Raw genomic sequence first — 250517 nt, 5'->3', positions numbered from 1 at the left:
GCATCTGGCAGGGGGGCTCGCTGCCATTTCCCACCCATACACGGAGCATCCTGTGGCCCCCAGTGCCCCACCGCTGTTTGCAGCCGCTGGGACCTGCAGGGCTGCCTTCCCCCTTTGGCTGGCTGGGGAAGGAGAGGAGCTGCTGGTGTCCGGGAGCGGAGGGGGCTGTGGAGCCTTTTGTTTGTTGTGTTGGTTTTGCAATGTTTAACCATGGGCCAGGTGCCCAGGGTAGTGCCTGAATATCTGGAACTGAGCTTTAAAAGTGTGAAAAAAAAGAAAAGAATGGAGCTCTCCCATGAGGGAAGATGCTTTCTCAGAGCTGCGGTGCTGTAGGCTCCTGTGTCTTACAGATCTTCACATTTATCAGACAATAAATGTGAATTAAGCAGATGATTTATCACATGCAGTGGTTCCTTCTGAAAGGATTCCCCTTTCGGTCTCGGGCCAAACCAGAGGTCAGAAGTGGGGTGAAATGTTCCTGGCTTCTGCTCCTTCAGTTGTAAAATAACAAACTTTCATTTCTGTTGCTGTGTCACACAGTCAAAAACTGGGAGCTGTGAATCAGGAGTACCACGTCAGCTCTGCTTCTCAGTTCTCTGGCTCACAGCAGCCTGCCTTTAAATACTGCTCATTGGTATATTTAGACATACTGAAATGCTTAAAAAAATAAAAAGATGTTTACCCTTACATCCTTGGCATAACCTAAAATACCCACTGGGTGAAGCAATGCAATTTAAGATGACCAATCCCCAGCAGTCCCAGCTTTATCCTGCTTTCTGCTGCCCTCCAGCCTGCCAGGGAAAGAGAAACAAATTCTACACATCGAGTTCATGCAACAACATCAGCTTCCAGCATTTCCCAGGGCACTAACTCCCTCAGAAATCATTCTTGGAAAGTAATAAAATTCAAATTATTTATCCAAGCTATTGCAGTGCTTGCTCGGAGCTATTAAAGTCTCTCTGACACTGGTATGCTCAGAGTATCGAAGCGGCTGTGTCTTCAAGATAAATGCGTATTTAGGCAATTTATTACAGCCCGTTTCTCTATTGTCTCTTGGCACCAAAGACAAATCTATAATAGCTGTTTTCTGGAAAATCTTAGTGCAGCCTGACTCCTCATTTGCTGTTTGGCTGTGAGGTTGCATTCGCGGCCATCTGCCATTTCGTAGTTGGCAGGTGGGGAACACACATCTTAGAAGTCATTGCTTTGACTTTCCATTACAAAGAAAAGGCTTTTAAGAGCTTGCGTGCAGCATCTGAAACCAAGAATCTGTCTGCTCTCAATGACAATTCTATTACGCTGTGGAGCCGAGGCATACAGCTCTCTGGTGCTAGGGGAGAAAGGTCTGCCTTTAATTTGGCCCTGTCAGAGGCAGGAGCTGCTTTCCAGGAGGCTGAAGAGGGTCTCCTTTTAATGACTGCCTGAAATGACTAAAGGCTCTGTTGTCTTTATCACCGCGTGATTCCTGAGTCACGTACAACAGTGCTGCTCATTCTTTGCTTCTGCTTATGACAGCTTGCTCTTTCTTGCTCTCTCCTACCTGCTTTTAAACAAATGCAGATGTTATAAAAACTTGACTACGTGCTTTCAAATACAACTTTGGTATGGGTGTTTTTTTTAAGTAGGGAGCCACAGGAGCTGCCTGACCCCAGCTGACACCTCCGCAGGAATCACCAGCTAGAACAGAGCCAGCTCTGACGCTGTAGTCCTGGGGAATGAGCCAGGCGTCACTCTCAGGGTGATGCTGCTAGATGCTCCCAAAAGAAAAGTATGAGCCATGACTCTGCGGTGCCAAACGTGGCTGCAGCATTTAAGCTATTATCACATCCTCGGTTCACAGAAATGTCATGGCTCATGGAGAAAATCCTTCCCTCGATAGCAGTGGATCCAGAAATCATTCTGCCTCATCTTGTTCAGGGGGCCTTGAGGGCTGGGTGAGTATTTCTCCAGGGCCACAGAAGCAGTGGCCTGGTGACATTCAGCAGGATTTGGGACCTGGGGGTGGCCAGTGCCACCTTCAGTCCATGTCATCCACACTGTGGTTCCTCCACCTGCAAAGCCCTGCTGCTGCCAGCCGAGCCCTGCCAGCGGGGCTGAGCGCCTCGGCCGCAGCAGCCCAATGCTGACACCCGGCAGCGTGCCAGTCCCAGACCTAGCGACCTGCTTTACGTTCAAGTAGAGTTGCCTGGTCAGACACAGCAGGCTGAGCCTTTTCAGCTCCCTCACCTCTTCCTTGCTGTTCCCCAAATTCCTAAAGCAGGTAGGAGGGGGTATAGTGATACATGAAGGTGCATTTTACCTCACAGGCAAAGGGTGAATGTCATGCTGCAGCCTGTGGTGTGTTCCCAGCACGTCACAGCTTCTCTGAGACCAGGAACGCACATGGAAGTGCCAGAGCAACAGAGGGAAGGTGTTTATGGGCAACCCTGTGTCCGGGAAGAAAGGCTGAGCTGCTGCTTAGGTGGAGGAAGGAAAGCACCAAGAGCTGTAATTGTTGCAGGAGGCTGTCCTGGCTGCGTCGCAGGAAGGGAAGGGAGCAGCATGTGTTCGAACAAGCACAGTCCCACCAGCTAAGCGCACAGGAGCCAGCTCTGTCCAAAGGAAAGCAGCCTGCTTGTTGCAAGTCATCTGTGTGAACCAGCCTCCTCCACCTCCATTTCTGCAGATTTAGTCTGTGCTTGGAAACACCAGAAGCTGAGGGGAAACCTCTGGTGACCTCTTCATGCTGCTTTAGGGTATTATCGATAGCAAAGCCAAGACCCTACTCAGTTTGTTGATCGATGTGCTTGGGCCCTGGGCTGAGTGCTGGCCCTGTGTGCTGCCCTTGCCTGGCTGTGAGCTGCAGGGAGGCCTGGGGTGGCCAAGGGTCACCAAGGGTGGCCAAGATGGCTAAGGGTGACAAAGGTGATCAAGGTGGCCAAGGGTGGCCAGGGTGGCCAAGGAGGCCAAAGTGGCTGAGGGTGACCAGGTGGCCAAGGTGACCAAGGGTGGCCACGGGTGACCAAGGTGGCCGCGGTGGCCAAGCACATCTCCCGGGGAGGGGAGCATGGAGGAACACCACCTCAGCAAGGCAAGGTTTTGCTGCCAGCAGCCTCCCACGAGGGATCGCTGCCCTCCTCACCGGCACTGCTGCAGCCGTACCGGCCGCTCGGGGGGCACTGGGGTGACGGGGGGGACACTGGGGTGACAGCGGGGCGCCCCGGGGCGCTGGGGCCGCTTTTGCCGAGGGAGGCGGCGTTCGCAGGGCGCCGGGTCCCTCTGCCGACGAGCTGCCGCAGCGCTACCGGTGCCGTTGCCGGCGGGGAGCTGCTGCTCCCTCCAGCCGCGAGGTTTCAACGGCACGGCAAACTACCGTGGAAAGACCTTTAAGGGGGTGCGATTGAAGAGGGGCCCGCGGTCGGAGGAGAACAGCCTGGCTGGGTGGGCGGATGTGCAGGGCTTCCCCTGCTCCCCGTCAGGGCGCAGCGGCCTCGGGACCCTCTGAGGGGGCACGGGCTGGGCCTGCCCGGCACCGGGCTGCCGCCGGAGCCCGGGGGAAGTGAGGTGGGGGAGCGGGGCTGCCCGGCCTGTGGAAGGAAGGGGGGGCCGCCCCCATCACCGACCCGCTCCCCTCAGCTCGGGGAGGAGCCGCTGAGGAGAGGGCGGGGCCGCGGGGCGGCGCCTGCCTCTCGCTGCCTCGGCGCTCGGCTGGTCGGCCTGGCGCGGCTCGGCGCTCGGCGGGTTGGTCTGTCGCGGCAGGGCCTGGCGGCGGCGCGGCGCGGTGTGGAGCGGCGCGGCGGGGCTCGGCGGGATGGTGAAGCTGACGGCGGAGCTGATCGAGCAGGCGGCGCAGTACACCAACGCCGTCCGCGACCGCGAGCTCGACCTGCGCGGTGCGGGGGCTCGGCGGGGCTCTGACAGGGCGGGGGGGGCGGTGCGGCCTGCGATGGGGCCTGGGGGGGCCCTGTGATGGGGCCTGCTGGGGGGGCGTGTGTGCTGTGATGGGGCCTGCAACCGGATGGGGGGGCTGCAGCAGGAGGAGGGAAGCCAGGAGGGGGAGGTTGCTGAAGGGGCCTGCAGTGGCCAAGGGGGTTTGGGGAGGGGTTGAAAAGGCTCCAGTGGCAAGGGAATCCTGGGGGGGTGGTTGTGGGAGTGGAATGGAAGAGGAATTTGGGGGATACGTCGGAGGAACCTGCAGTGGTGGGTGTGGGACACACGAGGGATGTGCCAGAAAGGCGGGTTTGGGCTGAGGGGATACATGCAGGGAGGGGGTTGGGGTGTTTGCTGAGCGGGAGGAAGAGGGATGCTCTGAAAAGGCTGTGGGGGCGGTTGGCTTTGAGGGACAGAGTTTGGTCTATGTGTGATGTGGAGGAGAGTTGTGCTGGGGGTGTTTTTACTGAGGCTATCTGCATGCTTAGTCCATCCAGATATGCCCCCTACGCACTCTGCCTCTTGCTTTGTTCTGCTCCCCTGTGGGCACCATCTAATTACTGTCATGCACTCTCTCCCCAGGCTATAAAATCCCTGTTATTGAGAACTTGGGGGCAACTCTGGACCAGTTTGATGCAATTGATTTCTCTGACAATGAGATCCGTAAACTGGATGGGTTCCCTCTGTTGCGGAGGCTGAAAACTCTTCTGATGAATAACAATAGGATTTGGTAAGCGGTTGTATTTTGCCCAGATGGGACACTGGGGCTGAGGGAAATGCTCTTGGGAGAGCAGAGTGTGTGCATCTTTCAATGCTGGGTAGGCTTGGAAGTGTTTTATGGAAAAGAAACTGGCACTGAGTACTGTATAGGCGATCTTCAAGTTGCTTGCTTCCTTCAGGGCAAAAGTCAGTTTTTGTTTTTCAGGCAGGACAATGAGATGCAGAGTTTGGGCAGAACTTTGGATTTCATTTGTTACCCATATGAAAACAAGAAAATGGGGGTACCTGCAAGTGAATGGATGTAAATCTCATATTGCATCTAACTACAGCGGTGGCTGGTGTTTACTGCCAGCTTTATTAGCAAAAGTATGGTAGGGGATGCTAACCCACACTTCTGCCAGTGTCAGACTGGGTTGTTTTTCAGGGAGATCCTCTATGTTACCGTATTTCTGCATGTCTTTTCACCATTGCTAATTTCTGGTCTAAGTTAAATCTTTGGGTTTTGTTCTTCTTTAGTCGGATTGGTGAAAACCTTGAACAGGCTTTGCCCTGCCTGACGGAGCTCGTTCTTACAAACAACAACATTGCTGAATTGGTAAGCTATTGACGTAGGATAAATCTAAACAAGCTTAAATCTGTGTTTGTCATCTTTCTAATTAACATTTTTCCTCAGAGTAGTGCCATGTTCTTTTGGTAATAGTTGGTACTACTCATCTTTCTAGTTAGCCCTTTTTCTTTTTTAAGTAATATCATACAGTTTTGGTAGTAGTTAATGGTGTACGTATTCTAATGAACGTAATTTGCAGCATGCAGTGGAATAGCAGTCACAAAGTTGTAGCGGGTTTCCTGTTAAACTAATTGTGGTAATTCTAATTAATTTCTACAGTAGATCTGAGTCTAGGACTGTTGTTTTCAAATGTTTGATTCTCATTAAATGGACTTAGGGTTTCTTACTGTGTTCCCGTTACGTAGGGTGAACTGGATCCATTATCAACTATTAAATCGTTGACTTACCTGAGGTATGTAATCTTGAAAAGAAAAGCTACTCTTTCTCTGCTGTTTGAACTCTGCTGCTGGCCTGGCTCTTTGCTTCGATCTGGAATGCTCTTCTTTTTATGACCCGTGACAGATTCCTTATGCTTGAGAAATGAATCAATAAATAAGTTTCCACTACATTTCAGAAATAGCTGGTATTTAATGGGTGAGGCTTTCTATTACTGACAGACTGTTGGACCAAGGAGATGTAACATCTCTATAAACCAATATGCAAGCAGTATTTGTAACCTTAACCTTTAAGAAACTAAAGGTTTAAACTGTTTTTACAAAATACTTTAAAATGCATGTAAACAATTACTTTTCTGTAATGTTACATTCTGTGCGAGGGACAACAAAAATAAGAAAAGCAATTTGTCCTGTGAATTTTTTGGTTGATCAGTGTCCAGGTAGGAAATGTGACGGTTTAGTTATTTGGGGTTTTTTTTAGTATTTTGAGGTTGTTCTTTTTGTTCTTCATCAATAGAATCTAATTAATTGATAAAGTATTTTAACTATGATTTTCATAATGTCAAAGCACACTGTCACAAGGCTTACTTAATGGTGTTATTTGTTGTCTGTTGTAGCAGAAGGAACATGAATGCATTTTATGTATATTAATGTGTTTCAGTATAAGTCTATTAAAATACTTTATATTAAGAACCTCTTTATAACCTTTATTTACTTTGTAGCATTTTAAGGAACCCTGTAACAAATAAGAAGCATTACAGATTGTATGTAATCCACAAAGTTCCCCAGGTCAGAGTGCTGGATTTTCAAAAAGTGAAACTCAAAGTAAGTGGGCTTTCTTTGGTTCAGCAGGAGACTAATCCTGTTTTGTCTTGTTACATTAGTGAAAATTCAGCTGTAACAGTGAGCTTTTTGCCATAGTTGTAAATTTTATTGAAACAATGGATCATAAGTGGCTCTGAAACTTGCTCTACATTTTCTTTCATGGTTTCATTCTCTTAATGACAGTCTGCTTAATTATGTTTAATTAAGTTTTACTACCTTCATTTGTTTATTCTGATCCTTTTCTGGCCCTCTGGTGTTGGTAGAAAGACAGACCTCTAGAGCAAGAAGCGAGCAATTGCATCAGAGCCCTCTGCTTTCAGTGAAGGTGCAGTGTGGGAAAGAGCTCTTTTAAGAGCGCCGGGTTGATACGTCTTGAGTCTGAGTGTTTGGGCAATGTTTATGTGCTTGTTCTTACATCTGGTCTCCACGTACCAATGTTCACTGATGAAGATGAGCCAAAACGTCTTTCTTTGCAAAGACGGAAACTTTGCAAAATGCAATGTTCTTAAATTAACTTTGTGTGTGTGGTATCGCTGTAGGAGCGACAGGAGGCAGAGAAAATGTTCAAGGGCAAACGGGGTGCACAGCTTGCAAAGGATATTGCCAGGAGAACAAAAACGTAAGATAAAAAAAAACAAATTTACACTGGCATTCTCCTTCAGAAACACCACCTTCTTTGTGTGCGGTATTAGGCATAAACTGAAGTATCTGCTACTGGCAGGATGCTTTAAAAGCTTTGGTAGCCACAGGTGCCTTGTCCAAGCATCCCGACTTTTGGATGGTGGTGAATACATCTCAGACATATTTTTGAAAGAGATATTTGGTCAGGGTGGATTGTTTTAAGTCAACAAGCAGGAAACCTTAATTTTATTTTTCCTTTCTGTTATTTAACTGCAGAGAAGGTGGCCATTGTTTATTTTGTGGGTTTTTTTTCCCCCTAGATAATTGGTAACTAACATTTTTTGTTTTGCCAGAGAATAGAAACACTAAAATCTGCTGTAGTTAGGAGGATAAATGCAGATGAAAATCTTTAGTTAAGCTATTACAAGTATATGCTTGCTTAGTTTAATTCTTAAGCGGTATGTCATATGCTTTGTTTAATCTTTCATTGGCCTCTTTGGAAACCAGAATTTGGATCGCATACAGCAGCATCATTTCCAAATTCATAGTTAAAAAAATATCCTGAAAGTACTTAGCATTCAAAACTCGAATAGATGGACTCTAGCTCTTTTTTGAGTAGAAGAGGGTTCAGGTCCGTGATAGTTTTAGAACAAGTAGGTGATTGAGCTGTTCAGCTCAATAAACAGACATGAAGAAAGTCAATAGCTGCAAGAGAGGTTACAGCACTCTGATGCTGGTTCTGCACTTCAGCAAATTCTTTCCAGCTGATTACTCAGAAACGTCCATTTTTGCAGACTACAGATACTTTTTTTTTTTTCCTTAAAGCATCGCCAGATAACCTTCTTCTTTTGAGTTTAAGATTACATCCAGTCTAGTGTAGGTTTTAATATAGGCTGTTGTAATATCATATTAGACATACAAGAACAGGAAACTGAATTTCAGCTACCCTGTGTTTTATCCACCCTGCTTTTGTAACGGCGACAGACCGCCTGAGTGTTCAACAACATCCAAATCGAACAGCTAATTAATTTATAAAGTTAAGGTCTGCTCCTCTTCATGAGGAGGTGAAAACGTCGGGGGGGAATGGGACAGCAAGGACAAGTTGCTGGTGTTTCTGAAGGAGGCAATTCTTCACTGTATCAGTTTGTTAACAAAGATAAGATACTACACTTGATTGAATGAAAAGCTTCCAAACCTAGTTTGGAAGTTAGAGAAGCACATACCCTTCAAAGAGTGTAACGGGTCTTTATTTTTCCTTTGAAGCTTCAATCCAGGCGCTGGTCTGCCGACTGACAAAAAGAAAGCTGGGCCCTCCCCAGGGGATGTTGAGGCGATTAAGGTGAGTCAGGACGGCACATGTGGGCAAGAGTGGAGGAGAAAAACTGCCATGGATCCAAACTGAGCAAATGTTTCCTTCCTCTGGGCAACCCCGGCTCTGTTCAGGCAAATAGAACAGTTTTTTTTAGGTGCCTTTTCTGTAATTTCTCTGTTATGATGGACCTTATTTTTGAGAACTTAAATGAAACTTTGATCTGAGCTTAGAGCTCTCCCAGAACAGAGCAATTTGTTTAATAAGGGTGAAGTAAGATTGTGCTTTGTCACCTGTAGAGTGTTCTTGAACTAGAATTTTGTAGAACTTTCTGTAAAAGCTCTGTGTCACTTAACTGGAAAAGAACTTGGGTTTATGCTTATTTTAAACAGATTGAAATACTGTATTTGAAGATTTATCGTGTTCCTTTGTTTTATTTTTTAGACTGCTATAGCAAATGCCACGACTTTGGCTGAAGTGGAGCGACTGAAAGGCTTACTACAGGCTGGTCAGATTCCTGGCAGAGAACGAAAATCAGGTCACTATACTTCTATTACTTCTGTTTCCAAAACAGAATCTACCTGTATTGCTTCCAGATGCTTTAGCTCAGTAGGGAGCTACACTGGAAGGGCTGAACAGAGAGAGCTGAAAAAACTGTTTAAAATGAATGTAATTTTATAATCTGAATAATTGAGGATTGCATCCGTAAGTCTCTGCAGTTGGCGTATTTGCCGCCCAGCCTCTGGGGTGCAGGTGTGACACCTGGACTCCCTTGAGAGCGAGGTGCCAAACACCAGCCCTGCGTGCTCCGTTGTGTTGGGTAATTCCAAACAGTTCATCCCAGTTACTTAAAGAAAATTAGATTAATTACAAAGTATATCTGGACTCCGTTTCAGCATTTAGTGCCTCAGGCAGGGCAGAGGAATCTCTCTGTGATCTCTCAGAGGTCTCTGCATGGCCGGATCTTGACTGCAGACGGGTGGTATCACCTCTTTTCTGTATATTAGAGCCATGTAGATTTTATTTCCCCCCCGTAGTGGTTTTTAATTCACGTTACTCCTGCCCCTCTTCGGGGGGCGGTGGGGGAACTAGCATTGCCCCTGCGGGAAGGGGAGAGGACACGCGCAGTAACCACCCGACGCCTCCTTTCAGGTCCCTCGGAGGACGCCGAAGAGGAAATGGAAGAAGACGCGGTTCCCAACGGCTCCTGAGCCCGGCCTCGCCGCGGCCCCTGGCTCTCCCGGGAAGGCGCCCGCTCCTTCCGCCGCGCCGGTCTCTCCGCAGGGGGCTTAGGCCGCAGCCGCCCCCTCACACCGACCCTCTCCTTTTGCGTTTCGCCGTTCAATAAACGAACTTTTCCTTTTTCTCCCCTTGGTGCCGCGTCGCTGCCGGCGGGACGGGGCGGGAGGGCCATGGCGGCGGGGCAGCCATGGCGGCGGGCGGGACGGAGCCCTCCCGCCACACCCTGATTGGCTCCGTGCGCCTCCCCGCCTTTTCTCATTGGCCGGCGTAGTCGTGGTGTCACTTGTTTACTTTCCCATTGGTCTGCCAGGGCCGGCCTCGCGTCCTGGTTGGCTCTCTGGCTCCGAGGTGGCGGAGGACGGGGAGGGCGGTGATTGGTGCTTAGGGCGGCTCCCGGCCGTGAGGCGGCGGTGGCGGAGGGGGCCGATGGAGCTGGGGGACGGCGGGCTCGCGGCCGGCCCCGGGACGGCGGCGCTGGGGCGGGGGGGCTTCGAGGTCTTGCAGCACACGGGTGAGGGGCCGTCGGGGTCGGGGGAAGGCCCGGGCGGGGGGGAAGGCCCGGGCGGAGGGGAGGGGGCGGCGGGGCCTGTGGCGGCGGGGGGCCTGAGGGGAGCCGGTTCCCGGCCGGCCGTCCTTCCCTTCCTCGCCTCCTGGCTGGACGGGCTCCTTCCCCCGGAGCCCCCTCTCACCGACGGCTTGTCCCCCTCCTAGTGAGCTCCCTGCTCTCCAGCTATGGCTGGTATATCCTCTTGGCCGCTGTCGCCATCTATCTCCTCGTCCAGAAGGTATCCCAGAGCCTGGCGGCCAGGCCGAGCAGCCGGCCGGGAGCAGCTGACGCAGCTGTGGGTGAGTAAAGCTTTGCTCTTTAGAGCTCTACGGGGTGGTGCTTGTGTCTCCTCTAGGCTCCTGCTAGCGCTCGGCAGTGCTGGTGGGACGTCTGACAGCCGCTCGGGTCCACACACGGAGCCTTTATTTAATAACAATCAAAAAGAGATTCAGTTCTGGGGAGTTTGAACGGTGAGCCGTACTCAGGGTGAATGCTTAGGCCCACGAAAGCGAAGAGGTCGTGTTACTGAAGAGATCGCTGGGGAAAGGTTGGACCAGGAGAAGTGTTTTGAAAAGGTTGCGTCAAGGAATGCTGGCATCCCAAAGTAACGTGGTTGGGAGAGAAGGAGCGGGGCATTGCAGGACGAGGGAGTAGCTGGTCTTTGATAGTGCAGAAGCTGAGAGAACCACCTGGTTCAGATGAGTTGTGGGCAGTTATCAAATAACTTCCAATTTATCAAAGAAAAACGAAACAGCGAAATCTAAATGCTGGGGAAAAAAACCTTTTTGTCTAATATTAAGTTTTAATAAATACTAATTGTCTCTCTCAGTTATTCCTTCACAGTGCCTACTCTGGCAGGGTTGTATACATTTGGGGTATAACTGCCTCTCGTCTGTTATCTTCTGAACTGTGGCATAGGTTGTAAATCTTACACAGTCACGGTCCTGCCTCATTTACAGACTCGCTGCTATAAAGCACAGGCGATGCTCATGTATCTGCCAAAACAATAAGTGCTTGGCACCGATTCCTGTGGCATGTTGGCATGGCACTACATGGGGCCCCAGAAAATATTACTCATGTGCCCTTATCCTACTGGTGTTCTTTTGTGAGGCTAATTAAACCTAGATTTCATTGCCTAAACTACCTATAAAATGAAATTACTGAAATTTCTTGTACATATTCATCATTGAATGGTAGCAAACATATAAGGAGACAAAAAAAAATGTAGAGGTACTTCAGCTACTGGGAAAAAAGAGCAATATTTGCCGTTGTTTGGATACAGTTTTTATTTTGGCTTCTAAAGGCCAGCCAAGAAGAGAAGTGGTTACTCAAAGTAGATTTTTCTGAGACTGCCAGTTTTCTCTTGAGATACGTGTGGTACTTTTAAGTGATTTCTCTGCCAATGAAGCATGTTAAATTTGTCACTGCTTCACTGCTGTAACGGAACAAGCAGGACCAATTGCCATAAGGAGTGGGGGTGAATGTGGGCTGGTTGCCTCATGCTTCTGCATAAAAGAAGTTCTCTGGGTAAAAATGGAATCCCTGCGAAGCATGGGTGATATTTCTGAAATTATTTGCATCAAACAAATCCTTCAGAAATAGAAGCAAGTATCCTAGAAGTGTGAGTTTTAATTTTTTTATGGGTTCATTACATTGGTGTCCTTATTCATTAAAATCCCATTAAAGTAATTGCTCTAAAAATATTAAAATGTTAGGAAATTTAAATCTGTACTGTACTGTAAAAGATTAGCTGGAAACTGAACTTGAGCTGTGATTTTTCTGCAAAACAGCTGCAGGGAGAGGTGTGAGCCTTTCCTTATTACAATTCTTTGAGGAGACCATTTAGAATTTATTCTGAAGAGCTTTGCAAACTCTTTCCCAATTTCCTAGAACCTGACATGGTGGTAAGAAGGCAGGAAGCTTTGGCAGCAGCTCGCCTCAGGATGCAAGAGGAGTTGAATGCACAAGCAGAAAGATACAAAGAAAAACAAAGACAGGTAACTCTTCAACTCGTGCATTTGCCATCAAGTACTTTGCTGCGGTTACAGACAGGTTTATTCGATGCTAGATACCAGAACAGGAGGCTCGCTCGCTTTACTCATGTGTGGTGGGTTTTTTCCCCCTTCTTTACCTGGGCTAGTTTTGATACGGTTTGGTCTGTGAAGCAGTAATGGGCAGTAGGGATCATGATGGAGCCCCAGTGATGCAAGCACATGCTTGTGTGCCGTGCTGACCTGATGTCTTGATGCTCTTTGCTGATTAGAATGATTGATATGTGTAGTATTCTGCTCCTTCCTGAAGTAATTAACCTCTGTGGCACTTGCTTCTCCACAAGTAATTGTGTGCGTGAGACACTGTGAGCCTTATTTTTTTTTTAACAGATAAATCTGTACCTACAGAAACTTAGTTATATGTGTAGTGAATGGCTGGAGGGGATTTACTGGCGTTTAGACTAACTGTACTACTACATACATGGATTTTCTGTTCTTGATGGCAAATACAAGTTCTTAGAAATGTAGCCTAGCATTGCTGTAATTGAATGGTTTGAAGTACAGCTTGAGATACTGAGGAATAGCGTATTGCTATGGGGGGCAGTGTAGAAAAGTGGATGTGATCAGCATAGCAATAATATTACTTATTAATCCCAGCTGTTCTTCTATTTTTACTTTTTGCAGTCAGCTACATTCAGACCTCAGTTTGTAGCTGATGCTTCAAGAAATATTGGCAGTTGAAAACAAATAAAAAGTCATATTGTGGAAGAAAATGGCCACGCTGTAGAAAATCTAGGTCTAGTGTGCTTGGACCCAGCGAGCTTTGCTTTATTTGACTGGATGGAGTAGCCCTCATTTCCTTTCTGTTTGTTGAGAAGAAGGCAGTCTGTCTTAACCATTAGTTTATCTGGTTTTGTGGATAAATTGCTTTAGAAGAGAGCTGGGAGAACAGTTCGTAATGTATACTGGGATGTAAATGTGTAGCTGGCTGTCCTGTTCATTTGAAAAACACACTTTCTTCTGTAGAACCCTACAATGTGCATTAAATTACTATCACATGCAATACTCTAGTCGGTACTTTTTATAAACTCAGACTTTAAGCTTGCCACTTGGTTCTGGTTTACTTTCAAAATGTTTTAAAGCATCAAGTGGTCAAAGAAAGCTGCAGACACTGTGTGTATTGAGGAGGGGTGGTTTTTCTGTGGTTGGGAAGATGTGGGTATTTAAAAGAGTGAATGCTTCCATAAGCTCAGAGATCCTGTATCGGATAAAGATGGTTCCCTTGGGTTTTGATGAGCCTCTTGTAGCTGTTTCTGTAGCACTGATGATTCTATTAGTTCTGAAATCTCAGTCTTGCATATCCTGGATTTGTTCCTTAGCTGGAAGAAGAGAAGCGAAGGCAGAAGATAGCGATGTGGGAAAGCATGCAAGAAGGAAAAAGCTATAAAGGAAACCTGAAACTGAATCAGGTAACAACTGTGGTGTTAATCAGGTTACAATTATGTTTATGTGATTAGATTAGCTGGAATTCACGTAGATTAAATTCTGAGAAGCTTTTGCTTTTGTGAACAGCAAGAAGCAGAATCTGGTGCCTCCACCTCATCAGCAGTCCCGAAGTCTAAACCAAACAAAAAGCCCTTGCGAGGAGGTGGTAAGTAAGAAATCCTTGAGATATTCTAAGCTTGAAACAGAACGTTTGTCCAGCTGCATATGTAGCCATTGTACAGATTTCTTCTCTTCTTCAAGGAGGAAACAAAACGTGCCTTACAGACAAGCTCTCTATCTCTAATCAGCGTGGCCTGCTTCACGCTTTGTGCAAAACCTAGCAGGACGTTTCTGTGGTGCTTTTCCCTGGGGAAGCAGTGTTTCAGTTTCCCTGTAAATGTTTTTGCCACAATTTACTGAGATTTTTGTGACTCAAAATTATAGATTCTTACAAAGTTTCTGAGATCCCTTCCCCATTATTGTAAAAGCCCAATATTTTAATATCTGGTTTGCCTTTCAACCACCTGTAGTACTAACTAAGTGCAGGAAGAGGATAAATTACTTTGTACTATGTAGATTCAGGAAGATGAAAGACTTCATTAAGCAAAATGTGAACTTATTTATGAGATATCACAATAATGACCTATTGAATATATAAATCCTGCAGATGTATGAATTCTTATCAACCCTCGCAAACCGCCGGAGGGTCTTATCATTAAAATAGCTGTCAACCGCTGACATCATCTGCATGGTGAACCGCTTTCTGTGGCCTTACGTAGCCCACGCTGGGATCACTGCCATGTATCGGCTGTGCAGCTCGCCTCCTTTCCCCCCTCTTGGCCAAACAGCCTGTGCCATACCTGCAAGTGCTAATTTGGGTATCATATTTTAATCACAATTTTCCATAGTGGAGGGGACCATCTAGTCAGCTCCAGTCGTATCAGGCTAAAAGGGAAACCTACTTGGGGTGCAGCACCGAGGAAGTCACTTGATTGATTAAATGTATGAAGCCTCAAGATTTTTAATTAAACATATTAAACCTCAGTTCAGTGCTGAAAGTTTTGCTTTGAATATTTTTACTAACAGCTTTTGACAACATCTGAAGGAACCGACCGATTGATTCATCTTATGTTGTTTAATATGAGTGCAGCCTAATGTCTGATGCTGTCAAATACCCTTAATAGCTCTTGCACAGAGTATTCACCACAAAGGGGGATGAGAAACGCATGGGTAATAGCTGCACTAAGCACCAGGATCAGGGCAGCTGGGCTGAGGCACCCTTCCAGCTGCTACCTGTCCTAGTTTCATCCTAAGCAAAATCTTTTGCTTAAGTAACAGGTGATAGAATTAGAGGTCTCTGATCTTCCATGATGTAGATCAGCACAAAGTGAAAGAACCATCTGCACTGTTCAGCTGCTGAATTAAGCTGGAAAGCAGAACTTGGCTGGCGTGAGAAAAAAAAACTTCAAAGATGGAGGTGATGCTTGAAATTTCAGTGGAACGGGTTGCTTTGAAACCTGCTTGGTTAGCAAGGCTGCTAGGTTTTCAGTTTGCCCTACTTTGCCTTGTACAGAACAAATTGAGGACGTTTGCCAAGTCGTGTCTTTCCGAGTACATACTCATAAAATGAAGTTGCCTATAGTTATGGCATTAGGAGGTTCGGCTAAAGGATCTGTTTGCCTTACTGCATATACTTGTCTTTTCACATTCTTTTTAAAAAATCTTACAGTAGTAATGAGTGGATTCACCTTTTGACCTTCAGAGTATTCCTTACAGGACTGGCATAAAAGATTATTTTAAGTCCCCAACTATTAGGGCTCTCGGAGAACAGATACACTCTTAGAGAGTTTACTGTAAGAGTTACTGTTACTGCTGTGTTTACTCTGCAGAGCAGCGTTAGAGCTTTAATGCAGACTTAGAGAAATTAAATAGTAATTCATTTCAATTTAATTTAATCCAAACTGATCAAATTAAAACATGAGTGTTTTGCAATGGCTTTTACTGTTAGCACTACAAAAATAAACCATCTCAAGTCTGGATATTTCCTCTGCTTTCGTCTTCCTTAAAATGCTGCCTATGTAGTAAGTATAACCAAGGTGCAAATAATTGTGAGATTCATTTTTGGGGTTCCTTGCATGTTGGTGAAGGCCTGTCAAGGACCAATATTGATACGGTGGATTTCTCCTCTGTACTTCTAGGCTATAACCCCCTGTCTGGAGAAGGAGGCGGAACTTGTTCCTGGAGACCAGGCCGGAGAGGCCCGTCAGCAGGCGGATGAGGCTAACCTCCCTCGTGGCTCATGTCACTAACAGGCTTGATCTTACCCACTGTCTAACTGCCTACAGTTGGCGTGTCACAGTGACTCCTTTGGGACTGGGCCTAGTGCAGGTGTTAACTTGAAAACAGATGTACACCCTTTCCAAATAGTAACGCAGAAGCTGATACTACACGAGAAAAATACCTGATCCTCTTAGAGAGGATGAAGAAAGAAACTACTTCAGAGTAATCAATTAATTTTCACTCTTTTGTAGAGAGGAAGCGTAGTCTCCAGCCAAGGTGAATCACCTGGGATTGTGAGAGCTGGGGTCTGTGGCTGGCTCTTCGAAAGACTGGCCTCAGGCAAATTTAATTATCTATGCTCAGTTTACCACTGTAAAATGAGGACATTTACCATCTGCAGACACGTGTTACCAGATTTACTCTGTTTGGCTGGAAGGTACTTTAGAGGGGAGGAATATTGTCATCGGCAGATACCTTGAATTGTAGCAGGAGGGACATTCAGTAAAAACCAGACAAATTGACAAACGCCAGGGATTTGCAGCGCAGGGCTGTTATTGTAGAAGAGTCTCTGTGACAAGCTACCTTGAATGATGTTTTCCTTATAAATGGTGAACAAACCAGTGAGGATTACTGATGCTAGACAGCAGATGGGGGGGGTTCTTGCCATTCTTTCTTTTTTTTTCCAGCTGCTTTGTAAAAACAAAATCCTATTAATATTAAATATAATTGCAAACAAATCATAAATCTGGTATTTACAATCTTGTTGTTTTCTACAGCATCTTTTTATATAGAAGGCATATGTTCTAGCACAATAAATGTGTATAAAGCAAGATGAGAGATCAAATGAAATTATTTTCATTTGACTACCTCCATAAACAAAAGGGGTTTTTCAGCTGTTCTTTTTGGCTTTTAACAGCTTTGTTTTGTTCGGGTGTTGTGTGTTGCAAATCGTGACTTTAAAAGAATCCCCTTCAGGTTAAGACCAAATCAAGTTTTCCCAAGTTTAAAAACTGAAACTCTCTGTTCTCTTCCCTGCTCTGAAACGGCACAGAATGCGTTACCCGTTGTTAAGCTCTCCAGCTGTATTTGAACCTGAATCAAGAAAACACGTAACAAAGGCCTTTGCTCTAATAGAGCAGAGCGGCTCTCTTTCCAAATTACTGTCGACCAAATGTGTTTTGAGGAGGAGGGGATACATGGACATGGTCAACTCACACGCTGCAAGACATTCAAAGGGAACAGAAGCTGCGAACTGCGCCGAGATCTGCGCGTTGTGGGCAGCAGGACTGTCTGTAGCATGAGTGCAGCATCAGGGTTACACCTCGGGGACATTAAGTAGGAAGAAGTAAGAAAGAAGGGAGTACAAAGTACTTCTGTTCTGATACATTCTGTTCTGAATGTATCTCGGGGTGAGAACTGATGGCCTGACTGCATGGCTGTCCCAAACAGCCCAGCTAGATGCCAAGGTACATTCTTACCCTGCTGCCAGCTCAGGCAGTACAAAAGCTGAGGGTTCTTTGTGCTGACAAGAGCCTCTGGCTAGCAAATGTGTAAACCTTGCAAGTGAGGGACGGTAAGGAGTAAGTATCCGAAGCGTGTGTGGTCTTCATCCTTCTGCTGTATATCCAGCGCTGTGAGTAGAAAGCAAAGTTAGAGCTGGTCACTGCAAATGAGCTTTCCCAACACCCCATCCCCTTGATATGCTCTGTAGCTCGGAGGGCAAAAGATGAGTAAAATCCAGGCTGTCCTTGATAAAGGGTGAAATAGTTCCTGTTAGTGTACGACAAGAGCCCTTTGTCCAATGACAGTAATTGAGCTCGTGTATAGGCATTAAAGCATATATGAGTGTTTCATTAGCATAGCCTAGGGCTGCTCGGATACACTGTTCTAAATACTGACGCTTGGAGTATTTGCGTTCATCAATACGTACAAGTGCCGACCTCGAATCCACCATTGATGTGTATATAGATACTGCTCTATGTGTCTGGTGATCTGTGATTTTTCTCACGAGTATAAATGTAACAGCAGCATGTTACCAGTAAGTTTTAAAGTTGCCAGTTAACGAAATTGAAAGGCGAAGAACCTTTTACTTTAGACCCATGAAGCATGTGTTCAAGTGCATGTAGAAGATGAAGGGAGACAGCTATTGATGGTCCTATGGAAACTAGTTTTCATCTCCTGGCTTCTGTGTGTTTTGGTGTGTAAACTTAAATTCCCATTGTTGTAACATAGACTGGTGTGTGCGGTGTATGCAACTTCAAGCTTTAATCTTTAATAAGGCAAATAAAAATAGAGCTAGGGAGGATATTTTCAAGATCTGAAGATTCTTCATCAGTAAAAAGCACTAAGTTGTTATCTTACTCATGCCTCTGGGAAGCATTTTCCCCTTGTGTTAGGGAAATAGGCAACAGACTGAGGTGTTGTCTTCAGAAAAACAACTGGGGGAGGTGGTTGTCTTAAAGAAGCAGAATTCCTTGTGTTGATAAAACAGTAAGGATGAGTTGGTTTAATCCAGTAAAAACATTTTAAGAAATAAATAAGCAGGTCTGAACTGAGCCTATGCTAATCTTTCTCTGTGTCTCGAGGCTTGCTTCTGGCTGGCAGCGGGGATATGGATTTTTGCCCAGTTCTGAGATTTATTAAGACATCTCAGTGAGAATGAAGTGATTTTCATATTTCTGGAAATTTAACCTTTTTCCTCCCTTAATTTTTTATTTTAATTCTCAAGTCCCTAAGTTTTTCTTGATCAGATGCTTCTCTTGAAAAGGATGGGAGGAAGAACCTCAGTTTGTAAAACTTCCCTTTTGGCTCACAACCTGCACAAGCAGAGGGAAGGGTTTTTCCTCTGACTTCAGATAGAAAGCTCTCCCATGACCACAAACAAGTGTGGAAAGGTGGTTGCTTGTTGCTTTGTAGCCTACAAGCGAAGCGTGCAGAAGGCAGTAGGTGAAAGTGAACTATTTAATGAATCCATTGTTCCTACTTTGGTATGAATTCCCAAGTACTTGAATTATGAAAGATCATATTAAAAAGCCTTCAGGAGAATTTTTTTTCTCCCCGCTCACAGCAGTTACGCAAACAGCCTCTTACTCTACTGATGCAGATGTTCTGGAAATACCTTTATGGGGAAGAAGCTAGCTAACGAACTCGGAGTTCATACAGTGCTGCTAAACTGCTGTATAGTGTTACTGAGCCACTGAAGGAGTGGTCTGGTTTGGGTATGGAGGAATGAAACGTCAAGTGAGTGTTCAGAGGCACAAAAAAAATCCTGAAAAATGTTAGTTGCTTGAGAAATGCAGCTAAGAATTTTTCATTGCCTTTCAGAGGAGGAACAAAGATTTTTGGGGTTTTTGAGTTGCAGATGAGGTCTGGTTTATGCATAGTTCTCTTAAGTATTCATCAGGAGATACTGAGCACTGGAATTAAAACTGAACAAAACCCCATGTTGTCACTCTCGTGAAATTTATTTGGCTTTATTTATGTCTTTCAGAAACATTGTGAAATGAGAGAAAGCTTTTAAGAGTGATATTGCATTGCATACTTAGTTATTTTAAAAAAAAATGTTTCTCATACTGGAAATTTTTAATAATGAACAACAGAAGATGGACTTGGGGGAGTGAGGGCACACGGGGATCTGTCAGCAGAGCAGTTCCCAGGAGTTCCAGAGCTACCCGTGTGCTAGTCAAAGACCAGTGTGGGTGAAAATGATGATTGCACCCATTCCTGCAAGGAGCTGAATGCGGGTGGGAAGTGTTAGTACTAACAAAGGTAATCTATTGTGTTTTATACAGTTCTGTACTATTTGGACTCAAAACTCAAGGAACAGCCTGTTCTGCTGTTGCTCCACGCCCAGTCCGGTTTCATCCTTCAGCTGTGCTGACAGTCAGCTCAGGTGTTTGGGTTGGGTTGTTTCTTCTTGGGTTTTGTGTCTGTCTTTTTTTTTTTTTACCTCCTCCCTAGGAAGATGAGTAAAGAGAGCATTTTGCCTTCAGAGAGCTCTCGGAACGGGGATGGCATCCAGCGTGACAGTCTCCCTTATGCTCTACCAGCAGCGCTACGGTTAATGGCTGCATTTACACCATCCTAACGCTGTCCTTTATGCCTCCCGTGCTCAGTGAGGCAGTTCCCATCTCTGGCGGTTGCATTTTTTTTCAAGCCTGGCTGCACATCAGCACACATCTCCACATCAGATCAGATCCACCCTCAGAAGATTTTTGCCCTCGTAGAGGCTGAACAGTGCCACCTTTTCAGGGATCAGGTTAGCCAAGAGTGGGGCACAGCGAGTTTCTGTCCACGCTCTCGCCGAACACTGAAACTATATAACTTCCAACTGTAGAAAAAGCTGGTCTAGACTTGGATGGGCTGAAAACTTGGGTTTATATGTTGTTTTTTTTTTTTAATTCCCCCCTTTTTGGAATGAAAGCTTAGCTTTTGGAACAGTTCTGCAACCACAAAGGAAAAGCATACGGCTGCTGGCTGGGTGGTGTCCTGGCCCGGTTGCACCGTTGTAGCTGATTTTGTGCGAGCTTCCAAGCCAGCTGTTCCAAGCCTGACACACACCCTGCCCATATTCCCAGCGCTGGAGCCAGCGACTTCAAAACTTCCATCGGTTTTTACGAAGCAACCAATGGCTGCGATGGATTAGGGCTCCTCAGCTCAGTTGAGGCGATACAGACTTTCGTTGCAGGTTTCTGTTGCGAGGGGCTGGCAGCCACCGCTCTGGTGTCTGGGCTTTTTTTCTGTGATCATGTGTGTTTTGAAGTGCATACGTGCTAAAAAGTATTTTCGGCACAAAGCAAGATCTCCACTGATAAATGAATCATTTCATTCCTCCTTCTCTGTCTACCACAGTTTACTAATCAAGATTGTTTCTGTGTGCTGCTTACCGAGCTCAGCTCCACAGCTCATACCGTGAGTAACGTTACTGTAGGAAAGGCAAGGAAAAGAACTTAGAAAATTCTAATTAGGGAAAATGGAAGGAAAATGGATCTACTGAAATACCTGCCCTTTCAATCTAGTTCTGCTGCTCCATTGTGTGCATTAAAATGGGGAGCTACTGTCAGGCTGGCCTACAAGATGTGCTTTTGAAAAAACCGAACCAAAACTTGGGTCCTAAAGTTTTAGTTTATCACATACCGGGGGGGTAACGCTCCCCATAATTTGGCTTACTGCTTCTTACGCACTGTAACTGCCACTTCATTAGCTGTGCTGCTTCTTGGGCGCGTTGCATCTTGACACTTGCATTTTAAATACGCGTTCTAGACTTTTTCAGCAGTTTGTTGACTCCAGTCTGGCGTCAGCACGTTAAAAAAGCATCGCTCTCCCTTCCGTGATGCAAAGCTCGAATGCCCTGATGCACCACGGCAGCGCTGCTGCTGCCACCCAACCGATGAGGAGGCTTGAGCAGGCAACTGAGGCGCTGCTTGCCGAGCAGGTGGGGTTTTCCTTCCCCTCCCGGCACCTCCAAAGCCCCCAAATCAGGTTCCCTGGCTGGGAAGGGCAGCGGGGACCTGCGGCAGGCCCCCGGGCCGGGCGCGGTGTGGCCGCTGCACTGCGGGGCCGGGCCGTAGGATGGCAATGTCGGTCTGGCTTTCCAGCAAGGAGCAACCGGTGACACTTCTTTTTTTCGTGCCTTGAACTGGCATCCTCTGAGCGATTCAGCTGAGACGAGAGGTTGGGACTGGTCTGTGGCGGGACCAGAAGAGGATGGGGAGGGGAAAAAAAAGTGGGTGCTGGAGCTGGGGAAGGAGTTTCTGCATCATTTGGGAAAATGCAACGGTGCTGGAAATACTGTGACAGAGGCAAGCGCTGCTGGTTGCCCAGCTAGATTTTTTCCACCGTGAGTCTGTTACCTTGAATATATGAAGTATGCTCATTTTTCCAGCGCCTGGGTAGTTTTCAAAATATCGGTTTAAGTACTGGAACATTCATAATTAAAGTTTCTGGAGTACTTGGGAAGTAGTGCGCTGCTTTATTATTTTAAAATATAATGGTACAGAATATATATTGTAGAATTACGTCCTGTATGAGAGTGGGGTCATCGCTGTGGAAAAATCGGGCACCAAAACTGTGGGGAAAAAGAAGTGGTTATAATTAATGCAAGGTATCCCTCTTCCCTCCATAGTACAGTGTCTTCTACGTGGAAGGAACTTTTTTCCTTTGGTATTAAGCTGCTTTATTCCAGAAGGAAGACGTCTATTCTGTACGCACACAAAACAGCTCGCCGCTTCAAGGGCTTGCCTTTTTCATCGTTTAAAAATAGGATTACTGTTTTGTTAATCTGATTATAAATCTAAACTGTGTGGGCCTGTCAAGTGGGCTCTCGTCGGCTGGTCCGGGTGCTAAGCTCACTCGAGCGAGTGGGACGGGAGCGCGGAGATGGAGCGCACACGACGTGCGTCCTCTTCAGATTTTGGAGAGCGCTCAGAATATTTCCTTGAGCAATCCCACATAGAATAGAAAACATGCGGCATAAAAATGTGTTTATGCAGTGTTATATGAGAAAAATACCATGCCTTTTAAAATAACATATAGTAGCCGTAATATATAGCATCAACTGTATATTGAGACTAAAAACTCTATTAGTAGGGGAAGGCACTTAAATGTGGTTACGCAGTATGACCTTTCTCTGCCAACCAGATTAAAACCATACTCTAGGCAGGTAATGGCAGGGTTATAATTCAGCTGGAAGAACTAAGCCGTGCTCTTCAAGTTTTCCCTTAATTTGCCTTTTTCTTTTCTTTTTTTCCTATAGTGGAAACAGCAGCTGCTCTGTGCAAGAACAGGGGAGGGGGCAGGAGCAGTCAGAGGGCCACTTGCCCGGCTAACACTTTTGAACATGAGTTTTGGGGCAATAAATGAAACAAAGTGAGGCACTCTGATGTGCTTAGGGAGGTTGTGCGAGCATCGCGGTATCCCTGGGTGCTACCCCCGCTTTACAGCTGGACGTCTCAGCCTTGCAGCCAGCGGCGTGATCTTGCGTGGTGGCAGCAGCGTGAACTCTGAGCGTGCCTCCTCACCGGGTGAAATCCTGGCACCGAGAAAGCGCCCCTTCCTTCTCCTGCCCCTTCCCCAAGCGCTCTCTGCTCACCCCCTGCCCACAGCGAGGTCCAGGACCATAATTACGCTGGGAGGTGCAGGGTGGTGGGAACGCGCCAGACGAGAACTCGGGGCAGATGGGATCTAACACGGGAGTGTGCTGCTCCGCTTTATTGTTTCCATGTGTGCTGAAGTCGCATGAAGTTTTCAATTCTGATGACTAACTTCTTTTCTTTATGGGAAGAAGCCAACTGACAGCTCCTCAGCCCCAACCCTTCTCTTTTTTATTGCCTTTTAACCACGCTAGCTCTGCCTTTTCCTGTAATTCATAGGCCACAGTGGCTTTCCCTTGAATCAGGAGATTTTTACTGCTGATTTTGAGCACACCGAAAGTAATCCTGTTCCTGCTCATGGACTTGCCACATCTCCCTCTTTTGGAAAGGAGTGGCCTTACTTTTTTTATTTCACTTGAATGTCTGTCGGTGTTCCACATGTCAGGACCTGATGATCAGGATTGAGGGGAGAAACAGAGTTTGACAAGGTCCCTTTTGAAGATGGTTTTGAAAGTGGAGTAAAAGATCCGTGTGTGCGGAGTGGCACAGGCTGAGGGTAACTCCAGGCTTCGTAGGAAGGGATGAGGGCACAGTAGTTAGAAATAATAATAAAGCATTGCAGCTGCTTGGAAGCAGAAGGGAATCACAGTAGTGCTTTGGGGGGGATTTCCCCATATGGGTGGGATGGAAAGGACAGTATAGCAGAGAAGGTTTTCTTGGTATAAATAGCAGTTTGGGACGGTTTTAACAGGGTGAGCTGAGGTGGATCATGGGTCCCGTTCCCTGTTCCCTATAGGAAGGTCCCAGAAAGACAACTTCGTGCTGGCTTTGTCAGAGTGAATGTGGGGCTTCCAGCCAGCCCCAGCAGCCGGGCACAGCCCTGGGTCTGCCCAGTGCTTGTCTGCAGCGGGAACGCCGCCACGCCTCGGGCACGGTCAGCCTCTGAGGAGCCCTTCTGGGAACTTTCATCAACCTCTCCTCTTCCTGGTAGCACAAACGAAGCTGTTGGGAAACTGCTACCATTCACTGCACCTGAGTTAGTGTGGCATTTGTAACCCTTCCCCGGTGTTTTGCAGGTCTCGAAGGCATGCACCCTCGGCCTCAGCGACACTTCTTGCCTTCCAGCTGGCTTTTGCCAAGTGATGGTTCTCCTGTCCTTCCCTGGCTTTCCCCACCTCCCATCTGTTCCAGCTTGGACTTTTCCTTTCCCTCTCTTTCGCCATTTAGCTCTTCTCTTCCTCTTCCCACAAACATACATCTCACTGAATACTTCTGTGTTCCGCCCGTGGGCAACTGAAAGATCTCCTGCTCTTCTTTCCTGCTAATTGCTTGTATTTCTTCTCTAGTTTCTATTTAATCTTGTTCTTGTTTCATACCATAAATCATGGTGGCACTTCCCTTGTGTTATTTGTTGCTCCTGACATCACAAGAGTTGACCGGTGCTGACCTCTGTTTGAGGATTGCACCATCACACAAGCAATAAAACCCCCACAAAAACATTGTTTTCAAGACATGCCGAGTTTGTTAGATAAGCAGAGCGATATTACCTGCTAGTTCCCAGAAGGGTGACGGTTACTTACTGTACAAAGATCGTAAAAATCTCACATGTGGTGCTATCTGACTTACTAATGTACAGTATTAATTTGTTACAGCGTCCTCTTTTGCATCGGCTCTTGCTCAAGAGCTGGCTGCCATTATGCTAAGACTTTTCTTCTCAGCTCGTTGTTCATGACACCACAATATAAACACATTTGAAAATGGGAAAGACTGGCAATTGGAAATGCAAAAGTGGGTAGGAAATGGAAGAAACCACAATGATAAGCAGGAGGTCAGTGTGTGTACTAGATACGTTTCTTCTGTAAAGACTGGAGGGTTTTTTCCCTGTAGAATGTGAACGGTTTGGGGCTGCAGTGTTTGAAGCTGAAGCACGCTGTAGACGAAACACATGTGGAGAGTTAGTGTGGACAAAGAGAAAAGAAATCTTGACCTGGTACAGCTAATGTCTTCACGCTGTTGAACAGTCATTATAGCCTCCAGGTGGAAATAGGCTGACCTATTTCTGGTTGGTTTAATTAGCAAGGCGGGAAAAACTGGAAAGCTGCCTGTGCTTTTGCTCCCCTTGGCACCAGAGCACGTGCTGCATGAATGCATTGGCGCCAGGCAAAACCAGGGCCAGAGGGCTGCTCCTTGCTGCCATGCCTCCCCTCCATCTCTGCACACACCTGTGGACAGAGGCTCTGGGGCTCGGGTGGCCAGGACCCAACCGTGCAGAGATGGGAATGGTGCGCTTCTGGCTGTGCAGGCTCAGCCTGAGCTGTGCTGGGTGGCTGCAGGGATAAGCGATGGACCTCTGCCACCAGGCACAGACACCTGGTGCCTGTCCTGAGTTGGGGCACCACTCCCAGTGCCTTCCCATCCTGTTCTGAAGGGCTGGGCTGGAGTCCCGGCCCCAGCTCCTGAGCCAGGGTCCTGTCCTGGGGTCTCAGTGCAGGGTGCAGGGCTGGGGGCCCTGGGCTGGAGTTATGTCCAGGGTCTTGGTGCAGGGTGCAGGGCTGGGGTCTCTGTCTGGGGTGTCAGTCCCCATTCCTGGATCCGAGCATCCACGCTCTCTTGGGCTCCTGTCCCAGCCCTTTGGTCCGGGCAGCTGGGCCGAGGTTTTGGGGCCCTGGTGTGGGACGCCGGGTCGGGGTCCCTGACCCTGGTGGCCCTGGCCTGGGGTGCTCGGTCAAGGTGCCGGTCCCTGCCCTGTGGTCCCGCTCCGTGGCGGCGCTTTGGGAGCCGGCCCCCGTCCCGGGGTCACATCCCGTGTCTCGGTCCCGCTCCCCACCCCAGGGTCCAGGCCCCCACCGGGGGTCCCGGGTGGGGGCAGCACCGCCTGCCCCCCGCTGCCCGCGGCGCAGGGGCTGCGCCCACCCGAGGCGGTGGCGGCGGGGCCACCGGAGGCGGGCGGCGCGGCGCGGGCCGCACACGGCGCCTGTGCCGAGGGGCAGGGCCGTGGAGGCGGGCGGGCGCCCCCTTCCCTCCCTCCTTCCCTGCGTCCCTCCCTTCCCTCCGCTTCCCGTCCCTGCCCCTTCCCCCATGGCGGCGCTGGGCGACACGGCGCGCCTGGCGGCGGCGGCGCAACGCGGGGCGGCGGCGCTGTGAGGAGCCGCGCGGGGCCTGCGCGGCGCCGGGCGGCGGGCGGGCATGGCGGGCCGCGGCCGCCGCGCCTGGCTCAGCGTCCTGCTGGGGCTGGTGCTGGGCTTCGTGCTCGCTTCGCGCCTCGTCCTGCCCCGCGCCTCCGAGCTGGCGGCGGCGGCGCGGCCCCGCCGAGCCCGCCCGCAGGGCTGCCGCCCGCCGCCCGCCGCCGCCCCGCCGCGCCGCCCCGGCCCGCCGGCACAGAGCTTCCTCTTCGTGGGGGTCATGACGGCGCAGAAGTACCTGCGGAGCCGCGCCGTGGCCGCCCACCGGTGAGCGGGCGTTGGGGGGTGGGGGGCTGCTGGGCTCGGCGAGGCTCGGTCCGGGTCGGCTGGGCTGGGCTCTGGGCACGGCCGTTTCGCCTGAGGCGAGAGCTCCGGGCGGGGGGGTCTCCTGCGGCCGGGCCCTTGCGGCCGGGTTCCCCCCCCCCCTCCCCCCGCCGGCCCGGGGACCCCTCGCCCCTCAGGGCACCCTCAGAGCCGGCTCTGCTCGCAGCAGCCCGGGCGCGGGGCGGGCAGCGCTGGGGCGCTCGGCGGGCCGAGGTGCGGGGCGAGGGGAGAGAGGCGCCCCCCGAGCTCCCGTTGGGGAGCTCCGACCCCCGGCGGGGACGTGAGGGGTCGAGCCGAGTCCCGTCGAGGCTCTTACACGGTCTGGTGGAGCCGGTGCCCGGCACACGGACACGGCGGTCTTGCCTGAGGGTCGGGCAGCCCCTCCGTGGCGAGGGGACATGTACCGCCAATCACCTGGGGAGATGCGGTCCTCGAAGTGCTTCTGCCTTGGGCACGGCCGCGACACGCCGGTGCAGCCCTTGGCTGCTGCTTCTGAAGAGAGCCGACAGCCTAATAATAATAATAATATAGTTTGGAGACCGCTGTAACCCCCTGGATAGGAAAAAAGAGACCGCTGCGCCAAGCCGAGAGCATGTGCTTAGGAATGAGACCCAGAAAATGCATCTGGGAACAAAGAGTAAAATCAGCCTCTGCTCACCGCAGCCGTCGCCAAGGCTGGACCAGGTAGCGAAACAGCTCGAATGGGGAAAGCCAGCTTTGGTGAAACGCTCCCAGCTTCGGGCTGGTGAAGCTAGCGCAGGAATCGGGGGCTCGGGGCCGTGCGTTTATTACCTGAGCAGACCTGTTTTTGGAGCAGGGGCGATCTTTGTCTTTGCACCACGCGCCGTAGCCTGTGGTCTCCAGCTGTAGCTGGGTATTGCCGCGAGCGCCGCGTGCTAACGGGACTTCTGTCCAAAGCCTTGGCAGCATCAGAATAATCATCTCTTCTGTGAGAGACGTGTCTGTGGCTTTGGAGAAACTCTCTGCTCTGCTGAAATATGCTTATTGCTCCGGCGTTCGCGCCAGCAGGCAGTGCTGGGAGGCTGCGCGGGAAGCCTGCTTGAGAAATCTGAAAGAGTTAAGAGCTAAAATGTCAGCTCGGGTATACCCCGGCTCCGATTGAGCGCTGCACAGCCAGGGCCGTCAGAGAAGCAGCCAGGAGCTCTGGGGCCGATCTTTCTTGAATAAAACATCCCTTTTAGTCTTGTACTAGAACAAACCCTTCTCCATCTCCTGCCTGTCCAGGTTGAAAAGCACTTGGCCCTATTGGCCGGTAAGAACAGGGTGGGAAGACCACATATGACAGACCACCTCCTCTTCCTCCTGCCCTGCCCTGGTTTTGGGAAAGGGTAGCTCTCTTTATATCAGCATCAAATGCAGTAAAATTGCTTAATTTGGACAATCTGAAGCATGTTGTCCACCAAAAATGGTTTTAATGGAAACATAATTCCTTCTTTCAGCAGTAGACCTGTAATTAAGTTACAGAGTGTGTGTTTGATACTTTGAAATAGGTGAAAGAATCTGTTTCTTCAGGGTTGTGTATTCTTCACTGTGTGGGATGGAGCATTTTGGATTGCAGATCTCAAGAGCTGTGTAATTTGTGTTTGCATTTACATACAGAACGGCTGGAGTCATGTTGGGGCATCACATAACAGGTTTTATGGCAGAAGAGTTTGTCTAGTATCCCTCAGATTTTGCATCAAGCATTCAAGAAAGGAAAATCTATCACAATAGTGTCCAGAAATGGGTGTTAGTTGTGGAGCATTTCACTTTGCTGGTGTGGGAAGGATTTCCATCCCTGGCTTTGCCCGTGCTTGCTGAATAGTCCCGTGCTGTGGGAGAGCTGGGTTTACAGAACCAGATCTGCAACATCCGCTCACACACACAAAAAAATGGCTAAAGATGCAACTTAACAAATCCATCTAATGGAATCGGGCTCCTTCAGCCCTCAGAAGGAGATCTGAGTATCGCTTTTTACAGCAGTGCTATTTTGGTTTAACCTTCAGAGATGATGTCTGCTCTGGGAAGGGCTGAACAGAGAGATCTTAAACGTTGTGGTAGGGCTAAATGCATTTTTCTCACCTCCATTGGTAAAAGAAACGAGCTAATGTCCTGGTCACAGGAAGACGTCTTTGGAGGAAGGTGGGGAGGGGGGAAGAGGAAGACAAACCTGAAATCATAAATGGCTTTTGATTGCCATGAAGTACTCAAGCAGACAATTGCTGGGATTACTACATTGACAAAGCATCCTGGTGAGCTGAATCGCTGGCACCAGCGAGTGAAATGGGAAGCTGCTAGCAAGGCATTCCCGGGGTGGCAGCGTGTGCAGAGCCTTGATACCACACTAGCCAGAGCGCTGAAAGGAATTAGGGATTCAGAGGCTGAATACCTCCAAACTGCTGTGGCTCAAAGGCCATTTACAGACACAGCTAAAAGGGACCGGAGCGGAAAGCATTTGCTGATCCTTGCTGCTGTGAATCCAGATAGGGCCTAACAAGAGGGGAAGCAATCCACTTCCTGAACATCAATCATGAGGAAAATGACCACTGCAAGGCAAAACGGGCCTGCTGGATTTTCAGGAGATGCTGGCTCTTTGAAACAGTCGTGCTTTTGTATTCTGTGAGGCAGAGAAGAAGCTTTAGATCTACAGGTTTTCAGAGGGCAGATTTGTAGTTATTGCAGCTGACAGCCAGGTTAGCAGAGCTTCCCTTCCAGGAGGCCGGTGAAGTGCAGCAGCCGAAACTGCGGTGTCACATCAAAGGACAAGAAATAGTCAGGAAAAGAGCCATGCAGGAAGGAGTTAAGGTATGGCTGGGGTTCAGGGAAAGTGCAACAATATGTGCTAATGGTTTTGCAGTTGAGGGGAGTTGTCCTGAAAGAGCTGCAGGAAGGAGAGGATGGGAATAAACAGTCTCCCAGAAGATTTAAGTCTGCTGTCTCAGGAACAGAAATATCAGGCAGTTAACCCTTTTTTTTCTTTCTTTTTTTTTTTTTCTTCTTGCATAGCAACTAGATTTCCCGGGAAACATGGCAGGAGACTATTGAGAATGCAGTTAATGGCGAGATGTCGGAGGTTGGCCTTTGGCAGTATCTCTGCGGGAACAGAGCCGCAGTACTTCTCAGTTTGGGGCAGTCCCCACAGCACCTTGAAGTGCCATGAGGCCACACGTACGAGGACTGCGAGCAATGCCGGGGCTCGTGCTGAGCTGTGCCGCTCCTGCAGCAGAAGGGTGCCCTTTGGGAGGCTCCATTTTGAACGTGCTGACACACTGGTTGTGGTGGCTTGTAGGAAACAGACTGCGCTGGAATCTAAATACCTGAGTGCTTGGAAAAGCTTAAGTGAAAGGCAGCCAGAAGGATTTGGAGTCTAAAGGAGTTTGTATTATCTGTCTAAGCCTGCACTAGCTGCTGCAGAAGTGTTACACAAAACACGTTTTTGTGCTTCTTTTAGGTTCAGAGCCTAGGTCAAGGCAGTTGGGTGGTATTCGGTTTTGGTGTTTTCTGGTTGCTAGTGAGGTAATACGATGGATTGTGGAGCGTGCACTCTTGCCTCTTGGGAGGATGTCGTGTGAAGTGACTTTGAACATCGTGACAGCACGATACGTGTTTTGCTCAACGTATCGATCATACCGCAGTATTGCAATAGTGAGAACTCGGTGTGTCCTGCTCTTCTGTCCTATAGCAGAAGTATGACATGCTTGGGCTTTCTGAGCAGTAAGCAGGTACCTAAAATTTGCGAGAATGTTTAAGGAACCGTATGAAACAGATACAGTGAGAGCAACTGGCATTGATGCATGGGGGATAAGGAGAAACAAAGTCACCTACATACCCCGAAATAACCATATGGCCCAAACCTCTGGGACACTTGGGCTTTGATCTTAGTCTGACCCACTGAGTATCGGTGTGCCTATGAGTGATGGATCTGTTTCTGTCCCTGTTTCCACAAGGAGGTCGGATGGATATCCATGGGCTGAAAGCTGGCATCACTTCAGACTGGAGGAGTTTAATTCAAAGGACTCTAAAGAGCTGTGGAAGCTGCTTGGCGTCTCTGTTAAAGCTAGGTACCAAGGTGTCCTGCAAAAATTTGGAAGGAGCTTTCCCTCAAAATCTGAATTCTGTAATGTGGATCTTAACTGACAGGCTCTTTTAAATATATCTAGAAATTGAAAATAAAAAGCTTGTTTTTCAGACCTCTCGTGATGGTCATCTGCAGTACCACGTGCAGGAGCAGCGTGCTGGTTTCCGTGCTCGGTTCTCCTGGCAAAGCTGTGGTTCATTGTTTCCTCTGTAGCAAGTGTTGCTGGAGAGATGGGACCTTGAAGAAAGCTTATGCAAAACTAGCCCTAATTCAACATGAAATTTAGTTGAGTCATGTATTCAAGAAATCAGTCTTTTAGGTCCGTTATCTTGCTGAGTTCTTCAGAAATTATGATTTTCTTCAGCATAATTATACAAGATGACTATTTCTCAAAACTTTAAATGGTTTCTCTGATCTCCTCTAAGGGAGGTTCCCAAGCTGCAGACAAAAACTGAATACATTTTTTTGTAATTGTCTCCAGTTTGGGTCTCTACAAAGGGAGCACTGTCTGCATAACGCCACTGACTATGCTTCTGCTGAGCCTGCAGAGCTGATAATAAAGCAAGGTAATACAAGTAAATAATAAACACTGGAAACTGAAAATAAAGTATTCCATATCTGTGTTCCTCCTTCTCTAAGCTATACTTTTTAAACAACTTTTTAAATGAAGGAATTACTTAGGACAATGTTTGGTTACTATAGTAATGGTCACTTTTTAGCAAATAGTGGGGTTTCTTAGCACCCTGTTTGCACAGTTTTCTGTATTGCATGTGTACCTGTACCAGCTGTGGCACAATCTTTACACCCACTTTGCCTGTGGCTTGCTCAGGTTAGGGTACGTATAGGATATCCAGTGCACAAAACGGGTTAAGGGATGGTAAAATTGACTTGGTAGCCACCAATACTGGAGTAGTCCTAATGTTCTCTGCTAAGGAAGTCTTTTAAGGAAGAATTACCTAATTTTTCTGTTTGTGTTTGTTTAAACTGCACTTTGGTTCCCTTGTCAACGCTAGCTTCTAGCTTGTTGGCGTTATGTGCCCTGTGCACTGAGAGAAACCAGGTCGCACGCTGTCATGCGTGTTTTCAGCCCAGCTCCTGGGGAAGGTAATGGAGAGCCTTGCTGCCCTGATTCATGCACATCCTCCTGTTTAACCAAGCAGATTCAGATTACACAGAAGAGATAAGGTTGGTATCTGTCAGAGCAGTTCCGTTGCTGGGTTTTTAAATGACCAGTTCAGTACCTGTATCGGTTGTATTCAGAACCTGATATTCCTCTCTGGACAGAGTCGAGACGGCCTTAAGTTGGCTGAGGCTGCCAGTGATCGCCGCAGGGGACGTGATCTGTGCAGGCATAGATACCGGAGTCTGGTGGCAGAAATGTGACTGCATTTCCTTTAAACTGCTGAGGGTGATGGGGAGTCCTCAAAGGGGGAAGGAAGGTGTCAGGTTTTGCTAAAAATATTTTCCTTTGAGTTTCTGATTATCGAACATACAATTAATTTGTAGATGCAATCCACAAGTCTTATGATAGAGAAGCCTTGACTAGGAAAGCAATGCCAGCCGGTGGGAGTAGGTGCTGGTGAGGCCCCAGGAGTAGGAAGGTGTGGAGACAAGAGCTTTGTGCCCAAGGAGCTGAAGGGGTCTAGTTGCTGCCCATACCCTGAGAGCAGACACGTTAAACTGGACTGGAGACGGGAGGACGGGCAAGAAACGTAACTGTTAACATGCTAATCTGCAGAATCGCTTGTGATTGAGCCAGGTCTGGTGCTTTGCAATGACAGATAAAAAAAGTTAAAAGTAGCTTTGATCAGAATTCATTTCTGCATTTACCAGTTCTCAGTTCTGCTGATAGCTGGGGTCAGAAAAATGTACTTACAGTTCATCTTACAATCTGTGGTTTGGCTTCTTTGGCTGGGTGCAGCACCATGTTTCTTGAGCAAACTGTTCTGTATTCTCTCCCCCAGACGGGGCCACGTGGAGCGGTGAGCTGTGGCTTAGCCATAAGGAGCAGCACACGGTGACTCCCATTGTTTCAGCCTCTGCCGAGCAGCACTTGCCTTGACACAGACGCTCCGGCAATTTTTCGACGTGAGAGCGTATTTTGTCTGTCTGAGTTTGAACAAACGCTCAAAGCCACAGTCCCAAATAACACGGCGAGTTGCCTCTTCCTAGAAATTGTGTTGTCACAGGAAATTGTCAAAGGCTTAGTCAGCCTGTGCTGGGGTCGTGGTTGATGCAAGATCCCAAGGCTGAAGTAATGTTGTGGTGCTGACCCAAGTCGCATACCGATCCTTGGGATGTGGTTGTCGTCAGGGCATGGTCTTTCTGTGTGTGTTGTGCCCCCCACGTATGCAGGAATACATCTCTGGTTTACTCCTGTTTTAGTATGAAACGTAAATATGGCCTAGATCCATGAAAAGATGGGGTCAAACTGGCTTTCAGCGGAGGGATTTAATGCAATATGAGGACTGGGAATCAAATGTGCCAGGGTTTATGGATGCACGTGCATTTTGTTCCCTCTCCATTGAATGGGAACTCTTTTCTTGAGAATACTTAGTGGGTCCTGAGGTGAGGGTACCTGGTTGGAGAGCAGGGACTAAATTTAAACTGGGAACCAACGGAAGGGGTAGTCTTGGGGGGAAAAATAATAAATAAAAAAGAGTTGAAGACTGCTCCTCAAGAGTCCAGAAAGGAGCTAAAGCTTGACATGATAGAAGACATCCAGTGTTGTCCGTAGCTTGTAATCATTACAAAGGAAGATCTTTCAGGATATCAAGAGCAAGTCTGAAAATTCACTGTTTGCTTTTGAGTAAAAGAAGTCAATAAGCAGAAATTTCCATAAGAGTTTAGCTTACAACTTCACCTGGTGATTGTCTGGAAAATGTCCTGGGTCCACCCAAAGCTGCGCTGGGAGCTGGTCACAGTGGATGAGATGAGCTGCTTTTCTCAGTAGCTTCTTCTGCCTTTTCTTTCTGAGATTAAAATTTGAATGCATCGGGTACCTTTAATGAAGAGGTCTCTTTGACTGGGAGTTGATATAGGAAGAGCAATTTGCCTAGTCTTTTCATTCAAGACCAGATGATTTGTATGTGGAGCGTGGGTGTCAGCAAATAAACAGCAGAACTTCCTTAATAGTTAGCGAAAGTTCAAGATAAGGGCACGTCTCGTTCTAAAACGGGCAATTTTCAGTGCTTTAACAGGATGTGACTTTAACCAGTAGTACTTGCATTAATTGCATCGCTGATGATTAAAGGCCTCGTCACCTCTGTTATGAAGTCAACAGGAACGCTTGCATTGGCTTTACCCTGTGCTCTTCTGGGAAGCTGGGATCTAAACTTTGCTGTGAAACACTACCCATGGCAGTAAGAAATCCAGGAGACGAAGCTTTTAAAGTAATTAGGTGATATTCATTACACAAAGCTGAATTAGTGTGTAACCATTAAGGTGTCAAAGTTGATGTTTAGTTAATACTAATTAAATACCTTTGCATTTCCCAGTGGAACTTAAGGAATAATTCTTCTGAAATATTTTTACATTTCAGGCTTTGTGTGATAGCTAATTCTGGAGATTTCAAATTTCAGATGGTCTCTACTGCCCAAATCCTGCTCTGCCTTTAGCAAGAAACCTATGTTGAGAAGCATCTGGTAAAAGTGACAGTGATGCATTGAAGGAATTCTGTGTCCTTTACCTTGAGAGTGTTTTCGCATTCAGCTTTGAATATAGGTTATATTCTGAGCATGGTTGCCAAACATGATTAGAAGATATTCTTCCCCTATACAAAAAGGGGCAAAACCTGTTGCTTTGCCAATGACAAGAGTTTTCTGTGAAGCATACATGAACTCTGCATTTCCCCAGGTAGAATTTGAGAAAATAGTACTGAAAGCTTAAAATTAATAATTTTTAGGGTGAGGCTGTAACAGTCGCGTGTTTGAAAATCCTCCCTGGAGGAGGTTAAGTGTTTTGCAGTCTGCCTTGAGGAATCATCCTACGTCTCTTCCTGCAGTATAAGTGACCCAGTTTGCCCACGCAGATAGGTTGGATTTGGCAGAGAGGAGCATGGAAGGTGTGGAGCAGATGTCGTCGCTGTGCCGCTTCACACAGAAAAGGCTCCTTTTTTGTGAAGTTCCTCTCTACTAAAATCTGGTCTGAAGTGTGCGGAAAGCTGCTGGGGGTGCAGGTGTTGGTAGTGCCAGGTCATCATTGGGATGACGTGTTTTCCGTGCATCTCTTAGGACTACTTTTCTACGAATCCTTTGCTAGTATGGGCAGACCCATTTGAGGTCACTGTTGCTACCTTGCTCTGTGCTTCTCAGGCTGTCGCAAACAGGCAGGAGCCTTTTACTTCTGACAAAACCCTACCTGCTTCTCCACATAGCATCTGGAGAAGTTGCTCTTCGGTTGGTTTCCCGTAGGATACGGATTCCTCATGAGTTTGTATGAAATTTGCATCTGTTTGGGCTTTGGAAGTCAGTATTTCTGAACGCACATTTGAGGGGCTTTGGGGTATTGGGAGGTTGATATGATACTGAATAATTTGCAGGGAAGCTTTGGAGGAATTAAATCCAGTTCTATATGAATTGTTTGTCCATCTTGGCTCCCTTTGGCTTCACTCTGTATCTCATGACCAATACTAAGTGTGCTTAAGAAAGCCTGCCACTAGTGAAGTACTACCATTGAATTATTTGTCTATTAGATACAGATGCAAAATGGTATTCAGATGCTTGGCACGTCAGAATTTTTTCTGTGTTTTACCAATTGCTCGGTGTGCCACGCGAATGTCCTCGTTTGCATGGCAAAAAATAACCCTTCAAGGTGTTTAAAAGAAAGTTTGTGAAGCAGATGAGGTGTAGTTCCTTTGAGCGGTCTCTGGTAGCACTCTGCGTGCCTTGGTTTGCATACCTAATTATCCTTATTGTCTTTTTCGGTCTAGAACATGGTCCAAAACCATTCCTGGCAAGGTTGAATTCTTCTCCAGTGAGGGTTCAGACACCTCCATTCCCATCCCCGTCGTGCCGCTTCCTGGTGTAGACGACTCTTACCCACCCCAGAAGAAATCTTTCATGATGCTCAAATACATGCATGACCACTACTTGGACAAATACGAATGGTTTATGAGAGCTGATGATGACGTTTACATCAAAGGGGACAAACTGGAGAACTTCCTCAGGAGTTTGAACAGCAGTGAGCCCCTCTTTCTTGGGCAGACTGGCCTCGGCACCACAGAGGAGATGGGGAAGCTGGCTCTGGAACCGGGCGAGAACTTCTGCATGGGAGGACCAGGAGTGATCATGAGCCGGGAAGTCCTGCGGAGAATGGTGCCCCACATTGGCGAGTGCCTGCGAGAGATGTACACCACCCACGAGGACGTGGAAGTGGGAAGATGCGTACGGAGGTTTGCGGGAGTGCAGTGTGTATGGTCCTATGAGGTAAGGACGAGGGTGCAGAGAATGAGGGGTGTGTTTTGGGGGAGGTAAAAGAAAGGGTGGGAGTGGCTGGCAGCAGGGGATTGCTGTTGTACGGCTGTGCAGCAGTTCCTCCAGAGCTCATCTCCCTCTGCAACTTGACCATCCAACTGTACAGTGTCTATGCTTTTCGTTTCCTACAAGTGTCACCGTGGGAGAGACCTACACAAATACAGAAGTGCAACAGTCAGGAGGGAAATGGAGCCTGACATTAGGCACATTGGGGTGAGGGGAGGAACATTAATCATTCGTAACAGTTATTTGTATTTGGACATAAATAGAATAAGCTTAAATCAAAATGGCCACATGTCCCTGCAGTCTTGACTGTCCAGGCTTCTTTTATCTTCTTTAGTGGGATATGTCATGGTATCATTGTGGAAAATAGATGATGCAATTTCTGTGTTTCTTGCTGCAGTTGAAATACGCAAGACTAACAGATGTTTGCCCTGACAGTGACAGTTTTTTCCCAAACTACAGCCATGGCAGAGGTATCTCATGGTGGCTGGCGCTGTCACCCTGCATGCTGAGCTGCCTCCCAAAGTACCCGCAGCCCAAGTCTGGTGCTGCTCGGGGGACTCACTGGCAGCCCCATCCTGCAGACACCCACTGAGCAGGTCCTTGACATCAGCAGAGGCAAGCCACAGCTCTTACACCGAATCTCGGGGTCTGCCCACACTGATGTGGTTGTGACTTGGTTGTCTTGGGATAAAAACCAAGAGCGTCCCCAGTCTGCTGTGACAGAGTTTCATGCTGTTGTTCCTGCAGGATGCTGGGGGCTGGCGGCTCCTCCCAGGGACAAGGGGAGGGTCTTTGAAGTGAGTCCTGGGTGTTTACAGACTGTCTGATTGGAAACACCTGCTTGAGCTGCAGTTTCTCCTCTAGTACAGGGAGAATGCTGGTGTGCCTCTCTTAGAAATAAGGGAGAAGTTGAGGACAGAAGAGGGGGTGAACTCTTTGTCTTTTTACACAAACTTTTATGACTTGTACACAACTACCACTTTGTCCTTTTATGAGATGTGGTAAAGAGGAGGATTCTTCTGCCCACGTGACAGAGGAGCTGTGGTCATGGGTGATGGCAGATACTGCTGCTGGATCCACTCTTTCAGTGGCAAAGACTTGTATTAAACTTTTGACACTGAATTTCTGCCCCCAAAAGCTGTTGCTTCATTTCAGTTCACAGTTCAGTGACAGGGAAGGAGGTTTCCAGCTGCAGTAACTCACTCATATCTTTTGTGCATGAAGGCTTTGTGGATTAACAGTAGCTCTCCACCTTCTCTGCTTACAGACCTGGAATTAGTTTATGCATTGCCAGCGTTGTGGTTAGCCATTCACAAGGAGTCAGTAACTTTTTCCACAGTTTTTAGCACCATAAAATTTTTACTCCAGACATTCTGAGTTGAAATAACTTCTGGTGCAAATGCCTGTACCATGTGGCATTAGATAACTTGGTGAAGGTCAGCATTTTGGTCCTACTGAAACTGGCAAAGACCACCTGAATTCATTTGCTATTTCAAGCCAAAATTGGATCATATTGATAGCACACAACCGCACTAGGAATGCTACCTGACAGAATTAGATTGGGCTTTTTGCAAAATCAGTTTTGTTTGATCAGCTTCTGTTAAATTATCAGAGTGCTGGATTCTCCCAAATGCCATGAATTACTTACAGTTTATACACACAAACCAATTTTAAGATGTTCAGAAGTAAGCTGTGAGTGTGAGATGTTAAGGCTCAGCTGTTTCGGAGAGAGGGAAGAGTTTTGGTGATGAAAGCACGCTGCTTCTAGAAGGAATAGGTCAACTCTCATTTAGTTGAGGCTTTTCAATTTAAAAACCTGTCATCTTTTTCTTTTCTTGATCTGGTACTCTCATTGCTCAGACAATTAGATTAAATGTGCCTGGTATTTTATATAAGATAAAGCAATAGCTGTGTGAAATAACACAGCTGTTACGACAGCTGTGTTAGGAAAGCCTGGTGTAAAAGTGACATTTTCCATGTCTTGTACGTTCATGAACATCAAGTAACAGGCCACTGTAAGTGAATTGCAAAGCACTGTATTTCAGTGAGCTTCTGATGGAGCAAGAAGTTTATCTGTGCCTGCTCTGTTGGGGCACAGCCACCACATTCTTCACAGCTCCCGTTGAAAGGGGACCAGTGACAGCGTGAGGCTCGGCAAACAAAACGGCGTTGGCCTCAGAAAACCCAAGCCTCAAACTTCTCCTTCGCTTCCTGCACTTTTAATTCTGGAGAGTCTCAAGTGGCAGCACGAACAAGGGTCTTTGCAGTCACCCCCAGCTCTTTGGTTTTTATTCTTAGGGCCTCGGACATGGAGAGCCCTGCCAGGCCTCAGTTCGGGTGTTTTTTTTTCCCCTGCGCTGTTCTTGCAGTGGGCTCTATGCCCAGAGTTGTTTTACTCATCTCCATGACTGTCACTGCCCCCTTTCTCTGATTTTTGGATCCCACAATGTCTTTACTGTGCTGCTCATCTTCCCTGGCTCTGGCTCTGGTGGTGTGCCCAAATGCATCTCCAGGCCTGGCTGTGTTTTTTTTTCTGCTCACAGCAGTCTGCCTCAAAACCCCTTTTTTCCCCCTCTTCCTGTGTTTCTGTCACTTCGCTGCTCGCTGCAGTGCCCCTTAGACCACTTCATTAGTGGCACCGGTTATTGCCTGTTTCAAGACTTGTAAAGATTTGTTCATGCTCTTCCTGCTGTCAGGAGCTTTTCAGCAAATACAGTGAAGGAATTGACACCATGATTCTTTGGACTTCCTGTTTCATCTCGCCCCAGAAAAGAGGCAGCAGCAGTATGTGCAAGCTTGAGGAGGACTGAAGCTCCCTGAGCCCTGGGGAGCTTCACCTGAGGCACCCCGGCTGCTGCTTCAGGAGCAGTTTGCAGCCTGTGGTGGATTTTAGGCTCCTGTGACCAGGCTTGTAGCTCTTGCCCTACTTGAGACAGGTCAAGTGAGTCACAGATGAGCCATGCCTCTTCAAATGTAAGTACTGTATGGCAGGGATTATCATCGTTGTGAAAACAAAACCGAGATTGTTACTGCTGTTTAACAAATAGCTGTAAAACTCAGGCCTCTATAGGGTGGAGCAGCCAAAGCTGTGGATTTTGTGCAGAAAACTGGAAGAAAAAAAATCTTTAAAAGAATGGAGCTGTGAAGTCTCTGAAGCTTATGGATGGGAGCTTGACAGTTTATGAAGTGATATACAGCGCAATTGTTCCTCTTGAAGAGGACAAAAGGTTTTTACTGAACTTGCTAGGAAGTGATTCTGCATTTCTGGTGAATATTGGTATTTTGGACTTCTGGCACACTACAGGGTGTTTTTATCGGAAAAAGTTTACGTATTTAAGTCTCCTTCCTTCTCTTGTTTCCTCCCACTGGTAGTTTTTCTAGTTCGTCTTGCGCGGATCACAGATTATGCTAGTTTTATTTTCTCATGCACTGCCGTGTGGTTCCATGTGCAGTCTTGGCTACTCAGCCTGAGAACAGGTTTCAGCTTTGATGACAAGCTATCTCATTTGTGATTTAAATGATCCCAGAGTACTGTTGATCTCAGTTTTCATTTTGAGTCTAATGTTTCCTTTAAATGCACCTGAATTACGAAGCCATCGCTCTGTAGCTTAGTGTTGTTTCAGCCTTGTTTCATAGCTGCTGCTAAGTACTGTTCTAATTCGTTTAATATCCTCATGTTAAGAGCACTAGTAACTTTAATACAAGCTCTTTGTAGCTACTAGAAATCAAGGTGGTGCTGATACATATCCCATTAATTTCTTCAGTAATAAAACCCTTCTGACATGCATTGCTTTCAGGTGATGCTAACTGCTTAATGTCCTGCAGCACGACAGAAACAGCGGGATCCAACAGAGCAGCTCACGCTACCTCTAACTGCTGTTGCAAATGCCCAGATGTTTTGCCTGTTTTTCCTTCTGATTGAGGTAGTGGGAGAAACTAGGTAAGAAGTGGTGAGTGTGTGTGTGTGGAGGGGGCTGTGCTTTCCTCCTGACCAGCAACAAGTACTCTTAAATGTCCTAATGTGAGGCAGGAATTTTTATAATACACATGGAAAAGAGGCTGTGACAAAGGGAGAGATCACGTCAGGAAACACGGGCATCAAGGAAGAGTAGGTCCAATCTTTCGGGTGTTGGCAAGGGAAGAGTTAGGGTGATGGTGACTTGGGATAGTGGGGGGCTTCTGGGAGAAGGGAGATTTGAATGAATGTTTTGTGTGGTCTTTCATCTGGAGTAATTGAAGGTAGTTGCTACTCTGAAATTCTATGAAGTTAGGAAAGCCCTTAAAGTGCACATTGTATCTGCCAAGTATGTTGGCAGTGCCAGAACATACCGTTTCTGGAATGGACTCTCCCTTGGGCAAAACGGAAGTTTATGGTTTTCTGTAAGATAGCCAGAGGTCAAAAAAAGATAAAAGTCCTGCAGCAATTGATCAGAACTGACGTACTGGGGACAGGTGTGACTGTTAACCACTAACCTTCAGCTCCCTTGCTTTATCCGCTGAGAAAAACACCTTCCTTCATTAATGAAAAAGGAGATTCCCCCTGTTTCTATCTGGCTAATATATGACACGCAGCATGCAGTGACTTCAGCAGCAAGCGCTGTACACCTCAGAGCAGGGCAGGATGGGGTCTGCGAGGACATGCTTTGGGCAGGGTGCTCTGAAGCACCTTGGTTCACTGCAGTCTGTGCAGGGCAGTGGGGTTGGACTGTGGTATTTGGTCGCTCTCGCTCTGTGAACCCTTGTCTTGGGCTCCAGGCAGCAAATGTAAGAGTTGACATGTCTTCGTGGTGGGAGCATCCAGCTGCACTTCCAAAATCAGACACTAATATTGTCCCAGCTTCAAAGCTTGTACTTTTTTTTAATGTCAGAGTGTAGAAACTTGGCAAACCCTGACAGCACGAGATACCTGCATCTCCTCGTGTGTGCGTAGCCCTTTGCATAGCTTTGTTCAAGAAACCTACAATAAAAATTGTGTGCGTGTGTGTGCGAGAGGGAGGATACAAGCATGCCCAGTATTTTGTGGTGGATGTTTATAAATCAGCTTTTCTTAAGCACTAAATTTTATCTTTGAAACACTTCAGAGATACCTTTTTGGCTTCAGAGTACGTTGGAAGTGGGTGGCCATCTGTTCTGGGAATGGATGGAGATTGAGCTTCATGAAGATAATGAGGAATGGTATTTTGTCAGAGGACACACAGGTGAGACTAGAGAAGAGCATTATCTGGGCAGGGAAGGTGATGCATGGATCTCAGTGTGTGACTAAAATGCCTGACTGATGTGACAGGGAGTCTGTGACGACAGTGGGGGAGGCAGTGTGGTATGACCACTGCGGTCTAATTTTAGTAGCAATGTTTGCTGAGGAGGAGGGCAGAGAGGTCAAAGGGGAGAGCAAAGGCTGCAGGTTGGGTTTGTGAAACCAAGATGTGGGTTAGGAGGGTTTGGAATAGGAGACAGAGATCTCAGATCTGCACCGAAGCCCTGACCTAGCTCATTCACTTCAGAAAATAATTAAATATTTGAGAAGCAAATATTTCAAAGAGGGGAAAACTGACTTGACATCACTAAGTCATTTCTTAGTGACTTCTGAACTCAGGCTGGCAAAGCTTTTTTGTCTGTAGAGATCAAGAACCACTTTGTATGTAGCTCTAAGCGTTGCACCCAGGTCACTTGAGTCTGGATCTTTCTGACTTTCTGCTGGCCATCGTTTTAAAAGAGGAAGGCTGTGTGATTTGTGCTTATACATACATGCATTTCTAGGCTGTAGAGACTGTTTGAGACTGACCTAGTTTTTTGAGCACATGGTTAATCTGTCCCTAGTTAGCTGGACGACTTGATCTAATGCTTAAGCTGAGGGTTGCTGAAATGGGGACTTTGATGGTGTTGCGCAGACTCTTAAGGAAGCTTCAGCCGTGAATCCAGCAAACAGAAGTATTGCTTTTTTCCTCATTATTGTCTTTTTGAAGTGCAGTGGTTTGGTTAGAAATTAGGATCTGTGCAGCCTGTTGAGTTTAGGGAGACATCAGGATTAGTTGTTATCTTGGGGACGAGTCAGGAAAGGCTAATCTTTCATTGCATGACAGGACAAAGAACTCCAATAAAATAGCTCATCATCTCAGTTTCTTAATTAAGGTATGCAGAAGATACTTGAAGATTTGAGTTTGTTCTGTTGAACAGCAGTGGGGATAGGCAGAGGGAGGTAAGTCTGAGACCAGAAGCTTTATAATGTATATTTTCTGAACTGATGGGAAAGCCATCTCTTTTTTGCAGGGTAGATTCTTACTTTATGGCTTGCTGGAGCTGTGAGACTCGGTACTTGGAGGAAATAATGTGCTGTGATCAGAGCTGCACACTGCACTGCCTTTTGTAGGTGAATCCTACCTGACTGGAGACCTTGCAAGAACATGGTTAAATTCCAAACCTAATCAATATAAAACCCAGTAATGCCTGTGCAGTCAGTTATCTCCCATGGGTCAGTTATCTCTGACCAAACTTTAAATTGTCAAATTTCCTTTTCCGTTTTATTTAGTGCTTATCTCTGTGTATAAAAGACGAGGGTGGGAGGATAAACTACTTCATGGCTACCTCTGTATAAACAGAATCTCTGTGAAATGTCCCACATGACATGCCAGTAAACAAAAACCTAAAAATCATCTTTCTCAGCTGAAGTGGACATGAAGTGTCTTCAGCTGGGGGCCTCAATATGGAAGTTTTTAGCTGATCTATATGTAGCAGGTAACTGTGACCTGGATGTTTGGGGGGGCTGTTAACAATGTAAATTTGGAGATAGTATTTGCTTTTCTCCCCTCAATCTATTAGAGCCAAGTTCTGGGAGCAGCTTAAAGCGCCAGCAGCACGGAGGTGTCAGAGCCTGTAAGCATGGGAGAGAAAAGCCAGACTTGTTTGGTGATGGGAAATAGAATTGAAGTGCTGATGTGGGGAAGGGGCTTAATATAAACTAGCTGAGGTCACCAAAGGGATGGTAGCTCAAATGCTTTCAGTGCTACTTGGAGTATGATGTTTTGAGAAATAATCTGATTTTTTTAAATAAAAAGAATTGAATTGTTACAGAGAACAAACAAAGCAGATCTTTTAAATGGATGGATATGATGGGTTTTGATGTAATATCTATTTTTACTTTTATAAAAACAATTTAATATAAAACATAATTTTCTTTTGAACTTTGAATGAACACAGATAATTACCCACAGTGCATTAGACAGTGGCTATAGCCAGCCGTATCGGTGCGTAGCACCAGCCTGCTCTGAAGGCTTTTCTTAATGATTTTGGAGAAGATAGTACATGGCAGGCTGACGCTGCCTGGCCCACAGCACTGAACTGGCTGCTCTGTGAGCATTTCCCTGTGGTCTCTGGGCTGACAGTGTACTAGGGCAGTCTCTGAGGATGCATTTGTGATCTGGACAATTATATTTTGCCAGTTCACTGGGTTTGCAGTCAGTGGTCTGGTGCTGAGAGATAGTTTGAGAAGAGCTGTTAACACCAGGTGACTCTGCAGCTCAGCGCAGGAGCTGTCAATCCTCCACTTCCCAGTTGCCTACTCCTAAAGTCACTGTCCTCGCTGGCCTGTGTGGTCTCCCGGTGCTGACAAGGCAAAAGATGGCATTCAATGTGCTGCCATATTTCTTTTTTTTATAGCTTGCAGCTGCAATAACTAATGAGAACTGCATACCTTGAGTCCTCCTGTGCATTGTACCCAAGTGCACTTAATGTATGTCGCTAAGGAGCTTGGCTCTTTGGGCTGTGGTGGGAGAACTGTTGGTTCGTGGATGAACGGGGAAGATGCAGGATGACAACCTGCAATGCCCAGTCCTTGCAGCAGGCAGGTAGCAGTTTATCTCGGGGTTCTGCGCTGTTGTCTGGTGGCTCTGCGCATGGTGTGAGCGTGTAATCTGACTGCACAGAGGATTAATTGTCTGGGATTTGTCTAACCTCATTTCCTGTAGGTACCTCCTGGCTGAAGGGTTGCTGCTGCTGTTTTGTGTTCTAAAACCATCTGATTTGGAGCAGAGAACTTAGTTCTACTTTGCTGGACTGTTGCACCATCTTTAATTGATCCTTAAAATGCTTAAAACATTTTAGCACTAATTTCCTGTGTTAAAAGCTTATCTGGACTCCTGGCGGTGTGAACTTTCATGGTTATCAGCTGGAGACCTCTTAAAATCTTGCCAGAAATCCTGATTGCCTGAAGGGTGGGGATTATCCTCCTGTGTGCCTAGACCAAAATGACCTTTATATGTCACAAAGAAGTTGGGAACGTAATTGGAAGGGTTTGGGGAACTAACTGGTTTTGTTTTCTTAAATCCTGATGTTTCGGCTGAAAGTGTATTTGGGGGTCCTTGCAGAACTGAAAGTTGAGTTCTGATTATTTCTGGTTAGTTTCGTACATAAAAGTGAATTTCTGCCAGTGTCCTCAGTGAAAGCAAGTTAGTTGTCAGTGGTTCTTTCAGATGTGTTTTGAGCAAGTTCAAAGTACTGTTACAATAATGAAGCAGAAGTAAAAGTGACTGATTTTTATCAGTGGGATTCTTGAGAACCAAGCGAACTTCATGCCAGTTACTTGCAGCTTGTGTGGTAGTGGTGACTTCCGTAAAAGAGTCAAATCCTGCATGTAATTTAAATTGCTGTTAGGGACCCAAAGTGTTTTTTGAGAGTCTTTGAATTGGAAATGTCTGTTTATCAATTTATACTTTGTCCACACTCCAGGGTTGTACCTTGATGTGGAGTATTGCTGATAAGAGGAAAGCCACTACAGCGAGCTCTCTTTTCCAAGTAAGCACCCCAGCAGTTTTTCTGCTTCATGGCAAGCTTTGCAGTCTGCGTGGTGCCGTTTTACCTGTGCTGCTGGCAGGGACTTGCTCCCAGGGCTGCAGCGTAGATGAACCTCCAGCGGTCAGCTTCTGTGCTTGGTGGTCCTGGGAGCTTTGGTAGGGTAGAGCAAACTGCTTCATTTAACATCTGTTCTGGTTTATAGCTGAGAGCACAAGTCAGTACAGGATGGGAGCCCATAATGTTTATGTAGAGCTGTGAGATGAGGCTCCTAGAGCCAGTGCTTTAGAATCATTAGCTTAGAAAGAGGTTTAGGAAAAGGCACGACATGCTCTTGTGTAATGAAGAGAGCACAGGTAGGGTCATGCCCACTGGATCTAAGCTCCATCCAAGTCTCTGGGTTTAATCCTCCCTACTGAATAGCTTTAGGAAGCTCCAGCTGAGTGCTATATTTTTGTTCTTGGAAGCAGCCTTCAGAAGCATCCGGCACTCTTTGTGGATTAAGCACAGGTTCTTAGAGGCTAGGATTAGCAATAAAATAAATGGGAACCCATAGTTTGGACTCAGCCAGCAGTTCATTAGAAAGCAGAAAAAGGGTAGTAGAAAGCTGCTTGCAATTCCAGAAGTGCTGCTGTCACCTTTCTCCTGCAGCAAAAGAGAGAGAAGTATCTTATCAGAAAACTCACCTGCCTGTGGCTCGCCCCAGCCTCTCTGAGTAGGCAGCCGGTGTTTGGATGCTGCTTCTTTGCCCACTGTCCTCTTGGCCGTGCTCAGACCTTATGTCGGTGTGCCTTCTGAAGGGCAAGCACAAGTTTGTTCATGAAAACTCGTTGCCTGCTCGTCTTCATGGTTGCCACTTCAGATCGGTGCAACTGGTTAGAAACGTGCTCTGAGAACAGCAATAGCGTATTAATGAAGGTTCCTCTGCTCATGGGCCTTCAATGGGTGTAATTACTTGGCAGTAACTTCTTTAAACGTTATTTGAATTAAAGCTACATGTTTTGGCTGGTTAAGTCACCACTGTATTAGTGAGGAATGCAGGAGACAGCGCTAGTTTGCATTAACTGAGCTGCCTTAATCCTTTGTAACCATACTTTTTAATATGTGTTACAGGCTTACAGTGAGAGAAAGCATTTGCCCAAGGGACAGCAGAGTTCACTCCTCAGCACCTCTGTGTAAGGGCAATGTTCTTTGTCCTCAGTAAGGACTAAGGAAGTTCTTCGTAAGTGGGTGTTGAGAATTAATATTATGTGCAATTCTGCATAAATACTCAATGGGCAACTGTCTGTATCTTAGGTCTGAGGTTTTCATAAATCTGTTTTCCTACAGTTCCCCTCAGCATATGGGTGCAGAGTGGGTTAAATGCCTGACCCAATTTTTTAATGGTTTCATACAGCCTTCAGACCAGATGCTTCACTAAGAACAATCTTGTCCAGACTCCAGAATGTACACATCTCATGTTTGTTTTCCAGGTCAGCAAAAATATTCTTCCCTTGCATCTGTATCTTTGCTGTCCTGACAAGAGAGACATTTGTTTAACCTTATCACAGATGATTTGTCAAGCAACCTTACCCTTACCTTTCCTTGTTTGCTTAACCTTATCACAGATTACTTAACTGACATATTTGGTTTTATATCCTTCTCCTATTGAAGACACTTCCTAACATCTTTGGCCAAGGGGAGTTTTATTTAAAAAATAAAACAAACGCAACCAACAACAGAGAGACAATAGGAGATTTAATCTTCATAAAGCGGCAGGGCTTTTGCTTCCCTGAGAATGTTTGTGAGCTGTGGCTTTTCCAGGTTTTGGACAGAGCAATTTTCCTTTGACTTTTTCAAATAATCTTTTTTTTTTTTCCCCTCTCTGACTCCTTGGAGTTGAAACTTGTGGTGTGCTTGCTGCGAGAGCCTTTTGCATTTGCACTTTGCCTTATTGCTGCATTTTATTCAGCCCAACTGGAAGCCACCTCTGATCCTGTGGAATAATGTGTTTGGCCAAATCCTGAAGTTTGCCAATGGTATCATCGCTGCTGTGTGTGCTTATACTGAGGAGAAAATGTCCACGTGGTTTCTTATCTCTTCTAGGCCAAAAATAACGCCATAGCTCCTGCAGCCTTAAAGAATTAGCCTAATTTCAGAACTGGAAACTAGGGTGAAGGTGAAAAAGATATTTCAAAACGTATAAAATAAGAGCTGGGTGCCTAAGCATTAGGATGAAAAACCTTTGTTTGGAGCTCTGGACGGTGAATCAGAGGTATTGGAGATGATCTTTTGCGTGGTCACTACCGCAGGGGCAAGTCTCTGCTGAATTGCAGGTCTGCTCGAATTTATATCAAACAGTGCAGTTCCAATAGGGGAACTGCAAGCGAGGAAGGTGAGGGCAATGTCATCTTCCTTCTGGTTGTAATGTGGCTCCTCCAGATCCCTGATGTAGCTCCACAGAAGCGAACGGGTCACTTCTTCAGCCCACGGCGTCTGCTTTGTGCCATCTGCCCTCACAGTTCCTGGTGCAGAGGAAGTGTGAAATGTGTAACCCCGTTTATTCTGCTAGGTGGTCAGGGCCATCTCCCGTACAGAAAATGCCTTGTTTCTGTTCAGTCAGCACAAAGGCTCTTTTATAGCTGCTTGGCTATACATCTGCCGAGGTGCCTCAGACTGTTAGCACTGGTTACTGTTTGAGGTATGCAGGCTCTGAGGCCGTGATGTACAGTGATATGTTGTTTATATGTTGCCTCCCTTTCCTTTTGAGGATAGGGAGCTGTGCTGTGTCCTGCCCTGAACAAAGCTGGTGTTAGTTATGTGATGGCGCGGTAGTCTGGAGATTTTCCCTTTAAAAGCAGGACTGGAATCCTTCTGTTTCATGCTTTGAATTAAATGTCTGAATTTGGCAATGGGACTGCAGGACAATAGAACTTTCTCTGGGGAAAAGTGTGTTGAATTTCTGCTCCAGAGACAGACCTGGCTTGAAAGACAGCGTGTGCACCGGAGCAGAGGGACCCCCATCCTTCACAGGGCACTTAACAACCGGAAAAAACCCCTGACTTCCTAAAGTTTTTGAGCTTTATTGCAACCTTTGGTTTAATTTCCCATCTTCTCCTCGCCCCCGGCTCTCGATATTTTCTTCTGCCCATGTCCTTATAGTCATTACACAAAGAGACTTTGCTGAAACCAGTCCTGCCCAGAAATGCACGCTCCTCTTTTGAAATGTAGGGGAGGGAGTGAGAGGAGTCTCTGCAAGCTGACAAAGTCCTGGTGAGTTCTGAATCTCTGATGTTTGTCTCCTTTGGCTTTCAGACATCTTAAGGTTTGCTGTCTCACGGCTCCTGTATTTGGTTTTCTGTGTTGTTTTTTTTTTTTAACCCCATGAAGCTATCTGACAGCTCTGCAGTTCCGTTCCCAAATAGGATTCTGATGCTGTCACTGCAGGCTTCTTGACTCAAAGTAAAGCTTGGGCAGAAAACCAACTTTTCATCGAAATACCATGAGCTAGGTCTCATGGGATAAAGGAAGAGCGCAAGAGGGATGTGCCCTGTTTCACGTTAAGCTCTTATTTGGCATTGATGTTCCCTTCTGGTCCACGAGCGTGGACAAATATTGAAATCTGGTGGCTGAGTGTGGCAAGAGGTGACTTGGGGCAGGTCCATGGTATGTTCCACCACCAAGTCCCTGTCCCTTGAGAGCAGCCACTCTGCCCTGCCCAGGCCTTGGCGTCAGCACCCAGCTCTGGCTTGGGAACATGTGCCTGTACTTGCTCTCCTCTCTGGGGAGTATTTCTTGTTGAAGCTCAGTTTAGGCTTTGAAGATGCATTTAGGCTTTTTTGTGGCCTCTTTCACAAGAGGGTGAGAAGTTACTTTTCAACTGAATTTTAGGCTGGCTGTCATTCTCGAGCAAGCTTGAAGAAGTGTGGTTTTGACCTTGCTTGCAGGGAAACTTGGAGGAACCTGATTTCCCAGTACGTTGAGGGAACTGTTACCTCGGGTCTAGAATTCTGTGCTTCAGCATCAAAGCGCTTTGCAAACCTTTCCCATGCTCCTTCCACCCTATGGAACGACAGCTCTCCCCGCATGGCACGGGGTTATCCCCAGGGCACGGGAGGAGGTACTGTCAGGGCAAAGTGTAGAGTGTAAGAGGTCCTGACTCTGTGTCCTGCAGCCAAACCACACCTTCCCTCCCCTCTTTCACCAGTCACTTCAATTAAAATTCCACCGTCAGGACTGAAGTGAGGTGAGGCAGGAGCAGACTTGTTTTCAGGAGGGAGAGGGAGAAATGAATTTTCTGATGGAATGGGCCTTTTCCCAGAGTGGGCTCAGGAAATGTCCCCTCCCCACCAGATAAGTGCAGAAAAGTCACAGGTAGAAATTGTGAAAATAATTATCTGCTTGAGTTCCCAGAGGGCATCGAACAGTGAATGAATTGAGCTGGAAGCGAAGGGCCCTGAAGAGACAAACCTGCAGTTCTCTGTCAGCCTTTCTGAACTGCAGCTCAGAGCATTCATTGAAGATTATTTCTTAATAAAGCTGTGGGAGCCGAGTGTGCGGGGGGTGCAGGTGAGATTCTTCACTGGCACGAGGGAACAAATGGGAAAGAACCTTGTAAAGGTGAAAGGTGCTGAAAGCAAGAGAGCGTGAGAGTGAAATCCGGGGGGGGGGGATCTTTTTAGTGTGGTGGACTCCAAGTAATTTCAAATATTCTAAACAGAGGTCCCGTGAGTACAGATACGAGGGAACCAAATTCCTTTGGCATTTGCAATATCAGGCGGACTAAAGAAACTGCTCTTGTGCAACTCTCAGCCGAGTGGTTACGGAGCAGATGTTGCTCCTTTTGTAACTGCTGCTCAAAGTGAACCAGTTTCTTGCCATGAGGGAGAGTCCGGCTGCCTGTGTAAATCAGGGAGCAGTTTTACAGGTGCTTACGTTTGCAGAGGGTCAGCACAGTTGTAAAAGTTGAGGTCGGAAGTGCTGGAGGGTGGAGGAGAAACAGTCACTTGCAGTTGCTGAAGAAACAGTCTCCTTAAGGAGTGTGAGGACAAAATGAACCTTAAACATGCTTAACCTTAGTTGCAGGCAGTTTCTCTAATGAGAGTATGGGAGATGGGCGTGCGGTGAGGGTAGGCAGAGGACTGGAATATGCTTTCAGAAAGGAAATTGGTCTAAAATAAGTGCAAGCAAACAGAAAAATGTTACAAGGTGCAAGCTCAGGAACAACCTGCTGTTTTCTCTGGCTCTCACTGTGATGCAGCTCTAAACCTTAAAGCTGGGAATGATATCTGATGGGCTTCAATAATCTTATTTTTTTCCTAGACTTAGAACTCACCTATATCTGTCTCCCCTAGGCAAGGAGGAATACCTGCCAAGAAAGCAATGTGCTCTGGGACTCAGCTACTTTGGCATGCCAGCAAAAGCATCCTGCGTTAAAGTGACAAGCGCGATGCTGATGGGATGTGTATGGTGTGGCATCCGAGTAAAATCTGTGTGGGAGCACTCATGCACCTGACTGATGGCCAACACAGACAAAACACTGAGCAGCCTGCATTGTAGCTGGTATGATTTCGTGCCTAGTTACCATGCCTAACAGTCAACTCTTCATCCAAAAATGAGGTTTGAAAGTGACTTCTTAGAGTATGTTTTCTTCCTGTCCAAGCAGAGTGTGTGCAGTGAAGAACAGTGGCTTGGATTTTGTTTCCTTGGTAGCCAATATAACGTATCTGGTTGTCTTTGTGTCTGCCTCTCTTTGTGTGGTGGGACAAAAAAAGCCATGTCCAGTTTGGGGTTGGTGCCAGTTTTATCAATATGATGATTGTATGCAGAAGAAAGGAGCTGCAGTGGTTGCTGTGGTGGCTTGATGGTAAATAATAGTAAATTATGGCTATCTCTTAATATTCTGGTTAGACTCCCCCGATTGCCACACACTGCAATGGAAAGCACCCTTTTCATGTAACTGTGTGTGCTCATGCACTCTGTGGTTAGCTAAAGTAAATGTTCACGTCCTTGTGTGTGCTGGAATATAACAGAATCACTGTCAAATATTCCAGACCCTGTTCCTGAGCATTCACTTGAATGATCCTGTCATGGGGTTTGTTGGGGTTTGTTTGGTTTGGCTTGTTTTTTTTAAATCCTCAGTGTTTTGTAGAGTTGGTGCAGTCCTTTCTATGTCAGCCTTTGGGAGTAAAACCATAGCTATAACTTTGAAACTTGGAAATATCTGTACAGACTGTCTTGCATCTCACACCAGACAATAATGAGCACTGAAAGCTAAACTAAGCCCATTGATATGTTGATGATCAGTACTTCTTTCTGTCTGATTAACATTCAACCTGTGTCTTCTATAACATTTCAAACAAACCGTGGGATTGTCCATTCTTCTTAGATCCAGTTGCCCGGTGGATTTGAGCCCATCTTGCCAGAGAAGTTCCTGGTGCCATATCCTGTTAGGGTAGTATCCGTGTTGGCCCGTGGAGCTGTGGTTATGTGTGTGATCCAATTTGGGTTGTTTTTCATTCTCTGAGAGCAGTCCTAGGCTGAAGGTGACAGTCTGACAGTGTGGGGCGAGTTCCTCCTGTCTTTGACCCACTGCGACGTGGAGTCTGTAATCCCGTGAAGGTTGCTGTGTCCCTGCTGGGAGTCTGCGTGTTGCGCAGGAAGTGCAGAGGGCTGTGTGCTGCAGCCTTTGCTTTGGAAAGCTCATGTGCCAAGAGATTTAGACAGAATCATGGAATGGTAGGGGCTGGAAGGGACCTCTGGAGATCAGCTCATCCAACGCTTGAGCAGGCACACCCAGAGCAGGGGGGCACAGGACTGCGTCTAGGCGGGTTTGAATATTTCCAGAGAAGGAGACTCCACACCCTCTCTGGGCAGCCTGTTCCACTGCTCTGGCACCCTCAAAGTAATGAAATTTTTCTTCATATTCAGGTGGAACTTCCTGTGTTACAATCTGTGCCCGTTGTCCCTTGTCCTGTCGTTGGGCACCACTGAAAAGAGTCTGGCCCCATCCTCTTGACACCCACCCTTTAGGTATTTATAAGTAATGATAAGGTGCCCCCTCAGTCTTTTCTTCTCCAGGCTAAACAAACCCTGGTCTCTGAGCCTTTCCTCATATGGGAGAGGCTCTAGTCCCCTTGTCATCTTGGTAGCTCCCCACTGGACTCTCTCCAGTAGTTCCCTGTCCTTCTCGAACTGGGGAGCCCAGAACTGGATGCAGCACTCCAGATGTGGCCTCACCAGGGCGGAGAAGAGGCGGAGGATAACCTCCCTCACTCTGCTGGCCACACTCCTTTTAATGAACCCCAGGATACTGTTGGCCGCCTTGGCTCCAGTCAGACTCTGCACCATTGATCACGACCCTCTGAGCTCTGCCCATCAGCCAGTTCTCTATCCACCTGACTCTCCACTCACCTAACCCACACTTCCTAAGCTCACCTATGAGGGTGTTATGGGAGACAGTGTCAAACGCCTTGCTGAAGTTGAGGTAAACAACATCCACTGCTCTCCCTTAATCTCCCCAGCCAGTCACACAATCACAGAAGGCTATCAGGTTGGTAAAGCATGATCTCCCCTTGTTGAATCCATGTTGACTACTTCTGATAATCTTCTTTTCTTCTATAAGCCTGAAGATGACCTCCAGAACAAACTGTTCCATCACCTTTCTGGGGATGGAGGTGAGGCTGACTGGCCTGTAGTTTCCTGGGTCCTCTTTCTTGCCCTTTTTGAAAATAGGAGTGACATTGGCTACCCTCCAGTCCTTCGGCACCTCTCCTGTCCTCCATGACCTTTCAAAGGTGATGGAGAGTGGCTTAGCGACAGCATCAACCAGCTCCCTCAGCACTTGTGGGTGCATCCCATCGGGTCCCTAACTGGATCTGTGAGGATCCAGTTTGCCTAAATGATCTCTAACCCAATCCTCCTCAACCAAGGGGAAATCTTCCTTTCTCCAGATTTTCTGTCTCAGCTCTGGGGGCTGGATTGCCTGAGGGCCAGCCTTAGCAGTAAAGACTGAAGCAAAGAAGGCATTTAGTAACTCTGCCTTCTCTGCATCCTGTACCAGGGCACTCACCTCATTCAGCCGAAGGCCTGCAGTTTCCCCAGTCTTCCTTTTACTACTGATGTATTTGAAAAAGCCCTTCCTGTTATCCTTGACATCCCTTGCCAGATTTAGTCCAAGTGGGCCTTGGCCTTCCTTGTTGCATTTCTGCATACCCTGACAATATTCTTATATTCATCCCAAGTGGCCAGTCCCTTTTTCTACATACAGTAAACCTCCTTCTTCCATTTGAGTCTTTCTAGAAGCTCTTTGCTCATCCATGTGGGTCTCCTGGCTCTTTGCTTGTCTTCTTCCTCATAGGGATGCACTGATCTTGAGCTCGGAGGAGGTGGTCCTTGCATACTGGCCAGCTCTCTTGGACCCCCCTGCCTTCTAGAGCCCTAACCCACGGGATTCCTCCAAGCAGGTCTTTGAAGAGGCCAAAGTTAGTTCTCCTGAAGTCCAGGGTTATAATCCTATTTGTCGCCCTGCTTCTACCACACAGGATTCTGAATTCCACCGTTTCATGGTCACTGCAGCTAAGGCTACCCCCAACCCTCACAGCCCCAACTAGACCTTCTTTGTTTATTAGTATAAGGTCCAGCAGTACATCTTGCCTTGTTGGCTCCTCCACCACCTGCATCAAAAAGTTATCCTTGATGCTCTGCAGGAACCTCCTGGATTGTGCGTGCCTTGCTGTGTTGCTTTTCTAGCAAACATCAGGGTGGTTGAAGTCCCCCATGAGAACCAGGGCCTTCCAGCTGTCTGCAGAAGGCCTCATTGCCTTCCTGTTCCTGATGAGGTGGCCTGTAGCAAACACCCACAACAGTGTCGCCCATATTTGCCTGCCCCTTAATTTTTACTGATAAGCTCTCAACTCGTTCTTCCTCCACCCCAAGGCAGAGCTTGATACATTCCAGTTGCTCCCTCACATAAAGAACAACTCGCCCACCTTGTCTCACTGGCCTGTCTTAGCTAAAAAGTATGTAGCCACCTATGACAGCATTCCAGTCATGCGAGCTGTCCCACCATTTCTCTGTAACTGCAATGAGACCATGGCCCTGCGACCACACATAGATCTCTAGTTCCTCCTGTCTATACAGAGAGGTACTTGAGCACGCAGGTTTCCCTGGAGGGGTGCACGAGGACCTGCTCTAGCCATGCACACTCTTGAGGTGGTTGGTCTCCTGATTGTATTCTTGTGAAGCAGTTAAGGCACCATTGCCACTGCTCTGGTTGGCTTGCCTTATTCCCCCATTGGACGTGATGGCATTAGCATTGCTGCTTTGGCCCCCGCCCCGAGTCCTTCAGTTTAAAGCCCACCTCACCAAGTTGGACAGCCTGCTGCCGAAGATTCCCTTGCCCCTTCTAGACAGGTGGATTCCGTCTCTCCCTGGCAGGCTATGGTTGCTGGGGAATGTCCCATTGTCATAAAAGCCAAAACCCTTGCAATGGCACCAGCCACGTAGCCAAGGGTTGATTTGCGTTATTTGTCTATTACTGGCTGCCCGTTTTTTTCGAAGTGGTAAAACGGAGGAGAAGATGACTTGGGCACCAGTATTTTTCATTTGCTCCCCCAGGGCTTTATAGTCTTCCTTGGTTCTGCCCAGGCTCTGGCTTGTAGTATCATTTGTGCCCGCATGGAGGAGTAACAACGGATACTAATCTGTGCTCTTGACAAGTTGTGGCACCCTCTCAGCAATGTCTCGGATCATAGCTCCCAGAAGGGATGAGTCCTCTCGTGACTGCCTGTCAGGTCGGCAGATGGGCGCCTCAGTGCCTTTTAATGGAGAGTCACCCACTACGAGCGCACATCTTTTCTCTTTACAGTATCCGCTCTGTGCTGCTGGTACAGCTGCACCTTGCAGACCTTGCTCGTGAGTGTCTGCACCTGTTAAAGCTTCATATCTGCTGTTGGTCGTGATGCTGGAGGGTGGAGACTGAAGTGGAGCCCTGCTTTTGTGGGTCACCAGTGTCCAAGGTGTCTTGTTCTGAGTGGTGTCTGCTATAGGACCGTGTTTCTGAAACCACCTATGTGTCTCTGCCTCGGCTCCGCTAATGCTGTGCAGCCTTTTAAATGTTTCCTGCAACTCAGCCGCCTGACCCAACAGATCATCACCCTGTGCACACCTCATGCAGGTACTTACCTTTTCACCAGGAGAAGGGTCTGGGCACTCGCTGCAACCTACCTCCTGTACTGAAGCTGCCTTCCTTCCCAGTTCTGTCTGTCTGGATGCATCAGACATCTCTGGGGCTTTCTCCATAGGAACGCTGGCTTTTGAGAGAGGCGCAGTAAATGGCAGGACACCACCCACACCGTAGGAAGTATTAAGTGAGCAAGAATAGATGCGGGTATTTTTAATGAAGTTTTAAGTTAAATAGAATTCAATTTAGACAAGCAACTTGGTAAAGAGAGAACTTCTTGTCTGTGCTTTAGGAAGGCTTCCTGGCTGCCCTCTTGGTCAAGCTGGCTGCTTTGGGTCCCCCTTAGCTCTCATCTGCCCCATTTGCCTTGTCACCTCCTGTGCACGGTCCCATGGAGTGGCCATCTTGGTTCTTCATGGGACCAAGGGTGGGTTCCCTGTAGGAGCTCTGCTGGGGGGGAGCCTGGGCTCACTGGAACCCCCAGCCACAGAAGGAGGCAGGCTGGTGGGCCAGCAGGCTCTCTGGCATTGGGGATAAGCTGTCCTGTGGCTCTTGGAAGATACTTGCATGTAGCATTGGGAAGGCTGGCACCTTCTGTCCCATACCTTTGCTGTAAGTTGTCAGCTTTTGGCAGCTGTCCTTTACTCTTTGAGAGCAGGGACTCAAATGTACTGGTTAACCAGGCTGGGATGGCAAACTTCCCGGGTGTAAGGTATGGCAAATGTCACGCTGGCCTCCCGAAAGGGCAAGAGGAATGATCTGTGTTGGGTGGCGAAACACTTTCCTTCCTGACCCCTGGCACTTTGGTTGAAGGTCAAGGCTGAGAGGTCTGCTTTTTTGTGCAAGGATAGCCTGGTAAACTCATTGCCGTGTAATGTCAGTGGAAGTACGGAATTCGTAAGATCTGAAGGGGAATTAAAACATAAGGGCATACACAGAGCACTGGGGCATGCTAATCTGTGGATTCTTCATTTCAAAACAGAGCTACCACTGCACGGGGCTTCATCTGGTGGGTAAATCCCCACTTGCCCAAACCACAGCAAATTTAACATAATAGTAGTTTGGAGAGATGACAGATCACTCTGGTTTTTTTTGCCCGTCTTCTATTTGTGGGGAAATGCCAGAACAATTAGAGATTTGCACTTGTGCATGTGAGATAGACAGACACACACACACACACATATATATATATGCACCTCATGCACCTCTGCTCCCTGAAGGGAGAAGATGCATCTCAGTCAGTGGCAGGGAGATGCTCTCCCAGCAGTTTTACATCGACTCGCTGGGAGCTCTTGGGAACTGGAGCCGACGGGAGGAGCAGGAAAATGAGGAAGGCAAGGGGCGAAATAACATGTGAGGTTGATCCAGGCTTTATTTCTCTCTCTGCAATAAAGATGACCTTGCTGGCTTGATTGATTTATGGTTGCTGCAAATCTCATCCACTCAGCAAGCTGCTGGAGAAAACTGCTGGCAATGTCTCCAGGTAACAGTAATAAAACCCCAAGTGACTATAATATTATTTCATTTATACTGAATGAAATACATAGGGGGTGGCTGCAGCCAAGCTGTTGTATGAAAGGGCAGGAAGGCAGCTCTCTACTTTGTGGGGGAAGAGCAAAGGCTGGGGAGTGGGTCAGGCTTTCCAGAGCTCTCCATAGGTACAGCTCAGGATGTCAGCTTTTTTTCTTTTCCCCAAAAAAGATTTCTAGGAAATGGAAGACGAAGTGGTCTTTTTTTGGACTGGCCACACAATCGCCTCATGAGCAAACACTTTATCATGCCAGTTAGGCTGTGATGGGTGATGTATTACAGTAGTGGGCTTGTTGCTCAGTGTAACTGCTGCTGCCTTTATAGCCAGAGCAAACCAGGCAGTGAGCTTGCTCGAAGCAGTTCAATGCTAAATTCGCTGTTTAAAGCCCTTTCAGGGGAAATCCTTGTAGCAGAAGGCTTTCACGTTTATTAATTGGTCTAATTTCTCTACCTAATGAAAGGTGTCTTAAATCATTCCAAAAGTAAAGAATCAGGTCCAGGTAAATTTATATTTAATGAGATAACATTATAACAAAAGAGAACATTGTAGCTCTACAGCGATGTCTTAGAAATGCCTTTTGCAGTCATAAAATGGAATGAAGGTTTTGTTTTTTCTCTTGCATTTTCTGCCCCCTTCCCCCGAATATGTCTGCACAATGAATGTTCTTTTGTAGGAATGAACATGCAATCTCGGAGGTTAAACTTGCTCTGTAAGGTGTTTGCACTCAGATAAAGCTCTTTTATATGTGACATTTCCTATATTATAGCAACTACCTTTTAAAAAAAAGCATTTAAGGAAGACTTACCTTCACATAAGCAAGGCCGTACTTAGCTTGAGCTTCCTTCTTAAAATGTCAGTGTTACTTAACAAAGCTCTTAATGCCTTCCCCAGCACTGCTGCCAGTCCCTTCCCGGACCTGGTGCGTGGGCTATCCATGAGCTCGGTGGGTGCAACCAGGCAATTCTTGCTGTTGTGAGTTTGGGGACTGCTTGCCATGTCTGTGATAAAGGTGTATCTTTATGTACTCCTTATCGCACCCCTTTGCTACAACAAAGGCCTCCAGTTTGTAGCTCACTGAAGAAGCCTCTCAGTCAAGGAGAACTTCATCCAAGTAGAAACTCAACATGAGGCTTTTCTCAGTCTGTCTCTCCCAGGAGGAGCTTATTTATATTGTATTTTCTAAAAAATTCCTTTCATCCATTCAGGATTATCACCGTTAGGACTTTCCCTGCAATGCACAGGGTAGGCACAGTGCAGCATCGCATCCTTAGCATGAGCAGCTGTGTGTCCACCGACTGGCTCGAGTCACTCCTCTCCGTGCATTTAGTTGCCTTTTTTCCTCTTTTTTCTTTTACAGATAGGTTTTGGCCACTGCTTTTAAAATTGTTCACATTTCCGTCTTAACGAGATGAGGCTAACCACTGAAGCTGTCTTGCTTTTAAAGCTATTCAGGATGTCTCTTTTTTAATCTTTTTTCTTTCCTTCTTCAGTCAAGTCTACAAAGAATACTCTGTTTTATGTGCTTTATATGTATGATTTCTTCTTAAAGGACGACTCATTTCCTCTACTTTAGAGGTATTTTCTTAAATCTGTCACTTCCTGTCTCTTTCTTGGCTGTCTGATTTGCCAGTTTTTACTTTTTTTTTTTTTTTTTTGGTAACTGTTCTGCTCATTAACTTCTCAAATCCTTTGGGAATTGCGTTTTGCCCAGGCGAGGTAAAACTTCATTTTTACTCCCTGGCAAGAAATATTTGACGATTAATTTAATTGCTAAATTGGCTTCTAAGCAGAAGCAGACCTGGAAAACTGAAGAGGAATTAATCATGCCCGCTTAACAGAAGGGACTTGAAAACGTGGAGGCTGCACTAAAGACGTCAGTGAAAACCGAGGTGCACAGTAGCTAACAAGCTTGTAGTATTTTATCATACTACTTTTGATTTCTTGCTGGCTTTCACTGCTTTTTCCCTGCTCAAAGAACAGACCGTTCCCTCCCAAGAAGAGAGCAAAGTCTTCTCGTTTCTGGAAAGCACTAACTGTCTGTAAGGGTGAAGCCTCTGGGCTTGTGAGTGAACACTTGAAAATTCACATACCAACACAAAGTACACGCAGAGGGACACCCACGGAGGGAGACACGCGAGTCCTTGTGCTGCTTTTCAGAAACTAAAAATGTGGTCCACAATCGCTCTATAGGTTTGGAGAGTTAAGATGTATTTCATAAGTAGGTACATGAATGAGCAGGAGGAAAAGCTCTGATCCACTTCTTGTAGCCTCCGTGTTCATGGACTGTACCAAGGCCTTCGTCTTTCACCTGTCCTGGTTTTGCACACTGGTTCCTTGTGTAAAAACAGCCTCATACTTATAAATGTTTCTCTCATGCTTTCTACAGAATGTATACCTCAATCAATTTGAACTGTCTTTAATGTATACACAATAAGAAATTAATTCTGGTATAATAGCTCATTTCAAAACAGCAAGTGCTGTATCAGATAGCATTTAAGATTTTTTTTTTAATACTTCATTCATACTAAAAATGAAATACGGATGAGTTACAAGAGTTACTTCTAAATAAGACCTGGCATCTGGTTGAATTTTCCTCTGATGTAAATGGGTGTAACTTGATCAGGTAGCAAGGTTACGCTGATTTACCTCAGCTAAAGATTAGGCTTAGAAATCTTGTATGTGACTGCACACAAGTACTACAAGAAAATGGGGAGATCTAAAGGATGTTTTTGTTCAGTATTTTATTAAAACAAATTGAGTCCCTTTTGAAAAACCTTCTGCCTGTGAGACTGCATGTCTTTGTTGCAGTGAGCTCAACTTCATGGGACTCCAAAGGCATTATTACAACTTCTGTAATTACCCAAAATAGCTGTGCTTTACATAAGATTGGCATGACATTAAAGCTCAGTGTCTTGGGCTTTTGCAGGACTAGGCTGCAGTAATGATTCTACCATTATCTAGCTGGGAATCTCCCTTCGAAATGCATAAAGCCCTTTATAAATACGGGGGGTGGGGGTGGGGTTGTCAAACTATAAAATGTCTGATTTTTGTTAAGCACATAAGATCTGCTGTTGGTAGGAGATGTCAATAAAGTCTTGCATATACTGTGACTTGGGAAGGAGTGGAACTTAGGGAACAAATTTTGTGTTTGGATAGGTAGCAGAAGCAATTTTATTATGGGTTACCTGTTTTGCCTGTTGTCTCCATTGGCAGGGGAAAGATAAGTGCTGTCGTGGCAGCGTTTGGATATTAGATTTGATGTTTGGAGCTTAAATTATGTGAGGGGGAAAAAATGAGATGTTATGGATGTGAAAAATGTTCTTATGTGGATAAAACCACTGAAGTTACTCCATACATTAATAATGTTGTTGCTTATAAAATGCACGTCTAAGACTTGGAGACTAAGGAAGTCTCCAAGATGACTGTAGCTTGAAGAAATAGTTTCCTGCAACCCCTAGATAAAGGCATTGAGGTTCTTCTGCGTCATTTGCCATGCGTTAATTCAGACATGCAAATAATAACTAAAGAACCATATTTCCTTAGTGCAGGAAGTATTTTGTGAAGAACAAGCAACCCTGAGTTGCATCAGTATTGTACTGCTGAATTGAACAGGGACCTATCCTTTGGAAATCCTTTTTGGCTGGCTGGATAAACTGGCTCCAGCTCAAATCTTGTAGTTCCTCTACTCAATTTTAATTATTTTTGCATTTGTTTTTCAGTAAACGTTAACACTCTGAGAACTGCATTCTACTGATCATTTTTCCATTATTTATATAGTAATTTAGCAGAGCCAATATTAATGTAATCAGTTTCGAGCGACGTTGTTTCATAAGGGTACCAGGTGTTATAAGGCAGGTGCAAGTGAAGACACAGCTGTGGTTCGTGCAGTCATTCTGTACAACTGACTGGTTTGGTACTCACACAACTGAAGAAATGAACAGATATCTCGTGCACGTCATCATGTAAATTGAGTTCTAAAATCCCTGAGTTGTAAGTATGCGTTATTTGTATGCGCAAATTTTGGAAATGCCTTCCTGCTGAAGGTTTGGTAAAGTATTGGGCATCTGGTACGGGCTTTGGCCTACAGATGGGAAAAGGAACAGGAAAAAATAATTAGGCCGTAAAATTACAATTTCCTAAATGGAATGGGGGAGGGTGTTTTTGTAATAGAAAAGACTAATGGGACTTGAGATGATGTCTGTAAACTTCACTTTTCCTCTCCCTTGAAATCTCAAGGGAGAACCCAAGACTTCCTTGCTAGTCCTCGGAGTGCTGTGTTCTAGACATTTCTGTGTATCTCAACCACTTTTTCAGTGACTTTTTCATTAATCACTTGGGAGATCTGTTTTTTCCCTTTAAGTTATAACCAAATAATGTCTTGTCTTTGGATCAGAGAATACCTTATTTACACTGTTAAGTGGTCCCTTCTCATTGAGATTATTGCTTTACCAATATTTGTAAACATTTCAGTAGATCATACTTTGGCTCCTTTGAAACTAACCACATTACTGGTTCCTTTGTCCATCTGTCCACGGTCTGCCATATGCTTGGGTAGTTTATTGCTGTGGTGGGTTTTTCCCTAACTCTCCTAGTTTTGCAGCCAGCTTTTTGGGAGGAACATCTGCAGAAGGTGCAGTATTGGAGTAAATGTATGATTTTAGCTCCCCGGCCCTGAATGTGGGGATTCCATTAATATATCCCAAAGCAATAGCCTTTTTGCTGCGTTGGTGATTAAGTTGCTTTCTAGCTCACACTGTAAGATGTAAAAACACTGCGACTCTCCCTTTTGTGGGAAAGTCTGTCAGGGGCTATTAAACATAATGGTCCAAATGCAATCTCCAGCTCAGGAAACTCTTCGACTGCTGTCTGCAGCGGGCTGGAAAGCAGTACGAGGGCAAGGACCATCCCGTATCTGCCCTGCTGCTTGGATGCTTCCCAGAGGAGCTCACAACTGCCCGCTGCCAGGCAGGGCGTTAGCCAGATGGACCTTTAATCCGACGGTGCAGTGTGGCTTCTATGTGTTTATATTCTTACATTCCTTCTGGTGCCACCTCTGCTTTGTCGGCTTGTAAACTCTGGATGCATGTCATCTGGTTTCACTGCGTCCAAGGGATGAAACGAGATGAAATACGTTAGCTCTGACCCTTTTCTTCCAGCATTGTGAGCTTCTCTGTTTCATGAGAAATATGAGTGAAGGCTTTTACCAGCTTGGTGTCGCTTTTTGGTTTCTTCCTCTGTATTTAAGTGACGGGCCTCTCTCCAGAGCCTTCCCTCCCCTGGGTGGGTTTGTGTCACTGCTGCTGTTTAAACTCTGTGATGTTGGTGTCTTAAAGAGCACTGCTCTTCAAAAATTGTATTGCTACTCTGCATCCTGGTGTCATCCTCTCCAATGTACCCATTTCTCCACAGGTTTTAATTTCTGGTGCTTTTCAATCTTTCCCTGCAACCAAATGACTTGTGTGCCATTTTCTTTTTGGTTGTAGTGGATTTACACTGCTTCACCTCCATGCTTTGCACTGAGAAGTGGCATCCAGTTTACTTCAGCCCATTTTATCTCCTCTTATTGCCACCCAGAGGATCTGGTGAGCTCATTTAACAGCCTTCAGCCTCTGCTATCTAACTGTTAATATTTTTCTTTGGATTCCTACCATCCTCTGGAGCATTGCCTCTTACTAATTGAGAGCTAATGCTAAGTAGGGCAAACATCGTAAAGGGCAGCTTTTCTGTGAAGATCCTCTTTAATTGCTGGTGGGAGAGGGTGTTCCCTTTCCCTTTGCTTAATGCAGGTTCAAGTATTGCCCTTCCTGCTGGTACGTGGAAACACTTTAGAAAAAGTTAGTTCTTTGTATTTGAAGGTAGTGATTAATGAGACTTCATGGTATAGGATTATTTTTGATATCAGGAAAAGAAACGGGCATCTCAATGTGTGTGTTCCAGTAATATCAATCTTAAGCTTATGCAAGCACTTCTGAGATGTTGGTGACTCTGTCTTTCGTTTGCTTTGGAGAAAAGATTACTTGGAGACAATAGACCAAAGGGACCCTTCTGTATTAAGAAATACTAAGAAATGCCAAGTCAGTGGCTTCAATTCATACCTGCTGACTGGACTTTGGCAGATTTTGCAAACAGTATTCTGCATGATTGCCCAAACCTGGTACCGAGTTGTTTAAGTGCGTGCCATCTCCTGGTTTTCACCAACAGATCTTGTGCTTTCCTCCTTCTCCTCTGTGTCCTGGGAACATGAAAAGTTTGGTGGAAAAATTCCTTGACCAGACTGCGATGCTAAATCTTGTTGTCAGTTGAACTTCAAATTTATAGATGGGGCTTGGTTGCTTTTAATTAGAATGCCTTGCCTTGTTCTCTCTTCTTCCCTCTCTCAATCTGCCCTGTCCTTTACAGCACTCCAAAGGGCACTGCAGCAGAAAGAGAACTTATGAACAATGCAACGCGAAGCCAAGAGCTTTTAGAAATTTAATTAAATTAATTTCCTTTCTTAAAGAAATTTGGCCTGCAGCTAGATGTGTGCAGGTGGGAAAGGTGGAAAGACACATCTGCTTTTTCTACTGATGTCGAATGGTTTAAGAACAGTGCCTAGGACGTTTGTTTTTCTGGAGATCAGTAATAGTGATGAATCCGGGTTTCCAGGTCTTAGAGTTTTTGTAAGATTTGTGTTTCTTCTCCCTCCTGTAGGAAACCTGTCTATGTTTTGAAACTGCTGGTTAAACTATGTTTTGAAATGGCTGGTTAAACTGTGCCTGACCTGCAGTGCTGGTTTCTGACCCCTGCGGTTAGTTGGAAAACCCTGGCTGGTGTCAGGGCACCCAGGGTGGGTGAGGGAGGATGGCACGTCCTACTTGCTGGCTTGGCCCTGCCAGTGGAACAGCCATCTTCTCGTTCCTGTCACCCCTTGGAAATTCACTTACGTACAGACTGGCCTCCCTTTTGTGTAAGGGTGATGCGAGACAGCAGCTTAAGGCACTTCTGAAATAGCAGACAAATGTGAGGAGTGGGAGTATCTAGTGACTCAGAGAAAATGCTTGGTAGTTGTCATACCAAGTGATTAGTTTTCAGCTGAATCAGCTCTCTCAGCTGGCTGGTGTTCCACAGCTGCATGGACCAGCACTAGGAGAAGGAAGATGGGCCCGTTCTAGCAGCATCAGCTGCGGCTTAAATAGGCTCAGCCTGCTCCTGAACCCATCTTAGTGTCCCATCCCAGCTGCTGCACTTATCCCAAAGCAGGGATGGACCTGACCTGCTGAACCAATCTGATTTGAAATGATGGCTCATTAAAAACTAGATACCCCTTAAGTGCTGGCATGGCCAGGAAAGTAGGGCACTCTCACCCTGGCTCCGTGAACTTCTCATTTGTTCAGAAAGTGGTTTCTTTGATGTGGCTCTGTATCAGTATTCAGTTTTAAACCACCAGCTTAAATTTCATTAAGCTTTTTATAGAGGCAAAGGCTTTTGTGATTTGAGCACTCCTGTAGTAGTTAATTAATTTCCCAAGAATTTTGTAGACGCTTGGATGCCACTTATTTCAGAAGGTAAGGAGTATATCTTTGTGGAGTCGTTTCTACCCCTGATATCACACAAATAACCTTATCTTGGCTTTAAAGCTGTAGGCATTTCTGAGGAAGTCAGGCTGGTGTTCATTCCAGCTGTGCACTGCTCGTTCTGTTTGTGTTGTGGTTTTTTTTTTTCTATTTCTCATGTGGATTAAGGGGGGCATTTGGTAGTTCGTCATATCCGTTACATTGATGTCACGGAAGTGAATATTTAAATTGAAAGCTTTTTGGTGAAAAACAATTCAGCAAAGTGAACAGCTTAGGAGTTTCCTAAAAATTTGTTATTAATAATGACTTTTGTCATTATTGGAACATGATAATTTTATGGTATTGACTTGATGTCCTTTTTCTTTTGCCTGCAACCTTTAAAATAAATAATATTAGTTTGCCTTATGAAAAGGTAAATAGCAAAAAAAAAACCCCCAAACTTTATTAACACATGCAATCCCATAGACCTTCCAAAATATTTTAAGGACAGAGTGAAATTACTCCTTAATCCTCTTTTCTATTCAGGATTATAGCCCTCACAACAGAATCTGACATGAGAAAGGGATTTTTGCAGGAGCGCTTTGCCTTTTCTGTATCTTAAGCGCAAAGATAAGCATGTTTATGCTTGAACATGACGACACTATGGAAAGTAATTGTTGATCTGATGAGCTCTATTGAGGCGGAGCTTGCCTTCCTCCGCTTTATGGGTGTTCACCTGCCCCCGGGCAGCAGAGGCTGCGCATCTAAAGCTTCTGCTTCATTTCCATTCTGCAGCTACTCAGAGGATCGAACAAGTTTGGACAGCAGACAAAAGGCAGGCCTGCAATAGTCCCTTCTGCATGTCAGACACTGACAAGTTTGTGTGTTTGAGGAAGCTGGAAGTAATAAAGGCTGAGCAGAAGAGACTTCTCAATATATTTAGGAAGACCCTTATGCTTTTCTTCTTTTTTTTAACGTTGCTTGATTATTTTGTTGTTGTCTTGGCTGATTCTTTTTTTCATGAAAAAATGGATTTTTATTTTCACCTCTTTTTCTTTTAATTCAGGAAACCTGAAATTGAAATTGGCTTGTATCGATGGCTAGATAGAGCTGAGAAGCAGACAACTGGAGTTTCTCTCTCAGAAAGCAAGTATTCAGTTAAATCAGTAAATCCCCCTATGACAGTTTAATCCTAAAGTGGAGCACAAAGGTTCATGCAATGAAATAAATGTCCACAATGTTAGGGAGGGCTCTCGGAAGCCTCATTTAACTGCTGGAAATAAAGACGCACTAACATGCTGCTCATTCTGTAAATATTTCCCAGTTGTAAGCAATAATGGGCAGATACATTACCTTTCACCACAGTTGTGATTAAAAATGGTAGAATTTCTAAACCATCAGCATACAAAACTCTCTAAGAATGTGCACTCACGTGAGGTAGTGTCTTTTCTCTGTCCTTTTTGCCATGGCTGAAATGCAAGGCTTGGGGCAATAAAGTGTGATATTCTGTCTCTGTAGGGTCAAGCTTAGGAAAATCACTTGTTCTTTACCTGGACTCCGTATTTGCAGACAGCAGTGTTGTGGATAGGGCGAGTCCTTAACATATCCAGTCTGCAAGACCGCCACATTAAAGGATAAAGTATGATTGAAGAATCTATCTCCTTGATTAGGTTTCATCTGTTTATTATCAGTCCGTAGCCCGTTTCCTTTCCAGACGTATGCGTTTGGTTTATTGACACCACTGCCCCCTGATGCTCAGGTATTACCTCACCTTTTGCCTTGTGCTTTCTGCTCTGCCTGGTCTTGCCTTTGTCACCTTACTTTTGCTTTAAGTTTGCAGGTCAGAGAGAGGTTACTTTTTTTTTGGTGGTTGTGTTTCCTTGGTTTTTTTTTTCCCCATTTCATATTGTTACCAAGCTTAACAGGTTCTCATCTGGGGAAAGAGAGAGCCTTTGGCCATCCCAGGGACTATAAATTATAAACAGACTTGCCTTTAACTTGCAGATTTTGAGCAAATCTTTTCTTAGTGTAGCACTGGGGGTGGTGATTAGAGCCGAGGTTGGTTGTCTGATGAGTGTGAAGTTCTCACAGCTGTCTGGCAGAGCTGTCTGCTTCCTGCAAATCCTTGTTGTACAGTTGGCTCAGAATCCATGGTAATAAAGTATCTTTTGACAAGTTCTTTTTCTTCTTTTCTTTACTTTTAAAATTTTTTTTTCCTTTCACCCTTCTCTGACTCCAGCACATGATCTCAGGTCCTGCCTACATGACAATAAACCAGGCCTTTTCTTTCTGACAGTGGACATTTCTGACTGCTCCCCAGATCTCCTGCTCTCCAAGGGGCAGGGAGACCATGCCGGGTTAGAGACAGCTCTGCCCAATCTGTAATACTGCTTAGACAGTCTTTCATCTGGCTTATTAGATGCATGGGAGAGCATACCTGTCCAATTTCCATTTACAATTTCCATTCTATGGAATGGACATTTCCCAAAAGTCATACAGGAGTTTTACGGCAAAACCTTGCCTAGAACCTCTTTTGGACAATGGATCTTGTCTTTTAATTTTCCTCTTTGTAAGGGATTGTTCATAAAATGCTGGAGATGCTCATTTAAATTCATCTGAGAAGTTTTGCATGCTGCAGAAATTTCACATTATTCCAGACACTTATCGTGGAAAAAGCTTTGGAAGTGTACGTAATTGGATATGTGCGCAGAGATCCCTGCAGGGTGTACATTTCAAAGACTCTTGCCTCTGCTGTTAATAACAGCCCAAAAGACCTCAGGCATCTATTTAAGGCTTTTTTACTAAGGGGTACAGAAAAAAAATCAATACAATATTAAAATACTAGTCAAATGCAAAATTGACCTCTCTTATTTAAGGTACTAGATTAGCCTGTAGGTCCTCATATTTGGACTTGGGTTTGGTGCCTGTTTTTTACAAGAGGATTGGGGGAAGCTGGTGTTTAAAATACCTCGGTTTCTTTTATTCATGGTTGTCTTCCAGGCATTTAACAGCGGCAAGTCTTACTGCAGATTGTCTTTTCCTGGCACAGATTTCTTGCTAGCTCTCACCCTTCAGGTCTTTATGAAGGGTGCATGTGAATATACTGGTAAGGACGCTCAGAGGTGTTTCTTAGAGTTGTGTCTGCTGCCGCCTTGCCTTTTTGCAAGGACTGGACTGCTGTGGTCCTCCTGGCTGGCTTTGTGTGGCATTCAGTCAGGCTGAGTGCCTAACCGTCCATGTGACGCTGGGCAGGCTCTCTGCGTCTGGGCTTGGAAGCAGAAGTGGCTGCTTGGCAGGGAGATCAAACTCTCTTCTGAGAACTGCATGGGTGTGAGACCAGACACAAGGATGGGTGCAGTTCTGGGTTTCCTTCTCTGTCCCTCAGCTGTAGCTTGCTGTGGTCTCTGCTCCTTCATCTGAGAAATCTCAGAAGCCAGTTGTCACAGTGCTGATGTTGTTCACTTTTCTTACTGCTTGAGCTATCCAACCATGCCTAATTGTTGGAGAGGATCTCCTGACAGTACCATAATTTGATTTCCTTGGGTAAGGTGACCAAATTCTAGGAGTAGTTGGCCAGGAGAGTGTGTCTGTGATTCTGCCAGTAGAGCATGTCTTTGGTGGTGGTGGCCGTAATGTGAAACCTTCCCAGAACATATCAAACCATTAAAAGTGACCTTTGGTGAAGATCCTTGTGGGCTTCTCATATCTAGCAACCCTTAGTACAGCTCGTAAAACTGCTGCTAGCTGTCCTTGGTGGTGATTAGATTACAGCAATTCAGATGTCTCCAGGGATCAGACAACTATCTCCTTTAAAAGGCAGTGCGAGTACACAGAATGGCTCATTCAGAAAGCCAGTGGGCAGCTGAGATGTTCGCTGCCTAGAGCACACATCGTGGTCCTGCAGCATTTCGCAGAGGAAGGGCACACGGCCAGCGTCTGCTCCCGCACGCTGCAGTCCCCAGGTGCAGCAAGGAAATTCCAGAGGTACGTTGCACTGAGGTCGTGTTTCTCCCAGCACAACTCTGAAATGACTTTTTTGTGCATTCCCTCTTTCATCCTCTCTTGGGATAGCGGCACGTCCCAGTACATCATGCGTGTGGTGACAAGCTTTTGTAAGCGCTGTTCCCCCCAACCCAACCTAGCTACAAGGCAACACAAAAAAGTGCTCTTTCTGTGAAGCTTTTGAAGAGAAAGCGTGGAGGAATATGCATCTTCTCGGTGTTCAGTGGCTACTTAGCTGAGCAGTGGTTGGCAGCCTAGCAGGTTAACAGCTTGAGGCCTGGGACACGTCTAGCCTAATAGGTGCTGGTGAAGGACATTAGGGCTGACATGTTGTGGGACAGGGAATCAAAGGTTGGTGAGAGATGACACTGTACACTTCCCATATGTGGATTTAAGTGTTCTTATTGTATAAAAAGATTTGCAAACTTTTTGGTGTATTCACATACACCGTCCAAAGGTGTATTCATCATTTAATGAAGTAATGTTGAAGCCTTGACAGTTTAAGGATACAAATGAAGTGAGGTTTAGAGGAGAAGCCAGGTTTTCTAATTTATTTTTTTTTTTTATTATTTAGTCTGAGTAGAAAGGTTTTCAGGCCAGCAGTCTTCCTTCAGACTGGAAAAGAATACTTAGATGCCGAAAGCTTGTCAGTCTCTTCGCCCTCCCAGCCCCTGGGCTGCTTGTTTATATCTGTTGGTCTAATAAAAGGTACTGCATCTCCTGAAAAACATTTCCTCACTGAACTTTTAAACATTGGTTTGGATTTGTCAAAACTGTCTAGGCGAATTAGGCAGGTTTCCGTAACACTCCTCAACGGCCTTTAAGTTATGAAGGTGGATTTGGAAATGCTATCCAACATTTTTAAGTGGGTGGTGAAGTAGTATGGACAATACAGAGGCCTTAAATTTTTCAGCTATTGAAAACTTATCTCATTTTGAAGTCTAGGTAGAGTCTATTTAAACGCTAGTCCTGCAGCAGATGTTTGCTTTGCGTTTCTCCCTTTTAATGCAGCTGGGCTTTTTAGTTAGTGGAGCTTCTGCTGCATCATCATCTCATGTTACCTGCAGCTCTTGTTACGCATTTCTGCAGAAAACTTTGCTTTATTTAGAGCTGTTACCCACAAAACTCCCCAAACTCTTGTTTTCTACTAGAGAGCTGCGCGTTCCTGTCTTTTGGAACCTCTGAAACATGGTCTTAGCCAGCAGCTCCTAATGTAATGTAGTACTAGTTACTGGCCAGCTTTATGAGGTTGTGTGCCCTGATTAGCATTTGCTGCCAGCAGACTTGATAATCCCTCCAGAACAGACACATCAATAAAATAGCTCTCGAAATACCGTGGACATGTTGTAAGGGATGTGAGTCCAGCCTGCACCAGGCCTGGGGCTGCTCTGGCTCTGTCATCAGTGAGGAGAAGGGCTGTGCTGGGGGAGGTGTCCCCCCCTTCCAAATACACGGACACTGTGACGTGTTCAGATTCTTCGCTGTTGGGTTTTTAGTATCAGTTGAGAAATCATATTCTTGGCCACCGTTTCTCAAATACTTTCTGCAGGTGAGGCTAGACGTGCTGCTTTAAGGATTGTGAAACCATTAACATTCTTGTGACAAATTCTGACCTTTAAAACAAAATGTGTTTGGTCATATTCACAACATGCAGGGAAGAACGAACTTGGAAAGGTTAGCGCAGCTTTGGGTTTGTTCCCTTCCATAAATGCACGGCAGGACAATTAAACACCCTGTGAGGAGCTGGTTCTTGCTCTTGCTGCACTGCTTTTTTGTATTAACAAGCAATCTTTGTCAAAGTGACAGTGTACCAGAGTCTGTGGCGAATGAGACAGCTCAGCTGATCTTTTTTTAAATTTTTTTTTTTTTAACCTGCTGAATGAAGGCATGTATAGCTGGATCTGGCTACGTGGCATCTGTAAAGACCTTTCAAGCATGCGGTGGTCTGCTTTTCAGTAGCATTACTGTCTTTGAAAATTCTGTTGATACTTTGGCAGCCCATTGACAGATCTGATCCTTTTTCAAAAGGTGTGGGTAGTTACAGGCTCACAAATAATGACTCCTGTGGGCGCATCTGTAGCGCAGGCTGTCGGGCGGTGTGAAAGTAGGGGCCTGAGTGGGAAGGTACAAGAAACAAATGGGCTATGGCAGTTGCATGCATTTGCAGTAAGCTTTCTTCCCTGAGCTAAGAGTTTTCAAGTCGATCTGGGTGTTGCTATGGTAGGCTGTAAATACCCTTACTTGTTCTGCGTGGCTTAGACTTGTATCCCACCATCGGGGAAAAATGCCACAGGACTGCAGCAAGTTGCAATATAAAAAGGTTTGTATTTGAAGAAGCTGGAGGCATCTGATTTTTCTCATGCCACCTGTACAGGCCTCTTCTGAGTGCTGCTGTTGTCCAGCAGTAGGTTTGGTCTGAAAAAGGCATTTGCTGGAATTGGTTTTAATTGTACTTCTCCTGTACTTAGTTGATTTGTTCAGGCTCCAAACCCTAAAGAAGCACACTTAAAACTATCACAGGCACTTCTGTTGCTTGGCTTCTGTGTCCCATTGACTTCCAGTTCCACGCAAGCTGGCAAGTTACATATAAAGGGTTTTGTAAACTTCATCCAATATCTCTGAGAAAAATAGAAAGTTAGTAGGCTGAATTCAGTGGTGCTGAATATCTGTTTGAAGGCAGAAAATAAGAGATTTCCAAAAAGATGCTCCCACCTCTTAGGCATTTAGAAAGAGTAGGGAGATTTTTCGTGGGAATTTGGGAGCAGGGTCCTTTGAACTGTGCAGTCTTTCCTGTGAAATCATCTTGTATTTTTCCGGTGAGGACAGAGGGCTTAGTCTTCAGTTTCTGAACCTCTTGACCCGGAGGAATTTGGCCTTTTCCACTGCCCGCAGTGGCCCTTCATGATCCCATCAGACGTGGAAGACTCCACAGGAGATGGCTAAGACAGTCACCGCTCACTCCTCCGCTGCAAAGGCAGTTTCTCTTGGTGCTGAGATGGCTTTTTTTATTTTTTGAGTCCCTGAACTTCTCAGGAAGAAGGGACTGTAGGAGTTCAGTGGAAATGGCAAATTTAATGGTTTCTAAAACAAGCAAGCATCTTATTTCTTCACATCCTACCCTCTGTGGAGGTTTCCTGCTGTTACTGTTGATGACATTTATAGCTGTTGCTAACAGGGAAAGGGCAAAAAAAAAAAAAAAAAAAGAGGCTTGTTATTTTTGCTGTCATAGCAGTACTCAGGACATCAGCTTTAGGAAATTGGAAGTGGATAGCTCTCTTATTAGCTATCAGTCTTCCTGTCCTTTCCGTGCATGCTTCCCCAAGCTTCTTCGCAGTATTCTGTAATATGAGGTTTTGAAACACTGGATTATTCACTTTAACTGCAGTAACTGATTTAAATGCACTTACCTCCGTAAGAGCTAAAAATCTTATTTCTTTCCTTGTGCAAGCTGCTTTCACATCTCAAAGCTACCGTACAAACTCCAGAGTTCAGATTGTTTCAAAGATGCCAGGGAAAACAAAACCTTCTCCTTCTGTTGTGAGTCGAAGGGAATAAGGTGTTCTGCACCTTGGCCTGTTCTTTAACATCCACATGGCTACTTAAAGGTTTTTTCTTCTGAGCTGTCTGTGAAGGGACCAGGAGCTCTGTGCTCTTCCCCCACATGGGAGCTGTTCCAAATGTTTAAAATGGTTTGAGAATGAATCTAGAAGCAGCCTTATAACAGATTGGTAGAGGAGGGAATAAATATGCAATGACTAGAAATGCGGTGTTCGGTGTACAGTTTTCTTTTATTTAAAAAAAAAAAAAAAACAAAAAAAAAAAAAAACAAAAAAAACAAAAAACAACCAACACAAAAGACTGAGGAAAATTGGCAGGGAAAAGGAGGCTGAAAATCACAGTTCCTGCATGGAGTGGTGTTGAAATCTGCAAGCTCTCTTGAAATAATGGGTTTTCAAGGGAGACCTACTCTAGACCCCCACCTTTCTGATGGTTGTGCATCTTGCATGACCTTTATTTTTAGTACACTTGCCATGTCACAGCACTTGCGTGGGTTTTCATTCTACTGAAAGCAGTCAGGTTCGCATAACACCACTACAAGCAAAATCTCTTCCCTGCTTTTGCCTGCCTCTTGGTTTAAAAGAGAGCTAAGTGAACTAGAGCGCTGACTAAAACCATGCGCACGAGTCCTCTGCAGTAGTGGTGCAGCTCTTTCTGCACGCACGCTCGGCTGTGTTTCATCATCTTTGCTGCAGAGGGAACAGTGCCCCTTTAAGGTCTGGCTTCTGTGGCTGTTTGAGGTTTACCCAACTTCTTTTTAGAAGGTGCTGTTCAGACTTGCTATGAAGCAATGATCCGAAGGGGATGTCTGATATTTCTAATCTTTTTAAGATACAGTTTAACGTTTGGTCCGACACCTTCCTGCTTTTTTAGGACTTGGTGTGGTGCCAGACTTTGTCTTTACTCAGAACAACCCCGCAGAATTTGGAAAGGAACTCTTTTCTTCACATCTCATTGCCTCGTAATTTATATGGTTTGCTTGAGAGTGCTCTGTGTTGTTGGCATGTATTTCCAAAAAGCTGTCTGGAAAGGAGTACAGTGCTGGAGACTTTGTAACTAGGTAGGCTTTGCTACTCACTTGAGAAGATGTCTCTGGGAAGAAAGTGGTTCTGGTTTTGAGTTCACCCTGTCATCCAGACAGCAGAATTTCCTTAGGGGCCTCGATATTTCTTTTTTTTTTTTCCTTAAGTTACAATTAGTGCATTGCAGTGGCAAACTGCTAACACTCCCCCCCCCCCCCCCCCATTTCTTCCAGAGTCCTTGCTTTGTTCATGCTTTAGATATAAGATTAATTCTTATGGTATCACCATGAAAGTCTTTCTTGGTAATTATTAGAGGTAACACTTCTAGTTTTCTCACTGTGCTGCTCCTGAACCTCTCCCTAATCTCCTTTGACCAAAACTGAAGGTTGCTACTGAGACCCTACCAGGATGAAAAGGGAAGTAGTGACCCAGCTTTAAGATTTGGTTCTTGCCAGTTTTCAGCCCAAATCCTTCCAGCACAACAAAGGAAGAATGATCTCTTTTGCTGTACGAGCACGGAAGAATAAAATTCTGTGTTTGAGCTTTAAATGGATTTGCTGGCATACACTTACAAGATGTTAAGGCTTTGACAGAGGGAGCTTTTATGGAAAGGAGGAGGAGAGATGTGGTAGTTTGTTTCGCTTCCCTTCCCTATTAGGTTTTGGTAAAATTAACTGGATTTCCCCCCTCCCCTTTTAATTTTGTTACAGATGCAGCTAGAAATGAAATAACTTGTACGTGCAATTCAGTTTCACCTCTGGGAGAGCAGCTTCTAGATTTCCTGTATTGGTCAGCGTGGTGCTCTGGGTGAAGGAGCTGAGCATCCATTAAGTTGTAGCAGCTTATGACTTTAACTCTTTTGTGTCCAGGAGCTGAGATATCTCAGGGAAGAAATGCTGATGTGCCGTTCTCTAGATCCCTGGCACCTTTGTGGCAGGGGCCAGCACGGTGCCATACCATGTGTGCCCTACTTACTGGTGCAACAGAAGGACCTGAATTTTTAATCACAATAATATAATTGGCTTGCTTGCAAAGAGCAAAAGGTCATAATTGTTTTCTCAGGGAGAGAGAATGCAAATTTGAAGTGGGACAACAGTAAGGTTCTTTGAGGGTTTTTTTAATATGCTGTCTCAAGCTTTTGATTTGACTGCTTAGCTCTTTGTTACCTTGCTGTTTCCTTTTAAGTCTGAAAACAGTAATTGCTACTCTAACGCTGTCATTACATGTTGTTTTACAGTGTTATTTCCTCATGTGCTCTTCCTTCAATGGTTCAAAGCCCATTTAATTACACTGATGACAGCGTTAGGCTAATTTTCTGATCCGTATCTGATCTGATTTTTGTACTTTCCTCATACAAAGAAAGGACCTTTCAGGTGTCTGCACTGGTGGCCTTTTCTAACAACTGAATGCAATGAGTGAGGCTCTGGGCAGACTTGGGGTTCTGCCACGTGCGTTTGGTGAGTCAGCTGTGTGCGTTTGTATTTTATGTCTATGCAAGCACAAATAAGGACTGGGGGAGGGTGGGGGGGTTGATCTGAAAGAAGTCTAGTTGCCTACTGAGTTTATATAGGTAATGTTTTGGAGACCAGCTGGCTGGCAAGCAGCATTGCAGGCAAGGGACATGGGGTCCTGGTGGCAGCAAGTTGCACGTGAGGCATCAATATGCCCTTGTGGCAGAGATGGCCAAATAGCAACCTGGGATTCTTTGGGCAGAGCATTGCTGGCAGGTCTAGGGAGGTGGTCCTTCCCCTCTGCTCAGCCCTGGCGAGGCACATCTGGAGTGCTGGGTCTGGTGCGGGGCTCACTACAAGTGAGACACAGACATACTGCAGTGAATCTGGTGACAGGCCTTCAGAAAGGTGTGAAGAGTGGAGCATCTGGTGTTCAGGCAGGGGCAGAGAGAGCTGGGGCTGTTCAGCCTGGAGAAAGGAGGCTCAGGGGGATCTCATCAACATGTATAAATACCTGGCGAGGTGGTAGGGAAGATGGAGCCAGCCTCTTCTCAGTGGTGCTGAGTGACTGGATGAAGGGCAAAGGGCCCAAACTGGCATACAGGAAATCGTATTTAAATGTAAGATAAAACTTGGTCACTGCAAGGATGGTCAGATGTGGGAACCGGTTGCCAAGAGAGGCTGTGTTGTCTCTATCCTTGGAGGCAGTCACCACCCAACTGGGCAGGGTCCTCAGCAACCTGCTTGAGTTGCCCCCCTTTGAGCAGCGTGGTGGGAGTAGCCAATACGTAAGAGGCCCTCCCTCTTCTCATTCATTGTGTTGCAGTTACTGAAGCTTCTTAAACAGCCTTTGGACTGGAGTTTACCGTTTGGTAAACCACTGGAAAATGCAACCCTTTTGCAATCCTCTTGCAATTGGTAGTTGCCCATTGGATGTGCAAATGCAACTCCAATTGAAATTGCTCACACGTATCCTAAAGAAGGAGTCCAAGTTGCTTGCTCATAAAACATTTGAGACTTGGGGCTGTTGGCTGCAAATCGGGCAATGCATTCAAATTTGGGTTACATGTGGTAAACCTCTATCGTGTAATACAAGGGCAGGGAACTTTACATTGCTAATGGCCCAGTAAATGTTTTCAACGCATTTGACAGGGCACATCTTGACACACGCTTGTTACTGTGCATATTGTGCTATGCATAATAAACTAAAACAAATAATATGGCTGCGAGCCATATGTTCCCTGTCATTGGCTTACTAAGGCGGAGATTTTCAGAAAAGATTGAAACCTTCGGCTTCCTTATGTGTGTCGTCTTGCTCAGTCATCCCTGATGGTGACCACATGGCATTGAACATTCGCAGGGGGGAGACCCAAAACCTGTCTTCATTAATTTTAAATATTGCCTCAAGAGCATTCACACGCAACTAGAGCAGCACCGGAGGAGTTTGTCCTGCCATCCAGGCAAAATTACAGCCTGCAGTAAATAGGACTGACTGTGGGAACTGCCTTTCCTGTAAAGACACATCAGGATAACAAGCAGCTTGATGGGTGACTTTCCTTTTTGGCCTCCTGCAGTGCTTTGAAAGCCTGGGTGGTCACTCACAGCGTAAGCATCTTCTCTTTTTTTTTTTTTTTTTAAAAAAAAAGTGGGGGAAAACTTAAAAAGCTGTCAGTCCAAGAGGCTATAAATGAGAACAAAGCACTCGCAGTGAGACGTGGCGGTTAGTGTCTGGACCCAGCGTGCGGGAGCCTTCAGAGGTGATGGCCTGAGGGCACTGGGATGAGCTTTAAGTCAAAACACATCCCTTTGGGGCACGCAGCCAACACCACGCTTACCAAGCAGCACGCTTACTGCCCGGGGAGGTGCACCTGCGCTGGGGCTGGTGGTGCAGGGCTGACACTGGGATTTTGCCTTCTGTGGCGTGAGCCTCCGCAGCGCAGCGTCCCCTCCCTAGAAGGCAGGATGCGTGCCGGGGTGACAGGGCTACAGACCTCCAGCCTGCAGCTCCCAGCACAGTCTGTGCGACTCAGAAATGAGCCTGCCTTGAAAAGCGTAGGAGAAGCTGCAGTGAAAAAGAAGCATATCTGCATGGTGGAGAAGGGAGAAAGATGTGTTTTCCCCACCTCCATCCCTTCTTTTATCTTTCATCTGAAGCTGTGGTGTCCCATGGTTTTGGGGGGGCTGATCCACGTATACATCTGCACTCTGCTCCTCTCCTCGATAGCCCTTTATAGGACGTCAGCTGAAGGAGATGAGCCGAAAATGCAGGATGTGGCGTATGGTGGCAGTTGCGCAGTGGGGCACATGGGCAGCTCAAAACCCTCCCTGTTTTAGTTTGGGGGGTTTACCCTACCTTTCTCAGCATGAAGCAGCCTGTGAGAGCGAAGGGGCTGAGGTGTTACCATGTCCTGGCTGTGCTTCTGAGTGTGAAGCCCTCCAGCAACTGTACAAAAGAGGGTGTGATATGGGAAAGCAGCTCTTTGCATCCCCCTTAAGGTGAACAGCTGTTCTCAAAAGCAGTCCAGTGCTTCTTTCTTTTCCTAAAGTAATGAAGACAGTAAGGAAGACCAGGGCTTCTTTTGCCAAATCTGATCATTTAAGTGGTTTTCCAGGATGCCGTGTTTTGTCTTCTGTTGATTAAATGCCTGTTTACAGGGGAGAAAAACATTATGGATTAAACTGCCCTGTTTTTCTCTGATTACCTAAAGGCTGATTTGTATAGAGTCTAAAAGTAAAAATGTTCCAAACTGAGCTGTTCATAACCCTTATGCTTTAAATATATTTAATACCTTTGCAGTTTGTCTTAAGCAGGAAACAGCACCAGGTCGCGGGAAGGCACACATGTTAATATTGTTATGTTATTTTTGCATCTTTAATGGCTGCCTTCCAATAGACCTAACTTTACCTACCCCTTCAAGGCAGGGAAGTGCTACGTTACCCAGTTTTTTATGTGTGTATTTATCTCTTTTTAAATGGGGAAACTGGATGACAGAGGAGAAATGCTTCAATCTGGTGTCACAGGATATCTAGGGGATTTAGTGTGTCTGTGTGTGTGTATCCTTTCGGGCCAAGGAAGGATTGAAGGGGGATCACACAAAGAATGCATTTTGAAGCTAACTGCTCTCATTTTACTTCGAGGGTGTGCAGGGACTTCAGTCAGCTCAAGGCTGGGCTGACAGAAATGTTGTGCGGTTTAGGAGGAAAAAATGTAAAGTTGTGCACGTAGAGTGGAATGATGCCTGTGCCAATACTGGCTGAAAAGGACCTAGGTAGGGGTCGTGGTGGGCACTAGGTTGAGCGCAAGCCTAGAGTGCAGTTACCGCAAATAAAGCAAAGTGTTTATTATCTACTTTAGAAGCCTGCCCAGCAGGATGACCGAAGTTCTTACCCCTTCTGCTTGACACTGGTGAGATACATCTAAAATATTATCCCCTCAGCTCAAAAGGGTCATGGAGAAACTGCAGAGGGTTTAGCAGAAGGCCACCAGGATGGCCAGAGACCCATGAGTCACAGATGTCCTCCAAGGAGAAGCTGAGGATGCTGGATGCGTTTCCTCTGGTGAAGAAGCTAAGGAGTCATCTAACAGCCACCTACAACTATTTCAAGGGAAGATGTGAAGATGGTGGAACCAAACTCTTCGGTAGTGCCTGATGGTACAAGGAGCAATGGCCACATAATGAAGCTCATGGGGTTCGAAGCTGTGCCAGTAGCTCCGCTTCAAGCAGAAGGTTGGGCTAGAGTCCTTCGGAAGTCCTTCATAATCAAAGCTTCTGTAATCTTGTGAACATCTCGCTCAAACTTTAGGGTAAAATGTGCAACAGCTGTCTACCACTGTGGTCTTGAAGCAAACAAAACCTGATCTGGCGAGCCTGAATGTGGCTTTGTTCTGATGTCTTCTGAGTGACTAATGCTGTGAGGAGGTGGGAGGGAGGCACCGACAGGGAGCATATGGGTTGTCACTGTGTGGCCAGATCGCCTACAACTTCGGCGTTCTGTTTGGCCACTTGCACCTACTTAATGTGACCCTGGTTGTGGTGGGTTTAATGATGCATTTTATTGAAATCTAAATTGTGGTGAACCTTCTGTAGGTAGGTAGGAGGATTTTTTTAAATCCTGATCTGAATGGATGTCAGGCAGGAACCAGTGCGTGAAGGACTGAAGTGAGGCACGTTCTCTGGGCTTGCGTAAAATGGGGACAGCTTTAGGATGTTGTTGTCTGGGTTGAATTTTTAGGCAGAGGGTAGCGAGGCAGTGAAGCAGATCTTGTTTTCGCATGAGACGTAGATACTCCGTTGCAGTCTTGGCAAAAATTCCTGCCTTGTGAGTGATATTTCGTTTGACCCTCTCTACTACTACTATGAGTCAGAAACTCTTGTGTGTGTCAGGTAGCACCTAACAGGTTTTTAGGTTATCACCCACGCACATTTCTCAGCATGCCAACAGTGCATGGGGTAAAAAAAGGGTCTGCTAAGCACGTGGTTTTGCCCTGTCAGAATATTGCTTGGGCCAAAATAGTTTCATTGAGGGTTTATCAGCTGATGTCAGCATATATGAGGCCTGGCTCCTTTCCTGGGTCAGCTGCACCTTCTCAGCGCAGAACAACAGCTACTTCTCCCCTTTTGGCTCATGGGGTAAATTCTTCCCTTGCAGGATATGACAAATTTTCGTTGACATCAGTGTGAGTTTGTCATACTCTGTGGGAAGAAGTGGGCCCAGAACAGATACTGCTCCTCTTGAGATTTTCCAGCAAGGATGTGTAAATCTATTTTGTAGCATTTCCACTGTTTTCTGTGGCCTTAGACATGTCATTGTGTGGCTGAAAAGGCTGATTCCCTTACGCAGGAAGTCTGAGCTCAGTTGCATCTTGGACTCTTGGCTGTGTCTTGGGTTTTCAATATGAAAATGATAAGCTGACCTTCAGGCTGCATATTTTTGGGGAGGGAGGAGGATACAGAATTACTGTGCAGTTGGTACATCTTGTGTTAATTAAAGGTGAAGCTGTGCTTGAAAATACACTGTTAAAAGGCACTAAGGAGAAAATGGCTGTAGGAAGGCAAAGCTTGGAGGCTCGCCACGCTGTTTCACTGAGCAGTGTTGGTGAATGTCTACGCACTGTCCAGTTTGGTACTGATGGCTTAATTTAAGACCCTGCAAATGCTTCTAAGACCTTCCTGAATGTGAAATGACACAGTGGAGCACCGTTGGCAGTGCTGTTCAGCTTTGGCTTTGTGTTTGACTGGTTGGCTTAAACTGCTTTATCTACTGTCGTGGCTTTTTGTGATTCATTTTTAGAAAGTGCAAGCACGGAAAGCTGTCTGTCTGGCTTACTTTACAGATCATGTCCAAGATTTTCAGTAGCTTAGATAGACCACAGTCTTACTTCCTTCTGTCTGAAGGATGGCCGCCAGATTGAGAAGTAGCATGCATCATACCACTGACGCACATCGAGGGAAATCCGGGAGCTGCCTGCTGGAACAGCTGCTTGCCCTTTTTTTGAAGGAAACTAGAAAAAAAAAACCAAAAACCAGGACGAAATTGAGCAACAGTGTGCGATACTTTAGCCACCAGTGCATAGACTGATTGTCTCCACCACCTTCTTAACCAGACATTTGATAAGCAAGTTGGAGCAGCACTTGGGAATTTTGAATATAGTTGAGATGTCCTAGTTTGTGAGCAGTTTCAGGGCTGTGCCTGTGGGCAAATTAGTCAGAATTTGAAACTTCCAACTCAGGGAGGAAGGAAAGGAAACATATTCAAGAGCTGAATTTTAAAATTATTTTTAAGTGCAAAAATTGTAGTCAACATGCTTTTAATTGCAAGTGATGCATTTTAATGTGTTTGCTTCAGCTTGTGTTGCTGAATAGAATTATGTCCAATACAGAGAATCCTCTTTATCTCACCACTTTGGAAGAAAGGGTTGAGTAGCTGATCTAGTTCATGTTAAAATCCCCTGGCTCTCTTTCTGGGGAGCGGGCAGACAACAGAAAGCACCAAACGATGAGAGAGCAGCAGCAAAACCCTTCGCAGCGCAGAGGCGAGGGATGCTCAGTGTTGCAGGAAAGCAAGTACATGAAATGAGTAATGAAGTCCAGCCGCTGTCAGCCCCTCTGACAGCCAGTCCAGTGCCGTGCTGTAGTACATGTCGAGGCAGCAAAACAGCGTCCCTATTGCACTGCGAGTCGACATAAGGAGAGGTGTTGAAGCAGATCCTCTTACATAGCAGAGGCTAAAGCAAGCTAATGAGATGTGCAGTCAGCATTGCTTCTCAGCATTAAAGCCAAGGGGGACAACAAAGCCTGATTTCTCCAGGGTTTCTTTTCCCCTGCCACATGTTTTTGCTGGGCAGTTGTGAAAATATCAGCTCATGAGTATCAGTGTTGGCACTGGACTTGTTTTTTTTTTTAAAAAAAATCACTCCCTTCTGATTAACCTCTTCTGTCTTCTGCATCATCATTGCTTAATTATTGCTAATGATTATCAGGGAAGTTAAAGAAGAGGCATTCACAGAGTCTGTAATGGAATCTGTAGTTGGACAATAGGGGAATAAAATGTCTAATTATGCAGGCTGGGAATTTAGCTGTGATAGCATGGCTACATATTCAGCAGTGATTATATGCAAGATTACATGTCCTTCTGGACAGATCTTTAGCTTAACTGGCTCTGCGGGAGGCATTTGGGATCCCATAGTATGTAGAGTAATTCATGCTAGAAATAGCACGTGCAACTTCTATTTTAAAGGGGCATTTTCTGAAGCATTTTGTGGATGAGAACATTTGAATTGATGGTTGGCAAGGAAATAGCATAGCAGGGAATTTCACTAGCGTCGGTGCTACAGGGACACGTATATGAAATATTGCAAGTGCATAAAATGTAGCTTGTATGTGTGTTCTAGCATGTGTGCTTTGGAAGGCTTACGGTCCTGGGAGCTTCATCTCAGCTTTTTGAGAGTATAAATTTTCAGTACTGCTTCTTCCAGTAAAAGATCAGGTGCGTAGTCTAGACAGAGGTGACGGAGGATTTCCCTCTGAACAGGAACCCAGTAGAAGCTAGAAACTGGAGTGAGAGTGATGGGAGAGGACAGGGCTTGGGCCTCTTCTTCTCTTCTCTTCCTTTTTTTTTTTTTTTTTTTTTTTTTTAAATACTGTACTTAGCTGGCAGTCCATCCAAAAACAGTTGGCTGTATTAATTCTTCCTAAGTGAAAGCTTTACATGGGTGTAACTCTTTCTTTTCTTTGGCAGCCAAAACATTTTTATTTCCAAAGGCAGAAAAGTCTGGGGTTTTTGTTTTTTATTTTTTTTTTTCTTTTGGTGCCATTTCTAGGTAATGGAGCTTCAGCTTCAGCTAACCCAGCACTTCCAAACATTTTAAACAAAATAAAAAAAAAAAGATGGGGGAAAAGGGACACAAATACAATCTGGGAAACTGGGACAAGGGCAGTGCTGCAGCTGGCTGCTCGGCCAGATGGCACGGAAAGGGCACGGTGGGAGGTGTCTTCATAATTTTTGAGAAGAAACGTGTTTTAAAACTTCCAAGGGCATGCTTTTTATGTAGCACCCATTAACCCCTAAACCTGGTTGCGGCAACAGGCTGATCTGCCAAAGCCCTCCATGGGGTTAGGAAGGATTACGACCAGTCATGCTACGACAAAAAAAGGTGCGTCGGTTGTGAGCTTTCCTGTGCCAGGGAATAAGTTAATGAGTAAGTGGGCTTAAGAGTGACTTTTTCAGCATAGGGATGATGATGCTCAATCCAAGTGCCCATTCTCAGGATCCAAGGAGATCTGGACCTGTCTGCTGCTCGATGCTCCGGCTGGGACTCTGCTGGTGATCCCTGTGTCTGTCAAGAGCTGGGAAACAAGTTTAGTATGTGGGGGAATAAGGGGCATCACAGGAGATGCTGGTTCAGTGCGGGACCACGATCGACACAGAGATGCTGCAGAAAGCAGACGGATCAGGTGTGTAATGAGCAGGTCCCGTCACTGCCTGCACGGCAGCAGCACAGTGGGGAAATCGTTCACATGGCTCCTCCTCTCTTTTTCCCCCCATGATTTCTCCCTCAGAGCTCTCCTGGGGCAGAATAGGCTTTTGATATTAAATCATCTCTTCAGCTCATGTTTTTTGCCTTGCCAAGGTGGCTGGTGAGGGATTTCATCTTCTTTTGGTCACGCTGCTGAGGCTCCTGCATCGAATCTTTCCTGGCACCTTCTTCACAGTGCAGCTGGGGATGTTGCTCAGGTTTATGGATCCCCACTCAGATTTCCCAAAACTGGCAGTCCCCTTTTCAGCTGTGAAATACAAAAGCCTGGAGTCCCAAGGCAGTGCCAAAACAGCAGGTCTCTTCTGAGAAGCCTTCTGCGTCCCAGGGGAGACAGGTTGGTTTGGTCTGTTAAAAATAAAGTCATGCCAGCTCTGTGGGGAGTGAAACGTCTGGGTGTGCAGGCTCTCACATGGAACAGCTTGTATAAAATGTGCTTTTTAAGCTGCAGTGTCCTGCATTTCTCCTGTCCCCCAATCTAACAGCATCCTATAGGCTCAGCAGGATGCTTCCTTGAGAAAGAGGACGGAGCCTTTGAATAAAGCTTTACAGTTAGGAGGAGGGGGGTGTTGTGGGTTTTCTGTGTTCAATGTGGAAATCCTATGATTTTTATTATTTTTTTTGAAGTACCATTAAGGACCATTTCCCCCTCCTTGATGTCCCTAGGAGCTGCCGTGGTTTTCTGCAGGGTCTCAGCCTGTCCGCTGGCTCTGCAGGGTGTCGGTGCTCTTTCTGCAAGGGGTATTGTGTGTGGTCGGTGTGTCCGAGATCTGAGAGCTGAAGGAAGTAAAGTCTGTGTTTGTGAGTTGAAATACTTGAGGAGAAATAATTGACCATAATCTGACAGCAGATCTAGCTATGCAGAGGACAGCTCATCACCATGTTAACAGAAATGGGCTTTCTAACGGAAATGGAGCTGATGGATGTTTTCTAATTATTCCCTTGTGTTGGAAGTGTTAGAGAGCCAGCTTGAAATCTCTGCCCAGAATTCAGAGCTTTAATTTGTTTGACCTTTCCGCTGCTGCAGACACAAGGCTGTATGAATTGCAGTCATCTCCATTAATTTATCTGTTGTTCTGGGGATGCAAATGAGTGTGTTCTTCTGCAAATACTGCATGGAAGATGGCGTGGTGTAGTTCAGCATTAGGCAATACTTTGCAGTGTGTTTGAGGGGGATGCTGAGCCGTGCCTTACTGGAGGGTGATCTTCCAGACAGGTTGAGGGTTGTCCTGGCTGACTGGAGCTGGAGTTTTGTTTAAATACACTGATGCTGGAAGGGTTTCTCTCCTTTTCCATGTCTTTTTTAGAAATAAACAGATATTCTGGCAGATATATTCTTCACAGAAGTGCCTTGATTTTTGCGTTTGGACACATCCATTTTGAAAAAGAACGGTACATTTCAGATAACATATCTCAAGGATGTATAATGCTCCAGTATCATCCTCTTGGCTTGAAAATATTGTTCCAACTAATCGGCCTAAAACCCCTTTGAAAGTGCATGTGTGTTTTTCACTAGTTTATCGGGGAGACTTTTTAGGCTGGCTTGCTTTCGTGTTTTAATGAGCGAAAGATATAGCTGCCAGGCATCTGCTAGTTCAGATGGATGTCCTGGTACCAAACGTGTACACATGTGTGTCGCTCTCGGTCTGTGAATCACCAGTGGGTGCAGCAGTAATTTTTGGTAACTAGGAGGCAGACGAAATTGCTGGTTATGATTTGAAGTCTTGCCCACAGCAGAGCAAGCAAAAGGGATGAATTAGAGACAGGAATAGTAGCATAGCCTTTTTTTTCTTTTTGCGTGCAGAAAACCTCAAAGCATATAATAAACTATTGCCATTTTGATTACAAAAAAAAAAAAAAATCCCACCCCAAAAAACTGAATGCAAAGATAAAATAAGAAAACCTCAAGCTTAATGGTTTTGCCAGTAATAAAAATACATCGCAGAACAAAAGGCTGCACAGTGTTTTTTTTTATATCTTGTATTCAGTACTCTGGATTGAAAAGAAATTGGCAAAAGTATATTTTTAAAGTCCCCGCCTCACTTGTAGTTTCTTATTTTTGCCTGGGAGGAGTGCCTTCGTGGCTGTACAAGTCAGCAGCCAGCAAGAATAGTGGCGAGTATGGGAAAAAACATAATTGGGGTGGCATTAATTGCTCTTATCAGAGGATTTATTTTACAACAGCCTTTTAAATCCAGCCACCCCACCATAGTTCAGCGCACTCTCCAGCCATGTCTGTTTTAGTCCTGAAGCTGCGCAGGGCCTGGCTGGGGACTCACTGAAATCTGCCGCTGCTTTTTGACTTCAGTGAACAAAGAGCCATTAAATTACATGAACGCAAAGCTCCTTCGGGCTGTTCTGCACTGGTGGGACTTGTTTGAATCCTTATAAATACATTGAACTGACATTGGCACTTCTAGTAAAGCCTTTCATCTCCTTTCTATATAATGAGTATATCCTTGGCCGCAGCCAGTAATCTGCTTCCTTCTCTCATCCTTTCCTTTCCACCCTGTTCTGAACCTGCTGCTTCTCATTTATTGAGGCTCATCCCGCTGTCTGCCGAGCTTCCCCACATCGCAGTGCAGCTGAGGCATCATGCGCTGCTGGCAGGTCTTGCGAGAGGGGAAAAAAAATTGTAGAGAACGCTGTTTTTCTCTGGACGCAAATCAGGCTGCATTTTAATGACGATTTGCTGAGTTTTGGTGCATTGCACTGATACAGATTCTGAGTGTCTTCTGCTGTCTGCTGGAAGAGCCCAAAGAATTATTTTTTTCCCTTATCCTCTTGCTTTGGGTATGGGAACACAGCACCTTCCTAGCAGTGCTGGGATGTGGTGGGGCGTGGGGGGACAGGCTAAAATCCTGAGTCAGCGTTCCCTATCCGCTGCTTTTTAAAACAAAACTAGGATTTTTTTTGCTCTCCAACACTGACAGAACTCGGAGGATACAGCTGTACTGCACAGCAAAGTGCCTTTCAGGGATATCTGGACCAGCTGCTGTGCTCCACCCAGGGTAATAGTCTAAGTAAAGCAAAATGCTACTTAATCCCAAGTCATTTTTTGTGCCCGCAGCTTAACTTGGAGTTCCTGCTCTCAAGTACTTATCCTTTTGAGCTGAGGCTTGGATCGCCTCAAACGAGTGTCATTACCGAAGCGGCATAAAATGTGCAACTGGACTTGCCGGTGTCTGGAGGAATATTGTGTCCTTGCATGTTCATGGGAGTCGCCCGTCCACGTTGATGGGGAGACTGCGACTGCTTTCAGCTGATTCTTGGCAGCGTTTAACTAACTGGCTTTGCACAGTGTTTGACAATGGTTTTTCCACGAGGTGTGGCATACGGCAGTGGCCGGAGCTGGCTGCTGCTGTGCCGTTACTCGTTATGAAATTGGATGCTTGCGGTTGGCACCGCCACGCCGTGCTCCCTGCGCTGGGGAGGGAGGCAGAGCAATGCTGCGGCGGGTAGAGATCCACCACGCTGCAGCCTCGGAGCCACAGCTCTAAATCCGCTTTTTCTGCCCGGAGCATAAGCAATTGGAAAAGCAGGCGGTGCTTGCACTTAGAGTTGCAGCTTGTAGAGCACCTACCTAGTCATGTCCCCTCCTGGACTTCGCTCATTTGATCTCTTGTGCATCACAGGCAGTTAAGTTTCACCCAGGTGTTTCCATATTAACTCAAGAATTTCAGCCTTATCCAATTTTGCTTGGGAGAGATGAGAGAGAGGTTAATTACTGATCTTCTCCACAGACAGATGATTGATTAGGTGAGAGATAGTTAAGTGGTCCTAAGGGAGAGGCATATCCCACGTTGCATTAGGAGAGCACTCTGAGGGAAGGATTTATTCTCCCATCAGTCCTGGGATAGGAATTATTCCTGACACCAGCTTCTCAGACCAACAGTGACCTTCAGCATGGCTAACTAGCCAGACCTCTTAGAAAAAAGGACTGGATCTTGCATTGGACTTGGTCTGGTGTGAGACGCTCAGCAGCTTCTCAGAGCAAAGCACCCATGCCCCACTGATGTCCTCCACTGATATCTTTTGCTACCAGAAATACATTTAACAACACCAAATCTTCCCCGATCCTCGTAGATAACTGCTGAAGCTCTGCAGTATTAGATCTAGTAATCAAGGTTTATTAACACAGAGCCGTGAGCGGTAGGAACAAGTTGAGCAAGATAAAGGGAATTGCGTAATGAGCTATGTGGAGAATTCGTGGGTTCCTGTCCAGACGGGATGGTCACATCTAAGCAGCTGGGATGCTCTGTGCACACAAGCTGTGCAACAGCTCCCAGAAACTTGATCTAAAGTATACATTCTTTTTTTAAAAAAAAAGGTTTCTAATCCAATTTTGAGGTCTGAGTAATTGGGCAGTAGTGTATTATCTTGCCCCCTTTCTCCATTTTGGTGAAGCAGTTCAGAAGTTTAGCCACTTTGATGATGCGATGCCTGTTTTCAGCCCTTGGATCTCATTACAGCTTTAAATCAATAATGAAAACCCATTTCCATCTTGTCAGACAATAACTACCCACACCTAGTGTTCAAATTGTGGCTTGGCCTTTGTAAATGCCTTTTCTTCTTGAAGTAATGCCCATTCAATTAAAGAAAACGAAGCGAACCCCAGCAGACTTGCTTGCAACCCTCTCTCTCCCATTCCTGTGCTTTTTAAGAACATCCCACCCCGTTACTCCTGCTTTCATCATGAACCACCCTACAATGGGCAGTACATGTGGTGACAATTCTTTTGTGTACCAGGCACCGAATTAATGTTGGTCTGTCAAAATGTGCCTTTGGAATTGGCTTTGCCCAAGAGGAGTAGGTGACAACAGCTCCTATTTCAGTTTCTCCTCGTTAGAGTTTTTTGTATTGACTAGTTTGTCATCTGCTGTCGCGGTCCCTTGGGTAGCAGAGGCTAATTCTGCCCTCCAGGTCTGTTCCGAGGTAGAAAAAGAGGCGTGTTTCTACTGCTGATTCAACAAAACAGTGCCACACAGCAGCACTGCTCTGCTTTATGGTCCAAAGAGCATTTGAAATGGAATAAATCTTGCAGTCCTGTTAAAACCATGCCAAAACACTTTTCAGGCTGGGTAAATATTAATAGGAGGCTGACATGAGTTTCTTGCAGGCTGTCATCTCTAGCTTTAGCCACCTTGAGCAGGAAGATCTGGGGGGGGTGGGGGATGTGGCCAAAATCTGTGAGGCCCCTTCTCTCTTTAGGGGGAAAAGGAACCGATGGTCAGATCTCCAAATCATGTTTAATATGGTCCCTGTTTAAGCCACCGATCCAGGAGCAGAAAGTCTGTGTTCGCAGATCTTTAGAAGAGTCACTCTTACAGGATGAGGTTGCCAAGCCTTCGAAGACTTTAATTATCACACCGTAATTCCATCTGCGACCTTAATAAAGATGATGTCTTGAGGGGTGATTGGCTTTCGTCCTCCTTTTGCATACTGTGTGCTAATGGACGAATGTTTGCATATTTTGCATTCTTGATTTTTAGGTTTTTCTCTTAAAACGAGAAGAGAGGCTGTATGAAAGTCAAAGCAAGTACAGTCAGTTGTCAATGCAGTCGGGTTAGAATTTGCACAGCTGCCAAAATGAGGTTCAGATATTTTACTGGGTGATACCAAATGAATGTTTAATTCATAGTGCATAACACTTTAAATAAATATGACTTGGCCACCTTCTAATGAGGATATGCTTGACCATTGACACCTCGTATTCTGGATGCAGTTTCTCTGACTAGTTTTTATGGCAGACTGTACATTTTTAGAAGAGTAACATTCAAAATACAATTCATTCAGTCTTGTCTAAAATGAGTCTTCAGTTTTGTAATATCATGTTTGAAACCCTACGTTTAAACTGCTGCTTGAAGACAGCCTTCAGGATTAAAACTGGCTTTTATAGAGCAATAAACTGCAATGTCATGTACTAGATGGTAGCAACATATAGCTACTGTGTACTTCTAACTAAAGACCTTGATGTTTCTCCTTCATTTTCCTTTCTCGAGAGATGTTTGCTTATCCCCTGCATGCAGGTTCCCTCGAGGTTTCTCCTGTGATTAAGGAGGGGAGCAGTTATTTAATTTTTGAGCCTGGCTGCACAAAGGAAACTAAAGTCTGTTTAGTAATAATTCTTTCCCTCAGAGACTAATGCCTATCTCCCTGCTTTTTGTCAGATAACTAGATCCATTTCTCAGACTAACCAGCCAGAGGGTGAAGAAGGAGGGAAAGTAGCTGTGAATAACGGAGCGGCTGCAGGAGGGCTCCTGCCACTTCTGGTTGTAACAGGTGGGAGGGCAAAGAGAGCAGAGGGAAAACATAGCTGCAGCCATTGTAAATACGGATTTCCTAAGTAAACAGGGATTTGTGTCCTGCAAATCTCGTCCACTGAAGTGTGTTATTTGTTGCAGGTGTAGGGATTCCCTCTGTTACATCCACAGTTGCTCTTTTTAATTGTGCTTTTTACCTTTTCTTAATAGTTAAATATCTCTAATTTGGGGCAACCTTTGTTATTAAGACATTTATCACATTAATACTGAGCCCACTCTTTCTGGGAAGGTAAGAAATTAGGATTAAACGAAGGAAGGTAGGGGGGGAGGCAATTCTCGGCCACCGGTGAGTGTGCCCTGTGGGACTGTGGGCTCCGACAGCTTTTCATATTGGCTCCCCTTGGTTTTATGTCTGCAGTGGGACCCACATGATGCCGATAACTGTTTCAGTTTTGCTAAGGAGGGCTTGGCAAGTGATCACACACCTCTCCCAGCCATCTCCCGGACTGCATTTACAAAGGGGCTGTAGCACTTCCACGTAGTTCTTGGATGGAAAGCGTTGCCTGTTCTGCCGAGGAAACCTGCTCCAGAAGCTTGCTAGCACCACTCCCCCGTCTTGGGCATGGTTGTTTCTGCTGCTTGTATCAATGCCAGGACTTAAACATCAGGGAAACCAGAATGTTTGCACTGTGAGCTAATCTACTCTTTAAAGATGTTAGATAATGTAATAAAATAGCTCAGCGGTGCATTGCAATTACCTTTCACATTTCGTCATGCTTCTAAAATTTTTGTCTTCTGAAACTAGGACTATATTTTTAGTAAAGTGCAATCAAAAATGTCTGGCCAAGAACCTGATATAGTACCTAGGAAAATTGAAATATTCCTTTAAATGTCTTCCAGAGCTGTGGTTTCCTCTGAGTATTAAACTCCATTTGTTACGTCCTGATTACATACTTTGGTCTGGGTTATATATGGCTTGGATTTACAGTTCCATATATATGGACAGTTTGATCTCTTCCTTGTTCTTTAAGAGCAGAAAGCACAAACTAAACTTTTATTTTAGCATGATGTAAGCATAATTATTTAGTGGGCAAGAGAATAAAGATTACATTCTTTTGTTTGCCACTGAGGCTTACAGATTGATTTTTTTTTTTTTTTTTTTCTTCATGGTTATGACCAAAAGATTCATGCTATTAAAACCCTAACCATTATGTCAGGGTAATGGTTTCTGTAACTTGCAAGTGAAGAAAGAAACCTAGTGTGGAGCTGGCTAGTTCACCAGCGGTGTGGATTTGACTTTTGGATTTGACATCGTTCAACAATAACATGAATTGGTGAATCTCTTACAAACCCACATCTTGGTGAGTTCACACAGTTCACTCTTTCTGGCATTTTGTATCACTCAGGGCACAAATTATTAGCAGTAGTTCCAACTACTGTCATAAACTATGACCGTCTTCTGCTCTTTTCAAGTCTTCAGTATATATCTTTTCCTATAAGGAAATTTCCAGGCTGGCATTTATCACACAGCTTCCTATCTAACATGGTATCCATGCAGAACTGCTCTTTGACCCCCTGCAGCTCATAAAGCTCCAACTGCCGCTTTGAGCAAGTCACCCGCTGTTGTTACTGCACGCTTTCTCATGCCCGTGAAACATCTGATGCCTGTCTAGTTGCTCTTCCATGGAATACACAGCAAAACCACAGCAACGCAGACCAGCTCAGGTAAATGTCCTTCCAGGACAGTTTCCAGTCCCAGTACTGAGTGGGCGTTGTCTGAGGTTGAGAAGGGTTTTTTGGTTAGGGTTGGGTTTTGATGTGTGCTTTTTGATGTTGTGGGGTGGTTTTACTTTCCCAATGTATTTTAGCCCTTTGACAAGATGGAGTAACTGACATCTAATGAGTCAGGTGGGTTTTTTTCCTGTTGAAAGTGGGTAGGAGGGCTACACCACAGAAAAAAAAATGACCTACATGGAGCCTAGGAAGCTGGGCTTTCAGGGCCGGGAAGACTTGCTTTGACCTATTCCTTGACTCATTGCAGATAACAGGCTGCATCTTCAAAGATGATTCTTTTACTCTGCTAGTGGGTTGCAAAACCCGGACGCTCATCCTTGCTGCCAAAGAGGACAGCGCTTTGCGTGACGGGAAGGCAGCAGCAGGCAGGCACTGAGCGTACTGGATCTTCAGGTTCCGACCACATCAGCTCAGTTCCAGCCAGCTCAGAAATCTTCCAAGTGTGAAAGCTCAGACACAAAGCACAGGCACACAACAACTTTTTGTTGTGGTTTTTCAACAACTTCTGTTGAAAATCAGCATAAACCAATGGGCAATATAACATGTTGCATAAATCACATGTGTCTGTTTCCTCACCCGTCCTAAGTAAGGCAAAGAAGTATCCTTTCTGAGTTGATGGATTTAGTGGAATTTGTATGTGATTTCTTTTAATGTGCTTCAAATTAGTCATGGTGCGTTATTTTCTAGGCTTCATCAAGTTTGTGGTCTGACCATATTGTGATAGTCACTCCTGGCAGTTTACCGAATAGTAGTTTTAATATCCGGATATAGATTTCTTCAATATCCTGCAATGCATTTTTTCAGTGCTTTTCTGGATAATGCTAATACTAAACAGTCTGTGATGCACCAGGCCCCCGAGCTACACTTAAGGTTAGCATAATGCTTTCCGTCTTTTCATCTTTGCGCAACACGGACTGCTGTTACGTCTTGGGGTTTTTTCAGGTCATCAAGTATCTGAAAGGAGCATCTTGCTTAAAAAGTACTATAAGATGACCCTGGTGCTGCAGGCTTCCCTTTTCTGGTCTGCCATTGTGCCTTGTCACTTCCACTCTCTCCTTCTCTCTTTGCCCATCCTTTGCTCCTCTCTTCTTTATCTGGGAAATACTGTAATGGTGCACTGTTTCCATGGAGAGCAAAATGCCCAGGAGATCATCTCTGTATTCTTCTGGCTTAAAGACTTGTAGAAACAAATGTCTTACCAGAGGGGGAAATAAAAGTTCTCTTTTGACAGTTTGCTGAATAAAAAGATGGCAAACTGAATAGATGGGCTTGGTTTATCACCTGCGTTCCTGTGGCACTGCTGAATTAGCTGTTAAAATTTCTGTGAAGGTAGAAAACAGCTATTGTGCAAGGTAAGAGGTCAAACTTCCCTCAGAGACAGTGGGTTGTTATTCGCTGGTGTGTATTGAAGCAGTTCTGGACCAGGTGTAGATTTGCCTTCTCCAAACAGAAAAAAGCCTTTGAACATATTATCACTGCCTTAAAAATAAAAAAGAAAACTATCCCCATTGGGCGTTTGACAGGAGGCCAGACCTCAAGAGGACAGCTGAAGAGAGGGAGACAGGTTTCTAACATCTGTTTCGGGTGGGTGGATTGTATTTGGCTACGGCGTTTGCATCAAGGCGAGGCAAAGGCAGCAGAGGCACGGCTTGATGAAAAGGATGGTCCAGCACCCTGCACGCTGACCCGCTGGCTCTTTGATTTAAAAAGAAAATCAAACAGCAATGGGCAAAACAGCCATGAAATGAGGGGGTGAGGATCCTGGGGTACATGCATAGCTCTTTCTGTAGGCTTTAGAGAAAAATACTGATAACACTGGATTTGGCATACCGAACCAGGTTGTTGCTGTCGAGTGTGTCCTTGACAGATGTCCTTGAGTGGAGTGAGAGCCTTTCTCCCAGCCTGAGCTCTCTGGTGGCCCTAGGCCCTGCCAGATGAGCTGTGTTGAATGGTACTGCTATTTTAAGATGCAAATGGTGTGTCGGTGCCCACTTTGCTTTCTGACACAAGGTGCTACCCCCAGGGCCGAGTTAGCGATGGGGAACACGTCCCTCTGCCGCCAGCTGAGCCTATTCGCAAAGACTTGCTCTCAATAGCGGTTTTAAAGCCTGCTGTTGGCTATGAGTTGGGAGCACACCTATTTGCTCATCGAGTTCATGTCCGAGCCCTTATTAGCTCCGGCTCAAACCGCACTGAACTCAGGAACAACCTGAAGTTCAGATGATACAAGTATATCTCAGAAGAGTACTAAGGAAAATGCAGCAGAAAGTAGTCCTGTGTGTCCCTCTGAAAGCCCCATTGAAGGGTTCTGGCTCCCTCGTGGACGTGCCTTCGTGGGACAGCAGAAGAACACAGTCCCTATCCATGCACCCTGCCCTCCCGGGCCGGTGGCCCGCCTGCGTCTGAACCGCGGCGATTTATAACGCCCTGAGGAAACGAGTGCCCGTTTCAATGCAGCTTTAAGCTGTCAGGCTGTAAATTGTCTTGGTTCAGGAGCTACTTCAAAGCAGCCCTGCCTTCCTGCAGCAAGGAGAAGGCTTTTTGGCAAACCCAGCATAAGTCATTTGCTATTCATGAGTCAAATCCCTGAAATGTCTTCAATCAACAACTAAAAATGGGTCATAAGTAGACAAGGCATCGCTGTTTGGTGAATGAAGCTGCTAACTCCACCAGCCTTCTCCATCTGTTGGCTAAAGCTGCTTCTGCTTTCTCAGCAATGGCTTTTCCTCCCTCCCTGCATTTCTCCGTTATGCTCAGCAGCATCACGCACCCACAAGGTTTCCCAAAGCAATGGGACTTTGACCCAGCGGTCAAACCCACCCAGAAGATCTCCATGTTTCTATGTTCCTCCCATTGCCCCGTCTCCCAGAGGCGTGAAAACTGTCAATGGGATAAGGGAAAGTGACTAATGAAAATGTTAAAATACATCCCAAGTCGGCCAGTTTCCAAATCCAGAGAGGCTGCAGCATTCAAGGGGGAGGGAAGAGAAAGAACGTGCTTGCTGGATGCAAGCGGGGACTTGCAGGCTGCTGGAGGGATGGAGGGACCGAGCAGTGTTGGCTCCAGGTAATGGGCATAAGTTTTGAGCCGAGTCCGCTCTCCCAAAGCCGCAGCTGCCCCAGCTTGGTTGTAACTGGCAGAGCAAGGGGTCTTCCAGGTCGGAAGCAGAGGAACGAAGAGAACCCTAGGAAGGGACCAAAAAGGCCTTCATGTGTGCGTGGCTACTGCTCAGAAGGGAGTTCAGTGTTGTGTGAATAGCATATCCTTCACCAAGCTTGGGAATATTTAAGGCAGTGTTTAATTTCTTTTCTTCCTTTAGATTTCTAATGGTGGCTAATGCATTTACATTCAGCAAAACTGGGTTTATCGGTATCTACATCTCCAGCTTTAATTTAGGGCATTACAAAAGCAGCAGTAGAATATTCTTTTTGTCAGAGCTAGGTGACGGATGGCGTACGCCAGTGAAACTTAAACACACCCGCTCGGAAGTGAGCCTCTTGCTTCGACAGACCGTGTGTAATGCAAGAGGCACTTGGTTACAGAGCGCTGCAGAGTTACACTGCTTGTTACTTTTCCAAACTGTGCCAGACAGCAAACTTCCAGAAAACCTCAGACCATATACAGTTAGCCAGCAACACTATGTGAAATTTTTAACCATATTTGAACGAACGGGCTAACTTGGACACTGCGAGGAGGGAAATGCCAGAGTGCCTGACAGCTCATTTTAATAATGAGAAAGTTGTTCCACTGACAGGAGGACAATAAAAGCTGTGGCTGTGAAGAAAGATGTTGCCTTTCTTCTAGTTCAGAGCGTACATGAAACTGCAGAGGAATGGGCTGGTCCCAAGCCTGTGCACGTGCAGCTGTGTTTTTCCCTTCTTTCACCACTTATCTCTTCTTTCTGGGGTGTTGAATCTGCACCCAGCCCGTGAGCGCTGTCAAAATGAGGCTTCAGTTTGCATTAGTAAATCACTACTTTCTCCTAAAACGTGCCTTATTTTAAATATATTATCCCTGTGCTTCAGCGAAGAAAGTAATAAAAATAGGTGACCTTTTTAGCTAGAGCTATTAATGCACAATTTATGGGGCCTTTGGTATACGGGGCATGAAAGTCAAATTCTTGACACATCATCAGCCCTCTGAATGGGCAGACTTCCTCTGCTGGTCCCCCAGTTGATCAAGGAGCTCTGTCTTTTATCACCAAACTACTGTGTATTGCACGTACTTTGTCATCTTACGGTTTCGGCAATGACACGTCTATGCTGGACGATATACATGTTTTCCAGCAATGAGATAAAGGCAGATTTTGCTTTTAAACTCGGCACAGAATAGTGGGCCGGCTTTAAGTCCTGCGTGGTAATGATACGAGCGCAAGAAAAACACTTTCGCAATCATGGCATCTCACTGTGGAAATTCTGTCTGCAGCAGCAGCGTTACCGCGCGATGCTCTTTACCATCGCAGCCTTCTAAAGCTGCGTTATCCCAGGGCCAGGGCTCAGCCGTAGGATCCTCATGGGCTGACTAAAACATGTGGCTTCTCCACATAAAACAAGGGTTTGCGGCTCTTATTTCCCTCCCCTCCTCTGAGCAATTATTAAACAATTCTTTTGGCAAAAAAAAAAAATGTGCATGCGTTTAAAAATGCACACTTCAGAACAATGCTGTGCAGCTTCAGTGAACCCTGGAAGCTGTCATCCTGCGCTGCTCCCCGTGTGAAACAAGCTGGTGATTGAGTCCAGGCCCTTGTAGACAGTCTTCAAACCAGCTTCAGAGATGGTGGCCCTGGCTGAGAAACGGGATTGAAGATGAAGAACTGCTCTGAGCTTGCAGGCTGGTGAAAGGAGCAGTGAAACCATCCGCCTGTGTCACAAATGTTACGCCTGTATTGGGCACCGGTTCTGTGGGAGTTGTAAGGACCTCCGTAGCTTGTTGTTCTTTTCCACCAACACAAATAAAAGGAGATTGTTCTTTTAAATCTGACTTATTTTAGGAGAAGTAGCCAGAGGATCGTGGAGTGAGTTCCCGCTTCATTGCTGGATGCCTTGGAGGGGCATCCTGCTGACACCGGTCCCCAGCAGGAAAGCCAGCACTGCCTCGTGCTGCCGGCTCCTCTCCCGTTCGGAGCAGGCCAGCCTTCAGCAGTGGCCAAAAAAGGCAGGCAGCCTTGCTGTGGCAAGCGGAGGGAGGTCGTGGTCCTCGCTAGGAGGCTTTCTGCTTTTGGGGGGCTGATACATAGTTAGTTGCAGTCCCTGGTGCCTTGTGCTCAGCCACAGCGGCTCTGCCTAAGCTTGCTGAGCTGGAGGGGTAGCGGGGATGCTTGGGATGGCCAGTGGTCTTCAAACTGTGCTGAATTGCTACAAGGCTGGCTGTCAGATGGGGGGACTTCTCATCTGAAAGAAGTCAGCTGAAACCCCGTGGAGCTCCCCATCACCTGCAAGCTCAGAGTTGCTGCATGCCCTTTTTGCTAAAGGGCTGTGGGTGTTGTATCACCTTAAGTACTGGGTGTCTTCAGCATCACCCTGGAAAAAGCAGTTAGTGAGCACCATGTTGGAGCACTCGTTAAACTCTAAGCCCGGAGGAGAGAGGTGGCTGTGGCATCTGGTTACTACCACAGTGATTCAGCCGTCATTGTGTCCTCTGTGCTGTTGCAAACCAGGCGACACTGGTGAGACGTGTGGAGCCGTGTGGATCCAGCAAGGCCAAGTGGATGGAAATGACCCCACTCTCAACGTTTATTTAAATGCTGTCTTGCTCTGTGTTTCAGACATCCCCACCAGCGTGAGGTGTTGTGCAGCTGCCACCTCCTAGAGCCAGGTCATCACTGATCTGGAAGGGGCTAAAGTTTCAAGAGTGTGTCCTGAACAATGTCCCTTTTGCCAGCTGCTCACCTGGCAGAGGCATAACACAGCAGCACCCATGAGAGCGGCTGTTGTGGCAGCCAGGAGGAGGGCTCGCTAGCAGAGAAATCAGAAATCTAATGTAGTCCCAGTTTTCTGTCCATTTGCATTAGCCAGTACCGATGCTGCTGGTAAAAGTTTTTTTACCGTCGGTTGTTAGGAAAGCGTAAAGTAGGTGGATTTCTAAATGCAGTTATGAAAGGTGCACTGGCACTTTGAGGCTGTTACTGGCACTGCAGGTTCGAAGGGCGGCAGCTTTGACACAGGCAGTTCAGCAGTTGGCCTTGTCTTGGCGATTTCATTCAGCGTTTCCAGCTCCCCTCTCATCCCTTCCCAAAAGATCTATTCTGGCCACAAGTCTTCGCAAGGGATCACAAAGAGCAAGCATGGCCTGCTGCCATAAAGAAGGGAGCTGTGTTCCTCCTCATCTAAAACGGTGCTGCTTAAAGCTGGATGTGCCAATAGTCTTAAAAATTAATCTATTTTTTAAAATACACCCGCACCTTTTCACACCCAGAAAAGAACTGCAGCGGTAGCTATTGTGAGGCCAAATCTTTGCCTAATTAAATTCACAGTAATCTCCTGTGAAGGCTCAGAGAGATTTAGAGCTTTGCACTGATTTGACTGCTTCAGTACTGTCCTTCAGCCTAGACCTGTTACGCTGATATTGTCTCCATGTAGGGCACCATGTACCTACCCAGGGGTGGGGGCTCCTGAAACATCTTGCATCAAAAGGAAGCTGTGCTGGTATTGTGAGCGAGGCTGAAGGGGCTGGATCCTGCAGCCGATCCTTCCCCCGGGGTTCTTGCAGGATCTGGTGTTGTCAAAGAGCTGCAGACCTGGTCTGGTGTGTGCTACAAAATTACTTCTGTCCCCAGCCAGTCTGCCAGAGAGGTTTTGGCTTTATTTCTGATGTTGGACTGATGTTGAGATGATGTGTGGATGCCTAGGCTCCAGCTGAAGTTTCTCCAAGCAGAGGGTTTCTTCCCCACCCCCCTCTAAGCAGCAGCCTGTGGTGGCCTTGCCAAGTGTTTTGGGACCAAAAAGGCTCATCATCCATCATGGCTTGCAACTCCTACAAAACCACTGGATGTGGAAAGTAGCTCCCAAATAGGAATCTTTGAATTCCATGGACAAAAGTATTTCTAAATGATTACATTACTGCCTCTTAAAAACACATGGTAGAAAATCATGGAGCAGTCCAGAAGAGGGCTTCTCTTCTGTAGTCTCTGCTCAGAGGAGGCTGCACCCCTCCAACTCTGTTTCCAGCATCCAAAAGAATATTTGCTGGGATGTCAGAGGCTTTCTGCTCATCATCTCCAAGAAACTACTCTCCAGGGGTCATGTGCTGCTCCCCTGAAATATTAACACTTAGCATGGGAAAGAGCAGATACAGTCTTCCAAGGCTGCAGCTCTTTCTTTCATGGGCCTGTTGAAAGTCATAATGAAAACCAACTTTTTCTTGTACTCTGCCTGTACTGCAGAGTCTGAAAATGTGGAGCTGACAACGAGGAAAAGGCATCCCGAGACTCAGTATGTTTGGTGGGCAAGTAATTTGGCATCATCCCTGAGTCTGGCCATTAAATGAACAAATCAGTGGCGAGTCGCTGTGTTCCTGGTTTTGTTTGGATCTGGGACAGAGGCAGTCCCTCTCTGCTGGAGAGGGAGAGCTGAATCATTTGCCCCGTGGGTCAAAGCCTTAACTTGAGTGAGGGAGAGCCACGTGCAGAACAGCAGTTTGTACCACGGCTCGTAATTTGGAAATTATGGTAGGAACAAATTTTGAGCACACTTTCTCAAGCAATAGCAATGATAATTAGTCATTAGCACCTATGATGTTCTGCTTCTCTAATAGCCGTAGGATAGAACATTTGTTAATATTTAGTGGTGTTTTGTTTGTTTTTGTTTCTGTTAAATCAGAACGTTTTGGAAGCAGAGCCCGCAATTGCATCCAGCTCTCCTGAGGTTTGCACAGTTAAATCTAAATATCCTAAAATGACACGTTCTGCTTTATCTGGTTACTCCTAAGGTACAAAATACTTGCAGGTTATATGCTGGTTTATGCTTTAAAAACATAAATCTGTGTCTCTAGAGAAGCAGTTCCAGGCTTTATGGAGTGCACGGTGGCACCTGCGTAGTTTGTGGGTCGGATGCACCCAAGAGGAGGGATGTTTCACTAAATGAGCAACTATCTTCTTTTGAGTGTTATGTGATCGCATTAGTCTTTCTTTTCTTTACACAGGAGCTCTGATTAAACTTGTCCCCCGTATCCAAAATAGGGGAGACCAGAGGAAGGAATCCTTGCTTCATGACTAAGAGGAGACCGGGATCCTGTATCCTCATTTAGACCAGGAGGGTGAAGCTCAGTTTAACGCAGGGCCAGGCAGGGGGAAGTTCTCTGCTTCAAAGCTGGAGGATCTCAGTTAGTTCCCAAGTGCTCTGGATTGCTCCCACCTGTAGGTTTTGGGTAATAAGGTCGTCAAGCTCAAGGTTAGAGGTGAAGTACCTGATGCCAGTTTTGAAGACATTCATTTTTGCAGGTTTCCTTCCTTCCTTCCCAGCCAAGCTGGGAATACTTTAAAGGCTACTTGGTTTGAAAAACTGTAAATGAATAAGTAATTTTTAAGCTCTTCTACTTGTTTTAACAAGAAAGGATTGGGAGAAGGACAGTTGTTTAATTAAACAGCTACTTGGTGTTGTTAACAAAAGATTGAACTCCAGCAGTAACTCTCCTAATTCACTAGATTCCTCTCCTAACTCTCCTAGATTCCTTGGGAATTCAGTGACCTTGAGTTTGCCGTGCTTAAAACTTGCCTTACATGCTTGGCTTCCTTTCTCGAATACTTTGGAGAGGAGAGCAGTGCAGAAGGCATCGTGAGGCTCTTGAGTGAGAGAGGCGCTGTCTTGCTTAGTATCATATAAGAAGAGGCAATTGTGTTGTACAAAATAAACCTCTTGCTTCAGAGCACGCCTGGAGTTAATTGCGCTCAGAGGTCGCAGTATATCACAGCTGGGTCTGCCTCGGCCTCCCTAGCAGTCTGCTATGGAAATTTTGAGTACTCGCTGCTTGGGGTGTCCAGCTGATTTTCTTGCCCCTGTTTAATTTATGAAACAAATCAAATGCAAACCAGTTGTCCATGATGAAATTCGTGTGAGAAGTAACTCGTATGAGAGATCACATTATTTAATCGTGCTCCAGAGCTCAGGGCTTCACTTGTCAGCCGAGAGGGAAGTCCTATCTCCCAGCGCCGAGTGGCGTTTCCTGCATCCTTTCCTGTAGTGGCAACTGGAGAGGTTACAGGGCTGAGCGAGTGGCCAAGTTCGCTGGAAATGAGTGTTTATCCATCACTTCCCCATGTTTGTCTCCACCATAATAAGTCTGCCCAGGAGTGACTTTAGTCATGTCAGTGGTTGGCTGTGGGATTGTACATAAAGCATCAAGATTTAAAACGGAAAGATCATCATTAATAAGAATCCTGAATACACAGAGTTGTGTCCAGGGAGGCCACTATGGTCTCCCTCTCCACCACAGGCAAGTCAGCAGTGAACAAAGACCCGCTGCTCCTTTCCATGAGGTCTATACACAAAATATTGCATGAATTTAGCTATATTGATGATTTAAAAACCAGAAAGCTAGCAATCTGTTTTGGTTAATCACTCCAAAGTGGCAAAGCTGTGTTAGTGCAGCTACAATTATTTCATACAATTACTTGGGATGTGGGCCCAAAACCATCTTTCATTTTACTTCAACCAGCCAACAGGAGCTGCCCCCTTGCACCGCTACGGCTGCGCAGCAGAGCTGTGGGGCAGGGTAAGGGCTGTCCCGGCACCCACGTCACGCCCGTAGGTGAGCAGCTCTGCACCAGCTGCGTGCTCATCGCCTCCCAAATGAGGCGCTCATGCGCTAGGTGACATTAGCCGTTTCTTGAGCTTTTAATTAGTTTGGCTTTGTGTTTAAAGCACATCTTGGGCTTTTTCGAAGCCTGCCATACAACATGTCTTGTCCACGGTTGCTTTTCATGAGACTTGTGGGGCTGTGCTTTCTGGGCTCTGGTAGTACAATCTGGAGCTGTGAGAGAAAGCCCTCGGGGGCTAATCCGTGGCTGCGGGCCAGTTTCTGCATAAACTGGTCTTATTTTTAAAGTCCATTTTCTCCAGTACACTTTTTTTTGGCCTGCAAAAGACTTCTTCATTTAAAATGAAGAACATAACACTCTCTCCTTTCAGTTGGTCTTTTGGACACGAGCCAGTAGTGCCCACAACAGCTGTACCACAGGTTAAACATTCAGTCTCTAATGGTTTGGGGAACATTAGGGTTTTTAAGGCTTCAACAGGTCTAGAGTAAATAGTGGTCAATAAAGAGTAGCTCTTCTTTGTATCCCTATGCTCTCAGTGCTCTGCACTAGAATAAAGCATGCTTAGAATATAATTATTGCAAAGTTAATATCCATGAAAGGTTCTTTTTTTGAAAAGAATCATAGAGAAACCTGTTTCACTAAAAGAAGAGTTTGCAAGAGTTCAGCTCGCAGGAATCTGGTAACAGGCATGGGGAAGTTTGCACGTAATGTCTGGTAGACGTGCTTGTGTTGCTCCCTGTGTCTGTGTTTAATGGCTGCTATGTGGGAGGAACAAATAAATTACAGGGAGAAATTACAAAGGAATTTCTCTGTTGTCTTCTCCCACCCACCAATCTCGATTAATGATGTACACAAGAGGTAATTATGATTTTTTGTCTTCCTTATGGCTTTCCAGTATTGTGTGGAGTCAAAAGCCCGCATGTGCTAATAGGTAATATTTAGCATAGTGTTTTGGACCCAAATGAGGTAGCAACTATGTTAGCAGTGATGGGGGATAATCGGACATTGCCCTTATTAGTGATCAAACCCAGCGCTGAAGACTAGCGCTGCCGTAATGGTTTAAATGGATTAATGTTGGTGGAGCTGTCAAACCATATGGAGGGAAGTTCTCATTTCTTTCAAGTTTTGTAAATGTGGCTGAGAAAACGCAATCCACGTGGGGCCCCTTGTCGTGAAGGAAAGCCTTGGGCATCGCAGTGCCTCTGCATGCTTGGGTTGGTGTCAGCAGGCGCCTTGGCCCAGGAAGGGTTAAATTGCTCTGTTGGCTGCTGGCCACTTGGACTTCATTTACAGCACTTCATGTCACCGTGCAAAAATAGTTTGTAAGCCATTATACTCTCTGAATTGATTAACCCCTTCTGATACCCTCCTGTGTGTTTCCTACCGGTGTGGGGTGTACCTTGGTTCCTAGGTGGGGGATCGGGGCTGCGGGATGCTGGCACGTCCCTGCAAAATAAGGAGACAAGCAGGACGCTGGAGTAGGAGGGGGGGAGACTTTGTAGGAAAAACAATGAACGTGCCAGCCTTGCAAGGCATTCTTCTGAAAAACAGGATTATATAAAAGCCTGGCTACTGTGGTGCTTCTCATTAGCTGCACTGCAGGGTTGGCTGGAGCGCAGGCTTTGTTACAGTCGTCACCTTTTTGGCTGGAGAGGTGGCTGTTAATAGATGTGTCAGTTGTAAACTTCTTTGTGTTGAAGCACCAGTAAAGACTTGCTGAGATACGCTGTATTTTCAGTTCAGTTTTCAAAGTTAGCTAGTTTGTGGAAGAGGCAAGAAGTAGTATTAAAAAGTTCAGACGTTAACCATCCTGGCTAAGAGGTTGCTCCTGCATGGCAAGCCAGGCTTTACAACAAGCTTGTTAATTCTATTTAGGGCCGTTTGCTAGGGGTTCGTATCTTTAGTTCCATTGGGAAGTTTCATAACATTTTCCTACCCATCGGTATTCTATTAAAACTTTGTTGTGTAATCTAAAGGCCTTTCTGCTTCTCATGGTTTCCTCTCGTAGCTAATTCAGAATGTCCTAGATGGCAGTTTTGGAATAAATGCATTCAGGCTGCATGGTCTTGATTTTATTTCCTTGTAAATCCTAAACAAGATTTGAAATTAAGTCCTATTGTCAATTTTTCCTTTAAATAGTAGTTGCCTAATGACATGATTTAAGAATTTTTATCTAATGTCACAATACTCTTGGGAAAGCCTCTGCCTGTAGTTGTATTGTAGTTAAAATGTCAGTGAAATCTCCAGCCTATTGCCATATGCATTTCATACTTCTAGTTATATATTTTTATATATATATATATATACATATATATATATATGTATATGTTGTGTTAGAGAGGATAGATCAGTGGAGTCAGTAAAAATACACGTGTGGGTCCTGCGGTGTTGGACTCATCTTGTTCTTGCTGCATGAGCTCTCCATTGTCATAAATTGTGCTTACAGGAGTGACCATAAGTGGGTGTGATTTGAGGTCTCCTAGAGCCCTTAACAGAAGCAGTGAGGTTCAAAGTGGACAAAAAATAAAGTGTTATAAGTAGAGGAAACAATATAAAGATACAAATGAAGAACAGTCTTTGGGTGAGTGGAAAAACATGCTTCTCGGGAAAGCAGGAGGTTTGTTCAATTTGGATAACCCTCTGCTGAACAGAGGATCAGACCAGCTAACCTCTGCCCGTAGCACTCTTTTAAATCTTGCGTGACTTCTGAAGGGATATACATCTTGACAGGCAGCTCGTCCGTGGCTTGCCAAGAGGCCATCGCCAATATGTTCTGCTTTGGCTGCGTTGCTGTATGGGATCTGTCTAATGAGAGGCAGCCTCTGGCCTGAATTGCTCGCAGACAGCATGAAAGCAGCAGGAATCACTTGGGGGAGAGTAGGCAAGAAGGTGAACTGGAGCAGGAAAGGAGAAAGGGTGGGGGATTGGTGATGACCCATGAAAAAAACATCCTTTCTTTCTCAGGCCGGCTGAAATTCCTCCCTCCCTCCATTGAAATGAATTACATTTGTTCAGATTAGAATCCATGGAGACGCTTCCAGTAGACTCAGCTTGCTCCTGTGCTGTGCACAGCGATGAGCTGCATTTCAGGTTTCGGTGTGCGCACATCTGGTTTGTTAAGATAGCGGCGATTAAATCCAGGTGCAAGTTTATCCCGTAGATTCAGTGTCTGTCCACAATAATGGGAAAAATGCAACTGAAGGCCTAATAAAACAGAACTTCGGCTGGGTCTGAACAGCTGGTAGAAGCATCACTCGCACTGTGTCCGTTAAAGGGAGGCTTTCTGTGCCTGTGATTGTCCTTTTAGTGCTCCCTTTAATTGCCCTCATATTTGAGTCATTCTCTCTTCTGTTTGGCTTTTGGATTTTAGCTCTTTGCTAATCTTTATAGCCCTTTTAACATGTGCTTTATTGACCGTATTACCTGTAGCAAATTCTGCTGCCAGTACCGCAGATCCTGTATCGAATGAAGCTGTCAGCTCCTCTGGCGGGTCGATGACATCTGTGTTGTGACATAGAACCAGCCCGTGATCTTTCTAAATGTCCGTTGTCTAGGCTGGTATGTAACTTTGGCCTTGAGGGGTTTTTTTTTCTCTTGGGGTTTTCTGTTCAGCTTATTTTTCCACATTACCAACCCAGTTTCCACATACCTTACATTATATTAGCTGCTGCCTGACCTACTGAAAACTGTAAAGCTGGTTTGCCTGCTTTTCTTAAGTTGTGGCTTTCCGTAAGGCTTCTGAATCTAATCTTGCCCCGCTATCTTCTTCTTTTGAAATAGCAATTTCCACTTTAAGAACACTTTTATTCTAGTGTACATAGGCATCCTGTATTACCTGCCTTCTGGAACTGCTGCTGGGAGTCTCAGGTGCATTTTACTTTCTGTTGACATTTTAAAATGACAGGGGAACGGTAGCTTTTCATTGCACTGCTCGAGATAACATACTTAGCATCCTGACTAAAACATTCAGCAAACTGGATTTTGAATGCCTGGACAGCATTTGGGTGTAACGGAAAAGGTGTTGTCATATTTGCTTACTATGTATATGGCATCCTTTATTATTAGCATTAGTATTAGTATTAGTATTGCCCATGGGAGGCAGAAGAAAAGTAAGAGTTTTGTAGTGAACGCTTCGTGGGTTTTTTTTCTTGGTGATGCTGTGTTGTGAAGAAATGAGCTTACAGTCTACTTACTGCTCAGTTTTTGGCCAACGGTGATACCGCTAGAATAGGCTGTAGTAATCCCAAATCCACGGTAGATGTTTCTTTTACCAGTTTACAATGAATAATCCTCTTAATTTCCTTGAATAGCAGCTGGTATTGCTACAACCTGTGCCTAAAACCAAGAACAGCTTATTGAGAAAGCCTTCTGGCCCTGCGAGCAAGGAGGAGTTTTCTCCCAGCGGGGGACGTGCAGGCTGACTTCCACAGGGACAGCACTGCCGAGACGCTCACTTCTCCTTTCTCTCTTCTAGATGCAGCAGCTGTTTTATGAAAATTATGAGCAGAACAAAAAAGGCTATATCCGAGACCTGAGGAACAGCAAAATACACAGAGCTATCACGCTTCACCCCAACAAGAACCCCCCGTACCAGTACAGACTTCACAGCTACATGTTGAGCCGCAAGATAGCAGAGCTGCGCCACCGGACTGTGCAGCTGCACCGGGAAATTGTCCTGATGAGCAAATACAGCAATACAGAAATCCACAAAGACGACCTGCAGCTGGGGATGCCACCCTCCTTCATGCGATTCCAGCCCCGCCACAGGGAAGAGATCTTGGAGTGGGAGTTCCTTACAGGGAAGTATTTGTATTCGGGTGCTGACGGGCAGCCCCCGCGGAGAGGAATGGACTCTTCTCAGCGTGAAGCGTTGGATGACATTGTTATGCAGGTCATGGAAATGATCAACGCCAACGCTAAGACCCGGGGGAGGATCATAGATTTCAAGGAAATACAGTATGGCTATCGCAGAGTAAATCCGATGTACGGAGCAGAGTATGTTCTTGACTTGTTGCTTCTCTACAAAAAGCATAAGGGGAAGAAGATGACCGTCCCCGTCCGGAGGCACGCGTACTTGCAGCAGACGTTCAGCAAGATCCAGTTTATGGAGCACGAAGAGATGGACGCCAAAGAGCTGGCCAGCAAAATCAACCAGGATTCTGGGTCCCTGTCTTTCCTCTCCAACTCGCTGAAGATGTTTGTTCCCTTCCAGCTCAGCCGATCAAAAGTAGAGAGGAAGGAACTCAAAGACAAGAAGATCAACATTCTGATTCCTCTCTCCGGACGTTTTGACATGTTCGCAAGGTTCATGGGGAATTTTGAAAAGACGTGCCTCATTCCAAATCAGAACGTCAAGCTGGTAGTCCTGCTTTTCAATTCCAACTCCAACCCTGACAAAGTGAAGCAGATCGAGCTGATGAGAGATTACCGCTCCAAATACCCCAAGGCTGACATGCAGGTTTTGCCGGTGTCGGGGGAGTTCTCGAGGGCACTGGCTCTGGAAGTCGGATCTTCTCAGTTCCAGAACGAGTCTTTACTTTTCTTCTGTGATGTTGACCTAGTGTTTACCACAGAATTCCTCCAGCGGTGTAGAGCCAATACAGTTCTGGGTCAACAAGTATACTTCCCCATCATTTTTAGCCAGTACGATCCAAAGATTGTTTATAGTGGAAAAGTTCCTAGTGACAATCATTTTGCCTTCACCCAGAAAACAGGTTTCTGGAGGAACTATGGCTTTGGTATTACCTGCATTTACAAAGGTGATCTTCTTCGAGCAGGTGGCTTTGATGTCTCCATCCAAGGTTGGGGCCTTGAAGACGTAGACCTATTTAACAAAGTCATTCAAGCTGGCTTAAAAACATTCCGAAGCCAAGAAATTGGAGTAGTCCATGTGCATCACCCTGTTTTTTGTGACCCTAATCTTGATCCAAAACAATATAAAATGTGCTTGGGGTCCAAAGCTTCAACTTATGGGTCCACACAACAGCTGGCTGAAATATGGTTTGAAAAAAATGACCCAAATTTTGGGAAAAGCAGCAATACTAATGGCTCAGTGAGGACAGCCTAATGTCCAGCTATGCTGGAAAAGACTTTTTTTTTAATTATCTAATTTATTTTTTGGAAAATGTTTTTTGATAATTCACTTTTAAAAGACCACACAGGATATATTTTAGAAATCATCATTGTTTTCCTACAAAGTGCTCGTTTTGAGAAGAACAAGGCCGTTGGTTTTTTTGTTGTTGTTGTTGTCGTGTTTTTGGTTTTGAACAAAACTGTGATCAATATTTGCCTTCAAACAAAAAATAATGGTTTAAGAGTTACCTGACCGATCAGCGGAAGTCTGACTTGAAGCAGATTTTCCTTACGAACAAAAGATTGTTTCCTACCTTTTCCGTTGCCGTCTTCGTTGCTGGGACTCTGTAAATTGGGACCCGAGCGTGCAAGCCAAGCGACAAAACGGTGTATCTAAATGTTTTGTTGTGACTGCTACCGTGCAAAGATCTTGCTTCTTTTGTTAAGGGTAGCCATTATTTTTAAAATTGCGTTAGAACAAAACAAATCGGTGTGGCGATGGTAAGGGTATTAATCGCAGGAGGTGGGTTTTTTTCCAGATGGCTGATTATTTCCGTTTAAAAATACACTTCCACCTATTATGGCCAGGCGACTTCAAGGGAGGGAAGAAAGTAAGCACAACCTGCTGTCCCTTTAGTCCTTGTAGAAATTTTTCGGGTTTTATATTTGGTCCATATATGGACGTAATGTTTTAAGAATCCGTGGTGGGTTCTGTGTATTATCCTCAACCGCTGTCCTGTCTAGAGCCGAGACGATGCGATCAAGAAATGCCGAAGCGTAATGAGGGAGGGGAAGAGGATGGGAAACGCGAATCTCTTGCAGCAAAGCGACAGTACGCAACGAACAATTAGAGATCCCTAACGAGAACTTTGAAAAATCTTCTATACCGCGTGTACTGCACCTGATTGCATTGATTTTGTTCCGTCGGTTACGTGATGTTAATGGGAACAATTATTACATTTGATTACTAGTTTTGTTTTGGGATTTTTTTTTTCTGTATCTAATAGACCGTTAATTTATTTAATATCCATTGTTTTAGGTTCTTGACCTTTCCTTGAATATCTGTTAGTCATTTTAATATTATATATATATATATGTGTGTGTAAATATATATATATATATTAGGAATGTATTGCATCTTCTCACTGATAAGGTAGTGTACATCATACTTGCAGTAAATGATCTCCAAAGATTACTTTCTAAAATATTTTTTTCCATGGATCTTCTTTTCCCAAATTTCTTTAACATTTTTGGAATTACTTCAGTGAGCGTAGGAATTCTTTCGGTATTCAAAGAGGAACTGGGGATGAGGCGGCCGAACACAAGGAAAGTGCGATCCCTAGGAATTAACACCTAGCAAGGTAAGAGAAAAATACTCAAAATAAAGTGCCTTAAAGCCAGCAAGAGAGCCCTTTACACTGAGACTCAGACGGTGAACGGACATTGTCACTGAAGCAGATGATCTGTTGGGACCTACCTACCTGTAAATATCTTGCTCAGCAGAAACAAAAAATACGAAACCAGCGAACAATATATTTTTCTATTGTATCCTCCAGCACCATTTCGTCTCATTGCTCTCAGTTCCGCTTTGCCTACTCTTTGGGAAGTGGAGACTAGTGAAGGAATGGAGAAGAACCAGTGCTGAGGTTGTTGCCATGTGTGAAGGGATCTTATGGAGTAATTGCTATTCCAGTAGAAGAAATAACCATTGTTTACACGTGTATGGAATATGAGCTGCAACTAGTGTAGAGTCGATGTCTTATAATGTTCATCGTTTTTTGGTGACAGTCCCAAGGATGTAGGTACTTGGATGGATTCAGTGCATGGAAAATCTTTTCTTTTTTTTTTTTTTTTTTTTTTTTAAGACTTGCTTCTAAGATGCAATAAAGATTTTTTATTTGCAATCGGAGCTCCTCATGTCGTCTGCCTCAGTCCGTATCTCTTCATACAGCGTAGGCTCGGCCGCAAAGGCAAAGCAGTTCTGGGAAGTAAGTCCAGGTAAAAGGATCTCCCTCTTACAAAGGGTTTCGACCTCTGTGTTGTGCTTTGGCCTGGAATAAACTTAATGCCCCGTACCTCGGCTCTGGGGAAAGGGGAGACAAATCCGTTCATCAGACTGGTGCGCGCGCCCGTTGCTGCCAAGCTGTGCGGGTCCCTGGGGCAGCTGGACCTTTTTCCACGTGAAAAGATTAAAAGTGCTTTTGCTGTCTGAAAACATCCATAACTATACATTTTAAATGCCTGCGATGACAAGGCTGAATAATTTCGTAATGTTTTGTATAGTCAAACACAGAAAAAATAACTATTGTGTCAAGCACTTACTTCTAATAGCTCTGCCAGCTTTATCGGTTGTTCAATACTGGCATGAGGCTTTTTTAGGTAAAAATTAAGTCCCAAAGCAGGGATCTTAGGGATTACAGAAGTGTTTCTTCACACCAGGGAAAGGGAAAAAAAAAAGCAACTGGTATTTGTGGCTGCAGAAAAGAGCTTGAAGAATATGAACCCTGAAAACCTGTACCAAAAGTTGGGGGGGGAGGGGGGGAAGCCCCGTACTTACAGTGTGTTTATTAGCATTTATGGTTATGTGGGACTCTTTTAGCCCATAGCAGCCGGTAAAAGCAGAATGCATGTAAATGGAAAAAGCCGTGTAATGAAAAGCACCCACCTGGTATTGGGTTTTTTTTGCTCAGCTGCCGCAGTCCTGATTCAGTTACCAAATCTGTCCAAGCAGCATTAAAAACGAGTTTTACAACAAGCTTGCAGGCAGCTCTTGAGGCCCCACATCTGAACTGACCACGTATTTTATGGACTCGCAGCTTAAAAACAATCCATTTTAAAGTTAGATTTCAAATTACAACTGTCTATGATAAAAGTCTAACCTTATAAACTCCGTTTTGTATTAAAATAAGCGGCTTTTGGTGCCCAAGTTCTAAGGAGCTTGACCAGGTGGAAGTCATCGGCTGGCAAGTGCTAACCCAGCCTCTGACAAAAATCCCTTCTGGGGCTGGAACATTTCGTTCACAGTTTACTCTGGTTATTTGGTTCAGAGAGAAGTTTACTTCATGCTGAGAAGCCAGCTGGTGTTGGAAAGCGCAGGAAGGTTTGCCTTTGGTCTGTGAAGAAAAACAAGGTATGAGAAAATGAGGTGGTGTCATCCTGACGTCGAAGAACGTGGTGACGGAGGCTCATTTATGAGGCTTGCTTGTTGTCGAGATGCTTCTCTTCTTCATTAAAACAATTAAAAATGTGAGACACTTCTTTCCCTTGTTCTTCCAGTGTATGTAACCCGTGTCAGGTGCCGTGCTGGTCGCTCACTGCAATAAAACTCCACCCAAGCAGAGCTTTGCAGCCCTTCAGCGCTTGGGTTTAAACCCTTCCACCTTTTCTGGACACCCACGGGTGCGAGCTCTGTCCCGCACACCCGCGCGGAGGATGAACTCGCGAGTCAAAGCTCAGAAACACTTTGCCATTCCCATCTTCCCGTGGCTCACGGCGAGAGACGGGGTCACACGGGGGGTTCTTGCCCACATTGACTCCGCTCGCCCTGGCCCGTTGGCTCGTGCTTGGCAAGTTGGTGGCTCTGGAGGGCTTCGGAGGCCCCGTGTGTCCGCCGAGCTGCGGGAGCGGCCGTCTCCCACCAGCGACCGCTGAGGGACCATGCTCTGAAGCACAGGTGACCCATCACCATCTTCACCGCTCAGGTACCCTCGCTCCCCGGCCCCGCGTTGCTTGTCGGGCCTGCTGCCCCCACCGCCGTGCTCCGCCGGCAGCGGCCGTCCCCAGGGCTGTCCTCCGGCAGCAGCTCAGCTGTGGGGGGGCTGTCGCCGGCAGAAGACGGAGCTGGTGAACAGGAGGGGCTGAGCTGAACTTTGTGGGGGGTGGGGGGGGGCGTGCAGCAGAGCCTAAAGCCAGCCTCGGGCCTCCCTTCTGGGAGGTGCGTTTGTGGGGTGGCGAGGAGAGCCTGCTTGTCCTGTCGGGTGGAGGGGGGGAACGGCCAAAATTCACTGCGAGCCTTGAGCTGGGGCGTCTTGAGGCTGCGCCTGGCTCTTTGTTCATCCGCTTTCATCAGTCGCTGGCGTTAAATTGCATGTGAAATCAGGGAAAGGCAATAGGGTGGAGCTGGATTTATTAGCTCTGTTTTCTAAAAGCACTTCCCTCCCAGCAGCTCATTTCTTTGCTCTTCATTTCTTTGCTCGAGGATCAAAGATGGCAAAAAGGGCACGGGGAAAGCGCATGCTGTATTTTCTGTGGCCGTCGTGCTCGATGCGACTACAGCTTAAATATTTATTAGTAACTTTGCAGAGTCACAGCCCATGGAAGGATTTCAGGTTTTGGTCCTTCAGGCACAATAGGGTTTTATTGACCTGAAGAAAAATAAATGAGTGCCCAGCTCCAGCTTCCCTGGACCTGCCTGGACGGTTCTATTCAGCAAAATCAGCAAGAAAGTCCCGCTGACCCTAAATCTGCTTAGTCTGAGTTTTTGCTGAAGCTCGAACTTTACATTGCAAATTATTAGCCTAAGTCATTTTGCATGAATACTTGCTAAAAATACTCCGCTTGCACAGCCAGCCTCACTCGAGAGCTTTTTTGGCAAGAAAAACCCTTCAGAGGCATTAAAAAATGGAGAGAGGGTTAGTGCTTTGCCAGGGGCAGATGCTTCCAGGTCCCTCCAGGTTCCTCCTCTGCTCCGCTCCGGGACGTGGTGGTTTCTGGGCTGGTGGGACACTGCCCGCATCAGGACCTGTTTAAACAAAAGCTTTTGTACGCAGGGCTGCAGCCTCTGCAGAGCGGCGCGCTGGCAGCGTGAGTTATTGCACTGGCTGGAGCAAATTCAGGGCTTTTTGGACCCGATTTGAGCTCAAAGGCCGTCTCTGCGGGGCCTGGGCAGCCTTGGAGGCACGCAAGGCGCCCCGGCCGGGGCACGTTTGGGCTGCAGCGCAGCCGCATCCCATGAGGTTTCCTTCCCCGAGTCTTTCATGGAATTTCACCTGGCTGCTGCTGCCAGAAGCACTTTTATGCCTCGCATCCAAACCGCTGCCGAAGCTTTCCCAGGTGCAAGAAACCCGCCCGCGTCCTTTCCAAGCTCCAAAACCCATCTCCCCGCTCTCCTCCAGCCCAGGAATCTCTACCACCTTTTAAATCACATTTATGAGCGGGGTGAAAAAAATGGAATTAACATCAAAAAAATAACAGGCCAAATACAGGGCTGGCCGTATTTACTTTCACACTTTAATTCAATAAAAACCTCAACTTTAATTGACCTGAATTGGCTCCAACATTTCCAGCGTGCTGGGCTCAAGTGTCTTGGAAACTGGGGGTGTCCACCGGGCGACTGGGGGTGCCAGAAGGACTTTGCCCAGGTTCTGCTGCGCCTCTCGCTGTTGGTTTCCTTATAAAAGGAAGACAAAAATAATGCCACCTTTGTGCTTTATTGACTTGTCGATAAGAGGGCTTATACAAAGGGCGCAGTTTAAAGTAATTCTGCAATAAAACAAACTTCCAAACCAAATGTGCTGCGATATGGGGCAGATAAAAGCTGTTTGCTTTGCTGGGGTTGGCTCTGCAGGCAGCGTTTGGCCCTGGGGAACCCAAATTGGCTGCAGACGTGCAGTTTCGCGGGGCAGGTACGTGCACTGGCCGGCTGCCAGCTGCCAAAACTCGCTCTGCTGTGATTCCCCTGGTGCTGAGCACCCGCCCCAGGCAAGCTCAGCCCCCAGCACCTTCCCTGGGCCCATCCTCATCCTCCTCTCCATCCCCATCCTCATCCCCATCCCCAGTCCCGTCTGTATCCCTGGTCCCGTCACCATCCCCATCCCGGGGCAGCCTCCCCAGGAGCAAACCCAGCCCAGTCCCCTGCACTCAGCGATGTCTCTGCAAACCTGGGGGTCCCACCTCCCCGCCACACTGCTCCTCAGAGCCCCACGCTGCAAAAAACCCCCAGTATGTCCAAAACCCCACCACCCCGCCCCGGCACTGGGGCTTCCCCGAGGGGCACCAAGCGAGATGCTCACCCATGGCTTGGTTTGGTCCCCGCTGCAGGAGCGCGCCGTGGGGACGGCAAAGTCCTCGTGAGGGGACTTCCACAGCAGCGGCGTCCCACCGTACCCCACCAAAGCAAACGGCTTTCGATGTGGCTGCCAGGGCTCCCTCCTGCCCCGTGCCCACCTCCGGATGGCAGCAAGCGGTAGGCAGCCAAAGCTGGGGGTGATGCCGGGCCCCCCCAAATCCCTCCCGCAGCACTGAAGAGTTTCCTGTAAATTAAAAAGTTTTAAAGAAAAGGGGAGCGCTCCAGGGCAGTGAAAGGCTCCCTTCCTTCCCCGCTGGGTCTCCTGCCACCGCCCCACGCGGCAAATGTATTGATGTCCAATTGCAAACAGTGGTTTGAAGTGTGCGCCTCGGTGGGAAGGCTATTTTTATTTTAAAATTAAATATTTTTAATAGCTTTTTCCTTGAGCAGCTCTGAGCCATGTCAGGAGCCTGTGCTGGAGCTGCCCCTGCCCTTGGCGCAGCGGGACTTTGGGGTTAGCCTTCCCCTTGGGATTATTTGGCAGGGGGAGGGGGGCAGGAGGGTCGCCATGTGCTACCCCTGGACGTGGCAGCGGGAGAAGCAGCGATGCTTGGGCATCGCTGGGGCCTGGCCCTGCTCCCCACCACAGCTCTCCTGGGGGATTTCTCTGCTCTTCAGTTCAGTTGATCTCCAGGTGTGTTTGGGCAAAGCTGAGCTGATTTTCGCACCGGTATTGTTTTCCACCGCGCCTGCGGGCCGTGGCGTGTGCGCGGCGCTGACTGATGGCCGCTGCCTCCTCCCAGGAACATCAGAACCCAGGTAGAAACAGAGCTGGGCAGTGTTTGCACAAGGAGACCAGGAAGGGTTTTTTTTTTGGAAAAATTCAGCACAATTTTAAAAGTCCTGGTCTCGCATGGGGCCCTGCTCACCTCAGCCATAAGGGTTTGACTGTCAGCGTGGTGAAAAATCAAAGGGCAGCCCCCTTTTCCAGAGGTCAGACCAACAAGTCCCCAGAGGACACTCTGTTAGGGCTGGAAGATCGCACTGAAGTGTTTAATAGCATGGAAACCAGCCCAAAATGCCGCCGGTGCAATAACCAGACCTGGGGGGGTAACAGTGTGTGGGGTTGAGACCCCCATCCGGTGCGTGGGGTGGGGGCTCAGCCCCAGCGCTGCGGCCCCAGAGCCGGACCCCACGGTGCCTGCTGGCAGGGGGGCTTTTTAACGCAGCAAAATGCCTCCTCAGCCATGCTGTGTAAAAGAGCCTATTGTCGAAAAAAGAGGAAAACCAAAAACCACACTAGGACTGAATTGTATAGAGGAGCCCCCGACGTCTAATATTTTTTACAGTGAGCGGGATGCGGCCGCCTTAACCCCCCCCTTCCAGCCATCGCGTCCCCATAACGTCCCGGTGTAGGGCCCTGGGGTGACCAGGGACCTGCAGCCGCGCGGGGAGGGCTGGGGACAGCAGGTTTGGCCGGGACCGGCGGCGGTGCCGGGTGTCCCCCGGCCGTGGTGGGAGCCACTTGTCCTTTGCCGAGCACGGCCAGGCTGCTGCGGCCAAGGGATGTTATTTTTGGGGCTGGTTCTTCTCGTCTAATCCTCACAATAGGACTGCGTTTTAGAATTTTTGAGAAGGAAAATGGAGAAGGAAGGGGCAAATGCGTGGCACGGGTTAGTCTGTGGCTCCCGCCGGTACGCGGGGTGCTGAGGCATCCCGCTCCCTGCACAGGGCAAGGCAGACGGGGGCAGCCAGGCCTCTCCTGATGAAGGCAGCAGTGCCCAGCAACGGGTGCTCTCGCGCCCTGCCGAATCGCAGCAGTTGGAGGGATGCACCCGTGTGATCGCACAGGGAAGAGGTGGTGGATGGGGGCAGAGCCCTGGTGGGGTCCAGGTCCTGAGCCCACCCCACCAGCTCCCTGAGCACGCGGCAGCCCCTCCCCTGTGTCTGTGTGCCACCGAAGCCACCTCCATCCCCCCAAGCCGCCATCCCTCCACCTGTGCCTCCATCCATCCCCAAGCACTTGCAGGGCGGAGGAGGACTCTCCCAGTTCACGGGCCCTGGCACCGCCGGTGTCTAAGGACGGGTGGGCCCCAGAGGCACCCGCTAGCGGAGCTGCTCTGCGCGGGGAGCAGGAGCAGGGGAGGCGCGTGGCCGTGGCGCGCTGCCGGGGCACCGGGGCGGTGGCACCCTGTGAGCTGGCTCCGCGCTGGGGCTCTGCCGGCGCTGGCCGGGGAAGGAGCAAGAGGGTCACAGCTTGGCACGAAGGAGAAATCAGCAGGACCCGAAGCTTGGAGGAACCTTCCTGGGGGTGCCAGTGCTGGGCTGGGAGGGAGAGGGACCAGGGTGTCATTTTGTTAGGCACCGGTGATGAAGAGTAGCTGCCTGCCCTGGCAGAGCAGCAGCCTTCTCCTGCCTACGGTAAAACAAAGCCAGGGCCATGGTGCCAGTTCAGCCACCGAAGCCCGACGGCGCTCCCCATCCCACTGCCACAGGGCCGGGGTAAGCCGAGGACAGGCTGGCAGCCCGAAATAGCCATAATAGTTCCTGTCCTTTAAAGTTTGCTTAAAGAAAACTAATTTCCTCTGTCCTTTCGATAGCAGAATACAAAGCAGCCAGCGTTGCCCCTTTCCCCACATCCCTTAAAAAAAAGGTCACCTTATTGTTTCCTTACGCTGAAGCCAAGAGCCCCTGGTGCGGCACGGGGATGGTGGCACGTCCAGCTCGTGCATACCTGCCCGCCTGTCCCCATGCTTCTCACTGGGGCATGAGAGGTGGGTTTTGCTCTAATATATTAAATGATTTTTTTTTTCCCCCTGCACGTTGAATGTAACAAAGGGAAAAAAGCATGTGAGTCACAGAGCTCTTGGGAAAATGAAGCCAAAAATGGCATTTTTGAGCCTCAAAAGCACAAAGAGCCACCTGGTTGTCAGGCAGGGGCGGGTGTGGGCCGTTGCGGCATGGTTTGAACACTTCGGTGGCAGTGCGGGGCTGCAGGGAGACTGAGGGCGAGCGGGCAGCTGCCCCCGCACCGGCACAGCTCCGGCCGGCTCAAGCCCTGCCCGGGACGCTGCCCGGGGCAGCCGCTGCAGAACCACCCTGTTCGAGGGATGGGGACATAAAGTCCTGCTTTTAATTTCCATTCATGCTGCAAGGTTAGACAGTATGAGTGGCTTTGCTGTCCTTCCTACCCAGCTGTCCGACGGGCAGCTGCCGCTCCCAGTGCCTGCAGCAGCCCGGCTCCTGCAGAGCTGGTGCTTTCGGGTACCACGAGAGCCGCAGCCCAGGGCCGCCGCAGGGCTGGGGCTGGTCAGGGCGACCGGAGCGGCACCGCGCCCCGCACCTGTTTTCTGACAAGGTTATTTTATCCAGCCAGGACTGGGGAAACTTTTAATACCGTTAAATTGCCCTTTCCTTGCCTTTCTATGCAGGCAACGCCCGGATTAGCTGGAGGGATGTGCCCCGCAATGAGCCGCGCAGGGTGTAATCCCATCAGCCGTGTCCGTGAGCAGCGGGACGGGACCGTGGTGCCAGGCTGCTCTGGCAGCCGGTGCAGGCGTTTCGGCCCAGTCCTGCACCACTGCCCAGGGCCCTTCTCTCCTTCTCTAGCAGAATTAGCTTTAATGCTGCCTGGTTTTCCTGCTTACGGAGGAGCTGGTTGGTTTCGGACAGCACCAGGCCGGCGGGGTCGGTGTGCCTGCGGCGCTGGGAGCTTGTGCTGGTCCCCAGAACCCTCTGAGCGAGCACCAGGGTGTGGGGCCTTGGAGATCGGGTATGACCAGCACTTTGCATCCATGTCATGCCTGCCCCCCCCCCGAAAAATGTTCAGGCAGACCCTGAGCCCCACCAGGCCCCGGGTGGTGGGCATGGCAGGCGTTCCCCATCCCAGGGCCTGACCCTGCATCCTGCTCGCAGCAAAGACACAGCCAAAGCCAGGACTAGGAATCAGTGTCCAGAGGTAACTGGTTTTAGTTCTTTTAAAGCAGGTAACGAACAGCCGAGCGCTTCAGGGAAGACCCCGGGGCGCAGCGTGCGGCTCCCCGCTCACAGGAGGCAGCTGGGCCAGGGGACGCAGCCGGGGCATTTGGGCAGCCGCGGCTGAGCAGGGGCTCCGGTGCTGACGGCTCAATTAATCCCAGTGGCGACAGGTCCTGCTCCTTGGCGAGTAATTAATGGCCCCAGCACCCGCCTCCCGCCTGCTGCTGGTGCGGGGGGTTAATCTCATTTGGGAGCATCCGCTTCGCTCGCCGTGCCGAGCCCTTTCCGTGTGCTCCCGCTGCTCCGAGACGGGCTGGGGGAACCTGAGGCTGACCAAATAAAGCTAAGCTGTTTTCTCGTCTCTCCTCGGTCAGCTGCAGGAATAACCTCCCCCAGGCCCCGCTCGGGCTTATTTTTAGAAGCTGAAGTAAAATAAGGGCTGCGACACACGCAGCTATCCCGGGCCAAGCACTGGGAACGGGGACTTAACCAGCGGCTGGGCTCCGGCAGCCCCTTGCTCCTGGGCTTTTGGGGCTTTTCCTGCCTTTGGCCTGGACCCCATCCCTTTCCCCAGGGATGGACGACAGGGGGACGGATGATGTCCCCTCACCCGTACCTGCTGCCAGTCCCGCCGGGAGCAGAAGAGGCTTCGCTGGTGGGAGGGTTGGGAACGAGCACTGAAATCTCAATTAAAGTGCCTGAACTGGTGGGTTTTTTTTTTGTTTTTATTTGTTTACTTTTGCCCCTGGGGATTCATTCCCGCAGCACGTGCATTGGCTGCTTAATGGAGCCTTGTGCTAACGAGGTTTCAGGTTTGCTGAAAGGGGAGGTTTTGCCCTGATTCCAGAGTAGCAGCTTTCAGGACCTCAGTCGCTTTTGGGAACCGAGCCCGTTCCCAGGCGGTTTTGGGACACACTCACTCCCATCCTTGTGGCAGGGACCTCTCATGCCACTGTGCAGTGACGTCTGCTTCTCACCACCCCTCCCTCCCTGGCCATCGGGACCCGGCTGGCGAGGGTGGCAGCAGGGTTTTCGGAGGCGGGACGTCCCGGCGTGTCTGGGGGAGGGCGCGCGATGGCCGTGCGCAATACCAGCTGCGGAGCGCGCGGCGGCGAGCAGAACAAAGCCCCTTTTGTGGCGGGGCCTCGGCCGGTGCCCACCGAAGGTTTGGGAGAGGCTCCGGCTGACCCCTGGGGGAGGTGGGGTGCCCGTGGGGGGCACCAGCCCCAGCCCGGCTTTGGAAGCAACACGGTGCCCGAGATGTTCTGCTCCAGAGAGACGATCAGGGACAGCGGTGGCTATTCCTGATAGTGTTTTGTCAGGGAAAACCTGCAAGGCTGAACGAAAGTACAAGCTGTTTTATAGCCTCCGTTGGGGCTTAAAGGCTCAAGAAATAGCACACGGGTGTAAAAGGGGTCTGGCACCTGAGGAAGGCGACCGTGAGGTGGTTAAACCCCAGCTCGGGTGCCAGGGGTGTGCGTGGCCGGCACGCGCAGGCTTTGGGCTACGCAGCAGGATGGGAGGCAGGTGACACAGATACAGCTACTTCACAGCTACGCTTGAGTCAGGATGAGCTCTCGGGGCAGCTGTGAAAATGCCCATCAAACAGCAGCGGCAGCGAAGGGCTGAACCACCTCTTCCCCGTCTCTGAGACAAGAGGCGGGAGAGCTTGTCCCGGCGAGGGAGAGCAAACCAGGGGGTGCTGCCATACCTGCTGCACCAGCCGCTGGAGGAGCCGCAGGGGACGGAGGCAGGTAAGGCCGGGTAAGGAGACTGTACTTGTAAACCTGATTCGAGGAGGACGTGCACCTTAATCGGCTGCTGCAAACGCCGCACACCCTGCAGCTGACGCAGGCATGGGCTGCCAATAAAAAAGGCCACCGACGCAGTGTCATTGTGGGGAGAAATCTGTTTATTTTAAGATACACTGTTTCTGAAGAAGGATATTTTAGCAGCCTGCAACAGAAATGTGAACCAGAGGGTTAACCTGCCCGTTCGGCCTTGGCCAGCCTTGCCGATGCTCACACAAGTTTCTTGGGATAGAAAAAAACAAAAAAAAGGTCTAAAATTCAAACTGTACACCTTTTTACAGGGTGCTTAGCCAGGCTCACTTTTTACACTGCTGTACATGCTTGGGATAACTAAGTGCAACTGTATTCAGAGCCAATCCATCATCCCAGGCCACTAATGAAGATAAAATAAAAGCCGTGGTGAGCAGAAGCTGCACAGATACACAGGCAAATTAAGCTTATTGTGTTCCCGATACTCCAGAGTGCATTTCCCAAGAGAAGGAGGAGTGGAGCGAAGACGGTTTATAAACCTTCCTGGTCACACGGCTCCCTTCTCTTACACCAGGAAGCCTCTGTCAAAGCAAGTGACTTTGCTTTCTATCAGCTTTATTTACAATTGACTTTGCAACAGTGCAATTAAATAGCTCGCTCGCTCACTGAGATTGTGCGGTACCGTCGGCAGGTTGTTTTAGGCTCTCTCACAGTAACGCTGTGCCACAATAGCTTTTAGGAACCAGAAATGCAGTGGCCAGCCAAAGCTTATTGCTGGTCCTTACACCCGGATGTCTCTACGCAGCAATCACAACAGGGGCTACCCCTGAAGTAGCCTCTAACAGCCTTGCAGGGATGTGGGCAGCAGCCCCACGGCGCAGGGCGCCCAGCGGATGCATTTCCCGCGGGAGCAGAGGGAATCAGCCCACAGTGAGCCGCACCGCCGGCCAGCAGGCAGTGGGGACTGTAACGCGCTCAGGCTCCCGGGAAAGGGCCCGCTGAAGTTAACGGAGCTCTCCTGGCTGACAAAATACACTATAAAAGCAGCAGCAGCAGCCAGGGCATGCTGAAGGTGAGGAAGGAATTTAAAATGGGGAAGAAGAAACGGGAAAGAGAGGCGTGAGCAGAACTGCAGCCACCTCCGCTTTCTGCACTCGACTACTGCAGGGGAGCGTGTGACGGAGCAAGAGAGCGGAGGGACAGCTCAGCTCCCAGGCTCGTCCCTGCCCTGCTCACACCGGTTTCTTCAGTCCCCGAAAGCCCTGACGGGGCTCCAGCCACGGGACCCCCGCAGTGCTCATTAGCAGCAAACCAGACGCATGCTCCCCCCACGCACCCCTCGTGCCCTGCCTCTCCGGGGCTGTGTCTCGGGGTCCAGGCATGCTCAGAGCAAAACGCTTCCGTCCTTTAGTCGAGCCTTGGTTCCCAGTGCCACAAGCACTACCTTCTTTTCCGCATGCAGGTTTCAAGCCTTCCCAGCTCTTCGTAGGCCTGGTAGAAAACGTCAAAGTCTCTGGCGCTCCAGCCCCTCCAGACAGCCAGGCACCACTCCATGTTTTCATTCTCAAAGCAGCACACAACTGTGTCCTTTGCTATGAGCGCAGCATCCACCAGCGTCCTGGGAAAGGAAGAACAGAGCAGAGAAGGGCGTTACAGCGGAGAGCAGCTCTGCTAGCACAGCACACCACCGCTCGTCTGAGGCACTGACTCACAAGCCTTCCTTTCCAGCTACCGAATCTCTCTTTATAAGCTGAAAATCCTTGAGAAAGGACAATGTAACAAAGAGAGGGATCAGAAACTATGTCACGGCAAAAGCAAGCGGCTCAGTGACATGGGAAAAGATTTTTAAAGGGATTCGGGAGCCTAAACGTGCAGGTGGGTGCTTAAGTCTGCCGTGACATTTTGAAGTTGCTGTTAATCCCCTGATTTGCTAAATCCACAGACTCTGTTGCCTGCTGCCAGCTGGGCATTTTCAAAACAGCCCGCACATCATGCCACAGCTAGCAGGCTGCCGAGAGCCTCTGCAGCCTGAAAGGCAGCGTGGAGGCAGGACAGAGCCCACCTCTGCCTGCTCAGGGTACGAGCCCCGAGTCCAGATCAGCAGGCGTGGCTACGGCAACAGCCCAGGGACCCACAAGGCTCAGGCAGGAGTCCTGCGTGACAGCATCGTGTTGCGAACGCGTGGCCTCTGAGCATGTTAACTGGTCACAAAAGCGCGGTTGAAGCTGGCCCTGCAGATACCCCAGAGGGAGGTGGCCAGGCAGATGAGACTTGTGTCCTTGCAGGGTTCAAGGGAACCTTGCCTGGCTCTTTCTACAACTCCAAGAGCAGATGGGGGAAGACCAACCCCAGACTGTGTCTCCAGAAAGGCCCCTAGACCTTGGTGGGGTCACTGGCAACAAGGGCTGTCCTCGGCAGCTGGGTTTTATCACAAACTGCCCCTCATCAGCCCCTTTCCTTCCCTCACCTTCCTGCCCTGCTCTGCGCTTGGAGGCGGCAGGCACTATCGGCCGGTCTTTACGCTGCTGGTAAAACAGCGCAAGTCAACGGCCACCGTGCCTGAACCAGCCAGGCTGCAAGGCAGCAAAGCAGACGAGCCCGAGATGGCCGTGTCACCTCGCCTTGACTCCACGCTTAACTTGGATAAAGCAAAATCAACCTAACAGTACCTGTGAACACTAAAGAGAATACTCCACTCCCAGCTAACTGATAAAGACACTCAGCCAGCAAGTAGAGGGAATACCAGGAGCGCTTTGATCTCTTGTTCTGTTTGCCCAGTGGTAATAAATGATCATTTATAATCCTTAGCACTGCTTAACCTCCATTTGTTGGGACACAAATAGTACAATCCCAGACTGGTATTTAAGCGATCAGCAGGAACACTCCCATCTCTCTAGCAGCTATTTATTTACTTGGACTCTCGTTCGCTGTATGAAACATTTTAAATTAATGTATATAACTGCTCTCCCCTGTGCTCCAGGAGCCTTCCCCTGGCCCGTCACTGCCGACAGCACAAAGGTGCTCATTTAGAGCCAGAACGTCAACCTGATCCACGTGAATGCAGCCACAGACAAGCGCTGCGCTCTGCATAAATACACCTCTTGTTCTTAACGCCGGGCCTGAGTCTGCCAAGCTCCAGCAGTCTTCTGCCAGGTGCCCTCAGAGCGCAGGGAGTCAGCTCCAGGCAGGATCAGACCGACGTTTATCGCATTGTGCAAGACGGTCCTGCCTGCCTCGTTACAGGGGTACTTGCTCTCTGTGGCTTTTGGAGACCAGACCGTGGTCGCAGTGCCTTCCCCTCGCCATCTGCCATGCTGTAAGAGCATGCACATGCCTCAGTGTGCAACCAGCAACTGTTGTCTCCTCTAGCTGTGAGCTTCTAGGTGCTGCTGGATGCTGAGAGGAAGCTCTCAAGAGCCCCTGGAGCTGGCAGAGCCACCTTCTGCCACCCAGTCCCCTTGTGCCCCTGGAAATCGGTGTGACAAGCGCTGTCCAAGTCAGCCTCACCCGTAGGGAGCCAGTTCCCCGGCCTTCAGCACAGCGATCACTCTGCCCCGCTGGGTGCCGGATTCCTTCTCCAGTCCGATAACAATGATATCCCCTCCTCTCCTAGAAAAGAAACAAGGGAGACGTCACATGTACTCCGCAGTGGAGACTGGTGACAGCTGAGGAAGATCCACGCAGGATAACCACCCTCTCTGCTGCAATCCCTCCTGCAGATACACGACCTTTTGCGGGGAGAGGGGCACTGCCATGCCACCAAGGGGCACCCTGAATCCACTGCAGTGAGAGCCCCTGTGACAGGCAAAATCAGACTCCCAGTGGTTTCCATCAGCTCAACAGGAGGCAACGGGATTTGCCAGGGTTGTGTCTGAGCGAGGAAGCTGCCTGTTTGTTTCCTCAGTAGCTGGGGAAACAGGGCTTCGAGTCGTACCACCCACATTTCTCTTCTGTTGAAATCAATCCTGCAAGACCTTAGATGTGGCCATTCTGCCCAACACTAGGTATTTTAAAAAGGAATAGAAAAATCAATGTACCATTGCACTGGGAACAAAATTTTGTAATGATAACTTGACTTTCTGGGCAAGTGAATCATACTGGGAATGCGAAAGTTCCTGAATTAACCTGAGCTAATCTCACGCTCAGCCCAGGAGGGATTTTGATGAAGTTGCTTTGGTAAGTGACCCGCTTACCTGGGGATCCATATGAGGTCTTTTACTGGAAGAATCTTGACAGCTTGGAGGTGCTGCGTGTTGTCACCCGCAGGCATAGCATCGTGATCCAGGGAAGGCTTCAGCTCATTAAATTTGTCAGACTCGTCAAAATCTGTGGAGAACGGTGCACTGGAAGAGCTCATGGGAGAGCTGGGTAGGCTGGAGGGGCACCGGGTTATCCTGTTAGGAGGTGAGGAGGAATAGGAAGACACAGAGCAATAATCTGTGAGCGAGTCCTGGTGGTTTAGTATCTGGGTGCCAACCTCCGGGCTGTAGATAATGCTCATGTCCGCCAGCGGGTTACTCTCCATCGCTTTGTGGTTTATAGGCGCTGTAGCTGGGATGGCTGCCGAAGGCTGCTGGATTGTAAACATGTCTCTGAGGGGGCTGCAGTCTCCGCAGAAGTAGCGTGCACAGAGCTGGTAGGTGGTAACGTGGTACATGACCAGGAAGTTGCTTTTATCGTCCAGACACCACACCACCTCCTCCCCGTGACACTCGGAGTTGCAGGCGATGGATGTGATCACCGACGGCGCGCTGAAGGGCTCCAGCCTCCTGTTGATCTCCATCGTGGCGCAGTCTATGATGAGGATGCCGGGGCCGTTGCTGTACCAGACCTCTGCCCCGCTGTTGGTGATCTCCATGGCCTTCACGGGGTACGGGTTCTGCCGGGGGTCGTCATCAGAAATGTTGAATTTGGACCTGTTTGCTGTGTGGGAGCACAGGTAGGAGCAGCTGTCCCCTGGGATGCCCTGGGACACTGAAAACACTGCTACAAGTCCATCTGACAAGCCGGCCAGCACCACATACGAGTTCTGCAAGAAAGAGACAGCAAATCTGCTATCTGGATTCTTTACTTCTCTCCAGTACACGAGCTTTCAATCCCAGAGGCTCTGGCTCCCTCTCACAATTCTGCAAGTACACTGGTAACTTGCCCCAAATCACTCAGTGATAACAGCAACATAAAAAGAAGTCATTACATAGAAGCTGCTGCAGAGCCATACTCCTCTCACCCAGTATTACCTCTCTCTTTATTGGCAAGGGAGGACAGATGGACCTGGCAGCCTGCCCCGAAGCTTAACAAATTCAAGCTGGAGTATGTTCAGAGAAAGCCATCATGATCCTAGGAATCCAGCTGTAGAAACCCGGCTCACTTCCAAAAAGGAGTAAAGCTATTGCTATCAGTATAGGTAGGAGAGGAATGGAAGAAATGAAGTAAAAATGGAAAGAGAGGGAGACAATCTCCTCACAAACAAGAGCACACAGTGATCACTCCATATCCAACGCCTGCAGCTTTAACAGCACCGCTCCTCCCAGGGACGTGCTCTGGGTCTGGGACCCCTGGCAGCTCACAGACATCCCAGCGGAGGGCACAGAAGCAGCAGCAGATCAGCAAAGTGGCTGCCAAGTGCCATGAACAATTCTGTAGGTAGTTAAAAACCTGCCCCTGACCGCACAGATGTGTCGGCTGCAGGAGCCAGGGTCGGCGTCGAGCTCCGGTGCAGCGCTCTGCAGCACTGCTGCGATGGATACTGTCACATCTCATGGGCAGGAGACGGTGAGAAGGCCACGGTTTGCTGGGTCTCTGACTCCTCCAGCTCATCACAGCGGTGCAAAATGCTGTTAAACAGACTGGGAAATGGATCTTGTGGGAACAAAACTCCCCGTGACCTTGGGTCTGTACCAGAAACTCCCCCATCTGTGAAGCAGATAAAACAATACCTACCTCAAAGGCCTTTCTATTTCCTCCCCGTGGAGCAATAAATTCTAAAAAAAGACCCTTTGCCCAGGCTTTTTTGCTGTCGTTACAATCTAGCCAGACTAAAGCAAAGCAAAACGAACAGAACCAGACAGAGCACCGCCAGCTGAACCGACACAACCGCACCCCTCCGCGGCGGAAAGCCCTGCCTCCCGCCGTGCCCGGGACGCCAGCGCCGCTGCCCGCCTCTGCGACACGGGACAGGGACTCGGCGTCACCCCTTGCTGCTCGTAAATTAAGGGAAAGCCTGTGCCCTTCCAGGAATCTTGGCTGTGCCAACCCCGGAAGATGGCTCCCGGGCTGCTGAAACCCGCAGAGGCCAAAATCAGTATCGTGAATTGCTCCCAGATAGCACGGGGCAGACAGCGTAGCGGTATGTACTAGTTTAACTGATAGCACTTGTTTGCAAGGCTCATTAGGAGCCTTGGACAAAAAAGACACTATCTGCATACAAAGTATGAGTAAAACCATGACTGTGCTGAGCCCGTATGACTAATCCAAATCACAGCAGAATTTTACTGTAATGGGAAAAACTAGGGAAGCAAGTGGAAAGTTGTGAAATGGGACTTGGACTTTGACTCAGTCCAGTCCCAATTCTCTAACCACTAATTAAAAGAAACCCAAATGGCCTGCAGCGTTTGGTGCCACGTCCCTGCTGCCATGTGGATCTGGTGCAAAGGCTCCGGGATATGAGTTTGCAAGGGAGTTGCATCACTAGGTTGGAACATGGCACAACGCTTTGCACAAGCTGGGTTTTGGGTTACCTTTTTTGTTGGAAAGGAGTTCAATTATTCAAAACAGAACAACACAGAGCAGAACAGCCCACATTTCTCTGGTGAAAATGATCCAACTTTTTCAGTCCAAAGGACCCTGCAATATAGGCATTTCTTACTAAAAATGGAAAATTTAAATTGAAATGGGAACATCTGAAATCAACCGTAATGCGGGTATGTCAACCTGAACTGCTCCTAGCGTTACACAGGCACTATTAAAGACTTCAGAGGTCTCTAGGATTTTGTCTCATTTGATTTGAAAATGCTTAATTATCCAAGCATAGTCTTCATAAAAAAAAAATATTTTAATCTATGTGATTAGTGCCAGCTACTGCAGAACAGAATCCAGATTCCCTTTTGGGTTCTACAGGCCAAATTTCCCCGGCTCTGAGCAATCGGCACCATGACCGGGCAGAGCTGCGTCAGTGATCCCCACCCAGCTTTACCGGTAATACCGACTCTGCCAAATTCTAGCCTGTCTGGAATAGTACAATGGTGGAAGCAAATCTGGAAGATATTTTATGCTTTGGGGCACTTATTACTCACTGCCTTGGCTATTGGGTCCTGTTTCTATCCAGCCATTGTTGTTATCTCTCTGTATAAGAAACGAGGAGCAGGAACTCAAATGCTGAGAAATGCCCTCAACCTGCCATCCCTCGCCTGACCGAGATGAGGGAGTGACCCATTTCACAGAAGAACATGGCAAAGGCCACCCACCCCGAGGTGCCACCAACTCACCAGACCTTATTAGGTGCCGGTGCAGCCGGGCAGCAAGGCAAAACTCTCCAAATCAGGGTATTACAACAGTGACCAAAGGCAGACAGGGCAGCAGCCTCCAGAAACCTTAAGTAACTTTCTCAGAATTCATTTTCAACATTTGGGCTCCACAAAGAGCCAATAAAAACACACAGCAACAAAACTGCATTTGAAGTCTCCGTCCTGCCAGAAGTCCTGCTGTGCCAGGGAGGAAGGCCTCTGAGCAGGGCTGTGATGGTATGTGATGTGCAGGAGATGAGCTGGCTCCAGACGTCCTGTCCTAGCAGCTAAGGACAGCGCAAGGCTTGGAGCCATCAGAACAGCCGTTGCAAGCAGGTTCAAAAAAGGAAATACAGCCCCGACACCACAGCCTCAGTCACCTCCTTCTCTCTTCCCCGCAGGGCCTGGCACTGCTGGCAGCGAACGCCACGGCAGGCTGCAGCCTTTAAATGCAGCTTTTGTTTTCGTGTGTTCCAGGTTTTTGCAAGAGGCCAGAGGCTTGCGCCCATTCAGATGTCTCTCTCCCTTAACACCTCTTTGCAAGAATGCTGCAAACCAACTCAGAAAGCATCTTGTTTTGCTCTTTTTAACCTGTTTGTTTGCTTTTTTGTTGGTTTTTTGAAGGAAATATATTGACAATTTTATTGTTTGCCAAAAACAATGATACTGGTGACAGAAAGCATGCAACAAAGAAACCTTAAATCGTACAAGACTTTTCCTTGGCGGGCAAGTTTTGGATTCTGGGGCCCTCTCTGCTGCTTTTAAATTTCCATGATGCTTCCTTTGGATGAGAAACCGAGTTTTGGAAACTATTTCTTTTGGATCAGTCTTCCCAAGGCAGTCGTAAAGAATTCCCCTTCCCAGCAACATCCCTCAGCAATTCTCTGACTGCTGGTTACCTCACATCTCATCAGCTAAAGGCTTTCTTCCCAGGGAAATGCAAGCAATTCTCTTCTCCGCTGGACAATAATGACTATGTGATAACTCTGAAACAGCTCACTGCGCCATACAGTGAGTTTGACAAGTGTAAGCTTTCCACTTAGCTTTGCTGGAAGAACTGGCTATTTCGAAAAATGATTTAGCTCCTTGCCAACCTGGTCTGCACATCCCTATGGCTGCTGCTCGGGCTATTTCACTGCCAAGCTCATTCATAGAAAGGAGAAAGGAAAAAGTAAGCCCAATAAACTAAGAACGAGTGTGCCGAAGGGATGTGGATTTCTGGAAGTTTGGGTAGGGTCGGGGGAGGAAGGGAGGCGTCTAGACTCAATATTACTATTGTAGGGCCTGGCATTATTTATGACATTTTCTAGGCAAGCCACAAACTGAAAATAGAAACCAGGAGACGTAAAGCCACTCGTAACCCCTGAGGAATGGCTTTGCAAGCTGTATGACAGTGGAAAAGCCGAAAGTGAAAGACTTGTTCGGCTGTCCTGGACAAAACCTCAGGCAGCATGAGAAAGAAATTTGCCTTATACATCAGAAGTGAAACTCCACGTTGGGGACACGCTGCAGGTCTGGGAGCCACAGAAAAACCGACAGATGCGGCCTGCCGGTGGGTGAAATTCATCCCTGTGGCAGCTTTACGACTATGCCCTACTTTAGTCCTACTTACACCATGTTTGGAAGTGAAGCAGTACACCTTACACTAACCACCTGCCTCGGATTCAGTTTGCAATGATGCAGTAGGCTGAGCAAACGAGCCAGAAATGGACAATAACCGAGAACGGGCATGTGGTATAAAACAGCTCCACTGTCACTCTGAGAGCTGCTCCATATTGAGCTTTTAGACACATAGCAGTCTGCTGGCATTTGCAAAAACGACACAGCTACCAATAATGTTGGAACGTAATTATATGTTTTTACTTGAGGTGGCTGTAAGCAAACCGGAGGTAATTTAGCCCGAAAACAGTTTTTATACATCTCCCAAGAATTGCCCGCAATAGGCAGTCATGTCAGATTTCTCCTGCCAGTAACTGGATGTTAGCAGTTCCAGAACTCGACAGATAGTATATAACTTCTGTTACTACCCATAAGAGTAATTATCCATATTACCCATAAGAGCTGTATTAGCTAAGTGTTCTCATTCAAAACCAAAAAAGAAGTGCGGCTGAGCCTAGATAATATTTAAAGATGACTGTGCACACAAATGACAGCATGCACACGCACCAGGAAAAGAGTGGGTACAAGAGCTAGGATATACCCAAGTCCTGCATTAGCAGTTAACAAATCTCTATTCTAATTATTGTTTCATGTCGTCTCTACTTTGCTTCATCAACCTAAACCTTGTCTTCCAGTGATGTGGAAACACAGCTGGAAAACTTCCTTGCAGAGGAATTTGATCTATTTTGACTATTTTCCCAGCAGGCTTGGAAGCGCCAGCTTTGGTCCCCTGACTCAGGTTCTTGCCCACACCTCTGTCTTCTGGCAGAGGCACAAAGACCTGGAAACCTCCTCGCACTGCCAAAATGCTCCTGGGCGTTGCAAAGTCCTTCAACGCTAGCTAGGGACAAGCTGCGCAAACACTGGCACCTTGGCCTGGCAGCAGACAGCTTAGTCTCCCTAATGCCCCCTTTCCTTTAGGTTCCTCCTTACCTTTTTGACAACAGGCATCACGAGAAAGCAGCTCACGGTAGCAGGAGTGTCTAAACCCTTCTGCGGAGTCTTTAGAGGGCACATGCCCTGCAACCCATACACAGAAATCTTCTGGTCCTGTGAAAGAGCACGTAAAAGTCCATAAATTTCCATGATCTTCCATACTTTTCATATTCTGATACCTGAATAAGATCAAATTGGTTCCAAAACCAGTTTTTACTTGTATTTTTTGATATCCAAAGCCTGGATTTCTCTTTGTTTTCCCTGGAGACCATTTGCTTTGTGGGTAGAAAGCAAGTACTGCCTTCCCCAGAATGAGTTGTGGGCGGTGTATGCACTATCCAACAGCCACCAGCAGCTACAGGTGTTTTATCACCACATCTAAAAATACCATTTGACAAATCTGACTCTGGGTTTTTTTTTAAAAAATATATAAAATTCTTCCAAAATACGTTAGAGGGGTGGGTGTCCGTCCCCCCCCAATCCCAGATGTGTCAGGACAACTGAAACATGTTGTATGTTATTTCACATTAACCTGTCAATTCAAGGAAAGCTAGTATTACACTGTATGTGGAATTACACCCGCTCTACACCTCATAAATCTACTAAACTGACATAGAGCACTCAGTCTGGGAAATAGGAACACATTCCATTTTGATCAAAAAGATGGATATAAAATGCTTTAAGGTTTTTGAATTGTAATTTTTCTATATTTCTTGTTATGAAAAAATAGGAATATTTGAACTTTACCTCCATTTGGGAACAGAAAATGTCAAAATATCTTATTTTCCTACAACGGGAAAAAAAGATCTCTACTCTCACTCAGTTCCAGCATCCATGCTAGGGCGGGGTGAATTAACCAACACGGATTATTTATTCAGCAAGCTTTTTTCCCTTTTCTGAAACACTGAACTTCAGGAACATTTCAATTCATTTCAGCTATTTTTTTGTTTATTTTGTGTCAAACGATTGTGTCAGAATGGCCTAAGACTTAACACAGCTCTTTCTGATGAGTGGACAGGGGCTCTGCGGGATAAATTAGCCATTCTGTCTCACTCTTATTTTTTTAGCTGCAGTTTTCCACGGTGAACGCAACACTTGGGTACCCATTTCCCACCAACTTTCAAATCCCTCGGGCCTCTTTCAGAACCCCACCCATGAACGCATGGTTTCTTTCACTGTTTCCCTTTATTGCTTACAGATAAGGACATTTCCCAGATAAAGCCCTGGGTACAGATATGCTACAATCCAGAGAGTTTCGCCTTGGAAAGCTGAGGTTCCCACGATCGCTTTGAACACGAGGAGGCACGATTTTGATCTAGGTATCAGCTAAGGGACAGGCAGGAACAATACACCCGGAGACAGCAGACACAAAGTCATGCTGCTCATCTGAGACACCCGCTGTCTCAAAAACTCTTAGCTTTACTAATTTAATAGGCTCTTTTCTCTTCATTTATGCCTCTTCTAATGAGGCCCCTCTTGAGAAGGGCACTGAAGCGCAGGCAACGCTCACCTCCGTGGCAGCCCAGAGGGCATTCTGAAATTTTAGTTGGCAGCAGAGCTTCATTCCTGGGCAGCTCATCCTCTCCACTTCTATGACCCCTTTCTCTGGATTCACCACCGTGTAGTTTCTGAAAGGAGCAAATAGCAATTTCCTATAGCCAACGTTCAGCCTGCAAACTGCTACAGATCGGTACTCGGCGCTTTTGGCCAAGCCCTAACACAACTGTCCAGATGTGGACGATGCTGCGAGGCTCTCCACCCCTCCAAACCATCTTTGTAAAGGAAGAGAAATACAGATGTGCCACGACTCCTCCTCAGGGGGCAGATACACAATTGCTTCTGTGAAGATTTAAACTCAGCTATCTGACTTTGCGTGGAAATGGATTAGGAGAATTTATGTGGTCTTTTACTGTAATTCAGCTGTGAGACGAATAGCTCCAGCTGAATAGCAGTAATTAATAGCTGGTAGGTCTTGGCCCATCTTGCCCATTAGGTTCTCAAGAGAATATGTACGTGTTCTCCAAGTTCACTGCCTCAGTATTATCTATCTTCATCACTTATTCTAGTACATAAACAGAAGAGCATGACTCTTCCAAATAAAAGCAAAGATCTGTAACCTGATAAAATAATTTATATGTATGACTAATTAATATCTTTGTAACTAAAAAGGTTTTATTTGTTTGGGGTTTGGAGAAGTTTATTGGGTTTGGCTGTTTGAACAATAACTGGATATTCACAGCCACATCTGTGAGTCCCAGATGTTTTACCAACTGTGGCACAAGCAATTACACATCCTGAAATGTGTCACATATAAGTAATTTGTTATTCAGCAGTTTCCAGCAAGTGGATTGTCCAGTCAGGAAGCAGATTCACTGAGATATATTGCTGTGAACATTTGGACAACATCCATGTATTCAAAATACATCTGTGAGTCCCATGTGTTTCACCAGTTTTAGCAGGAACAGTTATACTGTCTGCTCTGAACGACGTACCAGGCACCACAAATAGCAAAACAAATCATTCATGAACAAATCACGTACCTTTGTCATTAGGTTAATGGTTACAAATAATGAACACATTAATACAAAATTCTGATCAGTTTGTGAATGTTTCCAAATACGATTGCGGCTACACAAATCAGTAACATCCACAAAAATAAACCTAACTAGCCATGGGTCACATGTGGCTGAGCAAAATACCATCATCTCAGTCACAATTTAATAACATTTAAAGCGCATGCCTATTCAGTGTAGCGCACATTTTACTGGCAGTAAACACTTGGGTGCACACACAGCTTCAGGCATGTGGTTAACTCCTGATGATTTCAATAGGATTTAAGCATGTGCTTAATTGCTTTGCAGAACGGAGATGGAACTGCAGTCTCAATTAGGAAAGGTTTAGTGTTAAATGGCCTCATTAGGAAAGGCAGAACACGTCTGTTCTCATGTGCAAATGCTTCATCCTGTGTGTGTGAATCATTACACTGCCCTAATCTTCTCCTCATATTAACTGAAGCAGAGTTAAGCTCATTAAATATCCTTTATAAAGCAAGCACTGTTCCCAATTAAAAGTTTGGGAAAACAGTGTTCACCGTACCCTTGGCATTCACCCAAATTCACTTTCACCTTCTTCACCTCCCTCCCAGAGGCATAAGTGAAGATGCTGAAGGGTTTTTACTTAAAAAGACAGAAATTACTAATATGAGCCGCCTCACCTGCTGTCTTCCTTCCCATCCCAGAACACCACAGTGTACTCCTGTCCTTGGGAGCAGAAGAAGGAAGACTGCTTCCCACAGAATAGCAGGTACATAAATGTTGCAAAGGTAGGATCTTTCATCTGTCCTACCACAGAAATGGCCAGTGGACGCTGTGGGGGAAGGAAGAGAGAAAGACATATGTCAACCAAGACAGCTGGAGGTCCAGATGAAATAGAAGAATCATAATAATCATTATTTATTAAAGCTAGAGAGCCAAGAAGTAGGACTTCTTTAATAAATGCTTCTGCTACTTTCTCAAATCTACACTGACTCTCCTTATAAATCCCACCTGATTAGTTCTTAGCATCCTCCGTATCCCAGACGCTGAAGACAAACCTATTCTGTACTTCCGTGGTTTGGTCTCCATTTCTCTTACACATTTTATTGATTAATTTCTCTGGGTTTATGAATTTTGGAAGCTGACCCACTGTCATGACAGTGTCTAGCTGTTTGTGAGTCAAGCTGACCTTTAAAGGACAGCAGCTCTGAAAAGTCAACTTGAAATTAATGAAAAGCATAATGCAGCATAATCCTTTTTCTCATACTTTGAACCCTTTTCTTCCTCATACCACCTTTTATAATCTTGTGGTTTTTGAACTTTGTAGTTACACTCACAGCATGATACCGTATCTGTTTCTAGAAATTATGGGTAATGCCTTGTCCTGGTGAAATCAATAGCTTAACTGCCGTTGACGTCAAGAGACCTTCGTGTCACTGCAGATGAGGTGACCAATCTGCCAGTGTTTCATTCATAAAAGTCATTTAAGCCAACAGACGTTCCAGGCTGTCAGCAGGAGAGATAAATGGCCAACTGAGCTTTCTGCTGTACCGAGAGGAAACCTAGCTCTCCTGAGTGAAGAGAGCTGCCAGGTCCTGTAGCTACCCTATCAGAAAAAACACCGGTCACAAAGGTTGTCTTGTACCTTTTCTGGCTTAGTGTCCCAACATTCCATCATGAGTGCCTGCATCCTATATAGCTGCACCTCTTCTGGCTGCCCAAGAACAGGACGGACCCCTTTAGACAGCTTCTTTGCAATCTGGAGCTGGTGTTGTCCTAGTGCAGGCCGCTGACCAGACAGCAACTCATACAGGACCATCCCATAGGAGAACATGTCAACCTAGAGCCAGAAAGAAAAAAACAAGGCAAACCTCCATTGGTGGGTGGAGAGGAGAGCAAGGAAGGCCATGGTGTGAAAGCTAGTGCTGCACACCATGCATCTGTGAGGGAATTCGGCTCCATGCATGAAGCCAGCCACCCACTGCTGTCACGCCGAAGCTGTGCCCACGAATACAACACAGTTACCTTCTCATCATAGACTATGCGAGGCCTGATCTCAGGAGCTTGGTAGCCTGGCGTGCCTTCCACGCCAAGCGCGCCTTCGTGGAACGACTGCCGGGAGATTCCATAGTCGGAGAGTTTGATATTGATGTGCTCTTTGACGTCCAGGGACCACACCAAAATATTGTCTGACTTCAGGTCGCAAAAGATGATGTTCTTCTTATGCAGGTAGGCAAGGCCTGTTACAATCTGATACGCTATTTTGTGCGTCAGCATGTGTCCCAGTGGCACAAAGGAAGACCCTGGCACAAAGGAACAGCCTGTCTTCAGTTCTTGTAACTGCAATAACTGTTTCCCCGCCCCCCCCCCCCCGCCCTTTCTCCTTCTCTTTTAAACTCCAGAGCAATAACTAACAACCTTTTAAAACATCATTCAATGCCACGATTAGAAATGACACTGTTCGTGTTACTATACACATCTGACAGTTCTATTAGATTCTTTTTTTAAACCCTTTCACTTCTAGACCCCTAAATCTTCTGGTGAAAATCAGCGTTTGACTGAAAGTTGACACAAAGCCAAGGTGCCAAGAGGGTCAGATAGCCTCAACCTATCTTGGAATTGCTGTCAAACGGACAACACCAACAGAAATACAGGTAATTACAAGATAATTTAGAGTGCCAGACACCCATCTGCAGGGGGAAGTACACAGCATTACCCATGCAGCACTGAAGTGAGATGCACTTCCTATTAATTTGCAGAGAAATTGAAAATCCAGGTCTCCAAAGTAGTTTTGAAAATCCTGAGCATCAATTTTTACTAGGTTCCCAAAGGCACGGTTTAAGAACAATTCCATCCCTCCCACTTCCCCTAGTCTGGAGCAAAATCCCTTCAGTAAATCATGCAGTAATTTAAATGTTGACGACCATTTGTCACTACTGTGACTCGGAGAGTGAGCTCTCCCAGGAGGGAGACCCTGTTTTTACCTTTGGAGTTTTCAGACAATACAGTGGTGAGGCTGCCCAGAGGGGCCAGCTCTAGGGCAAAGCAGAGAGGATGGATGCTGATGCCAATGAGGGAGACGATGCAGGGGTGTTGCAGCGAGTGGAGCATGCTGGCCTCCTGGCGAAACTCGGAGAAGTTCTTCATGGCATCCATGGCTCGCAGGTGTTTCAGCATGGTATCTGGCAAGACACAGAAACCCCTTCTCACTCCCCAGCTGAGAAACCAAGTCAGAAACTCTTTGGAAGGTGCTAATCACTGAGCAAATGCTGCAGGAGGAAGGCAGCTTGTGGGGTTATGCCAACAGCAGGGCTTTAAGTTGCATCCTCATGTTGGTGCATGAGCCACTACAGACATCCTGGCTGTAATCAGGACATATCCTTGCTGCCTTAGGAAGCACATGCTCCCTTGGTCCTTTGACACCAACCTTGAGTGCATCTGGCTCACACTGTTCTCATATATCACCTGAATGACTTTGGAAAACTCATGCTGTGCTTTTTAAAGCAGGGACTCTCTGGGTGTGAACATCACATTGCAGACCCTTTGGTGGAAGAGGTCCTCCCTACTCTTTCCTGGCTGCCGTGCCAGAAGAGGAATGTTCACAGTAATTGTCTTTCTGCCATGGGCACCACAGGCTGCTCAGGTAGGTCTGGTCTTTCCAAAGGTTATTTGTCACTCAGACAGCAGCTGGCCTCCTCCACAGCTCAGGGGTTCACTGCATCCTTCCCTAATAAAAATGAGGAAAGCAAGGCACTTTCCCTTTTCCTTTGTTCATGGACTGAGGCTCTGCTGGAAACCTGGGCTTGACAGACAGCGTGTGCAGTACAAAAGCCTGTCCCTGCCTGGAGGAGCTGGCAGGCTGAGAAGGATTACCAATTTGCTTTCTGTAGCTGCTGGCACAGATGGAGGAAAAGACTTATTCAGAGGTGGAGACTCACAAGTCCTTAGTGCAAACCCATGCAAATCCACCCTTCTCGTTGCCAAATAGCTTGGGAACAGGAGATGAAATCTTGCCTCCCACCCAGTCAAGGGCTATGGCACCCTACAAGTCCACGTATTGACCCGCAGGAGAGAAGCCTCCTGCAGTGCCAAAGACCTTTGTCACTACAAGTGCTTTCATGAAGGACTCTTTAAGATGCATCCTCATCCTCCGTGGAAACACATCAATTTTGCTGTATATTTCAAAGCTGTATTTAAACAGGTGCTGCCAGCACTTGGGAGAGCGAAGGCATTTTGGTCCTAGCTTGGGATCACAGACTGCAAGGGCTGATTCCCGACACCGATTCTGTGTATTGTACCTGCAGCTGAAGTGGGAGAACCCTTGCATTTTTTAATCTGAAATCTCTTCACAGCCACCGGTTTCCCTTGGTATCGTGCCCGATATATAACAGTCCCACTTCCACCCTGGCCAAGAACGTTGTTTTCATTTTCACTGCATTCCAGTTTGCTATTTTCCAGGAACAGTCTGCCAAAAAGAGATTGGGTCTTTTTAATTAAAAGTTTCAAAGACATTGTAAATTCATGTTTTTAATGTGATTTCCACTTTCACAAATCCCTAATAGGTTCTTGTGTTATCTACTGAGGGGACTGGATCACCTAAACTACCTTGGTCATCTCAATGTACTCTATGCTGGCTTGAGTACAACAGATTTCTCGCAGAAAAACGTAACTTGGGCAAATAAGCAAAAAAGGCTTTTTACTAATTTATCCCACAAGAATCAAACAGATCTGGAAAGCACATAAGCTCCCTTTCCAAGCAGATGACACTGGTACAGACATTTGTACCATTTATCTGTATTAATGATTTTTTCGCTTCATTTACCTCCTGTTCCTCTTTTCTCTGCTGAGGCAGGACAGGATGTTTATGAACAGCCCCACACTCTGAAACCTGATTATTCAAATCAGCTTACTGTTCCCAGGCTGCAATTCATCATTTCCCCACTTTTCCAGAGACTACTTTTACAGCTGTTCACACTTCAAACATCTCCACTCACCTCGCACCCGTCAAATAAATCTCTAGGAGATAGCACTGCGAGGAGGGCTGTCGTGACGAGCCAGTGGGGTGTTTGCCCAGTAAAATGACCCCAGGAAAGGAACGGGGCCAGTGGGAGCACAGAAAGCTCCGACAGCATCCAACAGGACAGGTTGGTGTAGAGGTCTCATGGCTCTGCATCGGGCACAGGAAGGTCTGAGAGAGTGTGAACCAAAAGAGACCTCGGTCTCCTGTCCTGCCTGCTGTCAGGAGGCCTCTTGTTCTACACACTAAGTAATAAGGGGTATAAGACTGAGCCCATCTGGGAATGCAGTTAAGCAGCTTAAAGATTTGGCAGTGCTGCTATGGGTAGGGAAGAGCTGTTTCAGCTGTTCAGGACTGCCACACTACTACAACACATCCAACAGCCCTCAGCCGAGCAGGAGCCTTGACTCAACGTGAATTCTCTAGTGGTGTCTGTATAAACTCACTTACCTACAGGCTCTTCAAAACTAAAGGCGATTTCAGTGCCAATCTTGTGACGCAGCAGCACTTCCTTTTGGTATTGCCATATTAAAATCTTCTTTCTGAGACCCCAGAAAGACTCAACTCCAGAAAGCTCTGGCCAGAGTACTGGGCAATGAAGAACAGCTGCAGCTTTAAAAAGGGACTTTCGCACTGCACCACAGTGATCTCAAGGGAACCCAGAGGTGATGACTCGGGTCAGCATGCAGCGATTGTCTAAGCAAGTGCGCTGACCACCAGGAGTGCAGTTTAGGATGAATTGCCACAGCAGGGATTGAGAGTGGATGAATTTGTTTCCTGTGGTCAGTATGTTACTCTAGCAGACATGACTTAGGAAAAAAATCCAACCAACTTACATAGGTACACTGAAACTTAACCAAAGGCTATCAGATAAAGTTACCTGGCAGGAAAATCTGTCATGAAAAGCTCTGGGACCAGCTCTTGGAGAGAAACGGGGATGTCGGGGTGGTTAGGACATGTGATATAGTCCAGTTCAATGGCAGTCAGGACACAGTCCTCCATGTTGAAGTACTGCGCGTCCTCTGCCTTCTCACCACAGTCGTTCTCCTCCAGCTTGGAAGCTGCACAGATGTGGCAGGGCACATACTGTTCCATCAGCAACGTGCCGTCACTCTCAGTGGCCGTGAGTGCTTCGAAGCAAGCAAGCAAACAGAAAACAACATAACCCACACAAACTGAGAAAGAACAACAGCTCCTAGCTCATTCAAAAGTCTACAGTCACTACCTGGATCCACTGGCTGAAAATGGTTGCACCCACGAAAGCAGCAGCTTACTGCAGTGTACTGACTGCAAAAAGCTATTTTCTTATTCCAGAGTATGACGGATCGCAGGGACAGTACTGAGGAGACAGGACTGTTGACATAACAGCTACTCTGCTTTGGTCACAGGCTTGTGAAGAAAATATATTTGGGACCAGTAGAAATTAGAAGTATATGAATAAAGCACTGGAGAGACCTCCTACTTGCTGGGGGTCTCTGTGTGAACAGCATATAGGGATCACTGCGTACCCTGAATGGCATGACCGTGCAGTAGGAAGGTGGCAGCTGTGAGGCTGCCCAGGAGCCCGAGCCACGTCTGCTTTGCAGACTGCAAGCTGCCAGATGGCTTCAGGCGGACAGCAGGCACGGGTAAGGGAATGGGAATGGACGGGGAGGCACGGCATGCTGCGCTCAGCCTGAGCGCTTCAGGTGCAGGCTGGCAGTAAGCACTCACCTGCAGCACCCAAGTTAGGAACAGGGTTACTATTTCCAGGGCAATGTTTTCAGCCCCTCTGGGGGAAACGTGGATTCTACCAAGACTAGACCTCTGGGAGGTTCACACCTCTCCCACTAACTACAGAGGGATTTTGTGGTGACAGGCTCCATTAAATGCCTACAATTAGGCAGTGAATACAGGCTGTAGCCTTTGAAGTCATGACTCTTCAAGCTTCAGTGATTAACATTATCGTTATTTTAATCCAAAAGCAAATAAAATCTTCTATCTTCATAACATGCAGAACATGAATACGTGAGAGTGCACAACTGTGACCTCCAGAGAGCCTCCAATTAAGAGATTTTGGCACTCTCTTCTAGACCAGTGTGGGACAACAAAGAACGCTTCAGATTTTGTTTTGGTTTTAAACAAAGTGTATTGGGGCTACAAACAACCCACTGGGTAACAGCAGGATCTGTGCTGATCACAGGAAAAACAACTGCAGGAGTCAAGGAAGTTACCTTGGCACAGAGTCCTTGGTATCATATTCACTCATGCCTCCCACATCACAATTTTATAAATTATAGGGTGCTAGAAACGGTGGGCAAATGCTGATCCCAGCTCATGCCAAAATGAGCTCTGCCATCAAGGGACAGTGCCAAGTAGTTTGGGCCAAATCCTGTCCCTGCTATGAGCACTGGAAGAGTCTCCTGAACCCCTACAGAAGCAGGTCCTGTTTGAACCATAATGTTTCACCTGTGCTTGCTGTGACTGATGACTGAAAGACACAATGTCTAGACCAAGGTGTGCTGGCAAATAATCTTGATCTGTCTGCAGTTTATCAGCTTTTCTCAAACTATATTGGCTTGAGACTGTCAGAGCCTGAGGGGTCTTCAGTTACCACAATATTGTGCACCCAGAAAGCTCTGTCAAAGAATCTTCTGTTAAAAAGACATGATACTGCACAGAAAATTACAGTTCTCTTACCAGGAAACCACTGGTCTATCAAAGAGTTGACATGATCAGTGATGAACGCCATTGCTGAAAAGTCTCTCGCTTCTGACTGGCAAATGATTTTAATTCCACCACTTTTTTTCTTTTTCCAGTTCACATCAGAAGACTCGACACTAAGAAAGCCAAGAGACAGCTGCGTGAAGCTTTTGTGAAGTATCAGTGTCAACAAACTTTCTTTCTCGCAGGAAACCTGAGTTACATAATAACACGTAGTTCATAAGTAATCAAAATAAAAAGCAATCGCGCTTTGGGGATGATTTTTAGTTCAGTCTGTTCTGCAAATGACTTTCAGAAGAGAATGCTTGCACAGAAATGCTGGTTGCTCACGAGTAAATGCTACAGAAGGTCAGACCCAGAGAAAACTCTGGCCTAAGCGAACGGAGTACAACGGAGAATTTTGACAGAAACGCCCCATACAGAATGACGGAGAGTTAGGAGTTTTAGAAATCAGTAATAAAACTCCAGTGGCATAATAATAATAATGATAATAATATAACTTCCAAAAACTGTTTGGAAAAGTTTACGGACATAAAAATTTTTGTGCAATTCACACACCCAAAAAATAATTTAAAAAAAGCTTTATTACAAAGAGCCAAGTTCCGTAACTCCCTGAAGTACATGGGGAGATAGGAGTATGACCACCACTGCGGTCCAGAATTAAGGATTCCAGCCTTGACTTGCAATGTCTGTGTCCAAGACTCTACTCAGCCGCAGACTGCCTCAACGAACTCAGGAAAGTCACTGTGCCCTTCTGGTCTCCAACCATGCAACAGCACCAGTGGTTCCTCCCTGTCTTGCCGGGGACTGGAAGGGCAACTGCATCTGCAGATACTACAAAGACGAAAGTCTTAAGTAGCTGCCTACTCTCTGCATTTGTGAAAGAACATGGGCAGCAGGTTTCCTCCAGGCTTGCAGCCAGCAGGCACTCTGCCTTGGCCAGCTTAAACCCGTTAGCCATAGCCCCAGTTAGCCATAGTCCCCGTTGCACGCAGTCTGGTAGCAGAGAAGCACCTCCATTGATCTGGATTACTGCCGCACAGTGGTGAAGTTTTAGGATTCAGCAGAAAACTCATTGATGTAAGGAAATCTTTGCATGTGAAAATGCATTATTTTATGCTGGCAAATTCTGCTCTGAATATTGCTTTCTGTTTTCAGGCCTTTTTAAATTTGTGACTACGATAACATGTAAGGTTGATATATTCAGAACTGACAAACAATCAGTTATTCATCATTTCTGCCACCGCTTTTTACCAGATGAGTTATGTCTATTAGAAGAACCTCCTCTTCTACTGACGAGTGAGCGTATAGCATGAGTCAGGCCCATTCATCTGCATTCAGATGATGTGTTTCAAACACTCTATTAGTCCCCTGTCACACATGCTGCATTACGAACACAAATTACCTAAGATAGCCTCCATCAAAGGTAACGAACAGACCTTCCTGCCAGTAAACAGTGTGAGTCCTTTTGACTCGGAACGTGCTGCAGCGGTTCCTTTGGGTGCCTGTGAAGCTGTAGATGGTCACCTTTTTGTTTCTCGTCTTGGTGTTCTTCTTGTTTTCAAAAAGCTGTAACAAGCAGAAAAGCAAGAAAATCATTAAATTACTGAAATTTCTCACACGGATGTTGTTTTATTTGAGCAATAAGGTGACTTCTTTTTTGGCCTTCAGAGGTGCTATCGTACCTTTTCCATTAAAGAGCAACTTGTGCTCATAAAAAAATATTGCGATGGAATGAAAATACATGCAGTAAAAGTTGGGTTTGCAGCAATGGAAATATTTTTCATGCCACTCAGAAAAGGAGCAATTTCATATCAGTGAACAAAATTAATTCTATAACTGCGACATTTGTCATATGAATTCTGCGTTTGCAAAAATCTTATAAACCTAAAGAAGAGCTAAATGTTCTAGTGAATGATTAAGTTTGCCCTCAATGTAGAGAGTTAACTTTTCCACCTGTTTCAGTGGGAGGAAGATGGCTCTTCTCCAAGACACTTCGAACCAGCGCTTAGAGCAAAATGTATTTTTGTTTTAAAACCGAAGACTTAATCTGCAGAACTCCACTGAACTCATTGCTCTAACACTGATTTGTCTGCAGATGGGTCTGACGCCTGGGATCCTTTCAATTGGCTTCAGCGTGGACTGCATGAGGTCCCTAGCAAAGGTGCTCTAGGGTTATGTAGTGCCCATGGGGATGTAAGCAAGGGGCTGCCAAGACAGCCCGTTAAAACAGGTAAAGTTATTACATGGTTTGAGAAGCCTGGAACACAAGAGGACCTTCCAAAAACAGGTATCGTGTTTTCCATGTTCTGTACATCAATGGCAGAACGCAGCATAAATGGATAGCTGTTGAGAAGATACCACAGCAGTACTAAAAATATTTTGCAGGTATTTATTACGGTTTCCAGCAGGGCTATGTTTTCCGAGATAAGCTGCTGCAAAAATATGTCTGCAACAACATCAAAATTCACTTAGCTTTCAGAACCTTACAAACACTACTTTAATGATATGCCTACCACTTGCATTAATAGGGTGTCTGCTTGCACTCATTATCCCATTAAGGCAACAGTCCTGTAATTTTCTTCTCATTTAAATCCATATAGATTCAGAGAGCTGACTTTGGTGGAGCTATTCCAGATCTCCACTGGCAAATGACGTGAGCAGAGTCTGGCCCAGTGGAACGGTCACGGACTATAGCAGCAGACAGAACTCCAATTACTTGTAATTGGAAGACGCTGGACGTACTGAGACCTTCCGTGGGATCACACTATAAACAGGCTGTGGAGAATGCATGCTTTCTTCCCCAGTGCCAATTAGTTGTTCTAAATTACATCTACTGTGAAAGCAGAATCTGATTTTGATTGCAGAGTCTCATCTCTCCCTATTTACTCCAATAATGTTATTGAAGTCTGTGACTGAAGCAAACTGGATGTGAAGAGTCACCCATTTACACTTATATTGAACAACTTTAGCTGTCTTCTCTTGCTTGCAGAAAGATACAGTAACCCACCTGGACATCCATCTCTGCCAGGCTAATTAACATTCGGGCTATGAACCTTTGCCAAAAGCCAACTGGGACAAAACTCATCTTGAAGACCCTTTGGACTGTGTTTGTGGTCTGGTGGCAGAGCCCGTGGATATCTAATGCTGGCTTGGTAGGAAGCAGATGAGGGAGGAGGTAGCTGAAACACATCAAATTCAACAGCTCAAATTTTAGCTACAGTTTGTAACAGTGAGTACATTGTTACTGGATAATAAGGCGATTCAGTCTCCAAAGAGATTTTTAATGGCACAGCCTACTGCATATAAAAAAGCTTTCAGACTAAAGGTGCTGCAGCAATACATGGAGAAATTAATTTATACTATGGAAGCAAGCAGAGGCAAAGCAGACATTACACAATTCAGCCAGGGCTATTGGACAGGGCTAAAATTGATGTAATCAGCAGGACGCTTGTGTAATCACAAATTAAAATATAAGAGTCACTAGAACAGCTGTGATGCTGGGACTCAGTTTTTGGTGTCTTTACTACTCTGCCTTGGTAGCAAGCAGAGTATTACAGCTGTGCAGCTATGTGGAACAGAAGATAAATGCAAAAACAACTTACAGAAGCTCAGCTTCAGTGAGCGCAGAAGGTGGGGAGAGGAGATGTCTTGGGAGGTGGCAATGAGGCAGTTACAGGCTGCAGGGCCGGACCACTCTGGTTGTCATCCCAGTTCCAGAATGAGAGCATCTTATGGGTCAACATGACAGAGTGTCCTGCTGCACCACGCTGCAGCCGATGGACCCCCTACCACAGCCCTGACAAACTCCTAGGGACGCAGCTTGCTTTGCCAGGCTGATGCCAGCAGAGACATCACTTGTCTTGCTCAGCCTCCTCCCACAATCAGGTGACTAGGTGCTTTGCCCAGGTGTGGAGAAGACTCAGCGCTATCTGAGTCTGACCAGTCAGAAGTAACAGAGCTACGCTGGTGTAGGGGACCACAAAGTTTTCAAATTCTTTTCAGATATCCTAGTAAGCACAGAACGGTCATTTGTCCTGATCTTTGGTATTTGGGAAGCTAAAACCTTTGGGAAGACTAGAACTGTTTTGAGAACTATGAGCTTACGGCTTTCAATACCTGCCAATAAATCTCTGAACAGTGATGCTTTTCTGTACCAAATACTTCCCAAGATGCCTACATGATCAAAGATCTTATTTACTTATAAGCAGAAACACTGCTGTTTTATCAGCGTTGTGCCCGAGAAAATGTGTCGGGATCTGGGGCTCATCACTGACGTGCATAATGACAGCAATGAGGCAAATGGCCAAGAGACTTGACCAAAGTAACAGTGGCAAGAACTAGACACACAACTAGAACTAATGCTGGGTCCAAATCCAATCCTTTAAGTCTATCACGTTTTCTCTCTAGCAGCTGCAGTATTCTGTAAAACCTGAAATATCTGCTCAGAAAAAGCAGCCATCACTAGACAACAGCTCTCTCCATATGCCACAGTCCATAACATCTGATGACATTTTACATGATCAAATTATCTGTTCCATGAAATATCTTCGGAATGTAAAACTGAAAAATTTCTCTTCACTTATAAATTACAATAAGAATGGTCATACTTTCAACCCTATTTTAACAAGCAGAACGAAGCTAAATTACATGCACCTCAGGCAGAAAAGTGGAGTGCATCAAACTAAAAATTCTTGTTCTATAAAGGTGGTGGATGCACCAGATGACAGCCAATAAATTTTCCTCAGTGCATCCAGGAAAGGGTCTAGGAGTATAAGAAGGCCACTGAAGCCCTTCTGGACCGCAACTATACAGTGGATTATAATACAGATGGTGATTCAATGCTTTTGAACAACAGCCAATGCAAATTTTGAAAATATGTGAAACATGCCCCCATCCACCCTTTCAGAACAGAAACTGGCAGCTGCTTTTTCTACTGGCTGAGCAGAAACCCTATCTGGCAATCTAGACAATAATTGCAGAAGCACACTAACAACTGCTCTGTGTCTGGCTAGTACATTAAATTAATCCAACCTGCTACAGCTACAGTCCATCAGTGGGAAGAATATTCTGCTAATGTGGCTTGGATCGCTCTAAAAAAGATTGGGCAGGCCATGAAAAAGCAGTTTCCTTGTTCCCGAGGCACAGACAATGTAATTGCCTTGGAGAAAAATGGCAGATACTGACAAGGAGTCCAAAAGGCATTTTGGACTAAGCAGAAACATTGCTGCTTTATCTGTGTTAAGCCTGAGAAAATTTGTTGGCATCCGGGACTGGATAAGTGACAGGCATAATGACAGCACAGAGAATGCCGCACTTGTGCTGGCATTCAGAGCTCCCGAGAGGCTCAGGGCGATGCAGCCATGCTGTCCTGGAAGGGCAAGGAAGTGAAATGCAAATGCCACATCAGAAGTGCAATACAACTACGGTTTCACCGTTAACGCAACAACAGGCTGTCGCCAAGCAGATGGGAGAGAGAAAAATAGCAGGGAACTCTGCCCAGAGGAAAGCAGATTGGGGGGCAGCGGGGAGGAGGATTCATTAACATTTAAAGAGAATGAGGTTTCCTAGACCATTTCTAGAAAAACTATTGATCAACACCTATTGAGGCTAAAAACTAAGAAAAATCACACTGCTACTGAAGCTACACTTTCCTGATTTCACTAGAAATAAAATACTCCTCCTTTCAGGTCTGATGTAATTATTGATTACCCAAAGTTTTCTGCCATACTCTGGAGTGAGGATCTTTCACTGGAAACAGATGACTCCAGCCTATCTATATTTCAGGCCCAGCAGCCTCATATCCTCTCTCAGCTGCAGCTGTGCCAGTTGAGCGCTTACAGCTTCCACCTGCTCATCGCCTCATCCCTGGCGGTGTCACTGCCCCTCCGTGCTGGTGGATGAGCTTGTCACCAACCTCAATGCACCCAGGGGACAAAGACCTGCTTTGGAAAGTTTTCAAATTAGCTTGTTTGGACCAAAGGATGCTCATGCCAGGGAATACAGCCCAAATGGATGGGTGCCTTCCATTACACTGCTTAACGCATTGAAATATTTTCTCATAGCAAGATCCTTGTCAAGACAACTGCTTAAAGTGACAAAACCTGTTAATATCCGCTGACTAAATGGCCATTTCTTTTCCAGCCTGGCTAAGGCTCTTTAATTATGAACATACCTGTTATTGGCCACAGGCAGTGCAATTTCAAACTTGGCCAAGAACTGGAAGTATTGCTCTTCCGTTTGCTCAGTGAAGCCCGTCCCAACCAGCAGCATCCTGAGATCCTCCGCTCTGATGACTCCGTTCTTAGCTAAAGACTTGGAGCTCTTGATGTTGAAAATCCTCTGTAGACACTCTGAGAGCCAGACGGGGTCAAGGAAGTAGAGGTTTCTCAGACCGTGGCTTGTGTCTGGGAAGTGCAGTAGTGTACCCGTTTCTATGAGAAAATTAATCGCTGTAAAAAATAAAGAATTGTAGATTAGCAAAAGATGAGCATTAGGAAACCACAGCACAGATTAATAAGATTATGAGGCAGTCAGTGCAGTTTTATGCATACCAGATATAGCCAGCACGTACCCAAGCCAAGGGAGTAACATTTATCTACGGCGTGCTGCTATCTGGCACTTCACTTGTAAAACCCACATCTCACCACTTTACAGTATTTCTGTCCCATCACACCTCCCCTTTACCCTCCTCCTGCCATCCTCACAGGGAAGGGCTCTCCCCTGGCTCCTGCAGAGCAAGGCCTCCATAAATACACAGGACTGGGGTCCCACAGAGAAGACAGCCTTGAAACTATGGCAACCCTCATTCTTCACAGAGCAGAAATAAAATGAGACAAAGCTTGTTTAAAAAAAAATGAAAAATGAGTAGCCTCGGACCATCCTAGAAACTTCCCAGCGCTCTCCCCAAACCCCCATTACTGATTTTATATTTTGCCCATTTCCAAAGTGACCTCTACACAGGTGTAGAGCACTCTTAACTGGTTTTTTGCACAGCAATTATCTAGTAGGGTTTCCCCCCCCCCCATTTTTATTACTCATGGAATATTTCAACTGGTCACAGATACTGATTTCAAGAAATTACTGGTCTGTTCTGACCTACCAGTTTGCAAGTCTTCATAGTCTTTGATATCATTTCCAGGCGTTTGCTCAATGATCAGTTCTATTTGTCTGTCTGTTAAATACTGTACATCATCATTCTGACTTCTTCTATGCTGTTCTGCAAGGACAGCTTCTTGAAGACTAAGGTAACTTCTTGGTATCTGCAAGCCACATGAGAAAAATAGCAGGATCAATATCAGACAGCAATCACTCTGCTGGAGGTGAACTGGCTAAGTCATCTCCTTTTACAGGGGCCTTATAGTGCTGTCTTTTCCCAAAGCCAAATAGCCATCTTATATACTTCACATGCTTCCTGCATCAAGAATAACTCCTAAAGTTCATCTCCCAATCTACAACCAAGCCCCCCCAAAAATCCCCGCTTTGGTAAGGGTCACCACTAGAAAGCACAGTTCTCACCAATCTCCCTGCAAGTTTCTGTGAGCAAATTGAGCTGCCGACGTCCTTCATGTTGCAAGTGACATGAAAAATCAGCTGTCGGAGTCCATCAAGGCCTTCCAGAGTCTTACATGAGAGCTCACTGCAAAAGTCATGCAAGGGTGAAGATTATCAGACGTTATCAGCACTCTGGCTTCCTTTCCAGGCTCACTTTCTCTTATCAGTGACTACATTTCCTGAGTCAGATGAATGGGAGGAAGGCTGTCAGTGAGCATTTTTAGCTTGGAGAAAAATACAAAAAAGCCTGGAAAGGATATATTAGGCCAACCACTGCTCTGCTGGCTTCATTCACCGTGCACTGCTCTTCTATCCCCAATGCACCATGATCTCTGGGGACTTCCCTGGCAGGCTGACCGAAGTCATCACCTTTTTTCCCGTCAATGCTGCACACATCCTGGAAGGGACTGCAGGAAGGAGGAAAACACTGTGCTCCAGTGATCACTGGAGACGAGTCCAGTTCTCCCCGCCTCAGATCAAAGAGGCGTGATGATGACTACCAGACACCTTTCCCCACCCTCGTTCTGGCCCTTGCTCTGTTGCATCCTGTGATTTGGGAATTGATGCTTAGATCCTAAAAGCTGGCCTTCATCATCTCTTTAACAGCTGAAAACCTGCTCTCTCCAGCTCCGACTGTTTTTGGTATTTTTCGTGGGCTGGATAAGAACGGTTCTCTTCCACTTTGCCCAACAAAGGGCCTTTCTAACTGATCCTACACATGTTCCCATAGCAGACAGAAAATCCTTTTCTAAAGCAATATGCTTTATCTTAAACCTCAGCCATCAGTGGCACAGGGAAGCGTGCACTCACTGGGATGCTGGAGGAGCAGCACTGATAAAAGCACCCTGGGCTCACCCACACAAGGCTTTCACAACACATGTTCCTCACACTCCTCTGGCTGCCCAGAGCACTGCGCAGAGGAGCCCCATCCAGGTGGACGCTGGGGTGTGAAGGGGAGGCCTGGGAGGGAGGAGGTAGGAAATCAGGCACAACTCTGACTGAAAGGAAATGCAGGGGGAAAGGAAGCTGAAGAAGGGGAACGTGTGGGATGTGGGGCAGGGTGAAGGGAAGTCCCCTCAAGAAAGAATGATTGAGATCATGGTAGGATGTGGCGATGTGAAAAGATACTTGAGAAGACCGAAGCACAAAGCTTTCTCTTCCTCACTGTGAGTCTCTGTGCCTCACACTGGGTCCCTGGTACTCCTCCTGATAGGAAAGAGCCAGCTGGGATGCCCAACGCAGTGCTTGCGTCTGCAGAACAGAGCGTGGGAGGTCTCCTGATGACTTTGCCAGGCAGCAGATGCAAAGTGCTGGGGACGTTGCAGCGCCCTTCTTTACTTGCCAGCCGCCACCTGCTCTTGCCCCAGGCATTGGTGATTTCACACTGTTTGTTGCCAGCCTGCTGCATCCACGCTCCCCCTGTGCTGTGCACTCCCTTGGCTGACAGATCCGCTTCTTCCCCAGCCAGAGAAGCCTCCTCTCCCCAGGGCATTCTCCATCAGCCGAAGGGAGGGAGTGGCATCAGACTCCACGGCCTGACTGACACCAGTCTTCCAGACAGCACCACCCCTCCTTTATCAGACCCGGAGAACTCAGATGGCACAGGTTTGGACTGCCAGGGGGCTCAGGAGGCTGACTCACTCCTCACCCTGCCAACACTGCCATGTGAGCTGCCTTCTTGCCTCAGGTAGCAAGAGGTTCCCACACATCCTCCCCTTAACCAACCCCACAGCATCCACCCGGTAACAGTCATGCTCTCAAGCTTTCCAGCATTAATTACTCAATTTGTACGTTCCCACCTTGTGACTAGTAAACTGTATCACTATTTAATGGGGAGAAACCTGAGTGGAGCAGGAGCACGAGAATAGGCTGGCCAAGGTCATGACTTTGGAGCTTCCAGCTCCCAGACCCATGATCAGACCCCTGAGCAACACTGAACTTCTCTCTGATCATACTACATTATCTCAGTCAAAATTAGATGAAATGCAATGCTGACAAGTCTTTAAATCAGTTCTGTTGCCAAGGAGATCAAGTATTACAAAATTGTTTAAAGTGACATAAAATAGAGTGACTGAGCTTCGTGAAGGCACAAGTACTTACTGTAGGTGCTTGAATGTGATATCTGGGAAGCCAGTTGCTCTGGATCCAGAGGGAGACCGACAGAGAGCCAAGACATATGCCCTCAGAGTTGCTATCCTCTCAACACGGAATTTAGTTTCAATTAAATCAAGGTGTGTTCCTACCACCAGCACCACTGAATTTGGAGCTTTGGCCTGTAAGAGAAAACACTGACAATGATCTCATCCAGATTACATCGTGGTAAATTCAGCGAGAACATGTGAAAAGTATAATATTTAAGAGGGGGTAGTCATATATGTGGATAAAATGGAGGCAACCTGTCGTGGCAGCTTGACAACAGCAACAAGTGGTCTGGGTATTACAGAAGTTCTCCTGCAGAACATGGCTTAATTACCTGCTGCTATTGTAGAGCAGGAAACTGCCAGTTTGGGTTTATTACGTCAGGGCTTACCATAAAGGGAGTTATCATGTGGTATTAAGTTGCTACAAGTCAGCCAAATGATGGGAACTATGTCCACCCAAACAAAGCAAATGAAGTTAGCTTAGCCTGTAGCTAGAAGACCTAACTCTGATATCTTGAAAAAGGCCAGTTACACTCCAGAATCGATACCTGGGGAAGTTACACAAACTTTTTCACTAGAGGTATATGGGGAGGTAAGATAAACCCCTAGTAATGTCTGAATCTACTTAATCCTGAATCAGTGCAAAGGAATGGTTTAGATGATGTTGTGGTTTCTTCCAACCCTCCTATGATTCTATTACAGGACTGGAACGTATCCTGATTTCAGGGAACGTGCTGCCAAATACAATGGGATTGCATAGGCTTAAGCCGATTCCAATGGCTGACCACAGAAGAAAACTCAGTTGCAGAAATATAAGCTTATTTGCAATCAATTTTTCTCTTGCGATGTCCACCAAAATCTCAAACCTGAATGACACCAAACTTGAACCCTGTGCAGACACAGGAGTGGTGGCTGTACCAAGTCGGACCAAAGGGCCCACTTGGCCCAGTATTCTCCCTGGCGGCTAATGAAGAGTATAAGCACAGGGCAAGCATATAGAGATTTTCCCCAGTGTCTTCTCCCAGTATCCAGCAGCCTGCAGCTCACCAACTTCCTGAGCATGAGATGGTATCTCTGAATTAATAGCACTTAATGGATTTTTCTTCCACTAGTCTGTTTTTTCAACTTCTGACACACACAGCACGTTGCTGTTCCAATAAATCCCACAGGTTAGCTGTCTGTTGTGTTTAGGATACTTCCCATTGTTTGTTTCAAAGCTACCATCTTGTTATTTCATTTGATATCTCCTAATTCTTCTATTGTAAAAGATCATGAACAAAGACTCCCTTGTGGTTTTCTCCATATCCCTGGTAAGGCTACATGCAGCTCTCCTCATCTGCCTCTTTCCCAAGCTGAAGAGGCCTAATCTATTTAACTGCTGTGCACTCAGAGACTTTTCCGTACTTTTAACCATCTTGTTCATCCTTCCCTGTATCTTTTCTGATGCCACTGTGTGCTTGCTGGGATGTATTAAGGACAGAGGCACATCATACATTTTTGAAATATCATAATTATGCTTTCAGCTTTGTTACCTAGTTTGGGCTTTTGATTGCTGCTGACCATTAAGCTAATATTTTTCTCATGTACAGATGTTTCCTTTTTGAGGCACTAGCTTAAAGCCCACTTCTTTGTGTATAATGTTAAGACAGATATCAAATAATAAACATTTACAAAAAATTATGAACATGGTATTATAAAAATCAATCAACACCGATGAATTCACTGCAGCTCAGTCTCAGCTGAGAGCTGTCTGGGAGATACTCTCTAGCTTACCTGAATCTAAAGTGTTAAAAATATAACCTCAAGACTAATGTGTGTCTAACCCACGCAAGAAAGAAAATGCTTCAAACCCCCCTCGGAGCACAGTGTGGTCAAACACTAATTCCAAAATAAGTATGTTCAGCCTTACTTAGCAAGGGTTTATAAATCAGCTTTTGTTTCATTCTCTGATGTGTGTGCGGGAGAACAAAGCAAATGATAAATTCAAACCATTAAATATAGCGCTACACCTACAGCGTAATGGAATATTAATTCCAAAAGCTATGCAAAATTCATAGCTTGTGGAGTTTTTAAAAGCAGACCAAAAAGAAACTGTAATATCACATATCTGTGTGCTGAGCTACTACTTGATAAACAGATACCCCAGAGTCCACCAGTGACTTCTTACCTCAATGTTCAGCAACCAGAACTGTAAGTTTGCCACAGCTTCTTCCCCCAGTGCCAAGTTCCATACCACTATGTACAATGCTTTGTCTGTGAAGAAACACTGATTGACTGTAGACATGCTTGCTGGGCCTCCGATATCCCAGACATTGAACTCCACTGAATCAACCTACTTAGACAAAGAGAAGTGTTCAAATCAAACGGTTGCAGTAAATCACAGAGAGATAATAGCTGAAGTATAAACCTACGCCTGCATAATGTATGACACAAGAAGGGTTTCAATGTCCTAATTGTGCCTCCAGGAAAGAAAATCAACAAGCAATTGTTAAGTGTGGCTACCACTTCCCCACAGGAAATCAAGACTAATTACTTGCTGCTAAAACGATAGAGGTGCCCTTGATGCTGGTAAATCTCCAGTTAATGCTGTGGATTCTCCAGTACAAACAAGGGCCTCATTCTGAGCCCTGTATTTCACTGCATTTGGAATAGAAACTGTTTCATCCTTGTCTGTGCCACGCTCGACAGGACTGTTGAAGCTACTTATCTGCCACTGCTACGGGGAGCAGGAAACCCCCTGCTGAAATCAATTCCACTGAGCTCAGCCCTAACTGAGCCAAACGGAATATAGATGCTCAGGAGATGGGAAACTTCTCAAGCCTTTCATAAACACCTCCTGCACGTTGCCCAGAGGCTTCTTACATGTGTGTCACACCAGAGGTGGGCCAGAATTACAGCTACTGTAAATTAGACTCACTGATTTTTGGGGAAACGTGTAAATGGAGGCCTCTCTAGCTCTGGCTGTCTTCCAAGTGTCTCAGCATCCATTCCTCTGTGCAGCCCCACAACTGCAGTAAGGGGGAGCACGGCTCTCCACTTAAATTGTATTCAGGCTCTTGCTTTCACTAAGGAGTGCCTATATACCTTGGAGGCTCTGTCCCTAAATCACTTGGCCCTGGAGAAGCAAGAAGCCTGTGACTGAGCAGAAAACCAAACCCTGCTCCAGCCCCCATCCTCAGAGCATCATGTATCACCGAATGGGCTCTGTTTACTGGTCCAGGTCCAAGCACTCACTGATCCCACATGACAAGGTACCCTACGAGATTTCAGCAAGGAGCCAAGTATCTCAGTAGGGCTCTGATCTCCTGACATAGTCCCAGTTTGAAATCTCCCAGTAACAGCTGGAAGAACTTCCATATTGTTTAAACCAAGCCCTAACTAGCACCAGGACTGCTTTGTTCATCCGAAAGGCCTTCAGCTGTGGGTGCCTGTATGGAGAGAGAGAGACTCAGAGGTAGGGACAAAAGCCCGTTCGGCATCCTGATCCTACTCCAGGCCTCTGATGCTGTCTAGGTTTTTATTTTGTTCAACTGCTCTTCAACACAAAATGCACAAACCCCTTCTCCCACCAAAGCCTTCTCTTTAAAGAGTCAGGCTGTGCTTGCTCTTTTTCCTTCTGTCTCTGGCCTGGCACTCCTCGCCCTAGAATAGCTGAACTCAGCAGGCTCCTCCACCCCTTCCAAAACAGTCTGCACGACAAGACCTCAGGACCAATTCTGTGTGCTCTAATCCCTGTGTTACTACACAAGTGATGGACAGGGCCACCTACAAATGCTTGAATGAATTCAGTGATGTCCAAATGAGTTCAGTATGGGTCGACACACTTCCTGAATGAGCCATCTGAGATTTGGGTGTTTAAGGAATGCCTTAGATATCCCTGGATCATACCAGAGGTCAGGCATCCTACCTTCCACCCACCTTCCCCACCTAGGACAGTCCTGGTATCAAGGGATTCCAGCTTTAGGTACTGACGTCCCATTTTTTCTGGCCCCAAATGAAAGGACAATCTGCTTTAGAGAAGCTGATTGAAAACATTCTCTCAGAATCAGGGTCCAAAAACCACCTGAGCTGGGAGAGCCAGAATTTAGGCAGCCTACACATGGCGCTGTCTCGTTAGGATACCAAGTTGAGTGCTCAGGAAAACAGAGCTGTCCTTTAGTACAAACTGGAAATGAAACAGGGGAATTGTGATGGGTCTAAAAACACACTACGTGCAAGGTCTGGCTCACAGGTAATGGAAACTGTTCTTTGTAAAAGGGCAGGCAATTTCAGTCTAAAAGGGGCTCAAACAGCCCACTGGGGCTAAGGATCTTTGATTGTTTTTCACCTTCGCCTTGTGTCCCACTGGCTTGGGGAGCTCCCATTTTGTTGTACGTATGGTGGCATCGCTGTGCATCATCTGAGGGACTTTTCCTGTCTGTAGGATCTCAATCAGCGTCGACTTTCCCTGTCGCGGAGGACCGATGATGATCATCTTCATTAGCTTACACTTTTCTGCTTTGCGCAGCTGTGCTCGTAAGTATGCCAGCACTGTTTTAGGGCCTATGGGGGGGAAGTGAACAGCCTTTATCTGTGGTTAGCAGTTACAAATGTACACATGTACAGCAGGGCTGCACAAAACCTACTGCTGCAGACTCATCAGCTGAATTAATATTTTCCCTGCAGTTTTGCTGTGGGCTGAGACAACCCAGAGAATAAACAAAGAAACCTCTAGTGGACAAACCTGAGACAGAGACCCCAGAAAAAGGTCACTGCTCCGAGAGTCTACAATGGAGCACTGTGAGAAGAAACAAATGCTGTGGCTTGTATGCTTCAGAAGCTCAAAGGAAACATAAAATACTAATTTAGTATTGGAAAATACTCAGTTTTTCCTTCTACTTTTATGTTCCCAGTTAAAATTAGATTTAGGCTTCAACAGTGTGCTGGAGAAGGAATAATTCTTAATAACTTTGTTCCCACAGGATTTTCTTATTAAAACACACAAAAAGAAGACAGTATTGTAATAGATCCAAAAACCTAGCAGCTTACAATAAAGTCACTTCAATGTGACTGTGACTGCTGATCCTAAACCCCTCAGTCTTTAGGAAGACCATCTAAATACCCTAAAATGTACTCATTCAGGAAGCAAGCCATGGAATTTATCCAGCATGCATACTGCAAATGAAATACTGCATTTATAAGTCATCATTCTAACGTGATCTATCTTAAATTGATCACAAAGCCAGAGCTTAGTACTGATTATCAAATTTGCAAATATGCGTAGGAGGTTTCCCTACGCAATTCCAGTTAACCACAACAAGGGCTTGGGCACACACTCTCTGTTCCTGTCCAGGACCATTAAAAGGAAGCAATTTTCATTACATGTTCAGTCAATTTAATAAAGAACACACAGGATCATCCTTACCCTCTTTTCTGATCTCTGCAGGAACGTTACTGATATTTAGTTCCTCGATATCCAGCTGCCAGAGATTAGCCAGCTGTCCAAGTTCTGGAGGAAGCTCTCGGATACCAGGGTTACTGTACAAAAACAAATAAATCCACCAACAACCAGGCTTTGTGTGTAAGTAGCTGCTCTCATGGACTCTCAGATTACACTATTCTCTCCTTGCAGAAATCTTCCATTAACTTTTTAATAAGACTACTCAGCACTTTAATAGTAATTTCCATCCTCAAAGTGATGTATAACCTCAATTTATCCTCTGAGGCAGACAAGTGTAATGATCTTTACTGAACAGTTGAGGAAATAAAGGCAAAAATGATGAGTTATTGACTCTTAACACTATAGAAGCTGACAGCAAAAAGCCAGAATGAACTAGAGGCACATCAGATTCCCAGGCCTGTCTTCAAAGCATTAGATCATCTTCCCTAATTCAGAAGGCCGGCCTCCTCCTTATCTAAAGCACATGATGGGCACAGTTCTAACAAGAGGCTGACTATTTCCAGCTTTTTTACTTCAAATGCGCTGGACATCTAAGGTGGGGCTCCACAGAAGACTGGTCACTAAAACAACATGGAAATAATACTGCATACTTTTCCAGGACACAGACTTACTTTCCTAAATAAAGTTCTGTTAAACCTTTCAGAAGGCAAACAGACTGTGGGACAGAGTCCAGCTGATTGTCGTTCAGATAAAGGACTTCCAGAGAATCACTCAGAAATGCTGGAAACTCCAAAAAAGGACCTGGAACAAGACAGGAAACAAATTGCACCTTTAACACGTAACAGGCACCAAGGATCTGAACCAAGAGCCTTCACCTTAACTTTGTAGGAAGGACATGAGGTCATGTTCCATGGCAGGAACCACCATGAAGCAACAGCAGAAAAGGAAACGGCCTTCAATGGTGATCAAACATCAATGCTCACATCTCCTTTTTTTAAAATCATGGCGATGCATATGTATGAAGGTGGCAGTCTCCAGGACTTCTGGGGTACTGAGGGAGGAACTCCAGGCCTGCCAAGATGACTATACGTCAGAGAATGAGTGGCATTATATTTCTTGCTGTTGAACAGTGGGTAATACCTTGTGAACTGCCCCTGCTCCAGTCTAACAGCTGGCAGTGAAAGGGCATACCAAGGGCACAAGTGGTTCTCAACATGCTTTTTCCACGTTGCCTGAGAAAAGCCAGAAGCCAGTCAGAATTTATGTTCAGGCCCCCACGTTGCATTCTGGAGCAATTTATGGTGAATCGAAGTCAATAACAACAGAGAAGAAAACCCAAACTGCAGCTGACAGACTGCTGACCTATGCTGTCTCTAAAATACTGCTCGTATTTGCCTCTCTATTCTGTTTTAGTCTGCAAGGTCTCAGGGCACTTCAGACTTCCTACATGTCTGAGCAGCAACCACCGTATTTTGGGAGCAACCCAAGCAATAATAGCAACAACTGCATGGCTGAGTTGCTGATGCTGGAGAGGTTCAAAGAAAGGGAAATTCAGCTGGTTCCAAAGAGCATCATTTTGCTCCACAAATTACTCCCAGGATAGTGGCATAAAAAGCTGCCATGAATTGTGTTGCTGTCTTAAGTGTCACATGTATCTACCAAGAAGCATCCTGGAGTCAAGGAAAACTAGGCCACACAGGGACAAGCAGATTCTGAGTCTCTGGTTAGGAAAGTACAACCAGCACCATCTGGTGACTCCATGGTCAATAAAAGCAACTCCCTGAGATGCGAGGCACACCATTGCTCAAGGATAGGACAGTTGCACTTCCACCAAGATCTTCCTCCCTTACAGAGGAGACTTGAGGAACTGTAACCAGACTTACCTGAAAAGAGGGGGGGTTGGGGGTGGGGGAAGAAAATGGAAGAGGTCTTCTCAGGAGAAAAATTCCCTGGTTCTAATATTAACAGCATTTCAAGCCTGAGCTATGATCAGAAAAGGAGTAAGATAGAGTCTCACTGTCTGCAGGGATGTTTTATATTCGTGACAGGACTGTCTGGTGTGGGCAGGGTGTCACAGGCTGCCTTTGAGCTTTCAAATAAAAAAAATAATCTTTGGGATTATTTTAGGAGAACAGCAGGCTTATTCATGGATTCAATTCAGCTCCTTTCTGGCTCATCGCTGGACTTAAACTTTTCATTGTTCTTCTTCAGTACACACCTAGGCACAGACAGATTTAGTCCCTCTTCGACACGTAGGAGCAAACACCTAAAATAGTAGCAATACTCTCAATTCACCAGAGTCCCAGGTGGAAGGGAGTGTACTATACTGGAAGCATACTCAAGGTGTTTATGAATTGTAATTATTTATTTGTGAGTTATTTATGATTTTTCTGGCTTGAGCTCAAATTTTCTTTTAAAGAACTGCATAAAAATTAAAACAAATCCAATCTTGAAAATATATTTTTAGATGAGTAAACGCCAGTAACACCACATATACGTGCAAGAAGTTATTCAGAGATTTATCAGTCAAATATAGTCAGCATCCATAAATTATTCCCTTTAAATTATCTAGACTTAAGTAAATAGCTTTGTTGGTAAAATCATATGAAAACCTGCCCCCCACCTCACTAGGAGACTTATGTGTGCAGCTGATGTACTCCAGCTTCTGTTTTCTCTCAATGTTCTTTAAATTCTCGGCCACATCCTCTAGTCTCACCAAGCTATACTTGGCAGAGGAACAGAGAAAAAAAGATGAGCTGGCTTTGCTCTCTCCCTGTGACTATTCAACTGTGGCACCAGCCGGGTGGGCCACTCTGCACCCTCCTGCAACCTGAGGCAACCTCAGGCAGCTCGAAGTTGCACCTGGCTATTATGGGTGAAGGCTTTTCAAATGGTACTAATGCAGAGTCCACCCTCTCCCCTATGCAGAGGGGTTATGCTGGGTTTGCAGCATGTAGAAATTCCGTTAGGGCAGCAATTCCCTTTTAGAGCTGGTTTTAGGTGCCTTTGCCCACTGCTTCTGCCCTTCTCTCCCCATTGAGAAATGCTGCTGTAGCACTTCACGGAGAAGCTCTGATATGTGAGACTGATATCTGATTCGCAAGATTCAGACTCCTTTCCCAATTCTTCCATGTTCAGGATTTCACCAATGTCACAGCATTTCTATTTCCATTTCCTACTTGCAAAACAGTGCTGGCCAACCCCTTCTCCTCCTTAGGGTGCAGATACAGGACTTCCTGCACAGCAGCCTCTACTTCCTTGGATGGAAAAGTGAGGTAGGATTAGCCTTGCCTGGAGGTCCCGGTAGAGCCTCTGCCTCCCAGATGAGCAGACTGCAGGTTAGGACCTCCAGTCCTAACCTATAGCTACGGCTGTATTTGGTGCATTTACCAGTTTTCCCTATTCACTTGGACCTGAGATCGTACACAATTTTCAGGGGAACTGAGGAAAGCATTTGCTGCAGGAGGGCCTCTCCCTCCCGCGAGCAGCTGAGGGCTGGTCAGATGTGCATCACGAAGATGCCAGCTCTATTCCACTCTGAGATTTGCCAAGAACGCTTTAGAGCAAGCCGTTCTTCAGGCAGCCGAGAATGAGAAAACTCCGAGTGCTTTAAAATAAAACAAACAAACAAAAAGAAATGCAGATGAATCCCACAGAAAGCAGGAAGCAGTGCAAATATCCTCAGATATTCCTTTGTTCTCTCTGCGATTTCACGTGCACTAATCCAGAACATCTCTTCTGCTCTGCCCCAAACTATGGGTGAAAATCACAGAGACAGTGGAAAACATGCAATTTACAAATTCAGCAACAGAAACAATCCTAAGAGTAATAAGACTAATTATGGGTTAATTTCCTTTCAACATATGAGTTCGTACTCTGGCTAAAAAGAATAACCTTCATGAAAAGAAGAAAAGCTCAGTGAAAGAAACAAGTTTCACTCATTCTTCATCTTTCTATATTGATGGTACCAACCAGCTGCACCATTTCTTTAGGAATGTTTTATCTAAACATATTTCCTCTTAATTTAAATGCTGTTGCCCTTAAAATTGCAGATGAATTTACACTGATTTCCCTCCAGCCAAACTCCACAGACTCCTGCTGCCCCACAGCTCACCTGGCATGCTCAACACTCGCTTCCCTGCATCTGCACTGCCGCGTAGCTTACCTGCCTCCGGGCCACAGCGCACCCTGCTCTTCGTGGTGAAAAAGGGAATCCGCTTCGTTTTAAATCCCTCATCGCTCCTGCAGGCAAAACAAAATGGTGACGTGTGGAGAAAAGACCTTGGACACGACAGTCGAGAACTGTGCTGGAGCTGCGTGCCCAGGGCACTACGCAGTGCAGTTTGGCCCCACTCAAGGCTGTGGGATTCACAGCACAGCTCTCACAGGTTCCTATCTGCTTTTGAGAGATGGGATTGAAACCTGCTGTGCAATCACAGAGCTAGACTCCACCAACGCTTGTCCAGGCCCAATGGTTTTCTTCTGGCAAATTAACAGAGCTTTGCAAGGCAGCACTTTCAGCTCCCAGGGCGAGAGCACTTGACCCTCGGCTTTATGGGTGTCAGGGTTAAGTAGGTTGTCAAACAGCAAATTGAACAAGCTTCACAAAAAGCGCTGGAGAACCGACCTGCTGCCATTCCCTGCTTTCACCAAAGAGTCCCTGACAAGATGACCCAACAACATGAATCTGGAAATACACTGAGACGTTAATTTGCCTTTTGCAGCTGACACAGCAACTCATAAGGGCTCCATAAAATTTGCTGGACAGGCACCCGAATGAGAAGATGGAAGTATGACACAATGCAATGCAGTTCTGGAGAAGATAAGGGACCTTAAACTCTCTATGTTAAAGATCCCTATGGTAACTTCTAAATAGAAGAACATCACTCTTCTGTTGGATGATCTTATTAACATCAGTCTTCTCTATGAACTTGCAGCTGGCTACAATTCCATTTAAAAAACAAAGGTTTTTCTTTTTTTTTTCCCAAAACAATACTCCCACGCTAAGTACAAACTGCAGTCCAGCCAGATGGTTTATGGTTAAGGTATGCTCCCCCCAAACTAGTATTTGTAGTAATGAACCAGCCACACACCGGGTTAAAGAAATTTCTACATGCTCTGAAATTAAACTGCCATTATCAGTAATCTATCCACTTAATAAATGATATAGTGTGCTAAATGCCCGAAGAATCAGAAAAGGATAATTCATCACTGTCACAGACACACAATATACTTAGAGACATGGTATGTGGATATCAATGCCTTCCATGCAGGTAATTAATTCACTACTGACACCCTTTGTATTATATGAGGGATTTGGTTTGCTATTATTTCTTCAGCTTTTGTTTTCTCGGACAAAATCTGAAAGAAACACTTACTTCCCAAGTTGGTTTTTGGAAAGATCCAGTGATTTAAGTTGTTTGCAATTCCACTTATCTTGTGAAGGCAATGTGACTAACTGATTTCCCAGCAGCTTCAGGGACACCAAAGCCTAAAAGAGGAATAGCCTAGAGTTAGAAGACAAAGTTCACCAAACACACAGAAAGAGGTTTATTAGCACGGCTATTAAATAACAGAAACATTAAGAAAGTACATCTTATTCATCAGAATACCCTGTCCATGCTGCCTAGCATGGAGCATTTCATTTTTGTCTCCAGCAAGTATGTTTCCTGCACAAAGCAACATCACTGTTAGTTCTGGGAGATTATTAGTCTACTTGCTGACAGATTCAATTGGAAACAGCCCATTTAAGAGGACATTTTACTTTCATTGAGGAAACCTTTCCAAACGGAAAAGAACAGTATGATTTACTTACACAGCATGCCACGTATGGATGAGAAGTCTTGTATGTGTGTGCAAGCTAGCGTCAGAGTGGGCTTACACCTGTTGTGTATGCATAATATTGACATGCAAAATGCAAGCTATTTCACACAAGGAAAATTAATTGCTTTGTCATTACAGGTCTATTAAAATGGAAAGGATTTCTATTAACTTTCCATGGTTTATACAAGTTACTATCTCCTTTTTGGTTTTTTTTTCCTCATACCGAGACAGAAATTTTAAAAACAAGAGGTGAAGCTGATTTGTACAGTTAACCCCGTACAGATAGGACTCAGCTGCAGATACCATGAATAGGGTTAAACACAAGCCCTCCTTTAAATTTAACAGAGATATAAAAGAAAAAAAAATGCAGTTCACATTCAGATTTGTAAACCTCTTCCGTCTGCCCTTAAAAATAATGTCAAGGCTCAAATGATCATTTTCATTTGGTTGAAAATCCAATTTTCCACTGAAAAACAGTCTTCTATGTAGAGTTTCCAACCAGGTTTATTCTGCAAGTCCCCCCCCATGAAAACTGAGACAAGGAGAATGTCAGCTGAATTATCTTGTGCCACAAGTACAGCAGTATTAATGAATTATACCCCACGGAAATCACGTTTTACCAGCACAGGCTTCAACTTCAAGTGTGTTAAATGTTTTATGTGCTCCACATAATATAAAAGGTTTATGCCCCTTTTCATCAAGCAGATTAACAAAGTCTCATGAAGCCAGTCTGTTGGCCTTCCTCCCCTGTTCTTGGATTGGAAAAATGAGGTATCCATGTGACATAAGCAATGGACAACCAGCAGTTGCTGGCATGGCAATTACCATGCCAAACGCTCCCTCTAGTGATAAGAGAGGGGCAGCACTGGGCCCTGGTGGGGCGTGGGGAAGGTAAGGTAAAACATAGAAGCATGGATACGCAGAGTGAACCACTAGAGGAAAGGGTTGGAAAACCACGAAAACTAAAAAACCTTCCCTGCCACTCGCATCTTGACAGCCAATGATTTTACCATCACTAGCCTTCCACTGGCTCGAACCTCCTGTTGGAAGGAAGACCCAGTCCTCCCTTGGCGCCTGGTGTCGAGCTCTCTCCAAGTATCAGCATGGGGCTGTGCAGTGACAATGCTTCAAACTTCTCCTCCAAAATATCCCTGAGCAGGGGGCGGGAGGAAAGGGTGGCTACACGTTCCAGAATTAGCACAAACATTGTTCTGTGTGGTCTAGCTGGGGTGCTTCATTTTCAGTCAACTGTATCCATGCTACATGTCCCCCACAAATGCTGACAAAGGCCCCTCTCCAGGAGAGCTGAGAGCCTGGTGAGATTATATGCAATGCTTATGTGCCTGCTCTGTAGGGGGAAAATTAGTGACTTCCAACTGGCTGTGGCTCTTCATGAGTGTAATCCTGGAGATCACTAGTCCTTGTTTTGCAATTGCATCTTCTCTCGTCTCTAACTTCTCCATTTTTGCTGCATTTCAGGAAGAGAATGGGTGCCTCCAGAAGTGAGACAATGGCAGCAGCAGACAGCTTCCTTCAAACCTACTGCCGCAGCATGCAAAAGGGCTCTGGTGCGTTAGATTATATCAGAGGGAAGAAACTGCAGCATCCAGATTAGGCTGGCTCGTTCAGCTCGTGATGTGGAAAAGGTGACCGGTGTTACCTGAATAATTCCACCCAGAGAGGGTTGGGTCTCCTCAAGAGAAGCAAACTAGTCTAAAGCACTAAGACATGGCTTGGAGCATGTACAGTTGGTTCCTTTAGGAGGCAACAGACAGGAAAGCTGAGGCCTCTGATTCCCTTAGCACCACATTTCTAGTATATACATCATATTAGCAACTGTGAGGTGGTCCCAGTCTTAAGACCCCTCCACAAACCAAGCAAAGGCCAGTGATGAACTACATATCCCACCAGCCTAGGTCACAGACATGCTTTCAAATCTCAGTGCCTCCCCTGCTTTCATCTTTTCCCAGGAAGACAACAGTTCACTGCTGCTTAGCACATTATGTGTAGGAACATGTTAACTGCCCGTTTCTCCTCCTTCCACATCCACTTCTGGAGAGGGCTGAAGCATGTGTGCAGCCCTGTTCACTGACACAAACTCTACAACCAAGGAGTAATCCAAGCCAGGGCTTTCACCTTCTAATTGCCCACCACACTCTTGCCCTTGGGGGAGTGAAAATATCTGCTATTTATGTTTTTTATGAAGGTAAGGCTAAAGACGTACGGATAAGAACTGGAATTATTTAAGGCAGCCAAAGCTTGCTACCTTTGAAGTCAGACCATCAGCAGAGACTGCACTGATGTCTTCTCTGATGTCTTGTACTGACGCCTTCACATCCCTCTGCAGCCTCTGCGCAGTGGCACCCAAAGAAATGTGCCCTTGAAGCACCACCTAGTGTTTAATATCTGCCATGGTGGCTCCCACCCACTGGGCTTATTTTTAATGCGTTCAGAAAAAACAAGTTTCGGAGACAATAGTTCACAGGATTCATTCTATTTCAGGAGAAATGCCAATTGAAACCAAATGGTTACCAGAAAGCAAAGCCAAATCTGCAGGGATCATTAAAAACAACGGAGGGAGCAAACGACCCTCAGTACTCTTCTTCCAGGCAGGAGCAAGAGGCACCTTTGCAGCAGACTCCTGAGGTCTAAATTGGACATGGATACGAACCATCACTTCAGCATCCTTCCCACAGAGGCCAGCAGTGAAAATCATGAAACTTCTGCACAATGATTTACCTCTGTTTCTATCTCCATGACCCTGAGTTTCACAATCTGGAAGGGAAGCTTGGAGCAAACCCCCGAGTTCTGCTTCATTTCATGTCAAAACCATGTGAAGCCACAAATTCTGAAGAACTTCTAAGTAAATCTATGGATCTCTGATGTCCACTAGGAAGACTTATTTAATCTGCACACACTTAAAGATAAGTGAGATGCCAGCTAGCATTGTTTAGGGCATTCAAACATGCTATTTTCAGCATAGAAAGACTAATTCTTAATTACACAACACTGGTGTGCCAGATTAAGAAAAAACACAACTATTTGCGAGCCCACTTGAGTACATTTATATTTCAATGGTTGGAGCTTGCGGCTACAATGCAGTGGTTGTCTTCCAAACTGCACTCCCAAAATCTGAAAACCACAGACATCCAAAGAGTTCTCAGAAGACCCATGTCAAAAGCTAGATACCGTATCACGGTGAGAATAGTGTGGCCTGAATGTAGTCATTCAGGAGGTTACGGGCTGCTCAGAGGTTCTGTGCAATTGCTGTGTTCATCAACTCAAAACAGCAGGTAGTCTCCTACCTTAACCAGGCAGCCACTGCTATGATATTGAGGTCTGAGTAGGTATTAAAAGAAATCCTGTGAAGTGGGAAGAAATGACACTTACTTCAAGCTGGAATAGTCCCGGTGGAACTTCTTTTAGTGAGTTCTCAGAAAAATCCACTTCTCTGAGGTGATTTTTCCAGAAAATAGTCAATGCGTCAGGTAGGAATTCCAGTGAGTTTCTAGATGCTTTACAACATTTCTGGAAAACACAAAAGAAAAATCACCCACAGAATAGTAACCGCCTCTTTACATAATGAGGTTGATCTGCTGTCACATATTTAAGACATTAATAAATTAATTCTAGGTGATCTCTTTAGATATTTTGATCTAGATAAATTATTGTGTATGCAGGCACATAGGATTTGCTGAGGAGATGCACTCAGTTGTGATGGGCAAATTCTTTGGTGGGCAAAAGGTATTTCAAAAGTTATTTTGAAAAATTATCTCCATTTGCTTTTCAACCAGAAATAAACACCTCAAAGTATACTGTTCTCCTGCTATCTCTGTAACAATGAGGAACAAAGCCACAGTCATGGATACAGATGCCCTAGTTAGCCATGGGTTTGGGCAAAGTTAACTTCGAATGAAGGCTAAGTGTTCTGTAAAATGATCGTAACAATACTTCCGCTCGTATGAACTACAGAGAAAACAAACACGTCCATATAAGAAATGTTTGTAGAAGTTTTCCACCAAACCATCAACACAGCCAGAGCAGGGTAGAACCTCAGAAAGACTTGATCTGAGACCAGTAAACTGGATCAGGCAGGGGCACTTGTACAGAAACAGAAGAGTCTTTTAGCCTAAGATGTCTGACAGCTTTTTAAGCACCACAGTATTATTTTTTTTTTTGCATTGTTTTAACAGCTTTTTCAACCTCTGACTCTGTCAGAGCAGTTTGACTTACCAAGGGGCAGGCCCAGGGATCTGGAAACACTTTCAGCTGATTTCTGGAAACATTCAGTATGTTTAGGGACTTGAAGCAGTATAGAAAAACCGTTGGAAGTTCCACCAACCTGTTGTCAGAGACGTCAAACTCCTGCAGCTTCCTTAAGCCAATCCAATTAGTTGCTAGAAAACATGAAACATTGTGGACTTGGTGTAAGCACGACAGCAGTCTGATCCAGCAAGATGCTGAATACTCGCTAGATAAGAGCCAAAGGATTTCATGAGTAATAAAAAAATAACCAGGCCTTTTCACATACTTTGGATAAAGGATTGAGAGATGCTAAGCATCTCTAGCTAATACTGACCTTAAGTTGTTATTTTAACACTTTGGGGCTCTCCCTTATAAATGAGGCCTTGATATGTAAGTGTAACATTGGACTGTACGTACTGTTTTCCTCGTCAAATAACTTCTCCATATAATTTTTAGCAGCAATGAGTTTTTTAAGGTTTTTAAGATGTAGGAATCCAGAAGGGAGAGTAGAGAGCCTGTTGCTGGATACGTCAACCTCGAGTAACCTGTGAGTACAGAAGATACTCAGTCAGGCATCAATAAAATGCTAGCAAAGACTCCTGTTGCCATAGACATCTATTTTACCAGGACAGCTTTAGGTCTGAATGGAAGCAGCTGGAATATGCTCTCACAGGGCAAAGCAAAAAAACCCTATTTAGAAAAATAACCATTCCAGGGAGCAGACAGAAGTGGTCTGGGTAGACAGCAGATCAGATAATTGATATGAGCCAGGGAACGTCAATCTGAATCAGCTCATGGCTTAGACTTAGAGGAGTGGGGCTCACCAGAGCTGGAGAAAAGCAGAGGCAACACGAGACAATACAGCAATAGAAGTCCCTACAATTGTCCTGACAACTAACTCGGAAACACTGAGAATGCAAAGGAGCAATTTTAGGTTGAGTTAAACCTTGCAGCAGACAGAAAATAAACCAAGAAGCTCCTGCATATGCTCTTCACTTTCACACAAGCACAACTGATTCATTTGCACCTGCTCTCCATACAGGTTCAGTTTGCTGTAGGCAGCTGGCACACACACCTTGTACATATAATTTCGTCGGATGACTGTACGCTGGGTAACTCCGTCAGCTGATTGTCAGCCAGGCTGAGCTTCCTGAGGTTTATCAGGCCCCATGGGATCACAGATGGAAGGGAGACCAGGCAGTTGGCAGAGAGATCAAGCTCAGTTATCTGGCAGGAGATATCAATCAGCCAGTCCAGATCCACCCAGGGCAGTTTGAGGTTTGACCAGTTCACACACAAAGCCTACATATGTCAAAGAAAGAAGAGGAAACCACGTTAGTAAAATCCCAATTGCTCTCAGCCTGCGTTACTCCACTGGGAAGGTGGCAGGTCTGAGCACAGACCATAAACCTGCTGCTCACTTTCCAATCCGCTTCTAGGAATTAAATTGACTGAGGGATGAAATCATGCCTGGGTATCAGCACTCCCTACCATATAGCTGCTCCTCGATCCACTCCGGAGAACACAAGCCAGCGCAGGCAGGGGACTTGGATTTCTTTGCCTGTCCATATACCAGCTCCGGCATGCCCCACAAAGGCTGGGCTGCCCTTGCTGAAATCAGCACTCTCATCCGAGAGCCGGACAGACTCTAAGGGTTTGTTCATCCAACAGTGTGCAGTGAGTTTCCATGGGGCTGCGCTCCCGGCCTCGCAAGACGCGTTCACACCCTACACTAGCAGCATGATACGGACAGATCATGGAAATCCATCTTAAATCCAGACTCCGCAGCCCAAACCCCATGCTGTCTCTTGGACATGGCCTGCATTGCTGCTCAGATCTCCAGGGGCCTCTGAACACCGACAGGTAGGTCCAGAGGAACCCCTGTGGAGCAGACTGCCTCTGAAACGCTTATGCATCTGTAGAGAGGACAGGGACAGATCTGCTGAGTGTAGTAATGACTTCTTACAAGGAGGCCTGTTGCTGGAAAAACTAATATATGCCCAGGCACTGCTCTTCTATCTTAAACCTTCCAACAACAAACAGCCAAACTGTTCTGGGGAAGTTGTAGGTTTTGCAAAGGAACATCTGGGAAAGACAAGGAAAGGCAAACACCCTTTTGTAAAGCATTTATAAACACTAAGAATTTGCTCAGTATCATTTAGGAAGACATTTTAGTATCGGAGAGACATGGTTTTGGCAGTTGCTTCCTTTCTAGATAACATTCTGCTGCTTTTGACAGTGAGATGAGGAAGTCGTTTTATCCTCTTCTGGAAAAAAACCAGAAGTTGTTGTGAAAAGCATAACTACTTATTTCAGGCTCCAGCTTAGAAGAAAACAAGAACACATAATGGTCATCAATGCAAGTAAACAACCCAAGGCTTCATTTTCAAGATCACCTCATGTGTTCCAATGAGATCTTTGATCCAAAATACACAGTTTTAAAATGTTAGTCCCAAAATGTTTTTATAAGCTCAGCATTTTTGATATAACTCATCCCAAAGACAGCTTCAATGAAGTGATCAGTAATTCTCCACCAGGAGGCAGCAAGGACCCAACAGCAAATTTAATTTGTTTTCCAATTCCCGGTATTTAGCTCTTAAGACTTTTAACCTCAAATTTAGAATCAAAAGCAATATATTTGGGGAGAGAAAGAAAAGGGAAACAAAGGTCTATCTCAGATGCTTATTTGAGACTCAGAACTCCAAGCAATGTAGATCACAGAGTTCAAATGCCTACGAGAATGGCATAAAGGGTAAGCACAAACAGTTGCCCTTTTTAGAAATTGACAGTAGTCGTACTTGGTGTAGACATAGTGCTTTTCAAATGTTCACTAGTGAAGCCTCAGGACAGCCCTGCAAATATGAATGGAAATATTATGTCCATTGTATCACTGGGGAAACCAAGGCAAAGAGCACAAGCTGTTTGTCTAAAGCTACACTCACCGATATGCCACAAGGCATCCATATATAAAACACAGCAAGCTGGCAGCAACAAGAAATCAAATTAAGTGGAGTATCCACCACTAGTGCAAAGCACACAGTACCTAACGAGAGTTGTGCTGCAAAGCTTTCACGCTGGCACTAAACATATCCTGCTTTACTGTTGGATTTTCCAAGTCTGTGTGTTTAACAGCTTCCCGCTTACAAACTCTTGTTTTAAACTCTGTATGTAGTTTTCTGTAGTTTTCTCTCACCTGTAACAGCCCAAGAGCTACTTACATCACTGGAGAGCAATCAGCTGTGAGTTATGGTAACAGTATAAACACAGGGGTCAGATTCCCTTGTCCATCCCTAGCTACCCCACACTTCAGGGGAGATCTAGAGAGGTGGTACTGATGCTAAGGGACTGGATCTACCCAGCAGGAGGAAATCTCACTGGGGAAGCACATTTGTGTGGAGACACTTGATTTTTTTTTTTTTTCTGGGTCCTTAAATTGCCCCAAGAGCTTGTAACAGGAGCCAGATCCCTAAATCCAGATAATGCAGGAAAATAGCTCTACGCTACAAAATTCCTCCAGTAGTATTGATATCTGTCTGGCTACTTACTTATATGCACTTTCAGGGCACTACCCTGTCTTGTATTATTACTACTCTTTATTTTAGAGAGAATTTTCAGCTGGTTTAGCTCCCAACCAAGGTCACCAAAAACTGACTTAACAACGGTACTGATGCAAGAGGAGGAAGGAGCACGTGGCTGGGGAGAGGAGGATGGCAGCGTCACTGTAGCTCCATCCTAGATCAGCTAAAATTGTCCCTGATAGAAATACAGCTTAATCAGCAATGACATTCTCTTACTGATGTCATTTATACCATATTGTGGTTTATAGTGATGCCAACAAAAGCCTTTTTATGCCAGGACAATTAAACCTACACCATGACTTCTGCTCGTTCAGAAAAAACCCATCCCCTTCCTACCTAACAGTGCTGGATAAAACCACATACTCTGCTTAGCAAAGACAAACCCCTTGCATTAAGAAAGAGTTAAGGAAAGGCCTGATCCCCAACTACACATGCTTCGTGTAGATTTTTAATAGGAACGGCCTTTTCCAGCTAGAAGAGAAAGGTGTAACAAAGATCCAGCTCCTGAAAGTATAACACAGGCACAGTCTGCCTAGATATGTGAGAAATGGTTTAACAGGGAATTAGCGATTTTAACAACCAACCTTGGCCTGCAATACATATTCCATCCTGATACTTTCTTTCCAGGAATGCCAATTTTTTTGAAAAGCTATGCTGAGACTCAGCCAAAATGGGGGCGTAGGGGGTAAACCAGAATGAATATGGGAAAATCCAAGCTTTTAGGCAGCAGTTCCAGACAACATGTCTATGGTCTAAAAATTAACTGTTAGTAAGGAAGGGGCTTCCCACTTCCCCATATTGTTGTCAAGACATGGGGTATGGAAATACTAACACAGTACTGAGGGTTACAGAAAGGAGGATTCGCCTCAGCCCACCTATCAGACCCATCAGTTATCTCCCGTAACCACCACAAAGACCTTGCTGAGAGGGAGACTAAACCTCAAAAATGAAGCCATGATCAGCCATGCTCTTTCCTCTACTTCCCTTTACAGCCTGCCATCTCCCAACAGAAGGCAACAGCAACACCCTTCACAGACATCTCAGGCAGTGACTGAAGCAGCTTTTTACTGACCCCGTGCTGCTGGGATAAAGATCTGGCTGTGAGACTAAAGCTACTTTTCACCCTGCAACAAGGAAAACAGTGAAATTACATTCAAAGTTGGCCTCGGCACTGAAGCTGTTAATTATCATAGCATGTGTATTATGGCCACCAAAGACTAGCGCTGCATTGGGCAGGACGCATAACAAAGGCATCATCCAGAGGAGGTTTACCCTGGAAATGGCTGTGGATGCATAGGATCTGCACCATGGCCCAAAAAGAAAACAGGTAAGGAAAATTTTCCTGCCTTTTTTTTAAACATCTTTTAGCATCTGATCTAAAGTGGGATGTTCCACAGCACCTTTCCTAAGGTAAGTATCCATTACCAGAGTTTTGAACCCCATGAAATATTCACATATTTTACATAAACAAACAGAAGCAAGACAATTGAGATTTACAGCCAAAAATCTGGGCAAATATTCCATGCAAAAGGCTATCCACAGCTTCTTCAGTTACACAGAGGATGCATATAACCATACAGGGCTTTCAAATTCCGGCAGTGATGGGAACGACATCCTGGAGAGCTGGTTTGCTCATTTGGTTTCCTCCTCATGGGAGAAAGCAGGAGCTTGTGGTTCAGATCCTGAATCCAGATTCCAAAGCCCCAGATTTCTTTTGTGACACCAGCCACTATCTCAGGCTACCCAGGCACTCTCTGCCAGCCCATATAATAGGACAGTAATGTCTCCTCTTCTCCCAGGGAAGCCAGGAGTGAAAATGCACTACAAACTCCAACTCCGTCTTTTCTCTTCCTGCTTAATTAAACTGTGCCCAACAAAGCTGCAATAAAAAAAAAAAAATCAGAATAAAGAACTGATGGTGCTTATCCCTTCCCTCAGTTACTGCTCTGTTTCAAGATGATGCTCTTTACAGTGGGCCCAGGCTTTTATTTCAGTACAAAAAAGTACTTGTCCTTGAGTACACCAACCAATGCAGTAATAATAAGATCTACAGCATGCTTTTAGCAGGTGTAAGTATGACCATGTGCCTCTGCTGCTTCTCATTGCAGACTGATACTCATCTTTATTTTGCATTTAGATTGCTGTGTATCATTTACCTCAAAAATGCAGAGCCATGGCCTCCAGCTATTTAATGAGATAGAAAGATACCTGCAGAATTCAGATAGTGACTTCTAAAACCACAGACAAGATTGTGAAATCCAACATCTGCTATGAACGCTGCGGGGTAGGTGTCCTCATCTCCTAGGCAGCTTTTGGAATCTCAGCAGTAAGTGCCTTGCACTCAGTCCTCCTCCCCATCCAGAGCCAAGGACTGACAGTGTCTCTTCCACCTGAGTACTGCAAACTGGAGGACCAGCCAAGCCCCTTCATCTGACGTAGGGACAGCGGACCAAATTCACCTTAGTGCTACTAACCTGATGTCACTAGAGTTACCTGAGGGGTTTACTTGGCTCAGCACCCTGCAGTGAAAATGTAATTAAGTGAAAGAAAGCCTGAAAGCAATGCCATGAAGAGAGGGGATTTCCTCCACAACTCATACTGAATCATCTCCACTATCTTCCCATAAAAGACTGTTTCTTTGATGCCAAAGGTCTGTGAGGCTGAACTCGTGGAGGCCAGCGATCAGCTCAACCCTTTTCCTTTTGGCACCATCTGGTAAGCTCCGTGCTCAAACAGGAGAGGGACAGTGTTCAGAGGCTGTTAGCTCCTGGGCACAGCCTGACTCTGGGCGGCCTACTGCTCGTCAGAAGGGCAAGGAAAACTTCTGTAGACTCCCCTCTCTGGCCAAGGAAAGAATTTCTCAATATGAATCCTGAAAACTAAATGGAAATCTTCTAGCGCAGTGATCTCAGGGGATGCACTGAGGAAGGCAACGGACTGGAAATTGTGCAGAAGAAAGAAACCCCACTGCTCCTGGGCAAACGATGAGCTATAAATATGAAAAATATTTATTTAGATTTGAGAGCGTTTGGTAAGGTCATTAAAAGAGACTGTTGTGCATGTCTCTTCAGTGACGTGACATGCCCCAACAGAACCTTGCTCTTCCCATAGATGGGATATTCTGAGGACGGTGATCTAATTCCTTATCCAACAATGCTGCTGTGAATCTTGAGTGGAACTGCTGCAGATTTCCTTACTGATGGTGATGTAACTGAGATTAGCCAGGCAGTGGATACAGAAATCAGAGGATCGCACAAATACATTTTTATGCTTGTGTATAAAATTCTTGACAAAACACCTCCCAGGGAAAATGCAGCAGTTTAAGCTCTTTTCTAGTCTGCAATGGGAAACAAAACACATCTCACACTGCACACTCTGGAAAGTGACAGGTATCTCCATGCTGATTACACATATTGAAGTCCAGAATCGGTGCCCAGCCACCTTATCGCAGGGGGGCGGTTTTACCTGTTCCTGTAAAAGTGGAGCACTTCCTCTCTTTAGCAAGACAGTGGTTTGCTGTGGGGATAAATTTATGCCAGGAAAATAAACAAAAAACAAAAAAGGAGAAACAGATGTTAGAAAAATCAGATAACTCCTCTTGCCTCAGAAAGGGCAGCACTAGGCACAGCATGATGGCTGCCTAGAGGGTGTTACAGCTAAACCCAGCTCTCCAGCCACGTTTTATGCATAGCTAGTAGCATTCATGACTGTGAAATCAATTCAAGGTCAACTGTGCAGTGTTTTCACTCAGAGACATCACAGACGGGACAAACCCTTGTGAGGTTCTGGGCTCATTCTGAAACGATCGGTGCTCGGTCTGCCCAGTCCCAGAGGAGAGACCATCCAGCTGCCTGCCATACACACTGCAGTCTCCTCACCATCCTGTTTTGCTTCCTCCCAGCGCAAAATGCATCACAGCACTTACAGGACGACTTATATTCACAAACCTCACAAGATATGAAGAAAGCACTGAGGCACCCTGTTTGCAGCTGCCATGAAGTCCTGTTTTAAAAAATTATCAGGGTGCGTGACTACCACTTCTCAGAGACCTGAGCTCTGCAGACAAACTAGGACAAATCTTCCTGACTTTGGCCCATTCTGCCAGAACAATTCAAAGAGAAAACATTAAATAAGCAAACATATTAAAAATAAACAGCTACTAGAAGAATCAAGGTCAAGTTTCTGTATCTGATTTTTGTTTTTGCCTTTTTCTTTTCTTTAAACCATGCCCTTCTGGCAATTAGCTGATGTTTCAAAACCGATCTCTTCACTCAGGGTGTGACAACAGCAAAGCTGAGTCATTTTTTGCAGCAGCTAAGTTAAATATTGCCAGCAAGTTCACATGGAAAACAGACCTCTTCCCTGTGATTCGAACATTTATTCCAAAGTTTACTCAAGCTGAATTATCCAGTTAGTTGGATTTTTTTTTCTTCCTTCTAAAAGGCATGTAGTTTTATCAACTCTTATCCAGAAACACCTAGGATGTAGCTTCCTTTTGCTTACCTGTCAACCAAACTAAGAATCCCCCAGGGAGCCCTCTAAATCTGCTGATTGAACCTAAAGAAGTCAAGCTCACATGGGGACTGTAGTCCCTAACATTTGCAGTATCCTTGGGAATCCAGCGAGACAGGGTTTTGGCAGGAAAACAGAGTGGAGAAGTTTGTAACACTATGAAAACCTCTCTGCTTATTTTCACTTAACACCAAAGCAGAATCAACACCCCACAATGTTCCAAGCTGAGCAAACAGATACCGACTGGCAACAGGATCCACACAGACAGAGCCTTGATCGAAAAATTCCCCTCACAATTTTTCACTGCATTATTTTTATGACCTGATGAAAACTGTAACTATTGAAAGCTCAGGGCTCTGATGCTCTTCATAGAGATTAAGAGAACGAAGTATATAGCCTAGTTACATAAAGGTAAGGGATAATCATGAAATGTAACGATACCCTGCATGAAAACAATGCCACTCATCTGTAGATCTCAAAGCATCATCATGATGTGTTAAGCCTTCCAACAGCTGTAAGACGCGAGGAGTTTAAATCTACCCATTTTACAGTGGAAGAAATAGAGATGCAAATGAATTACCAAAACTGCCAAAAGGCTGTTGGTGACTAAGTGGTGAACAGAGTTCTTGCCAACCTAAAATGGCTTCGGTTGCTTTTTCTTGGCCTCTGTGTCCCATCAAAAGCCATTTCTGTGGGACAAGCGCATTTAAACTAATATGATCTGATCACACACAATATTCTCCATGATGCCTCAGACAGCCAAACCTGCCCTGAGCAAGTGACAGTAAAGGCTACCAGCCATCTTTTATTAATGAGGATCCAAAGTAGGGACGATGTTTTGAGCAGATGTAAGTTTGCTCTACTCATGCTCCATGCTACCAAAAAGCCACATGAGCCTATTCGTACGTGCTGCGTCCGAGCTATCAGACGCAGGGGAAGAGAAGGGTTTACCAGCTCAGCTCTGCGCCATGTTAACACACCAAGACAGCACAGAGTTTGTGGCATTATTACCTTGCAGCCAGAACACATAATATAAACCTAAATGAAGTGATTATCCTGGGGTCACAGAGGAAGCCTATGGTAGTGCTTATTTCTCTGGAAGACTGTGAGCACGAAGTCAATGTTTCCTTTCCACAGCACATGCCTGGTTCACACACTGACGTTAAAATTGCCAAGCAGAAGCTGCCGCACACAGCGTCTTGCACAATGATGCCATTTAAAAACCTGATGTTTTACACCTTGCAGTTCAGCACTGGCATGACAGCCACTTTCACAACTTCTTCTCTAAATGGGTAGCAAACCACAAGCTGCTTAGTTGAGAAGAAGAATCACCAACCACATGGTATGCGAAGACAAATATCAATAATTAACATGATGCTTCTTTAAAAGAATGTCTCTTCAGACAGATAAATGGCTACTTACTGTTTTTGCTGGAGCACTACCTGGTAGTGGGCTCGTCTCAATGAAATACTTCCTCAGAAGGTGTTTGCTGGATTCAGGACTGTCCATTAGGATGTAGGAACAAAAGAAAGCTCCATTCCGTAATAAAAACACCGCTACATCTTCATTCCCTTTAGAGAAAAGCAGATTGTCTGTTCTCTTCTTCTCAAGTAAATGAACCAACAAGGAGCTGAACAGAAATCCTGGGAAACAACCACTTCATAAAACCATGGGGGTGTGCAAAAAAGGAGCTGAACTGTATAAAGACTGTTTCCTCCAGTGACAGGATTTAGTTTGGTAAAACTGAGACAGAAAGTACTGTGTGAAAGCACTGGCCCAGGCTCTTCCTTTTTTCTCTTTTTTCCCCTGTTTTATTAAACTATACAAACAGCTGTGCTTTGAAGTGTAAATTATTCAGCCAAAATCAAGCATGTGTGCCAGAGTGTCCATAACAATAATGCTTCTACTTGCAAGGTCTCTATTTTTGAAGGGTCTTTTCCCTAGGAGTTTACAGAGGAAAGTTCAGCCTCTCAGTATTTACAGTTACCTAAATTAAGAAGGCCCTGACTTAAATTTGGCTAAGTCAAAAGATTCTGAACCAATTTTATTTTAATTTCTCCCACTGGAAATGCAGGACAACTCCAGGCAGGCAACTCCACACTGATACCTTCCCAGATGTGAACAACTCAGTCCATTCTGTAAGGCACTGCAGAAAAGGTGCAAAGGTTTGAAGCATGCAGATACATACCTGCCTTTATAGCAGCATACAGAGGCAACCGTATCAGAACTGGAAACTCATTCTTCCTGACTGCACAGCTCTCTGGGTCAGCACTGTATGCACGAATTAGGAGTTTTACTACGTCCAAATGCCCCTGCTGGCAGGCTATGGCCAGCATCCAGTTCAGGAGTTGTTGAGAAGTACTAGGACCTGCTGAAAAGATACGGCATTTGATTTAGTTGATGCCACTGGGCTGTGATGTGCAAGTCATCCACAAATAATGGCTCTGCAGAGGGTATAGGGTGAAGCCCCTGAGGACAAAGGAGCAGACTGCCCTGCAAAAGTGTGTTACAGAAGAGCCCTAAGCTTTGCTTAACTGTCCTTCATTACCTACCCAGCTAATGGGCAAACTTTTTTGACTGTTCCTGAGCTAAGCATGCATAAGCTGGCAACAGTGGAAGGTTCTGAGGATGCCTGTCAGGTTACCAGCAGAAAAATCCAACACCTAATGCCATACAGAGGTGGCAAGGGATGACCAAGATTGTCTCTGCATCCGGAGACAACAGGCCTGACCCAACAGACATGAGATCCAAACAACCAAGATAGGCCACTTCTTCCAAGTTCATGAGAGGGGATACAAAGAATGGGGAAAACCAGCTGACTTTTCATGCTACTGGATGAATAAAACAAAAATACATGTTTCAGACAACACAAAATAATTGTTTTAGTTTGTTTTCAATGCAACCTAAAGTGTCCCACAAAAAAAATTAATTTCTCCTTTATATAATTCATTTTGGGTCAATTCTTTACTATCAATTCATAGTAAAGTTAGACAAACGTCATTTAAGGCTAGAAACTAAAATGCCGTGTTCTGATTTCTGCACGGATTTGCTAATATTTTAGTCAACCCCAAATTGCCTTTTTTTCTGAATTAATGTTTTGCCTGTAAAACACGGCTCTCCTCTAGCTGTGCTTAGTTCTGCACATGTAATTAAATGACCATGACAGATTATTACTGCTAACAGTAAGCAGTCCTCAAATCTTCTCTCTTTCACAGTACCACCTTCATTTACCTTAAGAATTCACATCCCCTTTGAAATGCCTACAGAAACGTCCACAAGCCCAAGTTTACATGTCAACTTTTTTTCTTTTTTTGCCGTTTCTCCATGTGGAATTACATCGCTCTTTGCATTCTTAACAACTTGACTAAATCAGTCGCCCTCATGCTGCAAAAGAAAAACGGGCTCCACTTCAGCTGTAAGCCACAAAGAAGTTCACACCGAGCCAGAGAGAATCACTCGGTGCATTAGCCAAACTGTGAATTCAGGCAATTTATTCCTAAGCCCTGTGATTGGTTTCTATGTAACTTCCCAGGGAAACAAATGGAAAGTCCTGCATAAAAAACTTCTGAAAGCTGCTGTTTGTACAAAGCACCTCCCCTGACCCCCTGAAGCAAGAGTTTAAGGGAATTTAGTCAGTTCTAAACTGAGCTAAGTTTCCAGAAACTACTTAAGTCACTTCTCATTACTGAGAGTATTATATTAATATAATTTAATGTTTGCTACTAGGTTACAAAACCAGCATTGTCAGCCTCATTTCTGGCTGAATGAAATATTATGTTTAATTGCATCCCCCAAACTGGAACTTTTCTTTTGCTTATTAATGCTCTAACAGTTTAAGAACAGCAAATAAGCAGGTTTCCCAGCAGGTTATTCCCGTTCTCACTGAGGTCACCGGCAAGCATGTAGCTGCAGTGAGGAGCCAGAGCTATGTTCAGGTCAATTATTGCAGAGCCCTAGCTTAGCTGCTGTGGTTACTGCAGTGTTTGAGGTCAAGACAGTGATTCACCCTGGCTGCTGTGCAGGACTGCCAGACCCTGAATCCATCCAGGGTCCCGGTGAGAAGCAGCTGCCATACCCATAGTACATTAAGAGAGCAACAGGGGACCCAAACACAGTTCCTGGTCCTGACTCAGAGTAATGCTCTTCCCCCCACCCCCACAGCTGCCTTAAGAATTGTGTCTGCGTCTAAAAATCTCTGTTCTGCTATAAAACTATTTTTAAAATAAAATGTAACTAAAATATAATGATGGTTCTAAATAATGAATTCCCCTGAAAGTCAAAACATAATGCCAACAAGAGAGCACAGAGCATGTTGCCAGCTGTGCACCCAAACTATTACTTGCCAGACAGACATGCTGCACTCTCACCCCCAGCACTGCTGTGTCTCCTGGCCCAGCAGAGTGCAGTGATGCTGTTTCCTGAAAATCCCCTAATTTCTCTGTGGGGTCTGGGACGTTACCCAGCTCTGAGGGCTGATGAGAATGAATTGTCTAAATGGCATCTTCCTCCACTTCCAATTTGCAAACACAGAATATTTTTATGCATGTGTTTTTCCCCCCATGGGGGAAGTTTTCTTCAAACACAGCAGAGATTAGATCCCTCCACGCACTTTCCCATGACTATGTCCCTCCCATTCCAAGAGATGTGAAAAAAATAAATCAGTGCCTGCTTGAAGCTATAGCACACAGCTAACAGAAAGTTTGAGGAAAGGGAGAGGCGACATGATAGGCTTACCATGCAAGGAATCCAGCAGCTCTTTCACAACGTCCTTATGTCCAAAATATGCAGCCACCACAGCTGCATTGTCATCGTTAGGTTCTGTTGGTAACACCACTAATGCTTCCTTCAGTAAATACCTCACCGCCTGAAGATCTCCATATGCTGCTGCAATACCTAAAAGCTGGCACTGGTAAAGGAAACACAGCAAAATAAACTTTTGGTAAAGGCAGAGAAAGTGAGCATTTCTAGAGCCACGTATATATTTGTGCCCATGCAAATGTGCACCCACTGTCACTGTGGTTAACTGAAAATGTCATAAACATTAGTAGCCATTATAATAATTGCTGTTGATATATTAATTATATTAATTTGTTGGGTTTTGCTTTATAGTTTTTGTATGGTTTCACCGCAAAAGTGCCTAAGGCACAGAGTGGTGAGTGTAACACCATTTTTCATGGACCAACAGAAAAAGTATTGGCACAGCTCTGCTATGCCAAGGTGTAGTATTTCCAGTTTTAGTGATGGCCAATATGCCTGGACTTGCACACAGGTACTCTCCCAAAACACTAAGAAAAGCTCTGTGCAAAGAGGAGACTCAAAATGAGGGCTCTGAAGCCAGAGCAGTGCAGAAGCTGGCGCAGAGGATATAGTTCCAAACACAAGCAGCAAAATCTTCCTAGGGGGCCATTAACCATCTTTACACCAACGGGTGAATACATTTTATTTTTTGCTAAGCCTATAAACTGCTTCCTTTTTATGGGGAAAAATCTATTTCCCTGTTTTAGCAACCACAGCACCAGCACCCCTCCTTGCACAGCCTCCTGTTCCTACATACGCTGTTCCTGTGGTCTGTCTCATCTTTCTGATCAGTGCTTTCAAGGGCAAATACTGTTCCTGAGCATATGTTCCTGACGTGGCCCACACGGCCAGCCATGTCTGGGACCCCGCAGCACCAGCATAGCATGTATTCATAACATATGAATGGATTTTCTGCATGAGAAATGATGGAAGGGAGCAGCTTGGCATTTTGGTTTCTTTCCCAATAAAATTTGAGAAAGAGTAGTAACCTAGCCCTACCTTTTCTACTTGCAGTGCAGTCTCCTCACATGACAGCTTAATCAGCTCTTGGGCCTTACTGGTGTCTCCAGCTTTGTAAGCATCCTGAATGCTTTCTGTCACAGGTGTCTGAATTATGGAGACTTCGCCGACTGTGGACTGTTTGCCACCCATGTCCACAGTTCCTGCAGTAAAAATAGAAAAGGGGGGTCAGGAAGAAGTACTTGCTCATTACTCACGCACAGCTGCAATGTCAATTCATCCTGGCAACAAAAAAAAAAAAGGAGGTGAGTTATTTTCAGTGGAGTATTTACTGCACACAATCAAAAAAAGAGGAAAAAAACCTCAACACTCTGTTGCCTGATAAAAGAAAGTGATATGTTAAAGTACTTTCCAATAGGGACATGAAACTAAAACGGACAGTGAGTTCCCCAATTGCTCCCAGAGGTGGTTTCCAAAGGACGGTGTGAAAGCTCACACACACAGACACGTACAGTCTGCAGCAGCCTTCCTGCCACACTCATCCTCCTGCTGCAGGAGCCAGAGAAGAGAAAGGCTTACATGAGGTTGGCACCTGCAGCGGTGCCAATCTCAAGGAGTGGAGTCAGCAGGACCTGCAAAGCCATTCTGGTATTATTAGCCTTGCTTCAGTCACTCTTCATTCACCTCCTGACAACAGTCTAACAAAACCCCGCTGTACTTCTCCACCACTTTCAACCAGAGATTTATACACCTCAGTGAATGTGAAAGAAAATTGGGAATACTTTTACTCTGGGAAAAGAGTAAAAGGAGATTATGCAAAATGCCCAGTGCCACCCTGATCAATCCTGGAGAGTCTCCTAGGCTAGACATTCTTGGTTTTTCATGCTGTTAGGAGCCAGAAGAGTTTTTACATGTCAAAGATTAAAAGCTGCAAACGATTAAAGAAGATGCTTGCGGTGGGTGGCTAACGAAGATGCAGTCATGAAGTCTCCCACCCTCCCACCCCAGCAACTACCAGGACAGGGAAAGCTGCAGGAAAGTCACTGAACTGGGAGTAAGTTGTTCAGATCCACTCCTGAACAACATGCAAGACAGAGAAAAGAAGCACTTTTCACTTGAAAAGCGACCATTTCCTACTCACTTTCTCAGCTAAAACATTATTAATTATTATTGCTTGTTTGCAATTGGTTAAAAAAAGCCCTTAAGGCCACAGATTTCCATGTATGTTAACAAGGAGATTTTTTTTTTTTAATAGACGTACATCATGTAGAGCCTAGTTTAATGCAGCCTGGAAGAATAAGTAAATTTGGACCAATCTGTAACTGTCAGTAAATATCTTTGAATAATGCAGTCTGAATCACCAATAGGTTCTGACTAACCCTTCTCATCAATTATTTAAATGAAGCTCAGATCACTCAGACATCGGAGACGGCTCCAGAGATTCGTGCCATTAAGATGTGCCGACATCAATAACCTTTCTCAGACGATGCAGAACATGTGAAGGACAAGCAGCAGAAATCAAGGCAGATGGATGTGGTGTTAAATTACAGCATAATAAACAGCATCTCAGAGTTCATGTTAATAGGTGCAGTGCCTTCATAATTCTGTAGTACGTGGGAAAAGAAATTCATCCAGCATCTGGTCCAGTCTTTTGGAGCTGACCACACACCTGCAAGGGATCTCTAAGAATACTGCATATGATTTAATCCTCCTTTTAATGGACACCAAGGTAGGAAATGCAAACGACACTCAGGCAAATAAGTGTCTAAAGGGTGACAGAAGAGAGAACTTTAAAGCAAAATGGTTCTCCAGTCTAAACAACCCAGAACTGGGCTAAGTAAAATCAAGAGGTACAGATCCAAGCAAACAGCGCCGTTACTGGAACACGCAGCCTCCCCGCGCTCAGTGCCCTGTGATGAAATCCTGAACCTAGAGAGAAGTGCTGGAATTCCCCTCGGAGGAAAAAATGCCTCACATCGGAGATACAAAACAGCTGGAAAGCTGAGCAGGAAGCCCTGCAAATCGGCGCTGCCAGAGCACAGCAACTTTAATCTGGTTACTAAAAAATGCTGAAAGGAGGGACAAATTTTACTTCCTTCCTGCCTCAACCCTGATTTTGGGGACTATCACTCAAGACCCACATCTCCAGCTATTCTACATGTAAAGGCGCATCCTTTCTGGCAAAGAATTGAGCAGGGGCATCTATCTTTCTTTTTAAATCATGGCCAGGGAAGGTGGAGGTACGAGTATCTCATGGTCAGAGATTCATTCAGGATCTGGGAGATCTCAGTGTCACTTCCTCACCTATCAGAGAGGTCTCCAGCCAACTTCTCATGCATCCTGCACACCAGAGCTCTTCTTACAGAAGCATTTTCCATCTTTCCTATTGGAACTGCCCCAGAGTGCAGGGAAGACTACCAAATCAGCGGGCCAGGGAGCACAAGAAGCACCACAATGTTGTTACTGAGGGAAGGAGGAACTCCGCAAGCCAGACCCTAATCCCAAAACCGCTTCTGTGTTTTACCGAATGACTACTTCACAAAACTACTTGGCTAATGTGTCATGCTTCCTCTTACAATTTTTGGCCCCCTCAAAATTTCTGAAGTCCCTTGTAGTGTAATGGCTTAATTGAACCACTGTGTCCGTCACCACCGTTCGGAGAACACAGGCTGGCCATCAACCATCAGTGAATGCTCATGTACATTACATGTAGATGTCTGGGCATTCAAGGAATAGGAATGTCACAAATGGCTGGCTTCCTGGAGTTTACGTGCTCCCAGAGTTAGCTGGTAGTTTAATCAGAGTCTTTGAGATACTAATTTTAGTCCCTAATCTCAATTTTAGTCTTGTCTCAGGCAAATAAGAACTTTTTATTGATCTAACCAAAACTGCCCAGTTTTGAACATTTGAACATCCATCAAGTAGAATTCAATAAGGCCTCACAGAATGTAAGAAACCTGGGCCATTCTACTGTCTGAAGCCAATATATTTATACTTAAATATTCTTGGCAGAAAGATAATGCTACTCACCATTCAAGTTTCTTATGTAACTGTCATCAAAACTTCTTTCTGTGATTGTGCCCTGCAGAGTAAATTGACCTCCTGCCTAAGACCTGAGCAAAAAAGCTGCCAGAGGTCTTCAGCAAAAAAAGACCTTGCACTTGAACTAATTACAAGCCTGAAAAGAGCAAAACTGGTGAGATACAGAGTGATAAAACAGCTTGTCCTCAGCCAACAGCGTTACTTACATGATTCTGTCAAAGTTAACCTGAGCTTTCAAAGGTTAAATGGGAGAAAGTTCCCAAAATGCACAGAAGCCTTCCATCATAAAGCTAAGCATCTCACCATCAAATTACCCAATTCACAGAAGACTTCCTGCTAACTTAGTAAATGATATATTGACTTCTGGAATACAAATGGAGAATAAGTAGCAGCATATTTTATAATTTTAATTTATATTCACCAGTAGGGGGAAAAAAAAAAAAAGAGGAAAATTACTGATTAAAGACTATTTTATTTCTGCAAGATGCATGACTGAACTATCGTCAGTACTGGCATTCATGTAGGCTGGGAATAAAGTTTTGCCAATGCATGCATCAGCCGTTTTTAGCAAAAATCTGGGCCGAAATCCAAATAAATTCTGCCTATGGTTTTAACCCTACAAATCTCATGCCCCTTACCTGAGCTCTTCATGACTTTCATAATAGGGTCACCTCACTTGCATATAGCCTCGAACAACAAGATATAAGAGCAATACTGAAGTTGGATAATATTGAACCTCTATTTTTGGACTTGATCATGCCACATGCTGAGCATTTAAGCCTGGATGTAACAAAGTGCTTTTAATTCTTAGGTTGCACAGATTTTGGAGCTGGCTTCTGCACTTTGCACAACAGGGTCTTCGTTACTGTTTGACAACGCACATTGCTGTATGGGAAACAGCACAGCAGGTTATGATATTCTATCAGTACTTCTTGGATGTCCCTGGAATAAAAGGCTACTAAAAACTCCAGAAGCTCTCACACACCCGCTCTGATTTCCTTTAGTTTGTGCTTTATTGCCCACAGACCTGGGACAGAGTTCCTGTGTCAGCACGGGCTCTTCTAAAACCACTGCCCCAAATCGGCACCCCTCTTCTGAGCTTTCAGCAGAACAGGTAAATGAAGCCTATTTTAACTGAGGTGGTATGGTGTGGGTTCACTTCTCTAACACGTTTGAATGACAATGAAAATAAGGTCACGGGGTTTACTCCCCATCGTGCAGATTATCTCTGCATCATCTTTATTTAACTTCTCTGTAGACCCACGGCTTCTTCGCTTGCTTTCTAATGACAAACAAGCACTGTTTGTAAGGGGGAAATGGGAGGCATTTGCCGACTTCAAAAACGCATCCTTCATCTAGTCCTCACCCAACTTAACAGCTTGTATCAAAGCAACTAACTTTGGAAATATTTCCCACTCTTGATTTCAATGTTTTATACTTTGGAAGTAGACTTTAAGCTTGGCTTTGCAGTAACAGCCTTTTACAAAAGCTAAGGGCAAGACTGATTTTCTTTAAAAAAAATATTCCAATAGAAACAGCAGTTATCAATAAAAAAGCAGTGTTATTTTAATGCCATTCAAAGGTTACAAGAGTATAAAATTTAAAGTGCAGCAGATTGCTGTCCCAGCTCAGAGAAACAAAACAAAAACAAGTCTTATAAAGGGTACCATGAGCATTTCAGAAATACATGTAGTTACACCCTGTCTCGGGCCTTGTTATTCCAGCAAGTGAAAAAAAAAAAAAAAAAAGGTAAAAAAGGTAAACTTTCTAAATTGACAGTATGGCATTATCAGCAAAAAGCTGAGGGTTTGCAAGTCAATGCTGTGAATCAACAAACGACTGTATAACAAACAGATTATTATTACCTTTATATCCCATATCACTTCATTCCTGTCTCTGATACGTAATCTCACAGAGTTTGTAAAGGCTGCATTAGTCCCTTTGATAAGGCAGGAGTTCTTAAGCAACTAACTAGGATTTTTTTGTTTAGCAGAGAAAGATATAAATGAGATGCTTAACACAGGATAAAATAGGGCAGGAAGCTAACATACTCCAAAACAGAATTACAACAATAATAATGCTTTAAAACTGCTACTGACCTTGTCATAATGCGTGCAGGTATTTCCAGAGACGGGAGCAAATCAAGATGATGACTTTAACACAGCACCCCATTCAGCAATGCTCAGTTAAGCTATTAATTCCTTGGACTGTTAGCCACCGACCTCCTCTTCAGCACAAGCAGCTCTTACAGCGGCCACTGGATGTAACGTCTTTTGGCTGGCTGGCTGCTGCTTTGTCTGAATTAACTACTACATTTTAGCCTTGGCAGTTATTTTCATCTCCATGTCCCATTACAGCGAAATCCAAGCCTCTGGTTCAGAGAGGACCTGGTGATGGGGGTGGGCAGGGAGGCCACCTCTCCAGCCTGAGCTCAGATATTAATTCCTCAACAGCACCAGATGGCTACAGCTAACCTTTACCAGCTTAATCTTTTGCCATTTTGACTTCTGAGCTCTGCCACAGAGCAACTAAAAAATGGGACGGGGATGAGGTTTAAAAATATGCTGGATATTTAAAGTCAACCCCCCGAACACTTAAAACTCACAAGCCTTGCTGAACATTTTTCAATACTACCCTACGCAAGCTTTGGCAGGCTGGTTTGCAAAATTAATGGAAAGCCATGTTATTTCTGAGGCACAGAACTAGAGTTTCTGTAACAGACTCATGTATTTTCTGTTGCTTTGAAAAACTCCAGTTTAATAAATCGAACAACAGCCAACAGGAAGCCTCCAGAGATTTCAAAGGATGATGGATCTGTCCTACATTGCGCTTTCCACTTAGACGGGTAAGAAAAAAATTTCAATCCTACGGAAATCTTTGAGATACTGAAAAATAATTTCCATCCCAAACCAGGAAGAAAAAACAAAATCCTGTGTTCTTTAATTAAAAAAAAAAAATCAACCCAAGTCAGTAAAAATGCTTTCTGAAACAAAGATTCCTTTTGTGTTCCCTCTCTAATTAGCTGACACCTAAAAACAGGGTTTCATTTGTTGTTGAAAGAAGTAAAAAGGTTTCAATCATTCATTTCAATCATTCATTTCATAAAAGATACAGTCAGGGACCAAGGTCTGTCCCCAGGAAGGAAATTATTCCCCCCGCCCACCTGCGTATGTTCGGTCCACCTGGCCCCATAGCCAGGACCTGGCCCTGAACCACACAAAGGAGGGTCCTGTAGCAAGAACCCTATGATCTACTTCACCTTGTTCTCATATTTAGGCAAAATACATACAGCCCAACCAATGCCGCTCTAAAATGGCCCCAGCAGGATTAAAAAATGGTCAGAACCACTTAACCCCCCCTGTGAGAAGACGAGGAGAGAAAGTTATGGTAAATCCAACTGAGAGATAAGAGGATGGTTTAGCTGGGAAATTCAGCACCCCCGCTGGAGAGACCATGCCCGAACTGGGCTGTGTCCCGCAGACCCTGATTAACATCTCATCTCAATGAGTGAGGCGTGCCAGCTTCTCAGGACAGAGAGGGAACCCTCCACGCATTTTTTCTGCCTATTTTTTGTGGTTCCATTTCACCCAAACATCCATTATTTCGGCTAATTAAAGGAGTGGCTCTACACTAAGATCTGCCTGCCAAGGCAGTGGAAAAGATGATGTATTGAGTACAAAAGAAACCCGCACCTACAGCATAGCTTACAATCAATGCTCACTGCCCCAAAAGGAAACTTACAACCCTACAAAAGACCATATCTGAAACACAGAAGAATGCTTCAAAGACAAAAATTCAGTGCTGAAGGGATCTTTTTCACTATTGCATAATCTGGAATTATTTTTAAATCCTTTACATGCCAGTACCACGCATGCAAAGTGCTGAAATGCATTAAACATTTTCCAGCAAGCATACAGGATCTTGTAAAGGACACGCTGACAATTTTAGGCACAGCAATGCAAAGTGACCAATTATCACCAGAGCCATCGGAAATTTTCTATTTAGAAACACTCTTAACCTGCAAGGAAAAAAAACGTTTGCTAATGCAAACCTGAAAGGAAAATATTAAGTCCTGGATGGAAAAATGCTCTGGACTCCTGCCTTTTTAAGGGGCTCCAGAATTGAATTACAAAAAACAGACGCCTCCGAAAGCTTTAGTTCTGCACTTACACAATCGTTTCTCCATCATCCAGTATAATGGGGGAAGAGGGGACAGAAAACTCTCAAATACTAGTAACATTGAGACTCAGCAGTCTTTAGTGGGCAGTATCACAGATGCCTGAATGGCTGCGCAAAGCTGTCCATCTGTCAGAGCCAGCACTAAGCTGGGGTTGAAAAACTCTACCAGATCTGAGCGGGCTCCTGCATTTGTGCATGCGCCTCCCAGGTCCCTGCGACTCTGGAAATTATTTGCATCGTCCAAGAAGTTCACATGAAACCGAGCTGGTTATTCTTACTTTACTGAAGTACAAAAGAAGCTACACAAAGCCATTACAAAGCAACGAGCTTAGAGAGAGCACCAAGAAATACACGCTGGAATATGACCATCAGAGCAAACCCATCACGTCAGCGTGCAAATCACATTGGAAGGTGCAAAGTAGCTTTGGGGTCACTAATGATACTTGCAGCTGCCCAGGGAAAAGGGACAAGGGCTACTACACGTGACAGTCTGGGATGTTCCTTTTTTTTTTCAGAGGACAGCTCTACCTTAGACACGATGCTCCCCACAGGCTGTTTTAAAAGTGCACCCACCACTTCCATTGCCCTGGGCTATGCCTGATGGAAGAGAGCCAGCAGGACTGCAATCCTCGAAGCAGAGCCAGAGAAGAGGCAGCTCATCAGCACCATGACTGGGCACCCCCTCCTGCCCCCTGGGCTCCAGGGGCTGCAGCCAGCCTCTCGTGGACTGATAAACCCTACACAAAACCCCAGCCGGCCATGCGTACTAGCACGCAAGGCTCCCATTGCTCCACACCCTGCCTTTAGTTTCACCCTCTCTGCTTACAAAGCTTCCTTAGCTGCAATAGATAACACCAAGATAACCTTCACATCCTGACCAAATGGCAGCAGCCAACAGCAAACACGGGGCTGCTGCTTCCTCCTCCTCCCCTCTCTTCTCCTTCCGACTTTTCACCGAGGGTACCGAACATGAGCAGGCAGCCCTTCGCCAACCCTGGCAGCCCCAGCTTACCAGCACAGTGAACTGGGCCGCTGTTGGTGACAGTGATGGTTTTACTCTCTCCCCTGAGTACACGTGTCAGGCCTAAGCAGCTTCGCGCGCACATGTAGGAGCCCTCAGATCACCACTGGCCACAACGCATTTCTCAGTGGACAGATTGTCTCATGAAGGCACCATCATCCCTGACAGACACACTACTAGCCTTTGGGCAGGGAAGGAACAGGATGGGGCTGACCTCTGGCAAGCACAGGACAAAGCCTGGCTCTCGCAGTGAATGGGGATGCCCCGCATCCCTCCCGTATTGCCCTCTTCGGGGTGCAAAGGATCAGCAAAGACCACGAAGAATAATCATGGTGGTAATTTCCACACCCAAGGGAAAGAGATTGAGGGAATCGAGAAAGCTCCAAGTGGTCAGAGAGCCTATTGCCATATTGAAAATACAAATGACTCAGCTCTAAGTAAAAGTTTCTATTTTTGTCTTTTGGCCTCAGCGATTTGGTTCCAATCCTACAGTTTGAATCATTCAGAAATATGCTTTCGCACGCAAGGCCAGCTATGCCACTCTTGCTTTCCAAATTTTAAATTGGAAGATATACATTAGCATGCAGAAGTATGACTACGCTTTTGGACTTTCTTCATGTTCATTTCCAGGCATGGCTGGAAAGAGAGGATTATTAAATGATGAAAGGTGTCTCTAGTGAGACCATTCCTGTCCAACTGAATCAAATATTATAGCCATGAAACCAAACCAAGATTGGATTTCATTTGAAACTTTGTAAAATAAAATTTCATGGCTAACTTAGGTTTCTTTTGAAACTTTTCCTTTTCCCTAACGTTCAAGCTTTCATTAGAAGGGAAAAAATTCCATGTATCAATGTTTTCTCTCTTTCAAAGAAATAATTTGCTCAGCATTCTTCTAAAAAACCAAAAAGTCATTAATTATTCACATTGGGGAAGCACCAAGGCGTGGCCAGCCCTCTTCTGCTACATCCTCCTTAGACATATATTTAAAGCTATCTTTAGAAAGAAGCAAATGCTTTCAGCCCCAGCTGTGAGAGGCTATGTCTGGAAGAGTTCAGGGAGGGACTCCCTGTGTCCATGTGCCAGGAGGACAGGCCCAAGGTCCCTGCTCAGGTCTCTTCTGAGTCCAGGTCCTCTACTGGCTCCACCAAAGACATATCCAGCGATTCACAGCTTGTCCAAGTTGAGAAAAGCAGCTCCTAAGCTTATGTTTCACTTTAATAACACATGTGAACACGCTCCTAAATGGAAAACCCATTTACAACACTCCAACCCAACTGCTGGTCAAAAAAATAGCACAGAAGCAGCCAACGTCTGGCTCTCCAGCCCCACGAAACTCCACAGATTCTACCAGGAAAGACAAGCCCCAGTGGGGCTTTCACAGAAAGGCGATGAAAGTCGTAGGATAAAGTTCATAGCTGCTTCCTCAGGTCCCCTTGGGCCACAGCAGTGAGTCCAGTTCTCCATCCCTCTATCACCTGGCAGGGGTCCTGGGTATCTGCTGTCACCTGCGTGACCAGCAGTGTCCCTCCTCCCTTCCCCAAGGAGCAGAACAGGTCTCTTACAGAACCTGGATACATGAAGATTTTGGAAAGGTTGGCCAGAGAGGAGGGAAAAAAGGGAAAGCAACATTAAGAAGATATGTAGAATATCTTGCATGACTCCAGTTTCTCATGTTCAAGGAAGATTAAGAGAATCTGGAAGAGGCAGAGAAGACAAATCTAAGAAATGGAAAGTCTAATTACGAGACTACAGATGAAAAGAGTTTGGCTTGTTGAGCCTGGAAAAATGAATGCTGGACAGGGATGGTTGTACTGCCTATAAATACATCCAGAGGAAGACACCAGGGAAGAAGAGCAGCTATTTATTTACAGGGTATGAATACATTTTGGTTGCCAGTCAGAAGACAGTTTAAAACGTTGGAGAAATGAGGCTTTGGAACAGCCTTCTAGAAAAATCAGAAGCAATAGACAAGTCAACTCGTTTAAAACAGGCTTTGCATAAAGTTTAGGAGTGTGACACCAGGACACTGACCCACGCACTCCTTCGTCCTACAGCCTGCGTTCCCATTTTATGCACGTGCAGAAGTTAACCGACCTACCAGGCACTAACAGTTACAACACGTGAGATGATAATGGCTTCACAGCTACTTGGAGGGACGTTTGTAGGGAGAGAATATCTTTTATTAAATAAACTGAAAGATCTAGTAAAAGGCAGACACATCTAAGGGAAAGAGCCTTGCAAGAGAGTTGAGGGGGTAAGCACCCCACATAGCAAAATCCAAGCTTAGTACATGCTAGACGCAGTTCAACATGCTGCTTTAACTGTGTCTGCTAGCCTAATAAAATACCTTACTCTTTGCTATCTTCACTTCTCATTTATCACCAAGACAACAACAACTCTAGACTGGGTAAAAGCATCGCATGCAGAGGAAAACAAAATGCAGTCAAGATATTGGATATGGTTGGCAGCAAGAGAGTTGAATGGGCAATTTGGCAACAGAAAAGCCAAGGGAAGAGCAAAGCTGGGAAAAGCATCAGAGGAGAGAGATGAATATGATAGTCTGGAAAAGAAAAAAAAAAACACCAAAACTGTGGTAAAAGCAAGGCTCTGCTCCAGATTCTACTGAACTCAATGTGAGCACTTCCACCAGCTTCTATGTGAGTAGGAGCAGATCCTCCGAGCTGCTGGTTTCTAGGACAGAGTATCTGGGAGGGAAAATTACCTTAACAGCTGTGTCTGGAGCAGAAGAGAAAGCCTGATGAACAGACTTCTGCTGTTGGCCAAGACAGTGCCGATCCTGAATGAGACTGTGTAGTGATGTGCTGCCAAAGCTTTAATGGGGGCTACCAAAAAAATAAAACCTTCCCTCACTTGTGACAAAACCTACAAGCAGCAGCAGTGCCTGCATTTGCAGAGTGGGAATGGGGAGATATTGCCCTTTTGTCTTCCTGATGTCTGGGAATATCAGCATTCATTTCAGTGGAGGGAGGACAAGGACTCTGCCAGGGAGGATGCTATGTTCAAACAAAGGTACAAGCTGTGAACCTACTGCAGCCCACAGCATTTTTAGGTGGCTGCTCCAAGGTAGAGACAGCAAAATTAGGCAAGGCACGATTCATCCCCTTCCCACCAACTTATGATGAACTCTGATCCATTGCATCAGAGAACCTGGTCCAATCCATGCAAATAACTTTGATTTCACAGCTTTTATTCTTACCCTGCCATCATGCAAAAGGTCCAAGGTGCAAAATATTGGAGAATTGTGACCATGATTACAAGCCCACTTAGGGAGCCAGACTTTTGTTTTTCAAGCTACATTTGAGATCTGAAAAGGGATCTTGTCCATCAGCATTACAGGAAAGGAAAGAAAAAAATGTTCCTGTTTGATGCAAAAATAAAAGCAGTTTCAAAGGCTCTTTGATGTGCAAGACAGAAAGGCATGCAGGCAGATTCTGGAGGAGGTCTTGTCTTCAGCAATTACCAGCACTCTTTTTGAATCTTACTTCCCAGACAGAATTTTTACGTGAAGTAGATAATCACACTGCAGAGCGTATCAGCTCTAAACCTGTGGCTTTTCAATTAAGCAGCAATAACCTCTAGTCAAAATACACCTTACCAAGATGGGAATAAAACAAATAACACCCAAACCAGCTAACTGCAGGTGAAGCAATTCCAAAGACATACATGCTTTCAAAAGATTTCATTTTGAGCTCTTCTTGGGTAACCATGCCAGTTTTCCAAGCGATATTCTGATCACTAAAACAAACAGTGATGTAATTTCCACAGCGACCACAAACATACCAAGAATACTTGAGCTAAATTTATCCAGACTTCTTGTTTGAGTCATTGCTTTGGTTCATTACTTTTCCATGATTTTCAACTATGCACAGAAAAGGAGTTGTGGACAGCCTGGGACTGAGCTTTCCCCAGCAGAATCCAAAATTACAACCTTTACGCTTAGGATCCACATACTGACTATTAGAAACAAAATTGAGCTGCTCCTCTAGCTCCCAATCTCCTTTCACCCTTCACCTTCCTCCAGCCTTTCCTGTAGCAGACTGACCCTTTCCCTCACCCTTGGGCTTGTCTTTGTGACCGAGAAATTCCGGAAGCTCACCACAGATCTGCCACTCTCCCCAACTGGAGAGCATGAGCCAAAAAAGAGAGGACCTGCAGCAGATTTCCCACTGCTCCGTGCAGCTCCGTGACAGATCCCAAGTCCTGCCTGCCTGCCTGTCTGTCTGGAGCAACACGTTCCACCACCACAAGTACCCGTGCCAGGAGAGCTCAGGCTAGGGAAGGCTGTCTAGGCACCTTCACCAGCAGGTACACATCCCTGCAAAAAATACATCATCTACAAAGATGTCACTGGGTTTCACCTTCTCTTCCAACACACACAGGGTGGCTGATTATCATAGTGGGAGGGATTGGGTATTTGCAAAAACTGCAGCATAACCCCCGAGATTTTACTACATCAACTTTGCTATTGTTCAATGGGAATCTTTTTCAACTACCATATTTCACATGGTCTGAGTATGTCCTTGCTGACTCCATTTCAGATTCATGGCCAGACTCACCAAGTTTGCCTGCATGTAGCTGCACATGTTTTAAGCACAGTTTGTAAAAAGCATATTTTTTTTTTTTTTTAACCAGAAACTGCCGACCCCCAGAGCCCCTCTGACTGCAGGAGAGCTTTTTGAAGGTTGAGGGTCTTTCCTAATACTTAAAGACTTCTTTTGTGAGTCCTCCCTCTGAGTAAGAGCAAGGCACAAATTCAAAGCATGGACACTCGTCTGTTGTGAAACTATCAGCAGCTTACATAAAAGGGCTGCTGCTGTGGTGATACATAATTATGCAAATAAGCAATTGATGACCCACTAACGAGCACACCGACCTGGATTAAGAAAAGGAATGAAATATCAGCCTAACTTGATGTAAAATCTGAAACAGAACCTATTAAGGGACAGACTTCATCTATACAGCAGTCTGGGAGCTGAACAGTACAAAATCCATCCCCCACACCCTCATCTGCAGTGCAAACATTTCCTCCCAGTTAGCTGCCTTCTGCCAAGCAGAGCCCTGGCAGCCCCTTTATCGATCAGAGAAATGAAAAACAAACCAACCGCAGGCTTAATGCTGTAAGGATCCCTGAAGATCTGATCCCAAGACCGTTATGTCAGTGCAAAGTCTTTAATGGGTTTTGGAGAAGGCCCCCATAGGCTTCGGAGAGGATAAAAAAAAAAATTCATAGCGCTCCCTTTCATGCAAGTATAAAATCGCCTGCAACATCACTGACAAAACAATAAATCAATTACAGTCCTGGTAAAGACTGAGTTGGTGTGAACACTGTCAATTGCTTTTTCCCACTGAAACAGAGGACAGCGGTCCTATGACCACAGTGTCAGCCCTCACCTGAGAGCTAATTACGCACCAGTAACATCTTTAGAGAGCCCCTATGTACAGGTTCTAAAGGGCAAAGGATTTTTTTTACTACCTTATCTTTGGTTTTTTCTAGGCTTCTTGACAGAGTTGTCATAAATTACATTTTAATGTAATAAACCTCAAGTACATTTTAACTGAAAGGTGGAAAAATAAAGCTGTATAGCAGCAGATAGTGCCAGATACAGCTCAGATAAAGATCAATGTTTTGCTGTCTGTAAATCAAACTGGCTCTCAGGTTGGACTCTCTGCTCAATTAGCTTCCCAAGGTCTGCACTGCACTGCTGGCAATCGCAGCAGCTCTGCCCTCCTTGCTACAGCCCTCAAGTTTAAGAGCAGGCTGGCTGTGAGGGTATTTATTGGGAAGAAGCTGGTCCTGCCACTACTAAGACCTAAGTCCTCCTCTATATTCCCTTAACTCCTGAGGGGCACAGCATCCACATGCCAAACCATGACTTTCCACATGCACAAGAACTCGTTTTCAAAGACAAGTTGTTCTTCCGGTGCCTCTTTCAAAATACAAGGGACATCATCTAAGGGTATGTCTGAAGAATATTGCTTAGTATCCAGACTCTGAAAATCAGTTCAGAGCATCTTAAATTAGACACCTAACTATAAATGCCCCGGTATTCATTGCCCTTTTTGGAAATTCAGGCTCAGTTCAGTGAGGTGGTGCAACATGCGGCTGTGCTACAGTCTGCACAGGAGAGCAGGCTTAACCGCATGCATTTTCTGCTGCAGTCCAGCCTTCCGCATTAGCTTTTGGCCCCATGTGAGCTTGCACCACTTCTGTATGAAGTGTGTATTTAAATATGTTTAAAAATACAAGCCTATTACTGCTTCACTAGTGTACTTCCTATTCCTGCTTAGCATTTCCTACTTCTCCTTCTGCAGGACTTTATGCAGTAAGACCAAGTCGCATAAGATACCTGTTTTATTTTTTGCCCCTTTTTTTTTGTTTGTAGGAATACTTTCAATTAGCTTTTTGGACTCGAATTAACTCGCAACTTAACAAGCAGGAAAAAAAAAAAACAGAAAACCTTCAAGGTTCATTTAGTCTGATCATACAGAACTTCAAGCAACCAACACAGGTTGCTGGTCTCTAGTGCTCTGGGCGCTCAGATCACCTCTCAGATGCTCTCCTTGCCCTTCTCACCCCGACGCTGTCACAGCAGACTTAGGGTAATGTTACCCCAGGGTAACATGCGGATGGAAAAAGGAGGACAGAGGGTGTGAGTACTTTTCTCCTGTTATGCAGCACAATGCATGACAGACAGGGCTAAGCCAACATGCCCCAAGCCCTAGCTGCTGGCCCTAGCATGAAGAACACGAAGATTTTAAGGTTTACATGGTGATTTCACGAGGAATAAAGTGGTACCAGTGATGCTGCCGACACTGATTTTCCCTTCCTCCTCTATTCAGCTAGAAAGGTTTATAAGCAAAAACATTCATGCTACCAAATGCTAGTTCCTGCCCTTCATGTTTAAGGCAACAAAATCAACTGCGCAGAATTATGAGGAAACAGCAGCAAAGATCCCATCTGGAGGCCATGTACGTGCACACCCAGGAGTGGGTGAGCTCTGCCTTCTTTTATTGCTATAAAGAAGTCAGGTTCTTCCTGTAGACTTTTATTTTTTAAGTGGATTTCACACTGCCAGACTGACAGCCTGGAAGGCTCAGATTATCCAGCAGTACAAAACAGCGAGCAAGGGCAGGGTCTGCAGAAGTTTCCACCCCTCCACCTACAGTCCCATCACCTCCTCTAACCACCATCCTACGATGAAGGCCTCGAACACATTTGCAAATGTCCTGCCCTCATGCAAACCGGGGAGTGACGCTGGATGCAAAAAGCACTGTCCCAGGAGAGTAAGCGCTTTCATCTGCAATTAGCTAACCTCAAGCTGTCACCATTCGACCCGTTGTGAAACCTTCCATATAATATTGCACTAGCTCCTGAGCAGTCCCTCCTCTTAAAATGACTCTTTAACTCTTCCATTTAAACTCTTCTTACTTACACTGGAGACTTTGCAACGATTCAGGAAGCGGTGGTGCAGGCAGCAGCTTTCCCTTTGAGTCAGTACTGAGCTGGGCCACGGCCCAGACGGGGTTGCAAAGGTCACTGCCATCGTGGGTAGCTTCTTTCTGATATAATACAAAGCCCTGTGAGCTGCAGGGCCACCACGGCACTTCTGAAGCACAGCTTAAGAGCCTCTGGTCCACTCCAAGTGCCAACTCAGGTCATTACATTCTGATTACTTGATTGCTCCCTCATTTTAATATTTAGGGTTTTTTTCCAGGCATACTGCACGTGTTTATCTGTGCTTCTCTGGACAGCTGGAAGTCACCAGCTTGCAACAGATTTGTCTCAAAAGAAGTTGTGAGGGTTCATTTAGTTAATATGTGTAAAGCTACTATAAAATGTCAAACAACTATAATTGGCACCGTTGCCCCTAATTATGTAATATCATATGTATTGCAACATAACACCCCTTTTCAATGCTCATTTCTAGATTTAGCAGGAGAGAAGAAACGCTCTCTGGCGTGTTTGAAGGATAATCGAATTCCACCTCCGAGACACACACAAGTGGCGTATGAACACTCTGCAACTTGGAATAAAATTCTCAATAAGAGAACGATAAGCTCCCTAATAAAAGTACCCTTACATTTCAGAAGACAATGATTGCTTTTCTACATCTTTGGCTGAACTGTCTCCTAGAAACTCATACAAGAATTAAATCCTAGCTGTAAATTTTCATAAGATTCAAAGAAACCAACCAGTCCGTAGAAAGGAGATGAATCTATATTCTGTTCCAGGCATTCAAACAATGATATCTTTGGGCCTCCATTGTATTTCCTACAAGATTCATATTATGTCACCTCCGCTGTATTATGTAGAGCTCTTTAACCAAGTTTAAAAAAAAACAACAACCCAAACCTGGGCTTCAAGAGAGACTACAGCCACCCTCATATCTCTGCTTGCTTGCTTGCTTTTTAATTAGGACAAGATTAACTGATCTCAGAGAGGGGAAGCAGGGTTTGAGGAGGCAAGGGAGTTGCTAACTGCACCCAAAACAGAGCACTATTCTGCACTCCAGTGACAAATCCTCTCTGTGGACCAGCGGGTGCTCACCGGCATCATCAAGTCAAGCCCAGCACCATCCCTGGAGGGTAGGCAGTCCTGTTCTGAAACACAGCTCGCCTGCTCTCAGGGCAAGCTGGCACCCTGCTGTGTTACAGGCAAGATCACTGCCTCAGCCAAGAGGAACAGCAGAGGAGACACAAGCACTAAGGTGAGCCCTTGCACCATACGTTACATTTGCTAACTACAGCCAATGATGCTGTGAACCTATTCTCCACATGAAGACCTGGCCAAATGTATAGCTGTTGGGAAAAACAAGCCCTAAAAATATTAAAGGCTTTCAAATGATCAAGGCACCAGGTGCACGTGGTACCCGCTGGAAGGTGCTTCTAGCACTGTGCCAGCCGTAACGGCACGCTGATCCAGCTGACCCATCACAGAGCCACTAGCACCACCGTGCTGCTTGTTAAACCACTCACTCACATCCACACGCATGTCCTTCCTGCCCCCCAAAAAAAGACTCCAAGCTTTGCAAGCACTAATGAGGTTATTAGTGTTAAAGACATTATCAGTGATCTCACTCGACTTCCCAGTGTTTCCCATTGAATGGAAGCAGGAGGCTGCATCTAGATTGTTAATAAATGCACATAGACAATAGGTTCAAATGCGGAGGCTGAATGAGTCACCGCGTTCCTGCGTTCAAGCTGTGTAATAGGATCCAAACGCAGAACAAGGACCAGCTAACTTAGGGAGTGGACCAGCTAGCTAATGACAATTATTCTTGGCAGAACTCAAACAATCCTGAAATAAAAATGAGTTTAAACATGTATACTATGCTTCTAAGGAGCAAATCCACCAGGGCAGTCCTGGATCTTAAGCTTTCCTAGGACCCCTTTGCCAGTCTTCCAAAACTGTTTATCAAATAAAATAGCTCAGACATGTACGTATAGAAGAGTTATACCAGGAAGATTTGTATGCCTCCAGACAACCAGTTTAACTGAATATATTTACATAACAGAAGCATGCAATAAAGTTCTCGGGGGAAAAAAACCTGAATTCACAATGTAGAAAATACACCTCTTCCACTTTTCACTTCATTATTCACTCAGAAACTAGTATGTTTATTTGCTGTATCTTTAAACGGTGAGAAAAACTTGTCAAATTACTCTTGTGGAATAAAAATTTAGCAATTCTTAACACTTGTGAATCATTAGCACAGATTAAAATTCTTCTCATGGTTTCTATCTTAATATTCAAGTGGAGATAATTCCTTTCAGAGAGAAACTCAGAAGATAGAATTTAAGAATTTTAAGAATATTCAATAAACAAATTCCCTGATTATTATACAAAGACACAATGCTAATTAACAAAACCCAAAACCAATTAAAAAAATCAGTAACATGGAATAAGCAGAATACATACGGAGAAAGGAAAGAGTTCCCAGAGCTCCCTGTGACGCTGGTGAGAAACGTCTTCAAACAAGATAAGGCAGCTTCTGAATAAAGTATCAGGTTTTGCTTCATAGTTGCTGATAAAATCCAAAATAAGGCTGCAAAAACATTAGCTTCTACTGAAGCCTGCTTACTCACTACAAAGCGTCAAACACACCTTCATCCCACACTTCAAACGCAGATGCTGCTTCCTAATGGACTGCTTTTTCCAAGGGGGGAATACCGTTATACAATAACCAGAAGGCTATTTCTTGATGCAGAAACATAACTAGGTTTTGACTCAGAGAAATGCAGCAGCGCCTAGGAGCTGAGGGTTTGAGCGATAAAAATCATCCAAAAATAATTCGGCTGTTTAGAAAAAAATTGAACAAGAAGCAACCTGAAGCATATGTCCCTTCTGAAAGGGAAATTTCCACCTATGGATTTATTAAATTACATAATCTAGCCCAACCATAAATCACTGCAAGCCACTGAATCAAAGCTGACAGTAAAACTGGAGCAGGTTAATATCTGTTCAGACCGAGAACCGATGCTCTGATTTTAGCAGCTTTCATACCCTGAATACACACTGCATCAGTAGCTGGGAACATATTTGCATTCACACGCTGAAAAAGCACAGATCTTGTAAAACATATTTAGGAACTGGGGAGACGTGATACATGTGTTGACTAATTCCGTAGGCCTTTGGAGAAAATCGGTCTTCAGAGAAATGCTATTCTTACCACCTGAGTAGTTCAACATCATTCTCTTTGCAAGTAAAATTTCTTGTTCTGTACTGCAGATTTTCAAAGATTAGGGCTCACATCACTGAAAGATCTTTCATACACTTACATTTCACCAAAACTCAGTGGCAGCTGGCTACTGAGTTCTCTTAAAACCTTTCGCTCCCCATCTAAACAGAAAAGAAATTGTCCTATTTACCATTTTGTGGATCCATGTTGCTTTCTCTGCGAACAGCGGATTCCTCAGTTCCCACACACCAGTACATTCTGGGTCGCAGTTGTGAAGATCCAACAGACAAACTTTCTGCAGCACTTAAAACTGAATAGTGTTGTCAAAGCTGAATGATCTCCGTCAAGTAAATGCAGGAGGAGAGCGACTGCTAGTAAGCCCCATCCTGAAGAAACATCATTTACCCTGTTTAAAAATAAGTAGTAAACCAAATTAATCATTCCAGTACAGAAATTGCAAGATACTTATTCCTCTGCACTCTAACACAGCTGTCTAAATATTACTTTCCAAAAAGGCACTCACCATCCTATGCAAATATAAATACAATTATTTTCGTAATAGCTTTGTTAAGAGCATAACATGAATTAACAGAGAAGACTAACAATGTCTCCACTATAGAAAAGATAATGTTCCCAATTCTCCTCCACCAAAGCCGCTCAGTCTTTGGCCAGAGGGTGTCGGGGGCGTGCAGGGGTCACAGCTGCAGTTTCAGATTCTCCACAAGCTAGTGTAAAGGCAGAGCATTGAAACCATGCAGTGCAGCTGGAAAAATCCTAAATGCAACCTCAAAACCTTCCCATCCACAAAGACAACTGTGGCTCTTGTAAGACTCCACTGTGAGAAACTGCAAAATCCTGATGTGGCTACTGAGACAATCCTGTGTAGAAAAGAAAAGGGGGCTAAGAGAAACACACCAGCTCCTGTCCCCTCTGCCCAGTGCTTTTAGAGAACTCTACTACCCTAGAAGCATCAGGCTTCTTCATACATGTTCAGGGAGGCAAATCAGGCTCTCAGTAGCTCTTAAAGGTTGGCTTCTTCTGAACTGTCTTGCCTAACAGCCAGCAAAAACTGCACAGCTCAGTCTCCCAGGGCATTTCCAACTCCTTAGCTCTTCAAAGTTGCACACCTGTAATTTTCTCTCGTAATGCATCTTCCACAGAGATTAAACTACGGGTGAATTTGCAGTGTGTGCCCAACCAGCATTAACCCTCCTTCATCTTCTGGTTTCAGTTTCAGTCAGTAAACGCCTCTCAGATGTAACATGATGTCCCTCACCTTTGACTCTTAGTAGTTTTTGTCATGTCTGGTGCGTGATGCTGAAGTTTTGATTGGAGGCTCTAATTCAGCAAAGCAGGTAACCCACCTCCCACGTCAGCCAGTGGGCAAGACCCAAGAATATTCCTAACTCTCCCTGAGAAGAGTTGGCTTCCTGAGTCGGGATCAAAGGCCAAGGAGAATACACAGATACACTGATCCATCACCACTCTCCAGGAAGCTTTCTGCTCCTCCCTCTTACATAGGGTTTTCACCACCAGCTGACAATGGTAAAAATCACTGCGTGCTACATCAGTTGTTTCTAGGCAAATACTTGAGTTTTAGCTGCACTTACAGCAAATCCCAGTTTCTGATGACCCCTATTTTGTGGTGCCTGGCAGCAGGAACCAAAACTCACACTCCAAGCGCTGTGCACACCCCTGTGCCCTGCAAGGTGTGTGTTGGGCGCTGCCACTGATTGCGGTTTGGTTCTTCGTGGTTTTTCAGAGGTGAGAAAAATAATTTGGGTGCCACATGACAAATAATGATAGGGACTGAGAGACCTGGGCCAGGCTACATGCAAGCGCATTCACATACACCCCACAGGTAAACGCCTCCTTTGCGGCAGGATGGCTACAACTCCAGATGGATGCCAGATGCCTGCGCTGCCGAGCATCCATCCCTCCCTCCACATCACCGCAGCGGCAGCTCGCCTCCCAGGTCAGGCCCTGGCAGCTCTCACACCCCAATGAAGCAGCAGCAGCTGGGCATGTGTAAGAAGCTGAATTTGGCAGCTTTCATGCACACAAGGAAGGGAGGCTGTGGGCTGCTGCAGGAGGCTGAGATGGAGATGGTCCCTGAGCCCAGATCCAGCCCATGAACTGGTGAGCTGGGCCATGTTGGTGGAGGACCAGATTCTGCCCTGGAACGTGCCACGTTTCCACCGGAGTCAGCCTTGGCTCCTGGGTCAAGCTTCCCTTGGCCACGCTGGCAGGCACAGCTGCTGTGCTGGGACCCCGTATCTCTGCCGTGTTGTGGGTGCGATACCCCAGGCAGAGGTGTCGGGGAGGCCCTCAAGCCTCCCAAAAGCCGTCCAGGTTGTTAACTCTGAAAATGGAGGGGATGTGATGCTTCCAGCAGCTGCCTCCCCCGCACTCTTGCTATAAATGCACTGAGCAGCTACAGTAAGAATAAATACTTCCCCATGCAAAGACAAACAGGCTAGGTCTTCTTAGCAGATGCTGGTTTCTGAGGCGTTTCCTTGCCATATGATGCGGGCACACCATGTGCACTCACAGCAACTGTACAAGAAACACTTAATAGGGGTCAGTGTGGACGACAGAAGCTTAAAAACCATCCCACTCCTGATTTTTAGTTTTCTATGTTCCTTATTCCCCAGGCTGAAACTTTCCTCATATATAGGGAAAGGAAAAAAAACTTCCAGGAAAAATAATAGTGTGGTTTTGATAATCAGTTCCCTCCAATTGCAAGTAGGACGCTAAATGCTGTAGCCATGTGTATTACTGCCACACAGCACCTGTGTAAGGAGTCTTGCCGTATTTCAGGACCTTTGTGTATATAACAAAGAAAAAACCCTACAGTGCTTTTACCTTAAGCAAGATACACTCAGCTGTAACACCATGTCTTAATTTGATTTAGGGAGAGGGATCCTACGGGCTCTGCAGGATCTCATTCAGCTGGCAGAGGACCATGTGGAATACACCTGAAGCCGATTTACGTCCCATTTCACACACTCCCAGTTTCTCTCCAGAGCCCTGTTACTGCCAGCTGTCAGATGGTGTCCCCGCACGTCCGACCATGCCTCTGCCATCCCGAGCACCTCCTCTCCGCTTTGCCAGCCCTCCCGCTATCACCCCGCACATCGTGCCGAAATGCGAGGCGCCCAGAAACACCATGGTTTGCCCGAGATCGCTTCCCAGTTCACACCAAAACCTGCCAAAACTTCAGTTCTTTGCTCAAACCACCTGCCATTTCTGAGAAGCCCATCTGGGGCTGGGCGCTGTGATGGGTATCACCGCGGATCTAGAGAGGGCCACGACACCAACTGGATGGAAAGGCGCGGCGGGCTCCTCTGCCAGCCATCGCGCAAGGCGGGGTGAAGCCAGACCTGAAAGCGAAATGGCCCGATGCCCTCCTGGGGACACCCCAGCTCGGCGGGACGCGCGTCCTTCGTCCTTCGGCGAGCTCTGCGCGGAAAGCGGCAAACCAGCCCCCTTCTCCCCACATCACAGCCGCCGGCTGAGGAGAAATAAGGCATTAACACCCTGACTCGGGTGTCTCATAAGCCCTTCTAGGCACTTCTCGGTTGCCGCCTGTCTGTCTGCTCAGCCGAGGCGCTGAGGGCCGCGCCACGGCCCCCGAGGGCCGGGGTCGGGGCGGGGGAGCCGGGGGAACCGCTCCCAGCCCAGCCCGCGGCCCCGCTTACATAAACCCGAGCTCTTCCTTAAGGCGAGTCTCGAGTGTTTCCCCTCCCCGCCGGGCCGGGGCAGCCGCTCGCCCGCCCGGGCCGGGGCAGCAGCGCCCGTCGCCGCCCTGCGCCCGCTGCTCCGCAAAGTTCCCTCCGAACTTTTCTTTTAAACAAACAAAAAAAATTCCCCTCCCCCCCCCCCACTTCTCCACGTGAAAAGCCCCGGCGTGCCCTGGCAGCCCCCACCCCGCCGCCTCCCCTCACGGCGGGCAGGTGTCTGCGGGGCGGCCAGGCCGAAGCGGCGCCAAAGCCACGGTACCTCCAGCGTCCCGGGGCTGGCGGTGTCTCTGCCGCCGCCGCCTCCTCCTCCTCCTCCTCCTCCTCTTCTTCTTCCTCCTCCTCCTCCTCCTCCTCCTCCCCGTCCCCGTCCCGCGGCGCCGGCCGCCCGCCTCGCTCTGCGGCGCGGGAGGCGGAGGGCGGGAGGAAGGAAAAGGAGCGGGGCAGCGGCGCGGCGCCTCCTCCGCCACCGGGCCCGCTCGGGGCTGGCCCGGCCCGACCCGGCTCCTCCCGGGGCCGCGCTGAGGGGCTGCGCCTCGCCGCGGGCGGCAGAGGGGTGACGGGCCGTGGGCCGCAGGCCGGGCACAGCCCCTCGGCCTTCCTTCCAGGGGCAGAGCTCCCCCGCCACCCTGCCCGGGCACGGAGCCCGTCCTGCTGAGGGGGCCGGGGAGGGACGCGGGAGAGCCGCTCTCCCGCGCTCCATCCCCAGCCAGGGTGCCCTCTTCCATCGGTGGCTGGTGTCCGCCCTCTCCCCGGGCACCCCTACGTGGGCATTGGCTCTTTGGCTTCGTTTTATTTTAGGAAAAACCAGGCTGGGGGGGCTGAAGCAGGACCCCCTCCCTCAGCTGCAGCAGGCCGGCCTCACCTCTCAACCCGCCGCCATGCAGCTCCCCAGGCAGGGGCACCAGCCTGGCACAGACGCACGTAGCACCGCTACCCTTCTCCTCTCAGCATCGCTTCTCGACGGAGGCCCGGCCTTACCGACGACAGAGTTGATCCCAGATTTCTTTCTCTGAAAGTTGCTCCTTCGCCAGATCGAGGCGTGAGTTTGCTCCTGTTCGGAAAAGCAAAGCGAGATTGCCCCCTTCCTTCCAGAGGCGTTCGACGTGCTGCGCTCCAGCTGGCGCTGGCATTGCCCACGGCTTTTCCCCATCACAAACCCATCCGTCCCCGGCTACCAGGAGCCTCTGACAAGCCTGGTACCACTTTATTTTCCCTGCCCATTGGACCTACTAAGAAAAGACCATTTCTGAGTGCCTTTTGCTTTATTATTCATAATTATTTGTAAATTACATGGGGAGGGGGCGGTTTCCCTGGACCATACCAAGAAATGGGTCTCTGATGATCGCTTGAGGATGGAAAAATCCATATCCATTCGCTGAATGGCTGCCTCAGTCTGAGATTTGCCTAGGGTGTTTCTTTGATGTGATTATGGAGACATAGAAAGGATGGGTCTTCACTGGTGCTTTTGCCTGTGTTCAGGTCCCCGTTAATCTGCTTTTAGCTGCAACATAGTAACATTACCTGTTTTTACCACCCTTTCCACCTCCTACCCAGCCTGGTGTCTTTTATGCCTCTTACCCAGACCATTTTTACAGCTTTTTTGGCACAACTGTTTGAAAACCCACTAAAATAACTTTTTTCCTTTATTTTGATAGAGAATTCCCCGGGCAAGCATTTCTCCACACATTCAAGCTAAATTTTTTTTCTTCTTTTCCCCCCCCCCCCAAGTCTCATCCCGCTCTTGGCTTATGTCGCCATTGATTATGTCACTCTCAGTAATTCCTTTGCATCTCCAGCCTTCCCCCTTCTAAAGTCTCAGAGCTTCTGAGTGATGCTGTTAGCAAGTGGAAAACTGAAGGAGTTCAGCTTGGCCTGTTTAGGGAGAAGATAGGTATTTCTCATACATGTATCCGATGGGAAAAGTTTTAAAGGCGATGGTATCAGCATGTTCTTGCTCTCTACATTGCAGACAAGGGGAATGAGACAGGAATGGGAACACATTTAGCAGAGTTGTATTAGCGATGGACGTGCCTCAAGGGGGTTTAGGAAGTGGCCAGACCAAGGCAGGAAGCCCTGTCTGGTGGTGTGGTCCACGGTCCCTTCAAATTCTCCATTTTGAGGCTCACCTCAGAAGGCAAAAAGAATCCATCTGACGTTGAAGTGGAAGAAGTTGTGCCTGCCCCTGCCAGATGCAGCTCTGCTCTCCTCCCTCTGCTTACTGTAAATGGCACAACTTATAAAAATGACTGCTTAAAGGATAAGCTATCAGACACACGCTCCAGCTTTTACGTGTAGAGCACTGACCGCACTTTGGCACTTCTTTAAAATAGGCTAATTCTTCACAAACTGCAGAAATGAATCCAAGTTCAGATTCCTTCACAGTCCCCCAGCGAGATACTGGATCCCCAGACACACACAGGCAGACGTGTGCTCTGCGTTCGGTTCTGCCACGTGGAAAAGGTACCTTGAAATTACGTTGCCTGTGTGAGCCCAGGGCACGTTTCTGCTTGGGGACTACCGCTGGGTCCCTGAATCAAGGGGAACAGACACAACGCTGTTCGAGGAAGAGCCCCCTGCAACTACAGTAATACAGGACCATTTTGTTTTAGAAGCATGAAACCGTAACCCTTTCCAGTGTTTACTTTTATTACACAATGGGCCAAATTCAGAGTGAAATAAAAAAGTGACAGGAGGATTGAGTTGAGTGGAAGTTGCTTGCTGATGGAAGGGGTCTTAACACGTGCAAATTATCTTAAAGCACTAAGTGTAAATAAAAAAAGCATTCAAGGTACTCCTCTGTTAGAATGAGTAGAGTCCATAGAAGTTTCCTGCTTCCCCCACCTTCCTTTCTGAGCAATATCAATACATAGCATTTAGAAACCATTTCACAAAGTTAAACATTTATTAGGAACAAGAACTATTACAAAAAGATACCCATAGTCTAAATATATACATGAGGTTTAAACATAGCATTTTCATGTACCTTTAGCTATAAAAATACATTAGATTAACTGTATCCTAATTTATAAATATAGTTGTTTTTTTTTTTAAAAAAAGTAGTATTCATATGAAAGCCTTACTGTGCAATGAAAGAATATATACCCTCTAAGGGGTTATTTTAAAGTTAGTGTCTAGTATTATATAACTTAGAAAATTCAGTGTGTAGAGTCAAACCCTGATTTATACAATAAGAGATACATTGACTTTTAAAAAACTTGATAAGGGAAAAAAAGGTGAAATATATATCATACATATAAAGCCAGGATACTAGGATTTTAAGAATTTCATATGATTTCAGTTTCAACCACTGTTTATCAAAAATTAATACAGAGATACATCAAGATAACCAGCCTTTTGCTGTTTGCCTGACTTCCCTACTGTCTGACTGCAGCCCTAGAAAACCATCAAGCAGGCAAAAGTAAAATGCTTGTCTGAGAAGATGTTTGCACTATAAGTGTTTTACAAAAATAGAAGCTTATTTACAATGGTCCCATTTGGCCTTTCATGGGGAAGGGAGGACATATTCTTCACTGGATGGGGAGATCTACCTGTTTAGCCATGGGAGGACAGGCACGTAGTTACACACAGCTGTTGGAGGTATGTCATTCAAGAAGTTAAGCAGTGTTGAAGTGCAATTTCAACGTTCACTAATAAGGAAGTTTAGGCTCAGGCAAACTTTTTCCTTACTTATCACCACCCACCTTCCTTCCCCCTCCAAAAAAAAGTCCGCTCATGCAGCAGAACTTGTTACTGCCTGGGCATATCTCTGAGCAAAGGAAGGTACTGGTTAAATCCTTGCTTGCATCACAGAACAGAGGTTAGACCTGCATTTCTGCTTCAAGCCCTGACACCAGAAAAAACTCCAAGCAGCAATCGTTACTAGTGCTCCATGGAGATCTGTTGATATGCCATAAGGAACCTCTATGGGTTTGCTCTCAGAGGACAATCCCAGAGAGATCACCTAAACTTCCTAACTAGCTGACACCACTAACTCCTGCATACTTACAGCTCCTGCAGACATGGCACTTCCTGTACATTTGCCAGTGGTTCTCCAGCACAGAATCGGGAGGAGGAGGAGGAGGGAAAGTAGTGAACCCAGGAACTGAAGACATCGTGTGGCTTGTGATTAATCTCATAGTAATGTCTGGGCACGCAAAGAAGTTACTGCAGGAGCTACTAAAGCGTGAACTTGGTGTGACAGCCACTCCATGGATGCTACTCCTGTATGTGCATGCTTACACACTGTAAGCAAGAGACAATTCAAGGCCGTTCGTTCCTCAGTGAAGGATCAGCTACTCTGCACTTGCCACAAGATGACAGTGCTCACCAGGACAATTACTGCAAAGCTGCCGACACATTTAAGTCCAGCCGTAGCTTATCCCATGGTAACCGGTTTGTGCACACGTCTTTAACACTCTGTGAGTGCTTGGGAGCACCTGCCTTTTCATACTGTACTTCCAGAAATTTATTTTAAGCTACATTCATACAGGATAAAGAAGTAGTGAGAAGAGCTTATAAGTTTTACCCTTATAAGAATAGCTCTGGCTCAAAAAGTGAAGAGATGTTCACACAGCCTGAAAGTTAGAGAGAGCGAGCAGGACAGCTTCTTGCAGCTCTTCTGCTCCCTCCCCCAGAACAGAAGGACTGGCGTGGGATGTTTTCTGTGGGTTATCTACCATGCTTCGTGCTTAGCATTCAACTCCGTGTCATCACGGTAAGTACAGTGCAAAATCCTCTTGCAAAAAGTGCTATAGTGAAGGTTTGAGATAAAATTGTGACTCATTCGGAGCCAGAAGGGTTAGCAAGTCAGTAACTCGCAGTTGTAGCATGTGTAATGTGTGCACACCAAAACATCAGGTTCAAAGGACACTTTAAAGTCTAGCTCTGTGGGTGAAATACTGGCCCCAAAGGAGTCCTCTAGGAAACTCCCATAACTCTCATTCAGGGCTAGAATATCACCAATATGGAGAATGCGGGTATCTTTAGAGAGACCAAGATAGCTCTTTCAAAGATAATTTCTTTACAGATCCTTCCATGAAAGCTTGCACTCCCATCCCAACCTCCAGCTGCAGTCCTCGCACAAACTCCACCAACTTCAGCCAAGTTGCATTAGCCCTACCGCTCGAGTCCATCTATGCCAAGTGAAACCCATATGCCTCTGAAGGTGTTTAACAGCCCATGCTAATGGCTCCAGAAGTCTTTCTAACACGCCACCGATGTCCACGTCCTTCAGGGGTACAGTCTGAAAGCAGATGTCCTGCAAACACTGTGACTGACCAGCATTTTAGTCACAGGTAGCAGACATATGTACAGCCAGGGACTTGTACAGTACAAGTGTGTGCTATGCCGCCAGTAGGGTCAGTTAAATCAGTTTTCAGAGAGCCAGTTGACAAAATGGAGTCCAGCAGATTCAGTGTTCCTAGAGGAATAAAGTTAGGTGTTTCCATTTTCCTTCCTACCCCTCCCCTCCCCTTTGCTCCGAACACGTCCCCCATGTGTCACATTCAGAGTGTCAGCATTTTAGGCCTTCTGTTTTCATGGGCTCTTCTGGGAGAGTTTAATGGTGACTGTTTTCACTTCAGTATATTCTGCCAAAGCATATTCACCACTGGAAAAGAAAAGAGAGGAGGGAAAGGGATAAATAATTGTAACATGTTAATATGTACTTCCCTATGATAAGAGATTTCTATACAAGTGCATGTAGCTGCTGTAGATGACATCAGGCCATTAAAACCTGATCTGAATTAATTTACAGCAGCTATCAGTTTGGCCCACCGCTTCTCATAATCGCTAAGGACATGCACATAGGCATACACAACTACACCCCATTGAAAAAGAAACATGGAACGCTTCCGATTACAGTAGCCCACAAGATGACACCTTGCGACTCTGTGCCTAGTGGAAACCAACTCTACTACTGTGAGAACCTGTAGAAGAAACACCCACGTAAACATAGTTATCAGTGCTTAGACAGTAATTAAAGTTACTTTTTCACTGCAGGTAAGCTTCTATCTACAAGATACCATATAATCAAGAGGGCTCAGTTGCTCCAGAAACACGTACTGATGACGGATCCCACCACTGCATTATGTCTTAGTTGGTGGAAACTGGCTCTGTTCCCATGCTTTGCCCAAGGGATAAACCCCTGACATCCTTTAATTAGCCAGGCAGTCAGGCTACGTAAACCATAAGCTCTCAATATATGTGTCCCATTTGAGGATTCATTAATTTGCTGGTTTAGCAAGTGAGGCATCAGAATGTCTCAGAGCAGCAGATGCACCAGAACAGCTACTGGAAATGGTTCCTGGAAATAAATCTGGCTTATGAAAGAAAAGGTGCATTAGATTCCTCTTAAGAGTCTTCTGAATGGTGTAATAAAACCTGCCTCTTTCTCATATGAGAAGAGAATTCAGATTTAAGTCAATTTCTCAGCTCTACCTCTAACTTGTAGGGCAACCTCAGCTTAAAAATTGCTGTGTCAGTAGAGCTGGAATGCCTGGTAGCCATGCTGCAACAGGTCAGGCTGGGGAAAAGGAAGAGAGGTCCTTCTGTAATTTAGTAGCAAGCTTGGAAGGTGGGAGGTAGAATGATCTTGGAGATCATTCCGTGTTGTTCTAGCTCCAACATGAGAAAGTCAGAGATGGGATGAGGTCCAGCTAGGAGCAATGATACAGCAGTCAAGGGAGGCCCAGATACTGCCATACAAAGATGGAGGATGTTTAGGGTGGGTACCAGGTGCCCCAGCCAAGGTGCCATACCTCTCCCTTCATCTAAAAATCTATCCAGTAAGGAAAACTGCTTGCAGGTGGAATTGACTGAATTGGAGTTATTAAGAGCTTATAAGAAGATGAAGGTACTCCTGGAGGCACTGCTCACACTCACATCTGTGCTTTACATCCACACTGTACTGGCTTAGCACCTCCCTGTGCAGCATACCGCAAGCCTGACAGGTTAAAAGTAAATTCAACAATATTTTCACAGAGTCACAATTGTTATTACGGCATTCACCACCCACATATAAACAAAATATTGAGCAAAACTTACAGTTCTCTGCCATTGCCTGACATTTTAAAGCCACCAAAAGGAGCCTGTGCATAGAGCGCATTGTAACAGTTGATCCTACAATAAAAACATTAATTGTAAAAACATGATTCAATAGCAAGGAGAAGCACAATGATGACAACATCAACAATATGAAAAAGGCTGAAATCTGTCAGTTTTCTCTTTATACAGTTCATTCACTTGAGAAATCAGATTTTAGCAATAAAACCTACTTTGCTACAGAAACAGAAAACATTTGCATGTCAGTCAGCCTGATCTACATCTCACTTCATAGTCTCTAATGGCTAAGTTGTTCATGCTCAAACTGGAATTTATGCTGTGTTCAGAACCGTGCTTGAAATAAATAGTCCAACCTATTCCCTAGTTAAACGAAGCACATCCTGAAATGAACCTGTTTACTCAGAAACCTGTCTGAACACTCACAAGCAGGCCCCACCATCCACTTCCATGTATAGAAGAAAGTTGGACTGCATTAGACTATTGTGTCGCAGTAACATGAAAGCCCTAGCCCCATTTCTGTAGACACAAAGTAGAAAAAGCTAATATAGATACTTCCTCAGCATTTCAGTAACAGCAAATGACCGAAGAGAGACAGGTAAGGCTTGGTGCTGAAGCACTGCCCCTTCACATATGTGCAGTGCATATATGCTTCAAAGCCCAACATCCCATTTTCGTGTATTACTCAGAGGCAGATTCTTCTGGCACTAACTCTTGAAATCAGCCCTCCGTACGCATCAAAATCAGACATCAGATTAAATTCCGATCTTTAGTGGGGGAAAAAAAAAAAATCATGATTTCGTCTTTAAAATAATTCTAATATAAAAGAAGAAATCTTATAAGCAAAAAAAAGCTGCTTCTCTTTCTGACAGTGGTGTGGTGCCATCTACTGTCCGTACTGATCTGTGCAGCTAAGACCCCATCTGATGCTACTTAAGAGACCATAGAATTGCTTTTATTCTACATACAGGATTTTGAAAGGCATCATGTCTGGTGGAACTTACAACCCCTACATTTTCAGTTTTCCAGACAAAGAATTACATTGATTGAACGAACAAACAAACAGCCAATTTCTCACCAGACTCTGGTCCTCACCACCTTATTTTGACAAATGGATGACGCTTCTGAGCAGAAGATCAAGAATTAAGCAGACTACAAATACATCTTACCTCCAGCACTTAAAATCATACATCCCTCTCCCCTCCCAGGGAACAAAATTCCAGCCCACACTCAGGTCCCACACTGCTTACCAGACGGTTCCCGACTGCAACGCGGAAGCTAGCGTTAATGCTCTGTCCAGATTCTTTGTGAACACTGCAGCCGTAAGTCCGTACTCGGTACTGTTCGCTCTTCTTATGACCTCTTCTATACTCTTGAACTTCATGATTGGCTGAACGGGCCCAAAAATCTGCACACATCAATGAAACATTAGTATAGGAGAGCCTTTGCTAATCATGGTAATTTTGAAGTAACCAGAATCAGATGCTTTGTTTGGATACTATGTTTAGAACGTTACATCCTAGCCTTCTAGAAGTCACTGATAGAGTCTCCTAAAAACTACTGATTAAGCTGACTTCAAAGGAAGCGCAGTGATGTGCTATAGTAGTTAATATGTGCTAAGATCCAACAACTAATGGATCATCTGTAACAATCCAGAGAAGCAGAGTTAGATCTGGACAAGTTTCAAATGATTCATCCTTACTCCATTTACGACTCTCCTTTTGAACTCAGAAGTTGAGTGTACTCAAGAAGTAATTAATATATTTAAAGGATTGCAACTTTTCTTCCTTGGTTTTAACTCTGATTTTGTCATTGTATGCAGTTTATTTGCATGCAGTGCATTTACCACCTATGTGTTTGACCACAAACTTGGCTTCCCCAGCTGCCAGTATAAAGGCAGCTGGCATACACAGCATTTCCCACCTTCTGGGATGGAGTCTCTCACCGAGTACAGTAGCAAAGGTGGGGCCCTTTTCTGCCCTGCATGGTCTCTCAGTACAGTAAATCCCTGCTGAAGGTGAGATACAATCTCACTTGTGCCACCTTGAGGGCCAGGCTAAGCAGTTTGCCTGGCCTTTAGGCTCATACAAGTGCTTCTAAATTTCTTTGGTTTGTGAGATCCAGGTACATAGCTAGAGCCTTGATCCTAGGCAAAGGATGGATGTGCATTTGCAACAAAACTGCAAATGAATGGAACTGGGTACGCTTCATGAATCATGACCTGGGATTTGGAGTCAGTTCATTAAAAAAAGTCCTGTCATGGGATTTTCAGCTCTTATTCCCTCTATTTTTAGAATGTAACTCATGCTGAGACTGACTGATATCTTTCCCAGGTCCCTTAGAGATTCTGTGGCAGATCTGAGACATCTAAACATTTTGCCAGGAGTGAACAGTAAGCAGCCTCATAAAAAGCACTAGGCTAAACTATAAAATACGAGTGCCAGTTAGACTTTGGCAACCACTTATTTTCCATTGGGGAACATGAGGAAAAATAGATTAACTTCTATTCCAAAGGAATATCACAGGATCTAATCACATGCAGCTTGTTCAATTTTTCTGTGTATGAATAATGAAAGCCAGAGTATTAGATCTGCACTTTGCTGGCTTCAACCATGTTTTCATATAGGAAAAAAGTGGTCAGCCTCAGGAGATTTCACCATGAGAATGGAATCTGGGATTATTTCACATGCTAAGGCTACTTGAGAAAAGTTCTTTGGTGGCAGTGTAGCAGGGCCATTCCTTCCCTCCTCACCAGCTTCAGGTCCCAGAGTTCTTGTCCCACTTTTCTGCAATAAAGCAACTCCTTTTCTACAAAGTAGTGGAGCAAGAACACACATTACAGTGTCCTCCGTCTCTCTGAATCAGCTTGTACCACAGCTGAGCAATTTCAAGTCCACTCAGTAGGAGGTGCATAAGAGCTCACAGCAGGGACAACCATCCGCCTGCGTAGAGTGGGAGAGCTTAACTGTGTCTTCAGAACACCTTCAAATTTCAGGGCACAGAGTACACAGAATTGCTCCAGCCTGCCACCGTTCCAGTTATTTTTACTAAGTTATATATATTCAAAATCAAGGATTCAGACAGAAACCCCTCCATCACCACTATTTCTTATTTGGAAGCAGCATTTATAGCAGCTGTATCTAGGCAAGCCATGTGCTTGTATTTTTCATTCTATCAAGTTCTCCTGATATGAGACCCAAAAGCCTTAGGGTAGTATTATCTACTACATTTTTGTCTGGGTTTGTTATTGTCCAGTGAGTACACCCACAGGACTACTTCCCTTTTGGAAAACCGAACAAAATGGGGGAAAGCAGCAGGGCATTAGAAAGGGCTGGCAAACGAACACCCATTAATTGCACAAAAATTGCTACTAAAACATTTTGACAGTTCTTTCCTGTTCTGCTCTCCCCCTTCTCCCCTCACAATTACCCCCTACAGGCACACACACTCCAAATTGAAGCTCACCTTACTGATACTTCATTAATAGAACGGATTTCAGCATTAGGCAGTTGTTAGGACACTAAAATAAGTGAAACTTCTGTTGTCCTCGCAGGTTTTCACTTCAAACCACGACCATACCTCTTTTCTTTCCCTTTTACAGTAGTAAATGCATATAAAGGTTCAGGTGACTTGTACTGTACCTCTTCTTTGGCAATACGCATGTTGTCAGTGACCTCCGAAAACACAGTGGGTTTTATAAACAGGCCTCTGTCTTCAATGGCAAGACCCCCACACTCCAGCTTAGCCCCTTCTTTCTTCCCACTTTCTATCAGCTCCAGGATCTTATCAAACTGTTTTTGGTCAATCTGTCAGACACAAAAGGAAAAGAAACAGACAGCAGCGCCTTTATTATCACTGTTCCAGAGACCAGAATCATGGTACATGGGCCAGGGGCACATTTGCTGGGCACTGTCAAACTGGGTAAGTTTACATCTTGTTCTATGATACGGCAGCCAGGCAATAAACAGGCTGAAAAACAGGATGTGGCATAGCCCTGAGCCACAGAACAGAGAAGGTGAAGTTACATGTGATAATTTAATCTTATCTAATAGTTTGCTGCCACATGGAGGGGGTCTCCCACCCTGGATATGCTCTCCCACAGCTCACCTCACTCCAGCTCTGGGATTTACTGACCTTCTCCATGCACTGATTTAGCTCAGGAGAACAGCCCGAGATGGGTTTTGCTGGGCCAGCAAGCTCAGTCAGCTCAACAAGGGATCTGACCAGCAACAGAATCAGTGCACAGGAAGGTGAATGAAGGTAAACTATTAAGTCAACTTCGCTGTTATGTGCAGCTTCACCTGCAGCTATCTGTCCCCAGCTGGAAGAACCTAGCAAGCTCTGCCTCCATCTCTTTCCACACACAGTCATGCAATACGAACAGCCTCAAAGATAGGCCCTATTAGTGGGGTGACTTCAGAACAACTACTGCACTAAAGCCATCAGAATCACCTTTCACAGATCTCAGAGACTAGTACCATCGCAGCATTTTTTGGTTCTCAGGATTGGCAGCCATATCCTCACTTTTAACTACCAACCTAGCCTAACTCCTCCCCACCCACACGTACCTATGCAGTAATCACAAATAGCGAGTACTGTTCTGTTACTGGCCTTTAAACTAGGGGTTTCAGTAGGGATGGGGAACGGCCAGTCCAGTTACAGGACACTGAGGTCACACAGCTGTGCAGCCCTGCACCAAGACTTGGAGGAGACATCGCGTACTCCACAAGCACAGCGGGTCATGTGCAGGGAAGAGGTGCAGAAGCCCACAGAACTTCTGATCAGTACCAGTCCTCCTTTTGTGCACCACATGCAGCAATGTACTGCAGGTATTGTCAGGTTTCAAACAAACAGATGTGACTATTTGCTTGTTACATAATTAAGTGCTGAAACGCCTCATCAGAGCATGCTGCAGATGGTAAAAGACTTATGGAGATGTTTTTAAAAAGTAAAACTAACAAAAAGCTCAACAAATTCATTGAGGTGATTAAGTAAAAGACTCCACCCACCGGTTCAAGGTGCCCTGGCAACCTGGGAGGTTATTCTGAATGCCAGATATCTCCAGATGCTTGTACTCGTTCAATACCCCTCCCTAGGCATCTGTTTTTATTTCAGCAGGGCAGGTTGCCAGTTGGGACTGTTTACATGGAGCGTTCCACACTCGACTCCTCCAGATTACAGACTATATCCTGTCCCTAGTTAATCCTAGCCACATGCAATCCAAGTTATATCAAAGCTTCAGGAGGGTGTCCTTGGGGTACTTCTGGTACACAGCGAAAACAGAGAACAGCACATCTCCTGCCACACAGATGTGTGTATCATATGCACGGTGGACAGCTTGTACTAAGTGCTCATGTTCTCTCATGTGTGAAGACGCTACCCAAGAAAACACTTGACACATGCTACTGCACAAGGAAATGTGTGCCCTCATGTAGGACACGGAGTGTCACATAGTAAGGAGGCAGGTGTCATACATATTGTCTATTTGTCTGGTTGCTTAGTTGCCAAATGTAAATAATTTGAAAATATCTGCAAGTGCTTTCCATCCTGGCATGTCTGTGATCCAGACCAATCCAGTTCATCCACTTCACAGAAAACAAAACAAGGATATTTATACAGCTGTAACTTGTTGCAAGGCAAACTACAGTTAGATGAAAAGACACTGGGGAAAGAAAACATTTGTAAAAATGACATGCAAGGGTGGAACTGTTTGTCATTGTAACTAGAGCTTGCAAGGCTTGTTTAAATTCTGTCCCCTACTCCACTATTATTTACAGTTCAAGCATTGACTTCTGTTAAAAACAGATGATCTGCTAGAGCAAATTCTACTACTTGTCCATATAATTCAAAAGAGAGGAAGGCTTCTAAGGACCACTGCAATGATGGAAATCCGAGAACACCTAAATCTTCATCTTTCTTCATTTAAGCCAAGACTGCAAGGAGCAGTCTTCTTGTTTCCAAACCTAGCATTTGTAAACTTACCAAATAACACCACAGCCATGTCCAACCAACTGTTGGACACGTACTCTTTCTGCTTACATATTTTACTTTCATGCTTTAATCCAAAAGTAGACAAATGCCTACAGTCTAAGGAAAATATTCACCAGCTTAAAAATCAAATAATAGGTTCGGGGCTGAAAAACTTTTGGCAGGCAAGTGCCACGAGGCAGCCTTAATGCTTATTTCCTTCCTGTAGACCAGGCCTTATAGTCCACAAATTCCAGTATTTGGGGTTCTACAGTAACAAAACTAGTCTAGTCTTGTTCTAATCTAATGCCTGTTCTAGTCCACCAGGACTTTAGTCTCATCTAATGCAGTCTGCTGTTCACAATTGTATAATGCACTAGTTAACCAGTTTGCCATCTGTGCAGATTTAGTTTATTATTTCCTATGATACAGCTCACAAAACTCCCAAGTTAAAAAATGCCCTTGGTCTGCATTTGAGGTTGGCACTCCACTCAAACAGTCCTGACGACCCCTCAGGTTTCTTGTGGTGTCCTTTGAACTCCAGCCAGCATAGTCAGACACATGTGAGTTTTGGAGAAGTCTCATCAGAAGCATGCCTCATTTCTCTTTAAATTTAATACTGTTTAAATTTGACCCAGTTTTGATCAGAGCAGTGCAGTTTGTATCAGCATAACCCAATACTGCAGCTGACACAGTCTTTTCCCCACACCCACGCCATGAGCACCATGCCTGTGCAGAGTAATCCACATCACGGAACTGACCTGAGTAAAAACCTTTCTTCCTCACTTCCAAAAAGGCTGGATCAGACCTGAATCAGTCGGTTCCCCAATCTGTTTCATAAGTGCAGTGCAATATAGGAGAAAACAGCTGCAGACAGAACCACCTTTCCAGGACTAGCTTGCATCAACTTTAAGTTCTTGTGGAACAGTATTGGCTGTCACCCTGTGCTGTCCTGCACCAGGTTGTCTCAGCAGCTACTTGGAGCACTATGCTCAGCCATGGTGTGGCTTGGTTTCACAGAGCTCAAAGTCTGGACTGCAGAGGCTCTCCTATTTTAGTCCTTCTGAACTCTCTGTAAGTTGCAGGCCCTGTTATCTGGCTACAAGCACTTGGAGGTGATGTAGGACCAAAAAGATCATGGGCTATAACCACTGCCAGCCTAAAGGCATTCTCCAACTCCTACCCACTGTTGGTTTCTAAGCCAGTGATTGTCCCAGAATGGGGTCTACTCAGTAGCATGCAGCCAATTTTGTAATGCTGTTGTGTATGTTCACCCTGACCCACGAAGGGGAATGAAAGCAACAACCTGAAGCAACTGAGGCCTGACAGGGAGAGGTGAAGAATTAAAAAAAAGATTATTTTTCCTGGTGGTTTTGCCCTTACCCATCAGTTTAAGATAAAAAAACCCCTCACAGCACAGCAGGTTACTTCAGGAAAAGAGGGAAAAATTTGATCTGGAAGCTTCACATGTGAACAGTAACTTGTGGGCAGGTGTGAACCTTTGCTACTTTTGGAGGTATTTTAAGCCCTTGTGACACTGCACCGTTTCTCTCTAATTTCTGCATTGCATCTTACAGTGTAGACTCTAGACAGCAAGCAACTATAGCTGCAGAGGAAGTGGTTGTTCCTTTGCCCTGGCAGCCACATGAAAGCTTTGGGATTAAGAGTTTCCTCCCACTCTCTCAACACCTTCCCATCCTGGGTTTGACAGTTGCACGCAGAGAAGTTCAGGTGTGTGCGTGGGTGTGCTATCTCTCCTGGCTACAAGTGTAACAGGTAAGCCAGGACAGGGAAAAAGGACAGATGGGCCATATTTGAAATCTGACCAGAAGCTGCTATTCCAACTTACTGTTATCCTTAATTAGCTCTGTATGCAAAGAGTCTCCCTTAAGCCACAGCAGTGATACCAGAACATGGTGCTCTGCCATAGTGCTCATTGGGAAGTGCTCTGACAGCCTGGCAAGAGCTGGGAACATGGATGAACTGAAATAAGCAGCCCAATTCTACACGTTCTGCTCACTGCAGTGTCTTTCATCCTTTAAAACCACACAGCTACTCCCTACGACTTCAGGGGCTGTTCTCATTAAATCAAAGGTATCTGTAAGAGCAGCCAGGTGAACGTGGTCCTCATGGGACTAACTATAAATGCAGCTCACTTACTGCTACTGCTGGATAAGGTTTAAGATGATATTATTAAAAAAGGAAAAAAAACCACAAAAAAACCCAAGCAAACCTGAAAAGCTGACAGCCCTTAAGAGAAGGTAAAAGCAGACCTTGAAACAGTTTGAGGGTCAGCTCATCTCTGCTGAAGCAAGTTCCAACATGGGATTATTTTCCTAAGACTGCTGAACAGTTTGAAATCTCTTCCTAGGCAAGTTACAGGTAGATGCGGCCCCAGCATGAACAGGGGATGAGGTTTTGCCATGGATGCATCCTGTGTAAATGGGCCTAGATTCAGGTAAAGGGAGGCAGATGTCCCCCCAGTCATCCCTTCTCTGAGGGATCCTAGATTAGCATCAAGGAAGCAAAGCTCAAAGTGCAGTACTGAGAACAGGAGGCCTAGGCCATAGATTTCTGGGATTCCCCCTTTATTTTTCATAGCAAACAGTGGCCCTATTAGTAGATCTGTCCTGAGGATCATCTTCCTCCAGAGTGCTCCACCACAGCTCAGATTGCTGTGGAAGGAAAAATATGAGGAAAGCTCCGGAAGCATTGACAAGGCTGGTCGTGACAGCAGCTTGGCATGATTCTTCCTCCTAATTCAGCTGAAACGAATCCAAAGGATTAGAAATGGGGCAGAGGGAAAGTGGGGACTCAGGAGTCCCTGGGCTCTAACTGCTTGTCATCACCAACAGAGCCAAGCAGCTGAATGGCCGTTTCCGCAGCTGCACTCTTCTGTGCATTGTTATTGCTCGCTTCAACATGCTTTGTATTACTGTACCAGGGAGACGGCCCCTTCCATAAAGCTGGATAAGAAGTGAATTAAATACATTTGTGTTTAAAAAAATTACAACATAACATTTCAACAGTTATGATTAATTGGTATTTAAAATAGAGAGAAAAATAAAGCCATGATATATTACTCACCCCTCGGCGCTTCTGCTGGGACCATATTCACAAGGATAATATTTATACAAGGAAAATTAAGCAAAAACACAACCCCAAACCAAACAACAACTGTTCTCAGGCACACAGTTACCTGGGGCCCTTGTTCAGTTCTGGCATCGAAGGGGTCTCCAACAAGTCGCTTCTTGGCATACTCCACGCTGCGCTTGACAAACTCCGGATATATCTGCTCCTCCACGAACACTCGCGAGGCCGCCGTGCAGCACTGCCCTTGATTGAAGAACACGCCTTGATGGGCACATTCCACTGCCAAGTCCACTGCAACACGGCCCAGGAGGGAAAAGCGTTACCACATGCACAGTTTCAACCTCCCAGTGTTTCCAGACTTGTTTTTTCCTTTCTCTTTTGAAAGTCCCTTAAAAAATGCTGACAATTGTCCACACCCATTGAAGGCACTCACAGGGCCTCATACTGCCCCCAAACCAGATCTCTTATAATTTCCACTCCCCTTCCTGCCTTTTGTCTCCAGGTCTAGTTTGCCACAGCTCCTGATACTTTCTTCCACAAGGACTCACTGTGGGCAGCAACCAGCTTTTCTTGCTGTGGGAATTCAGATGTGCATTCCTAGATACATGCACTGGCTCCTGAAGACTAGTTTCAGCAGTGATTGTTTAGAAGGCAGCATGCCCTTCTGTTGTCCAGCCAGCTCGGACTGGGTCCTCGCAATGCTCACTGTTAGCAGATGGCACAAATACCTCTGGCTTTCAACCTCCTCTGTGCTGTGCAGGAGAGTGGAAAGTATTTTCCCCAAGCCAAATAGGATTTTCCAACCGCTTTGGTGGTCACAAGTTACACATATCTCCTAGCGCTACTGGCTAATGCAGCAAAGTCACGATAGAACATGTGAAATGAGTCCCGCAGATCCCTGGGACAGAGCTGAAGGCTGGATTAGATCAGGTCCTACAAAACCCTCCTATCATAGGAGTGCCTGCAGAAAGGCTGCATTTTAGAAAACTGCTTTCCCCACTGCTTGGCACAGGCTCTGCAGTACTGCCAACCAGAAAGGAGGCACCACAACAGCAGAAATGCACAAATGCAAGATTTGTCTGCAACTGCAGCCATCTCCAGGGAAGGCAACAGTATAATGGTACCTGCTCATTTGCCATGGGAATGGTCCCTGAGCTGGGCAAGAGCTCCAGTGAAAGAGAAGTGCGTTCTGCTCTTGGACAGGGGTTTCCTACAGCCTTTGGGGTGGATACAGTGACAAACACCAGCCCTACTAGCTGCCAAAGGACAATAGAGGCACAGAAAAACACCACACTCCCAGCATCTTACAGCAAATAAACACAGCAGCCAATACTTACAGTCTGCATCTGCACACACAATGCAGGGGTTTTTCCCTCCAAGCTCTAATGTCACCCTTTTGAGGTTGCTTTTAGAAGCAGCTTCCTTGATCAGTTTTCCAACCTGCAGCATTGAGACACAAAGAGGACATGAGCTGTTTCCTCTGAAAGTCTTAACTCAGCATGTCAAATGTGATGCTAACACAAGTAAAAGAGCCTGGTGGGTGGCTGAATCAGGTAGAACTCAGGGATAACATTCTTAAGTTATTTGAGTTTCCGACTGCTGTGATGTGTTGGGTCAAAAACAGCCGCAGAATTAATGTCCGTTTTTAGGCAGATCTGAAAGCTGGGTTCTGTGAGAGCACTACAGGAACTGTATCCTGAAGTTATCTGCTACCCAGAGCTGCAGAACAGGCATTTCCCACCCAGCGCAAGCCAGTGAGCAGAACTGGCAATGGGGCTCCAAGGTTTAGTTTTACTTTTAAAAATAGGGAGTTCAACTTCTTAGAGCAGAACTTGCCAAGGCAATGATAACTCACCATTCCTATCTGTTACCGCTCCCATACCAGAAAGCCATGTAGAGATTTTGACATTTAGGAGAAAACTACTTCTTTCTGACAGTTTAGGGTGAGCTGCTCCACACACAAGAGTAGCTGAGTCACGTTCCTTCCAAGTGAATACCTGACGATGTCAACAAACTCTATCTAGCTCTGCTGTGGCACTTCCTGCCCAGGAACCTGCTCTGACCATCTGGTGGAGTTTATCTGGCCACCCTCTCCTGAAGGGAGAGATTTACTCTGCTTCCAGAATTTAACTGAAGTCATGTCAAACTAAGGCTTCTTCCCACCCCGCCCCCACCCAAAAAAAATTGTTTCATATCAAAGGTTTTCCCCAAATTCTGACTAGGATATTTCTTTTTTATACCAGTAACACCAAAACAGCATTTTCTCTTTCTGTTTTAAAGAATAGAATTCCTCACAAGAAGAGCATAAATCAAGCATTGGAATAATTTAGTAATCTAATTTTGTTAGAAACACTGTCAGTTAAAACTATTTGGAAGCTTCAATTGTTAAGGCAGTTTCTTTCGTTTAAGCGTGACCTTATATTTGAATTTCCTCACTTTGTATCTGGCTTTCTTATATTTCACCTTTACACATCACAATCTTGACTTCATTTCTGCTTAAACACACTGTTGCACTGGAGCAGAGCTGTAAGCAAGGAAAGCATGGGGCAGCTGGCTGGCAGTTATAGGTGTGGACTTCTCATGGGCTGCCTTTGTAACTCAAGGAAGACTCCTGAACCTAGCAATGCAGATCATCTAGTCACTCAGCAGCCTAGTCCTAGGGACAGCAGAAATAAGTGATGCATCCTGCTGTAGATACACATAGCTTTGCAAGAAGCATTACTACAAGCTAGCTGGCTGAAAAGGAGTAAGTTAATAAACCAAGGAAGAGCAAGAAATCTGGATGAGAAAATTCTTGTGGAGTTTAAGATTAGTATTTCCAGGCTGGCCCTGAGCCCAAGCTGGGGCTTAAAAACTAAGTCAAAATGTATTTTGAATTAGCTTCACTTCCTGGCTCAGAAACAGTAGCATTATGCTGCAAATACCACAGAGATGCAGCTGAACTCACAGATGGGTGGAGGGGGAAGAAAACACTTCTAAATTACACATGCATTAGCAAAGAATCTGTCTCCCTCAGTGTTTCCTGCACACCCATGGATTAGGAAGACAAGCACAGCATCTATAGGAGTTTTTTTGCCTACAGGCTCCAGCAGCTGAGATTTTCCTTCTGCACCTAATCCACTGGATACTCCTTTTTCATTAAAAACCCAAACAGACCCATGTGGACTGGATGAGTCTATAAACTCTATTGTTTTCTTGCAGCCAGCGTCTAATCTGGGCTAAAAATTTCTGATCTAGGATTTGGAGAGAATTATGTATCTGGGTAAACTATCAAGAGAGTAAAAGCTCATTGTGAACTTTTACTTTATTGCGTTTGTGTTTGTTCCCATGATCCCTATACAGAAACAGAGGCTTAAAACATCTTTGCTTATGGGATAAGAAAGCAGTTAGCATGTACACAAAGCCACTAGATGGTACTGTTGTTAAATGCAGCAGCTTTTGAGTGTTTAGTAAGTCACCTTTACCGACCAAGAATACCATTCAAGGTAATTTGTCATCATCGCGCAATTAGATGAGACTCTGCAATTGTGAAGATAGACATGAGAATAGATGAATATGGCAAATACTCAGCAAGAATAACGTTACCCAAGGAAATAAAAGAGAAGAGACTGTATTTGCCTCAACTGTACCCATTGGCATCAGCATTTCCGTTCTTTGGACACGGCCCCTCTTCAGGGGGTGTGTATATATTGCAAGAAAAGTCTAAAGCAGTGAGTGGAAAAACGTTCACATTTCTAAGCAAGCTTTTGGTTGAGAATTTGCAGCAGTGATTATTAGAGACAAATCTGTTTGCATGCCACAGCTGCGTTCAATTCCGTGGACTAGGCTGAGCCATGTGCTCCTTTCCCCTGTGTAGGTACAGAAGGGGATGGCTGTAGGTGTCTGATAGTGCAGAGGTCTCACTTCCACCCCTCTCCTAAGCAAGGCAGCCATAGCTATTTACAGGAAAAAACTGAATAGAAGGTGCTTTACTGTGGAGGTCTCAAAAGAAGCTCAAATGTTAATCCCATCCATGTCAGCAGAGGAAGCCTTGGGCACGCAGCCACGTTTTTACTTAAGTCCTTGTTCCTCAGAAGTAACTAAAGCCGAAGAAAAATTGTTCAGGACTCTGACTGACAGGTTTTCCAGTTGCACATGCTTACAGGGCAGGACTGGCAGGCAAACTAGCCCAGAAACTCCATCAGATCAATGACATGTTGTTAAGTCACTCACTGCCAGACTCTCCTCTATAGCGTCTTACCTTATGTCAGAACATCTACTGCTGACAGTTCTTACAGAATTGTGGCAGTTTGGCAAAACCCAGCTTACAGAGATATGGGATTATCACAAGCACAAGGACCTGAATTAGACAAATCCCAGACACTTCCGAGACACCCTGTCCCATGGAACATGATGGAAAATGGTGTTGGCAATACAGAAATCACCGACATTTCATTGGTCCAGTGTTAAGTGGATGGCAGTTTTAGAAGAGAATACAAAGAGGTACAGCAGGTGTTTTATGAGAAATCCATCACCTACCTTTGTTGATCCAGTAAAAGCAATTTTATCAATGCTGTGATGGGTAGAAATAGCAGCTCCAGCTGTGGGGCCGTAGCCTGGTACAATGTTCACCACACCTGGAGGGAAACCCACCTAAAACAGAGGTTTAATACAGCTCTGTAAAGAGAGATTTTGAACACGCTGGAGCTGACCTGCACTCCTAAGAGCTGCAGTTCAGTTGTCAGGAAGCTTAAATTAGCTGCACTCTATTCCTTGCAATTAAAAATTGCAAGTTGCAGACAAGGAGCCCATAACCAGATACATCACTGTTTTCCAGACTTTCCAGTAACATGGCTGCGTGCTACCAGCTGGAGTAGACGTGGGTGAAAGTAACAGCCATACTTAGGAAATGCCAAGTTGCAGTAAGAATTCTTGGAGAAGTCCCAGTTTCAAGTCAAAAGAGAGTGAGTCTTTTGGCCAAACTTGGCCCCCAGCTACTACTGTGCAGCTGGAGCCAAGGGGTAACTGAATGAAAGTTTGTTTTGAACAAAGGTTGACATTTGTGGTTCTTCAGGGGCCAGAGGGATTAAGAAGTCAGTAAAACCTCACTAGATGATGGGGCTAATAAAACAGGAATACAAGAGCAGATGGTAACAGACTTATGCCAGTTTCCACCACATTTACAACCTAGTTTAGCCAACTAGCAATTTTGCCAAAAGAGACAAATGGCAAAACTTTAGGTGAAATTCCAGTGCGAGGAGAAGTGCGGGACTTACTGGTCTGTTTTTACTTCCCGAAACAAGAGTTTCCAGGGTTATGCTCTTCTAGGCTAGCCCTCCCCTACTACCGATTGCACAAGGTTGTTTTCCCTGCATTTTGTAACAATGGAATTGCAGGATATTAAGTGTTCACTTCATTTCTTGTGGCTTTTTAACATAAAATCTCAATAAATGCAGTTGCTCCTTCCTAATACAGACAAAATGAAGTAACTGCTCATGTACCTTGCAAAAAATTATCTTCAGAAGTTGTGGTTTGTTTTTTTTTTTAATAAATTGGAAGGGCAGCCTGATTTCTTCTATGGATGTGACAATGATAAAAGTGAGTTTAACAGAGTTTGCATCTTGGCTAATGAGTTTTCAAAAAAATACTGCATGTCATACTGTGCAAGTAATGGTGTTCGGAGTCAGCAGCAAAGCCACAAGGAAGCAAAAAACTGGTTCAAGTCATGCTGAGCCAAAATGGTTTTTTTCTGTTTTTCAGCAAAAATGAAAGCAAAAATATTTTGGTTGGCCTGAAATTATTTCATTGAACCTAACACATAGCTTTGCTTGTGTGTTAACACCTTCTGCATCCTTTTAAAGATGAAAAAAAAACAAACAAAAAAAACCCCTTATTCTTCTGAAAAACTGCAAAGAATTTAGCTAATTTTGGGTGGAGAAAGGAGCATCTTCAAATAAAATTATTCTGCTCTAATTACACTTCTGCCTTGAAGGGAAACTGTGAGAAACAGGCAGCTTAGAATTTCAGCTAGAAAAATTAATTTCATCATAATTGAATGGCTTTTTGGGGTGAATGCTACACCTGTGTTTGGGGAGCTGTACGTCAAAGTGAAAAAAGCATTGGTATGGCAGGGCTGACTAGAAGTCATGAAAACTGCACCCTATGCTCACTCATCTTGTGTAATCTTATTAAGTCAGTTAACTGCAGGAGATACTCAACTAGTAGTATTTTTGCACTGCCTTTCCTGATAGAGGAGCCCTAAGTGTCAATTATCAAGGTATCCTATTTTCTCCCAGGCTAAGCCAAGAGAATTGCTTTCCTGACAATTAGTCACATACATAGATATAGGAAGCCAATGTACTGACCAGTCCTGGAAGGTACTGCGCACCTCCCACCACCTCTGTATGATTAGTAGTTCTGAGGACACCTGAGATCCTCCCTGGCAAGCCCTAAACCAACATTTTGAAATCCTAACCTATGATCTTGCCTTTATGTCAGTATTGAGTTGGCTGTAAAGGCCAGACATAGCTGAACTGTTTAACAAACCACAGAAATTATAAAGAATTGTTTCCCATGGCACTCTGTCTTGGTTGAATTATCCCACTTAAAAATGGTAAAAGCCCAACGCTGCTGTCTAATCACACTCTTTTTTGTCCCATTGTCTAATAAAACCGAGCTGCAGTCTTTCCCTCATTTGGGAAAAGGGAAGACAAGGCAGAAGAATAAAAGGACCATTTTTTTCCCCTCTGTTGCTTCCTGATTAAAAAAACCCTACAGGTTTTGTGATCTTTGCTACCTCCCAGCTAGCCACTGCCAGTCATGAGGGCCTTTGTAAGAAAAGACTGACACTTTCCTCTGTGAGGCTTTAACATCTTTAAAACCTAAGAACCTACACAGCCAATTCAAAACAGTCTTGCTTATGACCTTAAAAGAGCAGTACCTAGATGGGATGTTCACATTTCCTTACCTCCTTGATCAGCGAGCCAATGTACAGCGACGTGAGAGGAGTTTGTTCAGCTGGCTTAATAACCAAAGTGTTTCCACAGCACAGCGCTGGTGCCATCTTCCAAACAAGCATTAGCAACGGGAAGTTCCACTGCAAAAACACAAGGCTGGTCAGATCAGCCCAGCACAGTCACCTACTCACTTCCACGCAGCATTTCCCCCACCTTCATACAGCTGAGGGAGAAAGAAGCAACTGGGAGGACAGCCACAAAGAGAAGCAGCTCCTCACAATACCACATTCGCTTGGGCTATGGAGTATAGCTTCCTTGGTTTCCCCAAATATTGCCGGTGTCCTCAAGCTAATCCTGTAAGTTGGACAAAGCTCTGCACGGTGCCACCTCATTCTTTACAGGAGTTTGATCTACTTTGTATAGGATTTTGGCTGTTCACAGAAATTGTTGTAGGCAGTGGCCTGATGCATCACTTTTGTACAGCGCCCTTAGGTGGGGTAAGTGCAGGGTGCAACTGCTCATTGAAAAAACCTCATTTTTCTGTGTTAGGTATTAGCTGAGTCATTTGAAGTTATACAATATCATTCGATTCTGGGTTTAAAACTAGGAAACTGCAGTGGGTTGTTCAGTCATGGAAATCCAGGGGAGGTCTTATACTCCCTTCAAATTGTAAATTGCTCCTTTCCAATTAGTTTTCTTATTTGGAATTAGGAACCAGTCCACATCAGTTTCCTCTGTGCTAATCTCTTTCATGGTTATGTGTATTTGTAGATCTTGGAGCCTAAGCAAGAAGTGGAAAAATCTAGCTCAGACTGAATCTCAGAAAGGTCATTTGGCAGCAGAAAGGATTTCTTCATTAAAAATAATTAATGGTGCTTTAGGGATGATGGAAGCAAGCCAACAGTTAGGGGACTTCTTGTCAAGACTCAAGCCAAGGGCCTTCAGCTATCAACAAAGAAGCCAAATATGCTAGGAATCCACAAATTCACACTTACAAATAAATTAGCAGTGTAGCTTTTAAGAGATGAGTTCTAGTCTAACCCAGAAGCTATGAGACAAAGCAGAATTTAGTCTAATGAGCTATTCTTTGACTTGCCTCTCCCTCTTTCCCAGACGTGTTTCATTTTGGTGATCTTCTCCAATGGCCACATCCCATGATTTGCCCATTTGTCTTTTTCTCCTAAGCCTCTTGAAGGCCTGACTTTGCAGCTTGAGCCATCCACACCTACACAACTTTTCTACACTTCCAGAGCATGACATAACTCCATTAGGAGCTTTCCATTGCAGAACGGCTGGTGAAAGTAACAGTAAAGGACTCCAGGGCTGCCTCATGACATCACCTTGGGATAAAGTTCAGTCATATGCTACACTTTCTAAGAACTTCCCTTGCTAAGTAAGTTGGTTCAGATATAGTCCAGCCACAGGAAAAAGAGAGGTTTGTTAATTGGTCTAGGAAGACATATGCAGAATAGTGACAGAATCTCTTTAAATCAAGTAGGAATATACAAACTTTAAAATATACTTTAAATCAAGTGGGAATATACAGACTCAGACTTTTGGTGTTAGCAATCAAACTGGGATAAAAAAATTGAAGGGGATTTGTTCTAAATGAACTGAAGACAGATGTGGTTTTGTTGACCCCAACCATCCTTTTCACAAAGAGTGTTGAACAGAGTCAAATTTTGTTCTGTACTTTGTATTGCATTTATTGCTGATGTAGGGTCAACTGGAAATATTAGAAGTCCCACTATGTCCCCTTACAGCGGCCCTCCAAAGCAGCCTACATGTAGGCTTTTAAAGGGGTAGTTTCCAAAAAGCATTGCCGAGTGCCAAGGGTGGCTGAAGTGTCAGAAGAGGTTACCTTTTTATTGGTGATCAACACGAGGAACCTGATGTTTTGATCTTAAGTCACAAATTCTAGTTGCTCTCAAGCAGTAACACTGCTTGTTCAGCCAGGAAAGCTGTGCAGAGGTCACCAAGCCAAATATCTGATTACTAGTACCAATCATCTCCCACTTTGCCTCACCCTGACACTGCTAAATAGACCGCACCATCTTATCACTAGGGATATAAGCTCAGTCCTGCTGAAGGAAAAGCAAAAATTTCCCCAGATGTCTTTGGGAACTTTGCCCAGACCTGGTATTCCCAGGGTCCAGCAAATCCAATACCCTGTATGCATTTCTTTCAGTCTCTCCTATAACCTTATCCCAATGACCAAAGTCTTCCATGGACTCTTATTGATCCAAGTATCCAAACAGAGAATCTTGGCATATCACCATTTGTCTCATGGCTTGTAGGATACCACGTTCAAAGTGTTTTACAACCAGACAAGAACAAACTATGTCTCCCATGTAGATGTAATGTCTTCCTGGCTGTCTGTTTAAACAGAGCAAGCAACACATAGTAAAACTGGAGGTATTCCAAGAACTAGCCACACTGTCCCCCCAGCAGAGGATGAAACCTCAAGGAAAAGTAAACTCTATTCAGTGAGATTTAGTCACAGAAAGCTCCGAGAACAGCCAGGGTTATTAATAATGGATATGATTTAAAACTCAAAACTATGCATCAGCACTAGGCAGCAAAAAGCTAACACATGTAATGACAAGATGGCTGTCCCAACAGAGCAAGAGTCAGAGAGCTCTGACTGGTCTCTGGTGACTGGTGTCAGCCTTAGAGAGGAACAGAGCATCTGATTAGGAGACCCACCCTTCCATTGCAGAGGACTTTGTGTTGCCAAGAGCAATTGGCATGGGGGTAAAACAAGACACTACATCAGGCAACTGAGATGGGAGTTCCTTACAGAACAGCTGTACTTAACTAGGAAGCAAATGGCTGCAGTATTAGATGGGGAGTGCACATATACTTCTTCCAGTTTTAAGGGAGATGCAGGGCACCATCACTGCTACTTACTGGAGTTATAGCTCCACAGACACCCATTGGTTCGTGCCTGGTGAAACAGACAAAATTTTCGTCTGCAAGACAAAATAAGGGAAGACAAAACAGTCAAAATCCTTGCTTCTGCAGAAAAAGCATAAGATGACTTCAGACTAACAAGTTGGGGACAGAACTGAAACCATTTTAGACAAAGAACCCTATATCTGTTCATCTTAACTCATGCCTCTAGGGCACCCCAGGCAGATGGAGATCTGTTTGAGAACAGGTCTTGTACTAGCTCAAAAACCAAACACTGCTCACGTTTGCAGTAGAGCCTTTTTACAACCCAGGGTTCAATTTCTTCTGCGACCTCCCTGTGTGGAGACTAAGGTGGAGGATAACTCCCTACCACGCTGAAAAGCAACCACAAATTTAATTCAGATTGTGTCTCACTGAAAGAAGCAAAGCACTTTTTTTTCCTGAGGGGGATAGTTTTTAAACTGATTTTGTACAGGAATCATATTCAGTGTAACAGGAATTGCAATTCTGGTAAGAAATCACAAAAAGGTGAAAATCTGGGAGTAAAGTAATACCATTCCTCTTAAAATACTGCTATCACTCTTTCAAAGAGAAAGCAGGAAGGATATTTTCCTTACAAATTCATTCTTGCCAAAAACCTAGTTTCATTGGGAAGATCTGATGGAAAACATGAGCGTTTCTAATTACAGTTTTTGGAAGTGGTCTCAAATCATGACCAACGAGCAATGTCCAGGCAAGCAAAGCTTCATGTTACTCTGAATGAGGGTGACAGATCTCAGTTTATATGACTGGCATTGCTCCCTTTGCTGCCTGCATAGACTGAAGTAGTTCAGCGCTACAGAGCCCTTCCTCTGGTGCCTAATTTTTGTCTGCTGTGCCTGTCCTTCTTACAGCCTCAGTGATCACCCACGTGCAGGGGCAAAACAAGCTGATTTTGAAAATACACCATATTACTCATCGTGCCACATGGACATTGATTGTCTTAACTTTTTCTCCCCAAAACCGTATTTGAACCTATTTAGCTGAGCTGAAGTGTCCTCTGTGTCCCTGCCACAACAGTACAGTGTGACTGCTCTGGCTCTGCAGCCTAGGAAACATTTTGAAAAACCTCTTTTTCAAGTGTCAAAAGACTTGGGAGGGTGCCTCCAAGTGCTCAGTGCTTTGGCTGCTGAAAGGAGTCAGCATCTCAGACCTTCTCTTTAACAAAAGTTAAGAAAAAACACTACATGAGCTCTCTAAACATCTGTCTACGAGCCAGCACTATCAGGGATGCAGGAACATCAGTGAGGTGGGAGGCACTGGTGGATTCCACATCAACCCTCTGCCACATCTCTGTGGCATATAGGACAGCACAAGCTCTGCTGCCTTCACACAATTCTCACTAGAAACCTCTGTCCTTTCACCCTCCAGTATCTTAATTCATTTCAGTGGTACCTAATGAATAAACTCCCCTATAATGTGTGGGGCTTTTTTTCTTTAAGAATTAGTCTGAAATTAAAACCAAAGAGATTTCTCTGATTAAAAAGCAACAAAAGAGCCCATCCATTATTTTCCAGAGATCTATCCAGGCATTCACATTGTTCTCCCATTAGTTTAAATCTTGAAACACATATACTTAAAAAGCACCCTGAGATAGAAAGGAAATGCAAGGCTATTTTTTCAGGTGTTCAGAAGCCAGCTTTTCCAGGCATCTTGCTCCCAGCAGACCTCCCTCCCTGATCCCATCCCAGCTCTGAAACTGGGTCTGAAGGAACTTACCCACTGGGATAGTTCTGCCCTGAATTTTATCAGCCCATCCAGCATAATATCGGAGTGTTTTTATACAACCTTCCAGGTCAATGAAATAAGCCTGCAGAAAAGGTTTTCCTGTGTCCATTGTCTCCAGAGTCTGAAAAAAACAAATTGCATGTACAGTCGACAAGACAATATTTTTTTTTTCTTAAAAAAAAAAAAAAGCTTTCAGAGAAACTCCTTCTCAATTTTATTTTACCTCATGCTTCAGACATGGGGTTTTCTTCCCTCATCTTATATTTAAGGAACAAGCTTGTTAATACAGATAAGGTAGAAGGGAGACTAGACCCAGTAACACTGATGCATACACCAGTTGCTTTGTTCAGTGATTGCAATGAAAGCGCATCTTCCAGAAGCCCCCAGACGGTGGCTGTGGGTGGGATGCAGGGCTGTGGCCTGGGGCACTGGTCAGAAATTATGTGAGTGTCATGACTTCACCGTGACTGACCCTCCAACACAGATGGTCTGGATTCCAGATGGTGTCACTGAAATCAGTCAGACCCATTTTCCTTTTATTTGGAAATATATTTTTTCTTCCGCTACACAGGCCTAAAACCAACCTCTAAAAAGCCTCTTTTGTCCACAGGATGATAGAAAACACATTTTTTACAGGGTTCTGGTAAAGTAACCTTTGGGCTCAGATCTGTGCTGAGACTAAGGCAAGGGAGAAGTTGCTTCACTAAAGCTGCACTGATGCTGAGCAGCTCTAAATGAAGTCCAGTCTCGGCCTGTGTCATCCTCACTGTTCTGGACATTAGCTCAGTGAATGCTTTGTTCTCAACTCAGGTCATTAAATGGGATATTGGTGCAAATGGCCAGCACAACCATAAAGGAAGTACTATCCCTTGGTAGATTGAAACATCTTTGTTTACACATGAAGTCATACCCTGTCATCTTCCACAGACATTAGGGTCCAAACAGCACTCAAACAGACATTCCCCTTGGAATGTCTAGGATTGTTATCCGCTCTGAATGTCTGCTAAATCAACTGATTTCTAGAAGTCATTACTTAGCTGCATGCTATGGCTAGTTTTCTGCAGTGAAAACAATGCCAAACAAGTCCTCCCAGATCAGAAGGACAGCAGAAAGCTTGAAATGAGCATCCTGGTCATGGAAAGAGGAGGGTCCTCTAAAGTCACATCAAAAAGTGAGAAGAAAATGAACAGAGCGTATTCATACACACACACATTTTCCCCCCTTTTATTTGCTGGCCAGGACTGCCTTCAGACCTAGATCATTTTGGTTTTAGCCTGCTGAAACTTGAAGCTGACATGTGGTTAAGAGACATTGTGCTGGGGAAAGAGACCCAGCTCAAAATAGTCATACAAATACAGGCTCCCCTAAGCACATCCCATGTTAAGTTCTACTGACCTCAGTGGGACATCAGCTCAGGAACTTACACATCTAGCAGCACTTAACATCATAAACACCGTTCCCCTGAAGATAAGCAGAACCAACGTGCAGCACTAAACTGGTGACTGCTTAGGTCCAAGATCTTAGGTATGGACTGACAGTGGCTCTAAGCTGAGAGATGCTGGGGTCTGTGGTCATGATTTGGAAAGATGTCCAAGGCCCATAGAGTCTAAAGGCTTCTACCAACTGCAGCACATTTTAGCTCAGATCCTACCCCCCTTGTTCTGCACCAGAAGGGCTCCTTCAGGACAGGATGGGGAATTATTAGCAATAGTTCTTCAGTGCAGAAGTCCAAGTTAACTTCACAGCTATAAAGAGATTTTCCTGAGCCAGTACATTCAGTAGGGAAAGAAACAGTTCCCACTTACGCACATTTTAAGCTTTGGATGACATCCAGCAAGAGAAAGATTCTGTTTCCAACCCCCCATTTTATGGGAAGCAGTTTGTGAAGAAGTCAAACTGGCCTTGCATTTTTGTAAAAAAAGACCGAGTCAGTTATGGTGGTTTGGGGGCTTTTTTTGTTTGGTTTTTTGTTGTTGTTGTTGGGTTTGGTAGTTTTATGGGTTTTGTTTGCCTTTTTTTTTTAAGATAAGAGCTGGGAAACAGCTATGAACATTGATGACTTAAACTAAGAAAAATGTTTATTGCTTTGAAAATATAAGTATTAATATCTGTAATCACCTCAATAACTAGCTAAAGTTTTGGAGAAGTCAACTATCTAGAAGAACTAACAGCCGCATTCTAAGACTCCTAAAATCATTTTGCAGAAAGAGGAAGACAAGTCATGACTCCTGCATGGACTCTTCTGCCCTTCATAAAGGTAGAAAAAAGAAAACTATTAGGTAGATATGGATGCAGCAAAATCAGAGGGATGGAGCCGAGTTATCAGCCAACAGTTGCTGGTTTATCACTGCTCACCAATCACAGTACTTACTGCCAGGATGACCCTGTCTCGCTCAAGAAGATCAGCCAGCTTGTGAAGCAGTCGTCCTCTGCTTAGGGCATCCATCTGTCTCCACGGAGCTCCTCTCTGGAATGCTGCCTTTGCTGCTTCCACTGCATTATCCACATCAGGCTAGAGCAGCCACATGCACAAGAAAACCTTAGGTTACAAGAAAGAAACTGGACAATGGCACAGAAACCCCATCAGGTTGCTTCCTAGATGATGCTGTGGTGGCTAAAACCAAGCTGTCTGACAAAACCTCTTCCATTTTACTTTGGACACAACCCTGCAGTAAGTTTTGAGGTTGGCCTGGGCTGATAAACAACCCTGGGGTCAGAGTACCATTAGCATCTTTCAAGGGTAGTTTTATGCAACTGGTTTGTTTATACAATAATCCAGAATCATGTTCCTGCCGATAGAGGATGTAAGTGGCACTGGGGAAGGATGGAGAAACAAGATCCCTATTCTGTTCCCATTACAGCTTCCTGAAGCATGACAGCCATTGGCCTGCATGAATCATCCTCCTCTGAACAAGTGTGGGAAGGAAAGTCCCCCATGAGAGGCATCACAGTTTTTTGCAGGGGAACAATCACAGCTCAGATCCCACCATTCAGTCCCACTGGAACCCATGCCAGTAACAGCACACTAAAAAAGCTCCCTTACATCCTAGATCATACTTCCAGAACATTTCTACCAGATGGGAAGGGTTTTGTTGACAAAGGCATTTCACCTACACAGACTTAGTGCCATCTCCCTCATCTCCCAACTGCTTTACCACGCTCTGGACCAAATCTAACTCTGTTACCCAAGTTACTACTCAGGTGGGCAGAAAATTCCCTCTGTTCCCACACCACCACCCCTAGAGAAGCTTCATGCATATGCTCTGGCCACAGTGTGCCCTGGACTCCTCCCTTCTCCCCACATACATTGATTAAAGAAGTGAAGCCAAGGGCAATCTCTCGACCCAATAAAGTCAATGGGAACACTGCCATCAAAATCCATGAGGCCTAGACTGTACCCGAAGCATACATAAAGCATACATCGCCCTGGCTTTGGACAGAATCCTGCTCTACGTAATGTCTGGCACAGCCCGTGCCTCACGTTAGCTGATGGAGAACTTGCACCTCACCACAATATGTGGCTCAAGGGGGTGGGAAAGGAGGGAGGGTTTCAGGCCTTGCTCATTCCTCATAGCACTTCACCAGTTGCTCTCATTTATGTCTTATCTCAAGTCCTGTCTGGATACAATTACAAAGTAAGCCTCTGCACTGATCCAACAAGGTCTGGCCATTCTCCCCTCATGGGGAAGTGTGTGGTGCTCAACCAAGAAAAGTGTTATGGGGAAACATGTTGCCTTCTTACAGCAAGATTTCACAGAGAAAATAGCAAGTCATCACCCATCAAAATGGCACCTTCCACTAAATTTGCCTCCTTTTCTTTACAAGGAGATTACACAGCTTTAAGACAGTCTGACCTATACTGCCAGGGAAAGAACCCCACCCTTTTGGAAGGGCGCTGATGGGAAAACCATTGGACGAAACTTGTGCGGTTACAAAGGGTTAAGAATGGCTCTGGCCAAGCAAGGGTGCTGGCGAGGCAGAGGTAGCAAGCAGCTGCTGTGCATAGGCAGGCACATACTGCCTGGGGCCCATCACCCACAGGCAGAACGGGCCTTCAGAGTGGCTTGCTTCAGTTGGGTCAATCTGGATTCAAACTGGCACATCACAGAAGCCAGAAGGCACTGCCAGCCACTGCACACTTATGTGCTCCCCATCCTGCCTAATCAAATAAAGACTCAAGCTGAAAGAAGGCAATATTTTATGTGACAAAGCAGACAAAAAAAAAGAAAACACGAGAAGGGTGTCAGGTTTAAACAAGTCTTCCCGTAGCAGCAATTAATTAGTTCCTGTGACCAGGCTGGGAGCACTGACGGGCAGAGCATTGGGTCTGCAGTGGCACAGGCCACAACACAGCAAACCCTTGGTACTGAGGAACTTGCCACCACTCTGGCACTCACAGGAACAGGGATGAGATGGCTGTGTGGGCAGAGGACTTCAGTGCATGCCCAGATCTTCCGCATCCTCTAAACATGGACAGCACCTGAACCCTGCTGCAGGTCCTGAAAATACTAGTTGTCTTCATTCTTATCTCTTTTCTCAGACACGCTGGGCACACATAGCAGCTCAGAGACTGCAGTCACTATCACACAAGCAAAAAGGCTTTCCCAAAACACCCTCAGGGTAGCACCACCAAGGGAGATCTTGTGAGCCTGCACAGCCTCAATAGGCCTGAGAGACCAGCAAAAACAAGGAAATTCTTCAGGAAGGCTGAAATGCCATTCTTAATCCATCCTGTTATGACTAGGCATTAGGGGAGTCTGAATGGCATGTTCACTGCAGGCATGTTGCAATAGGTAGGCACAATGCGTGACAAAGACTCATAACTGTCAAGGTGCCAGGGACACACTGTAGTATACAAAACCACAAGGAAGAGGTCCGTGCATTCTGGTGCCCAGTTCTGATCTATACAGATTTATAGAGTATTACATAAAAAGCTCTGCTAAGAGAATATTAAGATTGCAAAGTCAAGCATTGCAGCGTTAAGAAATGCCTGCAAACCTTCATACCCACCCTGGATGTTTGCATTATGATACAACCCCCAGTTACACAACTGCATACCATTTTCCCCTGAACAAACTCACATCGTTCTTTGTTCTAAGCTACCTCCTCCACCTCCCTCCTCTATATCAAGTCCTGCTCATAGCTGCACCATTTCTATCCTGCCCCTTTTTCCTCTCTCCTGCCTCAGCAGCAGACTGCAGAGAACAGTGGAGACTGTCACCTCACTGGCTCTGAGTCGAGGAAACACCTGCAGAAAAGCCTTGCTCTGCTTCAGGCTCAGTGCGCAGAACACTGCTTCAGTTTGGCCATTAAGGAGACATGCCAGGGATGGAGCACACCTAGCCGAGACTTTCTTCAATTCAATTACAAACTTTTTTGGGCACATCTTTGGAAAGGCACTTCTCTGATACAGGTTATGAGCATGCCACAGTTTCTCAACTAGAAGAGGTTCAGAGCTGACCTGCTCCCCTGCAAGTCCTCTGCAAACAGTCTACACATTGCATTGCTGTAACTTTTGAACTAAAGTTCAAAACAGCTACAAACAGCATCTTAACAGCCCAAAGCATCCAAAACCATTATTGAGGGCATTGCAAGTCTGCTGTAGGGAATAATATTCCTTCAGTCTCTTACCTCAGCCTGTTGCTGCAATCTGAGGTGGGGGTGGGTGGCTGTGAACAAAACCCTCTTACAACCCTTCAAAGATCCACATGGGAGAGTGAACTGCATAGAAATGATCATGGCAGACACTCCACAGCATCGTGTCTGCTCAACAATCACAGCTGTAGACCTTCTGCCCACGCTCTGTGGCAGCCACCTGAGCTGGGTACTCCTTTGAGGAAGGAGACCCTTCCCCCTGACCTTGATGGATGATAGCAAGCAGCTAGAAGAAAAAAAAGCCTGTCTTCATGTGTTATTGATAGCACCAGAAAAACGACAATGGTGCAAGTATTTTTGCTTTCACAGGGTAACACCAAGACAGGGCGGAAGCTCTGGGGCAGAAGGCTAATGAAGAAAGTTATTCCTTCCCTGTTATCAACTTGGCAAACATTTGGACACTAAGCTGTTATTTGGGAGGCAAAAAGCCTCCAAGCATCCAGTGAAAGCATTTGCCATTTTATTTTCAGTGCTTTTCCACACAAGACTTCCCTTTATCCCCAACTATCCCATCAAGGGCAATTCTGTCTTAAATTCTGTAACTAAAGGAGAAACAACAAAACCTTTTCTCCTAGCCTCATAAAGCATTGGCTAAGTTTCAGCACCAGACTAAATTGTCATCACTGAGATATTGGCTGCCAAATTCCCACCCCTCACGTGCAGGCTAAGCAAAACACTCTGCACAGCCAGGGAGGGGCAGGTTTCTGTTCAGGGATAGGGAAGTGGAGTCCTGCTGCCAGCCTGCTGGGAAGGCAGAGCCAACGCTGGCACAGCGCGGCCAAAGCCAGAGCCAGTACCAGGAACTGGCACCCCTGTGCCAGTACTGACCAGCACAATCAAGTATGGTGGCACGTGGGAACAAGACACAAGCTGGAAAGTGCCACCAACCACAACTCACCACTTTCTGTGGTAACTCCAACAGACTGCAGTTACAGACCTAGGAGGGGATGTTCAAGCAGGGCAAAGGAAGGCTCAGGGGACTTGGTTTGCCCAGAGGACAGTGGGACATGGTCTAGTGGCACCAGTAACCAAACAACTAGTTTGGGACGCTTCTCACCCCTGACTCTGCCTTCTAACTAACCCAGATCCAGGACTAATTCTGTTCAGTCCCTCACAAAAACCTACTTAGAGCAAAAAAATGAAAATTAAAAAAAAAAAAAAATCTGTGTGATGTAAAGGTGTGGAAGAGGTGGTTCTTGGCACCCAAGGTGCTGCTAACTTACATTCTTGCTTGCACTTATTCTATGTGGTGTGGAATCAGACACCTATGCTGAGTATCCACGGGCAGAGGGCTCCACTGACTGGCCCCGAGGAAAGGTCTACAGTGACTCTCCTGCAAGCTAGAAGCTGAAAGCTATCCTTGATTTCAGGCAGAGACAAGTCTCAAGGAGCCAAGCTGCAAAACTGGCCTTTTGGATGTGCCTAATAATTTTCTTTAACCAACTCATTAAGAAGCATTCTTGAAAAGCTCATGTAATGCTCTGTAACTGCTTGAGGAGATACTTAGCTCAGGGAACAATAGCAACGTCATGGTTTCTGCCTAGCAAAATACACTTGCATCAGAGTTAGCTTCAACTCTGCTGTTTACATGCCACTGCAATTAAACACAGTTGTGTCCTACCCAGTTAGTATAAAGGAGTTACAGATTGAGGCAGAACCAAACATTATGAGTAATTGCCCCATGGATGCACAGATCCCCCATGGCAATAGGCGTCAACAGACGCTGCTTTAGTGCCATCCAAAAAGAATGGCTAACTTACACGCTATTTGCGTGCAGGCTGGAGATTTATATTGCAAAGCAAGTTTGCTCCCATCTCCAGAAGGGCCAGGCTCTACACAGTATAATACCAGAAAACACATTGCCCCTAATCAACTAGTATCACTCCTACTAGGAAAGGATCCTCAAGACAGCTACTTGGCTGGAAACCAGGTGTTGGGCCTCACAAGCATTGGACAAGCTTAGATACCAAAAAGAAGATAACACAATACAGGCAGAAATGCCCACCGCTTACTGCCACCAGCAACGAGCAGCCAAACCCTGGTACTCAGGGAAGCTGTGAATCACTTTCCCATGACATACTGCAAAAAGCCAGCTTTTGGGCCAGCTCTCTCCTATAGATCAGAACAGCTGGCCCATACATGATGAGCTGTTTTGGTCAAGAAGTGTCACATCTGATTGTTCCTCACTGCAGACAGTTATCAGACCAAAACAGTTACGTCCCAGGCTACTCTACAGCACACCAGGGCCAGGGACTACTAAAGTTCTTGAGAGACACTGATATGGTTTTAACTGAGAGTTGCCACATTTGTGCGGGAGGCCAGAACCCACAATATCAGTTGAAAAAGCAGCACTACATCTCTAGCAGAAAGTGGGCAGTGTTTGCATGATTGAGCTTAAATTCCCCCAAGCACTCAGGTTATTTGTGGATTGTGTTTAAAAAAGGGAGAGTTTCAGCTCAGTGTCTCAACAGGCTGCCATGCACCTTGTATATAAACCACTCCCAACACAAGACCCAAGTTTTCTCAGGGATGTGCACACACCATCGTTGCTATTTCCTCAGACTGGCTGCATCCTTCCAGTCTCTAACACAAGAATGATGCTGGATCTCATTCCTCTGGCAGCGTTCAGCAGGCAGTTCCTACCGGGGAAAATAATTCCGCTGAGTTGGATAGGATTGATCCCACCCACCCCGTGTAATTCTTGAGCAGCATATCTAGTGTCCCAGACCTCCAGCTCAGTTGGCCGGATGAATGCTGTCGTTAAAAGCCAGCTTTTCCTCTGTGTGCTTCCCTACAAAAGGAGTCCCTTGGAAACTGTCTTTAGCACTGCCTTTCCAACAACACTTACCTTGTCTCCTTCCTCAATGTCACAGATTTTCTCCAGCGTTGAAGGGTTGTAGGTGGGGAACTTCTTTCCACTTGTAGACTCATGCCATTCATTGTTAATAAATATCTGAAGAGAGAGCAAGGGGAGTGGGATGGGGAGGAGAAAAATAAACCCAATGCAGACAATGCAAAAAAAACCACAAGTACTCCTCAAAGGTCCTGAGGCTCTTCAGTTTCGATTGATAGCAGAGTCAAGCGTGTTCAGACTCTCCCAGGGAGACTGTTTGCGATACAGACAACATTTATCCAAACTAGAACCTAAGCCAGAGAACAGGCAAAAAAGCCTTCATGCCCCCAGTTAGTTCTGAGCAAAAGGAAGACAGAGGATGGGGCCCACACAGTATAACACCATATTTTGGCAATGAGAAACAGACAGTTTTTGAAATACATCTCCATGGGAACAGCAAGCAGATACCAGGAGAAACTCGTATGGTTCAGGCAAAAGGAGCCCCTTGTTACAGGCTACAAATGAAATATCAGCATACAATATTACTTGGTTGTTCGTATCCTGCCCTGGGCTACTTCCACGACTTGTCCCCCCCCAGCACCATCCGGAGGAGGGTAAGTACTGGCTCAGTTTTACCCCACCATGCCTTGCCACAGGCTAGATCCAGCCTCCCACGTCACTTGGGGTTGTCTGTGACAAGATTTAAGTGTTTCAAAATATTGCATTTCCAGAGCAAGAACAAACAGTCCCAGTGTTGCGTAACTGAAAATGCATTAAATACTAGAGTGTTGTTACTCACTGTAAACAGAACATGAATACCTATATACAATTAATTGATTCAACATGCATCTTATCCACACTGTGATCTAACTTGGCAGTGTTATATTTTATAAATATACTTTAAGTAAGATTAGATGAAGTAATCTTTATTAGTAGCCTGTTAGCGGCTGTAAGCTAGTACTTTTACTTGGAAGTCATCCACATTTGCAATCTTATTTATGAGTCTCTACACACCACCACGAGATTAATGTTGCATCCCTTACATTCGGAATTCCCACTGCTTTGGGTCATAGTTTTCTTTCCTTGGGCAGCTTTTTTGCCTGAAAGGAGTTTCTCCTGACTATTTCTACAAAAAGCATCGGAGGTATAACTGGCATAAAAGCCGCACTTTTGGACCCACCTGTTTCAGACAGGCAGAGAAAGAGAAAAGTTTGGCAAAAAAAGTTGTCAAGTGAAGTCACGAGAAAAGATACAATGTTAGAAATATTAACTAACTTGACAATGATGCTCCCAAACTACCTCTATTATCCAAGTGATGCATTTTAACATTTACACATTTTAACTTCAGTTTTCCTTTGTTTTGCAAGTGAAGAAAGTCATGGTATAAACGTGGGAGATATGAACTGTAGAGTTACAGCATCAAGTATATGCTCACAGACTACAGACTGGGGAAGGATGCTGCATTCAACATGCATTCTATGTGAAAGGGTTGGGACGGGAAAGCAATATTCGTATAAGAAATAGTAAAAACACAAGAGTGACAGGATCAAGCTGTTTTAAATGTAACATATATGCTGGCATCATTCTGGGAATCACACCACATAGCCCGAGTCTTTGGTGCCAGGACTTGAAATCAAACAGAACAGCATATCAGCCGTTCATTCTTCATACCCAGGATCTGGGACATGGGATTGTGGACAGATCATTTCCATCACACATCCATGACAAGCATTAAACTGCTCCATAAGTAAGATCTTTGTTGAAAATTCTTCCTCTCCCCCAACCCTGTAACTGGTAGGATTGAAAATAAAAATCTCTGCTAAGCAGAGGAAAGTGTGCCGTCAGCTGTAAACATCTGGTGAAACTCAGAGCTTGTAGAAAACCCCTCGCAGTTTTATGAAAACTGACTGTGGCTCATTATTTTCTCAGATGCACCGGGAGCATCAGATCAAGTGTCAAATTCACACTTTTAATTAACATTGGTTTCCACTTTTAAGAGACTACCTTGATACCTTTAGTGCACAGAGTCTCTGGCAAAACTCTGGAGAATAAAAAAACCACGTGTCTTAAAACATACATGGCTGCAGGATCAGATCCCAAAGGAGTATTTAAAAGTGTTCACAACAATAAAAATAACAAAAACCAGAACATTTGGATGTTTCAGAAGAACTCTAATGGCTGTGTCCATTTTGGATGCAGGAAAGAGCTGCCTGTGCAGCATTACACCATTCTGCAATCAGCAGCTGCAGATCCAATTTGCTCCTAAGTGACAAGCTTATCTTACAAAGAAAAAGTAGGTAAATTCAGGATGTTAAAAATTAATCTAGTCCAATGATTACCACTAATTGCTAATCTGTTTCAGTATTTTGGATGCATAATTAAAATCAACACCCCATGGGATAAGCTATCGCTGCTATCGCTGTTTACTCCTCCGCACTGCAAGGGAAGGAACTTCAAGTTCTGGTACTTTTTTTAAAAAAAATACTTCACACACAAGCGTAACAGTAATTAATACGCTCACTCAGCCCCTTCAGCCCTTTTAGTCCAGCCACATAGTTCAAATTATGGCAGTCAAGGCTGGCTAGCAGCATAACCAGCCGGGATATTTTCCCCACTGAGCAAGGCAGCGGGTCAGGCTGTTGTGGAACAAAAAGCAACTCAGCGTTCGCACAGCTATGGCCATGCTAGGGAGCAGGGATTTCTGCAGCGGTGCTCAGCTCCACACCAACACCAGCCTCACCTCTGAGGGACAGAGCTATCAAGCTCAGGAGCCTTTGGTTAAATCCAAAAGGTCAGGAGCGACCATTTAAATGTCATTTAAAGGGACAAATGATGGAGAGCAGAGAGATACAGGTTTGTGTAGGCTTGCTGCCTGTCTCCTTGTTCCTCGGGAAGGCCATGGAGGAGCTCCGCTGGGATGGCAAGCCACCAACAAGATGTGCATGAACACCGCTCCTCTTCAGCAGCTGCAGGGTGGTCCCAGTCCCATCACTGAGCCCTTGTGCAAAGCGCAGTCCTGCAGGATGCCGGCCCTGCATTCACCAGGACTCAAACCCAGCCCCAGCACTGAACCCCCTCCCAGCAGGGCCCCATCCAACCACAGAAGAGCTTCACACCGGGTCAAGGACGGCTGAACGCAGCCCAGGCAAGCAGCTGCCTCGCAAATAGACCCCTCCTCACTTCTGCCCAGGCTCACCCCATCCAAATCCAGTTTTGCTGAGCGCTAACATAAGCATTTACCGGGTGGGTGTGCGAGCGCTGCACTGGGCCCAGGGGAAGATGGCCGTCAGGGTGACCGGGAGGGGACAGGCCAGCGTGGCACCACAGGCCTGCCTCTGATCATCACTGGGGCCTGGGAAACAGCACCTGTGGGGCACCTGGGGCAGCACCACAAGGGCATTACTTTTTGTCCCCCTAAAAAATTAAAATGTTGGTTTCTTGGGCTTTAGGATTTGGGGCAACTGCAGGTAGCCTAGAAATACCATGGTCATCCTCCTGTTCCCGTCGCTTACCACCCCTATAAGCCTGCCTAAGGCAATAGGAGGAATTAAATAAAATTAAGAAAAATGACACCAAGGGAGAAAAACTTATATTAAAAAAATAATACTTCATCACCAGCCCGACTCCACCAAGCATCAGCGACACTGCGGCAAATCCCACCACCAGCTCACCTTGGTGTACTTCACCTCCAGGCTCCGCAGAGGCCGCGGCAACAGCGGCGGTGGCACCTTCCTGTCAGGCTGCCCGTTCTCCACCACGGCGCCGTTGAGGGCGGCCATGGCCGCGCCGTCGAGCCCGCGCCGCCCTCTGCCGCTGACAGCTCGCGCCGCCGCCTTAAGAGCGGCGCGCGCCGGGCGCCACCGCCCGCCTCCATTGGCCGCCGCCCCGCCCCGCCCCGCCCTCGCCCCGCCCCGCCGCGCCGCCGCGGCCCTCAGGTGAGGGACGGCGCCGCCCGGCCGAGGCGCGGCGGCCGGCGGCGGGGCGGGGGGCGCCAGCGGGCCGCGGCGGCCCCGCGGAGGGGGAAGCCGGCCGGCGGTCAGGGCCTCCCCCCGCGCCGGGACGGGCAGGCGGAGAAGGGCGGCTTGTGGCGGCCGGCCGGGCGTCGGGGAGCAGAGCAGCCGCCCTGGGTTCTCCCGAAGGCTGGCAGCAGGGTGGGCGCGGGAGGACGTGCCGCCGCTGCCTCCCTCCACACTCCACCGAAACCCACCCGGCGTCGGGCACGAGAGGACACGTGCTCATGTCTCCACCGAATGCTCCCGCTCCCCACTGAAGCCCACCCAGGGTTGGTCACGGAGGACACTTGCACAGGTCTCCACCAAATACTCCCGCTCCCCCCTGGCGGAGTGCTGGGAGGGGCCCGTCTGGAAGGCGCTCCCCGCACCTGCCATGTCTCACCCTCGACCTCCAGCCGCGAGGGCCGTTCTCTGCCGTTCCTGGTGCCCTGACTCCCACACCCCAACCTGCTGCACCCCAGCCTTCCCTCAGCGCCTCCGCAGAGCTTTCCAGGGCTGACCAAGAAGAGAAGAAAGAAGCACTACATCAAACATCTGATGTGCGGCTGACTCCTCCACATCCCATGTGCATACCTGAGTCTGGGACCAGTTTGACCACCCCAGTTTGACTACCCCAGTCAAAGGACTTCAGCCTACCAGGGCAGGACCAGGCCCTTCAGCTGAAACTTCCTACAATTATCACCGATATACTTGAGTCCCACACAGTCAACCTCCAGTGCCATGTTCATAGTAGCATACTCCAAATATCAAGAAAGATGCTGTCTTTCAAGAAGTCCTAAAGGATATGGAACATGTCTAAAGTGACAGATCTAGGCTCTGCGCCTGAACAAATTTGTTATGTATTGCTTAACTTCATTCTGAATAAAATATGTGTAAGTCTGCAGGCTGGGGGCCAGGACACTAGGAGTACCCTTACACCCCCACACACATGGAAGATAATACAACATATTTTCCATATAACAAGTGGCAAGACGCCAGGAGTTATCTTACAAAATGTTTCACAGAATCTGTAATCCCCAGCAATAGTCAGCACTTTGCTGTTAGAATGCTTAAAAATACTCAGCACTTCCAAAGGCAGATAGCCTGTGATATCATAGGGGCATAAGAGTTAGTGCTGATTCAGGAGGCAAAGTACCACCCATGAATCAAACCCCACTTCCTGCAGCATGCAGGATATTCTTGGAGGTCCTCTGCCCAGGTGAAAACCTGTCTGACGGCACTTGGTTCCTGACAGCTGTTAATAACACAAAGGAAGACTTTTTTCCCCCCACAACCTACATATCTTTATGGGACAAATGACTGAAACGATTTCTGTTGGAACTGTCAATACTAAAGGACTTATCCTGTCTCAGCAGTTGCAAGATGAAATTTTCTCTTCAGATGGGAAGGGGCTTCAGCTATAAATAGTTTGTAGGAATATCCTTGTATGCAATGGAGAATCAAAGGAGCGTTCTCAGAAAATAAAGGGATACGTTACAACAGCAGAAATGTTTATTTCTAAGCTGTCCATTTTTAACTGTCCAGTTAAAGCTACAAACGCATTAAAGCTAGAAGAACCTCCTAACCAAATCGCCGCATAATCCTGGTCCCACCAAAGAGGCGGTTGGATCCAAGCTACCCTTAGATGTAATCAACGAAACTATGAGGTGACTGGTAGGATGTCCAAGATAAAGCCTGAGATGGAAGACATTTCCATCTGTTCTCTCTGGAAAAGATGTGGCCACTGGTCCATTTTAGGGCCACTGGCATGGTCTGGCAGCAGAATTTTTTGGGGCCTCTGATAATTTGCCATTTCTGGTTTATCATAATGTATCACAACGCTACAGGCAATAATTTGACAGTTCGAATATCAGGGAGCGAGGAGGAAATTGTTACAGAGGTGACACAACATCAATAGAGTTTATGCATTTCTGTCTGTATTTCGCCCACAGAAATGCTCAGCTGAAGTGGAAAGTACTCTTGTAATTAGAGGACAAAATATCTGGGTGAGAAGAATGATGAATAAGAAGTTCCAGGACAAGCAGCGTCTTTATAAAGAGTCATTCCAGTGGGTTGTCTTGCATGGAATGACCTTGTCTCTTACTACTCTTGAGGAAATATTTTTACAAGACATTCCTGGAAAAATTATTTTAGGCATTATTACTCCTTCGAGTTAATGTTGGTGCAGTATGAGATACAGCTAAGGCGTAAGTTTCACATGCGGGGTTTGGGGATGTGTAAGACTTTTAGAAGGCTGTATGCAGTGAATGAATTGTGAGTCAGTGACATATGAATGAGCTGAAATAATAAACTTTAACCAGTATACATAGCTGCATGCAATATTTCCCCTAGTAACATCACAAGAGACGTCACAAAATGTTCCACTGTCAAAGAGTTTTGTGGACACTGACTGGTCCCTTATTGGGCAAACTCGGTCCTACCATAAATGGGAACAACTCCACCAGCTTCAGGAGATGTGTCCTCTATCACTGGCGCTTATATCAGATTCACAGAGGTGGAAACACACTCCTCCAGACTGCTGAAGGGTGAGCTCAGCAGGAGATGCCCTAAAAGCAACAGCAGAACCCCAGTAAGAAGGAGGGAGAAACATTTGATGTTCATTCCCGTGCTCCAGGAGGGCCATGCCACCACTCCGGTAGGAGCACTGAAAAAATGGGGTTTACCTAAGTTTGTAACAGTTGATAAATGTGTCAGAAACAGACACAAGAGGAAAAGCGTCTGCTAATGAAAGGTCACATTACTACTGAGTCATCCTGTTATGTTCTACTGTTGCAGCAGTGTTTGCAGAGATGTCTGCGATACGTATCCTTAACCTGCTGCCCTGACAGCGATAGCTGCGAGTTCCCTGCTGCTCTGCTTCTCCGCAGAGCCCTATCTCCCAGAAAGATTCTAGACTGTGAGTGCACCAGCCCTCGTCTGCCAGCCAGCACAAAGATTGCCTTTCCTCTGTTGGATCAGACATACACAGTCCTAAATCTGCCACCATAAATGAGACCTGAACATGCTTTTCTGTGCCAGTCTGTCTGCGCCAACCACAGTCACAGGACACGTTCACGCTATGGTGTAGCTCTCTCCCTGTCCGCTATGGATGCCAAGGGTCTCTGCAGGAATTAATTTCTCTGACTTCCCCACCTCATTAAACCATAATGAAGGGACTATTGCTGGTCGTAACTCCTGCAAAAACACTCTGCTCCTGTATACATGTCTTATGCCTTGGCTCCGCACTGGGAGCGCAGGCAGGTTCTATCCAGAGGATCTGTGAAGACATCTCCAGGTCACCGGAGGGCATGATGCTTCTAGATAGCTTTGGCATCCTGCCCCATGGATGAAGGCAGATTTGGCAGTGGGGCAGATATTCACCTCCAGGGCCGTGATTTGCAACTAGCCCAGTCAGCAGCTGCATAGCCATTGAGAGCTGCTATAAAAGTTGATCAGTTGATATTTCAGTGATATTTTGCATCTAGACCTCAGCCTATGCCCCAAGCTGACCAGAAGTCCTGTAGCTGCGTGGGGCCGTTAACGTGGCGCAGAGCCAAAGCACATTCTGCTTATTTTACACATACCCCGAAGCACATATACACACAGAAACATAAATACGTGTGTGAAACAATATACTCCAAAAGGCTACTGGGGCTTTATGCTCCAGCATTCAACAGCTAGGAGTGATCAGAATTTGCCTGTTGCACATCGTGATGAGCTGTAATTGAGTTATCCATGCTCTTTTCCTACAGGCATCCCCCTCACTCTGCATTGGCAATGGTTGCTGCTCCTGAGAGAGCCAGCTCCCCTCATGATTTATTCCCCTCTTGTTTAATGTGCAGTGGTGGGGCTTTTTACTGCCTGTTATTCAAACTGTACTTTGCACACAAAATTATTCATTTCCGTATGGTTTTTCCATGGTGCTCATGACAGCAGTGTCTGGGTGTTTCACATGCGGAGTTTCCTTTTCCAGTAATTTTGAGAGGATGCTGACCCGGTATTATCAGTGAGGAAAGAAGGCAGGCTGCAATGAATTAAAAAAAAGGGTCTCAATGATTTTGGATTCCCAGCGTGAGTCACCTACAGTCTGAGTAGTTTAAATGATAGGCATTTGGAGCTCAGTTCCCACTGAGCTCAGCGACGGCAGCGATTGTGCAACAAGCCGGACCTGAAGATCTCCCACCTAAACACACAGAGAAGCTGGAACACCAGAAGAGAAGGCAGAACACGCGGCATTGCTCCCCAGTGATTTTAATTTGGGAGTTTTCTTATTTTTCTGTGCCAGATTTTGTAAACTGACTATTACTGTAACTTTGTTTTTTGCATGTAGTTTGTGTTCATTTTTCTAAGCAAGCTTAAAAATCATAAATTTCATCACTCTTGATCAAATTCAAGGTCAGCAGCAGGATGGATTGATTTGAACTACGATATGACTGGCATTTTACAGGCTCCCTGGTAGCGGCAGTGGACTGTTTAATTGATATGGGCTGGCTATTTGAAGGGAGCGAGACATCTGCTTTGCCAGTGGGTTTTGGTTTGCTTTGTTTTTCCAAATATTTTCTGGCTGCAAAATCCCAAGATCCATCCCAGACCCCAGAAACAAATAGGGTCTAGCGAGCTCCCTCAACCAGGTCCCCTCTTACTGGGCTGGCTTCTTTATTCCAGACACAGAGAACACAAAGATGGAGAAACAGTCCCTTAGATACCCCTTGGAAGAAGCTATTTAGTAACAAAGGCACCTATTTGCTTATTTACCTGTCTAAACAATTACGTAGCTAAATAACGGTAATTGCTGCTGCTTAAAAGTTTGGCTTTTACACAGGTTTTTGCTGGGTTAATTGAAGCCAAACCTGATCAGCTGCTGTATAAAACAAGTAGAACTAAATTGCTGCCTTCAGCTGTGAAAGACATTGCAAATGACACAAAATGGATCAAAAAGTCCGCCATTTCACACCAAGACAAGTTCTACTCAGTTTATCAAAGTATTCACATGCAGTTTCAAAAGGAGCAGAATCCAGAGAGATGCCTTTTAACAACAACAACAACAACTACTAAAAAAAGATCAGGCTGTCCTGAAGCTCCTTTGGAAATTGGACGTATTACATGGGGTTTCTCTAAGTAAATCCAACCTTACTTGGGCTGTGCTGAATGTTAGTGGAGGAGGCATTGGATATATCTTGGAGCTTGAGGCAGCCTTACCCCATGAACTCAGCACTCTCCCGGTATTCGTATCGCCTTCCTGTGCCCTATAGGTTAAAGCTTCCATTTTAACACACCTGGGGCTGAAGAAGAGCTTCTTTTCCCCTTCCGCTCCACCTCCACAAAATCTGTCAGTAAAGCTGAAGAGAAGCAACGCGCGATACTGTGCTATTTGTGTAATCGTTTGTAACCCTACACGCGACCTCGTGGTGCAAACCATGGTGGCTCAAGAAGCAACACAGCCTTTTTGCACTGTAATTACTTTATGAAGCAAAAACCTCAATCAAATTAATTTTCTTCATGTGTATCACAGGTATTAAACTGTGACTGTGCACAAGGACCGGCCTCCCCTGTAGTTTGACCGGCTCCTAAAGTAACTTGGAAAAGTTAGTGGCAAGGAAATAACAAACAGCTGAACATTTTGAAACTTTTTATATTAAAGCAGCTTCTGTTTCCTCTTGCCTTTGCTCCTCCCTAGCATTGGAAGACAAGGAGAATGGGAGCAGGAACAGAAGCAAGCGCGCGATAACCTACTAAGATAGCGCCTGTGCTGTGACGAAGCTCAAGGACCTGTTTCATTACACGCCATTCAGAGTGTCTGGCAGCGCGGAGCCGATGGGAACCACTCCCTGCATTGATCTAGCCATGCAGACCTGAGGATTATTTGCCTACAAACAGCGGTTGTTTGCAGGATTGGCAAATGAAAAAACAAATATGTTTGTTTTCTCCACAGATCATGTTGCTTCCTACTTTCTCTTGATAAGTGGCGTTTGGGGCCAGTGCCCAGGTTTTGGAAGCAGCGGTAGCCTCGTCGGGAATTGAGGAGCCTAAAGTGTGCTTTCTTCTTCCGCTCCTTCCTCCCTGTCTTTTTGCTCTCACTCATCGTCACATCTGTTCTGGGCCCAATGCCCAACAATTCTGCATTAACGCCTCAGTACACACAGGCTTGCACAGCTGAACAGTTTGCAATGCGACGTACCCAGTGCCGTAATGTCTTCCTGAATCAAGCTTCTGCAAACGATTTTTATGTACAAGAAGAATCATTTGGCTTCATAATGCTACTTGTGAGCTGCGCCCAGCTGCCTCTGGCCACTTCAGGCCTTCCCAGAGAAATGGTTTTGCAGCACACAGTCATGAATCTAGAAAATACAGACCAGAGCAGGTAAACAAGTATCCTTAAAGAAGATACCATCCCAGGCCTTGATCCTGCAAACTCACACGGGCTTAATGTTAAGCACATGAGCAGTCCCAGATGACTTCAGCAGAGCTACTCACATGCTTACAGGGCATAGCATTTGCCAGATCAGAGCCTTTATGTCTAATTGCAAAATAAAAGGCAAGTCTCCCAGTTCTATCAACTGTAATGAATTGTTATTAACAGCATATTTTAAAATAGCCCTGGGACAGATCCCAGGCAGACCCGCTGGGGATAAAGTGATGTGGACTTGTTGCAACAGAACCTGGAAATACTTTTTCTTGGACAAAGCGCCGTGCCAGTCATACGAAACGCTAACGCTGTGGCGAGGTTGTTTTTACAGGCTTTGACCTGTGCAAGGCTTTTTTTTTTTCCTTCTGTGGTTACTCTTTGCGCAGTCCCTCTCTTTTGCACCTCTTGGGTTGAATTATGTTGTTTGATCCGGGAGTTGGCAAACAGCTGTCCTCCTAACCTCGGGAGTACTAAATCTATAAGGATTTATTGATTTCACAACCTCCCAGCATACCTTGAGGAGCCACAGAGGAAGAAGCCAAGCCACGGCACATGTCCGCCGGGCCCTTTCGCACCAGGTCGGCATCCGCGACCCCGGGGGGCTGCGGGGTCCCATCCGTGAACCCTCGGGCGAGGGGTTGAGCAGCACAATAGGCGACATTGTGTCCCGTCCTGCCGCAGCCGAGCCCTGGCGAGGCGGGGGACGGAGGAATCTGGGGGCACACACACACACACACACACACAAAAAAAACCAAGAAGGAGAGCAAAACCCACCCAGGTTTGCACGCTTGCATTGCATGCCTGTTAATGAAGAGCCGGCCCCTCATTAGGAGGGCCTCGGCGTGCACACCCCGCCAGGGCCGTGGCCCCGTTTGCTGCCCGTTTGCAGCCCCGGCCCCCCGACAACACCGGCGCTTTTTGGGGCAGAGCCGCGGTGCTGCCGCCGCGCTCAGCGGGCGCGGAAGGTGGCGCGGCCTCTCCGGGCTGGCGTTTGCACCTGGGGCTGCCGCGCTTTAATGGACTTTAACACATGCAAACAAGAGCTTTTGTTGGCGGGCACAAAGGCTGCCCCCGGCGCGGGGCTCTCCCCAACACTGCCCGCATTGTTTCCCCTCCGCTGCTTCTTGTCACCCTCCTTGTCAGAGTTTAATGAGGACAACGAGATTTCGCAGGCTCATTTCGCACTTCAGCAACTTTCTAACACTTTGCTAACGAGGGAGAAGGGGCAAGAGAGATCGGGGGCGCAGGGGAGGAGCCGGCCCCGCTCCGTCCCCCATCCCCGGGGGCAGAGGAGACCCCCATCCCCGGGGCCGACGCCGAGCCGGGGTGCGGGGCTGACCCCGGTCTTCCCAGGTGCGGAGGTGGGGGTGTGAGGAGGGGCTCAGCCCCTCTCCATCACCCCGGCTCTCCCCCTTCCAACCCAGCCCCGCCACCTCGACGTGGCTCAACTAAAAATCCCGGATTCATCTCGCCGGGTTTAAACTCAGCCGGGAGCCGCGGGGCTTGTGGGGGGGTGGGTGTCCCCGGGGTGCCCGGGGGGAGCAGCGGTGCTGCGGGGAGGCTGTGGCCGCCGGGACCGAGGTGGGCAGCGGCTGGGACCGTCCCCAGAGCTCGCAGCGAGGCGCTGCCCGGAGCAGGTAGTTTTCCCCAGGCATTTTTCCCCCGTAGTTTTCTCATCTCCCCGCGGTCCTCCCTGAAGCCGAGCATCTCCCCTAAAGCAGCTTGGCGGAGTGGGCTGGGGGCTCCTCTCCTCTCCCACGCCCCCGGGCTGGTTTTTCCCCTCCGAGCAGGGCCAGCCGCCATCGTGCCGCTCGGCTGCCGCCGCCCAGCGCTTTTCGGTTCTCCGGGGAAAAACGGGGGGTTCGCGGCGCCGGGGCCGGTAAAACTTCCAAAGTTCCGAATTTGCACAATTAGAAGCAAACCCGGCGCTTTCCCAGTGGGCTGCCGCCAGGCCGGGTGCTTTGCGGTGGTTTAAATGCTTTTGGTTTTCGGGGAGCGACTCCCCCCTCTCCCCCCCCCCCAAAGGCGGACATTCCCCTCGGGCTGGCTTTATTTCTCCCTCTCTAGATAGCCAACGGTCCCAGGCAGGCCGTGGCTGCGGTTTTCGATGTTGTGGATGGAGATTTCGGGGAGGATTTGCCTTTAGCCTTTGCAAATCCCCATCTCTGACTCCTGTTCCCACGACCGAAATCTCCCCTCTGCTTTTTTTCTTACTTCCCTCTTCTGTGCATGTGAGAAATTTGGAAAACTCGAGAAGTCGTTTAATGCAAAGGGATTTTAAAACACAAAAGTATGTGGTGAAAGAAAAAAAAACAAAACCAACCCAACCCCAACCACCTAATTAGATATTTACCGAAGGAGCCATTACAGCCTGCTGGGTATAACACAGAGTTTATAAGTTCTCTGGCCACAAAGAAATTCAGTAATTGCTTTTTTTTTCTCCCTTACAATGGGATGGGTTAGGGATGGAGTGTGATAAACTTAACTCTGTGCCTGGCCTTTTTGCAGATTAGCCTTTGGCATTGGTTGGTAAATACCAAGTGAATAGAGACTGTGTGACCACAGTCCCTTGAATTAGGGACAAACATTTCCTCTGTGCATTTTAAATAATGCTACTGCCAAATATTTTGTTACCAGAGATCATTATCCTTTGAATGAAAACTCGAGGAGTAAAGGCACGGGTTTTGTCTTTGCTGGTGTGGAACAGACTATATGATATCTAGAACAGCAACGAGCTTTCACAAATTGCTATATGATTTCTACTGCCAGGTTCTGTGATATTGGATACGACATAAAAATAAAAAAGCCGGGCAGATAGACACAGAAACTCACAGAAACCACCTGTATATTTTGTTTCAAAGGAAAATCTCAGCTATTGTCTTACTGGCTCTGGTTCTGTTAGGCCTTGGATCTGCTTAATCTTTAAAGCTATTCAAACAAATTGAATGATGCAAGGCCAGCCTCCTATAATTAATCCAGATTCTTGAATTTTGATACAAACTTTTATGTAACCGAGAAGTTTCTCCCTTTTCCTTGCAAAGCCACTAAATAGACACTAAGTCCTTCTGTCAAGAGTCTACCACGAACAAAGTTAAAAGGAACAAACCTGGAAATTTTCCCTTTGAAAGGAAGAAAGGGAGGAGTATTAGAAAGAGATGCAAACATAAAGCCATGGGAGAACTGGTGCTGGTGTCTGGACAAGGGCCCAGGTTTAAAGTGGCCCGTATGCTCGTGTTTTGTCCCAGGTAAAGCTCTTGCAGGATGTTATTTTTTTCAGTTTATCTAAACTTCACAGAGACTCAGCGCTGGCACTCAAAGGTCTCATTTGAAACTTTTGAAATGTTTGTTCTTTCACTGCTACAGTCCAAAGAAAATGGAAGTGATGCCATCACGTATGGAGGAACTCGTGATGTTAACACTGACCTGCTGCTGCCGATGAAGCTCCAGCTGCGGACTGCCCCTTCTCACCCAGTGCAATTTGCTCTTGGTCTTTGGCAGATCTACTCCAGAACGGATGCTTTGCTGTGCATCCTGCAATGAGGCACTGCTGGAATCTCCCAACGTATGACTCCCTTGTAGGAGTCAGTGTTTTATCTGGATTATCAGGAAAGGAAGAATGACATATTTTGTGTATATATATATAATTTTTTTTTTTGACGTGAGCTGTCTGGCCTGTGACTTTAGTGGAAAATCAATACACAGAGAAAGACCTGTAGGCCTGGACTTGCCAAATAACTCACAGACCCAGCACACACTCAGTTGGTGTAGGCAGCTCTCCAGGTTACCCCACGTCAGATCTATGCCTGACAGCCTCTGCTTTCCGACTCTCCAGCTTTTCTCTCCCCGTGCAGATTTTTCTTTTAATCATGTAAATCACAGTGAAAGAATGAAAACCTTTTGGTTTTTGAAGCTGATGTGCCTGGCGGTGATGGTTTATACAGTGCGGTTCTACCGCCAGGTGTATGGACAAGAACCCTCTGCCCTCAGAGAATCACCTGCTGGGTTGAATGAGTTGGGTTTCGTTGAGTTTCTGGGCAGACGTGGGTCTGACTGCCT

At 45.9% G+C, this 250517-nt stretch overlaps 5 protein-coding genes across 6 annotated transcripts; 3 read left to right on the top strand and 2 right to left on the bottom strand.

Annotated features, from left to right (window-relative positions):
* Nucleotides 1-3687: 3687 nt before the first annotated feature.
* SNRPA1 (small nuclear ribonucleoprotein polypeptide A') lies at nt 3688-9752 on the top strand. Its single transcript, XM_075100695.1, has 9 exons — nt 3688-3872; nt 4492-4639; nt 5146-5224; nt 5602-5648; nt 6354-6456; nt 6996-7075; nt 8341-8416; nt 8831-8924; nt 9539-9752. Exons 1-9 carry the CDS (start codon nt 3791-3793, stop codon nt 9595-9597), a joined length of 768 nt encoding a protein of 255 aa, XP_074956796.1. The 5' UTR covers nt 3688-3790; the 3' UTR covers nt 9598-9752.
* Nucleotides 9753-9998: 246 nt separating this feature from the next.
* Nucleotides 9999-16675, top strand: SELENOS (selenoprotein S). Its single transcript, XM_075100694.1, has 6 exons — nt 9999-10139; nt 10340-10474; nt 12066-12172; nt 13546-13635; nt 13739-13817; nt 15850-16675. The coding sequence occupies exons 1-6, from the start codon at nt 10055-10057 to the stop codon at nt 15927-15929; spliced, it is 576 nt and encodes a 191-aa protein (XP_074956795.1). The 5' UTR covers nt 9999-10054; the 3' UTR covers nt 15930-16675.
* Nucleotides 16676-26118: 9443 nt separating this feature from the next.
* Nucleotides 26119-107072, top strand: CHSY1 (chondroitin sulfate synthase 1). Its single transcript, XM_075100693.1, has 3 exons — nt 26119-26471; nt 35537-36032; nt 104449-107072. The coding sequence occupies exons 1-3, from the start codon at nt 26209-26211 to the stop codon at nt 106039-106041; spliced, it is 2352 nt and encodes a 783-aa protein (XP_074956794.1). The 5' UTR covers nt 26119-26208; the 3' UTR covers nt 106042-107072.
* A 10851-nt stretch (nt 107073-117923) lies between these two features.
* LRRK1 (leucine rich repeat kinase 1) lies at nt 117924-200212 on the bottom strand. Of its 2 annotated transcripts, XM_075100691.1 has the most exons (34): nt 200101-200212; nt 196289-196504; nt 177193-177356; nt 176131-176302; nt 173585-173767; nt 172819-172967; nt 164382-164608; nt 163724-163851; nt 163295-163458; nt 162452-162589; nt 158617-158729; nt 157404-157480; nt 153910-154039; nt 153263-153375; nt 152186-152400; nt 150026-150190; nt 147818-147990; nt 145682-145802; nt 145266-145425; nt 144339-144615; nt 141174-141345; nt 139569-139732; nt 138140-138279; nt 136341-136590; nt 134742-134908; nt 133428-133625; nt 132469-132746; nt 132089-132283; nt 131124-131275; nt 129420-129537; nt 127907-128023; nt 122006-122841; nt 121320-121421; nt 117924-119430 (listed from the first exon to the last, which is right to left on the bottom strand). In XM_075100691.1, exons 2-34 carry the CDS (start codon nt 196353-196355, stop codon nt 119253-119255), a joined length of 6003 nt encoding a protein of 2000 aa, XP_074956792.1. In that variant the 5' UTR covers nt 196356-196504; nt 200101-200212; the 3' UTR covers nt 117924-119252. The 2 variants fall into 2 exon arrangements, with proteins under 2 accessions (XP_074956792.1, XP_074956793.1); XM_075100692.1 differs by lacking the exon at nt 200101-200212 and having other exon boundaries at nt 173585-173764.
* A 2512-nt stretch (nt 200213-202724) lies between these two features.
* On the bottom strand, nt 202725-239892 carry ALDH1A3 (aldehyde dehydrogenase 1 family member A3). The gene is made up of 13 exons (XM_075100690.1): nt 239735-239892; nt 236079-236183; nt 229947-230087; nt 227567-227696; nt 225806-225867; nt 222907-223035; nt 220479-220592; nt 217298-217400; nt 216067-216251; nt 210542-210706; nt 208151-208308; nt 206886-206960; nt 202725-205449 (listed from the first exon to the last, which is right to left on the bottom strand). The coding sequence occupies exons 1-13, from the start codon at nt 239840-239842 to the stop codon at nt 205377-205379; spliced, it is 1548 nt and encodes a 515-aa protein (XP_074956791.1). The 5' UTR covers nt 239843-239892; the 3' UTR covers nt 202725-205376.
* Between the last annotated feature and the right edge of the window lie 10625 nt (nt 239893-250517).

This window comes from Phalacrocorax aristotelis, chromosome 7 (assembly GCF_949628215.1).
Source record: "Phalacrocorax aristotelis chromosome 7, bGulAri2.1, whole genome shotgun sequence".
NCBI classification, from domain to species: Eukaryota; Metazoa; Chordata; class Aves; order Suliformes; family Phalacrocoracidae; genus Phalacrocorax; species Phalacrocorax aristotelis.
This window is presented reverse-complemented; position numbering and strand designations above follow the sequence as displayed.

Coding starts and splice junctions, on each gene's coding strand:
- SNRPA1 (XM_075100695.1), top strand. CDS start 3,791: ATGGTGAAGCTGACGGCGGAGCTGATCGAGCAGGCGGCGCAGTACACC. Junction 8,417..8,830: donor GGGATGTTGAGGCGATTAAG/GTGAGTCAGGAC, acceptor TTTATTTTTTAG/ACTGCTATAGCAAATGCCAC. Junction 8,925..9,538: donor TGGCAGAGAACGAAAATCAG/GTCACTATACTT, acceptor GCCTCCTTTCAG/GTCCCTCGGAGGACGCCGAA.
- SELENOS (XM_075100694.1), top strand. CDS start 10,055: ATGGAGCTGGGGGACGGCGGGCTCGCGGCCGGCCCCGGGACGGCGGCG. Junction 10,140..10,339: donor CGAGGTCTTGCAGCACACGG/GTGAGGGGCCGT, acceptor TCCCCCTCCTAG/TGAGCTCCCTGCTCTCCAGC. Junction 13,818..15,849: donor AAAGCCCTTGCGAGGAGGTG/GTAAGTAAGAAA, acceptor CTGTACTTCTAG/GCTATAACCCCCTGTCTGGA.
- CHSY1 (XM_075100693.1), top strand. CDS start 26,209: ATGGCGGGCCGCGGCCGCCGCGCCTGGCTCAGCGTCCTGCTGGGGCTG. Junction 26,472..35,536: donor CGCGCCGTGGCCGCCCACCG/GTGAGCGGGCGT, acceptor TTTTCGGTCTAG/AACATGGTCCAAAACCATTC. Junction 36,033..104,448: donor AGTGTGTATGGTCCTATGAG/GTAAGGACGAGG, acceptor TCTCTCTTCTAG/ATGCAGCAGCTGTTTTATGA.
- LRRK1 (XM_075100691.1), bottom strand. CDS start 196,355: ATGTACTGGTGTGTGGGAACTGAGGAATCCGCTGTTCGCAGAGAAAGC. Junction 162,590..163,294: donor ATCCCTGGGCCTGCCCCTTG/GTAAGTCAAACT, acceptor TGTGTTTTCCAG/AAATGTTGTAAAGCATCTAG. Junction 132,747..133,427: donor ATTGTCTGAAAACTCCAAAG/GTAAAAACAGGG, acceptor CCTTTGTGCCAG/GGTCTTCCTTTGTGCCACTG.
- ALDH1A3 (XM_075100690.1), bottom strand. CDS start 239,842: ATGGCCGCCCTCAACGGCGCCGTGGTGGAGAACGGGCAGCCTGACAGG. Junction 230,088..236,078: donor ACATTGAGGAAGGAGACAAG/GTAAGTGTTGTT, acceptor TGGCTGCTCTAG/CCTGATGTGGATAATGCAGT. Junction 220,593..222,906: donor TTGGCTCGCTGATCAAGGAG/GTAAGGAAATGT, acceptor CCTCTGTTTTAG/GTGGGTTTCCCTCCAGGTGT.